This window comes from Mytilus californianus, unplaced genomic scaffold (genome assembly GCF_021869535.1).
Source record: "Mytilus californianus isolate M0D057914Y unplaced genomic scaffold, xbMytCali1.0.p SCAF_2, whole genome shotgun sequence".
Classification (NCBI taxonomy): Eukaryota; Metazoa; Mollusca; class Bivalvia; order Mytilida; family Mytilidae; genus Mytilus; species Mytilus californianus.
Window position 1 is genome coordinate 129,387,470 of NW_026262668.1, and position 244,160 is coordinate 129,631,629.

Below are 244,160 nucleotides of genomic sequence, written 5' to 3' on the forward strand. Positions count from 1 at the left end.
CCGCATGTATATTGCTGCAAGGGGAAAATGTTGCCCTTCGAAAAGGCCGACCAACTTTGCAGCTCCTACCTTTTAGAATAATTGCTTATTGCTCTCGTCCTGAGTACTTATACATGAAATACTTTCCACTGGAAATTAACTTAAGCAACACTCAGTCAATTATTCAACCATTCAACAAGATTTATAATATGTTTTGATTTGGACGTACTATGGATTTCGATATTTTGTTTTACATTGTAACACTTTTTTTCAATTGGATATACTATCAAATAGGAATAATTATTCATGTTCTTATACATATGGAATAACATTAAAAAGTTTTATATACTTACTCGAATGTGTGTATGCTTTAAAATTGCTTAATTTACCTTTATCTTGTTTTGAACATAATATTCTTGTATTTTAAGTGGTTGAGCGTAATCGTATGAAAGCCCTGTGTTTTGTTTGTTTTTGTTTTTTTTTTGCCACGGTGAAAACAAAAACCGAAATTGCAATTTGATGTAACCGTAGAAACAGTTTCTTTGGCCTTTACAACGTGTGAGAGAAAGATAAGAACAATTCTTTTGTTGTCACATTAACGAATCAATCAGTCAGTCTATTAATGAAGTTCGCGCCAAAACATCCGTGTTGACCTTTCACCTGAACAGACGCTTGAAAATCGCATTATTCAAGGATACTAAATGGTCTGTCTGGGAACAGCGACCTTAGTTTGCCTAAAATCCCAGACTGAAACGTTCACAGAGAAGACCCTTAGAAAAACAAGACTAAAAATAATTTGTGAAAGGATCAGAATTATTCCATATATCAGGGATTGAAAAAAAGATTTTTGATAAGTTTGTTCAAAGTTGTCTAAATAAGATATTTAAGTGGACTATTTAAAATTCCGAATCATAAACAATGAACTTTTTTATAGTTTTCATGAACTTTTTATATTATTCTGTTGTTTTATTTTCTGTAAATTTCGTGATTGGTCAGAATGACACGGACACTGACCATGGAACACCACACACTAGAGTACCAAACAGACTTGAAAATATGAGGAGAAGGTAAGAACTATTGTCTTTCTTCACCACCCCAGATTATTATTTGGTCATATTCAATATTTCAGTCTCTTATTTTAAACTAACAATTAATAAGTTAATATCTGTATGCCCCACAAGGGCTCCGAATTGGAAATAAAATATGTTTAATAAGATCAGGTCTTGGAAAGCAAATATATTTGTTTCATGGTTTAAGACTTCAAACATTTTTTTTTAATATTTTGCAAATCTGTCTGTGACAGTGCAAAAATGTATACCATTCTTAAAACTTATATTCATTACATGTGAAATCCGAAGCATTGTTACATTAAAGTACTTTTCGTATACTAGTAATATTTTTAAAGTAAAATTTGAAAAAGGAGATGTGGTGTAAACATCACTGAGACAGCAACCCAAACGAAAAAAATAATATTTGGTTATTTCAGCGGTTTTTATTATTAATTTAAAACTTTTTCCCTGATGGTCAAAATTGAATAACGGGTATATTGTTTAAACTTTTATGCGAACATTTTTTTTTGTAGAAACGTTTTATTTTTAGATAACGTAATCTGTTTTATTGTTTTGTTGAATTCTAAGTAATATGTTCCTCAATGCAATATTTTCTTGCCAACAAATAAAAAAGTTTGAATAAAATTCATTCACTGCAATTATATAGTTTAATATTTTTGTGAATTTTAACCCCATTTAATTTTATGTGATTTTTTCTTTAAACAGACAATAACTAACCAAAGTTATGTCTATTTTAAAATTTGTTTCTGCAGCCAACGTTGTATGAAGAAAAAAATATTCCAATTTTGTTAAGATATTGAACTAGACAAAGTTATGTTTTGAAATTTATTTATCTTTTAGAAATACTTAAAGTTCATTTTATGATATCTATATACATGTAATATTCAATTTATATTTTTTCTTCAAATTCATAGTATAGTCTTTAACCACGATTTCTTACTGAATGATAACGGAAAAATTTAAATATTTAAAATGAAACTGAAGTGTTGTGCAAAGTTTTACTACCATTTAAAATTTGTCGTTATTAACCCTTGTTATTTTGTGTAAGTGCTACATGTACATACAGTAGGATATCGGTGATTTTCAGTAGTTTTCCTCTAACAATTCAACTCCTCAATAAACCAAATGTTCCCTACGATATATAATTTGAATCATACCATCACGATCTGACCATTTTGGAAGATATGTATAATGGTTGACTGTTAATACTTTCAGTTGAACGCAGTCATTTCCATTGTCTGAATTATGACCGGATTAAATGATTTCATGTGTACTCGAAAGATTTAAAAACAATACCTGCATACGTCCAAATATTTTTATGTTTAACTTACGTGTTTTATTTTTGTGAGCAATTTGTTTGTCTCTATATTTCCATTTAATAGTTAGATTGCCTCCATACAGACATTTTTACACTTTTCTTTAAAAAAAATAATTATTCTCAATGCATGTTAATGTGCTTCTATTTTGTTTTATCACGCACAAAAACACAATCGGACTTGAATAAACATAAAATGGCATTATTCAACATTTGATAACGTAACGTGATACAAAAAATAGTAAAATAACAAAAATACCGAACCAAGGAAAATTCAAATCGGAAAGTCCCTAAAATGGCAAAATCAAAAGCTCAAACACATCAAACGAATGGAAAACAACTGTCATGTTTTCCTACAATTATTTACATTAAATAATTCGTACCATGATTTCCTTCTTTAACATCGAAATTTTAAAAAAAAACACGTTAATTAACATGCAGCCTTGATTTAGTCCAGTAAACAATATTCAAATTTATCAATTGCAGTATAAAATTTTATGGCTTCAGATACTAGATAAACAACTCTCATCATGTCATAGTGAAACCATTCTTCCACATTTGGAATATTCTGAAACCCTTCTAAAGCTTTTGGAAGACTTTGAAAACCTTCTTCTGCCTTTGAAAGATTGTGACACCCTTTTCTGCCTTTGAAAGATTGTGACACCCTTTTCTGCCTTTGAAAGATTGTGACACCCTTTTCTGCCTTTGAAAGAATGTGAAACTCTTCTTCTGCCTTTAAAATATTGTGAAACCGTCCTTCTGCTTTTGGCAGATATTGAAACCCTTCGTCTGCCTTTGGAAGATGGTGAAACCCTTCTGCCTTTATGGTGAAACCCTTCTGCCTTTGGAAGATTGTGAAACCCTTCTACCTTTGGAAGTCTTGTAACCCTTCTTCTGACTTTGGAAGATTGTGAAACCCTTCTTTTGCATTAGGGGATTGTGAAATCCTTCTTCTGCCTTTGGAAGACTTTGAACCCCTTCTGCTTTTGGAAGTTTTACTTTATTATGTAACGTCATGTTTCTACAGATGAATAATTGGACTCAATTTTGTGCTTGATAGGTACGGCAACACAAGAATAAGATAAGAATAAGAATATTTATTATTCCAATCAAGGGCCCTTGATGGGCAGCATGACATGTATGACATGTATACACACAAAACAATACATTGTGATTTGTAACAGATTTTTTTTTTTTTTTTTACATTGAAATGAAATATTAAAAGTTCATATAGATGTTATCATGATAGAGCTACATATATTTCTTCATTTTATATAAATCATGTACATTTAATTCCAGGCAGGACCAGAACCATAAATCATATGGTAACAAGTTTATTAGTTTCTTTTTTTATATCGCCATTATAGCTGATTATGACAAAAACGATTAAATAATTTTTTTGTAGTTTTTACACCATCTCAATATCTTATTCCTTATTTATATTATTTCAAATCCAATCATATCTTGATACTTTTTCAAATCTTTTGAACGGAGGTTTCTAACATACTTTATCAAGTTAAAGAAGAGATGTTTATAATTATTTTGATCTTAAAGAATAATGAGCTGACCTTAGTGCACAGAAAATATCAGCGGTCAAAGACCGAATTAATTGAGTGTGCAAAGTGCAATGTCCGGCTGTAGAATTAGGTGGCAATCTGACCTCTGAACAGTTTTGATTTATGATGGTTGTATGTTTGTTGCCTATACAGAGCAATAATTTCAATATTATAAACTGATGAAATATATCATTTTAAAATGGTATACGTAAGGATATTGCAACACTAAAACCCTATTATTATTGTTTTCCTTGTTTTATTATAGTATTTTATTATTACAGTAGAAAAGGTTGAGATTATAATCACGATTATTTTATTTAGAAATTTTATTGCATATACATGTAGTTAATTTATGAAACATACACTGCTTGATTTGTACGGTTAGCCTTTTATAGAATCCACTGTGACATCACATTAGATCTCGAAGGATTTTAGATTATACGGAAAAAAGTCCTTTATGCATTATTCTGATCATAAAATGTAAAATTTTTGATCATTGGTTCAGAGTAGAGTTTTATAGACAGTTATTGTTCAAGTTGTTCGTTAATGTAAAGGAAATCCGCCGAAAACAATCAATGAACAAGAATTTAAATAAGAAAATATTCCTGTCCTTTAGGGATTTGTACTTCACATTGAACCGGAAACAAAATGATACGTCTGTAACACTACGTGAGGTTTAACAAGTTTATATTCAAACGTGTTTAACCTCAACGTAATAAAAACCAGTATATACATGTAGTGGCTGGGAAGATCTCAAATGATGTTCATTGACACACTGATAGGCCATTTGATGTCTTAGCCCTGACTGGTTACAGGCACTTTACCAGCATTAAAACCATTGGTTTGACAGGCGACAATATAAAGCCTATAATATGACCACACAAAGAATGCATTCGTTTTTACAAAGGCATTAACTTCTGAGAAATGTGTAAAAGCTTCTCAGTGTCTCACACATCCGATATGTCTCTGTGTCTCAGTGTCTCACACATCCGATATGTCTCTGCGGTCTCAGTGTCTTACACATCCGATATGTCTCTGTTGTCTCAGTGTCTCACACGTCCGATATGTCTCTGAGGTCTCAGTATCTCACACATTCTAAAAGTCTCTGCGGTCTCAATGTCTCACACATTTGATATGTCTCTGTGGTCTCAGTGTCTCACACGTCCGATATGTCTCTGCGGTCTTATCGTACACAATCGAAAGTCTGTGTGGTCTAATTGTATTACATATCCGATATGTCTGCGGTCTCTTCACATATCCGATATGTCTGCGGTCTCTTCACACATCCGATATGTCTGCTGTCTCTTCACATATCCGATATGTCTGCGATCTCTTCACATATCCGATATGTCTGCGGTCTCTTCACATATCCGATATGTCTGTGGTCTCTTCACATATCCGATATGTCTGTGGTCTCTTCACACATCCGATATGTCTGCGGTCTCTTCACACATCCGATATGTCTGCGGTCTCTCCACATATCCGATATGTCTGCGGTCTCTTCACATATCCGATATGTCTGCGGTCTCTTCACATATCCGATATGTCTGTGGTCTCTTCATACATCCGATATGTCTGCAGTCTCTTCACACATCCGATATGTCTGCGGTCTCTCCACACATCCGATATGTCTGTGGTCTCTTCACACATCCGATATGTCTGCGGTCTCTCCACATATCCGATATGTCTGCGGTCTCTTCACATATCCGATATGTCTGTGGTCTCTTCACATATCCGATATGTCTGTGGTCTCTTCATACATCCGATATGTCTGCAGTCTCTTCACACATCCGATATGTCTGCGGTCTCTCCACACATCCGATATGTCTGCGGTCTCTTCACACATCCGATATGTCTGCGGTCTCTTCACACATCCGATATGTCTGTGGTCTCTTCACATATCCGATATGTCTGCCGTCTCTCCACATATCCGATATGTCTGCAGTCTCTTCACATAACCGATATGTCTGTGGTCTCTTCACATATCCGATATGTCTGCGGTCTCTTCACACATCCGATATGTCTGTGGTCTCTTCACACATCCGATATGTCTGTGGTCTCTTCACATATCCGATATGTCTGCGGTCTCTTCACATATCCGATATTTATCTCTTCACACATCCGATAACGTCCATTATTTTGATCATGTCCCTGACGTTGCTACTGCTACTATAATATGACTTTCGAATCAGGGTGATGTATGGACTACATGAGATGCCGTTTCGTGTTTGTATATAAAAAAAAGAAGATGTGGTATGATTGCCAATGAGACAAATGTCCACCAGAGACCAAGATGATGTAAAACTTAAACGCTATATAAGTCACCGTACAGCCTTCAACAATGAACAAAACCCATACCATATAGCAAGCTATAAAAGACCTCTAAATGACAAATGTAAAACAATTGATACGAGAAAAACTTACGGCCTGACTTCTGAACAAAACAATAAACGAAAAACAAACATGACAGACAACAAAAAACGACAACCAATGAATAACAGGCTCCTGACTGGGGATAGGAACATACAGAATGTAGCGAGGTTAAACATGTTTGCGGGCGGTCAACACCCTTCCTTAAACTGTGACTGTCTGTTTTATTAAGTTTTACGGAGTCTGATTTGTTTCTGGTAGCTTAGTGAACATCCTATCCAAATATAGCATCACATGTTCACACGATTTTACACATAATCAAAAAGCAACAGAAGTAGTAATTTTTCAACACATGTCGACCAAATGTTAACTGTTTAATGGAAACAATAAAATGTCTGGAATTTTTTCATTCATTTCTCCATTCATAAAATTTCAAATACCCAGATGTTGTTATTTTTAGACGAATGCAATGACCCAAAGGAAGATCTCCCATAAAGAAATAAAGTCAGATGTTCATTTGAGAAAAACAAAACAGTGAAGGCCAATGTCTAGACTGTATCATACTTTTGAAGAAATATTTTAATCAACCATGTGAACCACAAAAGACAACACTACAACGCAATAATCTTACATTGGCAGATAGTTGAAATGAAAGTTTATCGTAGTAGACTGACCTAAGTAATGCATCCTTAACCAGAGTTATTAGCAAACAAAATGCCAATGGATGTATGATTCGCCTAACTATTTTTAAAATCGATAAAGTATTTTTAACATGCAAATTTCACACATACAATAGCTTCGCATAAAATGCATAAAGATAACTATATATGTAAACTACTTATTTCTATGTTACGTTCGGCGTATTCTTAAACACTCTGGAATGTGCTCTTATATTTTTCTATTTCTAATGTAATCAGTTTTTTAGGTTTCATTTCGATGTGTGAGTACTAAAGAGGTCAGGTCAAATTCCCCCAAATTTGTTTCACAAGGACCAATTTATTGATATCCTCCAACCATGTACAATAAAAAGTGCTGTATGCAAGGTTAATACGTGTACTTTGCGTGAGAATCTAACAAAATTCGGACGTATTTCTGAACATGTCACCTAATTTTTTCATGGCTATTTGTAAATTTGGGCAAATTTTGAAAGGTTATCGCAAAATACATAGATAAGGACAAACTCCCCGAAGCCAAATTATGTTAGACCTGGTTACAGATCCAAATTTTACAAAACACATGTAACATGTGTGATATTGCATGTCTTCAAAAACGATGTCTATCATATGTTGGCTTTATGAATATGTTTTAAATTGTTGTGAAATCGATAAAGTCTATCCTATAGACTTTCAAAATATTCAAATCCTGGTGAAAAAAATCTAAAGGAAAATTAGTCTTTTGAACTTACAAACTATACTGTGCGGGAGAAATTATAAACGTATATGACCTTCCTAAGATAAGTGTTTTGAAAACATTTTTTATCTTATTTTGAAAACGCTGTATTTCATTTTAGTTGCTATCAGGTAAGATTGCAGGTCGAATGGGATCTTCTCATAAACTAAGGCTTTTCTATTAATTCCTACTAAAGCCATGGTTGATACGCCACTTCTTTAAGTGTTGTTATTTGAAAGAATTTTCCCGTCATATTTTATTTGGCTTTGGCATTGTTTTGATTCTAGCGTCACTGATGAGTCATATGTAGTCGAAACGCACGTCTGGCGAACCAAATTATAAGCCTGGTATCTTTGATAAATGTTTGTTCTGAAGTTTGTCTATATATAATTAAAAGTGCAAATAATCATGAATGTGATGCACTAACAACGAAAGCAATTAATAACAATATTATCAGAAGTTACTTTAAATCATGAAAATATCATTTTAATCAGACGTACTTCAAAGCACTTATATAGATAAATGGAATACACATCAATAAGACAGTTATCCAACCCCCACTACCACAAAAATATATCAAGTTGTCAATATTCGGTCTCTATCAGTTTCAGCGTATGTCTTTACCAATTCTCATGTCTTCAACACACCGAGCTGAGAAAAGAAGTAAATAAATTCAACAGAGAATACCTAACATGAAACTCTTTTCACCTTTAAATTGATATTTGTTGATGAGAAAATGAAGATACAAATAGTAACTTACTTTTTTTTAAAAGTCACTTCTGGTGTCAGAAGATGGATGACACAATTTAACCTGTCTTAGTACGAAGTTATTGCGTAAGCTTTTGTTTTTGTTTTTGTGATTGTGTATTATTTTAAGAAAATAAGGAAGTTTTTATTTTCATTTCATTAGTATTCATTAGGTTTATTTTTTATTTTTATTTTCGGGTACTATTATTTGGGTTATAATTACATTGTTACTATTGATATAACACAAAGTGGGACATTACAGTGAATAGACTCGTTAAGCAAAGACGCATACCATCCAGTCTGAGAATCCCGACAGTGCAAGGAAACCAAAAGTAAAAACCAAAACTCTTATTCATCAGACTTAGGAGGTTATCGTTAGACTGACACGCGATACCATTAATTCTGAAATATTTTTACTCTCTCTGATGAATCAAATTGTTTCAGGTTAACGTGATAACCTTGACTGTATTGTCAGCTTAAGATGCTTTAAATTAACTATAACGTTACTCAAGCACATAGTTGACGTTATTTGTTGTACAAACTTCGTAAGTGCACGTTCTAGACCCATACCTTGTAAACTTTATACTATAATAATTTAATTTTGGATGTAACACGTCTTCTGATTGGCTGAAAGGTTTTTGTCTATCATTTCATAGACATAATTTTGTCATGTGACCGTGACGTCATCAATGTTTTTTTCATGATTTATATATTCCTTAAAAATGGAATTTGGAATTAAAATTATAAGGAATGACTGTAATATTTTTTCAGCGGGTTATTCAGTGTGCACCACATGTTTGATGTTATTTCTTCATAGATAGAAAAAATATTACAGTCATTCCTTAAATAGACTAAAAATTACTAATCTATACTACTAAAATAACGAGGTCCAATTTATTAACCGGCATGATATAAAAACGACGAATCAAAGAATTCAACTTTATATATAACTAAAAATTGACAATTGTGTTGATTAAAAATTACACTATTCCTGGCCCTTTTGTTTCCACATAATTAATATTACCAATAATTAAAAAGTCCTGGTTCGAATCCGATACCGATACCAATAGTATATGTCACATATAGTTTCAGGGTTGTAGTAAGAAAATCAGGACGGGTTCAAACAGAAAGATTTTGAAACCAGAGAAAACTTTGCACCTTATTATCAGTATGACTATCAGATGACAATTATACGAATAATAAAAACCCAGTCTAAAAAGAAGGCGTGGGTACTTTAATTCAGTCACGGACCTATGGATGTCGCGGGTGTGTTCTAGTAGCATATAATTATCTAATAATTATATATCGATATATAGTTATACATACATAAGAAATAATGTGAATACAACAAATCGCGTATGTATGGCAAGCCGTTCTCGTCAAAACTATGTTTAAACCATTTTTCGAAAAAAATACACACTGAAAATTAAAAAAAAAACACACTGAGATTAAAAATTACACACTGAGATTTCATAAAAACGCACTGAGATTACAAAAAAGGAAAAACACACACTGAGAATTGAAAATTACACACTGAGAATTGAAAACTACACACTGAGAATTGAAAATTACACAATGAGATTTCAAAAAGACACACTGAGATGAAATAAACTGAAAAACACAAACTGAGAATTTGAAATTACACAATGAGAATTTAAAATTTCACACTGAGATTTGTGCGCACTTTTTATGCGCACATATCTAATTAGCATACTTAATCTGAATCTATTACAAGCTTAAAACAACTAGGGGACAGAACTCGTTAGTCCTTCAATTTGGCGCTAAATGTTTTATAAAAAACATTAAAAATACAACGTATAGAAAAACCACGTTATTAAAGACCAATAGAACAAGAAAAATACCCACTTACTCTCATTACAAAATATAACCAAATGGTGAAAAACTTTATTAAAATTATAAGAAAACATTGGAACAATCTGCAAAAATACAAACAATGCAGCGAATTTTTTCCCCAAGTGCCTATTATAGCATATATACGTAACAAAAATATAAAAGATTACCTTGCGAAATCAGGGTAACAGTTGAAAGACTTTTGAAAAGGGACCATGCTTAAACAGTTTTAAGCAAAAAATCCCGTTTTACTGTTAGTAATAATATGAATTATAGGCAACAAACTTATGAATATGAGTTAGCAAAAAAAGTTGTTTAGTCTTGAACTTTATTACGAATGTTGGTTGTAGGAACCGCATTTCATTATAATGACAAGAGTTCGGGAGACCAAGATATTAATCTGTTGAATTATTCATCTCATGAATATTCATTAGTAATTTGCATATTAATCTCAGTGTGTATTTTTGAAATCTCAGTGTGTGTTTTTCATTTTTTTAAATCTCAGTGTGTAATTTTAAAATCTCAGTGTGTAATCTCGATTTCTCAGTGTGTTATTTTAGGTTCTTAAATCTCAGTGTGATTTTTTAATTCTCATTGTGTAATTTTTTCGAAAAAATGGTTTAAACATAGTTTTGACAAGAACGGCTTGCCATACGTATGCATTGTAAATTAAGCAAATGTATAACAAAAAAGTAAAAGAATCAATTTAGACTATCAGCTCTTTTGCAACAATGTATATCCGACGCGATCCTATATTATGTACCTGGGTCAAATCTGGTCACATTCTGTGTTAGGTTGTGGCTGCCATTAAAGCTAATGATTTTAATTATACATAATTTTGAAAGGTGAGCGATTCAGTCGCCAATAGTTTAACCTTTTGTCTAGTACCATAACATTTTAATCCTTTGCTTTAATAAATACCTTTCATATTTACTAAAAGGCGAAAATGATGATGGTGTTACCATGACCGACGAAGATTGTCCAGAAACACACGAACACGACTTGCTATCCACAGGGATAAAAAAAATGTAGTCACATCTTCATTATAGAAGGGCTCAATAAAACATTTGATAAATTTTACCTTAATACTTACCGGTTTAGGACGGAAAAATGACCAATGGCAGCGGTCTATACTGTTTGAGACATCACTGATGAACATAAATATTCAATATTCATAGTGTGCGTGTCATTTCTTTTAGGTCAAGAAATCAGAGAATACACAACATCAGAAATCATGTATTGACTACCCTTGGCTTCTCATCACCTCCTCAGATAGACGAAAACATGAAAGAAGAGATTCTGAGAAATCTAAGTATATCAGGTGTTCCTTATAGAGCTGTATCACAGCAGTGCTATGCTGGATCATGTAAGTTCTGAGAAATCTAAGTATATCAGGTGTTCCTTATAGGGCTGTATCACAGCAGTGCTATGCTGGATCATATAAGTTCTGAGAAATCTTTGTATATCAGGTGTTCCTTATAGAGCTGTATCACAGCAGTGCTATGCTGGATCATGTAAGTTCTGAGAAATCTAAGTATATCAGGTGTTCCTTATAGAGCTGTATCACAGCAGCGCTATGCTGGATCATGTAAGTTCTGAGAAATCTAAGTATATCAGGTGTTCCTTATAGAGCTTAATCACAGCAGTGCTATGCTGGATCATGTAAGTTTTAAGAAATCTAAGTATATCAGGTGTTCCTTATAGAGCTGTATCACAGCAGTGCTATGCTGGATCATGTAAGTTCTGAGTAATCTAAGTATATCAGGTGTTCCTTATAGAGCTGTATCACAGCAGTGCTATGCTGGATCATGTAAGTTATGAGTAATCTAAGTATACCAGGTGTTCCTTATAGAGCTGTATCACAGCAGTGCTATGCTGGATCATGTTAGTTCTGATAAATCTAAGTATACCAGGTTTTCCTTATAGAGCTGTATCACAGCAGTGCTATGCTGGATCATGTAAGTTCTGAGTAATCTAAGTATATCAGGTGTTCCTTATAGAGCTGTATCACAGCAGTGATATGCTGGATCATGTAAGTTCTGAGAAATCTAAGTATATCAGGTGTTCCTTATAGAGCTATATCACAGCAGTGCTATGCTGGATCATGTAAGTGTATTACTGTTCTTAAGTGAGATAATACATATATAGTTGGCGACAATATAAAAGTTCAGTTTTATATCGAATCAATAAAACAAGTCGATATTTTTTAGATTATTGCTAGCAGATAAAGTAAGTTAAAAGCTCCTGGTGAGTTATAGATTCCAGGTGCTGACATTGTGTATCATAATATATATTTTACATTTTCTCGTACTATTATGTTCCTTCTGGTTGTATGACTCTTGACGTGGCTCGGTATTTGTGCATCCAGCTTTCGGGTTTTTGGTTTTGGCGTTCGTAATGCGGGTGGGTCCAGATGTGCAATTCAAATGCATGAGGTTTTTATAGTTTTATTTTCATTTTGTAAACCCTTGTATTTTTATTTTACTTAATTGTACTTTATCGGGAAAGTTTGTATGCTATTATGTTTTACTATAGTGTACTATCAACTACAAATTTATTGTTGGCGTCTTTGTGAGATTTATTTGTATGTTTAATTGGATTGTGTTGTATTTCTATAATGTACGTTTACACCATGTGGCTGCTTGGTCCCAATTATTGTCACGTTAATCAGTTATGTCTGTTTGGGTTGCTCTCGTAATTTTGTCAATATGTCAATATGACGGAACTATAAACAACTGTAGTGGAAGGTTTAACCCACCAATTTTTTTTTCACGAAATGTCTGTACCAAGTCAGGAATATGACAGTGATTAACCAATCGGCCCGTTGGTCAAATCAAATCAAATCAAATCATTTTATTGGTGTAAAATCCAAATATTGGATTGTTACCAAGACAAACATGACAATAATTACAAACATACAATATTTATTCTATAAGTATATATTTATATATTTTGGAGGAGGTGATACGTTTGCAAATTTGAAAGTAAAAGTACAATATTCCTAATGCAATTGTTATAAAATATAACATAACAAATATATAAGAAAAAAATATAAAATAATCATAAATTTGTATTACATAATTACTTTTTCTTATCAGCTAGGCTATTTCTTAATACATATAAATCATTAACTCCCTTACCAATAATTGTAGTTATGTCATACTCATTAAATGTAAACATAAATGTAAATTTTTCCTCATCAGACATGTTGTTGAAAGATGGAACTATACTATCTACTTCCTGAAAACGTTTTTGCCTACATTTTCTAAAATTTGACATTTTAAAGCAAAATGATATTCATCTTCTACTTCCTTTTTACAGAGGGGACATACTCTTTTTTCCAAAGGTAATTTACGGTGTTTACCCTATTCAATATTTAGATTACTATTACTCATTCTTATTTTAATAAAATTAGATATCATGTATCGGTCTAAATCTATTAATAGAAAATTTTCTAATTTGTAATCATTTTTTAATTTTCTGTATGTTTTTAGTTTGTTTCCATTAGGGTTATTCTGGTCGTTAAAAAGACTGTTTTTCCAGAAATCTGTATATCTTTCAGCTAATTTGTTCCCTACAGCATTAATCAAGCATTTTTTTGAGAAAGTATTTTGATTTTCCCATACATGATTGAACCATATTTTGAGAGAGTATTATTCAATTTGGCTGCAAAACCATTATTTAAATTTAAACTACATTTATAGGCATTTGAAGCATAAATTTCTTTTTTCGCATTCGTCAAATGGCACCAAAACCCCAAAGAAGCCTTTAAGCATCAATAGCAATAGGTAACATACCTATTTCTGCTAAACTGCTGTGTTAACTGCAGCTTTATTTACACCAACAAGATATTTAGCAAATTTTATTTGAAATTTTGATGGCAAAAATGATAAATATCTACATTCAAGACTTGAATTGTCTTTAACTAACATATCAAGTGCCCATATTTCACTGCTATAAAGTAGTATAGGTTTCAAACAACTTTCAAAATGTTTTAAATGTGGATAGATATTAAGTTTATCAGAGAATAAAGGCTTTCTAATGCAAAACATTGCCTTTGAAGCTTTTTTTACACAGATGATTAACAGCACAAGAGAAAATTCCCGAGGGCTTAAATAAAATTCCCAAATATTTATATTCATTGGTCAGGTCAACTGTCTGTTCATTGAATTTAAAGTTGTAATTTTTTAGAACTTTACCTGATTTATTAAAAATTATAACATTAGTTTTGTTTAGATTTACAGTTAAACTACACTTATCGCAGTAAGTGTTGAGTATTTCTAAACATCGTTGTAAGCCAGACTCAGATTCAAATATTAACACAAGGTCATCTACATATAACAAGCACGATACATTTTTAACCGGATTTTCGAAGGAAAAATCGGTTATTGATTTGGGGATGTACGGCGGGCGGGCGGCTGTCGGGCAGGCGACTGCCAAACAGTGTCCGTTCATTAATATGAAAACGGTTTGACGAATTTTTTTCAAATTAAGATATTTTGTTTCATGTGGCTAAATAAAGGTCAAGTTTAATTTTCAGGATTCTAGCTTTTCTCGTTCTTGAGTTATATCCCTTTCCAATAGTCAAAAGTGGTAATTATTATGTGATTGAGTTAATTCCCTTTGAACAGAAATGGTTAATTATATATATATCAAGTTTGATTACACTTACAGATAAGTTTTATAGATTTTTAAAAGACATTGTATTAATGATAAATGACATTTTGGATTTTTTTTCTTTTCTTTGGTAAATTGTTTGAAGAATTTTGTGGTAGGTTTGTTTGTTATTCGGTATAAACTAATTTTCTGAATGCTATATATATATTTTTTTTATGAAGTGAACTCCTTTAAAAACTAAGCTTATATTGTCTATTGATAAACATATATTTAGATTTCTGATTTTGGTTTAATTTCATCAAAATTTGAATTCTTGGGGTTCTTTGATATGCTGATTCTAACAATGTTTTAGTGGTTAAATCATATCTAATTTTATTGATTAAAATTTGAAAATATATAACATCATATCTAATTGTAGAGAAGTATTTTTTAGTGGTTAAATCATATCTAATTTCAGAGAACTATTTGTTTATCATTTATTCAGTTTGAGTTATTTCCATTTGAACATCAAATTAATGAGTATATGAATAAAATTAACCTGTATTTCATTTCAACATAAATTAAATGTATATAAAGTTCTTTCAAATGCTGAATTTTGAAACATTTTTATCAAATATATAGCAATTTATTCAGCTATGTTACTGATATATCGGTACTGAATTTCTTTATTTTTTTCGAATTTCAAAGCCTTCTTTCTATGATATATGATCGATCTCTTGCATTTCATGTGCCTTTTGTAAGTTTATCAAAATATCTCTCGACGACTTCATATTTGCTTTTAAATATTAATGTTTTAATTATTGTTTCACAAACAGGTACATTACCTAGTTGGATTGATGAAGAATTATGGAATGACCCAGACACTAAGACTTTACGACTTTTCTTTGATATTTTGCCACTAGAAGACAGTGGAACAAGTATACTAAACGCTACCTTAAGGCTTCACATCAAGGAGAGAACAGGTAAAACTAATGACTTTGTTGTAGATGGTTGCCACCAGTTATGTTTATTCTGAATGAACCTTATGTATGTCTAATGATTCAAGATGTATGCCCTTGGTACATGATAGTAAATTTAGTAAGTGTTCTCGTCAATTTAGATAATTAGCAATAAAGAAGGTTATACGAATATTAAGATATTTGTTAAAAGATAAAAGGAAAATGTCCTAGATTCAGATGGACTAATGTTTTTAATGTTTCTACACTAATTGTGTCGACATGAACTTAAAAGTTTTAAAGAAGGCACGAGATAACAGGAAACATGAGTTTATTTATTATGCATTTAAAATTATTTTCAGACTGTGAAATTAGCCATACTAAATTTAATCACTGGTAGTTAACAGAGGTTATTAAGTTTGACATTAAGTGCATCACAACATATTTTTCATTGAAATCTATAGCTTATCTTCAGGTAATGATTCAAACCCCGTAAGATATAAAGATAAAGTCAACATGAAAAATGATCTACCTTATCATCGAAACAAGGGTGGTAGATACAAAAGGTGCAATTAAAAATCATTAGTGGAAGACACGATGGTTAAAGAGATGAAAAGGACAATAAAACAAACAGCAGTCAACAAAATCAAGATTGAGCAACACGAACCCCACAAACCATGGGTAAACTCGCGTGCTCCGGAAGGGTGCAACACGAATCCCACAAACCATGAGTAAACTCGGGTGCTCCGGAAGGGTGCAACACGAATCCCACAAACCATGAGTAAACTCGGGTGACCCGGAAGGGTGCAACACGAACCCCACAAACCATGGGTAAACTCGGCTGCTCCGGAAGGGTACAACACGAACCCCACAAACCATGGGTAAACTCAGGTGCTCCGGAATGATAAGCAGTTCCTACTCACCTGAAATATTTAAATGATGTGAATCAGTTTTTGGTAATCATCTTTATCAATGATGTACCATATTCTGGGGGTTTTCTGTTTCTATCAGAACCTTCATGTAATTTTCCGAAAGGAGTCCGTATTGCTAGACCTTTAATTATGAAAAACCTGCAAAATCCTTAATTGTTCATCCTCTTACGGTTTGTCTATATTAGTACAGTAACAATGTCAATTTCTATGTGATTTATTGAGTAAACATGCAATAATATAAAAAGCAGGAGATAATGGTCATATTTGAACAAAATTGTCATTTTCATAGTTTTTGAGAAATCTTTTGTATATGGAGAACATCCGAAAGTCCAGGGAGATATTTGAAGCACATTAACATCTTTGAGATAGACTTATCCTTTCCAGAAAGGATTCTAATATCAAAGACACCGTGAGAATACTCATTTCAGTTTTTGTTGTTTACTTGTAAGTACGATCGAAAAAAAAAGATGTAAAAGAAATTAGAATATATAATTGCTGATATCCGAAAAACTTGTATGTGATAATAAGAAAAATGATAATTTTTGTGACTTAAAACAATGTGATTTAAGATAGAATACATGTAAAGGAACATAAATACATTTTGTTTTTAAGCCTGCCGTTGTTTTACGGAAGACGATGAATCAGGAGAAGATGACAGCGTTCGATTCACTGTCTTTGTTAGTCAGTTTCTCAAACCATTAAGACGCAGAAATAGGGGTAAGAGAAATAGTATTATTCAATTAAGGATTTTTTTTAAAAAGATTATTCGTATGTCCAATTTATCAGATAGATATTTTATTTCTATACCCCATAATATTTAGTAGAAGATTACATTTTTTTATAGGTCATCATACTATATGTTGTAATGTTTCTTATTTTAATTAGTATATATTTTGGTCCATCAAAAGTAAGAAATATTATTTTGTCTTTTTGTGTTGGTTATTCTGTGGTGTTCAGTTTACGTCTGTACGTTTGTACTATATTGCAGAGTACTAAACTTGGTACTGAAAATGCTCTATCTATTCAGGGGGGAGTACACTAGGTCTTCAACCGAGGTTACCATTTTCGCATAGTCAATCTTCCACACAACAACATTCTTATTATTATACTATCCCCCAATTTGATAACAAACTAGAATAAAAATATAATCTCAAAATATCAATTATTTAAACTATAGCATGAAACCGAATAATAATTTTGAAAGGTATCAAACGGCATTTCTTACGGACTGTCAATTTTGAACCAAAAATATTCCGTTTTACTCTTTATGATTTTATATTTTTAGTACCGCGAATGAGAATTCTTGATGTGAAAATGGTCGTGGTCAAAAGGGATTCGTGGATTAACTTCAATGTCGCCGAAGCTGTACAAGAATGGATGCAGCGGCGGAGACGACGCCATGGATTAGAAGTCAACGTTATTGACTCTCAAGGATTTCCGATCGATGCCAAAGCTGTATTTGGGAATACAGACTGCTTGCTGCCAGTTGGTATGTGAATTGTATCTTCTCTTAACTTTCATATCTTAGGATTACTTTTGTCAATAATGGCAGATGCATTTGAAATATTACGTTTCTGCAAGTTTGGGTAATAAAATGATTTTATGTTTGGTTAAATTTTTTATGGGTCTGAATTACCTAATCAATTTTCTTTGTTACAGCTCTTTCTGATCTATTGGTATTAATTGCGGCAAAAAAAATTCTGAGGTTTAGCTAGCTATTAAAACCAGGTTTAACCCACTATTTTATTCGGAAAATGCTTGTACCAAGCCAGGAATATGACAGTTGTTTTTGATTCGTTCTATGGGTTGATAAAGTCTAACGTTTGATTTTTACAGCGGATGACCGTGAGGGCATTCCGGTGTTATGTTGCCACAGACATTTCTACCCACGTGACTTGCGTTTTTGACTGATAACCGAACGTATTTTGTATAATTACGCGGATATTATCGAGTGCAAAATAACATTCCTTATCGCTTGTTATGTATTAGTTTCATCAATAAATATTCATGAAAATAATTTTTAAGAACATAGATAAATGATATGAAAATGTTTTGTCGTGAGCAATATATATATCAATAACAAATCAAGAATAACGAAAATTTGTGTTAACGCATGCCGAAGAATATCTCAGGAACTTTTTGCAACAAACGCGGGAAAATATGAATGCTTCTCAAATCCAATCTATTAGAAAAACGAATTATTACAGAAGAGTGTCCACCATGCACTTGCACTGTACTATCATTAGAATAGTAGAATAGAATGATATACAAATTTATGAAAATTATATATAACTGTTATACAAATAGTAATACTAGTATAATATATAACAACAAACCAGTATACTGATATACTGATAACAAATGATTATATCACTACAATAAATAGTTATTACGTCGAGGTTGAATTCCCTGTCATGTATTCATCATCCACACACGAACTTGTATCAGAAAAAAATATATCTATGTACCTTAACTAACTTTCAGGTATAGAGATGTGATTTTTTTCTGAGACAAGTGCTTGTGACCATCCACCAGAACTTGCGGTCATCCGATGTTCAGAACTTCAGTACTTTGATTGGTTTTGATGGGCTTTCCCCTTTTTGAATTTACTTTGGAGTTCGTTATTTTCGTTATACTCTTTTGTATCATCAATTGTACATCCGTGTTGGATCATTTGGTCCATTTTAAAAACAGATAGTATTATAGTCGTGTTTTTATTTGCTTGTTATATAATTGAAATCATGGAAAATAATTCCGTACTCAAATTTAAGAAATTGATATTTTAGATGTAGAATGTCAAGATACCAGTTTACCAGTAGCTGTACAAAAAAGCCTGAATTTTAGCACATCCCCAGTGTTGGAAGTTTTTACTGAAACCAGACCTAATATACCATTTAGGGAAAAACGAGATATTGCAACCTTTCTGCAGCCATTCACAGAGGACACCAGAAACGATAGAAACCTTTTCAAACAAAGTGTCTTTCTTAAACGATTAGGAAGGATGCCCAACTGTGACAGTCATGATTGTGAAAAAACGGATGAAGGTAAGAAAAGTTACCCATATTTCGGTAGTCACTTTACAAAAGAAATCATCGTATACAAATCCTTTGAAAAAACAACACCTTTTTACATATTTGTTATAGCTTTTTTTTTGTGGAGTTTCCTGATTATTTTGAAATTCAATGTCAAAACATATGTCATGGTCAATTCTACAGTACCCGTACTATGTCAAGGTCAGATTTTCAGTACCGGCACTAAATTTCATCCGATTTGATAAAAGTACTTATCATGATTGATGGCAAAGTCCCTGGGGTTCATTAATGTTGTTTTTTCTCGAGTAAATTTGAGAGCATAACATGCAATTGTAGGTTTAAAAATACTGCTGTATATTCTAGTTTCTGGTCTGTTTTTCAGCACCAGTACGCGTGGAACAGACTTAGGAGACTTCTATATTCCACTCGTCTGTCGTACAAAGAGTACCATTAATTACTGTTCGACTCATTAATCAATCTACATAAATCAATCGTATAAAATTCAAACAGAATCCTGAGAGGTTTGTGCTACATTATGTTTATGATGTTATACTAAGTATGTATATATACCACAATCAACACCGAAGACCACCACGAATCGTGATGAAGTTGAAAGACAGATATACACATCGTTGGGTCATTATATCTTATTTAACTAGTCCCATCTACATCCATTTACACAGATGATGCTACAATAACTGCTTGATTTAGAATAATGAATACAATCATGTCTGTCTTTACTGCTACCTCATTTAATATTGTTAATGTTATTTGTTATTAATGTGTATTTTATTGTATATATGCATTTTTTTTTTATTTATTGAATTTTTCGAAAGCTATTGTAACTTGTATTTTTGTAACAGATAATGCATTGTTTGTAAGAAATCATAAATAGCCGTGCCTCGTTTTCTTTTTCTATGTTAAACATCCCTACTATCTGTTCCTCTAACCATGAAAAGTCTTGTATTGTAAACAATATTGACTAAAACTTGCCAGAGTAAACATTAATTTTCAAACTATTTATCCACTTTGATTACATACAAATGCCTGCAATAAATATCAAACGATTTTTCAAACTTCTAAAGGCAAATTTTTATATTTATCTGCACAAACCATATATTCTAATGCACCACATCACGAAACGCCGCTGTTGTTTGAATGAAATCTATCATCAGTTCAATGGTTGACGGTCGGGGTCATTGCCTCATCACAGTCGAATTTCCCCGAGGTATTTGATAATGATGAATGGTTTATTTTGAACATTAAATACATATTGAATTTCAATACGAATAAAAGCCCTGTATGAAGAGTTGCCTCCCTTCTTTAAAGATCATTTCTTATGCCTATACCACATCTTTCATTTTTCAACTACAAACACGCGTTGCATGATGTCAACATTGATGACTCTTGTTTGCACCTCTGCAAGTTGCCCATTCACATATAACCCGGCTGGTCACGTTATAACTGGTGACCTTAACATTATCAACATGTGGAGAAAAGTCATATATTGACTTACATCTAGGATTTGACAATGAAGGGTCGGTTGTGAACTTCTATCACCTTCATATGGAGTACATATATATATATCAGTTGGTAAAATATACCAGTGCTTACGTTTCCTATCATAATGTCCTTGATAGAGGGTTGCTGCTTATAATGAAGCTATAGAACCAAGGGTTCCTAATGGTAAAATGAAGTCATACCTTTAAACGTTTTACGGACGCCATCCTGATTTGGTTGGCCGTAATTGAGTCTTTGTCTAACTTATTGATTTATTACTTGCCATTAACAACACGACGTGTGCCGGAGATGGAACTTTATACCCTTAAAAAACTGTGTTTCCCCAATATTTGTTAGGGGTCACGTGTTGCTGAAGACTTCCGTGTAATATTTTGTTGGCTGTTGTTTGTCTGTTCGTCGTGTTTCCTGTCGTCAAAGGGTTCTCACTTTTTCTTCGACTTCCTTTTTTTCTCATATGGTTTTTTTCATACGTCAATTAGGAATTTGACGGAGGCAACTCTCCAAATGCAGCACTGTGATTGCTTTACAAGAAAGTGTAAGCTTTTTTTTTCAAATTTTGTTGTATTTATGTTTAGTTAGGTTTTATATACGATGTAAATACTTTAATACAGCCAAACAGTAAATGTTAATTTTCATTAAATATCATTTGTTTAAAGTAAGTGGAACACAAAGCAAAAGTAAAACGGTAATACTTTACACTGCATATGATCTCGAGTTGTATAATAATGATTTTACTGTATTAAACTATACTGTATTTAACTATACTGTTTAATTGAAAATAGTTTTATCTATTTACAAATATTCTTTGACAAACGAGTTTTATGAATATTTTGAATAAGTAAATATATCTACATTACGGAGTATAAAGTAAAAAGTGTGAAAAAGATATGTGTCCCTCATTTTTATCAACAGTTGAAAAATTGGACACATTAGGACATAATACTTTATGAATATTGTGCGTCCGAATCTCTTTTGTAGATTTATCGTCACCAGGAACTGTCGAACACAAAAGTTTGAAAACCAAGCATGTATAAATACTAGGGTACAATGTACATACGGAGCTTACTACCGGAAGGAACTTAAAAAGAATAACTAATCTATCTAAGGTTATCTTTGTCTGAGGTAGAACCTCATTCTTCGACATGTTCCCTGTGAACTATTATTTCATGATGACTCGAAATTTTGGCTCACTATACATTTAGTTCAATCCCTTAGGAGCACCGGCATTACCATTGTTTTAAATGCTGTACGTGTTGCTCAATCTTGAGTTTTTGTTGCAATGTTATGTTGATTTTTGTAGATTTTTAAGTGATTTTGTATTCAGTCTTTCCTATTTCATTTTCGGTTGCTTCGATTATCTTCTTTTAAATTTTATTATTGGGGAGAATGATAACAATCTATAAAAGAAAATAACCAAGAGGGCAATCAAAACCATTAGTCGTAGAAAAACAGACAAAATCATGACAAACCTAGGAGAAATAGACAAAACTATGACAATAGAAAAACAGATTAAACCAGGACAAAATAAAAACAGATAAAACAATGACAAAAGAAAAACAGACAAAACCATGACAAAAGAAAAATAGAAAAAAATCATGACAAAAGAAAAATAGACAAAATCATGACAAAAGAAAAACAGACAAAACCATGACAAAAGAAAATTAGAAAAAAATCATGACAAAAGAAAAATAGACAAAATCATGAAATAAGAAAAACAGACAAAACCATGACAAAAGAAAAACAGATAAAACCATGACAAAAGAAAAACAGACAAAACTATGACAAAAGAAAAACGAAGCAACAGTCCACAGAACATTACACAGAAAACTAAAGGTTGAGCAACAAAACCATCACCAAACTCTAAATATTTACAATATTTTATTTATCGATCTGGAGTCAGATTCACAAAAGAACTTACGACTAAGATTGATCGTAAGTATACTGAAACCGACTCCTGATCCTTATATAAATAATCAAACGAATACTGTAAATAGTCTGGAATTTTGCTTAAAAATGACACATGTATGAGTACAGTATTGTTTATAGTATCGACAAAAAATAAAAGAAAAGAGGAATTTGCGGGCAGTCACAGGATTGGTGAATTCAATTTCATGAGTTCTCAGTTTGGCCCCTTTTCATACTATCAATCCAATAGCAATACAATTCATCTTGGAAGACAATTAAGAAAAGAAAACATATAATTTGATAAGCTAGAGTCGTTGGACAAAAAAAAAAAAACTATCATTCATGCTTTAAGATCACTGTGCATTCAATCTGCAAATATACGCGGACTTTTACACTCATGTTTTTGTAACAGTACACTAGGAATAACTATTACACCACAAACTGCAGTATACCGATGACAAATATATACGGCAACCCCCCAGCAAAGTACACCAAAACAATCCAACAAAAACCTCTTAAGCTGGAATACATTAGGAAATATTACATACGACAAACCCAAACTGTAGTTACAGCTACTATCGGCAGAACACAAGAAACGATATACAAGAACTTTACATATACCATAATGCTTGATATTATTCAGTGCCAATAAGAAATCTGGTGACTGAGTGGGTTTTTTTTTCTTCGGCAGTTGCGCTGGATGTGCCAAGTCCAAAGCATAGTTAAATTCCTACAATCAGTTATGTTTTTGCAAAGACTAATCAACAAATTATGTCATCACTTGATACCACACAAAACTACTTTGTGCACTTAAAAATTATGCTTATTTAATTTAGGTGGAGAGATTATATGATTCCGGTAGGTTTTGACCTTCGACTTATCATTTTTATTCTTAGGAGTTCATACTACGGTCAGAAATAAATGAAAACAACACTTGCGTCATAGCATAGTGATTTGTACCAAGAGTATAAAATGAATTATGTTATGAAAGGTGGTAGCTGTTTATAGCACAATGTCAACATTTTTGTATTGACATTTGACAATTTCTGCCATCGGTGGCCTAAATTTTAAAATGGCAGGTGCAATTTTTTGAATGCAGATGTTAATGAATTAATTTGAACATTTTATATAAGAAGATGAATTTTATATCGCTTTGGATTGTATTTATTCCCGTTATTCGAAACGGTATCACAGACGATGACATTCCGAATACAACAGTTTTTCCTACGTCTACATTACAAAGGTAAGACACAATATGTTTTTTTTTGTATAAATTCTAGATTTTTGTAAATAAACAAATGACAAAATTAATATAGAAATTTATCTATATTAAATCCATCGAACTAAATCAAACAATACTAGAGACCAATCTCCTATATAAGATTTTCGGATGGAAATATTGATACAAAAATTTATAAATAAACTGGATTACTTTTCCTTTTTTGTTAATTTTCCTCTCATTGATGTTGATGTTCCGTTGGTTTTTTTCTATTGAGGGTTCATTTTGCAGTTAATTCATTTCAGTTCAAATGTTCCATTTATGTGCTTTAAACTGTTTACCTTACTATATATTCCTGTGGCAGTACATGAAAAACACAAAGCCTCATTTATCTGGTTACTTGAACAAAGCCAAATTGTGGTATACAATATGTAGGACAAACAGTACGGGATTTTTTAGACGAACACAGGAACATTTATACCGCTTCCGAAAACCTAGGAAGTTCAAAAGTATAATTAACCAACATTATGGAAATCACAATATCAAATTTTATAAAATTCCAACCACTCGAAACGATCCAAAAACAAGAAGGGCAATCCCATAAACAATTTGAAGATTCCCGTAAAATTATCGTACTGTCTTGGATTAAACGACTGCAGACAGTATATCCCCTTGGTCTAAATGACAACATAATGGGACAAGGGAACTGATCTAAAACTTCTTCTATTGATATCATGAATATTGTTGATAAAAGACAATGTAATAATAGGTCTCATGGCAAACGTATCAATCGAAATCAACGAATTAAACATTGTATAAATTATACACTTGACGATATCTTATCTGTATGTAAAAATAATGGTAGGCATCAACTATTGTGTAAACTTGGTCAAATACGAATTAGTAAATTACATGATATTTTCAAGGAGTGTGACACAATCTCGTTTTTCAGCCCACTCTATGAAAGTACGCGTATAATTACAGCTTTGTGTCACAATAGGTATCGATAAACCTGAAGATCATTAACGGCATTTTCTGAAAATTAAATATGTTAACAGAGGTATTGATTCTATCGACTTATCTAGTATATTTAATTACTCTACCATTCAAAACGTTATATCTCCCTATTTTGATAACACAAAACCACCTATTATTTCGTATACATACAAAACACCCAGAAGTTTAATTTTTGATTATACGTCAGTAACATCAGACGTTAGCGTAAAAAATAATACTCCATTAACTTGAGACTGTGAATCGACGAATTTTAGATATGATCCCTATGGCCATGTTATTACGGGGGACCTAAATATCGTTCAAGACTGAGAGGTTAAAAACTTTTTTGAAAAAAGGACCAAAATATCGTCCGCCATCTAAAATAGATTGGAAACAGTGTCGTCAGGTCTTACAACACGCCCTTTTGTCGTACTGTAAAATTTGGTGTAAACGGGGAAAATCTGATAAACAATCTCTTGATTCTTATTTAAATAAATGTATGAATGTTGTGGATATTCGAATATCACATTTTGAAAATAACTTAGAAATAAATAAAAGAGTACATAATACGCTTATTTACTGTATAAGAAACATACTTCAATTACTTGCAAAGCGGTTTGTGTTTGTACCGGCCGACAAAGCAGTCAACAATGTGGTAGTGGCATGCCATATCATAACCACATCACAGCTTAAAGCCTCTTCTGATCATTTGAAGGTTCCTAAAATGTATTGGTTATCTAAACTCACAAAAAAAACCCGTAAAATATCGTTTCATCTCGGCCTCTAGTGAGTGTTCTACAACAAACTTTCAGTGCTTTTAACTACATGTAGTTCCTTAACTACTATCAAAGAAATTAACATTAAATATTGTAAGAAAGCAAACGAAAATAGTGAAATTAACTACTGTTGGAGTGTAAAAAAAATCTTTGGATGGTTTAGATAAATTACGTGCTTTTGATGGTCCTTTTGATTTTTCTGACAGTTTTGACTTTCAACTCTTTACACTACACTTCCACACAATCTTATCAAACAAAGATTTTCCTATTTAATTAAATGGTCGTTTGAAAAATCTAATTGCAAATATATTTGCTGCTACTCATTTAAAGCCTTCTTCTCTACTGAGAAAGGTAAATATGCTATATATACTTACTGGAGGTATGATGAGATGATTGAAGTCAGGGATTTCGTTACCACAAATTACTTAAAACGTTTACTAAATTCTTTCATAGATACAAAGATTTGGTTTGTAAGTTTGGCGGTGTCTGTAGAAAACTTATTTCAAACGGGATAACACATACTTATTTTTACGGAGATGTTGTTTACCGAGCCCGGAAATTTAGATACGATCCGGGTAAACTAATCGATCCTTTAAATAAACTTATTCTAAAAGGTTACCAATTCAACACTGTAATTAGATCTTTGAACATTAATTAATTGGTATAGATATTGATTTTGTTATCAGTAAATTAAAACCAAATTAATGTTGGGTTCTACAATCTGTCGACACCTTTTTGGCATTGTACAAGGTCATGTTTTTCTCTGGTTGTTAATGACGTCTTTACTCTAAATCCATTGCATGTTGGATGTGTGCTGATTGATACTTTAGTCTAAGATACATGATTTTTTTTTATTAGTTGTTATTTGGTTTGAACTAGCTGTCGGTAACTGCGAGTACTCTCAGATCTGTACTTAGTATCTTTTTTTATTAGTTGTTATTTGGTTCGAACTACCTGTCGGTAACTGCGAGCTCTCTTATAGTTCTGTACTTAGTGTCTTTTTGTTGTTAGGGATGTATAAATGTTACTTGTTTTTCTGCTTTGTATCGATCTGATGAGTTAGGCCCTTTTCAATTGATTTTATATTTGTTCATACGTTGAACTGTTACACCACTGTCCCAGGTTAGGGGGAGGGTTGGGTGCCCGCTAACATGTTTAACCCCGCCACATTCTGTATGTGCCTGTCCCAAGTCAGGAGCCTGTAATTCAGTGGTTGTCGTTTGTTGCTGTATAACATATTTGTATTTTTTTCATTGTTTTTACATGAATCAGGTTAGTTTTTTCGTTTGAATTGTTTTACATTTGTCATTTCGGGGCCTTTTATAGCTGACTATGCGGTATGGGTTTTGCTCATTGCTGAAGGCCGTACAGTGACCTATAGTTGTTAACTACTATGTCATTTGGTCTCTGGTGGAGAGTTGTCTCATTGGAAATTTTACCACATCTTTTTATCTTTATACTCATTATTAACTTTTGTAATAAAGCATATGGAGATAATGAAATGATTATTTTTGACGTGTAAAATACGCTGGATGTTTTTATGCAATTGCGTGTTTTTGATAGTCCGTCAATTCGTTTGATAACTATGACTTTTCCACCCTGTACACTACACTTCCAAAATATCTCTTCGAAAACAATTTCATTTAACAAATGGTTTTTTAATAAATATGATTGCAAGATTTATTTGCTGCAATCACATATAAAGACTTTCTATGTAAAGGAAGATGCTAATACATACTTTGTGCGATTAAAGCTATAAATTTATCCTTGACAACATCTATAATCGACCTTCAACAATGAGTCAAACCTATACCGCATAGCAAATTATAAAAGGCCCCAATATGACAAATGTTAAACAATTGAAATGAGAAAACTAACGGCCTGATTTATGTACAAAACAGTAAATGAAAAACAAATATGATATACAGCAACAAACGACAACCACTAAATTACAAACTCTAAGCTGACTTAAGACCTGTACATACAAAAATGCGGCAGGGTTAGATCATATTTGCGGACGCCTAACCCCCTATATTTGGACAGCGGTTTTACAGCTCAACATAAAAACAAACTATAAAAATAACTTGAAAATATTATGACGCATTAGTGAGACACAAAATAAACAAAAAACATCTAGCGCAAATACATAAGCCACAAAGTACCGACCTGAGAGTTTTCGCAGTTGCTTAAAGCTAGTTCATCGCCAAAAAAAAACCAATAAAAAGATCATGCATCCAAGACTAAAATATCCATCAGTACTCATCCAGTGGATTAAGTATAAAAGAGACATCATAGACAGTCAGAGAAAAATATGATCTTGTGAAATGCCAAAATATAAGTATCTACAGAATGTAGAACCGCAAATGTTTATAGCTGTATATCAATAATATTAAGTTATTCATTGATATCAAAATCAAGTTTGTACCTATTAAAACTACATTCAAAAATGTTATTACAATTAAGTTGAAAACCTTATTGAATAAGTTTATTCAAAGGATCCTTAAGCTTACAAGGATCGTATCTAAATTTACGGGCTAAAACAACATTACTGTAAAACTAGATGTCTTCTACAGGTACAGACACATTTGTTTTTCCTTTATTGTTTTGTAATAAATCAGGCCGTTAGTTGTGTCGTTTGAATTGTTTCACTTTTTTTCGTTTCATGACCTTCTATAGCTTATTATACGGTATAGGTTTTGGTCATTGTTGAAGGCAGCATGGTTTCTTACATCCATATCATTTGGACAGTACCATTATAACATATCTTGTTATTTTCATATTAATATATGTGGGGTTGCAGTGGTACTCGGATTATAATGAACGTTATGTATTCATTAAAAATCTTTTATTGAAATACATTTTGTAGTATGATAAAACTTTTGTAAATCTGTATTGAGGATTTCAGCTGCAGGAATGTAGTGATAATTGGTATTTCTCATCCAGCTTGTTAACTGGGGTAGTATTATTCAAAAAGCTATTCTTGAAATCAGGCATATTGATTTAAAAAAAATGAAAACAAATTAACAAAAAATCTACCTTAAAAACTAAATTTCTTTTCGCATTGTATCCAGGTTGAAAGGGTAAAAGAAGTAAAAAAAACGTTCGATCTTAAAATATCACACTAGAAGTGTTCATGTGACACAATTTCAGCGAACAGAAATATTGATCCATCTTCCTGAAGTCGATATCATACGTTTATACTACTACCACCCAGTCAATATCGTTACTGGTTGACTGTCAGTCCCTGGGTGTATTTTTTATTCATACTATACCATCGAGTCAATATCGTTACTGGTTGACTGTCAGTCCCTGGGTGTACTATTCATTCATACAACTACCATCGAGTTAATACTGTTACTGGTTGACTGTCAGTCCAAGGGTGTATTTTCATTCATACTACTACCATCGAGTCAATACCGTTACTGGTTGACTAGCAGTCTCTGAGTGTACCAAACATACATACTACTACCAGAGAGTCCATGCTTTTACTGGTTCACTGTCAGCCCTTTCGGGAAACAGTATACCAGTAGCACGTGCTTTGGTACTGGCTTTTTTTAAATAATTGTTTTTCATTTTCAATGACAATGTATTCAAACTAAGGTTGAAGCTGCCGCCGCGAAGTTTAACTAAGAAGAATGTGAACAATAACAGGGTACCGTGCGGCCTTTAACAAGCATACCGTTTAATAACGTTTAAAAGATCACAGACAAAATGTCTAAAAGAGAAAAACAATGACCTGATTTATACTAAATCAATAAACCAAAAACATTGCTTACTTATTGACCCTTTAAAAACACTTATTCAAAATAGGTTATTCTTCTAACAATGTACTTAGATCTTTGAATACTGTTTTGTTATCAATGAATTAAAACATAATTATACAGCTATGTAGATATAAGAAGATAACTTGAACATTTACGGTCCTACATTCAGCCTATACTTATATCTTGGTATTGCACAAGGCCTTGTTTTTCTCTTTCTTTTTATGACCTCTTTACACTAAATCCATTGAATGTGAACTGGTTGATATTTTAGTATTTGCATTAGTTGTTATTGGCTTTGAACTGCATTGTAGTATTCTCAGATCGGTACTTTGTGTCTTAAGACTTTTTGTTAGTTTCTTTCTTTTGTGTTTTGTGTTGATCTGATGAGACAAGCCTTTTTCAACTAATTGCTATAGTTTGTTCTTATGTTGTGCTATCCCAGATAAGGGAGAGGGTTCGGTCCCCCAGCTTGTTTTTAGTGAAAGCAATCTCTTTATCTTCCTTTCTACTGCTTTATCGAACTTATTGTCCTAATTATCTGGGGTAAAGTAGTTCCATCGGAAGAACAGAGGAGTAAATCTGTTTAACTTAAGAAGTAAATCGGTTTATATGTACATATGTTGACAGACTAACAGGTCGACAGGTTGACACTAGAAAGGTTGACAAGTGTAAAAGTCGACAGGTTGACAAGTGTTAAGGTCGACAGGTCGACATGTTGAAAGGTCGACAGGTTGACAGGTCGACAGGTTGACAGGTCGACAGGTTGACAAGTGTAAAGGTTAACAGGTCGACAGGTTGACAGGTTTAATTTTACAATTAAACAAGTAAATAGGTTTAAAAATATACGAAATTAATAAGTTGACAATCTGATAAAAATAAACAGCTTACTATTGCGTTGTTTTCTTTTGGAATAATATTTATTTGAAACTCGTTCTGAACATGCATAGGCTATCTAATAGCCGTTTGTTTTGTACATTAGCCATTGACCATTAACTATTTATTTGAATACAAAACTAAATTGTAATTAAGTAAAATAAAATTAACTTCAGTTTTTTAACCTTTTTATTAAGTCTTGACTTATTACTGTCAACCTGTCGACTGTCAACCTGTTAACCATTATTACAGTTTTCATTTCTCACCGTCAAATTGTCAACCTGTCGACTTGTCGACCTGTCTACCAGTCACCAATAATACTGTTTTACACTACATAATTTTTTTTCAAATTGTCAACCTGTCGACTTATCAACCATAACTTCAATTTTAACTATATTAAATTGTCAACTTGTCAACCTCTTGACCTGTCGACCAGTCAATCATAATTTTTTTATAATTTTTAACATTGTCAACCTGTCGACTTGTCAACCTGTCAACCATTCAACCATAAAAATATTTACATTTTTAACACATTGTCAACCTGTCGACATGTCAACCTGTCTACCAGTCATTTATTTTTTTTCATTGTATAATTAAATACCCTTATTGCCCATCAGTCAGGTTTCTACTTCGTCAAAATTATCTCCCCATTACGCCAGTTCATTTTTACAATCGTAAAAATGGAAGCCATTGTAGGGATGACGCGCTGACAATTTAGCTCTTGAAAACCGACAAATTTATCCACATAGCACCATTACGATCCTTATATGCCAGTTGTATTTTAAAAGACAAATGTATCTACTAGCTTATGAGCATCAGTTAATGTACTTGTCTGCATTCAGTCAACTTAAAACTATTGTCTGATCGGTTGTCAGGTGGAATTTTCGAAAAATTCATAAACATTTAAAAAAATTCTAATTCAATATTTCGTGGAAGGGCAGACTAAAAATTTTCAGTGGTTGAAGACTATAAACCCTAGATATCACCCACAAAAAATGAAGTTTTTTCGGGGATATGCATTTTTAAGATCCAACTTAAAAGTCTGTCGTCAAGTACTTTTAGTAAAAATTTGGTATTCGGACACACCTACTCTGTTTTTGTGATTCATTAGAAAGGTATTTCACTTGACCCATATATTTCATTTTTTTAGTGCTGTGAATTTTCGATGTTATAAAGTCAACCTGTAGCTTTGATATATAAAAATGATAGAATCTGAAGCGAGATGATGTATCAAATACTTTTGCTTTTTACGTTTTCAAGAAAAAATATTCAACTCAAACACGCCCTAACATAAAAAGGTGCACTCGATTTTCTCTATTCGATGCAATTGTTACCCATTTTTGGGAATTATTTCTTGATTCACATAATGGAAGGGCAGAAACGAAAATTAAGGAACAAATAGATTGATATGTTCTTCGTCCGTGGTATTATTATTTTTTAAATCGGAGGTTATGCATTTTTAAGATCCAACTGAATAGACACCCATGTCGCCGACTTGATATCTAATTGTTCTGCTTAATTATGTAATAGTTAAATTGAAAACTTATGCAAATGGTGTTTTTATGATAAAATACTTCGTAATTTAGCCGAAAACTGTCATTTTATTTGTTTCTATTAACTTTTAAAATTTTTGTTACTATAGTAAACATTACAGTAAGCATTTTCGCCTTCTCTAACAAAGAGCTTCGATTCTTTTGTTCTATTTCAACTGGGTTTCCGCCTGCCATGAATACATACGAGTATAAATTTATTTTAAAAGCCGGGGATAAAGTACCGTATATCCTACTTGGGCCATTATCTGCATTATACTTATACAATAAATGACCTTCTCAATCGTTCCTTTAATTAAAGGCTGGATTGGTTATGTATCAAAAATTTCAATATTAATTGTAATTTCTATTACAGAATTCGGAATCATAGATTATCCATGTTACGAAGTTACGTTCTAGAAAGACTGGGATTTTCCTCTCCACCTCGAATAACCCATCGACAAAACGTAATGGCCGTTTTAAACGAATATCAAAATAGAAGAATAATTGAAAGTAGATGTTATTTACCGTCATGTAAGTATAGAATATTCAAATATATATATTTTTTAGTAAAAGATGTAACTGGTGAATCGTAAGTGATTATTTGTATGTCTAAAGTTAGACTTGGCAGAGAACATCCCACACTGATAGGCTTTCATAAATGATGGATTTCATACTATCCCAAAATGATTGGAAAAGAATGTGATCGATGAAAATCTCTGTTTGGAGGGAAACAAATATTTCTTTGTAGTGAAAGGGTATCACTTACTTTTGTGTCTAATCCATTTGTCATTTTTGAACAATAAAATATGTTTAAACTAAAAAAACTTACTTTTGTTCTATTTGAAACGATATAGCGTGTTGTCGAAACATAAGTTGTAAACTTTAAAATGTCCAATTGTGGAAAATACCGACAAAAATAAATTAACTAAAATAGGAGTTTAACAATGAATAGGTAGACAGCCCTGTGTTACTGTGTCTGACTTTCCTATGTTACAGGTTCTATTTCCAACAGAATCAATATGACAATGTGGATGGATACAAATGCCAATGAAATGAACCTGTATTTTGATGTCATTACCTCTGATGTTAATAGTGATGAACAAATTATTAATGCGACTTTAAAATTGCGGGTAAAACCAAGACCAGGTGAGATATGCATAAATTTAATTCAATATTACTACAAACTTAAAAAACATATCATGCAAAATGTAATCCAGTGGTTGTCTTTGGTTGCTGTTTGGTATAATGTAATCCAGTGGTTGTCTTTGGTTGATGTTTGCTATAATGTAATCCATTGGTTGTCTTTGGTTGCTGTTTAGTATAATGTAATCCAGTGGTTGTCTTTGTTTGCTGTTGAGTATAATGTAATCAAGTGGTTGTCTTTGGTTCCTGTTTAGTATAATGTAATCCAGTGGTTGTCTTTGGTTGCTGTTGAGTATAATGTAATCCAGTGGTTGTCTTTGGTCCCTGTTTAGTTTAATGTAATCCAGTGGTTGTCTTGGTTCCTGTTTGGTATATAATCCAGTGGTTGTCTTAAGTTGCTGTTTGGAATAATCCAGTGGTTGTCTTTGGTTGCTGTATAGTATAATCCAGTGGTTGTCTTTGGTTGCTGTTGAGTATAATGTAATCCAGTGGTTGTCTTTGGTTTAGTGTTAAGTATAATGTAATCCAGTGGATGTCTTTGGTTGCAGTTGAGTAATATGTAATCCAGTGGTTGTCTTTGGTTGCTGTTTAGTATAATGTTATCCAGTGTTTGTCTTTTATTGCTGTATAGTATAATCCAGTGGTTGTCTTTGGTTGCTGTTGAGTATAATGTTATCCAGTGGATATCTTTGGTTGCTGTTTGGTATAATGTAATCCAGTGGTTGTCTTTGGTTGCTGTTTGGTATAATCCAGTGGTTGTCTTTGGTTGCTGTTTGGTATAATGTAATCCAGTGGTTGTCTTTGGTTGTTGTTTGGTATAATGTAATCCAGTGGTTGTCTTTGGTTGCTGTTGAGTATAATGTAATCCAGTGGTTGTCTTTGGTTGCTGTTTAGTATGATGTAATCCAGTGGTTGTCTTTGGTTGCTGTTGAGTATAATGTAATCCAGTGTTTGTCTTTGGTTCCTGTTTAGTATAATGTAATCCAGTGGTTGTCTTTGGTTCCTGTTTAGTATTATGTAATCCAGTGTTTGTCTTTGGTTGCTGTTTAGTATAATGTAATCCAGTGGTTGTCTTTGGTTGCTGTTTGGTATAATCCAGTGGTTGTCTTTGGTAGCTTTTTGGTATAATCCAGTGGTTGTATTTGGTTGCTGTTGAGTATAATGTAATCCAGTGGATATCTTTGGTTGCTGTTTGGTATAATGTAATCCAGTGGTTGTCTTTGGTTGCTGTTTGGTATAATCCAGTGGTTGTCTTTGGTTGCTGTTTGGTATAATGTAATCCAGTGGTTGTCTTTGGTTGCTGTTTAGTATAATGTAATCCAGTGGTTGTCTTTGGTTGCTGTTTGGTATAATGTAATCCAGTGGTTGTCTTTGGTTGCTGTTTTGGTATAATCCAGTGGTTGTCTTTGGTTGCTGTTTGGTATAATCCAGTGGTTGTCTTTGGTTGCTGTTTGGTATAATCCAGTGGTTGTCTTTGGTTGCTGTTCGGTATAATCCAGTGGTTGTCTTAGGTTGCTGTTTGGTATAATCCAGTGGTTGTCTTTGGTTGCTGTTTGGTATAATCCAGTGGTTGTCTTTGGTTGCTGTTTAGTATAATCCAGTGGTTGTCTTTGGTTGCTGTTTAGTATAATTCAGTGGTTGTCTTTGGTTGCTGTTTAGTATAATCCAGTGGTTGTCTTTGGTTGCTGTATATTTGTTTTTCGTTTATTGTTGTTGTATTAATCAGGCTGTCGGTTTTCTCTTTGGAATTGTCTCATTATTGAAGAAAGTACGGTGTCATGTAACTGTTTACATCTTTGGCTTTTATCTTTATCCGGACAGTTGTCTCATTGGTTATCATACCACTTTTCATTATTTTCATAAGATATTGTTGTAAAACATAATGTTACAAGACATTATTAAAGCATTCCTTTAAGCATTCTTATAACAAAACTGTACAACATCATCTGATAAGTACGATAGCCTATTAGGGTCACAAAAAGAAAATATTTATCGCGTAATTACGAGATAAATATCTCGTAATTACGAGAAAACTATCGCGTAATTACGAGATAATTATCGCGTAATTACGAGAAAACTATCGCGTAATTACGAGATAATTATCGCGTAGTTACGAGATAACTATCACGTAATTACGAGATAATTATCTCGTAATTACGAGATCATCATCACGTAATTACGAAATAATCATTTTTTTATCTCGTAATTACGAGATAATCATCGCGTGATTACGAGAAAACTATCGCGTAATTACGAGATAATCATTTTCTTATCGCGTAATTACGAGATAATCATTTTTATACGCCCGTTTACGGGAAGTATTATGGTATACCATTGTCCGTCTGTCCGTCTGTCCGTCCGTCGTCAACATGTCGGACATTAACTCAAAAACGCTTTAACTAATTTGCATAAAACTTTGGTGAATTGTTTATGTCTATTGATGTGAGCTCCCTTTCGTTTTTTATAAATTTTAGATTTTTACGTTTCCGAGTTATGGGGTTTTATTCATAAAAAAGGGGGATTTTCCAGTTTTCGGACAAAAAATAAAAAATGCTTTCAGCAGTTCTTATAAACTTTGGTGAATTGTTTATATCTATTGATATAAGCTCTGTTTAGAATTTTATAAATTTTTCATTTATCATTTCTGAGTTATTGGGTTTTATTCATTAAAAAAAGGGAGATTTTCCAGTTTTCGGACAATAACTCAAGAATGCTTTCACCAACTTGCAAGAAATTGTGGTGAATTGTTTATATATATTGACATGAGCTCCCTTTCGATTTTTATATATTTTAGATTTTACGTTTCCGAGTTACAGGGTTTTATTCATAAAAAATTGAGATTTTCCAGTTTTCGGACAAAAAATAAAAATGCTTTCAGCAGTTCTTATAAAACTTTGGTGAATTGTTTATATCTATTGATGTAAGCTCTGTTTAGAATTTTATAAATTTTTCATTTATCATTTCTGAGTTATTGGGTTTTATTCATTAAAAAAGGGGTGATTTTCCAGTTTTCGGACAATAACTCAAAAATGCTGTCAGCAATTCTCATGAAACTTTGGTGAATAGTTTATATCTATTGATGTAAGCTCCCTTTACATTTTCATAAATTTCTAATATGACATTGGGAATTAATTGAACTTTATTTGTTTATAGTCTGACAACATATTTACTTAGTATTGCGCAACAGCACAGTGTATTGCACAACAGCAAGAAATCTTTAATTGAATATAAATTCAATTCATATAACCAATTTCAAGTTCTTTGACTACATTTATTCAGAAACCTATAATATGTCAAATATTTAATTACAATCCAAATTCAGACCTGTATCAAGCTTGAATATTGTGTCCATTTTTGCCCCAACTGTTCAGGGTTGGACCTCTGCGGGCGTATCCAGCTGCGCTCAGGTAAGGTACCCACAAATGCGCCTAGTAGAATATACAATGAATAATGTACAATGTAATGGTATAAACGGACTAGAAGGCATTAATAATGTGTCAGCAACCTTTTATTTACTGTGTAAATTCTTATTTACCAATGTTTTACTTTTAGTTGTGTTTTGCTGTCTCATTTACAGATCTGATTGACTAGAATTCTTTTATATATTAATGTTTATTAAGTGTTCATCTTTGTACCTTTGTTATTCCACCGATTAAGTTGAAAAAGGAAAGGTTTATACACTCACCAAACTTGTTTAATCCCGACAATTGTTATTGTGCCCATCCAAAGTCAATAACATCGAGAGCTGATAATGTGCCTATCTCATGTAAAAACAATCAAAACATCGTAAGTTATTAATTTGCCTTTCTCGAGTCTGTTAATGTGTCTCCCCAAAGTCTGTTAATGTGTCTCCCCAAAGTCTGTTAATGTGCCTTAGCCAAGTCAATAACATAGTCAGTTAATAATGGGCCTATACGAAGTCAAGAAAAGAAAGTTAGTAATGGGCCTATTCAAAATCAAGAGCATAGTCAGTTGGTAGTAGACCTATTTCAAGTTAAAAACATAGTCAGCTAGTAATGGGCCTTTACCAAGTCAAGAGCATCGTCAGTTAGTAATGTGCCCATACCAAGTCAAGAACATAGTAAGTTAGTAATGGGCATATTCCAAGTCAGATTAGTCAGTAACGGGCCCATACCAAGTCAAGAACAAAGTCAGCTACTAATGTACCTATACCAAGTCAAGAGCATAGTCAGCTAGTAATTGGCCCATTCCAAGTCAAGAACATAGTCAGTTTGTAATGGGCCTACCCTATACGAAGTCAATAACATAGTCAGCTAGTAATGTACATATACCAAGTCAAGAGCATAGACAGCTAGTAATGGGTCTATTCCAAGTCAAGAACATAGTCAGTTAGTAGTGGGTCTATACCAAGTCAAGAACATAGTCTGTTAGTAGTGGGTCTATACCAAGTCAAAAACATCGTCAGTTTGTAATGGGTGAATACCAAGTCAATAACATCGTCAGTTAATAGTGGGTATATACCAAGTCAAGAGCATAGTCAGCTAGTAATGGGCTTATTCCAAGTCAAGAACATAGTCAGCTAGTAAAGGGCCTATACCAAGTCAAGAACATAGTCAGTTTGAAATGGGCCTATACCAAATCAATAACATCGTCAGTTAATAGTGGGTATATACCAAGTCAATAGCATAGTCAGCTAGTAATGGGCCTATTCCAAGTCAAGAACATAATTAGCTAGAAATGGGCCTACACCAAGTCAAGAACATAAAATTGAGAATGGAAATGGGGAATGTGTCAAAGAGACAACAACCCGACCAAAGAGCAGAAAACAGCCAAGGCCAACAATGGGTCTCCAACACAGCGAGAAAATTCCGCACCCGGAGGTGGGCTTCAGCTGGCCCCTAAACAAAAATGTGTACTAGTTCAATGAAAATGGACGTCACACTAAACTTCAAAACATATAAATGAACTAAAATTAAAAAACATACAAGACTAACAAAGGCCAGAGGCTCCTGACTTGGGACAGGAGCAAAAAGGCGGCGGGGTTAAACATGTTTTGTGAGATCTCAACCCTCCACCTATACCTCTAGCCAATTTAGAATAAACAAACACACAGCAATACGCACAGTGAAACTCAGTTTAAAAGAAGTCCGAGTCCAATGTCAGAATAGGTAACAAAAGAAATTAAGCAAAATGACAATGATACATAAATTAACAAAGGACTACTAGCAGTTACTAACATTCCAGCTCCAGACCTCAATGAAACTGATTGAAAGATTATGTCTTCATCATATGAAAACCAAGCACAATCCATCCCGTTAGGGGTTTAGTATCATAACATCATAAAATATATGAGAAGAACATAACCCGTATCATGCCAACAACTGGTTTTAGAATAAATGTGTTTATTTCCGATTGAAAGACCCTATGAGTGAATCAATATTAATATTTTTGTGCTTTGTATAGAATATTACCATAAAAGATTGGATGTGAAATACCTGAACGTATAAGATGTCTGCATGTTGATTTATATTTACGAATGATGCATTGTCAGTTTGTAATTGGCCTATACCAAGTCAATAACATCGTCAGTTAGTAGTGGGTCTATACCAAGTAAAAAACATAGTCAGCTATTAATGGGCCTTTACCAGTCAAGAGAATCGTCAGTTAGTAATGTGCCCATACCAAGTCAGGAACATAGTCAGTTAGTAATGGGCCTATTCAAAGTCAAGAGCATAGTCAGTTGGTAGTGGACCTATTTCAAGTTAAAAACATAGTCAGCTAGTAATGGGCCTTTACCAAGTCAAGAGCATCGTCAGTTAGTAATGTGCCCATACCAAGTCAAGAACATAGTAAGTTAGTAATGGGCATATTCCAAGTCAGATTAGTCAGTAACGGGCCCATACCAAGTCAAGAACAAAGTCAGCTACTAATGTACCTATACCAAGTCAAGAGCATAGTCAGCTAGTAATTGGCCCATTCCAAGTCAAGAACATAGTCAGTTTGTAATGGGCCTACCCTATACGAAGTCAATAACATAGTCAGCTAGTAATGTACATATACCAAGTCAAGAGCATAGACAGCTAGCAATGGGTCTATTCCAAGTCAAGAACATAGTCAGTTAGTAGTGGGTCTATACCAAGTCAAGAACATAGTCTGTTAGTAGTTGGTCTATACCAAGTCAAAAACATCGTCAGTTTGTAATGGGTGAATACCAAGTCAATAACATCGTCAGTTAATAGTGGGTATATACCAAGTCAAGAGCATAGTCAGCTAGTAATGGGCCTATTCCAAGTCAAGAACATAGTCCGCTAGTAAAGGGCCTATACCAAGTCAAGAACATAGTCAGTTTGAAATGGGCCTATACCAAATCAATAACATCGTCAGTTAATAGGGGGTATATACCAAGTCAATAGCATAGTCAGCTAGTAATGGGCCTATTCCAAGTCAAGAACATAATCAGCTAGAAATGGGCCTAAACCAAGTCAAGAACATAAAATTGAGAATGGAAATGGGGAATGTGTCAAAGAGACAACAACCCGACCAAAGAGCAGAAAACAGCCACGGCCAACAATGGGTCTTCAACACAGCGAGAAAATTCCGCACCCGGAGGTGGGCTTCAGCTGGCCCCTAAACAAAAATGTGTACTAGTTCAATGAAAATGGACGTCACACTAAACTTCAAAACATATAAATGAACTAAAATTAAAAAACATACAAGACTAACAAAGGCCAGAGGCTCCTGACTTGGGACAGGAGCAAAAAGGCGGCGGGGTTAAACATGTTTTGTGAGATCTCAACCCTCCACCTATACCTCTAGCCAATTTAGAATAAACAAACACACAGCAATACGCACAGTGAAACTCAGTTTAAAAGAAGTCCGAGTCCAATGTCAGAATAGGTAACAAAAGAAATTAAGCAAAATGACAATGATACATAAATTAACAAAGGATTACTAGCAGTTACTAACATTCCAGCTCCAGACCTCAATGAAACTGATTGAAAGATTATGTCTTCATCATATGAAAACCAAGCACAATCCCTCCCGTTAGGGGTTTAGTATCATAACATCATAAAATATATGAGAAGAACATAACCCGTATCATGCCAACAACTGGTTTTAGAATAAATGTGTTTATTTCCGATTGAAAGACCCTATGAGTGAATCAATATTAATATTTTTGTGCTTTGTATAGAATATTACCATAAAAGATTGGATGTGAAATACCTGAACGTATAAGATGTCTGCATGTTGATTTATATTTACGAATGATGCATTGTCAGTTTGTAATTGGCCTATACCAAGTCAATAACATCGACAGTTAGTAGTGGGTCTATACCAAGTAAAAACATAGTCAGCTATTAATGGGCCTTTACCAGTCAAGAGAATCGTCAGTTAGTAATGTGCCCATACCAAGTCAGGAACATAGTCAGTTAGTAATGGGCATATTCCAAGTCAGGAATATAGTAAGTAATGGGCATATACCAAGTCAAGAACATAGTCAGCTAATAATGTACTTATAGCATGTAAAGAGCATAGTCAGCTAGTATTGTGCATATTTCAAGTCAAGGACAAAGTCAGTTAGTATGAGCCGCAAATCAAGAGCATCGTCAGTTAGCCATGTGCCCATACAAAGTCAAGAACATAGTCAATTAGAAATGGGCCTATTCCCAGTCAGGAACATAGTCTGTTAGTAATACCAAGTCAATAACATAGTCAGTTATCAATGTGCCTATCCCAATTCAAGAACATTGTCACTTGTAAATGTATACCCATCAAATGAAAAGAACACCGTCAGTTAGTAATATGCCTATGTCAAGTCTGTTAATGTACCTATCAAAAGACTGATAATGTTATTGTCCAAAGTCTGTTAATGTGATCATCCCACGTCTGTTGATGTACCTTTTCCAAGTCTGGTAATGTAAATATCTCATCGTCAGTTGTTGATGTGCCTATCGCAAGTTAGGAACGTCATTTGTAAATATGCCACCCATCGTCAGGAACATCGCAGTTGTTAATGAACCTTTTTTCAAGTCTGTGAATGTGCCTGGTCAAAGTCTGTAAATGTTCCTATCCAAAAATTGATGATATGTCTATCCAAAGTGTGCTAATGTACCTATCCCAAGTTTGTTAATGGACCCATCCCAAGCCAAGAACATCGTCAGTCAGTAATCTGTCTATTCCTTATCAGGAATATCGTCAGTTAGTAATCTGCCTTTTCCAAATCAAGAACATCGTCAGTTAATAATGTGCCCATTCCAAGTCAAGAACATCGTCAGTTAATAATGTGCATATCGCAAGTCAAGAACCTCGTCAGTTTTTAATGTGCCCATTCCAATTCTGTCAATGCACATATCGCAAGTCTGATAATGTTCCTATCGAAAGTTTGTTAATGTGTTATCCCAAAGTCTGTTTATGCACCTTTCCTCATTCAAGTGCGTCTTCATTTATATATGTGCCTATTCCAATTCTGTTGATGCGCATATCCCAAAGTCTGTTAATGTTCCTATCAAAAGTCTGTAAATATGTCTAACCCAAGTCTGTTAATAAATCTATGTAAGGTCTGTGTACGGTACCTTTCCCAAATTCAAGAACATCGTCAGTAGTGTATATGCCTCCGAAAGTCTGTTAATGTACCTATCCCAAGTCATGAACATCGCTATTTAGTAATGAGCCTATTTCTAGCCAAGAACACATCAGTTGTTATTATGCATGTGTCAAGTCTGTTAATGTGTCTATCCAAAGTTCGTTAATGTGTTTATCCAAAGTATGTTAACGTGCCTATCCCAAGTCTATTAATGTGCTTATCCCAAGTCTATGTATGTACTTATCCAAAGTCTGTCAATATGCCCATCCCAGGTCTGTCAATGTACCTATCGCAGTTCTGTTAAATCCCAAGTCTGTTAATGTACCTATCCCAAGTTTGTTAATGTACCCATCCCAAGTCTATTAATGGACGTATCTCAAGTCAAGAACGTTGCCGATTGTGCATATGACAATCACTCACATGAATGGAAAAAGAAATGTCTTACGCTGAACATGTTTTATATGTTATACCTCAAAATTCCGACAAAATATTATCATGGCGTATGTAACGGGTTATGAAGAAGTGATGGAAATGTCATATTTTTGTCAGATATTGTTGTTTGAGAATATTTAGAACGACCTCACGAAAAGCTTTATAGTGAGCCAATAATTCAATGTGATTTAGTAGTAATTATACTATCAGTGACAATATGTGTAAGACAACTGTCTTTATTTTGATGCTGTCTTAGAATTAGTTTATTGATAAATCTTCTTTCTTGCGTGTTATACAAATGATTATATATGTTTTACCGTAGCATTCTGAACTCAGTTGGAAATGTTTGACACTCCAAAAACTATAGCATGTCAATGTGTCAGAGCACATCTCCTTTTATCCGTATCAGTATATAGTCTAATAATATGGAGTAAGTGTTTACCACACGTGTTACTGGGATAACCTTCATCAGGTACGCTTGTGATCAGTTTTGTGGAAAACCAAAATATATAACATTCGATCGCATACAAACTATAAGGATCTACATTGTCTAAGCTATCTTTACCCGAGAGACTTGCAACCTTATTTTAGCAGAATTTAATTCTTTTCTGAACTGGAAATACAGAGAAACTTCTTCATTTGAAGCATGTAAATATCGGTGCTCGACAGTTTTGAAAAGCAAGTACATCAGCCATCTGGGAGCATTAAAGGCAAAGGAACATAAATAGGACACCAAAACTGTTAAGTTAACCTTGTCCGAGCTGTACTTCTGGTCGGCTGTTGCTATAGTTATACATTGTTACATTTATCACAGTAGCAAATCACTTTCCTATAATAGCTAAAATTTCTTGGCGATTTTATTGTTAGAATTGAGAATGGGAACGGGGAATGTGACAAAGAGACAACAATCCGACCAAAGAGCAGAAAACAGCCCAAGGCCACAATGGGTCTTCAACGCAGCGAGAAAATCCCTCACCCGTATGCGGGCTTCAGCTTGCCCCTAAACAATAATGTATACTATGTTCAGCGAAATGTTCACAATTAACCGTACTTGGAGGCACGCTTTGTTTGAATTCTGTGGGTTTATCCTCGATTTTGTGTAGCTTATTTTGGTTTACCCTCGGTTTTAGTGTGAATTATGTTGTTTACACTCGGTTTTTGTGGGACTTATGTCTTTTACACTCTGTTTTTGTGTGGGTGTAACCCCAAGTTTAATGTGACTTATGTTGATTTACCCTCGGGTTTGTGGGTCTTGCGTTGGTTTTCCTTCGGTTTTGTGGTTGGTTTATCCTCAGGTTTTGTATGATTTATGTTGGTATACCCTTCTTTTTTGTGTGTAATTTAAATGTTTTTTTACCCTCGGTTTTTATAAAACTCATGTTGGTTTACACTCGGTTTTTGTGTGGGTTTCTCTCGGGTTTTGTGCGATTTATGCTGGTTTACTCTCGGTTTTTTATTACTATTAGAACATAGTCAGCTAGTAATGGGCCTTTACCAGTCAAGAGAATCGTCAGTTAGTAATGTGCCCATACCAAGTCAAGAACATAGTCAGTAATGGGCATATTCCAAGTCAGGAATATAGTCAGTAATGGGCATATACCAAGTCAAGAACATAGTCAGCTAGTAATGTACCTATACCAAGTAAAGAGCATAGTCAGCTAGTATTGGGCATATTTCAAGTCAAGAACATAGTCAGTTAGTATGAGCCTATAACAAATCAAGGGCATCGTCAGTTATAGTTATGTGCCCATACCAAGTCAAGAACATAGTCAATTAGAAATGGGCCTATTCCCAGTCAGGAACATAGTATGTCAGTAATACCAAGTCAATAACATATTCAGTTATCAATGTGCCTATCGCAAGTCAAGAACATCGTCAGTTATTAATGTGCCTATTCCACCGTGTATCATCGGTACAGCGGATATAGGTACTAACCAAGCGGTCGTGATCGATTTTTCTTCTGACACGGTATGAAAATCTTTGTTTTGTTTACATAATATCAATGTATACTTCAATCTAAACATAATTGTTGTTTTAAGAAATGATTTGGTCGTAGGTTGGTGATTAGAGAAGTCTTCATTATTTCCCAAAATAAGAACGCTTACTAAAAACATGTGCAAATACTTGTCAAAGAAGTTGGCGCTCGTTTCATCCGATATGATTCTATATTCATTGCAAATCTTTTTTTGATAGAAGGCCACTGTGTGTGCGTAATAAGTATAGCTGTTTCAATAATTGCCATTGAAATCTTTCATACATATGTTATTTTTCGATATTTTATTCCGAAAAGAAGCGTTGTGTACGGTGCATAGCTGACCACATAAATCCTTCTGTACGGTGCATAGTTAAATTAATGTACGGTATATAGCTTTACACGCTTCGAAGTACCTATAAAGCTATATCCGCTGTACCAATGATACACGGTGTATTCTAATAATGTTACTGCACCTATCCCAAGTCTGTTAGTGCACCTATCCCATGTATGATAATGTGCATTTCCCAATTCAAAAGCATTGTCAGTTGTTAAAAAGAGGAGAAAGATACTAAAAGGATATTCAAATTCATAAGTAAAAACCTACTGACAATGCCTTGGAAAAAAATGACGAAAAGACAAACAACAGCTCACAAAACACACATAGTAAACCAAAGACAGAGAAGCGCGTACCACAAGAAACTGGAAGTGATTTCATATGCTCCGGAAGGATATGTGCCTATCCCAATTCAAGAACATTGTCACTTGTTAATGTATACCCATCAAATGAAAAGAACACCGTCAGTTAGTAATATGCCTATGTCAAGTCTGTTAATGTACCTATCAAAAGACTGATAATGTTATTGTCCAAAGTCTGTTAATGTGACCATCCCACGTCTGTTGATGTACCTATTCCAAGTCTGGCAATGTAAATATCTCATCGTCAGTTGTTGATGTGCCTATCGCATGTTAGGAACGTCATTTGTAAATATGCCACCCATAGTCAGGAACATCACAGTTGTTAATGAACCTTTGTCAAGTCTGTGAATGTGCCTGGTCAAAGTCTGTAAATGTTCCTATCCAAAAATTAATGATATGTCTATCCAAAGTGTGCTAATGTACCTATCCCAAGTTTGTTAATGGACCCATCCAAAGCCAAGAAAATCGTCAGCTAGTAATCTGTCTATTCCTTATCAGGAATATCGTCAGTTAGTAATCTGCCTTTTCCAAATCAAGAACATCGTCAGTTAATAATGTGCCCATTCCAAGTCAAGAACATCGTCAGTTAATAATGTGCATATCGCAAGTCAAGAACCTCGTCAGTTTTTAATGTGCCCATTCCAATTCTGTCAATGCACATATCGCAAGTCTGATAATGTTCCTATCGAAAGTCTGTTAATGTGCTTATCCCAAGTCAGTTAATGTATCGATCCAAAGTCTGTTTATGCACCTTTCCTCATTCAAGTGCGTCTTCATTTATATATGTGCCTATTTCAATTCTGTTGATGCGCATATCCCAAAGTCTGTTAATTTTCCTATCAAAAGTCTGTAAATATGTCTAACCCAAGTCTGTTAATAAATCTATATAAGGTCTGTGTATGTACCTTTCCCAAATTCAAGAACATCGTCAGTAATGTATATGCCTCCGAAAGTTTGTTAATGTATCTATCCCAAGTCATGAACATCTTCACTTAGTAATGAGCCTATTTTTAGCAAAGAACACATCTGTTGTTATTATGCATGTGTCAAGTCTGTTAATGTGTCTATCCAAAGTTCGTTAATGTGTTTATCAAAAGTCTGTTAATGTGCATATCCCAAGTCTATTAATGTGCCTATCCCAAGTTTATGTATGTACTTATCCAAAGTCTGTCAATATGCCCATCCCAAGTCTGTTAATGTACCTATCGCAGTTCTGTTAATGCACAAATCCGAAGTCTGTTAATGTACCTATCCCAAGTTTGTTAATGTACCCATCCCAAGTCTATTAATGGACATATCCCAAGTCAAGAACGTTGCCGATTGTGCATATGACAATCACTCACATGAATGGATAAAGAAATGTCTTAGGCTGAACATGTTTTAAATGTTATACCTCAAAATTCCGACAAAATATTATCATGGCGTATGTAACGGGTTATGAAGAAGTGATGGAAATGTCATATTTTTGTCAGATATTGTTGTTTGAGAATATTTAGAACGACCTCACGAAAAGCTTTATAGTGAGCCAATAATTCAACGTGATTTAGTAGTAATTATACTATCAGTGACAATATGTGTAAGACAACTGTCTTTATTTTGATGCTGTCTTAGAATGAGATTGATAAATCTTCTTTCTTGCGTGTTATACAAATGATTATATATGTTTTACCGTAGCATTCTGAACTCAGTTGGAAATGTTTGACACTCCAAAAACTATAGCATGTCAATGTGTCAGAGCATATCTCCTTTTATCCGTATCAGTATATAGTCTAATAATATGGAGTTAGTGTTTACCACACGTGTTATTGGGATAACCTTCATCAGGTACGCTTGTGATCAGTTTTGTGGAAAACCAAAATATATAACATTCGATCGCATACAAACTATAAGGATCTACATTGTCTAAGCTATCTTTACCCGAGAGACTTGCAACCTTATTTTAGCAGAATTTAATTCTTTTCTGAACTGGAAATACAGAGAAGCATGAAAATATCGGTGCTCGACAGTTTTGAAAAGCAAGTACATCAGCCATCTGGGAGCATTAAAGGCAAAGGAACATAAATAGGACACCAAAACTGTTAAGTTAACCTTGTCCGAGCTGTACTACTGGTCGGCTGTTGCTATAGTTATATATTGTTACATTTATCACAGTAGGAAATCAATTTCCTATAATAGCTAAAATTTCTTGGCGATTTTATTGTTAGAATTTAAAATGGAGACGGGGAATGTGTCAAAGAGACAACAATACGACCAAAGAGCAGAAAACAGCCCAAGGCCACAATGGGTCTTCAACGCAGCGAGAAAATCCCGCACCCGTATGCGGGCTTCAGCTAGCCCCTAAACAATAATGTGTACTAGTTCAGCGAAATGTTCGCGATTAACCATACTTGGAGGCACTCTTTGTTTGAATTCTGTGGGTTTATCCTCGATTTTGTGTAGCTTATTTTGGTTTACCCTCGGTTTTAGTGTGAATTATGTTGTTTACACTCGGTTTTGTGGGACATGTCTTTTACTCTCTGTTTTTGTGTGGGTGTAACCCCAAGTTTAATGTGACTTATGTTGATTTACCCTCGGGTTTGTGGGTCTTGCGTTGGTTTTCCTTCGGTTTTGTGGTTGGTTTATCCTCAGGTTTTGTATGATTTATGTTGGTATACCCTTCTTTTTGTGTGTAATTTACATGTTTTTTTACCCTCGGTTTTTATAAAACTCATGTTGGTTTACACTCGGTTTTTGTGTGGGTTTCTCTCGGGTTTTGTGCGATTTATGCTGGTTTACTCTCCTTGGCAGATTTAGCCAACATTTGTGATAACAATGTTGCGCCATCTATCGGTAGATTAAAGTCACGCCCATTCCGAATACATTATTCTTGACCAATGGTAGCACTTGAAATCTTCAATTTGGAGGTAAAAACACGATAGCGTCTAGATTCTACACACTTGGTAAAGCAGGAAACGAAAATATACGTTGACATTCATGCATTTTTGCAAGAAACATACACAGGAACTTCTATTAGTTGATTAAAAACATTCAAATTGTCACTAAATATAGTCGTATGTTTAAAGGAAATCATTACCTTGTGTCTCCGAAATTCTATCTCAATCTGCCAAGGGTGGAGAGGAGGGAAGTGGATCGTAGCCCTTGGCTAGCGAAGATGTCCTTTTTTAGATTTAGACATTTCAATTTCTAAAGGGAAACTCCATACTCAAATTTACGACAAAATTTTCATTCCCTATTGCTAATTTTCCTTTTTTAGACTGCGATGTAACTTTGGCTCCAGCATACGGTGTTTACATATCCCAACTCGTTCGTTATGCCCGTGTGTGTAGTGATGTCATAGAATTTAACGAACGTAATCAATGCATCGCTGGTAAATTATTAAGTCAGGGATTTCGTTACCATAAATTACTTAAAACTTTTACTAAATTCTTTCATAGATACAAAGATTTGATTCGTAAATTTGGCTGTCCCTGTGGAAAACTTATTAAAAACGGTATTTCACATCCTAAATTTTACGGTAATGTTGTACTAAAAGCGCGGAAATCACTATGTGATCCGTGTAAACTCATCGAACCTTTAAACAAACATATTAGTAAAGGTTATCTTATTAATGTTGTAATAATATCTTTGAATGTTGTTTACATTGGCACAAATATCGATTTTGTCATCAACAAATTAAAACATAACTAAATTTATATTCTTTTCGAATGTTTTTTGGGGATGTATAAATATACAATTTTCTATATAGAGATTGCTTTATCTATATATAACATTATACATATTTATTATAAGGTTAAATTCAAACTATCCTACTGCCTGTCGATACTTTTATCTTGGAATTGCACAAGTCATGTCTTCTTTGACTGTCTAGGGCGTAAAAATACTAAATCCCTGGGATGTGTTTTGATGATTTTAGTCTCTGATGCATGATTTTTTATTATTAATTGTTTTTGGCTTTTAACTAGCTTTCAGTAACTGCGAGTACTCTCAAGTCGTACTTTGACCTGTTGACACAATTTATAATATATTTTTGTTATTCAATGTTTACTTATTTTGTGTTATATCTCGTCTCGCTATTTTTAATATGTACCACCTTTGATAGGTATTTAGTATTACGATAAATTTTCACTTCTGTTCTCGTACTATGAACAACAAATTTATTTATTTTGTAAAAAAATATTTCCGTACTCCTAGCAACAAAATTATTATATTTAAATTTACCTGTGTACGTTGTTTTATTTAACGCCATTTTGTCTAAGGTTATAGTTGTCTTTTTGACATTGTTTTACATCCCCCCTTTTTTATTTAATATTGTATTTATGTTGTGTTATAGATCAAATTTATTCGTTCAGTTTATGTTTATTTGTTTTTGTTCATATGTCTTTTTGATTGAGTGCATCTGTCCTAAGTCAGGAACCTGTTGTTCTGTGGTTGTCGTTTGTTGATGAGGTTCTTAAGTTTTTCTCGTTTCTCGTTTTTTACATAGATTAGACCGTTGGTTTTCCTGTTTGGATTGTTTTACACTAGTCATTTTGGGGCCTGTTCGGTGTGAGCCAAGGCTCCGTGTTGAAGGCCGTACTTTGACCTATAATTGTTTACTTTTTACACATTGTGACTTGGATGGAGAGTTGTCTCATTGGCACTCATACCACATCTTCTTATTTCTATATAAGTCTGAAATATATTCTGCTGAAAATGCGCAAAATATATGAAATCGATGAAACTGCATGGTCAGTTTGAATCAAATTTGGGAGAATTTTTTTTTTAATAATGAAACACTCTAGCCTTATTTTACTTTTTTCAGTTTGTACTGACTGTAGTGTTGATCAAGTAGATGAAAGATTCATTGTTACGCCCTACCAGTATGTAAAACCTCTCCGGCGAAAAAGTAAGTATAATGGATAGTTGTTAGCTTCTATGTCATTTGGTCTCTGGTGGAGAGTTGTCTCATTGGTAATCATACCACATCTTCTTAATTTTATATTTTAAATCTACACTCTACTATGAATATGATCATTCTGTGACAGTTTGATCCGTTAAACATCTTTATAGAATTGTTAATAGTTTATACCGTGTACCAACTTTTTTTAACCAACCACGATTTTTGTGAAGTTTATGTATCCAGTTTAAAGATGGGAGATTTTCTTCGTCTTTTGTTTTTATGTTAATACCGAAGGAAAAAAGGACGGAGTTGAGATTTTCCAAAATCTCATTTGTTTAGAATTATGGCTGTAGGGGTGTATGCTGGATTCCCAGTTTTGCTGCGAATTCCAAGTTCTTTAGTGAGACATTGAAAAGAATTGTTTTTGTTTTTTTTGCATATTAAAACAATATTGTATGAGGCTTTGTTTGCTGGAACAACTTCATGTTTGTCGTGAAGAGAGGATAAAGTATCCACAACTTCGGGCTTCTTGAAAGGGTCAGAAACCCGTCAGCTCATTGTAGATTTTGAATGCGCTTCGGAATACGAGACCGAACAGATTTGATCCATTCAGATAAAGTGTCCAATTTTATTTCATCTGCTCGCGAACAGCACAGATTCAACCAAAATGCTGGGTTGAGCTCGGATACTCCAGGATAAGCTAATATATTCTTCCAAGAATAAACAAAATAATTCAGAGTTCTCTTAGAAATTTTTCAATAACATCGACTTGTAATTTTAGGAAAAACTAGAATGATGGATGTGAAAATGATACGTTGGTCAGAATCGTCATCTTGGCTAGCATTTAATGTAATTGAAGCTGCAAGGGACTGGCTGTCAGAATCAAAGAAAAATAATGGAGTTTCAATCAAAATACAGTCCATGATGGGAGTTATTAATATAACAGAAGTGTTCAGTCCAAATGATTGTGCCGCACATACAGGTAATCTGTCTATACCAGAAGTTTTCAGTTCAAATGATAGTGCCGCACATACAGGTAATCTTTGTAACAGAAGTGTTCAGTCCAAATACAGGTAATCTATGTAACAGAAGTGTTCAGTCCAAATGATTGTGTCGCACATAAGGTAATCTCTATAACAGAAGTGTTCAGTCCAAATGATTGTGCCGCACATACCGGTAATCTATATGTAACACTCCCAAACGTGTCCATCCCCCCAAACGTGTCCGATTCCCCCAAACGTGTCTATTTCCCCCAAACGTGTCCTTAAAAATTGATATCGCCCAAACGTGTCCGATAATTGTTATTCGCCAAAACGTGTCCACTTTAAAACGCCTGAACGTCTCAAAACTTTAAGCGCTATTATGTTCTCAGTGACGTCTATATAACATTCTAATGCAATTTTTATGTAACCACTTTTTTCATTGGCTAAAAGTTGCCGTCAAATCCACAGTTGACCAGTCGTAACTAAGGAGGGACCCGCCATTTTGAATTGATTGAATCAACAAATGTTCGATTTCTACAATATAATCGCAAATTAAATAACACCAACCTCAAAATTGCCGTTTTAATGTGATTTCATCCAAATTTGAATCGTAGAGGTAACGTAATAACCTCCAGTTTGTAAGTTTTCATTTGTATGACGTCACGTTTAGCCATAACGTCTTTGTGCAAAAATCATTCATAAAGTTTCGCGGATTTTTTTTTTATTTTTTCAAGCTCTAACGTATTATTTCTTTTTGTAATGCATTAGAATCGGAATAACAGTACTGTAGTTGACGAGTTGCCACCGTCAATTTTGATTTGACGGTCGCAAATTGACGTTTTACTGTCTCCGCTACGCGTCGCCAGTAAAACTGCATTTGCGACCGTCAAATCGCCAATTGACAGTGGCAACTCTTCAACTACAGTACTGTTATTCCTTAATTTATAGCAATTCTATAACAGGGGACATTGAAGATGTCAGGTCTTTGTTGGATCCAAAATAAGATCAATAAGACTATTTAGAGCGAACATAAGCATTACTTTAGTACAGTTAAATTAATCGTATACTCAGTAAATTATTTTGTACTAATAAACTGAGGTGATGCCTTACTATATTAATCATGTATGAGGATATTGCACGGTCGGCTTCCTGCAGATGTGTTTTCCAAATGTTTTTATTCAACAGTTCTGAATTTGTAATAGCTCTTGTTATTCAAGTTTTATATTATAAAATTTTGGGTTTCGAACATTAAATAAAGACACACAACCAAGAGACATTACGTACAGTGGCAAATAGTTCATGCTTTATTTTTTTCGGGACTTCAGTATGACACTCCTTCATTCCCCCTTATATGATAGCTGCCGTTTGAAATTAAAGTTGAGGAAATTCTAACTACCACTAGAAAATAAGGTAATATGTATAGGGACAAAAATGTTGCCTTGCAGCATACCACCGACGGCACCCTGAAAGAGTTGTTACAAGGATTTTAATGTGCAGAGAGTAGGCATTCTCCCTACAGGAGGTATCTGATTTAATATCCACATTATAACATGACGTTGCTGCGTACTTTTAGATCCCGAACGGAGGCCCCACTTTGGCATGGGGTATACTGTTAGTTTGATAAAGACCTAAAAGACTATATTTAAATTTGCCATGAAATAGTAAAAGGAGTAGACGTCAATGATAGAGTAATAACCAAATAACGGGAGACACGTTATGGGCGTTTTTATGATATGGACACGATTGAGCTTTCAGAGAAATGAAAAATTAAGGCTTCATATGGACACGTTTGTGAGATTGGACACGTTTGGGCGTTTTATAAAAATGGACACGATTAGGCGTTTATAAAGATGACACGCTTTAGCGCACTTTCACAACTACACTTGTTTTGGAGTTCAGTGACGTTATATGGACACGTTTGGGGGAATCGGGCACCTTTGGGGGATGGACACGTTTCTGAGTGTGTTCAGTCCAAATGATTGTCCCGCACATACAGGTAATCCATGTAACAGAAGTGTTCAGTTCAAATGAGTGTGTTCCGTCCAAATAATTGTGCCGCACATACAGGTAATCTATATAACAGAAGCGTTCAGTCCAAATGATTGTGTCGCACATACAGGTAATCTCTATAACAGAATTGTTCAATCCAAATGATTGTGCCGCACATACAGGTAATCTCTATAACAGAAGTGTTAAGTCCAAATGATTGTGCCGCACATACAGGTAATCTCTATAACAGAAGTGTTCAATCCAAATGATTGTGCCGCACATACAGGTAATCTCTATAACAGAAGTGTTCAGTCCAAATGATTGTGCCGCACATACAGGTAATCTCTATAACAGAAGTGTTCAGTCCAAATGATTGTGCCGCACATACAGGTAATCTCTATAACAGACGTGTTCAGTCCAAATGATTGTGCCGCACATACAGGTAATCTCTATAACAGAAGTGTTCAGTCCAAATGATTGTGCCGCACATACAGGTAATCTAAGCTAATTACCGCAATTCCCTATCAAAGGGAAATCCTTGTGTCGGATAGTTGTCTAATTTCCAATCATACCGCATCTTCCAATTTTTTACAAGTGTCAACAAATATGATGAGTCTACTAAACATCTTTAGGCAAATATCTGAACATAAGTTTTGACTCGAGACAAAAAATTTAAAAATCAATTCTACAGGTTTTGCTGACTTTATACAGAGTGGAGTTATCTTTCTTTCAACAAGCTGGTTCTCCTCTCACAAATTGTTTAATGCATGTTGTGTCTATGAATGTGTATGCGTTTGTCTTTTTTCTCTTGTTTGTAATTGATATGTCCTTAATTAGGAAATAAACTATTTGATTTGATAAACATAGTGTTGAAAAAAAACACGTATCTCTTAACCAGAATGTAAGCGATTGACAGCAACCAACGACAACCACTGCATTAAAGGCTTATGACTTTGGACAGATACATAAAGGGTTAATTTTGTTAATTTAGCGTGTCTGAAGAATCAATGTAATGATCAAAGTACAACATGCAGAAGTAGGATGAACAGAAAAAAATGTTGACATATTGAGAATGTGCAGTGGTACAGACATACAAGAAACCGATAGTTAAGTTTAAAGTTATTTACTCGATTTAGTTTGGTGAAGGTTACTATTGATGCATGTGGTCTGCACTTTAATCGATATAACTATTTAATGTTTAAGATCTCATATGCAATGATGCTAATGATTATATTTTCCAGATATTGACTGCAGTATTGTTGATACCCCATTTCATTTCCAAGGCACGCCTAACGCTATCCTGGAAATATTCACCGAGAAAAACATATTCAGGTAGAAACTGGTTGAAATATAGAACCTTTGATGTATTGTTATTTGTTATTTAATCAAACTATTTTAATAAATTATGTTCAAAACTGCCTAACTGAATAAAGTACGTCCTGTCAAAGGATTTGATTTACAGTAATACTAACACAAATAAAAAGAAATTTACAGATATTACATCAATGATACATGTTGGTTTTCCCAGGTTTCGTGTGACTTGCTAGAATGTGGGTTTACCCTCGGATTTTGTTAGATTTATGTTGGTTAACACTCGGTTTTTTGTGACTTATTTTGGTTTACTTCGAGTTAATGTGACTTGTATTGGTTTACCCTCGGTTGTTGTGTTGGTTTACCCTAAAGTTGTGTGTGACTTATGGTTGTTTACCCTCGGGTTTGTGAGACTTGTGTTGGTTTACTCTCGGTTTTTTGTGTGGGTTTAACATCGGGTTTTTTGTGTAATCTATCTTGGTTTACACTCGTTTTTGGTTTGGGTTTACCCTCAGATTTAATGTGACATATGGTGGTTTACCACTGTTTTGTGTATTCTATGTTGGTTTAACCTCGGTTTCTGTGTGGATTTATCTTCGGGTTTGTGTTTTTTATACTGGTTTACCCTCGTGTTTTGTGTACCTCGTGTTTTGTAGTACCCTACACCCCGTAAAAAATACGTCGAATTCCCAAATTTCAATATAAGATTTTTATAAAATGAAAAACACGTTGCTTTCACGTTACACTTTGTGGTCGAATTTCTCTAAAAATTGCCAGATTTGGACAAAGACCGGGGATAAATTCGTTATCTACTTTCATATCCGTAGATATGGATATTTTAACACCCTTCAGTACCCTGTACACCCTTCGGCTTCGCCTCAGGGTGTACTTGGATACTTCAGGGTGTTAAAATATCCATATCTACGGATATGAACGTAGATAACTTATAATATCGCCCAAACGTGTCCGATAATTGTTATTCGCCAAAACGTGACCACTTTAAAACGCCTGAACGTCTCAAAACTTTAAGCGCTATTATGTTCTCAGTGACGTCTATATAACATTTACAGCAATTCCATAACAGGGGACATTGTAGTCAGTGACAAAAAAAAAAATAAAAATTGAAAATAAGTCACTGAGGCCAGGCCTTGCGGTCATAAAACTTTCGAGCATGATTTTCGTACTCAGACTCAGAAATCAACCAATCAAAATCATGGATTTGGTGTTTCGAGCACAAATTTTGTACTCCCAGTACTGAGTAAAGTTTTATGACCGAGAGCCCAGGGCTGGACTAGGGACATTGAAGATGTCGGGTCTTTGTTGGATCCAAAATAAGATCAATAAGACTATTTAGAGCGAACATAAGCATTACTTTAGTACAGTTAAATTAATCGTATACTCAGTAAATTATTTTGTACTAATAAACTGAGGCGATGCCTTACTATATTAATCATGTATGAGGATATTGCACGGCCGGCTTCCTGCAGAGGTGTTTTCCAAATGTTTTTGTTCAACAGTTCTGAATTTGTAATAGCTCTTGTTATTCAAGTTTTATATTATAAAATTTTGGGTTTCGAACATTACATAAAGACACACAACCAAGAGACATTACGTACAGTGGCAAATAGTTCATGCTTTATTTTTTCGGGACTTCAGTATGACACTCCTTCATTCCCCTTATATGATAGCTGCCGTTTGAAATTAAAGTTGAGGAAATTCTAACTACCACTAGAAAATAAGGTAATATGTATAGGGACAAAAATGTTGAAATGCAGCATACCACCGACGGCACCCTGAAAGAGTTGTTACAAGGATTTTAATGTGCAGAGAGTAGGCATTCTCCCTACAGGAGGTATCTGATTTAATATCCACATTATAACATGATGTTGCTGCGTACTTTTAGATCCCGAACGGAGGCCCCACTTTGGCACGGGGTATACTGTTAGTTTGATAAAGACCTAAAAGACTATATTTAAATTTGCCATGAAATAGTAAAAGGAGTAGACGTCAATGATATAATAATAACCAAATAACGGGAGACACGTTTTGGGCGTTTTTATGATATGGACACGATTGAGCTTTCAGAGAAATGAAAAGTTAAGGCTTCGTATGGACACGTTTGTGAGATTGGGCACGTTTGGGCGTTTTATAAAAATGAACACGATTAGGCGTTTATAAAGATGACACGCTTTAGCGCACTTTCACAACTACACTTGTTTTGGAGTTCAGTGACGTTATATGGACACGTTTGGGGGAATCGGACACGTTTGGGGAAATCGGACACGTTTGGGGGATGGACACGTTTCTGAGTGTGTTCAGTCCAAATGATTGTGCCGCACATACAGGTAATCCATGTAACAGAAGTGTCAGTTCAAATGAGTGTGTTCCGTCCAAATAATTGTGCCGCACATACCGGTAATCTATATAACAGAAGCGTTCAGTCCAAATGATTGTGTCGCACATACAGGTAATCTCTATAACAGAATTGTTCAGTCCAAATGATTGTGTCGCACATACAGGTAATCTCTATAACAGAAGCGTTCAATCCAAATGATTGTGCCGCACATACAGGTAATCTCTATAACAGAAGCGTTCAATCCAAATGATTGTGCCGCACATACAGGTAATCTCTATAACAGAAGCGTTCAATCCAAATGATTGTGTCGCACATACAGGTAATCTCTATAACAGAAGTGTTCAATCCAAATGATTGTGTCGCACATACAGGTAATCTCTATAACAGAAGCGTTCAATCCAAATGATTGTGCCGCACATACAGGTAATCTATTAAGCTAATTACCGCAATTCCTTATCAAAGGGAAATCCTTGTGTCGGATAGTTGTCTAATTTCCAATCATACCGCATCTTCCAATTTTTATACAAGTGTCAACAAATATGATGAGTTTACTTAACATCTTTAGGCAAATATCTGAACATAAGTTTTGACTCGAGACAAAAAAATTAAAAATCAATTCTACCGGTTTTGCTGACTTTATACAGAGTAGAGTTATCTTTCTTTCAACAAGCTGGTTCTCCTCTCACAAATTGATTATTTTTTTATTTATAAATTGTATATAATAATGTACAATGCATGTTGTGTCTATGAATGTGTATGCGTTTGTCTTTTTTCTCTTGTTTGTAATTGATATGTCCTTAATTAGAAAATAAACTATTTGATTTGATAAACATAGTGTTGAAAAAAAAACACGTATCTCTTAACCAGAATGTAAGCGATTGACAGCAACCAACGACAACCACTGCATTACAGGCTTATGACTTTGGACAGATACATAAAGGGTTAATTTTGTTAATTTAGCGTGTCTGAAGAATCAATGTAATGATCAGCATAGTACAACATGCAGAAGTAGGATGAACAGAAAAAAATGTTGACATATTGAGAATGTGCAGTGGTACAGACATATGAGAATGTGCAGTGGTACAGACATACAAGAAACCGATAGTTAAGTTTAAAGTTTTTTACTCGATTTAGTTTGGTGAAGGTTACTATTGATGCATGTGGTCTGCACTTTAATCGATATAACTATTTAATGTTTAAGATCTCATATGCAATGATGCTAATGATTATATTTCCAGATATTGACTGCAGTATTGTTGATACCCCATTTCATTTCCAAGGCACGCCTAACGCTATCCTGGAAATATTCACCGAGAAAAACATATTCAGGTAGAAACTGGTTGAAATATAGAACCTTTGATGTATTGTTATTTGTTATTTAATCAAACTATTTTAATAAATTATGTTCAAAACTGCCTAACTGAATAAAGTACGTCCTGTCAAAGGATTTGATTTACGGTAATACTAACACAAATAAAAAGAAATTTACAGATATTACATCAATGATACATAAAAAAGAGAGTACAAATCACCATAAAAGAGGGGCGAAAGATACCAGAGGGACATTCAAACTCATATATCGAAAATAAACTGACAACGCCATGGCTAAAAAAGAAAAAGACAAACAGACAAACAATAGTTCACAAAACACAACATAGAAAACTAAAGACTAAGCAACACGAACCCCAACAAAAACGGGGTGATCTCAGGTGCTCCGGAAGGGTAAGCAGTTCCTGCTCCACATGTGGCACCCGTCGTGTTGCTTATGTTACAAACCCGGTAAATGGTCTAACTCGGTAGGTCACATTCGTGAAAAGGCAACGGGATTGTAGTTACGACATTAGGAACATATCCGCTATCATCTGTGAAACGGATATTCCATAACGGTCAACCAACTCGTGATGGCGTCCGTAAAATTTACGAAGGGATGATTTCAACTTCACCATTTGGAACTATTGGTTTAATAGCTTCCTTGTGAGCAGCAACCCAGTCCCTCTATGAAGGAAATCATGATGGGAAATACAAGCCCTGGAATATCGTATCAATTCGGAGATATATACTCTGTACGCAGGCGCTGCGAGAATGTTGCTACATAGAAATGGAAAGTTCACAATTGGGAAGCTGAAATCATCTCTTTTGTCGTTAAGTTTTGTTTTCAACCGACCCTCATTGTCAATTTCTAGATGTGAGTCAAGATATGAGGCAGACTTAACTGTATCTGTTATATCCTTTATCTCTAGTTCGATGGGATAGATGCGTTCAACATAGTCCCCCAATTTTGAATTATTTAGTGAGAGAACATCATCTATATAGCGGAAAGTAAAGTTAAAGGATACTGCTAACTTCTTTTATTTCTTCCTAAGAAGTTCCTGTATGAAGTCAGCCTCATTAGAATAAAGGAACAAGTCGGCAAGAAGAGGGGAACAGTTGGTTCCCATGGGAATGCCGATAGTTTGTTGAAAAACACTTCCTCCAAACGTAACAAATATGTTGTCAATCAAGAAATCAAGCATCTTGATAATGTCAGTTTCAGAGAATTTTTTTTTTTAATCAGATTGATTTTTTACAAAGTAGGATTTATCCCTCCCTAAGACAATATACTTGTATCTACGTTGGCCATTCTTTTTCATGAAACAAAGCAATACCAACTCTTTCAATTTGTCTTTTAGTTTGGAATTGGGAATACTTGTGTAAAGTGTAGAAAAGTCAAATGTGTTAATACTGTTGCAAGATGAAAGAGTCTTAGATTGTATGTACTTTAAAAGACCTTTGCAATTTTTTAGTATTCACATCTGATTCATGCCACATCTAGAATAGACAGTTTCACAATAGCTTTGAAGCCCGGCTTTGATTGCTGATAAAATTGATGTTAATAATTTAGAAAGAGGTTTCGTGGAGCACTTGGAAGACCCAGCAATATACCGTTGTTTGACAGAACACTTATGTAGTTTAGGTATCCAATACAGTGATGGAAGATCCAGTTCTTCGTCTTTGGTTGAAATTCCAAAGGAACATAGAACAGACCTATGATTATCCAGGATTTCCTCTTTAGTAAGTGTTGTGGGGGTATATGTTGGGTTTCCAAGTGAATTGTCAATACCTAATTCATTTATCAAGCATGGACATTTGTGTGATTATGGATTGTAAAATCACTTTTTGTCAGATAACGCAGTTTGACAACGATACAACGCGCTCAGCATTTAATGTTTTTGTAAGACTCAGAAAGCAAAAATATCCTAAAACAAATCGATCGGCAAACAAAATATTCTATTCGAAGTTTATTCTTCGGACAATTATAACAGAAATACAGTCGAATATCATTCATAATTATTTTTTTTCTTGTTTTTTGTATAATTAAACAGAGAATACCTATTTGTTAATGAGACAGCAACCCAACAGAACATTGAAAATAGATCGCATATCTTAAAGTAAAAACGAAAAGTGTCTTCACCATAAGTCAAGCTCTAAATTAACTTGAATCTAGATAAGTTCCACTGATATTAAATTGGTGACGGCAATCGTTCAAGATGGCGGACACCGAAAACTTTTAGCCACTTTTTCTCGCAATATTTCCCGTTATTTACTATGTAAATAATTTTAAAATAAGAAGATGTGGCATGATTGTAAATGAGACAACTTTCCATTAGAGACCAAATGGCGTAGAAGTTAATGCCTATAGGTCACCGTGACCGCACGGCCGTCAACAATGAGCGAAACTAAACCTCACAGTAGGCTATAAAAGGCCCCGAAATGACAAATGTAAAACCATTCAAACGAGAAAACTACCGGCCGGATTTATATTCAAAACAATTCACCATCACAAATATGATATACGACAACAAACGACAACCACTGAATTGCAGGCTCCTGACTTTGGACAGAAACATACAGAATGTGACAGTTTTTAACATGTTGCCCTCCCCCTAACCTGGACAGTGGTGTAACAACCGAGTATAAGAAAAAACTATAAAAATCAGTTTAAAAGGGCTAAAATCATCAGATTGATACAAACACACACACACACACAAAAACAAAACATAAAAAAGTAACAATTAAGAAGAACACAATAGACACCAAGTACAGATCTGAGAGTACTCACAGTTACGAAAGTTAATTCAAGACCAATAACTACTCATGTATCTAAGACTAAAATATAAGAGGGGTGGAAAGGGGGGTACCTTTCTCCTTTCTCCCGCCCCTCGTCTCCTTTCTCCCGCCCCCTCTCTCCTTTCTCCCGCCCCTCTGCTTCCATCTCCCACCTTAACAACCGTCTTTTTTCAGATCAATCGATTTTAATACAAATTTGAATTAATATATGACCATATATAGGTGACATAGGTCTTTATTAAAGCATATACTGATTTTACGAACAAGGCCTGCCTCCGACTCGTACGCAAATTAATACACAATGTTGGAATGTTGTCAATGGTGCATTGTGCATGCCCCAATGTCAAGAAACTCATTTTTGATATGTATGGTCATGTATGAGGATCATTAAATTGGACATAGTTTTTTATTGTGTCATCTCTATTTTTCCCTGTCCTCGAGAACACCTTACTTTGTATGGTCAAGTGGATAACGTAAATATTTTAAGGTGACCTGGAAAACGCGTTAAGTACATGTAATATTGTTTAGAGGAGGGAGTGTATCTCTCTGACATTGTCAGCATCTCTTCTTTTTAAATTTGTAGAAGATCGCCAAATACTTAGAGGAAACAGATACCCACATGTGAAGGCATAAGACAAGAAAACTAATGAACCTGTGTACATATATCTGGCCTTAAATATTTGTCTAAGTTTTGCTATAAAATATAATATAATATGTACAGAATTAATAGAAATCCATCAAGTGTCTTGGTTTTTTTAACAGTTCTCCCACGTCTCGTCCTTTCACAGCTCAGTACAGTCAGTACAATTTCCTCTTCCTCAAACGTCTCGCTAACTTTTCATTGATCGTCATTGTATCAGTCTGAAGAGAGCTGGTCAGCCTATTGTAAATCTCCTCATCTAATGTATATACAACCTGACCAGGTAACAAAGGGGGTATTACACTTTCTAATATACAATTAAGTGGTATATCTCTTTGCATGTCTTTATGAAATTCAAGGCCATCATTCTCTTTATACAGAATCGCTTTGCACACTTTGTCAGTTTCAAAAACACGTTCAGTGAGACTTCCGAGAGACAACTGGTCATCCAACATGACCGCCACCAAATCATTTTCATCATAAATAGAGTCTTAACACTGGTCCGGCGGGTTCATTTGAACTTTGCAATTGATCAATTGTGCGTGGTTCTGTAAGTGAAGGGTCTTCAGCTGTTTCGTTGATTCTAATGTCGGTAACAGACAGATCTATCGATGCATATTTAGGTGGGATATTGTTTTGGTGCATGTTGAGAGGCAGCGTACCTGCATGAAATGATCGGAAATGGCAAAAATGGTTTGGGAAATATAAATGTTGCCTTTTTTCAAAGATTTGTCCATTTATTAGAACATTTAGTATCCAGTTTTTTCGTTTTTTTACCTCTTTATTTTTTTTTCAACATTAAAGTTCGTCTCCCTTTGACAGTTCTCCCTCCTTTCTCCCGCCCTTTCTCTCCTTTCTCCCACCCCCTTTCTCCTTTCTCCCGCCCCCTTTCTCCCTGTCTCCCAATACCCTTTCCACCTACTCATATAAATCAGTTCACATCAAACATCAAATGAATTTAGTGTAAAGATGTTATCTTAAGGATGTACTTGGGTCAGGATTATGAATTTTTGTCAGATGTTCGGACTCCTTGAGTTTTTCCTAAGATACAGGGTAAAGTATTGTGCCCCATATCATCCACTTTTCTTTTCATAAAAGACTTCAATAGATCATGAAAAGGTCATTACCAAAATTTAAGCAGATTCTAGATTTTTTTTGTACGATTTGAGACCCAAATAATGCCAATGTTAAATATAAGGTTAAAGTCCGATTCAGCTTTTTACCGCAATTTAAAAAAAATCAAATATCGCAAAAAGGAATTCCATAACCTATCAATATTTTTAAGCTTATTCTGTTCCTTTACTGATGCTCTTCTGACTAATAGTATCAATTTTAAATTCTAGATTTTTTTAATTTCACCTAGCTACATCCTTAATATATTCGATATAAATCCATTTGTCACAAAATTTGCGTAAGCATTACTTTGAGAAGCTGAAAAAAGGTCATGAAAAAAACCAAGAAAAGACGAAAGTAACTTTAACCGGACAAAGACGAAGATTGATTGATTGATTGATTGTTGGTTGCTTAACGTCCAGTGGCAAATATTTCATGCATATTCAGGACGAGAACAAATTAACAATAAATACAATAGGTCCAAAGACGAAGACATTATTAACTGAGATCAAGGATTATAATAACCTATGATTTATAACTTGATAGCTTGTATCAATTTCGCTTTAAAAGTACGTATTGACTGTGTTCCTGTTGCTGTATATGACATCTAAGGCTTAATCTCTAGGATCAAGTAGTTTCAGTTCTATCATCACCTGTCGAAGTATTTATCACACCAACTACTCGTGTTGCTACTAAAAAAGCGATATTTATAGATATAAAATTATAAATCTATGATGATTGGTATGATGACACTTTGACTGAGAACTTCAAATACGAAATTAAACAAGAAATATTCCTGGTGTATTTGGTTTCTTCCATCTTGAGATGATAGTAACGTACGTTGCTATGGTATTCTTCTGGCTAACAGGGAAAAATAGACCCTTCTAATTTTACATAGTATATGGTAATACTGAAAATTGTAAAACTAATGTATTCGTTGGGATTATAATGAAAAAAGACAACTGTATGGAAAATCTGCGTGTAGATATTGAGAAGATAACTAATTACTATTGCTTCAACAGAGAATATGTGCAAGCTGGAGAAATAGATGACCGACAAGTCTTGTATAATGCTAAAAGTCCACTTTTTAGCAAGACGAACACCCCAGCTCTCTTTGATTATTAGACATCCCATACAAAAACAGAATCACTGTAAACAAAGTCAAAATTGAGTTAAATGCATTTTTTAATAAATAACAGTGTTCTAAATAAGAGCTTCGATGTTATGACACTTGATTATTTCTTGTGTAAAATAAGAGATTTTGCATGAATCTGCTTACATACGATAAATTCTAAAACTTCAACGTTGATTGGAATGATTGATTGTTTTTTTTTCTAAATGTCCAATGCTAAATTTTTTGATGTCTATTAGGGACACGAACAAATGAAAAATAAATCCAATAGATAAGTCTGCAAAGTGGGTCAACTGAGATGATAAGCAAGCAATTCATATGTCCCTCAAAGAGTTGTTGTACAAGCCATTGGATAAACGTCATACTGATTGGACCTCTCGTACAACAATTTACAACAGACATTAAGTATGACAATAATTTGATGAAATGCTATGTAATTTCTGGTTCAGGGTCAAATGCATGTTGTAATAGCCATTTAATGGCTGCATTAAAAGAGTTTCTACAACACAGTATAAAATACTTTTAACCAAAAATACAAATAAATAATGAGACATGCAACATTTTACTGAAACTAGAGAAATGATTCTAATGAAATGTTGTTATATGTTATTATGGTTATAGGTATATAAATATATTCTAAAGTAAACAAAAATCTATCTAGAAAGAAACGATTTTGTTTGGTCATTTGGAGAATTCAGTTTTCAAATTATATCTTTGATAGTGGATTGTAAATTTATTTACAACTTTTATAGTCTCGGGCTGATTTAGAACGTTCTGTTATTAATTTAAATTAAAAAAAAATATACAAAGAACGACAATTCAAATTGTTTAGAGGGGGAAAAGGCTTCCACGCAGTACCGTTAAAATATAAGTGCAGGTTGACTTTGATGTTAATCAACACTAATAATGGGAATGTCAATAGAACGTTTATTGCGGCATTAAGATAAAATGAACGCAAATTAAGAACGACTCTTTGATTAACATAAATCGTAGGTGGTAGGAAGAAAGATTACAAAAATGAAAGAAAAGTATATCTGACAATATCTAACACAAAAACTTTGCCAAATAAAAAAAAACACACTATAGTTATGGAAAAACTCAGTGGGTGTAAACATAATTGAAATATCTGCTTAAAGAGGGAAATTACAAATACAACAGGAATAAAGAAACAAACAAAAACATGCATATGTACAATGATACATTATTTTACAAAATTGTACAGTACCTTGACTATGGTGACTGAATCATTATTTAGACTTGTGATATTAATGTTTCTTAAATGATCTTTTTTATTTCATTGAGCAAAATCTAAAGGACTATTTAAAAACTAGTTAACATTATGTTAAATTACTACTAAAACTTGTTTAACACTGTGTAAAATGACTACTAAAAAACTAGTTTAACACTGTGTAAAATAACCACTCAGAAACTGGATTAAAACTAGGAGAAAGGACTACTAAAATCTAGTTTAACAATGCCACTCAACACCAAGGACCAAAGCTTAAAATCGTCCAAAGAATTGTAAGTTTTCGAATAATTTAAGTGAATGTGATTATGGATGCCTTATTCAATATACGCACTGGGAGGAAATGCTTGAGACATACATTAATGCATGTGACTATTCCAAGTCTTACTAAGACGGTAGCCTCGTCAGTTATTGCCTTGTGTAATAATATCTTAATGGTATTTTGTTATTATTTTGAGACTTTGGTGTTGATGGCACTGAGCTCTTTTTAAGTTACTGTTTAGTTTATTCGCAACTTTGTTTTATATTTTATCGCTTATATTCTGCTAAAACAGTGTACTGTACAAAAAGACGGAAGATATCAAGTGGAACATTCAAACAAACTCATAAGTCGGAGAAAAACTGACAACGCCATGGAAAAAAAGGAAACAACGAAAAGACGAACAAGTGCACAACGCAATACTTAGAAAACTAAAGACTGAGCAACACGAACCCCGCCAAAAAACCGGGGTGAACCCAGGTGCTCCGAAAGGGTTAGCAGTTACTGTCCCACATGTGGCACCTTTTGTGTTACTCATGCAAGTACAAATCCGGTGATTAGTCTCATAAGGTGATGTTACAATCGAGGAAAAGAAGACAGGATTGTGGTTACGTCAATTAGAATATATCCGTGGCCATCTTTGTCTTTGACAGATTTTCCATAACGGTCGATCAACTCGTTGTGGCGTCCGAATTTTTTTCTCGAATGAATGACTCTCAACTATACCACTTCGAACCCTTGGATCAATAGTTTCCTTGTAATCAACGACCCTCTTTCAAGGAAATCATGATGGGAAACGCAAGCTCCGGAAGATCGTTTCAGCTGGGAGATGTATACTGGCGATATACAAGATAGAGTAGATTTTATATGTCGGTTAAAAGCTCATTAGAGCTTATGTTGTCTCTGTTTGTATACCTTGCCGACTCTAAATAAAGCTTTTTTATTATTTATTTATAGACAAATGAAAACATATACAAAGAACGATAATTCAAATTGAAATGTTGTAGAGAAACCTGTTTTTTAAATGTCGTTTCTTCCTTAACCTTGACAGTGGCAAATATGTCATGCATATTCAGGACGAGGACTTGTTTACGATAAATGTCATTGCTATGTCGAACAGGATGAATGCTAGAGACTGTAATTTAGCGTCTATTGGTTATGTGTAATGTTGGATTGCTGTCTCATTGACATCTATCCCACCACATATTTTATTCGTACATAACCTTGTAGTAATGAATGAAATTAACACATGAGGTAATCAATCAATATATAACAATTTTACCGGAAAAGGCATAAGGGTGCAATTTTTTGCTTCGATGGGCAGAGGGGCGGGGTAAGGGCACCAAGGGCCATCCCTCTATTTGGGACAGGCGGGAACAATAAATACAATGTTAATATGTATACACCAGCTAAGGGCGTATTTGTTGCAGTCTAACTAGTTATAGTTTACGTTTTCTGTTCTTGAATCGTTTAATGGTTTTTGAATAACTATGGTATTTAGCCATATAAACTGCTTAAAATCATATTAAATGTCTTAAGGCTATGTTCAGTATATTCTAATATGTTTGAAATTAATTTTTAAATGTGATTGAATGACTGTTTTCATGAGCTAAACGTCGAGTAGAAAATATTTCCCGCATATTCAGGACAAGCACGAATTAAAGAATAGCTCAATTAGTCAATTTTTGCATAATTTAAACTGTCAGTAGAAGAGAGGGTATGTTTGGTAAGAGCCCAAATGTTGCCTAATTGTTTACATAATGATCTCTCTAATGCTTACTGTAAGGATTTTTTTGACTTGCAGAAAGCGTTCTTTTTTCGTACTTATTACTGAAAATAAGTTTCGGAGAATATCAATGTCAATTGATCATCTGGGACGTTTTACTTTTGCATATTTAGAGCTGTTTTTGACTTAACAATAATTGCATATGTTGTATTATGTGTCATGTATCATGTATCATTTCCGATTTGGACTATAAAAAATTATCAGAAAATTTTTCTGAATTGTTAATTGTATCCAGCATCATGTCCACTATGAAATAAGCTTTCATGAGTGAAGTCATCCTCGTGACTTATGTAGATGAACAAATAACATTGTTATCCAAATGCAGGAGTCACCAAGGACGGGTGCGTAAAGGAAACACAACCAAATAAACATAGATATGAAAATTTAAGCACTTTACAATACATTTATAAACAAATGTTCTAAAATTAATTATCTAGTCCTCCTTGTGACTGATGCACATGGACAAGAATATTAAACAGCTAACCAAGCAATAGTCCCCAAGGACAGGTGTTTAAAGGACATTCAAAAATGCTATGTGAAAATTTAGTGCAAAAAAATTATTCAAGTTGGATTTGGATGCAGGCTCATGCACGACTTGTGTTGTATGAAATAATGTTCACTATTGCATATTCATTTCATAAGAGAATAAGAATATTTTATTTACAATAAAAGGGCCCTATAAAGAGCTTTTATCACATTACATACAAATACATAAGATTAGACATAAATTTAAAAAAAAACTGTTATATAAGGCCATGACAGAACCAGATAATACAAATTATCGGTTGTCCCTCTGTCTGTATCACTCTGCTCAGCTCTTATATAATAAAATTGCATATCACGGCTTTGTGACGTCAAATACGTTGACCCGGCCTTAATAACTTTGACCCGGACATATCACCGACGTCATCATATATGAACCGACGTTGATTAGTTTGACCCGAAATTATCACGTCATCTTCCGGTTTGCTGGTGAAACAAAGAAAATACTTGTTTCTATCATGCAAAATACGCAAATACAACCCGATAAATCGATTATCTGTTTGTATGCATATTCATAGTGTAATCCTCTGATATTTTACGATATCAATATGCAGACAACCTGATAATCGGTATTTTAAACATCTATAAAATATACCACTCAAAATAAGTATACGTGTGACTAATTTGCATTTATTATCTTAGAACTTCTCCTTATCTCCAGATTTTTCGATACTTACTTTCCCAAACATTTATATACATCTAAATTTTCTTGTGTAAATAGCCGTGTAAACTTCGAAAGATTGTCTAAAGATTGAAAATTATTGCAGTTAATGAAATTTCAGTAAAAAAAAACTCAGTTCTATTATCAACACACAGTGGGCATTCAGTCACAAAGTATATCTCATCCTCAACTTTATTCATAGACTTGCTACAATTCCCTTTCTTTTATTTCTTTCTTACTAATGTATATGTTTACTGTTAACTTCCAGTATACTGATTGCCTCTGCAGATGTCAGTATAATGGTAATCTCCTACTTATAGCAGTAAAATTGTTAAAGGGGCAAAATTTAAAAAAAAAATAAGGACGGGACATGTAGCAAGTCTACTTTATTCAATGTACAGTATAAACATTTTCATATATCGATATCTAAATTGTAATTATGCTGCTAAGATTTGAGCAGTTTTGTTAGGTAATATTCAATTATTGTGTTAAGTGCATCATATTATTTATAACTGACAGATTTTCCAATAGTTTTGATACAGTTGTGAAGAATGTTGAAATGTCTGTAGTTTTCATGTTCTTTATTCTGTCGGTTTTTTTTTGGTGTGAAGTTTAACCATTAGATATAAATTTACAGTGGAAAAATCTTTAAATTTTGAGTTTAGAACAATAATTGAAACGTGAATTTGTTTAATTCATTAGTAACAGCTTTTGGGAAGCGACTTTTCCAGAAAATAGATAAGTTGCTAGATTGATCCCTCTGAAAAACAGCCGATCTTTCAAGGAACCAAACTTATAAATAACTAGATATTCGGAAATGTATGTTACTAACCAAACGTTGTTGCCTGATAATCATTTACACTTTGTTAATTTTCCCTTAGATAATTAAAACCCCAACTTGTTTGCACATTAAATTTATATCCCATTTGGGGTATTTCTGTATATATATATGTGTGTGTTATTCACCTCCAATACAACATAGGAGATCAAGGATATCTTCATTAAACCCGTAATCCACATACAATTACATTCTTCTTCTTCTTCCGATGGATAATTTTGAAAAAGAAAACAAGTCTGTATCTTAATCTCTAATTTCAAGTGGGTACCAGTTTAATATAAAGGTAAGAAGGTGCCAATGAGACCACCAGAGACCAACTAAGCATGATTCCATTAAACTTCTTCAAAACAGAAACCATGTTCAGACAAATTTTACATTTCGACTTTAGCCAATAAGCTAGCTACCTCTTTATTTCCAAAACAGCACCTCAGGAACATCCAGTGGTTGCCTCCTATTAAGCATGTTGTAATCTTTCGGAAGAGAGAGGGTGGGGGAGAGAGAATAAACTGGCCACCCGCTGATTGATGCTCCGCCATAAACTGTGTAAATAAGAACGAACAACAGCAGGAGTCCAGTTTCTTCTTCTTCTTCTTCTTCTTCTTCCAAATACTGCCCACATTCAACATGATGAATATTCTGGCAAGTTGCGCATGATTAAAAACAGGTTAAAAACAGGATAAAAAAAATTGTTCTGTTGGTTTAGTTTGTGGTTTTGGTGACTTGAGACTTGAATATCTCAAGAGACTTTGCTGTGGCGGTATCTGGTGGCAGTTTGTTCCAATCCTTGACGGTGTTTATGAAGAAGGACCATTTCCTACAGTCTTTGGTGGCTGGCTGTAATAGGTAAGTATGTTGTCCTGTCCGGTTTGAGCTTCTTGTTGGTTTTTGTAGATATTTATTCTTGTCTATGGCTACAAGGTCGGTTGTTATTTTGTAACACATGATGAGTCGTGCTTCTTTTCGTCTTGTTTGTAAGCTTTTCCATCCTAATTCATTTATCATGTTGCTGACACTTAATCTATTTCTATGTCTGCTGGTTACATATCGTGCAGCTCTTCTTTGTACCTTTTCAATTTTATCTATGTGGTTTTGCTGGTACGGGTTCCATACTGTCGTGGCGTATTCCATTTGCGGTCTTACTAATATTTTATAGGCATGCTCTTTGATGGATTTTGAGCTAATGTGGAGGTTTCGATGTAGGAAACCAAGGCTTCGGCTGGCTTTTCCTGTGATGTTGTTTATATGTTCTCCCCAATCTAGATCATTTGCGATGGTGCAGCCTAGGTATTTAGTTGATGTTTCATGCACAACAGTTTAGAGAGAGAAATGATTTCTTTAACAAGACTATTATGTCCCACATTGAACAGCAGTTACATTAAGAATCCATATGCATTAAGAATCCATGTCAGTTTTCTAAATCTTAATATCAGGAACATAAATATTGATATTGTTAGATATACTGTTCCCAGGCAGATCTTATATAAAAAATATGAGGTAAAATCATGCATCTTCATATCATAATGATATAACAATTATCTGATCTTATATACCAAACAGAATACAAACAGGCATTAAGGTTCACGCTTGCATTTTTTTTTTAAAAGAAAGCAACTTGTATTTATATGTTTGGGCAATGATTTGTATAGACCGGTCTCACTATACAAATCCTTGGTTTGGGTGATTGGTTACAACCTGTTAATGTTCGCATCACTCCCTTCTCGTAATTGTCTCCTTTTCGGAATGAAGAAGTTACCATGAGAGGTCTTTTGTATGTGGCTAATATAATATAATGATTGAAATTAAAGTTCACAGTAAGAAGAACCAAATACTAGACCCTTAACTCATGAAACTTTCATTACATAAAGTGATTTTAAGCAGGACAAAAGGTATTATGATTTTTTTTATCAGTTATGCCACCAGGCTAATTTCGTTTACTATTAAAAAAGCTTTAATGCAAAAAGCTTCAAGCTGGAATGGGAATTTGAAAATATTAAAACATGAGTGGGTAGGTTAATAGATTTGAGAATGCAAAATCTATTTTAAAACAGTAGCATCTGTGTAATAAGATGACAGTAACCAGAATCGGAGACATGAAATACCATAATACCACAGATGTATAAGTCTCTGCCAGACTGATTAATTGCTTTGATATAAGACTTACAGGTGCTAGCATCATAAACAAATCCTACATGTTTATTAAAAATATTAAATTTTAGATTCTGAAAGTCTTCTTTTATAGTTCCAGGAGTCCAGGGGTAAAAATATTTGTTGTAACCACTTGTCCCTGGCCCAGTCAAATTGTAAATTTGACTTGTCCCAAAGAAAAAAGTATTTACCCTGATTTCTTAATGGATTTTTAAATGAAAAAGATGTATTTTACTGTAAACGTGTATGTTTCTAAAACAGTTTAACCAGTCTTCACGGTAAACTTTTAAATCTACAGGCCCGGAGCTTAATTTTTGGAAAATTTTAGTTAGGTTATGTTGGTCTGTAGAGATTATTTTTACAGGCCCAAAAGCAATTTTACAAGTCTGGGCTGCTGGGCTTGTGGTTAAGCGTGAAGACTGAGTTTTGAAACACAATGAAAATGGTAGAATGACAAAAAGATAAGTAGAGTATACACCGATTAGATAGACACCAACCAAAAAAACTTTAAAGAATCTAGAGGCCTATTTTGAAATGTTTTTCCATGACTTATATTTTTTCACTGTGAGCCTGTGCTAAGTTTAAAAGTTAATGAAGAAATGTAAGCTTAATAATTGATGTATTATTGAATTGTTGTCTGCACCCCCCCTTCCCCTCAAAAAAAAGTTTTGATAAGCCAATTGTATATTTGAGATTTTGTTTAGATAACTAAGTGAAATCAAAACATTATAGAACTTTAAAGTCCTCTATTCCATTTATTTTCATAAACTATTTGTCCTTTGCCACTTCTGGTTTCCGTTTCTTGTCAAAACCAAGTTCTTTTCTCTACAATTTTATTTTTTATGAGGTGCCTCTTCTCTGTTGGTCAACTTCCGAGCAATGACCTATCTAAAGAGACTTATCCAACTCGACCCTGTCATTTAGTTTTCATTCTTGAGAAATCAGAGCTCGAAATTAACAATGACCATTTCTGGTGTATCGTTTCTATAACCTGATTGACAATCCTGGATCAATTGGAAAAAAATTACAGAATATTAATGAAACCCAGGTCCGCATTCTTATTTTTTGTTGTTTGATAATCGATCTATTTCTTGATCATTGATGTTGTTTTACTTAAACATGTTGCTTTCTTCTTTGTTATTTGGGGGCCTCGTTGGCCGAGTGGTCTAAGTAGTTACTACTGTAATCACTAGCCAGTCAACACTGAGGTTGTGAGTTCGAACCCTGCTCGTGCGGGTGCACTCGACTCCAATCTTATTTGACTAGGATTGCCAGTTTTCCTATCGAAGGTCCGTGGTTTTCTCGGGGCACTCCGGCTTCCTCCACCAATAAAAACTGGCCGCCACGAAATAGCCCAAAAGCGGTGCTTAAAAGTGGCGTTAAAACACAAAAAATCAAAATCAAATCTTTGTTATTTGATATTTTTTTTACTTTGATGAATAAATTATGACAACTTTTCTTTATGATTATATAAATTAACATTGTCAAGTAACAATTTTTTTTACTTGTCCATGGGCAACAAAGACACAAAACATACTTGTCTGATCAGTCAAATGTACGATTGGGGCGAGTTGGGCATAGCATTTCCACACCCCTGATTTCATAGATATTTAATACATGTTTAGGATGAGAACAAGTTAACAATAATAGATTAATTGATAGTATTGAAAAGTAAAGATGGACACATGCAATGTAATGTTAACTGTCACAGAGAAAAGGTGCATAATCTAAGCTTTATAAAATGTTCATTTTATGACCTACCATGAGAGTAATATCCCTTATGGGATTCAGTGATCAGATTGATTTTCTGATTTAGTTGCCCTTCTTTACTCTTATACACAATCCCACCTCAAGTGTATATTATGACAACAGCACCATTCTATGTACACCTGAAGCATGTAAGAATTGAAAAGAAGAAAAATTGATTCTGTTACAAGAAATGAAAGTCATTTTCCTCATTGAGTACTGGATTTTGATGGGTCTTGCCTAAGTCCATGTTGCCCTATAAATGTACATTTCAACTCGGGCAAGGCAAAGGAAAAATTGTGGACATTCATCTTCAGAAAAGTCTTCAAATGAATAACAGGAGATTTAGGGTACAACAATGTATGTATGCATATGTCACTGAGACAGCAACCAAACTACACAAAAAAAAAGCAAGAAGGCATTTAGAGGTCACATTTGATATTCACTTATTACATTTTTGTATATTGTTGTACATGTAATAAGATTAATTTCAATCATAGGATTTTTGTGAAGATCACTAACATGATTGATACTTAATGGTAATTGTTTGATATATGTGATCTGTGCTGAGAAAAGTCTAATTTCACCATTGACTAGTTTGTTTTGATTTTTATATTAAATTCCAGCTGTTTCGATTGGAGCACCAGTGATGAGTCTTAGTACACAAAATCTGTGTCTAGCGTATCATATTATAAGCCTGGTAACTTTGATGAGTTTTTACTATGGGATTATTCGGTTCTATATAAAAATAAGAAGATGCATATATGTGGTATGATTGCCAATGAGCCAACTATTCACCAGAGTTCAAATAGAGAGGATATAAGCAATTATAGATCACTATAGTTGATCAGATTTTAAGCAAAACATGTTTTTGATAGCTACATGTACAAATGTAGCAAACATTTGATAGTAATACTTTTCAAGACAGGTAAAATCAAAGGAAAATAACATTTCATCCAGCAATTTATCTGCTTGCTTGGGTTAATATAGAGCAATGGTGATATATATAGATGCTTCTAAGGGGGTTTGATAACTCCAGATTGCTTCATTTCATAGTTCATTAAGTATGGTTTAATTTTGCATTTTAGAATATTTCTTTATTACTTTTTCACCTTGTACTAATACATCTGTAGGTAGAATCCTTTATAATGTTTATGTATAACCTGAATGATTCAGGCGCTATAATCCGCTGCTCTAAATGGCTACATTAACACCTGAAGGACTAGTCAATAAAAAATTTGTCAAGTTGTCATTTGGAATCAGCTCGTGATTTATCTATCTTGATAATATTAAGCTACAATCTAATTGGCTCCCTCATCCAGAGAGTGACTATTGAAATCCTGGATTCCTGAAATTTTAATCGGTTAAAGTGTTCAGGCCCTTGCAAGTGGGAGTCAATCACAGGGAGGGACTGAGTTATTCAGGTTAGTTTATGTAATGGAAAAAAAAGATATTATGCATAGTTCCTGGCATAAAACCCCTACACGCATTTGACAAAACCCAAAGCAAAGGAACAGTGCATATGGCAAATTGAAAATCTAAACTATATCAAATTTGCAAATAATCTAGTCTTTTTCTGTCTTGGATCTAAAACTAACGTGACCATGAAAATTTCCTTTGGTGGATATTTACAAATATGTTGTGTAGTTCTGAGGAAAAAAGCTTAAAATTTGACTCCTTAAGAAATTTGAAGGATGAAATCATCATATTTTTAAAACAATTTGGCCGAAAACTTATGAGAGCAGGTAAGATAAAAATTATTCAACCTGAAAATTCAATCTGCAAGGTGTTTCCTATATACAGACAAATCATAAGCATTTACTTCTTGTAAGGAAGCTACCATTTGATTTTTATGGGGGGGGCTAGGATGAAAAATTTTGTCCTGCATTTTTTTTTAGTTGTAATCTCTGTCCTGCCTTGTTATTTTTCACTCTATTCGGTCCTGCCTTTTTTTTTTGCCAAGTTGCTCATCCTGCCTTTTTTTTTTACTCAAAACTCCTGTCCTGCCTTTTTTTTTCAAATTTCATCCTAGCCCCCCCATAAAAATCAAATGGTAGCTCCCTAACCTTATTTCTATTTTGAATCTTGCTATTTTACGATTTTTCCTTATTAGTACCCTACCGATGAAGTCAAAGGGGACTTAAGGTTTGCACTCTGTCTGTCTGTCTGTCTGTCTGTCTGTCTGTCTGTCTGTCTGTCTGTCCATCCGTCAGTCCGGCAAATCAGTTTTCCACACTTTTTTTCTTTGTGCTTGAAGATATTGATTTGATATTTGGTTTATTGTTTTATCATGACAAGTTACAAATCAAGTTCGAATTTTGTTCCGGTCTGATGATTTTGTGCAGAGTTATGGTCCTTGGACTTCGAAAATTCACTTAAATAATAAGTTTTCCACACTATTTTGGTCATGCTTGAAGATACTGACTTGATATTTTTGTTATATAGTTTACACCATGACAAGTTATAGATCAAGTTAGAATTTTGTTCCAATACAATGAATTTTTAACTGGTAGGGGACTATGTATTTCCATGCAAAACTCTCAGAATGCTTGTTTTATATAGCAATTATACTACAGTTACACTTCCTATTTTTAAACTGAAAAGGCCGAAAGTTTTCAAAGTAGACAATGTTCATTTCTACCAGAAAAGAAGGCTAAAAACATGTACAATTCACCTATATGCAGACAAATTGTTGATTAGACTTAGGACTTGCAATATTTGCATTTTTATTTTAGGGGCATGTATTATCCTTTTGTAATGGCTGTCGACATGATAAGGCAACATGACCACTATGCAAATTAGCAAAGTACCCATAATTTTGCCATATGGCTTTATATTTTATTTTATTTTTTTATCTCGAAAGTCATAGTGAGGCCTTGAACACAGAAAAAGACAACACTTCACTTCAAGTTCAAGACAGCCTCTAACAGTTTGAGCAGAATTCTTTCACTCTTTTTCACTTTTTCTAGAACAGTTTTGATGACTGATATGATTAATTTAGCTAAGATGTTTCCATTTGGAAATGGAAAGAAATTTATATTTGGAAAAAATAAATTATCCATCTTTAATTTACTGCAGCTTAAAATGGAAGTAGTTATATATGCTTTACTAATATCAATATTCTCATAAAGAATCCCAATTTAATTTTTGTGTGCAGTTCTGAATCAACCAGGTTAGTGATGATGGATGGGTGATGTAAAATATATTTACTGACAATTTTTATACGACCGCAAAAAATTTTGAGGTCGTATATTGGTATGACGTTGGCGTCGTCGTCGTCGTCGTCCGAATACACAATGGTTTTCGCACTCTAACTTTAGTTTAAGTGAATGGATCTCTATGAAATTTTACCATAAGGTTCAATATCACAATAGGAAGGTGGGGATTGATTTTGGGGGTTATGGTACCAACAGTTAAGGAATTAGGGGCCAAAAAGGGGCCGAAAATAAGCATTTTTGTAACTTCCAGACATAACTTGTGTGTTAGCATATGGATCTCTTTGACATTGTACCACAAGATTCCATATCACAAAGGGTCAATGCTGGGATTGATTTTGGGGTTAATTGCCTCAAAATTTTAGGAATAAGGGGCCAAAAGGGGGCAAAAAACAAGCATTTTTCTAGTTTCATGACAATAACTTGTGTGTAAGTGTATGGATCTTTCTGAAATTTTATTACAAGGTTCCATTTCACAAAGGGAAAGCTGGAATTGAGTGTTGTGGTAATTGCCCAAAACGTTTAGTAATAAGGGGCCTAAAAAGGGGTTTAAAATAAGCATTTTTTAGTTTCTAGACAATAACTTGTGTTCAAGTGTATGGATCTCTCTAAAATTGTATTACAAGGTACCATACCACAAAGGCAAGGCTGTTATTGAGCTTGGTTTGGGGGGAAAGGGGGGTGGGGGTGATGAATCATAAGGGGGGCGGGGGTAAAAAAAGGGGTAATTTTTTTTTTCCTTTTTTTTTTGTTTAAAATTTACATTTTAAGTTAGTTATTTTTTATCACAAAGAGAAAGTAGGAATTGAGTTTTGGGGTTAATTGCTCAAACATTTATGAATAAGGGGCCAAATATTGGTCGAAAATAAGGATTTTTTTAGTTTGCAACAAAAACTTGTGTTCAAGTGTATGGATCTCTGTGAAATTGTATTGCAATGTACCATACCACAAATTGAAGGTTGTGATTGATGTGGGGGATGATGAATCAAAAGGGGGTTGAAAAAATGTGGGGGGGGTAGGATTTTTTTCTTTCCTTTTTTTTTCTTTAAAATTTTCCATTTAAAGATGGTTGTTTCAGATTTATATATGAAAGAAAATAATAATGATACGGTTATATATCATGAGGAATTGAAATTTAAAATTATGTATATTGGAAATTTAGGTTACATTGGAAAGTAATAATTGGCTTTGGGGGGGGGGGGGGGGGGGGGGGTTATGGCTCTAATGTTTAAGGAATAAGGGGAAAAAAGGTTAAAAAACAAGGGTTTCCATTTTAATAGACAAATAATTGAGTAAAGAACATTATTTAAAAGCAGTGTAAGGTTGGTAATTCAAACTCATTTAAATATCTCATCTACACTGCTTTTAAATTATGTAAATTGGAAATTTGCCAATAACTTTATTGTTAATAAATGCATTGGAAATTTGCCAACAATTTTAGTGTAATAAACTTCATTGGAAATTTGCCAATATAAAATTTTGCTGATGAAGGTTTTTTGTTTACCTTTAGCCTTGACTATGAAGTCATTTTCTATTTTTATAGCCTTATGATGTAGTTGAATTATTTAATACTTTTATGATGTGTTTAAATGGGGTTTTATCATGTTTATGGTTGCAAATTTATTGTTTTAGTATAATAAACTCCATTTAAAATTTGCCAATAAAAAAAATTTTTGTTTATTTTTAGCTATGATTATGATGTCATTTTCTATTTTACTTTTATGGTTGCAAAGAAATTTTTATTTTTAGATATTACTGTTAAATGATGCTGATTAAGGTTTTTGCTATGTTTAGCCATGACTATGATGTCATTTTCTATTTTAATATCTGTTATGATGTATTTAAATGGGCTTTTATGGTTACAAAGGAATTTTATTTTTAGATATTACTATAAAATGTTGCTGATGCTGATTAAGGATTTTGTTTATTTTTAGCCATGACTATGATGTCATTTTCTATTTTAATACCTTTATGATGTAATTTCCATTTTTAGATATTACTGTTAAATGATGCTGATTAAGGGTTTTTTGCTATGTTTAGCCATGACTATGATGTCATTTTCTATTTTAATATCTTTATGATGTATTTAAATGGGCTTTTATGGTTACAAAGGAATTTTATTTTTTAGATATTACTTTAAATGATGCTGATTAAGGATTTTTGTTTATTTTTAGCCATGACTATGATGTCACTTTCTATTTTAATACCTTTATGATGTATTTAAATGGGCTCCCATGTATTTAGATTTTTGATTATTTATACATGTTACCAAATTGGTCCACATTGAACAAAAACGGTCCAAATTTCAACTTTATTACATTACATCAAACATTGAATTCTACATATTCTTTGATATATTGAAATTAACAAACAATTTAGTTTATGGATATTCCACCATAATAGGTAAATTAAATTTTTTCCAGTTCTTACACCACATTCATCCTGTGTCAGAAACCTATGCTGTGTCAAATATTTAATGACAATCCAAAGTCATAGCTGTATCAAGCTTGAATTTTGTGTCCATACTTGCCCCAACTGTTCAGGGTTCGACCTCTGCGGTCGTATCAAGCTGCGCCCCAGCGAAGCATTTTATTATCAATTATGAATATTAATATGAATAAATGAGATAATTTTTCTAACTGTGCTGAGAAGCAATTAAAGAAATGAGTTTTTAAAGCTATGCCACCATTTTTTCTTTAATTAAGATATAAGTGTTTTCTTTGAGTTATTGATTACTTTTGTCCAACTATCAGAAAGAATTTTCAGATTTCATGTTCTGTATGTGTTAACATATGGCTGCCTTCAAGATAATTGACAGTTGTAGTCAAAGTTATTGACAAAGCTACAGATATACAGAATGAAGAGAAGACTCTAGAGAACTTGTTCTAGCTATATCTATATACAGTCTCAATAAAGAAACTTCAAAAAGAAATTTTAAGAAGATTATATAAATTTTACTGATTTTTTTAAAACTTCAATATCAAAAAAGATAATAGAAATAAATAAAATTTTTGAGAATATTGTCAGTGACTGAGTATTTGAGTACATTTATCTTGAGTAGATATGGCTATATCAGTGACTGTCAATAGTATCTCAGAGTACTTTAGTACATGTATCGTCAGTAGAATGGGCTATATCAGTGACTGTCAGAGTATATCAATACATTTATCATTAGTAGACACAGTTATATCAATAACTGTCAGAGTATCTCAGTACATGTATCTTCAGTAGACAGGGTTATATCAGTGACTGTCAATAGTATCTCAGAGTATCTCAGTACATGTATCTTCAGTAGACAGGGCTATATCAGTGACTGTCAATAGTATATCAGAATACTTTAGTACATGTATCCTCAGTAGACAGGGCTATATCAGTGACTGTCAGAGTATCTCAATACATTTATCATCAGTAGACACAGTTATATCAGTAACTGTCAGAGTATCTCAGTACATGTATCTTTAGTAGAAAGGGTTATATCAGTGATGACTGTCAGAGTATCTCAATACATACATGTATCCTCAGTAGACAGGGCTATATCAGTGACTGTCAGAGTATCTCAATACATTTATCATCAGTAGACACAGTTATATCAGTAACTGTCAGAGTATCTCATTACATGTATCTTCAGTAGAAAGGGTTATATCAGTGACTGTCAATAGTATCTCAGTACATGTATCTTGAGTAGAAAGGGTTATATCAGTGACTGTCAGAGTATCTCAGTACATGTATCTTCAGAAGAAAAGGCTATATCATAGACTGTCAATAATATCTCAGTTCATGTATCTTCAGTAGAAATTGCTATATCAGTGACTGTCAGAGTATATCTCAGTACATGTATCTTCAGTAGACATAGCTATAGCAGTGACTGTCAGAGTATCTCAGTACATGTATCTTCAGTAGACATGGCTATATCAGTGACTGGCAGAGTATCTTAGTATTTGTATCTTCAGTAGACATGGCTTTATCAGTGATTGTCAGAGTATCTCAGTACATGTAACTTCAGAAGAAAGGGTTATTTCAGTGACTGTCAGAGTATCTCAGTACATGTATCTTCAGTAATCAGTAGACATGGCTATATCAGTGACTGTCAGAGTATCTCATTACATGTATCTTCAGTAGACAGGGTTATATCAGTGACTGTCAGAGTATCTCAGTACATGTATCTTCAGTAATCAGTAGACATGGCTATATCAGTGACTGTCAGAGTATCTCAGTACATGTATCTTCAGTAGACAGGGTTATATCAGTGACTGTCAAAAGTATCTCAGTACATGTATGGTCACTCACAGTCAGTAGACAGGGTTATATCAGTGACTGTCAATAATATCTCAGTACATGTAACTTCAATCACTGACTGCCAAGAGTATCTCAATACATGTATCTTTAGTAGACACAGTTATATCAGTGACTGTCAGAGTATCTCAGTTCATGTATCTTCAGTAGAAAGGGTTATATCAGTGATTGTCAGAGTATCTCAGTACATGTATCTCCAGTAGAAAGGGTTATATCAGTGACTGCCAATAGGATCTCAGTACATGTATCTTGAGTAGAAAGGGTTATATCAGTGACTGTCAGAGTACTAGTATCTCAGTACATGTATCTTGAGTAGAAAGTTTATATCAGTGACTGTCAGAGTATCTCAGTACCTGTATTTTCAGAAGAAAGGGTTATATCAGTGACTGTCAGAGTATTTCAGTACATGTAACTTCAGTAGACATGGCTATATCAGTGACTGTCAGAGTATCTCAGTACATGTATCTTCAGTCTTCAGTTGACATGGCTATATCAGTGACTGTCAGAGTATCTCAGTACATGTGTCTTCAGTAGACATGGCTATATCAGTAACTGTCAGAGTATCTCAGTACATGTATCTTCAGTAGACATGGCTATATCAGTGACTGTCAGAGTTTCTCAGTACATGTATCTTCAGTAGACATGGCTATATCAGTGACTGTCAGAGTATCTCAGTACATGTATCTTCAGTAGACATGGCTTTATCAGTGATTGTCAGAGTGTCTCAGTACATGTATCTTCAGTAATCAGTAGACATGGCTATATCAGTGACTGTCAGAGTATCTCAGTACATGTATCTTCAGTAGACATGGATATACCAGTAACTGTCAGAGTATCCCAGTACATGTATCTTCATTAATCAGTAGACATGGCTATATCAGTGACTGTCAGAGTATCTCAGTATATGTATCTTCGTTAGACATGGATATACCAGTAACTATCAGAGTATCTCAGTACATGTATCTTCAGTAGACAGGGTTATATCAGTGACTGTCTAAAGTATCTCAGTACATGTATGGTCACTCAAATGTCAGTAGACAGGGTTATATCAGTGACTGTTAATAATATCTCAGTACATGTAACTTCAATCACTGACTGTCAAGAGTATCTCAATACATGTATCTTCAGTAGACACAGTTATATCAGTGACTGTCAGAGTATCTCAGTTCATGTATCTTCAGTAAAAAGGGTTATATCAGTGACTGTCAGAGTATCTCAGTACATGTATCTTCAGAAGAAAGGGCTATATCAGTGACTGCCAAGAGTATCTCAGTACATGTATCTTCAGAAGAAAGGGCTATATCAGTGACTGCAAGAGTATCTCAGTACATGTATCTTCAGTAGACATGGCTATATCAGTGACTTTCATAGTATCTCAGTACATGTATCTTGAGTAGAAAGGGTTATATCAGTGACTGTCAAGAATATCCCAGTACATGAATCTTCAGTAGACAGTGTTATATCAGTGAATGTCAGAGTATTTCAGTACATGTATCTACGAATTCAGTAGACAGGGTTATATCAGTGACTACAACAGTATCTCAGTACATGTATCGTCACTCACAGGGCTATATCAGTGACTGTCAAGAGTATCTCAGTACATGTATCTACAGTAGACAGGGTGATATTAGTGACTGTCAGAGTATCTCAATGCATGTATCTTCAGTAGAAACTTTGAAAGGTAATATATTTGACAGTCAGAATATCTCAGCACATGTATCATCAGTAGAAAGGGTTATATATCTGTGACTTCCAAAGTATCTCAGCACATGTATGGTGAGAAGACTGAGACATATCTTCATTAGACCTTTTTATTAGTGACTGCTGCATGGAAGATATTTGCACAAACATCTTCAGTACATAGGTCAGCTGATTTGACCTCATGCTGTCACATGACATGAGTTTTAGAAGGGGATATAACTTTGTATCAGTGATTCTCTATTTGCAATAAGAATTAAATGAATCAGTCATCTTTAAATCTTAAATGAAATTTTGGAAAAAAGAAAAAATGTGGACTAATAGATCTATCTAGAAGATTAGCATGTATACAATTACAATACTAAAAACATCAGACTCTTGCAGTAATTTATCATGCTCTGTACAAAAACCAATTTCGTGAGAAAATAGATTTGTGTTTACTTATTTGTGGTAACCTTGTCTAGACTAATTAACATCAGGGTAATTGAATTAATGACTCTTGGGTTCTTAATGATCATATTGTCTTCTGGAATAATGTGATCAATGAGGCATCACAAACCTTGTAGAGTGGTGTTGCTATTTATAACAGAAATGGTTCTTCTCTTTAATCTTGGTTTATATAAATCTCACATTACTACATGCTTTTACACTGCATCTTTTTCCATCTGCAAACACTTTATTTCTTTTTAATAAAGGTTGTTATTTTAACACCAAAGAATACACCATAAATCAAGAGTTTACATTAATTTATTTTTAATTGGAAACTATAAACATGATAAAAGGGCCCATCCAAAGGTCAGTTATTTTCTAAAATTTGTACATTTAAACAATACATTATATAGTATAGGTTTTGTTCATTATTGAAGGATGTACATTGCTGTATAGTTTACACCCTTGTCCTCATATCTCTTGTGGATAGTTGTCTCATTGGCAATCTTATTACATCTCATTATTTTTATACTGTGCTACATGGTATATTTATGTTGATAAACAGAAATGTGGAGGCTATATGTCAATAAGACATCAATCTATAAACAAAGGCAAATATATCTAGGGGTCAACATAATGGTCATCAATATTAACAAAGGCAAATATATCTAGGGGTCAACATATGGTCATCAATATAAACAAGTATCAATACCATACAACAGGCTTTGAATGGCACTGTACAAGGTCTGCAATTAGCACTAAAAACCAATGCATGCAGATCAACCAACCAAGTTGGAAACCTGACAACTGAAATAGTATATGAAGATTTGTAAAATAGTAGTAGACACATACATTGACCTAAGTTTTTACTTACTATTCCTGTGTTTACCAATGAACAGATAGGTTGTCATTTAATGCAGCTTGAAAACATTGAAAAAGTAATTGAAGAAAAATTTTAATAATTGAAATGCTTGCCTTAAGGAAATAATATGATTCATTTATCTTACAGACAATGGTCCCTTGTCATTCAGACTCTGTAGATTGGTTGTAATTACTGAAAGAGATACCAGGTGACAGATTCAGCCTGCTTAGAGTTTCAGGTTCATGAATTTACAAACACAAATGTGCAGGACCAAATCTGAAAGATTTCAATATTTTCAAGTAATGTATATTATTATTTAAAAAAAGCATTAGTTAAAAAAGTTTATAGTTAAAAATTCATTTAATATTTTATATTTTCATTTTCATACATTTTGTGACTTCTAGCAGTAAACCAGATTATCTTGATTTTAAAATATTTTGTAACAAAAAATCATGTTCTATAACTTTTCGCCACGCCTGCGACGAAAGTTGCGGAATTCCGTCGCAGAATTCAAGACATAGGTATTGCAGGTATGGCGGCTGCAGCGGCATAAACTGTTTGTATTAAGCTTTATATATCAGATGTAAGAAGACCTGGATGTTTCATACCCTGCATACATATAACTTATGTTACAAAGTTTCCATTTGTCATATGTCCATTGTCCTAGAACTCATTTTCATGTTTCAGTGACTCCTTTAAAAAAATTACAGATTTTTTGTCATGTGAATTACTTCCTTATTATGTGTATTAGGATAAGTATATTTGGTATATGGGTTCCTTGCAATGTCTACATGTCCGTCAGACAGGGTTCACCTGACCTTTACCTTATTTCATGGATCAGTGATCAAGGTTAAGTTTACATGGTCAAGTCCGTATCCCAGATACTATAAGCAATAGGTCATCTATATTTGGTGTGTGGAATGATTGTAAGGTGTACATGTCCAACTGGCAGGTTTCATCTTACTTGACCTTATTTTCATGGTTTATTGGACAATGTTTAGTTTTTATGGTTTGGTCTATTTCTCAGATACTTTAAGAATTAGGACCACTATATGTTGTATATGGATTTGTTGTAAGGTGTACATGTCTGTCTGGCAGGTTTCATATGACCTTGACCACATTTTCATGGTTCATTGGTCAGTGTTAAGTTTTTGTGTTTAGGACTGTTTTCCAGGTATTATTAGTGATAGGACCACTATACTGTAAATTCAGAAATTATTGCGAGGTTTATTTCATGTGAAGATCTATCATGTCTATACTCTAGAGGATGTGGTCTATACTCTACAGGATGTGGTCTATACTATAGAGGATGTGGTCTATACTCTATAAAGGATGTGGTCATGTGAAGATCTATCATGTCTATACTCTAGAGGATGTGGTCATGTGAAGATCTATCATGTCTATACTCTAGAGGATGTGGTCTTTACTCTAGAGGATGTGGGCATGTGAAGATCTATCATGTCTATACTCTAGAGGATGTGGTCATGTGAAGATCTATCATGTCTATACTCTAGAGGATGTGGTCATGTGAAGATCTTTCATGCCTATACTCTAGAGGATGTGGTCATGTGAAGAATAATTTTATTGGAACCTGGAGACTTGGTATTGTCACTGATCATAAATATACTTAGCATTGTTAATTAGATATATCTAGATTTTATGAATGCTGAAAAAATGGAGAAATATTTGGCTGACATGTATATATATATATATGTATACTTGTGTGCAGAAGTTTACTTTTTATGGTTATAAACTTACTGGAATTCTGACAATTCAAGTATTTTCTGTATAATAGAAAAAGTTCAGGTGTTTTTTCTTACAATAACAAGTGAAGGCTTTAAAAAATTCAACATATGACACCTGAAGTATTGTGTATTAAGTTTGTGTGATGTAACATGAACCATATTTGATTTGAAAGTATCATTGGATTGCAGTGAAACTGAGGTAAAAACAATTATACTATTTAAGAAAGTAAATAAAAATAGATGGTAATTTCATATTCAAGATATACAAGGGATTACTTTCTTAAAATGCCTACACAATCATTAAGAGGATGCTGCAGAACTATGATGATACACCTCTCTACATGTCTTCAAGTTTACCATAGATATCAGGTGCTACAGAATGGCGATGACACATCTCTCTACATGTCTTCACATTTCACCATGGATATCATGTGCCCCAGAATGGTGATGACACACCTCTCTACATGTCTTTACATTTCACCTTAGATATCAGGTGCCCCAGAATGGTGATAATACACTTCTCTACATGTCTTTACATTTCACCGTAGATATCAGGTGCCCTAGAATGGTGATGACACAACTCTCTACATGTCTTTACATTTCACCATATATATCATGTGCCCCAGAATGGTGATGATACACCTCTCTACATGTCTTTACATTTCACCATATATATCATGTGCCCCAGAATGGTGATGACACAACTCTCTACATGTCTTTACATTTCACCATAGACATCATGTGCCCCAGAATGGTGATGATACAACTCTCTACATGTCTTTACATTTCACCATAGATATCATGTGCCCTAGAATGGTGATGATACACTTCTCTACATGTCTTTACATTTCACCATAGATATCAGGTGCCCCAGAATGGTGATGAAACCCCTCTCTACATGTCTTTACATTTCACTATAAATATCATGTGCCCCAGAATGTTAATAGTACAACTCTCAACATGTCTTTACATTTCACCATAGACATCATGTGCCCCAGAATGGTGATGATACAACTCTCTACATGTCTTAACATTTCACCATAGATATCAGGTGCCCCAGAATGGGGATGACACACTTCCCTTCATTGTTTTGTCAATAAAAATGAAGCAAAAGTGGGACGAAGGGGGTAAAATTTCAACATTGTTTAATTCAAATAAATTATGGTCCCCCAAATTACAGTATAAATCCCCTGCTAATCTAACCTGCCAAAATTCAGTGAAATGTCACACTCCTGACATGAATACTTTTAATTAGAATAAGTAAAGAGTAATAATTTTTTTTCCCTTAAATTTCATGTTTGGTCTGATGAAATACTGGTATTTTTAGTAAAAAAATATTTTTCCTTTTTCTGTCTTCCAGAATGACCAAGGTGAGTGTGGCATTAAATGTCAGGAGTGTGACAACTCTGTTAAAATCAGAAAGTATCTTGTAGACAGCAGAGTGCTATTAAATGTCCATTTTTTTTGTTGAGCCTGCGACAAAAGTCGCAGAAAGCTCGACATAGGGATAGTGATCCCGCGGCGGTGGCGTTAGCTAACTTCTTAAAAGCTTTATATTTTTATTTTAGAAGCGAGAAGACCTGAATGCTTCATACTTTGTATATAGATGCCTTATGTTACGAAGTTTCCGTCTGTCATATGTCCATTGTCCTTGACCTCATTTTCATGGTTCAGTGACTACTTGAAAAAAAGTCATCATTTTTTGTAATGTTAATTTCTTTCTTATTATGAGTAATAGGATAACTATATTTAGTATGTGTGTACCTTGCAAGGTCTTCATGTCCGTCAGACAATTTTCATTTAACCTCGACCTCATTTCATGGATCAGTGAACAAGGTTAAGTTTTCGTGGTCAAGTCCATTTATCAGATACTATAAGCAGTAGGTCTTCTATATTTGGTATATGGAATGATTGTAAGGTGTACATGTCCAACTGGTAAGTGTCATCTGACCTTGACCTCATTTTCATGGTTCAGTGGTCAAAGTTAAGTTTTTGAGTTTTGGTCTTTTTTTCTAATACTACATGCAATAGGTCAACTATATTTGGTGTTTGGAAATATTTTATGAGGTTCATGTCAGTCTCGCAGGTTTTATTTGACCTTGACCTCATTTTCACGGTTCATTTCTCAGTGTTAAGTTTTTATGTTTTGGTCTGTTTTTCTTCAACTATAAGCAATAGATCAACTGTATTTGTTGTATGGAAGGATTGTAAGGTGTATATGTCTGTCTGGCAGGTATCATCTGACCTTGACCTCATTTTCATGGTTCATTGGTCAATGTTAAGTTTTCTTGGTTAAGACTGTTTCTTAGATACTATAAGCAATAGGTCAACTATGTTTGGTTTATCTGACCTTGACCTCATTTTCTTGGATCATGTTAAGTTTATGTGTTTCTTGTAGTAAAGCTTTATATTTAGGACTATCAACATAAAATCAATGGTTAGTAAAGAATGCGAGACATTTCAGCGTGTGCACTCTTGTTTAAGCACAAAATAGCTACACAGATAAATCTTTCATGTAAGGAGTGGGACACTTTTTAAGTACTTTGTTGAAAAATGCTATAATTCCTAATTCATGTGTAACTGCATCATAAAATTATTATGTGAATGATTGCAGATATCGAAAATATAAATTGCATTTGAATTATTATACATTTGATCTTTTTGAATTGTTAAAATTAATTTGTCTAACTGTAAACTTATATTTAATATATGTGTTAAGCAAAACAAAAGACACATATAATCATAGCCTATGCTTAAAATGATAAGACAATATTACTACGCAGATATATCAACTATTACTGCATTTTGATCTGAAACTTAAACATGCTTCTATCTTAGCATGGGTAGACATATGAAAATAATGTGATTGTCACACTCCTGACACTGATATGAAAAGGAAACTTAAAAATCCAACTTTTCTCTATTGTTAACAAATTTCACTTTTTTTTCATAAATTATTATACCACTTCATATTTGAAGATTATTTCCACACAAACTATCATATTATGACATTAGCCTGCAATGTCAATAATAAATACATAGTCATGCGATTGAAAATGATTACATTTAACTTGAGAGAAGTAAGAAAATACATACCAGGATGGTTTTCTTTAGCCTGGTATTATCATAAAGCCTATTCAGGGTCAACATGTAGTTTGACCTACAAGATAGACCATTTATCATCATTCCTATGCATTCTTTACCAATGCATGCCAGGAGTGTGACAATTGCACATGCTATTTTAATAAAAAACTGTAATTATGCAGACTTTAACAAAATAATAAAGACATGGTAAAATATTATTATGGAGCACTACCCTAACTAACAGTTAAATACTCTGATGTTGATTATCTAGCTAGACATTCAACTTTTGAGAGCAGTTTTTAAATTTATACCACTAAAATGCCCCAAAATTCTAATTAAGACAATTTATAGTTATACATTTTATATGCGAATAAAGTAAAATCCATATGCAAATATGTTTAATACAAAAGATAACTAATGAACCAATATGTACTTTAACATTATATGATGTTAAAAGGTGTCTTTAAAACACTGTCACACTCCTGACATTAATAATTTTAACTTTCTGTTAAAATTTATTTTACATCCCACTCATTTATGTATGTATAAAATTCAAATTAAAAAAATCGCACCTACTTTATCTCAAAAAGATTTGACAGTGTAGTGTACTACTTTTGGGACAAATAATATCAAAATTATAGAAAAGTCTACCAGCTCTAACTCAAAATGTGGACAATTCTATGTTAAGGGGGTCTATAATTCAGTTTGACAGCTTCTAACCAACTAATTTTTTACCTTTTTTACTTGGACCAAATCACTACTTTACATAAAAATTCATCACCCAAATTTTTTTAACATGTAATTTCATCCCCCTTCTTAATATTTTTTGCATAAAATGTAAAGAAATAAATTTTGAAAGTGTATGAGAAAATATTGCAAGTTATACACTGTCCACACTAGGGACTATATTTGTTAAACAGAAATACATCTAACAAAAACACAGAGTGGACGTGAAGGGTACTTGTACATCCCAAAAACGAAAAGACACTATAAGAACAGATCTGAGAGTACTCGCAGTTACTGACAGCTAGTTCAAAGCCAATAACAACTAATGAAAAAAATCATGTATCTAAGACTGAAATATCAATCAGTACACATCCAACATCCAATGGATTTAGTGTAAAGACGTCATTAACAGTCAGAGAAAAACATGACCTTGTGCAATGCCAAACTATAAGTATTGACAGATTGTAGTACCATGAAAGTACATATGTGTAATATTTAGTATGGTCTTTATTTCTTTTTATTGTCCCCCGCACAATGCACCCGTCCGTCAGTCTGTGCGTCTGTGCATCTGGTCTCACATGTACAATTCTTACCAGATTTTTATAAAACTTATATCATAGGTTTATATCAGTAATGTCTCTGACGAGTTCGAAAATTAGAGTCCATCAATAATTTTTTAAAGAGTTATGCCCTTGGAAACATTAATTATATGGAAAATTGCATCGTTAGCGCTCTCATGTGTACAATTCTTGCCAGATTTTTATAAAACTTATACTGTTGGTTTATATCAGTAATGTCTCAGACAAGTTCAAAAAATCAGTGCTGATCAATAATTTTTAAAAGAGTTATGGCCCTTAGAAATATTAATAATATGGAAAATTGCATTGTTAGTGCTCTCATATGTACAACTCTTGCCAGATTTTTATAAAACTTATATCATAGGTTTTTATCAGCAATGTCTCAGATGAGTTCGAAAATCAGTGTTGATCAATAATTTTTTAAAGAGTTATGCCCCTTTGAAATATTAATTATTTGGAATATTGCAATGTAAGTGCTCTCATGTTTACAATTCTTGCCAGATTTTTATAAAACTTATATCATAGGTTTATAACAGCAATGTCTCGGAAATGTTTGAAAATCAGTGCTGATCAATTATTTTGAAAAGAGTTATGCCCTTAGAAATATTAATTATATGGAAATTTGCATTGTAAGCCCTCTCACATGTACAATTTTTGCCAGATTTTTATCAAATTCATATCAAAGGTTAATGTCAGCAATGTCACAGAAAATTTCGAAATTAATTGCCAATCCAATATTTCTAATGAGTTATGCTCCTTGGAAATAATAAATATATCAGAAATTGCTCTTTTAGTCTTCAACTCTCTAAGATAATTTTAAAAAGTTTTAGAAAACCAATTTTTTTTAGTTATTGACCTTGAACAGATAAAATATGTGCAATGTGGGGGACATTGGAACTCTGTTCTTTTATTCATATGATCATAGTAATAATATCCCTCTCCTGTCTTTAAATTTCATCTAATATAACAAAGTAATGACATCTTCTAAAAGAAACAAGTTCTAATGAAAAGTTAATTTTCGTTTTATAATGTCATATGTCATTTGAAATTTGATTTTTGTGTAATATCTTTAGGAAGACATATTAGTTGCTAGTTTTACTGAGGGAAGCAATTACAAGTCTGATTGTTCAAATAATGAATGTGATTTTAAAAGTAATAAATCTGCAGAAATCTAATAAAATCATCGACTTACTAGAGAAAATAGATTTCCAAGCTAACTATAAAACTTCATAATGGAAACAAACATTGATTGTTTTGTCATTTGTTAGCAGTGTAGAATTTGTTAAATTTCAAGTCCTAATTCTGCTAAATTTGCTTTTCCTCAAGTCATGGTCCAGAAGAGTTGGTATTTTCAATAGATATTTTTTGTTGGTTTAATAAAGATTTGTCTCATTTTATTGCATTGATAGAAAAGTTAAGTATCTTTTAATATTTGTTGTTTTGTTTTCAAGTCCTAATTCTGCTAAATTTGCTTTTCCTCAGGTCATGGTCCAGAAGAGGTGGTATTTTCAATGGATATTTTTTGTTGGTTTAAAAAAGATTTGTCTCATTTTATTGCATTGAAGTATCTTTTAATATTTGTTGTTTTGAAGCTGCAATATTGGCAATCTAATTTAAATATATATCCTGTGTTCATGATTTGGTAACAAGGATCTGACAAGGCTCTGTTCTACTTTCTGTTTTAAAGACCTTTCTGGATCCTCTGGTTGTGTGGTAATGTCAACAAATTAAGGTAGGAATTTCTATGGCTGATGTAATAGTTACCAAAACAGAAAGTAGAACTGGGTGTTGTCAGATCCTTGTAAGCAAAGTGGACACATGACCTGTAATTTAATCAGATATCAATATTGGAAATGACTTTCAAACTAAAAGTAAAAAATTGCTATTTCTGGGGAAATAAATCGACAGTTTATTTGGATATAGCATGCATTGTCCTACTTACAGGGGCTTCTCAACAAAAGAAAGGGTATCAATTTTGCCCTTTGTGAACGGCCTTTGGCTGTTGTCTGCTCTTTGGTTGGGTTGTTGTCTCTTTGACATATTCCCCATTTCCGTTCTTAATTTTATTTCTATGAAGCAACATTCCAGCAGCACCTGCATATTGAGTATATATCTCAGTTGATACCATATTCGAGCTGCAGACTAGGGCTTGTGTTTCCTATCATGGTTTCTGTGCCCGTAGGTGAGCTAGAACTGCTTACCCTTTTGGAGCACCTGATTTCCCTTAAACTCTTGGTGGATTTCACTTTTCTCAATCTTGGTTTTCTGTGTAGAATTGTTTTAACTGTTATTTATCAGTTTGTGTTGGTTTTTTCAGGGTATTGTCTACTTGTGGGTTTTTATTGTTTGCTTTGATCTTCTCTCCCTTGTTCTAGCAATACACTCTTTTTTTTTTTTTAGAAATTATGGTTATATGATGTTAATACATGTATTCCTCATCATAGATAATAGATAATTGATAAAAGATGTGTGGTCAGTAAGACAGCACACCAATGACATTAACACGGAGACACATCTAGCCATCAACACATGGTTATCAACAATAATCAAGTGTCTTCACAATGACATAAACACGGAAACACATCTAGCCATCAACACATGGTTATCAACAATAATCAAGTGTCTTCACAATGACATAAACATGGAAACACATCTAGCCATCAACACATGGTTATCAACAATAATCAAGTGTCTTCACAATGACATTAACACGGAAACACATCTAGCCGTCAACACATGGTTATCAACATTAATCAAGTGTCTTCACAATATTTCAGGCCAGAGTCTTAAATGGTCTACCATTAAAAAATAATGCAAACCACATGCAAAAATGACTGCCAATCATGTAAGGCACATGGAAGCATTTTATGATATTATTTCACACTTACAAACTATGATGTTAAGTACAATTCCACACACAAAATTAGTCGACAACTTTCTTGTAAATAGTGTTAGGAATCAATATTTAAAAGCTTTTAAAAAAAATTCTACAATTTTTGGTCTCCAACAATGTGTTGAATGCCTGCCTCATGGTCTATTGCTGTGGTCTTTGTAGTTTGACATCTGTATGTTGTCTGTTATTACACAAGGGAAACAGCATGATTCAGGGGTTAGGGTTAACTGTATGATAACTGCATATTAATGGACAAAAATAATTCACAGGATAAATGTTTACTGTTAATGTATTAAAAAGCAACTTGTAAATAAAACTTTAATGGGAAGGTGAAACATCAAAACAAATTTTCTAACAAGGGAAATGATAATTTTATACATTTTTGGTATGATTGAAAATTCAATTGTAAACAATTAGTCATTCAGACATTCAGACATTGATAATTCTGTTAGATTCCCGCGGGTAAGCTTTACCATATTTATGTAATATTATTTGTAGTCTAAAAACAATTTTCGGAATTCACTGAAATAAGATGTATTTAGGCTTTACATAGAAAACAAACATTAAAAAACAAATAAACCAATGAAAAAAAAATGATTGAATAAGAAATAGACAAACAATTAGACAAATGAACACATTAGTGGAATTTTTAGGTGACATTGTAAACACAATCAATCATCCTAACTCTTACTTTCTTGTATAACTTTCAATTTCTCCTACCAATTACATTTAACTGTTTCTTTAGAAGAAAAAAATACTATGAAAGATATTGAATTAGAAGATGAGATTGAAGGCTTGTCTAGGTATTGATTTAAGCTCCGGCTCACATTGTAACATACTTTTATTGTAGTTTTGGGAATCATTTTAGACTGTTACAGTGCTGAAAATTACTTATTTTATTTCAGAGGAATCAAAGATTAAAAGGAATGGAAAAGTTTGACCAAGTAAGAAAAGGTAAGAAAGTTATTAGGTTATTGTCAATTACAAGTATACAAATTATCAGTTTTATTAAAGGACAAAGGGGATTTACTTAGACATAGATGACAATTATCAATGTTACTAAGATTTAAGGAATGATCGAAATTAGATTTCTGTTTTACAGACAAAATGGTGCTGAAAACTTAACATATAGAGGAAAATTAGGAAATTGGGAAATATAACAGCAATTATGAAGTTCTAGAAGCTGTGATTTTTGGGACAGTTGATTCGGCTCTATGCTGTTACAGCAAACGTGTCAAAACTAATCCAGGAAGGCTTGGATAAGAATGATTGTCCTTAATGCAGCATGTAAACACTTGTTTTCAGAGCTAGAAATTGTTTAACAGATATATCTTAAACAGTTTTTTATATATTCAAAATGGTACCAATAAAAGGGTAATTGTTACAGATTTATATGTTTATTTGGAAATATTTTTTGTTGTGAAGTGTTTTCATTTTCTGTTAATATAAACACAAGTATAATTTTTGACTGGAATTTCCTGTATATTTCAACAAAATTATATTGTACATTTTTTTTTGTAAACATGTTAACATCAGTAGAAAACAAAAACAACAAGGCAAAATTATGACAATAAAAAAATCAACTTTGGACAATTCTGTGTCTTTCAACAAAATCCAATCATAAATGTCTTTTTAAAAAAAAAAAAGTGTTTTATGAAATAAATAGCAAAAAAATTAATTGGAAAGCGCTGTAAGTCAATGAAAGTTGGTAGGCTGTTGTATTACAATTTACACATCTTTATTTCCCTAGCCCCTTTAGTAATGGTCCATTGACTTTTATTTTTTTTTTGTAATTATTTTGTTTTTTAGAATGAAACATGTGAAGTTACATAATACAGTAAATATACAAGACATAAATTATAAAAATTAACACTTGTAAGATTGATCAAGTTATTAGGATATAAGAAATTATATTACAGTTTATCACGTAATTAAAAGCTGACTTTCATAGTTTACATGTTAAAGTGTTGTCATTTGCATTACACCATGAAAATTACACACAGATGTGACATATATCTCTTGTCAACAGTTTTTTTACAGATTTTTCTAAGATCTATTCAGGAATTTTTTTTAAATCTTGAAAATTTGGTATGATATTTAACTGCAAAATGTTGAGAGGAATATGATTAGTTACTGTTGAAACAGTTGATTATCAGAACTTTAAAAAGAATTGAGATAAAAATAAGGAAATTAAGATAAAAAAGGAATGGCTGTATATACCTTGCATATGTGTATAGCTTTAAGCAAGACATGGGTTTGAAATCAAATGTCTAAATCAACTATCTTAAATGATCTTCAGGAACATGTAAACCTTAGGTCATTTTCCTTAATCTTAGCATCTTTCAATAGACAAAAAATATGATTAGAAGTATAAGGTAGGTCTTTAGGTCAGTCTCAATTAAACTCAGTTTTGTTAGTTTTACTTCTTATTTTTTAGTTTAAGTTTAATTTTCTGGAAACAGAATTTCTTACTGCAATACACATGTCCTTTACTTAATTACACTGGTATCTCACAGGTACCTGAAAAAATCAAGTATTTCATGGCCACAATGCTTTTTATTTTCAGTAGATTAAATTGAAAACAGATACCTCCATTTCTTGAAAAGTTATTTAAAGAAATGAACATAAAGTGATATGTAGAATTTAAAGGACAAAATGATATGGATTCAATTCACATATAATAATAACCCTTGAAGTAATGAATATCTTCATAAATTGATGGAGGAAAACAGCAGTCCTTCTCCATTGAAACCATAGCTTAAAAATGATGTTTAAAATTTTCTTTTCTGAATTTTAAAATAAAACAAAGGACAGCTAACAGTGGACATAAACAAGTTTTCAATCTTAGAGATTGTAAAATGTCAGTTATGTGGATGAAACAAATTTTATTTTAATAACAGCTTTATTTACATAATTTTTTACACATTTTACAACTGTGCCTACTGTGAATTTTAGCTTTAGGTGATATTTATAGATGTTAGATAAGATCAGCAAATATTACAAACTCTTGTCAACCTGTCTAAAGATCCAGTTTTGGTGGTTTAGGAAAAAAACGTTTGTTCATGTATATCTTGGTTTCATGCTCTACACTGAAAATCCAATGTTGACACTCAACTGTATATTGGAGTTTAATCATAGTTATGTGCACATTAAACATATAAAGCTGCCAATCCTTTGAGTTCCATCTTGACAACATTTCAGATGAGAGTTTATAATTAAATGTTGCAGAAATTATTCTGTAAATCATTTGCATTCTTTATATTAATTAAAGTATGCCTTTCAGGAAAGAAAAAAAAATGCTGAATAGATTGGATGCCCATAATAGATTCAAGCTTGAATTGCAAAAATTCAGTTAAGAATTTGACAGAAATGAGAATTTTTTGTGAAATGTAGGTGGAAGATTGTGAGAGATTTATAGCTTGGACTGGTTTGACATGTGTTTTATATGACCTGATATGTACAGAGGATAATGCCATTTGGAATTGATCTAATTTTCTATGTTCACTGTGACAAAATACAAATTCAATTTTCCAGTCCAGGAAATTTTCTATTAATTTAATCAGAATTACTTCACAACATTAGAACATTATAGAGTCTTTTTGTATATACATGTAGGGATCAGAGAAATATTAAGTTGAAAAGCATATTGACTGAATTGGCAAGGATTACCATTTGATCCATAATTTTAGTGTTGTTTATGTCTCTGTTTTAAACATCTATGTACAGCTTTTAAATTACAAATAAATAAGGTAATATGATCTGTTCCTGACAGTAAAAGCTTCTGTAATGAGCATATTCTCTGTTCTTAACAAATTTAATTTACTTAAATCCCTACATAACATAGACTGTAAGGAAATCCAGCTGATTGTCACGACAAGTAATTGAGAAGCCTTTCACAAAAAGTAATTGGTAAAACATATAATGGTAGAGATCTAAATAATAGCTTAACCTTTCAACTAGCAGGATACACAAGGACTATTAAATAAACATGGTGATCAAGGATTTTTTATTGTGTCTGGCCTCTAACAGGATATTTTTGTTTTGACTGACCCAATTTAGATTTAGAACATGTCTGTCATTTGTATAGATACGTGTTTATTTTTGAAGGCTGCATGTTGACCTATTAGATCAATTTAGGGTTATAATAATACAGCTGCTATGAAGTAGAGGGTAGGGTGGTATACTGCTTGTCTTACTCTTGTCTGTCCGTCTTTTGTGTCTGTTGGCCCATGAAATTTCCGTTGCATTTTTCACAGGAACAAGAAACGAACTTACTTAAATTTGGTATTTCTCAGACTACACGTGAACATGAAATATTGTGTGATGCATTTTTACATTTATCACTCATCAAATTCCTGTTTATAGAATACTTATATATATTCTTACAAATCATGACCATGTATAAAATTTTACACATCATGACCATGTAAAAAATTTTCATCACATTATTCTCGGGAAATACTAATTAGAGCTTCCTGAAATTTGGTATTAACATGCATGTTATCATGCCGGACCGTGTGATGCATTTTCACATCAATTGATCTTCATCTTCCTGTTTACCAAATACTTATCATTAGGGAGCAGAAGCTCACACCTTAACTTGTATATGTCTGAGTTGCTGTCTCTTTGAGGAATCCTGTTATTCAAGCAAAAGTTAAAACTAAATATTTTATCTTTCTGTATAACCTAAAGGTTAGACTAATAAATTTCATGTGTTGCTTTTGTTTCTTCAACATAGTTTTAATCTTATAAATGCTGTATTTTCCATACTAAGTTATAAATGTGCCACTCATTTTAATAACACCAAACTTTAAGTACCATAATACTGGTATATCAAATGATATTTCATCAGCTTCTGGACAAAGTATGAGATTTATAGGAAATCTATTGGATAAAGTTGTGACTTAAACAATAGAAGTGTAGTCTACAAGTCTGATCAGTACTTCAATAAATCATTTCACTTTTATTAAGGATTAAATTAATGGCAGTATAAACAAAATGTCCAAAGCAAGATAGAGTGAAATAAATTGTCTCAATTTGTTAAATAAAAATCATTGTCTATTGATTGGAATAAAAAGCATACTTGCTCTTAATGAAACATAGCTATGAATGAAAGGAGATGTAATGTAGATGTCAACGAGACAGCAACCACGCATTACCAATATACAAAATTAGACATCTAACCCTCATAACTTTTTCCAGTGTAATTTCCTAAGCTATATTCTGACAGTTTTGAATTGATTTTTATGCGCCCGCAACTAAAAGTTGGGGGCTTATTGTTTTACCCCTGTCCGTCCGTCCCATTATGGGTATATAGTTATTCCATATAACTCCTCCTACAGTTTGAATGATAGGAAGTTTTCACTTTGCTGGCTGTTTGTACATATATTGAAGGTGTGCATGTGGTCAGGGTTTTGATTTTTATTAATATTTGCTCTTTTGGGAGATAGTTGAACTTTGTCATTTTTGGAGTATAAGAGGTGCATAACCTTATAGTTATTCATCATAACTCCTCCTACAGTTTGAATGATAGGAAGTTTTCACTTTGCTGGCTGTTTGTACATATATTGAAGGTGTGCATGTGGTCAGGATTTTGATTTTTATTAATATTTGCTCTTTTGGGAGATAGATGAACTTTGTCTTTTTTGTCGAAAAGCGAGACATAGCGATCCTACATTCCGTGGTCGTTGTCGTACGGCGTCCGCGGCTGTGTCCACAACTATTCACTCTTTTTTTGAAATTTTAATAACTTTCTTAAACTATCCTGCATTTCAACCAAACTTGGACAGAAGCTTGTTTATGATCATAAGATAGTACTGTAAATTCAGAAATTATTGCGTGCATTTATTATTGCGATTTTGTCATTTTAGACTAAAATGTGATTTTAATTTTTGCGATATTGAGAAAAATTCTGCCTAATTCATATAAAAAATTTCAAATTGCGAGTTTAAATTATTGCGATTATAACCCTGTCGCATTTTTCGCAATAATAAAAACATCGCAATAATTTCTGAATTTACAGTATCCAGGAGTAAATTTTGTAAAAAAAAATCCTGTTTATCCGTATTTTACTCATAAATGGACTTAGATTTTCTGCCAGTTAACATTACATTCACTCTGTGGTTAAAGTTTTTAAAATTTTAATAACTTCTTAAACTGTCCTAGATTTGTACCAAACTTGAAAAGAAGCTTGTTTATAATCAAAAGCTAGTATCTAGAAGGAAATTTTGTAAAAATTTATTTCCTGTTTTTCCGTATATTACTTATAAATGGACTTAGTTTTATTCCAGTAAACATAACATACAGTCTGCAGTTAAAGTTTTTAAAACATTTATTAGATTCATAAACCTTCTTGGATTTTTACCAAAATTGAACAGAACTTCTTACAATCAAAAGATAGTATCTAGTGGAAAATTTTAATAATTTTTTCATCATTTTTGTTGAGTGTGCAACTAATAGCAAAAGTAAGAGAGACACTAGGTTCCGCGGAACCCTTACAAATTTTTTGGAGTAATTACTTGCATAAGAGGTGCATAGTGTTTTCAAATAACTTCTCCTACAGTTTGAATGCTGGGAAGTTTTCACTTTGCTGGCTGTTTGTACATATATTGAAGGTGTGCATGTGGACAAGGTTTTGATATTTGTTGAGCCTGCGACTTTTATCGCAAAAGAGAGACATAGCGATCCAACATTCTGTCGTCGGCGGCGTCCATAAATATTCACTCTGTGGTTAAAGTTTTTGAAATTTTAATAATTTTCTTAAACTATCCTGGATTTGTACCAAATTTGGTCAGAAGCTTGTTTATGATCATAAGATAATATCCAGAAGTAAATTTTGTAAAAAAAAAATCCTGTTTTCCAGTATTTTACTTATAAATGGACTTAGTTTTTCTGCCAGTTAACATCACATTCACTCTGTGGTTAAATTTTTAAAAATTTTAATAACTTTCTTAAAATATCCTGGATTTCTACCAAACTTGGACAGAAGCTTGTTTATGATCATAAGATAGTATCCAGAAGTAAATTTTGTAAAAATAAAAATCTTAATTATCCGTATTTTACTTATAAATGGACTTAGTTTTTCTTCCAGTTAACATTACATTCACTCTGTGGTTAAAGTTTTGAAAATTTTAATAACTTTCTTAAACTATCCTGGATTTGTACCAAACTTGGATAACAGCTTGTTTATGATCAAAAGCTAGTATCTAGAAGGAAATTTTGTAAAAATATGTTTCCTGTTTTTCTGTATATTACTTATGAATGGACTTAGTTTTTCTTCCAGTTAACATAACATTCACTCTGTGGTTAAAGTTTTAAAAATTTTAATAAATTTCTTAAACTATCCTGGATTTGTACCAAACTTGGACAGAAGCTTGTTTCTGATCAAAAGCTAGTATCTAGAAGGAAATTTTGTAAACATTTATTTCCTGTTTTTCCGTATCTAATAAATGGACTTAGTTTTTCTTCCAGTTAACATTACATACAGTCTGTAGTTAAAGTTTTAAAAACATTTATTAGATTCATAAACCATTCTGGATTTTTACCAAACTTGGACAGAAGCTTCTTACAATCAAAAGATAGTATCTATAGGAAAATTCTTAATAATTTTTTCCCCATTTTTGTTGAGCCTGTGACTAGCAGCAAAAGTAGGCAAGACACTGGGTTCCGCGGAACCCTCACGAATTTTTATTAATATTTTCTCTTTTGGGAGATAGTTGAACTTTGTCATTTTGGAGTATATACTCGCATAAGAGGTGCGTAGAGTTTCCGGATAACTTCTCCTACAGTGAACCATAGACCTATGTGCTCCCATGCTCAACTTTGTGTATTTTAAAATAACACTTTGCATCTGCGGGGGCATCATTTGTGTCTCCCAGACACAATAATATCTCAAAGAAAGTCCTACATTGACTTTGTTATAATACAGATACTTCAGAGTGGAGTGCGGGGCATCACTGTCTAGTTTTTAAACAAAGATGGTTGTCATTTGTTCATGTCTGTCATATGTTTTTTTATTCATTTTCTCATTTGAGTTGTTTCACATATTGTCATTTAGGGGCCTTTTATAGCTAACCATATGGTATGGGTTTTGTTCATTGTTGACGAGGGCTGCCAGGCCCAATAATGTGTTCTGATTGCTTAAAATTTTGAAATCTTATTGTCAGAAGCCTCAAAACCATATGAACTTCTACCTTGCTGATATGTTCTAATAAATAGTCCTTTACCAAAATTGTAATTTTTATGCCTTTTGGAAATCTAAGATAGCTACCATACTCAGTTTAACACAAGAACCATTGGGGGGAAATACAAACATCTTCTTAGAATGGTTTGTAATTGATATTGTGCCTGAATGATGAAAGTTTTCTTTTTTATTCTTGGTATTTTTGTATTCAAAATCAAATATGACTGTCACTGCTGGACATAACATAGGGCCCTAAAGGAAATACAAGCAAAGACCATTTTCTCAGGAGCTGGATGATAAATTGAAATGATATTATGTCTGAATGCTCAGATAATGGTTCTTAGTGAAAAATTCAAGATCGATGCCACATATAAAAAATAAAACTTAATACAAACTTACATTTAGGGTTGTGACAAGACTTGAAATGAAGAGTACTATTAATTTGAATCGTCATTTGTCAAATTTTCACTTTTTTTCAGTTTGAAAGTTGTCTCATATGTGTAACTTCAGTTTATCTTGAATTCTGTAAACCAGGTGAGCAATTCAAGTCTTCTGTGAGCATCTGGTTTTAAATATATTTAAGAACAGCTAACACTGTTAAATTTAGCATCCTTTTGTGTTTTAATTCAGACACAAATGACAAAAATACAATAAAGATTGCAAATAATCAGTCAGTGAGTCAACTGCATTCAAATGTAATGTATGTAATACAACTGTGAGTTCTTTTGGAATTATGTTTGAAGATATACCAATTATTAACCCTTTCCTCCATGGAAAGTTTTTTTGCATACTTGATTTGCATAGGATTTTTCAATAAAACTCTGAAAATACACTTACTTTAATGAAATATTAACTGTACCTTAAATAGACCAGTTAGACATTTGAAGTTTTTGTCAGTTATACATCTAACATGTCTAAGTCAGATCTTTAAAATTTACTAAAAAAAAATTTTTAATATTGTTGCCATGGTAACGGATTTATCTAAATATAATGAAAATGGTTAAATTTTGGGTTGAATCTTGAAATATCAATTTGTTTCTCAAAAAACAATGAAATAATTGACTGTCTATGAAAAATCTGAATGGAAACTTTTTTTCTTTATAAAATTGTCCAATTTTTTAGCTCACCGGGCCCTATGTGAGCTTATGCTATCACTTGGCGTCCTCCATCGTCGTCGTCGTCGTCAACGTAAACTATTTCAAGAATCTTCTCCTCTGAAACTACTGGGCCAAATACCTTCAAACTTTAACTGAATGTTCCTTAGGGTATCTAGTTTATAAATTGTATTCGAAGTTTTGATCCATCAACAAACATTGGCTAAAAATAGAACACAGGGGTTAGTCAAATGCAGTTTTTGGCTTATATCTCAAAAACTAAAGCTTTTAGAGCAAATCTGACAGTGGGGTAAATATGTTCAATAGGTCAAGATCTATCAGTCTAGTAATTTTCAGACGAACCGAACAACCCATTGTTGGGTTGCTGCCACTAGATTGGTAATTTTAAGGAAATTTTGCAGTTTTGGGTTATTATCTTGAATATTATTAAAGATAGAGATAAACTGTAAACAGCAAAAATGTTCAGCAAAGTAAGATCTACAAAAAAGTCTATATGACCAAATTGTCAATTGACCCCTTAAGGAGTTATTGCCCTTTAAAGACAATTTTTCACATTTTTTCATCATGTTTGCTTACTTTTAAAAATCTTCTTCTCTGAAACTACTGGGCCTAATACTTCTAAACTTTAATTGAATGTTCCTTAAGGTATCTAGTTTATAAAATGTATCTGAAGTTTTGATCCATCAACAAACATGGCTGCCATGGCTAAAAATAGAACATACGGGTCAAATGCAGTTTTTGGCTTATATCTCAAAAACTAAAGCATTTATAGCAAATCTGACATGGGGTAAAAATGTTGAATAGGTCAAGATCTATCAGCCTGGAAATTTTCAGCCGAACCAAACAACCCATTGTTAGGTTGCTGCCACTAGATTGATAATTTTAAGGAAATTTTGCAGTTTTTGTTGATTATCTTGAATATTATTGAAGATAAAGATAAACTGTTAACAGCAAAAATGTTCAGCAAAGTAAGATCTACAAAAAAGTCTTATATAACCAAAATTGTCAATTGACCTCTTAAGGAGTTATTGCCCTTTAAAGACAATTTTTCACACTTTGTTCATCTAGTTTGCTTGCCTTACTTCAAATAATCTTCTACTTTGAAACTGCTGAATTTTTTTGAGCCAAACTAGGGCTGAATGAGTTTCAGAGTATCTAGTATAAACTTTGTATTTTATTTCCTTGCAAGTCAAGAAACATAGCCACTAAGGCTATAATGGAACATAGGGGACTATGCATTTTTTTGCTTTTGAAGAAAATATGACTACAAAGAACATTTAAATGGCATTTTTTAGCCACTCATTAATAAATATTGAAAAGCAAAAATAATCATTGATGAAACCAAAGCAAATTATGAATAAAATTGAAAAAATAAGGTTTTTACAGGTTAATCAAGATGACTTATCTATTGGAATATACTATGGAAAATTATATTGTACATTATTTTTTCCCTAGCAACAGTTCCTGTTCATAGCAATCAACTGAAATCCTGTACATAAAGTAAATGAACAGTTGATGGTTAACTATTTTGGTATGATAACAAATGGAAACTTTATATTACAAAATTGCTCTTGAAAAAGACAACATATGTTTGCTCTTAGCATCCAAATAGTGCTGAAGCAACAGGCTAAAAAGTAGGTGCCTAGGCCATCAAATCAGTAAATGCATTATAAGTTTAGTTATCAGATATCTTGTTTCTAAAAGAAAATCTATGTGATATTGTTTAACAAAGACCTTTTTGAATACTAGTAGGCACAGTTTGAAAAGGCAATATGAAAATAATAGCATGTGGCATATATATATATACTGTAAATTCAGAAATTATTGCGTGCATTTATTATTGCGAATTTAGTAGAAAGGACTAAAATGCGAGATTAATTATTGCGATTTCAGAAAAATGTACATACAGTTATATGTATCAGATATAAGAATGCGAGTTCTTATTAATGCGATACTCTTTCAGTCGCATTATTCGCATTAATAAAAACCTCGCATTAATTTCTGAATTTACAGTATATAGTTTCCTTTTATCACATTTTTGTACACCATTTTGCATCTGGTTTTGGTTGTGTTCAATGGAACACTGACATTGTTAATGTTAACTTGCTGATTATGCATATTCCTGCTTCTCTATGTAAAGTCCCCTCAAAATTGTAATAATATCAATCCTGAAATCTAGAAGGGTATTTAACTTTTTTCCTATGTTGATATACTGCTGTGCCATTCATCACAATTTGAATTTTTAAAAGAAAACATTATTTCTATTTAGGAATTTTTCTATAAAGGCAAACCCCTTCCCTTCCCAAAAAAACAAGACTTTTAACTGAAAAAATTCAGCTTACCCCCCCCCCCAGGTTTAGGTATTTTCTTTACATCTTATTCCTTCTTCTAGATCCACAGAAGATTTGAAAAAAAAAGATGAGATTAATGAAGGATAGGTTCCATTTATTTGCAAAACATGAATCATACATATCTTTCAAATCTACAATAGATAGTCATAAAATGCATTGGTTGTTTGTTTCACATCCAGTGGCAAACATTTCATGCATATTCTAACCCTTTCCTCCATAATGATGCCTTTTGACGCCTCTGTGTAGTACCTCAGCTGAAACGCTTTGTCTAAAAAAAGTCTGTATCAGACTTAATAAAATTTGTATCTAATATGAAAAGGATATTCCTGGGAATATTTGACTCGAATTTCATTTTTAGATTTCAGATTGCAGTTAGTTGCATAACACTTATTTTAATCCAGCTTTGACCATCTCATTTTATTTTGTCTATAATGATTAGTGCACTAATATTGACAAAACTCCATCCACATCCCACTCGTCTACTCTGTTACAATAGATGTGATACAAACTTGATGAAATTGTGAAGACAAAACGTCTACTCTGTTACAATATATGTGATACAAACTTGATGAAATTGTGAAGACAAAAACGGTAATAGATCAAAAGGGTATTACTAGAGTCGTATCAAAGACTGACATGGTAATATGAGGCCAAGAAATAAACATCTTCTATGGTAGAAAAGAACAAACGATCTATATTAGAATTATGGGAATTTCTTATTCAAATAAAGACTTGAATCCTGTAAGAGATAGTTTTATTATATTAGTGTCATCACATCAAAGTGATAATTTCAGTAAAATATTGCTTTGTAATCATTTATAGATGATTATGGCTGTGTATTGGGATCAAAATGAACGACTATATCCAATTCCCTTGTTTATTATTGAAATACAGCCAAACACTGTAATGGAGTTAATTGTTTATGCCATGAAAAACTTAAATTGGGAATGTTAAATGAAGATTATTATGTTGGTGTGGTTTAGTGTACTGATATCATTCATGGTCAACTTAAATTAGGAGTATGTTATGTCAAAAACCATCTGGGAATGATGATAACATTATAAGAACTAGATCAGAAAAAAACAGGCAATTGAATCTAGTCCACAGTGCTCTATGGGATAATGTGATGAGTTATATGTGTATTCTTTTGTGAAAGTTAACTGACCAGGATAAATGCAGAAGTTTTTTATGTATCAAAGTTTAAACAGCTTAATAGGTCAATATATACTTTATCCCAAAATCAATTTAACAAGAACTGAATTCATATCTCATATACCTGTATGTGAGTGTATATTGAGTAGATCAGAAAAAGTTATTCTAACTAATCTTACCCATGGGTGATCACATGACTGAATACTTCAATTTATATAAATGAAAATAAAGCAATGTTTTTTTGACATGTCTTTTCTTCAGCACCACATTCTTCTAAGGAAATCATTGAAGCTATCTGTATCTGATTTTATGAGTGCATTTCCAATTGGGGATATTATTTCATTGTTAATATAAGAGATAGGGTAGGCAGGATAAAGGATGTCTTCATAAGCTTAAAGACATAGTTTATTGAAATGGATATATCAAACATAAGTGTAGAATTTATTATCATGGTATTAACTGTCTCATTTCAGATATTAGCAGTATATAGGGAAAGATATGTCACGATTTTCTTCTTAGAACTGGAAGACCAGGATTAACTGTAAGTTTGTTTGAAGTGTTACAGGATCAGTATATAGGAATAGGAATAGGATATGCATAATGCATTTTAGTACAAAGTTATTATCCTTAAGATGTATTAGGTTTTTACTCTGGGCCATGACATTACAGGAGATTTGTCACAATAGAAAATTTCAGTACTACAACTAGCAAAAAATTATTTTTTTAAAAAGTATTAACCTTTTTTAACAGCTATCGACAGTATCTTATGTGAATGAATGGAGATGTGGGATATACATACCACGTGATACAAATGACAGCTCTAGGCCAACATACATTCTTCAACAACAGACAGCTCTAGACCAACATTCAATCTTCAACTGCCAACATACATTCTTCAACAACAGACAGCTCTAGACCAACATTCAATCTTCAACAATAGACAGCTCTAGGCCAACATTCAATCTTCAACAATAGACAGCTCTAGGCCAACATACATTCTTCAACAACAGACAGCTCTAGACCAACATTCAATCTTCAACCGCCAACATACATTCTTCAACAACAGACAGCTCTAGACCAACATTCAATCTTCAACAAAAGACAGCTCTAGACCAACATTCGATCTTCAACCGCCAACATACATTCTTCAACAATAGACAGTTCTAGACCAACATTCAATCTTCAAAAATAGACAGCTCTAGACCAACATTCAATCTTCAACCGCCAACATTCATTCTTCAACAATAGACAGCTCTAGACCAACATTCAATCTTCAACCGCCAACATGCATTCTTCAACAATAGACAGCTCTAGACCAACATTCAATCTTCAACAATAGACAGCTCTAGACCAACATTCAATCTTCAACAATAGACAGCTCTAGGCCAACATACATTCTTCAACCATAGACAGCTCTAGGCCAACATTCAATCTTCAACCGCCAACATACAATCTTCAACAATAGACATCTCTAGACCAACATTCAATCTTCAACAATAGACAGCTCTAGGCCAACATTCAATCTTCAACAATAGACAGCTCAAGGCCAACATTCAATCTTCAACTGCCAACATACATTTTTCAACAATAGACAGCTCTAGACCAACATTCAATCTTCAACAATTGACAGCTCTAGGCCAACATACATTCTTCAACAATAGACAGCTCTAGGCCAACATTCAATCTTCAACTGCCAACATACATTCTTCAACAATAGACAGCTCTAGACCAAACATTCAATCTTCAACAATAGACAGCTCTAGGCCAACATACATTCTTCAACAATAGACAGCTCTAGGCCAACATTCAATCTTCAACAATAGACAGCTCTAGACCATCATTCAATCTTCAACAATAGACAGATGTCTATACAACATGTCAAGCTATACTGGTCCTCAGTAACCAAAATTTGAACAAATTTTCTTAACACAGACTATAAAAGATCTGCCTTCAACACTTATTTCTCAAAATGATAAAAGATATTGATATGAAGGAAGCAACTATTGACAATATACCTGACTTTGGACAGGCTAGATAGGAAAATGTTACAGGCTTTGGGTGTTGGTTTTCTCGTTTGAATTGGTTCAATTTTTTTTCATTTCGAGGCCTTTTACAGGCAACTATACGGTATGAGTTTTTCTCATTGTTGAAGGCTGTACGTTGCCTATAATTGATTACATCCACTTCATTTGAACTAGATAGTTGTCTCATTGGCAATCATACCATGTCTCCTTATTTTTATATTAAATTTTTTTTTTAGATGTAATCCCTCCCCTTTGATTTTTTCAGTGGACTAACAAAGAGTACATAAATGACATACAATAAAATTCATTACATGAAACTATTATCTTATAAATAAAAATATCATAAATAACAATATCATAAATAACAATATCATAAATAACAAAAATACAAGCACAAAAAAAAATTACCCAACCCCCTTATATGATAAATGCATAGACTTTTTACAAGTATCAGTCCATCAGTCCAAAACATTAGCTAACTAAGGCCCCCCTCCTGGATCTGCACCTGAATAAACAAAAAAAATATGACAGACAGTAACCCAACAACAACAACTGAATAACATTTTGGAACAGGTACATATAGAACGTGGCAGGGTTAAACATGTTTGTGAGCATTCAACCATCCCCTAATTTGGGACAGTAGTGTAACAGCACAATATAAGAGCAAACTGTGAAAAAAACCAATTGGAAACGGCTTGATTCATGGGATCAAAGACAAAAGACTTGCAGACATACAGATCTAAGAGTACTCACAGCTACTGAAAGATAGTTCAAAGCCAATAACAACTAATAAATAAATCATGTTCTCCTAGACTGAAGTATCAATCAGTACATATCCAACAGTAACTCAATTTTTCTAGTGTGAATTTTTCTGTATGACTTATAGTGGTAAATTTTATGAACAAATTATTTTTTTCCCAGTATAGACCTGAATTAATAAATGATAAAAATGTATATTATATAGTGCAAAGGTTAATAATAAATGGAAACAATTCTAATGAAAATATTAATTAGAGACCAGCTGCATTCTTTGGTGATAAAGATGTCATGTTTAGGTTTGTGAAGGGAAGTTAATCATTGTGTATTTTTCTGGGGAAGTTAAAAACAATGGTCTGTGTGTGGATCTTTCTTGTATAGCCAAGGTCAAAAGAGGACAAAATTGTTGTTCTGCTAGTGAAAAAGTGTTCCTATCGTATATATTTAATAGGGCAATTTCTCCAGATCATGCAATGAAAAGTGAAGATATAAAAATTTTACCAGCCCTTTCTTTAGTAAGACAGGATCCCAGGCTTATATAACCATGGAAATGTAGAATCATGACTCACTTTTTTCTTTATTTTCTTCCTTATATGGATTCAAAGAAAATAAAAAGCATAGAGCATTGGAGAGAACATGTACTCTAGGGAAAATTGAGCATCAGAGAGAACATGTGCTCTAGGGAAAATTGAGCATTAGAGAGAACATGTGCTCTAGGGAACAATGTAAGGGTTCATCACAATTGGATAAATAATTAGAAAATAACTTTAAAGAATTGATCTATATTTTTGTCTCTCTTTGACGAAGTCTAAAAAAGAGAAACTTAGGGTTGCTGTTACGGCAGTGGCGGCTTTATCAATGTAGTAGTTTGTGATTAGGGCAGTTTATAGGGAGCCATTAGTGGTAGGTCCATGATATTTGGTATAAGTATTGGCACATCTCATTTCTATGGAGTTTATTTGGCCTTGCCCCCTCAGTTATGGTCTATTGAATTTGAATATTTTGCATAGTTTACATGTTAAAGTTTGTGATTAGATCAGTGTAAGATAAACCACATTTGTTAAGTCAATGACAGTTGGTATGCACTTGTATAAGCATTTGCAAGTCTTGTTTCCATGGAGATTATATTGAACGCCCTATCATCATGGTCCATAATTTGACTTAAAAATTAATATTTACAAGTTAAAGTTTGTGTTTAGGTTAGTTTAAAGTCACTTCTTAAAATAAGTCAATGGTATTTGGTATGCAGTTTTATAAGCATTGGTATTTCTCATTTCCATGGAGGCTATTTGCCCCTACACTTTCAGTCATGGTTCATTGACTTTGAATGTTTTGCATTGTTTTCATGTTTAAATATTGCCATTTTAATTTCAACATTTGCATTTTACTATAAAAATTACAAAATGAAACATATCTGTGTGGTTTTTGTTTGGCCTGCAACAAAAGTTGCAGTATACGAGACATAGGTATTACAATCTGGTGGTGGACTGTGTAACCTATTTGTTTAAAGCTTTATATTTCAGAAGGTAGAAGACCTGGATGAAACTACAGTTTTTTTGTTAAGTGAAATACTCACTTATTATGTGTGAGGATAACTATATTTGGTATAAAGGTTCCTTGCAATGTGTACATGTCCATCAGGTAGGGTTCACCTGACCTCGACCTCATTCCATGAATCAGTGATCAAGGTTAAAGTCACATGGTCAAGTCTGTTTCTCAGATACTATAAGCAATAGGTCAATTATATTTGCTGTATGGAATGATTGTATCGTCCTGAATATGCATGAAATATTTGCCACTGGACGTTAAGCAACCAACAATCAATCAATCAATCAATGGAATGATTGTAAGATGTACATGTCAAACTGGCAGGTTTCATCTGACCTTGACCTCAGTTTCATGGTTCATTGGACAATGTTTAGTTTTTGTGGTTTGATCTATTATCAGATAGTATAAGCAATAAAGCCACTATATTTGGTGTATGGAATAATTGTAAGATGTACATGTCAGTCTGGCAGGTTTCATCTGACCTTGACCTCATTTTCATGGTTCATTGGACAATGTTTAGTTTTTGTGGTTTGGTTTATTTCTTAGATATTATAAGCAATAGGTCAATTATATTTAGTGTATGAAACAATTGTAAGGTGTACATGTCTGTCTGGCAGGGTTCATATGACCTTGGCCTCATTTTCATGGTTCATTGATCAATGATAAGTTTTGTAATTTTGTCAGTTTATCAGATATTATAAGCAATAGGTCAACTTTTTTGGTGTATGGAATGATTGTAAGGTGTACATGTCTGTCTTGCAGGTTTCATATGACCTTGACCTCATTTTCATGGTTCATTGGTCAATGAGAATTTTTGCGGTTTTGTCAGTTTATCAGATACTATAAGTAATACGTCAACTATATTTGGTGTATGGAAAGATTTAAGGTGTACATGTCTGCCTGGCATGGTTCATCTGACCGTGACCTCATTTTCAGGGAACATTTATAATGTTAAGTTTGTATGATACTTGTAGTAAAACCTTCATATTACAGACTTTCAGCATGAATTTAATGATAAGTAAAACAGGCGAAACATTTCAGCATGTGCACTCTTGTTTTTCCATTTTATCTGTGCCTCAGTAACTTACAATTGCATTGGAAGTTAAATATTTTGTGTATGTGATTTGTTGAAGTAAGTATATGTACATATATTTTATTGATAAGGTCTTGACCCCATTCTCACACTTCAATGGTCAGGTTTAAGTTTTGTAATTAGGTCTGTATCTCTGAAATTACATTTAAGACATGCAGATTAACAATATTTTGTATGTAAATTTTTTATAAGAAGTACACCGATAGATGCATTTTAACCTTGAACTTTTAAATAGAATATATATTGTAGCAGGTGAGTGATTTTCGTGTACACAGTCTTACATGAAGCTTGAGTGATTGTTAACTAGGGTAAAAAAATACCAGAAAGTCTAAAGTGGGGATATGCTATCTCATGTGCTGTTGACCAACACTATTATTAAAGTATATTGTACATGTTTTATCTTTTTTGGTTCTGTGCAACACCAAATTGGCTTGTAAAAGAATCAATATGATATATATATACTTCATATCCTTGTTGTATTTCCTTTCACTTCTTATCAGATATTAGGGAAAAAAATCGGTAACAATCATTATCAATTAATAAATTACAGGTAGAATTCAATCAAACCAGGTAAACAGTTTGTTATCTTACCTGGCTATAGTAATCTTAAACGCCACCTCGACATTACTGGTATGTCTATAGAAGATATGTGTGGGCCTATCTCAACAGGACTTAGTGGTGATGTGGCACACTATCAGGTTAGGAGTCATATTTGTTTAAAACTATTTGATTAAAGGAATCATTTTATATATATTGGTATGTAAAAAATATATTGTTATACACTTAATTTAATTTTCTAAAAACTTTAACATTTTTACTTTTATTAAGTTTAATATGGATTTTTCAAACATTGAAATGGTACAAATTGCATAAAAATGAAATAATTTCCAATAGATAAAAATATGTTTGAACAAAAGGAGATGTGAGGTATGCATGAATGACACATAAATCCAAGGACACAAAAAAAAAAAAAAAATTCTAATGGTAACTATATACAGACTTCTACAATAAACAAGGTATTGGCTTTTTTATTGTCCTCAAGACAGGAATGATGTAATATTCAGTATATATACATATTTATATATATTATCATTTATGTTGATAATTAAAATATCTTTTAGAAATATAAGTAAAGTCTGCCTGATTGAAAATAGGATTAGAAATAGTACAATGTTATCTAAAATCAAAGGTAAAAATCAGTGGCAAAACATAGCTGAAAGGGTTACATATCAACTTAGGGAAAACATTATAACGTTTTCAACTTGCACTTATCACATGAAAGGTTTAAACAAGGTTATAGAGGACACCAGACATACAATTTCAGTGGGTACAAAGTTCCAGTTCTGTTGTACAACATTTTTATGCCCCACCTACGATAGTAGAGGGTAATTATGTTTTTCGGTCTGTGCGTCTGTTCGTTCTTTACTCCGTCCATTCCTGTGTCTGTCCCGCTTCAGGTTCAAGTTTTTAGTCAAGGTAATTTTTTATGAAGTTGAAGTCCAATCAACTTGAAACTTAGTACACATGCTCCCAATGATATGATCTTTCTAATTTTAAAGCCAAATTAGAGTATTGACCCCAATTTCAGGGTCCACTGAACATAGAAAATGATAGTGCGAGTGGGGCATCTGTGTACTATGGACACATTCTTGTTATTTTCTTACTTCACATAACATGAAATATATTCTTGTTATGCAGTGACAGTTTTAAAAGATATTTTTAAATATAATTTACAATAGACTATTTTCATATTACTGATTCCTCATTTGACACATTTGACTCCTGAGTATATAATTTTTCGACAGTGGTAGGAAATTCAGGGCTAAACCGATGACGCGAGAACAATAGAAAAGTCACTCTACCTATGAAAAAGTCGAGAACAGTTAAACAATGCCGGTGAAGATACTTACTAAAAGCTATATCTGAACAACAATCATACATTTTAAAGAAATTATTTGTTAAACTGTGTTATTAGAAATATACATGCACATGCATTAGAAGCTTGTGAAACTGAAATTAGAAAAATGTTAATCTTTGCTGCATACTTATAAGAAAAATTGGAAAAAATAATGTACATACAAAATCTAAAGATCTTTCAGGTCACCAATTTTTTGAGTGTTCCACATAGTCTTTAGCATGTTACAATTTCCCAAAATATACCTATTATTTTTCATATCTAAGTTTTCAAGGACACCCGGTCTGCTCTTGTCACATGAACCTGCAATATATTAATACTGTATTTTCGTGAATAGAACAATTTAAAAGTTGTGTCTGTGCAGGTTCAAAATTTTAAAAGAAATATTTTTACAAAGTAGGTTATCCATTAAAGATTTTACTATTTTTGTACAATTTTAAGAAAATGTCTTGATTTCTGTACATGTATTTGCAGTCTTCTAGATCTATTCACATTCAATGTTTACATTGTGTTAAGGTCCGTTTGAACTTGCTTAGTGACTTAAAGACCAAACAGCCTATTGTTGATGCGCATCAACTAACGCAACTTGGTAGTGACATAAAAGCTCTATGACGTTGTTTCTAGCCATGAAAAAAACGTCAAATTATAACGTCCTATTTCGCGTTTTTCACGGATTCCAACATAGTGTACGCTTAAAACTACGTCTTCCAAGAAAAGTGGAATTAAGCGTCGCACTGATACCTAGTGGAAATTAAACACAAATGGACACAAAAGATACTACACTATCTGTAACCTCCGTTCTAATAAAAATAATAATAAAAATATAAATTTTGAACTCGGCTTTTTGCATTTGCGCCGATCTGCATTTCACTTTTTTTCCTTCACTTGCGCCGATTTTGTCTTTCATTTGCGCCGATTGTGTACAGGTAAATTATAGGTGAAAATTATTTTTTTATTTATCATATAAACCTCTTCCGTTAGCCAGTTGTACATATGTTATGAATTGTCAATTATAACATGTATATAACTGTTGTCCCCTGCTCACAAAGGGGAGGTGGGAGTAGAATTTCGAGCAAGATAGGTCAATTTAAAAGATATTTGTGCACTCTGTTTACATCCACTAAAATCACGGAGTAAAATTCTATTTACAGCATTTCAAAGCACCACAATAAAATCCATAAAAATGTAATACTAGTACAAATGAATTATTATCTTGCCGAGAATTTATATGCCACACATCTGATATATTCCTTTCTTGTCATTTTATCTTTTCTATACTTGTTGTACTTGCCAATAACGAAGTCCATCTTTTCTTTCTCGTTTCAAAACGAAGTTCTCGAACAATATGACTAAAATTATCTTTAACATAAGGGAACACTATTTATATCCATATATTACCATGCAATATACATTCTAGGTTTACTACATGTACATGTATTTACTCGTATAGCAAATAAAGTATCGGGGCTAGTGATAAAAACATAAAATAGGCGCTAATGAAAGAATCAAATCGGCGCAAATTAAAGATCGAAATTTTTTTTAAATCGGCGCAAATCTTTTACGCCCGTGTAACTTTACACTGGTAAATTTATATGACTTACGCTTAGAGTTTTAACTTAATATATGTGATTTTCAAAACTGAGTTTTCAGAAGGTTAGGCCGATAAACAATACTTTCTAGAAGTTTCGATATACTGGCAACGTATGCATGTTGAGATTAACTTACTTCTTTAAGATTCTCGTAAAATAATGGTGATCTTGCAATGAAGTTAAATTTTATCTATACTGCTTAATTGACAAAATCTTATAGTAAAAATAAAAATGATAAAGGTTCATTGTCTTTTGTCATTTGTTTCATTTCAAATTGTCTCAAGGGGAAATGATAAAGATTTCGCCTGATCTCACAGAAGCTTAAGGCAAAAAATATAAGAAATAAATATATACTCAGTGAATGTGAATTAAAATAAAAATTTACGGTTTTAAAAACTAAACTTGTTGTAAATTTAGCTTATGACAAAAAACAATTGCTTAAAGAATAAAATCCAACATAAAATTTCTCACTTTCAAAAAGCTACAATGACTGGAAAGATTGAAAACAAATTTCGATTTTCAATGCCGGCAATCTATACATACAACCTTGTCGTTGTTTTAATTTCCAAAATGAGCTATTTAGATTCATAATATTTCATCCTGTTTTGAGAAATACTTTATAGTTTTCAACGGAAAATTATTTCTTAGATTATAAACCAATTTTTGAATCAAAAATTTATTTGTATTTTATATTTATTGTCTCGTTTATTCAAAACACGTGAGGTAGTAATAACGGGGATCGTATTTTATGATAGGTTAAATGGATGTAAAACGTTTTAGAATCAAAAACTTTAATTCATATATTATACCTATAATTTTAATTTTCTTATATTTTAAATATTCAGAAATAATGAATCCACAAACTAGATGGAATAATTTGTATACGCTTGTCTTAGTCGGGACACATAATGGTATAAAAAAGTCTGTCCGTGCTAATATCTGTCAGTCTGTCAACAGTAGCTAAAGAGTGCGCTAGGGCGAAGTTCTGAAATTGACGTGACAAAAAAAAACCACAAATCTAGTCTAATATAGTCAAATAGTCTGTAAGTAAGCCAGTGTCATCTTTCATTTCTCTTTTTATTTCCAATGATTTTGCTAATGAGAGGGAGAGGACAAAAATAGATCTAGACTTTCCTTTCTAAAGCGTCGTAAAAGGTTATTTCGAACAATTTTTCATTCCGACGGATGATTTGTCTGAAGGTTAATTTTGTGCGGCAACAACATCATGAGATCTGATACTGATACATACATATGATCTCTTGTATTACCGGATAATAAAGTAGGTGAATATAGTTGTTATTCTTGATTCTTGAAAATTTAAATGTGGGTTTCAAACGTCCAATTTGCAATTTTTTTCAAACAGTACGCCGGCAATGAAAACTTGTACTATGACGTAAGATTCAATGTTCTGAAGAAAGACAACTCTTTTCTTCAAAACGAACGAGAAAAAAACATGAAAATTCATCATAACTTTTTTGAAAGGTCGTTGACATATACATTTTTTTGCTTTATTTTGAAGAGTACACATGGCACTTTCCTTCTTGAAATTTTTATGCAAAAATCACTGGTAGATATTTTTTAATACTTGAAACGTTTTTCATTCTTGCGTTTTATTTTTGGCGGGAATGAAATAAATCATATTTTTAAAGATCAAAACAATAAGAGTCTTAAACTCTTGAACTTGTATTTGATAGACACAAATCTACTGCTTAACGTGAAACAAGAATTATGCTTGTAGGTTTGATATAATGGGATTTTTTGATAGTTTAAATAACAAGCAAATATCATGTTAATATTCGGGAAAACACGAAACTGAGGTTGCTATAGTGACAAAACTAAGTCGGTGAACCCCAATTTTTTTTATCATATTTTGTTCCTCAAATCATGAAATACCTTCACACAAAATTTTAAGGAAAAATCACTGGTAGAACTGAATAGGCTGTTTGGTCTTTAATTTCAAAAGTGTTAATAATCTGTGGAATTTTTTCTCTGAACTTCTCTGATCAAGCTGCATACATGTACAGATATTTGGCATGTTCCAGAGAGGTGTACATCCAGTAGAAATTTAAGTTGGTATTCCAGAAATTTATTCGCATGGCAAGATTTAACCCAATTTAACACAAAGCTCCTATAGCCTACTGTACTCATCATTGCTATTTAAGGAGGAAAATGATTACATTACATGGAAATTTTGTTTTTATTTCAATCAATTTTTATTGTTACTGTTGACCAGAACAATTTGTTGTGAATTTATAATTAATAGTGTCCTTTCAAAAGCAGAACAACATTAAAAAAATGAAGTTTGCAGTGTTTACAGGGGCGGTAATAATTTGTCGCTAGATTTCCCACTGCATTCTTGTACTTGTCAAGTAAGAACAAGTAAAAGAAGTAAAATCGAGCTTACAATTGGTGCAATTTGGGAAAAAATTAACTGTTTTATGTTTTCTTTTCACAACAAAATCATCATAAAATAGTAAACTTTTTCCCCTAATTAAATCGATTGTATACTTGATTATAACCTATTCATTAAACAAAAACTTAAACAATTTTTATTATGTTGTTGAGTTGCTGTATCACCCATAGATGCTTCTTCAGTGATTGATAGAATCTGTCAGAGATATCTCTTCTTGAGCATTTTTTTTTTCTATTAAAAAGCAAATGAAAACATGATGGTGTGTGTGTGCAACAAAATAGAAGACAAAATAGGATAGGTCTATGAAAAGGATCAAATAAAACTTTAGAAATTAATGATTGTAATGTCAGCTGTCACCAAAGGATGAAAGAAATCTCGTTCGATCAGTTAATAAGGAAAACAATGATGATATAAATTCTGTTGATTTATTGAGCTCTACAGTAACAGCTGTTACCTTATTGGATATACTTAGGATTCACTATTTTTTTTTAAACTTTGTAATGAACACAGTAATGTTACATATAATACCGCTCTAGGATTAGGGCTTTATTGCAATGACCTAGTTCCTCCAACAGATATTTTTGTCACACTATTCATAGGACTTCATATTTGGTCAGCAGCTTGAAAGTGATGATTTGCAATGTTTGAGCACTTTTGGGACCTGTATGACACCTTTTCAATTCTTTGAGTTTTTATACGCCCATTTACAGGACATTTGATGGTATACCCTTGTCCTTCTGTCCATCCGTCTGTCTGTCTGTCTGTCCGTTGTCAATATGTCGGACAATAACTTAAAAACGCTTTAACCAACATTCATGAAACTTTGGTGAATTATTTATATCTATTGATGTAAGCTCCCTTTCGATTTTATAAATTTTAGATTTTACGTTTCCTAGTTATGGGATTTTATTCATAAAAAAGGGGTGATTTTCCAGTTTTCTGACAATAACAATAAAAATGCTTGGACCAGTTTTCACTTTGGTGACTGGTTTATATCTATTAAAATAAGCTCCATTTTGTTTTTTATAAATTTCTGATATAACATTGAGGAGTAATGGAACTTTATTTGTTGAAAAAGCTACAGGCGTATCATGCGTTCATGACGCAGCTCTTTATTCAATATGTTGAAAAAAACTCAATTTTTTTTCCACACATTTTTCAGTGATACTGACCAGAATGACTTCATATCTGGTCTGCATCTTCACAGAGATGAATTGTTATGTATTAGTGCTTTAATGTTCTCCAGGACATATACTTTTGGTTTTTTGATACTTTGAAATAAAAATTGTGGTATAATTAACAGGCAACGCATTCAACTGCTTGTTTAGATTGAATGGTTGCTCTACTTGAATATGAATTTGTGTTTTCTTCATGTACTTTGGTCCTTTTCATTCCTTTTTATACGACCGCAAAAAATTTTTTGGGATCGTATAATGGTATGATGTCGTCGTCTGCGTCGTTGTCCGAAGACACATTGGTTTCCGGACAATAACTTAAGTTTAAGTGAATGGATCTCTATGAAATATTTTAAGAAGGTTCAATACCATAAAAGGAAGGTTGGGATTGATTTTGGGGATGATGGTCCCAACAGTTTAGGAATTAGGGGCCCAAAAGGGGCCAAAAACAAGCATTTTTCTAGTTTCAGGATAATAACTTGTGTATAAGTATTTTGATTGCTCTGAAATTGTACCACAATGTTTAATACCACAAGTAGAAGGTTGGGATTCATTTTAGGGGTTATGGGGCCAACAGTGTGGGAATTAAGGGCCAAAAAGGGGCCAAAAACAAGCATTTTTCTAGTTTTCACACAATAATTTGTGTGTAAGTGTATGTATCTCTCTGACATTGTAACACAAGGTTCCATATAACAAAGGGAAGGCTGGGATTGAGTTTGGGGTTAATTGGCCCAAACATGTAGGAATAAGGGGCCAAAAACAAGCATTTTTCTAGTTTCCAGACAATAACTTGTGTTTAAGTGTATGGATCTCTCTGAAATTGTACTACAAGGTTCCATACTACAAAGGAAAGGCTGGGATTGAGTTTTGGGGTTATTGCTCCAAGGGGGGGTTCTAAAAAGTTGGAGGGATTTTTTTTCCAATTTTTTTAAGGGATTCATATTTTTTAAAAATTTTTCAAATTTCCAATTTATGAAAAGTTTCAAGAAGAAATCTTCAATTGCACAGTATTGCGCAATAGATTTGTAAGATCTTTGACCACATATATTTTGTGTCAGAAACCTATATTATGTCAAAAATTTGATCACAATCCAAATTAGGACAGTATCAAGCTTGAATATTGTGTCCAAATTTGCCCCAACTGTTCAGGGTTAGACCTCTGCGGTCGTATTAGGCTGCGCTCAGAAAAGCATTTTATTTAAAGAATGGATCTGTTACTATGCATGATAGGTCAACAAAAATTTGGAATATAGGTTAGTTACGAGTAGTATATAAAGGATTTACATATGTCTTCCCTTTTGCATATTTTAAACATGTTTAAACTATCATATGGCCTTGACCTTATTTTCATGCATCTTTAATTGTTATTTTTATAAGGTGAGTTTATCAGTGATCAAGTATAAAATATTGGTTAGGTCTGTATACCTCAGTTATGAACTGTTAACATTTGGATAATTTTGGTTGAGGTTTTGTATGATTTTAGTGATATATCTCTTTTGACTTCTATCTTCACCTTCCTTCAAGTTAATTTGGTAAAATCGGATCACCATGCCCTATCTGTTATGCTTCAGTGATTTTGGTTAGGTTTTGGATTAAAGTATATTTATACCTAAATGTTTGATTTTGTATCAATGATTTTTCACTGCTGCTATCATCATAAATGTTACAAAACAACCTTTTATAACAATTTATCAGAAATCCCAAAAGTTACATCAATAACCTTTCTCTGTAACAATTCTTTTATGTATGAGAAAAAATAATAACCTAACATTTGGGTCACCAAGACTTACATTTTAGGTCTGAGCAACTTATTTATATGTCAAATTTGGGTCACCAAGACTAACATTTTAGGTCTGACCAACTTGTTTATATATCACATTTGGGTCACCAAGACTTACATTTTAGGACTGAGCGACTTGTTGGTATATCACATTCTGTTACTTCTGAAACATCACTCAGACAAAACATATACAATTTAACACATAATTTAGAGCTGACTTTGTTAAACATGTAAATTGGCGTTTATGAAATTTTGTAGTTATGAAAAGCATGGCAAAATCTGTTTTTTTTCGACTAATATTTATTAAAAACAGCCAATTATATGACTTATTATAGCTTTTTGCTAAAAATAACAAAATTTGTTGACATACTTTATTAAAGAGGTGTTACCAATGTGCAATCATAAAGGGATTTATTCAATGTAATGTGTTCAGGTTTACGTTTTCAACATGCATGACCTGTAACGTTGCTATGTTCATGATGTCATAGTAAAGTACTTTTAATTTAAAATCTAAAAGACAATAATGACAGAACATTCAATATGATAATTATTAACACATAGCTGAGAGGGTGATAGTGCAGATTGTTACCCCTTGAAAAAACATTGTCAACCTTGGCTTCACCTTGGTTGACAATGTTTTCTCAGGATAACAGTCTGCTCTATCACCTTCTCTGCTATGTGTTATATATATATTGAAAATCTTTGACAACTGGCAATAAAGTAAGATTACTTAATGTTCCTCATTTAAGAATATTACAAGCAGAAAATGAAAAGTCTCGTTACATTCTTTTCTTCCAACACATTGTTTCTAATTTTTCATTATATCTTAATAACCTGTTAGAAACCAATGTCACCTGTTATTATAAATAGAAAATTAATGTAAGATAGAACCAGATAACCCCCACATTGCATCTTTCTCATTTAAATAACATATTTCTTTTGGTTTTTGTCAAGGCTGTGACTTCTGTCCCAGAAAGCTCGACATAGGGATAGTGATCTGGTGGCGGCGGCCACAGTGGTGTTAACAAACTTCTTAAAAGCTTAATATTTCAGAAAGTAGAAGACCTGTTTTATAAAATATTTTGTATATAGATGCCTTATGTTATGAAGTTTCAGTCTGTCTTATGTCCATTGTCCTTGACTTCATTTTCATGGTTCAGTGACTACTTGATAAAATAGTTAAGATATTTAGTATTCTTAATTTCTCTCTTATTATGAGTAATAGGATTCCTATATTTGGTATGTGTATACCTTGCGAGGTCCTCATGCCTGTCAGACAGTTTTTACTTGACCTCGACCTCATATCATGGATCAGTGAACAAGGCTAAGTTTTCGTGGTTAAGTCCATATCTCAGATACTATAAGCAATAGGTCTACTATATTTGGTGTATGGAATGATTGTCAGGTGTACATTTCCAACTGGCAGGTGTCATCTGACCTTGACCTCATTTTCATGGTTCAGTGGTTAAAGGTAAGTTTTTGTGTTTTGGTCTGCTTTTCTAATACTGTATGCAATAGGTCAACTGTATTTGGTGTATGAAAATATTTTACGATGTACATTTCAGTCTGGGATGTTTTATTTGACCTTGACCTCATTTTAAGGTTCATTGCTCAATGTTAAGTTTTTGTTTTTCGGTCTGTTTTTCTAATACTATAAGCAATAGGTCAACTATATTTGATGTATGGAATGATTGTAAGGTGTATATGCCTGTCTGGCAATTATCATCTGACCTTGACCTCATTTTCATGGTTCATTGGTCAATCTTAAGTTTTCCTGGTTAAGTTTGTTTCTTAGACTACTATATGCAATAAGGCGACTATATTTAAAGCATTTTATGATTTTAAGGTGTACATGTCTGTCTGGCAGGGTTCATCTGACCTTGACCTCATTTTCATGGTTCATTGATCAACGTTAAGTTTTCTTGGTTAAGTTTGTTTCTTAGGTACTATGTGCAATAGGTCAACAATATTTAAAGCATATTTGGTGTATGGAATGATTGTAAGGTGAACATGTATTTCCAGTTTGGTTTATCTGACCGTGATCTCATTTTCTTGGATCATGTAAAGTTTATGTGATAGTTGTAGTAAAGCTTTATATTTAGGACTATCAACATAAAATCAATGGTCAGTAAAGAAGGCGAGACATTTCAGGTTGTGCACTCTTGTCTACATTTAGAATTATAACTGATAACCAACTGACTTGTCTGTTTTTTGATTGAACATATAATAGGAAAGAAAGGATATGGGTATCCATCCATCACACAAAATCATTACATGCACAGCAAAAGAAAAGCAATCCTGAATTTTTTGTTTCCCTTCTCTAACTTAAGTTTGCATGAACCAAATGTTATGAAACTTATACACAATGATTATTGTCACAAATGCAGATCAAGTTCAACTTTTGATGGCGTCACTTTTACCGTTCTTGAGTTATGTTCCTTTATAATGTTATATGCAAGCGGGGGCATCATCCTAAAAACATGGTGTACTTGTATAGCATTCACCTTTTTTATAAGCTTGATTCTGTCCCATAATACTGTTGTTAATAAATGAACTTAAATCTAGACGTTTCTTTGATGTCAAATCTTATACATGGACATTCAAATTTCATAATATTGAACAGTTCTGTGAAATTGCATAGATAAAATGCAGATAATTTTACATGGAAATTCAATAATGGTATATTGTCATCTGAAATCTCTTGTCTCCCAGAATTCAGTGCAGAAAATGTACAGCTTTCTGTGACATGTAGCACAGGATGATTTGTTATCCTACTGACAATACTGTGGATAAAAAGATTGTGGAAACCTTGTCAATTTGTCTTCCATATCAGACTGGAGACAAATTCTATTTTCTTTTGGTTGAGAAATTGCTTTGACTTGGGTTAATTATCCCTTATTATTTAGCTGTCTACTATGAGTTTTCCCTAATGAAGGAAAATATATGGTTTCCAAATCAGTGATGAAGATAATACAACTGTATGGTATTCCAGGCTAATGTTGCCAAAGGACTGAATATTGATAACAAATTAACTACTACAGATATTACTTTATTTGGTATATACCTTTAGTTGCTGCAAAAAGAGAAATTATCATATCGCTTTTGATGATCACAATGAAATTCTGAAGCAGAGAGTTTTATTTCTGTTTTATGATCATTAGTTGGAGTATTTCTTGGTGGTTATGGAGCAGTTAATTTGATCATTGTAATAAATGCCAGATTTGATATTTTTTATTCATCATTTTAATTAGACAGTAAGGAAGAGTATTTAAGTGACTTGATTGTATAGACTTCACTATAATACTTTCTCACAACGCTGTGGGAAAAATTCTATTAACAATTAAAATCTTTCCAGAATGGGAGTTCATCAGTGATTTATCTAGTAGAATATCTAAAATAAGCGCTGTTCCATTCTGACATTAAGATAACTTATTATACCATAAACCTCTGTTTTAACCTTATGTAGAATATTTCATTGAACATATTGGAAACTAAGAATTAATTTTCCTGGAGTGTGACCAGGAAATGGGATTCTTTTTTCCAGCAATTATAGCACTGTCTATTTGAGTTAAAGTCATGTCAGGATCATTTGTCATAAGTATTGGTCAGTCTAGGAAAGGCAATTATTTACCATTGGTTACAGTCTACAAAGCTATAATTAGTTTATAGTCAAGGCTATGGACAAACATTTAATGACAAGAACATTTTCATTCCTTGCAAAATGAACCTGTAGTACTACTCCACATCAGATTATGTGTGTCTATATTTGACCAAGGATTTATATATTTGACAGTATAGGAATATTGGCTTTTTCTTTTCTATGATTTTTTCATCACATTCTTAAGTTGGATTTTGTGATGCACCTGAATACTTCAAAAGATAGAAACAGATTATTATAGTTTTGTAAATGAATTTTTTATTAAAACAGTGATATCCACCCAAGACTACAAAACCACCACTACATTCTAATTGGCGGACCTACCTGATTTTTGGTGGTCAGGACCAACAGTTTTTGAGAAGATTGTCCTTGCCACCTTTCTCAAATTCCAAAGACCAACAATTATGCTTTTATGGTATTTCTTTATCAGTCTGATAGAACAAAAGGTCAAATCTGTATAAAAAGATCATAAAGAAAAACAATTTACATTAAGCTTTTTTTCAAATGATAATAAAAAACTTCTTTTTTTAATATAAATAGTTAAAAACTATCCTACAACATTTAAAACTGATATAGTATATAGTATTAGCTTTTCTTCTTATTATAACTATTTGTTTTGTCAGTTCTCACATCTTGTAATATTTAAAGGTTAAGTCCTACAAGCTTCTAATGAATAGTTTATATATGTTTAAATGTTACTGTTTATCTATACTTGGTGTATTTCCTTATGCATACTTCTGCTTTATTAGGTTCTTCCATAAGATTTATATGTCTTCCTGAAGCTTATCACAGATTAAATGGAAAATATGCTTGGATTAATTGGAGGCTTATTTTGTGCCATATGGGTTATTTTGTAGGGAAGATAATTTATAATATAGAAAATGCATTCAGACATAATATATTAATATTTATGTAAAGAAATGCTATATAGAGAAAAATGAAAATATACAAATCTTATAAATATATAATCTCTGTCATTTTGTACATGGAAGCCTACTGATATGACAAGTGAACTTAAAGAGATATGTGGCCTAAGGTCTGATGTGTCAATGTTAATACCAATATTACAACTAAAGGTGTAAAATATAATAAAACGTGTACAAAGAAACAATCAACATAATAAAAATAACCATTACTTTTGTCGTTGTTGAATTATAGGACCTGATCATTTTCTTCCTGAGGTATGTGTCCACGATACTGTACATGTACAAATGTATCTACTATGCATACCATTGACACGTACAACAAATTATGCCAGTAATTAAATACATACCTGAAAAGTTAATCAAATTAAACTTAATGTCATGTGAAAATGAATTGATATTTTTGTTTTACAGTGAAAGATATGACACAGTTTTGACGTGATGTCACGGACTTAACCTGATTTTGTAGTAAATTTATAGTGTTGAATTTACAAACAGTTACAATAGAATAGGACTTAATTGTGCAGAAATCCAGATTCTTCTCTTGTCATCAGGTAGGTGTATTATTACAAAGTTTATATCCATCTAAATAAAACTTTGACAAACCATTAAAAGTTTTGTATTTGTTTTTGAGTCAGATATGCCTTGCTTAGATTTATACAGACCATTTATAGAGAGTGTAAGATCTAATGTCTGGTACAATAGAAAAATAAGACTTTACTTATGTGGTTTTGATGCAGATATTTTACATTTATAGGTTTGCAGGGCTGTGGTTACAACAAAGGGAACATATCAGTGCCAGACACAAATAATGATGCCCAAAAACCTCAGCAACATCTAGGTGCCTAAAAATCTCTTTGCCACTGCATTTAATCTCATTTTGTAGAATGTAAAGGAAACTTGTCTCTTTATAAATCAGCAAAAATGGAAATTTGAATATCTTCTTAAATAATTTTTTGTTGTCAAAATTCTTTTTCTTTAAAATGTGCAATCAATCTCTTGTATCACTCTTAGAAGTTCTATTGGTGTTTACAAAAATCACAAAAACATGCTAGTAGACTAATTAAAGGATTACAGGGGCGGATTCAGGCAGGGCGTGGGGGCCGTGCACCTCCCCCCCCTCTCCCAAATTTGCAAAGCATGGGTTGTCCTCAGCTTAATAAAGAATATTTCGATAATTTTACCTCAAAAAAATTTTTGCCTTGCTCCACTTGGCTAAAATTTAAGTATGCGCCCCCTAACCTAAAATCCTGGATCCGCCCCTGGATTATATAATTGGTTTATATCAGACAAATTCCCTTTATTTTCAATATTCACACTCTTTTTGAATATTACATGTATGGAAGGTAGGATTCTCTGTGAACTATGTCTTAGTTTATATATATATCCCTGAGAAATCAATGGTCTACAAGTTCATGTACAAACTATTCACACTATTAAAGTGCAGGTGTTATATTCACCCTTAAGAAAAAGACAGGAAACCAATTTCTTCTTTCTTGACAATCAATATTTGGACTTTTAGAATTTGAATAAATGTAAACAATTAGTATATTCTATCATCCTGAGTTCAATACTGGGAGGAAAAGGGGGGTAACAATGTTTCTATCACAAGATCTACCTTTCCTATGGTTGTATCGGTAGTTTTGTGTGTTTTTTTCTTGCCTTGACAGAGTCAAAAAGCGAGACTTAGGCATTCTGTTTCTGACAGTGTCGGCGGCGTCAACAATGTATTAGTTTGTGATTAGGTCAGCTTATGTGAAACCACTAGTGGTAGGTCAGTGATAATTGGTAAGCAGTTGTATTAGCATTAGCACATCTCATTTCCGAAATTATTCAACCCTGCCCCCTCAGTCATGGTCTATTGACTTTGAAAATTTTGCTAACATTACATGTATTAGTTCGTGATTAGGTCAGTTTAAGGGAAACCACTAGTGGTAAGTCAATGATATTTGGTATGTAGATTTCATTTCCATAGAAATTATTTTATTTAACTTTATTTCCGTAAGCAAATACATACATAACATTCCAATTATTTCTTTTATAATATTTGAACAGTGCATCAGCTTGACCAAGGTTAGACAAGGGGATATTTAATTGATAACTTTTCTTTTATAGAATTAATAAATGTTAATTACATGATGAAAGCGCTACTATTCTATTGCTTATGACTTTAAAATTATTTAATTAAACAATTTGATTGAACAATCAGTCTTACATATTATTTTAATCTTTCAATAGACTTAAAAGAAGATTAAATATATGGTTTAATTTTCTCTATTTTAGTTTTTTTTACAGTGAACTAGATTTTTAAATTTTTTGTTTTTACCTTTTATTTTCACTTAAAAAAAATAAAATTGGAGGGATGAAAAGGGGATGCGTATTATACACAATGGTGTACTATACACGGCTAAATACGGTAGATCAGTTTAAGGGGAACCGCTAATGTTAAGTCAATGATATTTGGTATGCAATGTTATTAGCATTTGCAAGTCTATTTTCCATGGGGATTATATGGCCCCACCCCCTCAGCATGGTTCAACAACTTTGAAACTTTTAATAGAAAAAAAAAGGATATGGGGTATCGATCCATGACACAAAATTAGTACATGCACAACAAAAAATACACACAAAAAGCAAAGGAACAGCGCTTTAATTGGTGTTCTTCATCTTAAAGTCACAGTGAGGCCTTCAACAAGGAGCAAAAACACTCTCACCTAATTGCAAATTTAAGATGGCCCCTAGCACAGGTTTACAAATTCAAGTTTGTGTTTAGGTTATTGTAAAGGGAACCAATTTTCATAAGTCAATTGTATTTGGTATGCAGTTTTATAATCATTGGCATTGCCCATTTCCATTGGGTTATTTGGTCCTGCACCATAAGTCATGTTGACCTTGAATGTTTTGCATAGTTTACATGTTTGAATATTGCCATTTAGATTCAATAAAATTGAGAATGGAAATGGGGAATGTGTCAAAGAGACAACAACCCGACCACAGAACAGACAACAGCAGAAGGCCACCAACAGGTCTTCAATGCAGCGAGAAATTCCCGCACCCGGAGTCGTCCTTCAGCTGGCCCCTAAACAAATATATATACTAGTTCAGTGATAATGAACGCCATACTAAACTCCAAATTGTACACAAGAAACTAAAATTAAAAATAATACAAGACTAACAAAGGCTAGAGGCATTACACTATCAAATTATAAAAAGGTGAGACATATCTCTGTGTCAACAGTTTATTTATTCTTTGTCCACTTGTATGTTTCTGAGTTCTGTGTGGCATCCATTTCCCTGAACTACCAGTAGTATACATTATTGTTCAGGGGCCAGCTGAAGCTCGGTGGCCTTAGGCTATTTTCTGCTCTTTGGTCAGGTTGTTGTCTCTTTGACACATTCCCTGTTTCTATTCTCTGTCCTATGTATAGTATTCAGTGAGACCTGTGTAAAGTGAACCTGATTGAACTAAAAATTCTGTTTAGATTAGACAGGTGATTGCTTTACACTGATTAATTTGATATATAAAATACATTATAAAACATACAGAGATATGATATGATTGCCATTGACTATGGGACAACTATCTTCCAGAGTCCAAATAACGTGGATGTAAACAACTTTAGGTTGTAGTTCAACAATGAGCAAAACCTATACCTTATAGTCAGTTATATACTGTTACAGTATGCTATACTACAAGATTTCAGTTTTTATAGAGGTATGTTTTAGCAAACATTAGTTTGCTAATTTATGGTTAAAATGAAGAAATGTGTAATATTTTACTTTCTGTATTGAAAGTCGGTTGAGATTTATTCTTGGCATTGCATACGCTTGTGTCTACCTTTACTTTTTGTCGAGCCTTCGACTTTAGTAGAAAAAGCGGGACATAGCGATCCTACATTCCGTCGGCGTCGTCGTAGTCGGCTGCGTCCACAATTATTCACTCTGTGGTTAAAGTTTTTGAAATTTTAATAACTTTCTTAAACTATCCTGGATTTCTACCAAACTTAGACAGAAGCTTGCTTATGATCAAATGCTAGTATCTAGAAGGAAATTTTGTTTTCTTCCAGTTAACTTTACATTCAGTCTGCAGTTAAAGTTTTTAAACATTTATTAGATTCATAAACTATCCTGGATTTTTACCAAACTTGGACAGAAGCTTCTTACAATCAAAAGCTAGTATCAAGAGGAATATTTTTATTGATTTACTTCCTCATTTTTGTTGAGCCTGCGATTAACAGAAAAAGTAGGCGAGACACTGGGTTCAGCGGAACCCTTACGAATTTTTATAAAGTTACTACATGAAATCTACTCCAAAGCTCTAAAGCTGCTGATTTAAGAATGAAGGGCAGCATGATTTGATATCAGCAGGTTAAGTACTTGAGTACTTGATTAATGAATATATAGGGTTGATAATAAAATTATTAATCTCTGATATCCCTGTAGAATCCCTGTATGATGTTAATTTCACAATGGTTGATATTTGAAATTGATGCTGTTATAATTGTGTCCTCTTTCAGCTTTATGTTATGGAGAACCAATAATTACACTGCTTTTGTGCTGTGATAATCTGTTATAACATGGAATTCATTTCATTGATACTTGAATGGAATTATAGTTACATCGTAACTGTATTGACTTGATTTTTTTACAATGTTTCTTTTTTAATGACTTCAAAAAATGATAACTGATGATATATGTTTGATTTATGGCATTGTCAGCACTACAATTTCCTTATTCCGGACAATTATTTATCAAATTTCATAAAACATCAATTTACAACTGTGCTGATGTTCTTGTCTTTTGTGTAAATTACTAACTGTGATTGATATCGGCAAATAGAGTTGAGGATCAAGTTCGCCAATAGTGACATGTCGCTGAATTCATCATTGCAGAAACACTTTAAGCTTCAAATTAGTTGAGATTGTGATTGAGTTATAGATGTAGTTCATCAGAAGAGAACAAGTTCCCAGTAATCTGTCTTGATTAAAACTTCTGAGAATTGTCATAAATAAATCTCCACCAATGATTTTGTCACAGAATGGGGACATTTTATATACTTGAAACTTGAAGCTGAATGCTGAATATTTGAAAAGAGTATATTTGGGATTGAAACGAATAATATTGGTAGCTCAATATACTCCTCTGTTTTAGCTCATTAGTTCATTGCTGAAATACAATTATTATCATGTATTCTCAGAAGCAGTCAAGATCACAGTCTCATAAGAGGCATTAACATCTTAAATCAGATCTGAGATTTCAATGACAGTCCTTCTTTTGAATTTTGATAGTGCTATCAAGATAAAATGTGGTATACATGTACACTGGATTATTTGTGAAGGGCAAACCACTTTCTAGTTATAAGGAAATAAGTAAACCACAAAATGCACATGGGTCTAGGGTCAAGGTTAAAGTAAATACATGATTAGCTCTGTTTCTCAGATACTATAAGCAGTAGGTCAACTGTATTTAGAGGACAGAATGATTGTAAGGTGTACATGATTTTCTGATCAGATTCATTTGACCTTGACATCATTTTCATTATTCATTGACCAACATTAAGTTTATGTAGTTCTGTTTCTGAGATATTATAAACAATAAGTCAACTATATTTAATGTATGGAATAATTGTAAGATGCACATGTCCGTCTGGCAATGTTAATCTGACCTCAGTCTCACTTTCATGGTTCATTGGTCAACATTTCAGGTTTCATGCTAGGTCTGTTTCTCAGATACTAAAAGCAACAAGTCAACTGTATTTGGTGTATGGAATGATTGTGAGGTGTACATGTCGGTCTTGCAGGGTTCATGTGACCTTGGCCTCATTTTCATGAATCCTTGATAATGCTCAGTTTATGTATTACCTGCAGTGTAACCTTTCTCATTGTTGAAGGCCATACAGTGGTTTATAATTGCTTACATCCACTTCATTAGATCTCTAGTGGATAGTTGTCTCATTGTTGAGACATTTTAGCATGTTCATGCTTATAACTAATGTTGTGACCCTTAGATGGCAAACTTCAGCTTTCATAAAGTGGGTGTGTTCCTTCAGCAAATATGCGTTTCATCATATAAGTTCTCTAATCTGTTAATCTACATCTACATTAAACCATGAAAACAAATAAACAGAATGATGAAATAGTCTGTTTTACCTGATCACAGAAATGTACAATCAATGTATTTTACATGTTAGATTTCCAGGAAAAATCAATTTTAAATGGGAAAACCTTGTCAGCTAGAATCGGGGGAAATTATATGTTTAGAATGACAAAATGTTAACTATGTAGAAATTATATGTTTAGAATGAAAAAATGCTAATGGTAATAGTAACGTTAGCTGGTGGAGGGAGCTGGTTAAGATGTTATTTACTTTTTATTGTTTTTATTTTGCTAAATAAGGAGAGTTTGTATTGTTTTTAATGGTAGAATGGCTACTTTTGAAATTCAGGTTACCTCACATCTTCCTTTATTTATACCTATATAGGATAGTGGCTTTTGTTATATATCCATATGATAGTGGCTTTTGTTATATATCCATAGGATAGTGGCTTTTGTAATATATCCATAAGGTAGTGGCTCCTGGTTTATCATGATGACTGACTAGACTTAATTAAAGATGCTCTTCATCCTATTGTAAAAATTGGTGTAAACAGGAGAAATCTGACAAAAAGTCACTTGATTCCTATTTGAATAAATGTCTGAATATTGTTGATATTGGCATATCACATTTCGAAAATAATTTAGAAATAAATAAAAGAGTAAGTAATACGCCCATTTCTAGGAATAAAAAACAAAATTCAAGTACTCACGAAGTGTTTGTGTTCGTACTGGCGGATAAAGCAGCCAACAATGACGTTAATACTACACGGAAGTCCTTAAGAATGAATTTATACATTCAACAACATTCAAGACTGTACCCTCTACAGAGAGTCAAATAGTAAATAATCATGTCACTACTAAGGCTCAGCTTATGGCCTCCTCTGAACATTTGATGGTCCCCACTATGTATTGGTTACCTAAATTCCACAAAAACCTGTAAAATATTGTTTCATCTCGGCCTCTAGTAAGTGTTCTACTACTAATCTGTCAGAGCTTTTAACAAGTTCCTTAAATACTATCAAAGAACTTATTAACTTTGTAATAAAACATATGAAAATAGTGGAATTAACTGTTTTTGGGAGTGTAAAAATGCTGTGGATGTTTTAGATAAATTACCTGGTTTTGATGGTCCTTTTGATTCGGTTGACAATTTTGACTTTTCCCCTCTTTATACTACACTTCCACACAATCTTTTCAAACAAAAGTTTTCCTATTTAACTATATGTTCGTTTGATAAATCTGATTGCAAATTTATTTTCTGCAACTCATATAAAGCCTTTTTCTCTAATGAGAAAGGTAAAAATGTTAGATATACTTACTAGAGGTGTGATGATATGATTAAAGCTGTAAATTTTCTCCTAGACAACATTTATGTACAATTCAATAATAAAGTTTATCGACAGATTGTAGATATTCCTATGTGCACCAATTGTGCCCCCTTTGATAACAGACTTGTCCCTGCACAGTTTATATCCAAACTCAGTAAAGACCCATCTAAATTGGATTTAATTGATAAATTCAACAACACTTACCGTTATCTTGATGACATTTTTTCGTTAAATAATCGAGAATTTTCTAAATATACTGCCGAAATTTACCCAAAGGAACTTACTTTCAATAAATCAAATATTAACAGCAATAATTGTCCTTTTCTAGATTTAGATATTTCAGTTTTAAACGAGAAACCCTACACTGAAATTTACAACAAAAGGGACGATTTTTCTTTCCCAATTGTTAATTTTCCTTTTTTGGACGGTGATGTTTCTTTGGCACTGTCTTACGGTGTTTATATATATCACAAGTCGTTTGCTATACCCTTGTCTGTATTGACATTTTGAATTTCAATGAGCGTAATCTATGTATTACTGGCAAATTATTAAGTCAGGGATTTCGTTACCACAAATTACTTAAAACCTTTACTAAATTCTTCTATAGATACAAAGATTTGGTTTGCAAGTTAGGTTGTACCTGTGGAAAACTTATTACAAACTGAATAGCACATCCTAATTTTTACAGGAATATTATTTACTGAGCCCGGAGATTTAGATACGATCCAGGGTTAACTTATCAATCCTTCAAATAAACTTATTCTAAAAGGTTACCAATTCAACACTGTAATTAGATCTTTGAATATTGTTTTTATTGGTGTAAATATTGATTTTGTTATCAGTAAATTTAAACCATACCAAATATTATTGTTATGCACATATGCACATTCACAGTACTACAGTCTGTGGATACCTATATTTTGGCATTGCACAAGGTCATGTTTTTCTCTGACTGTTAATGACGTCTTTTGCTAAATCCATTGGATGTTGGATGTGTAGTTATTGATATTTTAGTCTTAGATACATGATTACTAGCTGTCAGTATTAAACTGTGAGTACTCTCAGATTTTTACTAAGCGTCTTTTTAGTTGTGGGATGTATAGATATGCTGCCATGTCCGGTCTGTGTTTTCGTTAGATTGTTTCTGCTTTGTATCAATCTGATGATTTGAGCCCTTTTCAACTGATTTTTATAGTTTGCTCTTATGTTGTACTGTTACACCACTGTTCCAGGTTAGGGGGACGGTTTGGCACCAGCAAACTAGTCTAACCCCGCCACATTCTGTATGTGCCTGTCCCAAGTCAGGAGCCTGTAGTTCAGTGGTTGTCATTGGTTCATGTCTGTAATATTTGTTTTTTGCAAACTTTTTAAGCGGAGGGGGCATTAAGTTTTACTCTTGTCCGTCCCTACGTCCCAAATTGGTTTGCCTTCTCTTACTTAAGTTTGCCTAAACCAAATGTTATCAAACTTATACACAATGCTTATTACCACAAAACACAGATCAAGTTTGAATTTTGGGGGCGTCACTTTTACTGTTCTAGAGTTATGCCCCTTTACTAATGGTAAAATTGCTAAATTTTTCATTTTTTTTCCAAAAATATCAATTTCATTATTCAAGTAATTTTTAAAATTGGAGTTATCTTCCTTTGTCCATGTTTATAGTTAAATCAACTACAATCAATGCTTTATACAATGCAATGTTTAATTTTGCCTTCCACTGATAAAACACAGATCAAGTTGAATTTGGGTAGTGTCACTTTAACCATTATTGAGTTATGCCCCTTTATAAATCGAAAAATTGAAAAATTTTTAGTTTCCTTTCTGTAACTTAAGTTTGCCCCAACCAAACATTATGAAACCTATACACAATACTCATTACCACAAAACTAAGATCAAGTACAAATATTGTTTCCGTTCTCTAACTTTAGTTTGCCTCAACCAAATGTTATGAAACTTATACACCATGCTTATTACTACATAATACAGATTAAGTACGAAATTCGGTGGCGTCACTTTTACCATTCTTGAGTTATGTCCCTTTATAAACATAAAAATTGCTGAATTTTTTTGTTTCAGTTCTCTTACTTTAGTTTGTCTCAACCAAATGTTATAAAACTTATACACAACCGTTCTAGAGTTATGCGTGTTTACAAATAGAAAAATTGCTGAATTTTTTTGTTTCTGTTCTCTACTTAAGTTAGCCTCAACCAAATGTTATGAGACTTACACACAATGCTTATTACCACAAAACACAGATCAAGTTCAAATTTGGGTAGCGTCACTTTTACCGTGCTTCAGTTATGTCCCTTTATAAATATATGATATACAAGCAGGGGCATCATCTGTGTCCACATGTGGACAATGTGGACACAATCCACATTTATTTATTATAATTTAGGCCTGTAGTTTTCTCATTTCTCGGGGCCTTTTATAGGCAACTATACGGTATGGATTTTTCTCATTTTTGAAAGCCGATAATTACTTACAGCCACTTCATTTGAACTTTGGTGGATAGTTGTCTCATTGGCAATCATACCACATCTCCTTATTTTTATATTGATTGATAAAAGTTATGATAAACTGAATAAAGAAAAAACAAAAAAATTGGAAGTTAAAGTGATGTTGTTTATAGAGCTTAGAAAAGTAGATACTATCCCTAGAAACTATTCAGTCTTTTGAATAAACTGATTCTTAAAGTTCATCTTTATGTCAAAGTTCCAAGGCTCTAAGAACTGATCATGGGATGTATGCTGAAACAGGAGTCTAGTGCATTATGGGTAGACAAACTTTGTGTTCCATTATTTTATCTCTGTTACTTGATATGAATTGACAGCGTTAATCGGATGTCAACTGATTTAGTACTTTAATTACATTATATTGCTTAATGAAAATGCAATATCCACTAAGGGTTCAAAATAAATCTAGGATTTATATTATTTTGTGGAATTCCAGAATTTTTTCCCAGATGGGATATTTCTTTACAATATTTTATTTAGAGCTTATTGAAATTTGTTATGAAGGTACTAAAATTTATTGCATGCAAAGAACATTGTCTGATTCATGGCATGTTTGCATGCATAGCAGGATAAACTGACCCTATCAATGTACAGGGTATCACTCCTTTAGGAGTTCAAGGGATTCCCTCAGGTTTTGTATTTTATCTCGATTTATACATTCTTAATGAACTGACAAGATTTGAATATTGGTAAACTATTTTTGCCTTTTATTCATGTAAAATAAATTTTCCAAAACTCAGAGCACAACTGACAACATCGAACATGATCATCATGTTGTCTTCTGACAAATAATGGCTTTCATAGATTCAGTATGTCTGGAGCAAACATAAAGAATGGCCTCAAAGAATGTAAAATTAAATATCATTTGCTATGTAAAAATATTAATTAAGCTTGGATTACATGTATAAGCTAGGGGCCTCGGTGGCCGAGTGGTCTAAGTAGTTACTACTGTAATCACTAGCCAGTCAACACTGAGGTTGTGAGTTCGAACCCCGCTCGTGCTGGTGCACTCGAATCCAATCTTAATTGACTAGGATTGTCAGTTTTCCTATCGAAGGTCGTGGTTTTCTCCAGGCACTCCGGCTTCCTCCACCAATAAAAAATGGCTGCCACGAAATAGCCCAAAAGCGGTGCTTAAAAGTGGCGTTAAAAACACAAAAAAATCAAATCAAATCATGTATAAGCTTTTCACCAAAAGTTTGTTTTTCAAAATACTATTCAAGCAGAATGTTCTTTATGTTTTTATTTAATTTCCCCGTCCTCTCATTACATATGTATGTGCAGTTAATTTGAATTTGTAATGACAATTTTTTGTAGGAGAAAAACCTTTGTTTATGGTCATGTCATGTGTTTTTAAGGATTATCAATGTAAATATTGAATAATTACCACGTTATATTGTTGCCCTTTAATTTCCAATTTTTCATTAGATGATTTTCTGCGTGGGATTTGCCAATTACAAATATTACCAGGACAATTTGAAAATTTAATTGATTCATCCATAGGCTTAGTTTACAGGAGACCAAAGCTTTACCAGACATTAGTTTGAAGTTGACTGACGCAAAGGAAATGCAATTGTCTTGAGAAAGATACAGAAATACTAATTAATTTTACCCTTCATGTTAGATTATAAGTTTGAAAAACAAAATTAATATTGATTTGATAATTGAAATGATTCTACTTGTCAAGGGGGTGATTAAATTCTAGATTTGATTGATTGATGTAAGATATAATAATTGTCTACAAGTAAATTTAATAAGTTAGACAGGAGAGTTTTATAAGATGGTATGTGAGAGACAGTTGTCAGTAAACATTGTCATATTATAAAGTTTTGGATGGAAAGTTGTGAAAATATAGAACTTCAGAAGAATCGTTTATGTTATATTTAAAGAAAAGTTATTTCTCATTAATATCGAATGGCAATACAGACCAATTGTATCCTGTTTGGTTTTAAAAAATCATATTGAATAATAATATTTGAAAAGTGATCAGTTTCCCTGTCATAAAGATGGCCCATGTAAATATGACCCAGAAGGATTTTCTTCATCATAAATCATTATGTAGGAAAATGTTACTTACAATGTCTGATATGTTCAAAACTAATCATGTTTCAAAAGAATAGGATCCCAGTTACAGGATACTAGTTCAGTACCCACAAATGAAGTCCCTTTGAATATACTACAATTTAAGCATCTATTCATGATTTTCAGTTAGGTACAATATCTAATTTAAACATGGTATATTGCACCTAACTGAAAATTATGTAAAGGTGCTTACATTTGTAGTATATTCAAAGAGTTACACTCATTAAACATTCATCTTCTATTGAATTTTGTGTGATTCTGAAATGTACAGTCATTGGTGGATCCGCCTGAGTAAATGCTCTAAATAATTTATTTTATATAACCAAGAAGTGAATTGAATGATCCTATTAATTAATCTTAAATGCTGGTCCAATTATGATAAAATTGGATTGAACTAATGGTTGAAATAATTGGGTCCCTGTTCAATATGATCATTGTGTATTTTAGGAATGACTGTAATATTTTTTCTGTCTATGAAGAAATAACACAAAAAATGTGGTGCACACTGAATAACCCTTTTGAATTGACAGAAAAAATATTACATTCATTCCTTAAAATTTAATTCTAAATTCAATTTTTAAATCATGAAAATGTGATGATGTCATGGTCACATGACAAAATTATGTCTATGAGCTGATAGAAAAATTTTTCAGCCAATCAGAAGATGTGTTACATGCCAAAAAAAATTATATACCGTAGATATATATAACAGTTTATACTAACAATGTTTAAAAAACTCTGTATTTATAACGAATTTTTATCTTTAGCTTGAAAGTAGTTATTATTTTCTTTATTCCTATTTCTTGCTTTTTATGAGTTGTGTTTCTTGGAAAATATATATCTTTTACTTTTCTGTAGTTATAAGAGGATGTATAAAAACAAATATTTTTTTTATATAAATCATAATGTTTTATTGCTGTCCTAAGTATGTATTAAGGATTATATCTTTATAGCAAAAACACAAAGTAGTATGATAGATTGCTTAAGCTTCAGCTTGAACATAAAAATGTCATAACAAGTTAGAGAAATGTTTGCCTAAAAGGAGAAAACTTTGATAGAACTTGAGTGATTAATTGTACAATTGATACAACTATTAAAGACACCATATATATATATATATATATATATATATATATATAGCAAGCTAAATCTTTAGTCAATTATAATATTGAATTTGTATGCACATACCAGTGTACATTTTAAATGAGAAAATATTTAAAGTAAATATAGATTGATTATTGGTTCCTTTACATCCAATGGCATGTATTTAACATTTATATATAGACAACTTCCCAAAAATTAACGTGAAGGTTCTGAATGTTGAAACTTAGGGCATATTATTAGAATTTTAACTGCCACAGAAAGAGGATTGTAGGTAGGATATGTCAAAACATACAACAGGCCAACTTTGTGAACAATTGTAAGAACTTAAAGGGTCAAGAAGCTTACTAAGCTTAAGATAATATGATGACAGAAAGTAGAAAAGAAAACATTTATTTATATAGATATTACAGTGAGAATTTCTTCTTGTTATTACTGTAGTTAAATTTAAGTATTAGGATAATCTTATTCTAATATGACACTCTTCTTTTGCTTTGTAAACAAAGCCATGTTCTGATTCCAATAAGACATGGGGTACACATGCTTGAACCATCACAATTGATAAAGCAAAGTAATTTGTGATTTTGAAAGGAGCTAGAGAGCTAGAGATCAAAATGGACATTTCTGTAGGGGTTGTTCGCCATGTGACATGTAATAAAATCTTGAAAAGTAAGTCTAATAACATTTGTTCACTTTTAAATTGTAAAACAGTGTTTTTTCCAGAATCTTTTGCATCATCAATCCAAATTTGCTGCCTTTCAACAGTGTCTCATAGGTCCAATTTGAATGAAAACAGTTCTAAATCTTCCTGTTACAATCAAAATAAGTTTTTCATGTCAAGCTCTATGTTCATTTAAAACATGGGTAGGCATTATCTTTTTCAATATAATTTACACCTTGCTAATGCTCTGTATAAATATGTTTACAAATATAAATGCCATCCCATATTAAAATTAACATAGAGCATAACATTGCAGAATTATTTCTTAATCCATATTATTAAGGTGTAGAAGAAAGTATGAATAATTGATAGAGTGCTATATGTTGGTGTAAATGATGACGGCTTTTACAAGAGTTTTCAATACTGACAGAATTATATAAAAGATTTATATAGAAAAATAGAAAGTTTATTAAAAAAAAGCTTATGATAGTGTCTTGATTGAAACCCTATCCCAGTTCTTAGTTAGTCCATAGTCAAATTAAGGCTGTCAGGTTTGATATCAATGATTATGGATTATAAAACACTCAAGTACACTAAAGGAAGTATAGGTTTAATTTCCTGTTGTGCTTGTTTTAATAATGGGGAACAAATCACTTATATTGTTGTTAATTCTGGCTAGGATATCGTAAATCATTTTATACTTAATGCTTAGAATTTTTAGGATAGGATATTAAAAGGCTAGTATATTGTATATCATTCTTATACTTAGATGATCATAATGGATGTTTAAAAAATGTAAGTAAGTACTTTAAAATTTGTAAAATTCAAAACAGAAGTGCTGTTATGTTTACAAGGTCATTCACTTTCTGTTTTATATTATTACACATCATTAGACATATAAAAGTAAACATAACATTTATAGCCACACTTTCATAAAATACAGTAAATACCATCCCAGTTAATAATAACATTACCATTTTCAATGACAGCACATTAATTATATCATGGAAAGGACCATTACTTATTAAAAAAAATACTCAGAGCATAGATTAAGAAACAAGACAAAATGGTATTTACTACAAATTTAATATAGTTGGCATTTATTTGTCTGAACATTGTAATAGTAAACCTGTTTTACACATAACTAATATTACAAGATATAATGTTGACATTTGTTTTAATTCATGGCTGCTTTCCCTAAGCATGAAATATTAGAAATGAATAGGAAATGAAAATGATTGTAATTTGATATCTGTAACTAGGCTGACAATGCTATTTCAGTAACTATTACTGTAATGTGTCTCTTGGGATGTGTTACATTAACTGTTAATATGTTAGGTAAACACAGCATCATATTATATTTTATCTGGCACATTACCTGGGAATTCATATGCATAAATTGGTAATTTGCTAATGACACAATAGATTATCTGCATGTAATTGTAAACAAACTGGATGTAAGTTATCCATAGAATTTACCAATAAAGAAATGATTGATTAGCACCAAATATACATGTTATAGAATATATCATGCCATATAAATTTCTATTTTACTATTTTGTATTGGCCTTGTTTCTTATTCAAAACTGTTTATCTTTCAGGGGGAAATAAAAATTACATACCTGATTGAAAATAAACTCTATTCTTTTGATTTGGTGTAAGCATTTCTATGTGTCCACACTTTAGAAATAGAAGAAAAAACTTCAGCTATTGAAGCATAATTCTGTTAACTTATTTTACCCCATAAATTTGATTGAAACACAACTGTCCTGCAAGTAATGTGTATCATAAGTATGTACAAAATAGTGGTGTAGTTAGTGCAGAAAAAACTGGATTATATTGTAAAAATGTTTAAATGTTTAGATAAGTTCAGGGTATATACATCTTGTGTTTACCTGATACAGGTAGATAATACTTCATGGTTCACAAACCTAAGTATTGATTGACACAAATCAATGGAAGGCGGTGGTGGTGACAAGCATGTCATGTTTTCTTTTCTACACTACAGGTAAGCTGTAAATTATCATTTTCATCAATTGTAGCATTATTTTCTCATAAATATTGTGAAGAAATTTATACACACAAATAATTACCCATGAAAATATTTTGTCTAAAATTAGCAAACAGGATGTAATTTATCCACACAAATCTATGTTCCTTGATACATGGGTCTAATATATTTTTGTATTCATTGGTCCTGTTTAATACAAATTACTTTTATTGAATTGATGTAGTGTTTTTTTATTTTAAAATTATAACAAACTGCAGGTTTATACCTGAATTATATTTGAATGAGATTTTGTATATATTATATATAAGCCATAAAGTTTGTACACTCCCAAGACAGCTGAAGATTAACAGGTCTGAATCTTTGATATATTAACTTTTATTTACATTACAAACACCATATTAATCAAGCTTTGATTTTTATTAAATCCCAAAGCTGTCTGTTGACTTTTTTCTTTAATTTTAAAATGCGATCATTGTCTCCTAAAGGTTTAAATAATACATGTGTTTAGATTGCCACCCCAATGCATCAGTATGATAAAGAAAACACTTAAGGGAGGAAGTCTGAAACATTTGAGTGTTTCATGATTAACAACAGTGTTTTATTTGCTATATAGCCAGGAATAAAACAGAATATTTGCAAAGTAATCAGGGTATAGATGTGGTGAGAGAGGATGGATCCTTAAGATGTTTCAAAAATCATTTTCATTTTGTTGTTCCTTGGAAAAATTTTGTATTGCAAGAGATACAGCGGTGGAATCTTTTCTCTCTACCAATTTAGACAACATGTGGGCTAAATTAATTGTTCTGTTCTGACATCAGTTGAGAAGTTCTTCCTGTGACCCTGTTAAGGTCAATCACTTTATTTTCGTGCCTTTACAAAATCCAGAGATTTGGAATTCAACTTATAAAAAGCTGTTTACAACTAAACTACACATCAATTATAAAAGAAAATAAAGTTTCCATCACCTAAGAACTAGATAAATATTTAAATCATAGCATAATGAATTCATTTACTGATAAAAAAAAAGACAGAAACATCTTGTGTGTAACATTCTATTAAAACTGATAAGCTGTTAATAATTTTATCAATAAATCAGTAAAATAACCTTATGATATCTGTTGTAACTGAAAATTCAATACCTCATAAAATTTAGATGAAGTTATCTTAGCTGGTCTTTTGAAAACCTTCTTCCTTCTGGCTTTAGGGATCAATATTTGTGGGAATTAAGTTTCTAAGGAAAGTGCATAATTTATGAATTAAGATTATTTTCCCACAGATAAAATGATTGTAGAAGATTGTTATGGATTCCATCATAGTATTCTTAACACTAAGATTCTGATTGAACTGTGCAGGGCCCCTCTATTATACAGTTTTGATTAAACATGTCATATAAATTTATGTGCAACCTCTGTATTATATCTGAAGGTTTAATGTTGCAATCAACAACCATTAGTCTTAATGTGGTTTTCAGAATATGAAATACCAGTGTTCATAAGATACATGTATGTGCATTTCTATCATTTTGAGCAGGAATGATTTTTTTTTTTTGCAATATTTATTGCCATAGAAATGTGTTATTAAATATTGTTGGATGGTTCATTTTGAACAATTTTCTTCCCTTGGTAGGGTAGAATTTTAAAATTGTTGAGAGTCTTTTATACTGCTATCCTGAGTGACAGCTTTTTATTCTAGACATGTATGCAAGAATGTTTGAAAAGTCCATTACTGATTTCAATCAAACAATTAATTACACAAATTAAAACAATCTACACTTTGCTATGCAGTATGGCTTTTGCTCAATGTTGAAGGCCTTGAGGCTTAAACTTTTACATCATTTGATCTCTGTCGGAGAGATGTCTCATTGGCATTCATGCCACATCTTCTTCTTTCTATATATATTGATAATTTTTGAATTTTGAAGACTGTTACTTAACTCTTTATGTTTATTTTTCATTTTTGTTATTGGGTTGCTGTCTCATTGACTTTTACCCCAGATATCCTATTAATTGAGATCTGAAGATCTTTCATTAGTTGTTTATATTGTAATGACAGCTTGGGGGATTGCCATTTGCGTAGGGCAAAGGGTTAGGGGCATTTATAATTTTTGAAAATATTTGTTTGTCCTTATTTTTACCTAAATAATGGTATCCTGACAAAAAAGAAAAAAAACAAAGCCCTGATTCTCTTTAACAAACTTGAACAGCTACATGTATTTGTAATAGGAATGAATAAACTCTTTCTGGAGAGGAAAGAAATTTGATTGCAAAAAGGAAAAGTGAATATCACTTTTTAATGGTGAAATCATAGATATATTCAATAACAGTATGAATCCAAACATTAATATTTTAGCCCCCTCTTCCCACCCCCATATAAGTTTTTACATGTTCTGTGCTTGCCTTAGCCATTACCTCTCAGACATCATGGGATCTCAACCAGACTCAAAACTGAAATGACCACAACCTATGGATATTGGACTCTGGTGAAGAATGTGCATTAAGTGTGTAAGGTTCCATGTAATCCTGTCACGTCCCCTTGCAGAATACATGTAATCATGTGATGTCCTCTTGCAGGATACATGTAATCCTGTGATGTCCTCTTGCAGGATACATGTAATCCTGTGATGTCCCCTTGCAGAATACTGTAATTTGTTTACAATGTTTATATGTGTGTTTTTGACCTCTAAACAAAGGAGTCCCAACCAGTTCCTGAACCATCTCATTATTTCAAAGAATTTTTTGATGATGGTAAACATTTGGTCATCTCTGTTTAATGTATTTCAAACTTGCCTAGACTAGGAGTATTTCTTTTTTACATTTGTAACAGACATTTATCAATTGTTAGATTATTGTGTAGTGTTTTGTTTCTTCCACTTATGAACTTTTTTTTTCTCTGAGTGTCTTCTGCTTCTGTATGTTGCCTTTTACTTTTACAAATTGTGACTTGGATGGAGAGTTTTCTCATTGGCACTCATACCACATCTTCTTATATCTATATTTTGCACCTTTTTTTAGTATAATGTGTTTTAATTAAGAGTTGTTGCTCTAAAACTGCATACGGAGCAGGCATAATACAGTGTTTCATTATGTATGTTATCTGAAGGCTGAAAAGATTCAACTTGCAAAATAAAAATGTGAGTTTTTCCATGTTCCAATAATAGTCTTCCAATATTTGAACTGGTAGAAAGAACATTTTGCCATGAATATTTAATTGTTTGTGGTTGGTTTTATTCTGTTTAAAGTTAGAAATCTTTGCCTATGTATGTTTTTAACTGGAGATTTTGGTTTTTAGAATTTTAGAGCTCTGATGAAGCTTTATGAAATGTATGGCCAATACTTTTTGTTTAATAGAGCATTGCTTTCCTTTATGGTATCATAAGAACAACTAAAAAGGCATTTGACTGTGACCCATGCATGTCTTTCCACTTACACTGAAACTGGAGAATACTCTTCGTAATTAATGAATAAAATGATTCTATTTTATGATTTCTGGTCCCCTGTTTAAACATTTTGAAAGATGTCTTCCAGCTATAAATTCATTTTGCCAGAATGAGTTTTGAGATTTTTTTTCAATACATAATAAGCATCTCCTTTAATTTGATGCCAGACTTTGATTACTTCTATTTGAGCCAATAAATCATAGAATAAAGTGCATGTAAATGACTGTCAATTATAACTAGAGGTACATACTGGAAGATCATCAGACCAGACTGTCAACATTAGATTGAAAAAGAATCTTAAGATCTGAGTTGATTCATACATTAAATCATATATTTCCTATGTGAGATTATTTGTTAAATGGCTGATGGGATTGTTATTATGCCACTTTCTATGTATTTATTCAATTTTTTTTTTGGTCAAAAGTAATGGTATAACTTAAACAGATTTAGCTTAGTATCAAATATCAAGACATGTTGATTTGTACATAGTGTTCAGAGAAGAAATTAAAATGTTATCCATTTCCTCTGAAGGAAGTGAGCAAGTAGAAATTTATGAGCAATGTGTTCTTTAAACATGTTGCATACCACAGTGTAAAGCTTAGCCAAATAAAGATTCCTTATACAAAGTATGATGCTGTAATACGAAAAAAAAAAAAAAAAGAACTTTGACCGTGATATCTGACAAGTGCACTTAAGAGTTACCTTATGGGGTTACAAAGGTTAACAAGACGTAACGTCACAATAATTAATTTGACAACGTTAAAATGAAAGTGAAAGTAAAAGTTAATAATGAATTGTCAGTGTCTTTTCCAAAATGGACAACACCTCACAGGACATTCCGTACCATTCCAAAAGGCTTCACTCGGAAAGAGGTACTACTTCCAATTGCGTCGGGAATGTTGTAAGATGTATGGTAGTCGCACATGTAGGGCATGGTGGAAGTTGTGGTGAATTGGTTACATTTTGCGGTTGTGGTACACTCTCCATGTTGCAAGTTTATTTCAACAATAATTGTGCGGTTCTGCGGTTCACTTTTACTTTCACTTTCATTTTAACGTTGTCAAATTAATTATTGTGACGTTACGTCTTGTTAACCTTTGTAACCCCATATGCACCGCATTTTATGTACTTCAGTATTTGTTTTCTATGTTTAAATTGTCCTGAAGACGCCACCGTAAGTGGCGAAACATGTAGACCATAATAAAGATTTTCCTTGCAGTAATCTACGATGTTGTTGTCTTTGTGTAGCATTATTTTCCTGAGGTTTTAAGACAACCGCAGCATACCTCCGGGTATCCATCCTGATTACTCTCTATCAGCCTGTACCGTTAGAAGGTGTTGGTTCACTCGATGCAACAAATTACAATTGTGTCAGAATTTTGAATAAACTGTTATAGATGGAGAGCAGCACTAACAGTCCAGTCACAGTAATAAAAAAAAATGAACAAAGTGTACATCTTACAGCAAATTCTATAAATACATTAGAAAGTTACCCCGGTATTTGTTTGGGTATATATTAACCAATGACCATCTCCCTCTGATCACATATTGTCACCTTAATTTTAAACAGTGGTGAACTATACAGTACTGATTAGTATGGGTTTGTATTAATCAAGAGCCACCTCCCTCTATTAATATTGGCACCTTAATATTAAAGCTACTTTGTCACTATCAAATTTTTCTTTGACCCAAGTTTTTTTGGTCAAAACATTGTATAACCTTAAAACTGTCAATAATGAGGACTTAGTTGTCAGCTGTTGCTACTTTATTTGTATATGTAATAATAGCCATAAAAATGATCTTTAAACAGATTGATGTCTTAAAGTTATTCTAATGGGAATAAAATAATCATAAATATGTAGAAAATGTTCCAGACGATGTTATTAAATCTGTAAATCATATAGTTGTCATGGGATTTTGTTATAATAGATTTAAGATTTCTTCCTGCATTTAAAGGAATTAAAACTTGGAGTGTTTTCAGTATTTATTGGCCATCCTTTATTTTTTATATAATACAACATGTGTTTACCTAACCAGTTTATTGTTCCTTTATGATTCTATTGTTTTATTTTGATTTGAGTCGCTATCTAATTTTAAGGTTTCCAAGGAATTTCTTTTTAATTAAGAAATAATTCATGGCAGCCATATATTTGTTTTCATGTAACCGTATGTTGGGCATTTACATTCTATTATTTTATCCTGGTCTTCTATAAATATGTCAACAACAGTTTTACTTACTTACATTGTACATTATATTCTTAATAAATGATAAATTGAAGTTTTTGTATAAAAGATGATATACTATAACTGCAAAATAAACATTTTATTATAAAATTTATATGGTGAACATAAATATTTGTATTGGTATGAATCAGACCTTGCTATTAGCTTCCATCAAGGCAATATCACACAGGGTATCCCAATCTGAAATTGCTATTAGCTTCCATCAAGGCAATATCACACAGGGTATCCCAATCAGACCTTGCTATTAGCTTCCATCAAGGCAATATCACACAGGGTATCCCAATCAGACCTTGCTATTAGCTTCCATCAAGGCAATATCACACAGGGTATCCCAATCAGACCTTGTTATTAGCTTCCATCAAGGCAATATCACACAGGGTATCCCAATCTGAAATTGCGGAGTAAAATCTGGATCCATTTCCCACAGAGGAATTATACTCCCTGGAAATCAGATCCAGAATTAACCTACCCATTGTTACAAACTTTTCATTACTTGCTCCTCGGGATTGTTATTCCTCTGCAGATTTCGGATCAGGATACCAAGTGTTATTATATTCTTATTTGGTATTTTATGACTATTATGGGATATCCTTTTCACAGATGATAGCGGATATGTTCCAAATGTCGTAACTGCAATCCTGTCCCCAAATTAGACTTATTACTGGGTTTGTACTAACATGAATAACACAACGGGTGCCACATGTGGAGCAGGATCTGGTTACCCTTCTGGAGCACCTGAGATCACCCCCAGTTTTTGGTGGGTTTCATGTTGCTCAATCTTTAGTTTTCTTTGTTGTGGTTTGTGTACTATTGTTTGTCTTTTTCTTTTTTAGCCATGGTGTTGTCAGTATATTTTCAACTTATGAGTTTGAATGTCCCTTTGGTATCTTTCCCCTCTCCTTTTTAGACTTGTTTTCATTGTGTATAAAAGACCAAGTGATCCTTCCTAATATATATTTCCCTATAATATATAAAATTGAAAAAAATGTATATTGTTAGCTTTCACATGAAAATTATAAACCAACAATAGTCTTCTCCATTACTCCAAATCAGTTTGGAAAACAAACATAATTCCATTGAAATAATGTGACCCAAATAACATGTTACGATGTCAGTTTGCTTACACATGATATCACTACTGAAAAGAAATTCTGAGGAAATCCCTAATTGCTGAGTTTATATGAATACTTTAATGTTTTATGTAAGAATTCCAATGCAAAGACTTTTGGTATGATTGCCAATGTGACAACTATCCACCAAAGGGTAGACTCCTTTTTCATAATTTTTTTTAATGCCCCTGCCGTAGCGGAGGGGGCATTAAGTTTTACCCTTGTCTGTCTGACATACGTACAGACGTCTGTACGTCCCAAAATTGGTTTCCGTTCTCTAACTTGAGTTTGCCTCAACCAAATGTTATAAAACTTATACACAATGCTAATTACCACAAAACACAGATCAAATTTGAATTTTGGTGGCGTCACTTTAACCATTCTAGAGTTATGCCCTTTATAAATGGAAAAATTACAAATTTTTTAGTTTCCGTTCTCTAACTTAAGTTTGCCTCAACCAAATGTTATAAAACTTATACACAATGATTATTACCACAAAACACAGATCAAGTTTGAATTTTGGTGGCGTCACTTTAACCGTTCTAGAGTTATGCTGAATTTTTAATTTCCGTTCTCTAACTTAAGTTTGCCTCAACCAAATGTTATAAACTTATACACAATGCCTATTACCACAAAACACAGATCAAGATTGATTGAATTTTGGTAGCTTCACTCTAACTGTTCTAGAGTTATGCCCCTTTATAAATGGAAAAATTGCAAAATTTTTGGTTTCTGTTCTCTAACTTAAGTTTGCCTCAACCAAATGTTATGAAACTTATACACAATGCTTATTACCACCAAATACAGATCAAGATTGAATTTTGGTAGCAACACTCTAACCGTTCTAGAGTTATGCCCTTCATAAATGGAAAAATTGCAAAAATTTTCGTTTCCGCTTCTAACTTAAGTTTGCTTCAACCAAATTTTATGAAACATATACAAAATGCTTATTACCACAAAATAAAGATCAAATTTGAATTTTGGTGGGGTCACTTTAACCATTCTCGAGTTATGCCCCTTTATAAATGGAAAAAAATGCATAATTTTTAGTTTCTTTTCTCTAACTTAAGTTGCCTCAACCAAATGTTATGAAACTTATACACAATGCTTTTTACCACAAAACACAGATCAAGTTGAAATTTGGTAGCGTCACTTTAATCATTATCGAGTTATGCCCTTTATAAATCGAAAAATTGCAAAATTTTTAATTCTGTAACTTAAGTTTGCCCCAACCAAACATTATGAAAGCTATACACAATACTTATTACCTTAAAACTCAGATCAAGTACAAATTTGGGTAGCGTCACTTTTATCGTTCTTGAGTTATGTCCCTTTGTAATGTTGTATGCAAGCGGGGGCATCATCTGTGTCCATGGGGACACATTCTCCATTTTTATCTTTATGTAAGTTGTTATAATTTGAAAATTTCTTATTTCTACTTTCAGTTTTACCAGCATCATGACATTATAATAACCACAACGTTTTTCATTCCAAGGTGCTAAATTAAGACAATGGCGAGTTTCTTCCGTCGAAAGAAAGGACTTATATTCAAATTTGTGATAGGTGTACCAATATTATGGTTTGCTACAGTGTTGCTTATGACATATCAGGGATCTTGGTCTCAAGACAGTCGTGTTGACACAGAGAAACGGAACATTGAACCAGGCATAAATGCTCAGCATGTGCCTGTGAACCGACATGATGATTTTAGAGGTCATGATCGGAACATTCACCAAGAGGAGCATCAAAGACTTGCAAGGAAAATGGAGGAAGAAAAATTAATTAGAGAAAGAGAAGAGAGAGAAAAAAGAAATATTGAATTAATGGAAAGACAAAAAGTGGAAGAAATTAAACATAATCCAGTTTTGAAATTTCAGTCAGGAGAAAAAGTAGAGAAAATCAAAGTTGATCCAAATGCTCCAGGTTGGTAATCATATAAGGTCTCTAAATATTGTTCCAATTCTTAAGAGTGGAACCTTTTTTATACTAATTTAATCAGCTACACAAAGAGGTTTCAAAAGTCAACTTAATCTACCACCCTTTTTTATGCCCCCGCTGAAGCAGAGGGGGCATTAAGTTTTACCTTTGTCCGTCTGTTTGTACGTACGTCCGTACGTCTGTACGTCCCAAAATTAGTTTCCGTTTTCTAACTTGAGTTTGCCTCAACCAAATGTTATCAAACTTATACACAATGCTTACTACCACAATACACAGATCAAGTTTGAATTTTGGTGGCGTCACTTTTACTGTTCTAGAGTTATGACCCTTTACAAATGGAAAAATTGCTAAATTTTTGCTAAATTTTTAATTTTTTTTCTAAAAATATCAATGATGTCATTGTTCAAGTAATTTTTAAAATTGGAGTTCTTTTCCTTTGTCCATAATTATAGTTGAATCAACTACAATCAATGCTTTATACAATGCAATGTTTAATTTTGCCTTCCACCTATAAAACACAGATCAAGTTGAATTTGGGTAGTGTCGCTTTAACCATTATTGAGTTATGTCCCTTTATAAATCGAAAAATTGCAAAATTTTTAGTTTCTGTTCTGTAACTTAAGTTTGCCCCAACCAAACATGAAACCTATACACAATACTTATTACCACAAAACTAAGATCAAGTACAAATTTGGGTAGCGTCACTTTTATTGTTCTTGAGTTATGTCCCTTTATAATGTATGCAAGCGGGGGCATCATCTGTGTCCATGGGGACACATTCTCCATTTATTTTAACTTGTATTACCTTTTCAGTATCAATCAACCATTACTACCAGTTTGTGTCACGTTCCTCCCCATTTTAGAGCAAGTTTAATAGGATTCATATATTTTTTATATTTAGAATTTGTATGAAATATTTGCTGCAGGATCTTTTTATATTGCTTAATCAATCAATACAAGATGATTCCTTGATTTAAAGGTAGGTTAAGATTCTAATGCTTTGGTTAGTTTTATTGAGTCGTCCTAAGATTCTAATGCTTTGGGTAGTTTTATTGAGTCGTCCTAAGATTCTAATGCTTTGGGTAGTTTTATTGATTCATACTGATGATTTCAAATAGTTCTTAAGTTTTTTAAAGTGTACGGTTTTATATAACTTACATGGAATGATTCTTCCTAATAAGATAGCAATAGTCGTTGATATCATTTTTATAATAATATCATTCCATTTAACTTATAACTGCCCTCCCAGTGGAGCATATTGTAAACCTCAAATCTATCCATCTTAACGTTTATCTGTTTATTTGTCTGTCAATCTTCCCATCCTAAACAATTGGTTTCTTGATGATAAGTTTGTGTTGAGCAGCATACTCTTCCATTGGCATTAGTTCTGTACAAGGACCATCTATTGACATTTTACCTGTATTACTACATACATGTATGATACAGAAGTTTTATTTTTATATATAAAAAAAAATGGTTTCGGTCAATGATTTCATCTATTCTGACAGGTATACTGTCATAGTTGAATACAGTTTATTGATTTGGATATTCAAGATGAATTGTCTTTATGAAATTAATTTCATTTACCAGATATGCCATATGCTACATTTTTGTTATCATAAAATGTAACAGAAGAATAGGAAAAATACAAAAAAGAAATATCAAAGTTCAAGAAAAAGAGCAGTCTGAGGAAAGGAAAAAGGCTTTTATACTTGATATCACAATCAATAGGTAATGTGTATTGCCAGGTAGAAGGTGATCTATAAAGTGAAAAATGTAACATCAATAGGGTAGTTATCCAGGCTTTTAATCAACAGGATTTACCAATAACATCACTTCAAAGTGCATGTCTTTTATACTATCTTGTTATTATACAGATTCAATTATTTGATCATAAATGAAAGATACCCTTTTATTCTCACAAAAGAAATTAATCAATACAAGTAATTGTAGTTGTATTGGAGTTTAAATGTCATATTTTTATTAAGTTCTGATTTGTTTTTAAGATTTTATTAAGATTATAGTAATTAGAAATTGTAGTTAAAAAGTACATGAATATAGTTAAAAAAACAACTTTTGTTAAACTGACTAAAACAAAAACAAAAAAGTTGTCTAACTACTCCATGAATGGATGCCACTTCTGTTCATGGTTTAGAATTGCCTAAAAATGATAAATAAAACTAAGCTTTAATTACAAGTTCTTTTAGTTCTTATGAGACTATGGACCCTTATTTCGCTACGGATAAATGGATACATGGATGATAAGGGTTTAGTTCGGAATACAATATCAGAAACTGTAGAGATGGAATAGAATATCATGAGACTACAGATTTATGAAATTGAACCTCATGAGACTTGATATATAGAGTACAATATCATGAGATTATAGAGATATTAAAAAGAATATCATGAGATTATTAATGGATGGAATATCAAGAGACTGTAGAGATAAACGCTTAAATATCATGAGACTACAGAAATATGAAACAGAATTTGATGATACTTGATATATTGAATAGAATATCATGAGACTTTAGAGATATGGAATAGAATCTCAAGTAATTAGTGCTATGAAATAGAATATCTTTAGATTGTACAGAGATGTGGAGTAGAATATATTGAGACTGAAGATATATGGATTAGAATCTTTAAGCGATGAGTGATTTGAAAAAAAACTGTATAGAGATGTTGAGTAGAATATTATGAAACTGTAAAGATATGGAATAGAATATTATGAGATGGTATAGATATCAAGTAGAATATTATAAAACTGTAAAGATGGGCATAGAATTTCATTAGAATTTTCAGATTTGACATAGAATATCATGAGACAGTAATGATATAGAGTAGAATCTCATTTGACTTGAGATATGAAATAGATATTATAAGAGTAGTAATATGAAATAGAATGTCATGAAATGTTGAGATATTGAGTACATTATAATGAAACTTGAGATATGGAGTAGAATACCATGAGACTGTAGAGATATGGAATAAGATATCATGAGACTATAGAGATATTGAATAGAATACCAAGAGACTAGAGATATGGAATAGAATCTCATGAGACTTTTGTGATATGGAATTAAATATCATAATACTGTAGTGGTATGGAGTAAATGTCAAGAGACTGCAGAGATGTGGAGTAAATGTCATGAGACTGTAATTTGTATTGTTATAAAGTAGAATATAATGAGATGTAGAGATATGGAATAAAATATGATACTGTAGAGATATGGAATAAAATATCATGATACTGTAGAGATATGGAGTAGATTCTCATGAGATTGTAGAGATATGGAGTAGAATATCATGAGACTGTTGAGACATGAAATAGATTAAAATGAAAGTAGTGAACTGGAATAGAATGTCATGAGAATGTAGAGATATAGAGTACAATATAATGAGACTAGAGATATGGAATAATATATTATAAGACTGTCGAGATACGGAGTAAAATATCATGAGACTAAAGATATGGAGGAATATCATGAGGCTGCTGAGATATTGAATAGAATGCCTAGAGACTGGAGAGAAATGGAGTAGAATACATGAGACTGTAGAGGTATGGAGTATAATACCTTGCGACTTGATGTTATGAGTAGAATATTATGAGACTGTAATAGATATAGAATAGAATACATAGAGACTGAAGAGATATGGAATACTATATCATGAGACTGCTAAATATATGGAATAGAATACCATGAAACTGTTGAGATATGTAAAAAGATGCTCATGAGCGGAGAGATATGGAGTAGAATATTATGAGACTAAAGATATGGAGGAATATTATGAGACTATTGAGATATGAAGTAGAATATCATGAGATTGTTGAAACATGAAATAGATTATTATGAGAGTAGTGAACTGGAATGGAATGTCATGAGAATGTAGAGCTATGGAGTACAAAATCATGAGACTTTGGTTGTATGGGGTAGAATCTCATTAAACTGGATAAATGGAACACAATTTATTGTGACAGTTATGAGATTTAAGAAAAAGATACTAAGAGTTTAACCTCTTAAGATTATAAAATGATTAATATTATAAGATGGAATCTTGTGAGAGAGTGAGGAAACTGAACTGAAATTTATTAGTTCAAATATATATTTCATAATCTCTTGTTTGGAGATTTGGGGTATTATTTCATTTAGTAATGGAGATAGAATCTCTTGTATCTGTTTTTAAGGGGTAGAAACTCATAAGATAGTTGAGAAAGATAGATGGTCTTCCAATATAATGTTACTATGGGATAGATTCTCATTAGAATTAAATTATTTGTTAATTCTTAAAAGATAAGATCACATAGAACATGAAACATGAGAAACACATGAGAGGAAATAACATAAAACAAAAGACATACAAGAGAGGGAACAACATAGAACATAAAACATGAGAAAAACAAGAGTGGAAATCACACAGAACATAAAACATGTAAAACATGAGATTACAAGCAAGGGAATAACATAGAACATAGATTATAAAACTTGAGACATACAAGGGAGGGAATAAAATAGAACATAAAACTTGTGATATGCAAGAGAGAAAATAACATAGATCATGAAACATGAGCAATACAAGGGCAGAAATAACATAACACATGAGATTACAAGGGAGTGAAAAACATAAAACATAAAACTTGAAAATGCAAGAGAGAAAGAAACAAAAAACATAAAAACATGAGAAAGACAATGGGGGGAAATAACATAAACATAAAACATGGGAAAAACAGGAAAGGAAAAAACATGGAACATAAAAAATGAGATTACAAGTGAGGGAATGATATAGAATATAAAACTTGAGACATACAAGATTTTACTCATTTAATCTTTTAAAAACCTAAACCGTACAACTTTTAACCTTTTAATTCTCATGAAAAATTAGTTTTGATCCAATAAAGTCAGACTTCCGGTGATGATTTACGATGTTGACGTGTTCATTTTATCTCCTCATAATTGTCATACAAAATATATCATATTGGGCTTGCTTTTTTGTTATGCCCCCGTCGTTTCCGTTCTCTAACTTAAGTTAGCCTCAACCAAATGTTATGAAACTTATACACAATGCTTATTACCACAAAACACAGATCGAATTTGAATTTGGTGGCGTCACTTTAACCGTTCTAGAGTTATGTCCCTTTACAAATGGAAAAATTGCTGAAAGTTTCATTTCCGTTCTCTAACTTTAGTTTGCCTCAACCGAATGTTATGAAACTTTATACACAATGCTTATTACCACAAAATACAGATCCAGTTTGAATTTTGGTGGTGTCACTTTAACCATTCTAGAGTTATGCCCCTTTACAAATGGAAAAATTGCTGAATTTTTCCTTTCTGTTCTCTAACTTAAGTTTGCCTCAGCCAAATTTTATGAAACTTATACACAATACTAATTACCACAAAACTCAGATCAAGTACAAATTTTGGTAGCGTCACTTTTACCGTTCTTCATTTATGTCCCGTTATAACTTTATATGATATGCAAGCGGGGGCATCATTGTGTCCCATGGACACATTCCCCATTTATTTCATAAGAATTAATTCTACAATTCGAAATGCATTTGTAGCATTTTTTATGTTACCGTTTTTTTTAAGTGACATGTTTATGGCCCAATTAACACCCTTGATGTTTGTTAATCTGTTGATCATTTAGTCTCGGGTTAATTAGTGTCATCACTTACGATGATACGTGTGCAACAATCAAAATGTATTGCAATTTCCTTCAATCAAGAAAATTTATAAGCATAGATGACTAAACTTATTTCCGAAATTATTTAATTTAAAAATTTATGAATGTTTGGCAGTAATGAAAGACAAACAAGTAAGTGAAAATGGACACATTATTTGCAATATCCTATAAATCTTTATTAAACAAAATATATAGATATAAGAAGATGATTACTTTCCAAAATCTTTTTTTCTTCAGAAAACTAGAATCCACGAATTTAAGAACCCACGAACATGTAATTTTTGTTCAAACCACGAAAATTGATACCCTCGAATTAAAGTACTTTCACAGTAGAACATTACATGAGAAATACCAGGAAGGAAGTAACATAGAACATAAAACATGAGCAATACCAGGGAGAAAGTAACATAAAACATAAAACATGAAAAATGTAGGGAGAGGAAATAACATTGTATAGAAATTCAAAAGAGAAAATGATATAGAACATAAAACATGAGAAATACCAGGGAGGTTGTAACACAGAACATAAAACATGAAAAATACTAGGGAGAAAGTAAAAGAAAACATAAAACATGAGAAATACAAGGGAGGAAATAACATTGTATATAAAACATGAGAAATTCTAGGGAAATAATAACAGAGCATAAAGCATGAGAAAGACAAAGGTGGAAATAACAGAACATAAAACATGAGAAATATAAGGGAGTTAATACCAGTGTGCAAATAACATGAGAAATTTAAGGAAGGAAGATCAGAACATTAAACATGAGAAATACAAGAGAGTAAATCGCAGAACATAAAACATGAGCAATGCAAGGTAGAAATAACATTGTTCATAAACATGAGAAATACAAGGGAGGAAATAACAGAACATAAAACATGAGAAATAAATGGGAGAAAATAACATTGTGCCTAAATTGTTGTAGTGTCAAAAGCACTATTATGTTTCTTTGCCCATCTGTCCATCACAATTCCATGTCTATTTGTTTTTTAAATTAATAACACAGAATTTTTCAAAGGAATTTGGATATCTGCAGTTCGTCTATCCCATGTTATTTTCTCATTAAGGAAACCTCATGTTGTTTATAGCTGTTCAATATTGCATCATAAAACATGACATTGATTAAAGCCATTTAATTGTTCATAAAATATATGTTTTGTATTGATTTAGTCAGCAGTGTTGAACTGGCCAATACTTTTGTCATTAAGTAGTGATGTTCAAATTTAATCATTCATGAATTGTAAATTGTAAAAATGTTGGAAAAACATTTATTGAAAAATGTATAGGAAAAAACCAATTTTGAAAGATGCATAAAGGTCCACTTTCAGATATTTAAACATGTTAAATTTGCACATCTTTGTCTGTGGGAATATTTTTATGCCCCTGCGACAAAATGTCGGGGGGCATATTAATTTGCCCCTGTCCGTCCATCTGTCCGTCCGTTCGTCCGTCCATCAGGTTTGGATACATTGCTTGTCGAGCTATCTCCTCTTACAGTTTTGGAGGTAAAACTTTAATATTTTGTAGGATGTTCATACACATAATGAAGGTGTGCATGGCCACAGGAATTTGATTTTTTTCAAATATTCTGAAAATGACAGGTAGTTGGACTTAGTCATTTTTTTGGTACTAGCTGCATAAAGAGATCATGGTTTGTCCGGCTATCTCCTCCTACAGTTACATCATCATACATAGTGTTAAACTTATAATTTTCTATGGTCAGGCGGGGGCATCATTTGTATCTTACAGACAGCTTAACAATTTCAAGTTGTATGGCAACATCACTGTTTGACAAATCTAAAATATGTGGAACTATATTCATGCATATGGCAGAGCAGAAAAGGGGGGGGGGGGGGGGGGGGCATTGGCCATATCTAGTTTACCTTTTTAGCTCACCTGGCCCAAAGGGCCAAGTGAGCTTTTTTCTCATCACTTGGCGTCCGTCGTCCTGCGTCCATCGTCCGTAAACTTTTACAAAAATCTTCTCCTCTGAAACTACTTGGCCAAATTTGACCAAACTTGGCCACAATCATCATTGGGGTATCTCGTTTAAAAAATGTGTCCGATGACCCTGCCCGCGAACCAAGATGGCCGACATGGCTAAAAAATAGTACATAGGGTAAAATGCAGTTTTTGGCTCATATCTCTGAAACCAAAGCATTTAGAGCAAATCTGACGGGATAAAAATATTCATTAGGTCAAGATCTATCTGCCCTGAAATTTTCAGACCAATCAGGCAACACGTTGTTGGGTTGCTGCCCCTGAATTGGTAATTTTAAGAAAATTTTGCAGCTTTTGGTTATTATCTTGAATATTATTATAGATAGAGATAAACTGTAAACAGCAATAATGTAGAGCAAAGTAAGATCTACAAATAAGTCAACATGACCAAAATTGTCAATTGACCCCTTAAGGAGTTATTGCCCTTTATAGTAAATTTTTTACAATTTTCATAAATTTTGTAAATTTTTGTAAATTTTTACAAAATATTTTCCACTGTAACTACTGGGCCAAGTTCATTATAGATAGAGATAATAGTAAGGAGCAAGAATGTTCAGTAAAGTAAGATCTACAAACACATCACCATCACCAAAACCCAATTTTGTCATGAATCCATCTGTGTCTAGTTTTAATTTAAAACTTACAATGAATATAAAGATTAGATAAGCAAAGAAAGGTTTTAAGCCATAAGTTTCTCTTTAAGGTAGAGTTTTTATACATTAACAAACTGTTATACTTATAATTTCGATACAATGCACTAGGAATATGCCAAGATAAAATATTCCATGAACTATTTCACCTTTGTTGGAATTCTCACTTGTGATGTGATGAAATGGGTTTAAACATGTATAAATGTTTTGGTTGCCATGACACTCACCAATGGAATAAGACTTAATATAAAACATTGGTTGTTCTATTGCTATGAACTCTATTTCTTTGCCTACTAAATAAGGACACTACAAAACATGATTTCTTAGACATCTATTAAGGTAATTCAGTTTTTACACTCCTCACCACTTGAGCCTCTTTCTTAGAGCATTTAGACCCTTAGTGAAAAGACAAATCATAAATAACAATACAATCAGAATAACTTTTTACAAGCAAGGAACATTAACCCAAAAATACAAAAGACAAATAGAGTGTTTCAAAAGGTAATGGACAGCATTCAAATATATTGAGGAAAATTCAAAGAAATATTCAGTTCACAGATTTTTAAAATGTTTTATTTACAGTAAGTTAATGTTGAAAATTTGTTTTCTTTGAATAGGAGAACAAGGGAGAGCAGTAGATATAAATAAAGATAGCCTGAGTCCAGAGGAAAGGAAGAAGTATGACGATGGATGGCAGAGAAATGCCTTTAATGAATATGCCAGTAATATGATCTCATTACACAGAAGTCTGCCAGATGTCCGCGATGAAGAGTAGGTGTTATTTCAATTCAAGTCTACTTGAAGTTTGTGATAAATGAAAGGGTTACTCATTTTCATGGTATTTTGCCCAATGTATAGTAAATTCAGAAATGTTTGCAATGTTTTTATTGTTGCAAAAATTGCTACAGGATGTTTCACAAAAATAAAAACTCACCTTAATTAAAATTTATTGGTGGTATTGGGTTGTCTATTTAGAATCGTTCATGACTTGTCTAAGACTGTGTGTAATGTGTGTAATGTGTAACTAGTTATAAGCAAGGCTCCGTGTTGAAGACCGTACTGTGACCTATAATGGTTTACTTTTATAAATTTTGACTTGGATGGAGAGTTGTCTCATTGGCACTCATACCACATCTTCTTATATCTATAAGACTGTGTGTAATGTGTGTAATGTGTAACTAGTTATAAGGTATTGGCATGTCTAAGACTGTGCGTAATGTGTGTAATGTGTAACTAGTTATAAGGTATTGGCATGTCCATCTTTAAACATCATACTGCTATCTCTAATTCATTAAACAATACAGACTTAAGTACTCAAGACATGGTCCGTGAACTGTTTAGACCTATGGACTAATGAGACTTGTCTTTAAACTGTACATGCTTAAGAGCTCAATAAATAATCCTTACATTGTTTTGACCTAAGGACTGATGAGAAAGGTCTTTCAACTATATTGGTCCCTATATTATCCAGAATTGGTGACTGATGACATGGTTCTTAAACATTACATTACAAGGACTTAAAACAAAGATTTGATTTAATTATAATATTGGGTTGTACATTCTGATTTTATCCAACATGCTTTTTATTTTTTAATATTTCAGATGTAAAACCCAGAAATACCGAGATAATTTACCAGACACCAGTGTTGTTGTATGCTTCCATAATGAAGCCTGGAGTGTTCTTTTGAGAACTGTTCACAGTATTATAGACAGGTCTCCGCCACATTTGTTAAAGGAGGTCATCTTGGTGGATGATTTCTCAGATATGGGTAATTAATGTTAAATTCAGATTCTTATTTTAATGTCCAGCCTATGAAGGTAAAGGGGCACTATGTTTTTTGGTTTGTATGTCTGTCTGTCCTGTATCAGGTTAAAGTTTTGGTTTTTGGTAGATTTTGGTCACATCTATTTGAAACTTAGTGCACATGTTCATTATTGTGTGAACTGTGCAATATATATACCAAATTAGGGTTTTGCCCCAGATTTCATGGTTCACTGAACATGGAAATGTGATGGATTAAAGTTTCAGTTTATGTTAGGTTAAACATTTGGTTTAAGATAATTTGTGGTCAAATCAACTGGAAACTTAGTTCACATGTTTGTATATGCCAAATAAGGATTTTGGCCAAGATGTCATGGATCATTGAACATGGAAATGTGAAAGTGTCAGCAGGGCATGGTGTATGGTTCATTGAACATGGAAATGTAAAAGTGTCAGCAGGACATTGTGTCCTATGGACACATTCTATTTCATAGATCTATATTACAGCTGGATACTAGTCTCATGTTCTTACTGGAAGAAAAATTGTCAAATAACTTCATTGATAAATTTTTATCTTGTTGTTGATCAGGGACTTTCTATACTAGTATAGAAAGTCCCTGTGTTGATCAATTGTATTTTAGCTATTTCGAATTGTACAATACAGATCCAAAAAGGAAAATATGACTTGAAGAATTTCATTTTTTCAATATGCTGTATTCTGCAAGGTTGAAGTTATGCCATGCAGATTGAGATTTTGCACAGAATGTTAGCCAACTCAGTCCTACAATGTGATCAAATTTTCATTCAATTCCTGTTTGCCATTGCTTGCAGATCATTTTCATTACATAATTTTCAGCATGCATGCATCACATTGTCCACGTTTAGTACAAATAATTTTTTCTTGCAGATCATTTAAAGAAGCCTTTAGAAGATTATGCAGCAAAACTTAAGAAAGTGAAGGTAGTACGCACTAAACAACGTGAAGGATTGATACGAGCTCGTTTATTAGGATATTCAGCTTCTACAGGAACAGTGCTCACATATCTAGATTCACATTGTGAATGTGCTGAAGGTATGATTTACAATAATATGTATAGGAAATACTGACCCATCATCTGTTTCATGCATATTATAATAGGAATTTATCAAAGTTATTAAATATTTGTGTTAGTAAGTGATAGAGGTCAGATGAATTTGGTTTATTTTTTTATGGGGGAAGGTAGTTTAATTTGTCTTTCCTGGTAATGAACATGACATTGTTGGTGTAATGATTGTTTCCCAGTCTCCTTCCGTTGTTACCCAACAATCGCAATTTACAAGATGTTTTTTACAATGCTTTTTTTCCTGCTGTTTTTATTGGCAAAGTCTTTAAAAATATGACAGAAATTATAGAATAACTTCTTGTTTATAGTTGTGCTAATTTATTTTGTTCATGAAACAACAGCTCTAACATGTTCTTCTTCAACTAACATTATTATAAAAGTATGTAACAAAAAATGGAAAACCTTATAATCCTCCATATTTAATCAAAAGAAGTAAAATGTAATTTATTATTATATTTGTTTGGGGGACAGACTTCCAATTCTTTGTTGCTTATACTCTTTGACTTATTTCTAGAATTAAATTACCTGCATTTTTTTATTAGAAATATTAAGTGGTAAATGATTTAATATTTAATGATTGAATTATTTTAAATTTTCATCTAAAGAAATTCATCAAAAAGTTTTCAGATTTTTGTGCATGCTCTCTGATTTCATTGAAAAATCTAAATTTCTGCTTTGTGCTTTCCTGGGAAAACTAAAAGTGGACAATTTACATTTATTTTAGACATCCTTATATTATATTATGGTGGTCCTTTTTAGGCTGGCTTGAACCTTTATTAGACAGGATAGCAGAAAATAAATCTATAGTAGTTTGTCCTGTCATTGATGTAATTGAAGATTCTTCCTTCAAATTTCAATATGGCAGTGCTAAAAGTACAAGTGTTGGAGGTTTTGATTGGAATTTACAATTCAACTGGCACTCCATCCCAGAACACGAACGTGAAAGGCGTCATTATAAGGATTATGCCCCTGTCAGGTACATGGTTACATGTCATGTTGTATGTCAATAACAGATGCAGTATATGATATTTCTGTCCAACTTTTAGTTTATATAACTATTTAACCATAATTTAATAGCATGCAATTTTAAGCTTATAGTTAAAATCAGCATAATGTATTTTATTTTCTACTTTAGTTTTTGAATTCTCCATTTGTGGTCATGTACTGTTGAAGTTATTTTGCTTGAATAGTTAATTATACAGATGGCATGTAATTTCTCTGCACACTAATCAGACCTCTTGCTTTTTGTCTTCGGAAGATATCAACACTCAATTCAGTTTAGGTCACTACAAACGTTAACATTAGTGATCTTCAGATTGTTTGTTTACCCATCTCTTTCTTGGGTAAGACTTTTATAACATGCACACATGCTGTTAACAGAGAGTAAGTATAAAATTAATTTAAGTTGACAAAATTTGTGTTTACAGAATTACACAATTTATAATCTTCATGTGTGGAAAAAATGAGTTTAACACTACTTACTTATCCTTGTAATATCTAAGAACTAAGTATTACTAATACACTGCACACAGACAGGACTGGAGCTTCAATGATAGTCATTATAAGTAGTAGTAGTAGTCAGAGATTTTATTCTAGAGGAATAACTTATTACTTAGATAAATATTAACATTAAATGTATGGTCTTACTGAGCTAATTTTTTTGGTAAGTAAGTTTCATTCAAGAATAATATACAATGGTAATACTACAATACTGACATAATTAGCTATAGTTTATGGAGAAAAGCATGTTTGTATATAGGCTGGTTGGAACCACTGCTGGATAGAATCAGTGAAGGAAAAGATCATGTAGTTACTCCTGTCATAGACAACATTGGGGATGACAACCTCCAATATGTCTGGTTCAACGCTGAACAAATGCATGTTGGAAGATTTACTTGGGATCTTACTTTTGATTGGATGCCAATTCCTGAAAATAGTGATCAGAAACGAATCTCAAAAATTTCTCCAGTATGGTTAGTTAGTAGGCTATCCTTTCTCTCTCTCTATCGCTCACAGAGTACAGTAAAACCCAGCTAGCGGCAGCACTGCAATTGTTTATACCAGCTGACTTGTTTTAGGATGCCAGAATAAAAGTAGAAGTTTACTATCCCATTTCCTTTTTTTTAAATTTTGGAAAGGCTGTTTTTTTATTTTTCTTCGTATGTAGAAGTCTTGTGTTAAGATTTGTTTTACTCCATTTGGGATATTAATAATTTATTAGAGTTTTCCAATTGAAGTTATTTTTCTTGTACAGTAATTAATTCTCTTTTTTTGGGGGGATTTCGTTTTTTAGTAACCAAAGTATTACTGATTTTATAGGATGGTTAGAGCCAATGCTTTCACGTATAGCTGAAGACAAACATCATGTTGTAACTCCTGTTATAGAAAATATTCATGAAGATAATTTCAAGATTCAAATGTCTAAACATAAAGATATTCAAGTAGGCCACTTTAAATGGGACATGTCATTTAGTTGGATGGTAGTTCCAACATCTATTAGAAAGAATCTGACTTCAAAAGCAATGCCAATAAGGTTTGTTTTGGGCTGAGGTTGAATCTGAGAAATGTATGCATACTTTTATACAGCATGTGACTTTTTATTGGAATACCATAAGCTTATTAGTTTTATTAAGTAAATTTCAATGCGACTAAATTGGCTGCAATTTTGGTATAAGGGGATTTACTTTTTACTAAATACCTTAAATTATGTGCGGTTTATGAACTGGGTCTGTGATTGTCTTTTACAATTTACTTCATACCATAGTTTTTTTTTAAAACATAAGAATATTGATGGTAAAATTGGTATATTTTTGAAGTATGATAATTAATCTTACAGGTTGTTAAAGTAATATTTGAATTTTATGCACCAGAGATCACTTGAGCTCTGGAACGCAAAAAAAAAAGAATTTTGTTAAAAAGTGAAAGGAAGTTAATCTTAAGAAAACAAACCACTTTTTTGAAAATTATATTAAGATCTGTTAAAGCATAGTTCAGTTAGCAACAAGACCTGTTCAAACTGACAGACAAACAACAGTGAACCATATGTCTGTTGTTTGTCTGTCAGTACAACATGAAAATTTTATTCAATAATAATATTAATGAAAACTAGCTCCCTTTTAGTTTCGAAGATTTTTAAATGTCAAGATAGTCAAGAGACATTTGTACGTCTTGTACAAAGTTCAGCTACTTCAGAATATTTGATAACTATCTTATTACCAATTAAAGCAAACTCCCTCTAGATTTTTTACAATGTTTAGATTTTTTGTTTTGAGTTATTGGACTTTTTTGTGATTACAAAGGGGGAGGTCTGTCATGCATTCATTGCACAGTTGTTTTAATAGATAATTGTACGTTCCAATATTTTATGTTTGTAATTTACCTCTGTTGGATACTAATTATTACCAGAATGGCTCCAAGCTTGCTTTTCTGTCTGTATATTAATTTGAGGAAATAATTGCTGATAAATTTGATACATAGTCCTATATAGAATTTTGTTTATAGAAGATGATTATTTCACATTTTAAACAAAATCAAGCAATTATGAATTGTTATGTGTTTGAAATATGTCAAGTGAGTCATTACCAAAGACAGGATATGTAAGCTTGTCATTAGTATTAAAGTTATCTTGTAGTACTGTTCTGTGGCATCAATTTACAGATTTGAATATAAAAAAAAAACTCAAACAGTTAGCCTTCACCAGAGGTTAGCTCCCTGCACAGTTGCTTAGCTTGGGATGTCAATTAGGATACAGGTATAGTGTTTTAATACATTAAACTTTTGACAGGTTGGCTTGAACCCTTACTCTCCCGTATCCACGAAGATAAACGGCACGTGGTCACTCCAGTCATTGAGTCTATACTTGATGATAGTTTACGTTTTGACTTTACCAAGCATAAAGACATACAAGTAGGCCGATTCGATTGGAATTTGGTTTTTAATTGGATGCCTGTTGCGGAAACTGTTAAAAAGAAATTAATAAACAAGGCAACTCCGATCAGGTTTGTTTTGGCTGTAGAATAATCAACCTTTTAGTCATGTAGTCTTTGTAACACGAGTTATATATCTTTTCTAAATTTCTGCCTATTAATGCAGTTTTTGCACACATATAACAAACATCAACAAAGTCCATGTAATATTATCTTGGTTGATTCTAGGATGGCTTGAACCCCTGTTATCTCGGATTGCTGAAGACTTTCATCATGTTGTGTATCCCCAGATTCCTCAAATATCTGATGAAACATTGCAATTTAAAGCCTTTGCTGCTAAAGATATTCAAGTTGGCAAATTTGATTGGAACTTAATATTCAGGTGGATGGTTCCCCCAGAGTCTGTACAAAAAAATCGGATTAAACAAATTGATCCAGTTCGGTTAGTGATGCTTGCTTTTAGTCAAATTTCACTTTAGAGCTATTGTTTACACTCTTAAGTTTAGGCTAGGTTTTGTGAAGTTTCAATTGCAAGACTTTTTAAACTTAAATAGTTTTACTGCCTTTTGAAAAAATGTCCTGATTAGCTCATCAAGTATAAAGACTCGGTAAAGGCTATAGTTTTTACTTTGAATTCATTGTCTTGATTAAAAAATTTTCAAATCATCACTTTTGGAATGTGGGTGTCAAATCTGATGCAATAACTATTTGAGGGGACCTTATTGGACAAAACATCTATCTTACCAAACATACCTTTTCTCTCAGTGGCAGTACAAATTTCCTGTCTTTCATCATAGACACCCACTTCACATATTTTATTTACCTTATTTATTATAAGATTTGTTTTATTTAAGTCTGAATATGCATGAAATATTTGCCACTGGACATTAAGCAAAGCTTGGATTCTATTTGGCCAACAAGTTTTAACCAACTGATTACCAAACTTCTATAACTTTGGAAATGTCTTGATCAGTTTAAATAAAACTTCTGTGTTTCTTTCAAAATGAACTCTCCTGACCACACCCATTTATTTAAATAGGTTGAACAATGTCTATGTTTGTTTTGTTAAGCCAATTAGAATTAGCTTTAGGGCATTATTCTTGGATATTTTTTTAAATATGTCTAGACAGATGCATTCATTTTCCAAGATGGCATCAATTTTAATGATTTGATCTTTTAAACGGTTTCAGGTCTTAAGTTTTTGTCTGTAGACTACATATGTCATCAAAGAGGTTTACATGACAATCGACTGACATATTTGTTTGGTATAAATCCTATTATTTTGTCTAGGTACAAACTCTTTGGAGCCTCTTATTCTGGAACTTTTCTTGCTAAATTTAAAGCTCATCATCTGTGGTCAAAATGGTGGTGCAGTTCATGTTTAGGAGTTTATACTGAAGATAACATGCAGTTCATGTTTAGGAGTTTATACTGAAGATAACCATGCAGTTCATATTTAGGAGTTTTGAAACATGTAAATTGTCACGAAATTAATTTTTTGAAAACAATTTTTTATGTAGGTTGGTTAGAACCACTGTTGAGTAGAATAGCTGAAGACAAGCGCCATGTTGTTTACCCTCAGATTCCACAAATTTCTGACGAGACTTTAAAATTTATTGCACATAAGTCTAAAGATATACAGATAGGGAAATTTGACTGGAACCTTATATTCAAATGGATGTACCCTCCAGAATACATACAGAAATTACGTAAATCACCCACTGATCCTGTCCGGTTAGTCAGCACACCATGTTGTAAACTAACTAACATACTAATGTAGTACTCTAACAACTTATCCATAAAATCTTTGTTTTTATACGACCGCAAAAAAATTTTTGTGGTCGTATATTGGTATGACGTTGGCGTCGTCGTCGTCCGGCGTCGTCGTCGTCGTCGTCGTCGTCCGGCGTCGTCCGGCGTCGTCCGAAGACACATTGGTTTTCGCACTCTAACTTTAGTTTAAGTGAATGGATCTTTATGAAAATTTACCACAAGGTTCAATACCACAAAAGGAAGGTTGGGATTGATTTTGGGGGTTATGGTAATAACAGTAAAGGAATTAGGGGCCAAAAAGGGGCCAAAAATAAGCATTTTTGTAACTTCCAGACATAACTTGTGTCTTAGTGTATGGATCTCTCTGACATTGTACCACAAGGTTCCATATCACTAAAGGAATGCTGGGATTGATTTTGGGGGTAATTGCCTCCAAATTTTTGGAATTAGGGGCCAAAAAAGGGGCAAAAAACAAGCATTTTTCTAGTTTCATGACAATAATTTGTGTGTAAGTGTATGGATCTTTCTGAAATTGTACTACAAGGTTCCATATCACAAAGGGAAAGCTGGGTTTGAGTTTGGGGGTAATTGCCCTAAACGTTTAGGAATTTGGGGCCAAAAAGGGGCCAAAAAACACATTTTTTTCTAGTTTCCAGACAATAACTTGTGTTCAAGTGTATGGATCTCTCTGAAATTGTACTGCAAGGTACCATACCACAAAGGGAAGGCTGGGATTGAGTTTGGGGGTGATGAACCATAATGGGGGTTCAAAAAATTTTGGGGGGGGATTTATTTTTTTTTCCTTTTTTTTCTTTTTTTCCTTTTTTGTTTCTTTTAAAATTTTCCATTTTAAATTGGTTATTTCTGATTTATATTTAAAATCAAATAATAATGATATGGTAGGAGATACACACCAAACAGGATGTGTAAATTATTATATAATAAGTATTGTGCAATAGCAAGAAATTTTCAATTGCACAGTATTGCACAATAGCAAGAAATCTTCAATTGCACAGTATTGCGCAATAGCAAGAAATCTTCAATTGCACAGTATTGCGCAATAGCAAGAAATATCCAATAGCACAATATTGCGCAATAGCAAGAAATTGTCAATTGTACAGTATTGCGCAATAGCAAGAAATATTTAATAGCACAGGATTGTGCAAAAGAAGATACTTCCTATAAATTGCTTATTTCTTGACCAATTTCAATGGGGTTTTATTCTTGATTTCATGGGGTTCTTTAATATGCTGAATCTAACCGTGTATTTAGTTTTTGGATTTTGGGCCCCGTTTTTAAATTGGTCCACATTGAGGTCCAAAGGGTCCAAAATTAAACTTTGTTTGATTTCATCAAAAATTGAATTATTGGGGTTCTTTGATATGCCGAATCTAACTGTGTATTTAGATTCTTAAATTTTGGTTCCGTTTTCAAATTGGTCTACATTAAGGTCCAAAGGGTCCAAAATTAAACTTAGTTTGATTTTAACAAAAATTGAATTCTTAGGGTTCTTTGATATGCTGAATCTAAACATGTATTTAGATTTTTGATTATGGGCCCAGTTTTCAAGTTGGTCCAAATCAGGGTCCAAAATTAAACTTTGTTTGAATTCAACAAAAAATGAATATATGGGGTTCTTTGATATGCTGAATCTAACCATGTATTTAGATTTTTGATTTTTGGGCCCCGTTATCAACTTTGTCCACATTGAGGTCAAAAGGGTCCAAAATTAAACTTTGTTTGATTTCATCAAAAATTGAATTATTGGGGTTCTTTGATATGCCGAATCTAACCGTGTATTTAGATTCTTAATTTTTGGTTCCGTTTTCAAATTGGTCTACATTAAGGTCCAAAGGGTCCAAAATTAAACTTAGTTTGATTTTAACAAAAATTGAATTCTTAGGGTTCTTTGATATGCTGAATCTAAACATGTATTTAGATTTTTGATTATGGGCCCAGTTTTCAAGTTGGTCCAAATCGGGGTCCAAAATTAAACTTTGTTTGATTTCAACAAAAATTGAATATATGGGGTTCTTTGATATGCTGAATCTAACCATGTATTTAGATTTTTGATTTTTGGGCCCCGTTATCAACTTTGTCCACATTGAGGTCAAAAGGGTCCAAAATTAAACTTTGTTTGATTTCATCAAAAATTGAATTCTTGGGGTTCTTTGATATGCTGAATCTAACCATGTATTTAGATTTTGGATATTGGACCATAATAGGTGAATGTCCAATTTAAAATTTTTAAGTTCTTAGACCACATTCAATCTGTGTTAGAAACCTATGCTGTGTCAAATATTTAATCACAATCCAAATCCAAAGCTGTATCAAGCTTGAATGTTGTGTCCATACTTCCCCCAACTGTTCAGGGTTCGACCTCTGCGGTCGTATCAAGCTGCGCCCTGCGGAGCATTTTATTGGTTGTTATGCTGACTTCTCTTTATATTGTTTTATCTGACTTGTCAACTTGATGTTCCTAACCCTATGTTTTAAACCCTCTTTCAAATGTTTCAATGATGGAATGACACCTAGTAGCTATATATATATATAGTTAATACAACTGTGAATAGAGGGCATCCATTGGACCTTAGGTTAATACTCCTCTTCTCAAAAACCACTCTGCATACTTTGACCAAACTTGACCAACCAATCCTCATAGAATAGAACTTTGCATTTTAACTTTTTTAGTATGTTTTTTTTATTCTTTCTGAAATCACAAAGGCTGTCCAACAGCCAGCATAATTAGGTGTAATAAGAGTTAAATTAAAATATTAGTTCCTTTGTACTAGATTTCTGGAGACTGTAAATAACCTATAATATCCTTTTAAGCAATGAGATGACGGTCAATAAACAAATATTAAATAGTATTTTGGTGCTCATAAAATCAGTACTTCTAGGTAAATGGTACAGACCCTCAGAGCTTCTGGTTAACTTTTACACAGAAAATTATTTTTGGATTTGAACAATAGACTTTAATGAGTTCTCTTGTACATTTGTAAGTGAAAATGTAAGTGCAACTTTTAAAACATGTTATGTTAGATACTGATAATTTCTGAATTTTTCATGAAAATTTTAAATTTAATTCATGTAATCTTAATTATTGTAATAAGAAAAAATGGACATAAGGGACCAAATTTGGCAAATAAAAAAAAAAATATTCACTTACAGACATAGAAAGATGCTAAACCTCATTTCAGAAAAAAATTACAAAAAATTCAATGTGATGGTATAAGGTAAAATTCTGCACACCATGTCTGGTTAATTAAGGACGTTAACAGAACTATAACAGATGCATGACAGCAGCTTTATTGGCACTAACTTTTTCTGAAAAAAAATCTTTTTTTAACCCATTTTTAATGATTTCATAAAAAGCTTTAAATATCCCAGGTCATTCTCAAGATTAATCACTAAAACTTTACAAATAAATAAACCTTACCTGACAAAGAGTTTAAAACCTTAAGGAGACTTCATAACTTGTATCAACATTCAATTTGGCAGATATGTTGGAAATTTTGTTTTGAATAAATATATTGACTGTATGTCCTTATTTCATAAAGTAATTGTCGATGAAACAAGAAGTATTATGCAAAACAGGAATGAAAAAATTATGTACTGAGTTGAAATTATTTTTAAAAGTGTACTCCCATTTTTAAACTTTAGCATTGATTGTTCTGTGGTGCATTATCTACATGTGAAAACAAGTGGATAAATGTTTAAAGGTACATTCTAGTTTGTGTCCTGTCTGTTTTTGCTGGAATATTCCTGAAAACCAACAATCTAGAGGTCATTCAAACTAAAGTTCACAGGACAGTAATATAACCACATTAGGTGAAACAACCTGGACATATCCCTTTGCCCAGTTATTTGCAAAATAAGAAATCTGAAAGATTCTGCTCTATTTTAAATTTCAACAGTTTTTTTTTCTGTGACTGTCCTTGTCAGAAAGAATCCAGGCAGCCCTTTCTTCTTACAATGAATTTTCTTGTATAGATGTTCTATACTTTCAAAAAAGTCTGCCAGGCTTTACCTCTTATTGTAATATTTCTTGTATAAATGTTTGCCAGTCTTTACTTCTTACTGTGAAACTTCTTGACTGTATAGATGTAGTATTATTTCACTTCAAGCACTGTATGATATGCTTATAATTTATAGTACTGCTCTTATTATTATTTATCACACAGCTTTTCTACACATACATATTGTACGTATCTTAAGCTTTAGTTAATCACATTTTAGTCTTATTTTTTACTTGCTTTAAAAATTTTGATCTTTCATTTGCCATCTGTATTCTTAGCTATTTTGTGGTTGCATTGGTTTATGTTTCTTGGTTTACTAATAACGTTCGTTGAAAATATATGTAATAATTATTTACAGTTCATATAACTATTTATTCTATAAACATGTATTCATAAAATCTTAAATTGTTGATTTAATCATTATGAATAAGATGAATAGAGTTAATATTTCCACAAAGTATTTCTTGTTATAATTTATCAATTCTACATAATTCAAAAGTTTATTATGTAATTTCTAAAATAAAAAGCATTCATTTTACCAGTTAATTAATACAATTATTTTATTTAACAAATTATTTTTATAATTTGTGTATTTACATATTACATTATGAAATGTTGTGTAACACATTTGTTTGTATATTTTAGGTCCCCCACAATGGCAGGAGGATTGTTTTCTATAAGTAGAGAATACTTTACACATTTAGGAACATATGATCCAGGCATGGATATATGGGGAGGAGAAAACTTAGAACTGTCTTTTAGGGTAACATTCAGTTTTATGATTCTTATGTCCACAAGGAAACAATACCACAATTTATAATCCATCTGATTTTAAAATTGTTCAGCATTTATAAGAACTAAACACCCTTTCATGATAATTTAAAAGCATTATTCTGCAAGTTAGATGCTTTATATGTGCCCCCTGCCACATCATTCTGAAATTAAACAGATACCCAGGCTTTTTTCTAGTAAACTAGCAGATATTAATTTGATTTTTTAGTACATAGTTTGTATAACTAGTAGATATTTATTTGATTTTTAGTACATAGTTTGCACATCATTCCTGTTAACTGACTTATGGCAGAAGTATAGCCTTTGATTGATAGCTTCTTCAAAATCATACTTGTCCTGACCTTTTTTTAGACTGCAAAAAGGAGGGGGGTCATTTATGTTGTACTGATTCATCTAGTAATAGTAATTTTGTTTGCCTTTACACTCTTGTGTAGTGATTTATAAATGTATTAATATTGTTTGCAAGACAGCTGGTCTGCGATCCTTTCATCTTTTTGGCAATTAGGGTAGCTAAAATACCTGCATGTTGCAAGGGAAGATAACCAGCCTATTGTAGAGGCTACATTACCTTTATTATGAGGAACAATTTCATCCTTACCATAATGATTGCTATTTTATTCTTCAATTGATTCAAAAAATAGAGTCAAAGTATGTTGTTTATTCGTGTTGTTTTTATTTGATATTAAAATAATTTTAATTACATTGAACAATCCATAGTCGGTGTATTTAAATGGATTGATATATGTAAATGCATCAGTCTGCCATTGACTGATACACCTATATTTGAAATATAGCCAGAATAGTTTACTATTAATAAAATGCAAAATACTGGTACATTGTAATTGTGTAAATCTTTGATAAGAAATACATTTTTTATAATCAAATTGCTGGAAGGGAGACAAAACAGATAATGTGTTACTGAGGTTAAAGTATTCATTCACTTTCATTTGAAGTGCAGTGATACACTATACAGTAGTTATATGTTTTTTACCACATTATATTGCCTCGGGAAATTACAACAAAATGACGATTATTTTTTGAAATTATTTGTAACTAGAAACTTCCATTCAATCTTGACCTATTGTTGTTACCAAGCACAATAAAATGAAGTAGTAGAGATTACACATAACACATGCAAAAGAGTTTTGTAAACACAGGGAACAGCTACAGTCATTTAAACAACATTAACAGAAATTTAAAGACTGGAAGTCACAAAATCATAGATTCCAATTTATAGATAGAAACTAATTTTCCACCACTTTCATGTTTTGGTTTTTTTTAGGGAGAGGATGTTGAAGTTATTGGTGATTTATTGTATCTATACATAGCACTATTTATATTTGAACAGATATGGATGTGCGGTGGTACATTAGAGATAGTTCCATGTTCTCATGTTGGTCACATTTTCCGTAAAAGATCCCCGTACAAATGGAGGACAGGTGTCAATGTTGTGAAGAAAAATTCTATACGATTAGCTGAAGTTTGGATGGATGAATACAAAAATTATTATTATGAACGATTTAATTATGATTTAGTGAGTATTTTATAAAGAATTTATTCATTCTCTTTAAGAGATTTTACATATGTTCAACGGAGGATAAATAATGCAATTTAGATGTAAAGTAGCACAGATAAATGGTATTTCTATTAGTATCTATTCAAAATGTGTATGGCAACTTATTGGATATGCATATTAAAAAGTCTTAATCCAAATTCTGTTTGCGAAACCTCATTTAGTCTGAACTTTTTCTGCCAAGGCTGATATATGTGGATATACAGAAAAATAGTGATGGTGATGATGTTCTATAATTTATTATTCCCTTGCTTTAAAAAAGTGGGGGTATACTGTTTTACCTCTGTCTGTCCATCCATCCGATGAATATTTTTCGTCACATCTTTCTCTGAACTATATTACAAGGATTTCTGAAATTTGGTTTCAGGGTTTATATGAGTCAGCTATACCGTGTGATGCGTTTTCAGATTCATCACTCAACAACTTACTGTTTACCTTATACTTATAGCGGGCGGGGTATCATTAGTGAGCAGTAGCTCACAGATTCACTTGTTTCATTATGTCATTTATATACATCCATAGAGGTTAATTGAAAAGGAAAATAAAAATAATATATTCATTTTAGGGAGAATATGGTGATGTGACTGAAAGAAAAGCATTAAGGAAGAGTTTAAATTGTAAAAGTTTTGATTGGTTTGTCAAGAATATATATCCAGATTTGTTTGTACCAGGGGACTCTATAGCATCAGGGGAGGTAAGTCAGACTGGTTTGTACGGGACTCTTAGCATCAGGGGAGGTAAGTCAGATTGGTTTGTACCAGGGGACTCTATAGCATCAGGGGAGGTAAGTCAGATTGGTTTGTACCAGGGCCCGTATGCATAAAGCTACTTAAGTTAAGATTTTCCTTAGTAAACACTTAAGTTAAGGAAACTCTGCCCTATTTACCTAAGTGGTATGCATAAAAAATCTTAATCTAATTATTTCCTTAGTAAAATCTTAGTTGTTGTAAGTCACGCCCACAAAACTTAAGTGGTATGCATAAAACCCCTTATACTAAGAAAATGCCTGAGATATTACTTAAGTCTAAGGTACCTATAGAGCTACCTTAAGCTTTTAAAAATAGTTAAAAATCAGTCGAAAGTATGCGTTTTTTGCAGAACATTAATACATTAGCTATCATTTAATTGATTAATAATTATATCAGTAATATTTCGTTTGTTTATTGCTAAATATTAATGATCATTGTAATTTTCTTAAAATCATGTTTATTCAACAAATCAAGAAATAACAGAGGGGAGTTATGTAACTTCATTCTACCCTTATTTCTCAATCTCGTTGTGCATACCGAAAAGTACTCAGTTTTTGGGTAAAGAGTGCATGATATGCAATCAAAACCTTATGGTACTGACTTGATATCTAAATCTTCCAAGGTTTATCACTACTTTTGAGATACACACAATATAGTGCATTGATCATTACATTCTAAACATCCTATCCATGAACATTTCCAGAAATTTATCAATGAAATATATGCTCAGATATCCAAGTTACAAAATGATGTTATACGTGTAAGAAAATTACATAACTTGTGCAAGGTGCAGGAATCTAATATCTGTTCTAAAAATATATATGATGTCATTGTTAAAGTAATCTTTAAAAATGGAGTTATCTTCCTTTGTCCATAATTGTAATTGAATCAGCTACAACCAATATGTTTACAATGCAATGTTTAATTTTACTTCTCACTGATAGATTAAAGCAATCATTACCCTTCAGTGCTTACAAGCACTTTGATTACACACATGGAATTCATGCTATTATTTTTCTTTTGTTTACTCTGTATGTGCCTGTTTATACAAATAACTTTGAACATTATAGTGTTAAAATACACCGTGTGGTGTCAATTGTAACCAACCGTTAGTAAAAAACAGTGTGAAGGAAGGAAGAGATGAATATCTTCAGGTGTGCAAAAGTCCTGTTTTCTGTGTGTGTAAAGGAGGGTGCATCACTTAAACTTTCAATTATTTAGTTTTATTCTAAAGAGGTACTTACAGGGACAAAATCGGAAAGTTTTAAGACCTACCCATGGAATTCAAAGTTTATGTAACATTAAATTATTTTTCATATTTCCTTATATATTCAGTGATATATTGCTGTAAACGAAAATATTGCAAAGGAGAAGGTCCGATAAGGGCTTATTTCGGCCTAAAATTCAAAGTACATCTAACAGGCTATTATTTGAACTTGGAATTATTTTAATTATGGAAAATGCATAATTTCTTGTGCTTAGAATTTTTAATAAATTCCATGTTTATTTGGTATTATAATGTTTTAAGCGGTTCATAACACTTTCCACAAAATGTATTTTGTATAGATAGTGTTGTGCGCTGCACAGTACATTCTATTGAAAATGTACTATCTTCTGTGTAATAGAAAGTGTTGTGTGCAGCACAGAACATTAAAGTACAGAATAAACATGGAATTTATTAAAAATTTCAAGCACAAGAAATTATGCAAATTCCATAATTAAAAATAGTTCCAAGTTGAAATAATAGCCTGTTATCTGATAAAAGATTTTTGACATTTTTAAAACACTTAAGTGTCTACTTTAATCGATTCAATCAGTTTATATTAAAGATTTGAACTGATTTGGTCATCAAAGGGGCTCAAATTCAAGCTTAAGTATGAAAAATCTATCAAATATGCCATAAAACGTCACTTTTCAGATGGTTTTTGTCTAAAATGGAAGTGGCTGCATTCGTGTTCATTCTCAACATTTATATATGTTATGTATTATTATTAAATACAACATGTATTTAAATATTAAAACTGAACACAAATGCTAAAATTGTGAAGATTTCAGTATTTTTGCATGAAAAAATGATGCTAGTACCTCATGCATGTCCATTGTTTTGTCAAAAACACCCCATATTCATGTAACAAAAGTATTCTACTTTCCAATAAAAAGATAAATGTGACATTTTTAACTACTTTGTAAAAACACTATATTTTGGGGCCAAAAAGGGGTCTTACTCCTTTGAAATTTTGCATAGAGAGAAGACTTTAACCTAATTAAATTTAGTAATCACTTCCAATAGAATTGTCCTTCTCGCCATTTTTTGGATAATTGCTCAAATTTGTCTCAAATCATCTTTAGGCATTGATAACTTTCCAGTGAAATCATGGAAATATTCAGAAGTACGCTAAGATGTTGATAATACCTTACCCTAAACATACAAATTTAATAATGTGTGTTTTAGTAAAGATTGTTGGACTTATGGGAAATGCTCTTGTTTTTATATGAATGCGTAGAAAATTGATTCTTCCCCTTTTTTATTGTTGTAAAAGGGTTGTGATAAAAAAGTTTATTTCAAATCAAAACAGATTTTTTAAAACCCCAAAAGAAATTTTAAGCAAGGGGCCCACCGGAAGATGAACGATTATAGTGAAATTTTTATTAAAAAAAAAGTTTTATAAAGTTACTTTTAAGCACATGCTTGCAATGCTACACTGGTGCTGCGCCATTGAAACCTTTATCATGTATTGTTAGAGTTATAATATTTACATTGTTGTCTCCAGAAAATACACAGGCCCCTCCATCCAGCAACACCCATGAAAGATGAATTAAAGATTAAGTGGGGAGAAGTTTTGGATTACAAATATCTTTTTCTACCCATGCTCGTCCTTAAAAACGTCAACCTTTTCCCTTATGCGCCAAATTTTATCATCTGTTTCAACATTTTACTTTGATATATATTATTGAATTGTTTTAGATACCAACATCAATTTAACCCCAGCTCTTAATAAAAATATGTTCTGATCGATCAATGTAAATAATCATAACAAACTTTTACATGGATGTGTACATGCGATGAGCTAATATATGTCACACAGTAATTAGAGAAAGGTTCCGATTTAAGTATTCCTTAGTTAAGTGAAGACTAAGTCATTTTATGCATACATCTTAAGAATTTTACTTAACTAAGGGAATTCTTAGTGAAATCTTAAGTTTAAGGAAGATGTTTTATGCATACGGCCCCAGGGGACTCTATAGCATCAGGGGAGGTAAGTCAGACTGGTTTGTACCAGGGGACTCTATAGCATCAGGGGAGGTAAGTCAGACTGGTTTGTTCCAGGGGACTATAGCATCAGGGGAGGTAAGTCAGATTGGTTTGTACCAGGGGACTATAGCATCAGGGGAGGTAAGTCAGACTGGTTTGTTCCAGGGGACTCTATAGCATCAGGGGAGGTAAGTCAGATTGGTTTGTACCAGGGGACTCTTATAGCATCAAGGGAGGTAATTCAGATTGGTTTGCTACAAGTAAATCTTTCATACAAAGCCATAAGAAGTCAAACAATTTGAACAAAAGAACATGTTGGATATATATCAACACAAAATAATAAAACAAAAAACAAACACTTAAAGAAGTAAACAATTTTTCGTTTTGTACCTATATAGAAAAATTTGGCCACAAGTGATATCATTTGTAAAAAGGTAAAATGTTTCAGTATGATTATAAATCAGAAAAGGTTCAGAGAAGTTAAGGAACACTTTTATCTATTTTTTAAGAGATAAGATACATTCCCAGTATGAAGTACATTATAGTTATATATTAGAGGATTTGATGTGTAATATAGTGTCCATTGACTGAACACAGTGGTCATGGACACTGGTAACCTGGATTCTAAATAGCCTATCAAAAAGGACCAAGTGAACAAACTTCATTTGTATTGGGAAATTCTGTTAAGAAAATGTTTCAGTTAATACAAAATATTTTTACAAATAATGTGTTTAGGATGATTGTATTTAATCAGGATTTATTTTTTATAATTACAGATAAGAAGTAAAGCTAAACCAATGTGTGTTGACAGTTCAGTTGATTCACATAATATGCATAAACCAGTCAACATGTGGCCTTGTCATAACCAGGGTGGCAATCAGGTTAGTTTTTGTCTCGCCTTGACTGAGTCAAAAAGGGAGACATAGGTATACTGTTTCCAGCGGCGGCATCAACAATGTATTAGTTTGTGATTAGGTCAGTTTTGTGGGGAACCACTAGTGGTAGGTCAATGATATTTGGTATACAGTTGTATTAGCATTGGTTCATCTCATTTCCATGGAGATTATTTGGCCCTGCCCCCTCAGTCGTGGTCTATTGACTTTGAAACTTTTGCTTAAGTTAACATGTATTAGTTTGTGATTAGGTCAGTTTATAGGGAACCACTAGTGGTAGGTCAATGATATTTTGTATTCAGTTGTATTAGTATTGGCACATCTCATTTCCATTGAGATTGTTTGGCCCCACCCCCTCAGTATTGGTCTATTGACTTTTAAACTTTTGCTTAGTTTACATGTACATGTATAAGTTTGTGATTAGGTCAGTTTATGGGGAACCACTAGTGGTAGGTCAATGATATTTTGTATTCAGTTGTATTAGTATTAGAACATCTCATTTCCATTTCATTGTTTGGTCCTGTATCTTCAGTCATGGTTCATTGACTTTGAATATTTCGCATAACTTGCATTTTTAAGTATAGCTATTTAATTTCAACATTTGCATATTACTATCAAAATAACAAAAAGGCAAGACATAACTCTGTGTTACAGTTTATTTAATGTGGTTATACACAAGTCAACATGTGGCCTTGTCATAACCAGGGTGGCAATCAGGTTAGTTCTTAGATGTGGTAATTAACTAAACATGTGGTCATGTCATAACCAGGGTGGTAGTCATGTTAATTCTTATTGTTGTTATAAACCTGCACATTGTGGCCTTGTCATAACCAGGGTTGAAATTAGGTTAGTTTTTAGATATGGTAATTAACTTGTCAACATGTGGCCATGTCATAACCAGGGTGGCAGTCATGTTATTTCTTAATGTGGTTATAAACTAGTCAACTTGTGGCCTTATCATAACCAAGGTGGCAGTCAGGGTAGTTCTTAGATGTGGTAATTAATTAGCCAACATGTGGCCATGTCATAACCAGGGTGGTAATCAGGTTAGTTCTTAATGTGGCAATAAATCAGTTAACTTGTTCCTTGTCATAACCAGGGTGGCAATCAGGTTCATTTCCAGCATATGCCTTTTAAATAACTTGTCAAAACCAGGGTGGCAGTCAGGTTAGTTCGTATCATGCTGATATAATCCAGTTAATATGTGGCTATATCATAACATTGATGGACATCAGGTCAGTTCCTAACAAAGCTTTGTCGTAACCAAGGTGGCTGTCAAGAGGAACCTGTACTTTTATTTCAGGTTAGATGATAAAAAAATCTTATGTATCTGTTGTTTTTCCTGGTTTTTAGCTCACCTGGTCAATAGTATCTAGTGAACTATTGTCATGTATCATTTGTTTTTCTTGGGTTTTTAGCTCACCTGACTAATAGTTTCTCTAATTTTCATGTTTTTTTCACATTTCTCAACCGGTGTGAGAAAAATATTTCTCATCTCTAGAGAAAACTTTGTTCTCGGCCAACGATTAGTCTGAATTTCCAATTGTGATGTCATGAAAAAAGGTGACCATGCCTGATGACGTCACATAAAGAACACAACTTAAATCTTTGAAAAGGAAGAATAATAATCATAAGCGAAACAGATTCCACCACTATAACTCATGAATTACGATATTTCTCCACTCTCAACTGTTAGATTTTAATTATTTAAAAAGCTTGGCAAGCCTCACGTTTTAAATATTAAAATTTAACAGTCTCGAGTGGAGAAATGTTGTAACACACTTGATGCAGTGGTGGAATCTATACATCTAGTGAACTATTGTCATGGTTTTGCTGTCGTATGTTGTCTGGCCATCATTAGGTAACTTGGCAGGTATAATACATTGAATGCGTTTTATATAAATTAGCAAGAAGTATCTTTCCAATTAGAATATTTATATTAGATATAACAATTGAGTTAATGTACATTTATTTTGATTAATTGAGAACACCACTAGATATTTATTCCTGGCTAGTGTTGATCTCATTCTAAAACGGTCTAACATACCAAGAAGTTTATAAGAGCAACAGTAAAAATCTTAAAAATGTATAAAGTATGGATACTTTAAAAAATGTACACAAATGCCTTCAGAGATGTGACCAGACTTGAGTTTTTTTCATGTATGAGGAGAGCTATATTTTTTCACTTCACATAGTTGTTTGAAAAGGACAAAATGCTTTGTATTTTGTTTTATTGCTAACTTGTGAAAAAAAATTTTTGTGGTGGGGGTAGGGGGGATGGGGGTATTAGAATACTTAAATAAATATATTGATAAAGTTGGAAAAAATGTCTTTATTTAATTGATTAAAAGAAACTACAGTTTGAAACTATTTACATATTCTTTTGCAATAAAATCAAATCTTTTAGCATTTCAATCCATTCATTGAAATTACCATTAGAAAGCAAGCTTATAATATAAAAAATGTTTTTACCTTTTATAGTAAAACATGTTTATATAGAGCTTTCCGGCTGTTGAATTTGCCATTTAAATGGAAATTGTATAGTAACGTTCTTGTTTTCAGTATTGGATGTTAAGTAAGACTGGAGAGATAAGGAGAGATGACGGTTGTCTTGACTTCTCGGGTGGCGAAAGCGTGATTATCTACCCTTGTCATAGTCAGAAGGGTAACCAACAGTGGGAATTCAGAGAGGTAATTTTATACTGATTGTCTTGAATGTGCATGTAATCTTTGTTGCTTGGCATTGAGAAGCCATTTAGGGGCCAGAGACCAACATATTTTAAAGTGACTATCAACAGATATCCTGTATTTTACTTCCTGATATAAAGTGGACAGGTTGATATCTATAAATTTAAATTCTATAGTTGTTAGAGGAAAAAGTTTGTTAAACAGAAAAAACAAAGGTGAAAAGCAAAATCAATTTGAAGAAGGACATAAAAGCTTATGAGCAAAAGAAAAAAGTACAAAATGACAAGAGTTCCCAAAACACTCCATAGAAAAAGAAAGAGAATCGTGACCCTCCACAAAAAAGCAGGGCTGAGGTGCTTCATAACTCTTCAACTATTAGAATCTGTAATGTTTTCATTAATAAGTTAAAATTCCAGTGATACAAGTGATCAGGTTAAAGTTATATGAATTACTCAAGTCTGCTTCTCCGTTAATTTGGAATGTGAATCCATTAAAATGGATAGCATGACCATTTGATAGTTGTTATTCTACTGCAATCTTCCTTGACCCATGTGTCAACTGAACTGACATTTTATATGGGAGACAACTCATATTTTGTACTTCATCAATCAAAAAGAATTATTTGCTGTGGCAGATATAATGTCAACAAGAAAAAGTTCCAGTTATTATTGTTTCCTTCTTTTATTTGAAAAGTCATTAAATTTACAAACATTTCTTGTCCTCTTGTGCTATTTCAAGGAATGCAATTTATTATCTTTTTAATTTTTCTTTCAGGACAATACGATTTTTCATTCTAATACACAGAAATGTATGGAAGTTTCATTAGATGGACAAAAATTATTAATGAAATCTTGTACTGGGATAGATAGACAGTTATGGCAATGGAAAAGAAAAAAACAATAACACATGCTGTGACTAGAATTTTAATGAATTAATCACCATGAAAATCCAGTCATTCTCATGGATCATTAACTGCCAAGGTTTACCGGTCTACATTTATTCATTTATTTGGGTTGGCTATATCATTGAGTTTGTAAATATCATTTTGTAGTAAATTAGTCCCCATTTCATGAGGCCATCATTAAAGTAAGAGCCTTATGATAAAGTGTGTTTTACAGTGGTGACTGCTAAAATCACAGAGATACTGCTCTTAGTATACAGTAACAAAGAAACATTATAAGAGGAATTGTCTCTCTTGAGGGGAGCCATATAATTTGGGGGAATTCTGTATATAAATCATTTACTTTAGTGGTTAAGAAATTATGGGTTTGAAATCTCAGTTGATTATAGTTGAAACTTAGATTTATATTTAAATATTTTATCATATTTAACTAATCATACATGAAACTAAAAAAATCGTCTTAAAAAAGTAGTTCACAATATCTACCTTTTTTTTTAACATTTGACCTAGCTGTAAAAACTAAGATAAATACTGGACTTTAGAATGCAGGTTCAGCAATTAATACTTCATTCACATAATTAGTATTAAGATCTCATTTGAAAATATAAATGACTTAGTCTTTGTAAGTGAATACAGGCACTTTAGAGTCTACAATTCCTTCCTTTCATGTGATGTAAATTTCATAATGCATTTGGATATTTTTAGTTCAGATATTTCTGATAATCAAATGAATGTGTGTAAAGTCAACTATTTGCAAAAGAATTCCAGTTTAGTCCAACGAAAGTGATCACATGGTGTCAAGTGTTTGGTCCTAATCTGCTGTGCAGAGAAGAAATGCATGAGTAGAATTACTTTTTTTTCTTTCTACTTAATATATGGTGCATATACTTAAATACTTCAGTTTATTGTTATTGTACATTTATATGGAAATTTATTTTAGATTGTTGTATTATTTCTACTGTTCTGCATATTACACACAGAATGTGATTATTATATACGCTAGTATCAGGCTGATTGGTATAAAAACACATTCTTTTGTAAATGTAAATTTCTACATCTAAAATTTGTCAATTTTTGAATGAAAAGGGCTTATCCTGAATGTCATGTACATCTTTAAAAGGGAGACATCATTTTAAAAAAACTTGTTGCAAGTGAAAATGGATGTTGAACTGATTATTAAATCCTCAGAGAAGACTTACAGAAATTCTTCATAGTAATTAAACTGGTCATTCTATCAGACAAAATCCTTTTATTACAAAACCATATCACACCTCAGACTACATTTTTAGTCTACATATAGGTATTTTACATTGTACTGTGAATGACATTCATTCAAAAAGTATAGAGTTGATAAATACAAGTATTTTGTCTTATTATTATTAACCCTTGCTTCACCTTGTCCCTGCTTTCTACATATATAATGTTCCTCTTTTGTTATTTGTTTATTATTTCATATATGTTAAACTTGTTAATAATCAAAACAAGGTTTCATCTGAATGTTCTTTAGTATGTCCTTGAGCTTGTTATTAAGTAGTCCTGTAAATGAATGGTCCTTAGTATTAAAGAAGTTTGCCTTTAGACAGTAATTCAAACCATGGGTACACACAGGCACTGCTAAAATACAAGTCGAATTAATCCAAGGTTTTCCAACGGAGAGGGTCAAAATAGAACAATAGAAATGTTTGAATTTTCTTGAACAGGTTCCCTTTTAGATCCCTCTCAAGATATTCCACTTCTTATAGGACAAGATTTGGTTGTTTAAAGCAGCCTTAATCTTTGTAAAGATTTCAAACTGTACTAAAGGCCATCCCTATCATCTGGTCACATGTCATCTGCTGTCATGAAAGTTGAGCTTCTGTTCACATAGTGGACAATAATCTTTTCTAAAGAGACTGTTTTAAGGCTCACCTCTTTGTTAACAATCTGACATTAATCTTTTCTGAAGAGACTGTATTAGGGCTCAAATTTTTGTTAACAATCTATTCTTTGTTCATTTGGCGTTAGGACATTCCATGATTGGTGTAATTTGTTTGGCTGTTGTTTATAAAAGAAGCTGTGATGGTTTTTAATTACATTCCAAATTTTATTTTTGTTGACTGATTTATATATATATATATGCTTACTCAGTCTGAATGTTATGAGCGTGATTGTGAATGGGACACATTAAACTTACAATAATGTCTTGCCATATAAGTTTATATATTATATAAATTAGAAATTATATATATATCTGTGAAATTTTAAAGGAAATAGTTCACTTTTTAAAACATTCCTTACAAGAGACAGGTATACTCTTTCATCAGTAACCATTGTCGCTATTTCACAGGTTTTTAATGTCCCAAGAGGTTGTTAGAAAGACAATTCAACATTTGTTATCCCTTTTAAATAAAACATATATAACATAAGGTTGATGCATGTTCTTAATATAAATAAATGTACTTAAATATATAAGAGACATAAAATCACAACGCTGATGTTTAATGTGTTTTAAATTCACTGAACCTTTTTTGTATTTAGACTTGGCTAGATGTGTGCTAAGTATTTGATATGAATTCAAACGTTACACTACAGCAGTGGGGTTGTTTATGGGTCATTTTAGATAGTTAGCTTCCTTAGATTACCTAGTCATTGTAAATGTGGGAAATTTTTACATGGTATACAAATTCTACAGCAAATAGTTGTCAAAACTAATTTGTGTTCAGACATTAATGGGAAGATGTTTGATACATTTACTTTCAATGTTATATTTGTGAAAATGTTTGAAATGAAGTCCAACATGATGTAAGGTTACACTGTTATATTATTGATGTAAACATTTTGTCACTTTTACAATGTATGATTTTTTTTCAACATTGGAAATCATGATTAAAGAAAAGTAACTCAATTAATTGAATATTTAAAATTCAACTTTTAAAAAAAAAGATTGATTCTTTGCTGTTGAAAGTATAAGACTGGATTGTCCATACAGGAAACCCATGTCAAAAATGTATATATTTTTTTAATTTTATGTGGGCATTTGTATGTAGAATACTATTTCAGTAAGACATGTATGGCAATTTTCTTGTTTAAAGAAATGAGCATTTAAAATCATCTTCCACATGTGAAAGAAAGCTGCTCTTTCAAATTGACAGTAAATCTTTGTATTAGACTTCCTTGTACATACCATATATGTTTTAATGAAACTTTATTGGAAAGAACTATCCACTCATTCAAGTATTGTATACATTTAAGAAATCCATATATATTTATCCTTTATTATTTATTTGAAATAAAGAGAAATTATAGTCAGTTGTCCTTGCAAGCAGTATTCACCATGTAATATTGAATGTATAGTGTTTTGTTAAAGAGTATACTGAAATATTGAATTTATTGTGTTTTTTTTAAGAGTACATGCAAACTAGACACTGAAATATTGAATTTATGGTAACACTTTGTGTCAGTTGTGTTCTATGATTAAGTGATATATTTTATCCTGCAGCAGTTATTTCATCAGTCTAATTTATTAAAAGATTTTTTTGTCTTATACATTGACCACCTCTGACAATATACAAAATCATTTCATGCCTGGAGCATGTAGTTTCATTAACTTTTACGAAAGAAAGTAGGTTTTCACAATGTTGAAATTGTTCTGATAAATTAAAAATTGGTAATTCCTTCTCAAAACTTGCAGGAAAAATGGAAGATATATATTGACTTGAATGTAGGGTTTACTCATACAGGAAATGGAACCGTAATAGTCTTCTGCATCTTGTAGCGAGTAAAATGTATATTCACAATCAACTGTTTATATATTGTGATTTAAACAATTGTGATATTTAGTTAGTATATAAGTGGTTATACAAAAGATTACTGTTAAAGCGTACAAGTTATATTTTGAATGATTTTATACTTCATGCATTCCGTTGATGAAATATTTAAAAACAATGGTGAAAAAGATAATCTTTTATTTACTGACAAAATATTGTCTGTGATGTTCACAGAAAAGAATTTTTTTTAAACCTGTAATACCTGTAAATCTATTGACAATCTAATGTTAATGTCTGCATAATTTGTTCAAAGATTTAAAATGTATTGAAATAAGGCAAGAGATGTACATTTATCAGAGATCTTATTCATTACTGTTAGGTTTAGATTTAAAGTTGTATTTTAAGATAAGTTTTCCTTGAGACAGGAAAAACATATCCTCTGCAAACTTAGTTACAATCAGTAGATTCTGAATTAATGCATTCAATGCCAACTAGCTAATGTGACCAATAAACCAAAATTAGGAAATGTTGAGATCTAAGTATTTCAGTAACAGGCTGCAATTCCTACTCTCAAAAACAAGCATTTGGTATTCTATTTCAACTTTTTGTCCTGCAGTCATCTAATTTTCTATTTGAAATAAATTAATGGAATATTGTTTTTGATATTGTACTTATTGTAAGAGTGAATTTATCAAACAGTATACTTACAATGTTAAAAAATGTAAAATTTATTGTATGGCCTAAAAAATAGGAATAAACTTGGCAAGCCTTGCTTTTCCTCCTGTTTATAAAGCACATACAAATAAATGTTTTATTTTTGAAAAAATATATATCTTGTATATACTTAATCGACACATGGACACAGTATGAATACGTTACACAAGTTTGTCATAATTGTAAGATTAATTTTTTGTTGAATTGATAAAAAGTGTGGATATGTCTGAATGTGATAAAAGTGTATACTGATAAAACTGATCTGTGCCTTCAAAATAAAAATATACACAATTCAATTTATTTAGTTTATTGAAACAATAGATAATGCCACAAAAATTAGTTAATTATGATAGACAAAGAAATTGTAGCATCCTATGGCAATCTCATATATTTCAAATGTATGATTTCTAGTTTTACATGTTAGGATACGTTTTGTCCAAATGAACTTATTTACTCAGCAGGGGATCTTTACACAAAAATCTTACGACAAATATTGTCATAAATTATACTGAAATGTTCATGACATAAAAGAGTATTTTTTTTCTCTCAAAATGTTTTGTGAATTTGGTGCCCATGATACAAAGTTAATCAAACTTTAACCAAAACAATGTCTGTCATGTTGTTTGAACCTGTATGTATGACCTGAGCAAGACATTTAACCTCTTATCTTCAAAATCTAGACAAATTTCACAAAGGGACATTTCTCAGTCGGACTTCAAAATTTTACTTGAACAGACCCAATGATTTCTAAGGACAATATTTTCTTCTATAATTTTAGTTACGGGAACTACTGTAAAAGCAGAAATTTGATTTTATTTTGTAGATAGACAATGTCCATGAAAGAAAAAACCTCAACAAAATCTTAACCTATAAAGAATATAAATTTCACCTACTGGAAACCAAGAAAATTATTCCCAATGAAATCACATTATATACCCCATCTGAGACCTGATTAACATATGATATTACGGATTACAAATGTGTTGAGTTTTACGATTGGATAACTACATAGAGATGTCAGTATATACTTTGGAAACAGCAGGGATATATGTAACATTTTTTTACTCGATTGGAACCTCAATAACATCATCCTAACGAACAGTAAAAGAAAGTCAGAGGCTTATAAATATAATAAAAATATGAGTATCCTGCAAATATACATTTTTTATTTAAAATCACACTATTTTCTAATTAAATAATAAAATAATTGCTAAAAGTATTGCATACAAGAGAAAATTATTTTCACTGTATATTACAAAATCTATCATTTATGGGGCACAATATCAGCTTGGATTTATCAATATTTCTGTTGGTCAAAAAGCATAATAAGTCACCTACATACAAACAGTGAATACGAAAGCTAAAAACTTGATTGCAAAAATTTTTCTAACGTTAAAAAATATCTATTTGTCCAGATGCAAAAAGTGCATTTTAAGTGAAGGAAACAAAATATACAGAAACTTATTCTGAATATCTATACTGCATGGTGAACAAATACCTGGTCATGGAAAATACATTAAGGGAGGGTTAAAATATAAAAAGTTCAACACACATGCAATATTTTGTCATTTGCAGTGAAAATCATTTTCTCATGTGTGCAATTCTTTATTAAAAGACTTTCATCCATTAATATTGGACAAAACCGCAAATTATACTAGTATCCAGAGAGAAGGGATGATGAGTCTAGTCCAATAAAGAGAAATAATAAGAAAATAAATAATACTATGTAGTCCTTCATTAACGTTGAAGTACCTTATGGGGTGCCCTAAATGGACTTGAGAACTGCCACCAAAAGTAATGATGTACAACATTCTGTAGAATGTATAAAACCAACAATGTTGAGGAAAGTTATGAGGTTCCCTAAATGGACTTGAGAACTGCCACCAATAGTAATGATGTACAACATTCTGTAGGATGTATAAAACCAACAATGTTGAGGAACGTTATGAGGTTCCCTAAATGGACTTGAGAACCCCCACCATTAGTAATGATCTACAACATTGTGTAGGATAAATAACACCAACAATGTTGAGGAACGTTATGAGGTTCCCTTAATGGACTTGAGAACCCCCACCATTAGTAATGATCTACAACATTGTGTAGGATAAATAACACCAACAATGTTGAGGAACTTTATGAGGTCCCCTAAATGGTCAGGTGAACTCTGTCTGACGGACATGTACACGTTGCAAGGAACCCATATACCAAATATAATTATCCTATTACTCAATTTTTTTTCCAAGCAGTCGCTGAACCATGACAATGAGGTCAAGGACATAGGACATATGATTGACGGAAACTTCTTAACATAAGGTATCTGCATACAAGATATGAAGCATCCAGGTCTTCTACCTTCTGAAATATAAAGCTTTAAACAAATAGTTTACGCCATCGCCACCACCGGATAGTAATACCTATGTCTCGCATACTGCAACTTTCGTCACAGGCGAGACAAATACCATGAATAGAAAAATATTCAAGGTTCTGCATAATTAACAAAAAAAATGTCAACATGTTTATTATCACCAATTATTCCATGTTGGCATAACTCAGTTTAGGAACTTCTAAGTAATTACAAAAGATTTTTGCAATACCCTGATGTAGACGATATTTAAAAGTCTAATTTGAATAGCATCTGTCTGGAATTTACAGTTCTCTACAAGTTGTTATCAAGTTTTTTCTTTGTAATAATTTCAAGTTTTTCCACTTCTGATTCTTTTAGTTCTGCTTCCACCATCTTTAGTTTTGATTAATGGCATACCAAGTTTGAGTCTTAGTGAGTTAGGTATATAAGGATTAGAATTACAGTGGCTGTGTCTGTTTGGTATATCTGATGCTCTGTACACATGTAATGTCACTTGGGATCTCAGGCTAATTTCTATATCAGTCCAAGCCTAAAAAATATTTAAAAAGTTTCATTTTATAAGATTATAAGAAACTCGTGGTTGACTAAAAACTTTAAAATATAAATGAAGGAAGATGAAGGGGAAAACATCCATGAGAAAGCAACCCAATGAAAAAAAATAACCAAAAGACTTAAATCTAAAAATATAACCAAAATCTATTATTCTATAAAGGCAGCTGCTTTACAAATACTTTGAGCTAATGAACAGCAATAAAAGCCATGTTCCTTTGCTTTGGCTTTTGTCAACTGTGTAGGAATTGTGTGTCATGAATTAATACCCCATATGCCTTTATTCCATTACTGTGTAGTTTCTGTCCTCTAACCCAAACCAACAATCATTACATTAATTCAATGTCAGAGCATTCTTAATTGCAACAATACTGTAAGATTTATTAAAGAGATTATTTACTTGTTCAGTATATAGACCATAAGAATTTACCTTATCAGTATATAGATCAATCACGAAATTTACCTTAACAGTGTACAGAAATTTAACTGATCAGTATATAGAATTTACCTTATCAGTATGTAGAATCGACCTGATCAGTATGTCAAAGTGTGCCTGATCAGCATGTAGAATTTACCTGATCAGTATGTAGAACTCACCTGGTCAGCATTAAGAAGTGAGCCTGATTGTCATGTAGTATTTACCTGATCAGTATGAAGAAGTGTATCAGATTGTCATGTAGAGTTTACCTGGTCAGCATTTAGAAGTGTGCCTGATTGTCATGTAGTATTTATTTGATCAGTATGTAGAATTTACCTGGTCAGCATTTAGAAGTTAGCCTGATTGTCATGTAGTATTAACCTGGTCAGTATGTAGAATTTACCTTGTCAGCATTTAGAAGTGTGCCTGATTGTCATGTAGTATTTACCTGGTCAGTATGTAGAATTCACCTGGTCAGCATTTAGAAGTGAGCCTGATTGTCATGTAGTATTTACCTGGTCAGTATGTAGAATTTAACTGGTCAGCATTTAGAAGTGTGTCAGATTGTCATGTAGTATCTACCTGGTCAGTATGTAGAATTCACCTGGTCTGCATTTAGAAGTGAGCCAATTGTCATGTAGTATTTACCTGGTCAGTATGTAGAATTTACCTGGTCAGCATTTAGAAGTGTGTCAGATTGTCAAGTAGTATTTACCTGGTCAGTATGTTGAATTCACATAGTCAGCATTTAGAAGTGTGCCAGATTGTCATGTAGTATTTACCTGGTCAGTATGTAGAATTCACCTGGTCAGCATTAATGTGTGCCTGATTGTCATGTAGTATTTACCTGATCAGTATGTAGAATTCACTTGGTCAGCATTTAGAAGTAAGCCTGATTGTCATGTAGTATTTACCTGATCAGTATGTAGAAGTGTACCATATTGTCATGTAGAGTTTACCTGATCAGTATGAAGAAGTGTGCCTGATCAGCATACAGAATTTACCTGATCAGTATGTAGAATTTACCTGGTCAGCATTAAGAACTTTGCCTGATTGTCATGTAGTATTTACCTGACCAGTATGTAGAAATTTGCAAGGTCAGCATGTAGAATTTACCATATTCATTTGTAGAAATGTACCAGATTTGTCATGTAGAATTTACCATATCAGTATGCAGAAATGTGCCTGATTGTAATGTAGAATTTACCTAATCTAGAACAGTATGTGAAGAACCAGATAACATTTACCTACTGATGGTGTGATCTTATTCTAATGTGTGATCCCTGATATAACAGATATTTTTGATAACCCTTTATTTTATACTGAAGTTTTCAATTAAGGTTTACAGTATGTCCCCTTTTTTAGCTCACCTGACCTGAAAGGTCAAGTGAGCTTTTCTCATCACTTTGCGTCCGTCGTCCGTCGTCCGTAAACTTTTACAAAAATCTTATCCTCTGTAACTACTGGGCCAAATTTGACCAAACTTGGCCACAATCATCATTGGGGTATCTAGTTTAAAAAATGTGTCCGATGACCCCGCCACCAACCAAGATGGCCGCCATGGCTAAAAATAGAACATAGGGGTAAAATGTAGATTTTGGCTTATATCTCTGAAACCAAAGCATTTAGAGCAAATCTGACATGGGGTAAAATTGTTTATCAGGTCAAGAACTATCTGCCCTGAAATTTTCAGATGAATCGGACAACCCGTTGTTGGGTTGCTGCCCCTGAATTGGTAATTTTAAGGAAATTTTGCCGTTTTTGGTTATTATCTTGAATATTATTATAGATGGAGATAAACTGTAAACAGCAATAATGTTCAGCAAAGTATGATCTACAAATAAGTCAACTTGACCAAAATGGTCAGTTGACCCCTTAAGGAGTTATTGCCCTTTATAGTCAATTTTTAACCATTTTTCGTAAATTTTTGTAATCTTTTACAAAAATCTTCTCCTCTGAAACTACTAAGACAAATTTAACCAAAATTGTCCACAATCATCATTAGGGTATCTAGTTTAAAAAATGTGTCCGATGACCCTGCTCGCAAACCAAGATGGCCGACATGGCAAAAAAATAATACATAGGGTAAAATGCAGTTTTTGGCTCATATCTCTGAAACCAAAGCATTTAGAGCAAATCTGATGGTATAAAATTGTTCATTAGGTCAAGATCTATCTGCCCTGAAATTTTCAGACCAATCAGGCAACATGTTGTTGGGTTGCTGCCCCTGAATTGGTACTTTTAAGAAAATTTTGCAGCTTTTGGTTATTATCTTGAATATTATTATAGATAGAGATAAACTGTAAACAGCAATAATGTACAGCAAAGTTAGATCTACAAATAAGTCAACATGACCAAAATTGTCAATTGACCCCTTAAGGAGTTATTGCCCTTTATAGTCAATTTTTTACAATTTTCATAAATTTTTGTAAATTTTTGTAAATTTTTACAAAATATTTTCCACTGTAACTACTGGGCCAAGTTCATTATAGATAGAGATAACAGTAAGGAGCAAGAATGTTCAGTAAAGTAAGATCTACAAACACATCACCATCACCAAAACACAATTTTGTCATGAATCCATCTGTGTCCATTGTTTAATATGCACATAGACCAAGGTGAGCGACACAGGCTCTTTAGAGCCTCTAGTTAATGTTTTCTATTGTAGATAAAGCAGAAAAAATAATATTCACCTCTTCTCCAAGAACTTTTGAAAATTTCTTTGCAGTCTTTCCTTCAGGTATGTAAACATTGCCTTTAGCTAGGACATCATGATCCTGGTATTTGCCGAGGAAGATTATTTTGACTTTTTCAGCCAGAAGTGGTATGGACTCAGCTGATTCATCTGTCATGGCTGCTAACATCCAACTGACACCTTCATTTCTATCTTCATATGTGTTCATTAAATAACCTTCAAACAAAGCAGAAATATACACGTGATTATATGATGATGTGTGTGTGTGTTATGTGTAAAAAAAATTTGAAACTGACATCAACAAGATTTTGTTTGATTTTTAATTGACCACCTTTTCATGTTTGATGAACATACATTTAACCCTTCTTTCTGACTTTTTCAGAGATTTATACTAAAACCAATATGGCTTTTTATTTCTAAAAATCTTAGTTTCAGGAAATATTATAGTTTGAGAGAAATTTTGAAGAAATCTATCAAATTTTCAAATTTTTAACCTCATTTTGCTTCTATTTAAAAAAAACTAGCACATTAACACATGTTATATTTGACACCTTTTCAAAGATTTCATGTCTCTCATTACAACATTTTTTTCTAAATCACAAAAATGAAAATGCAACATAAAACTCACTTTAAGTGTTTTACATATAATTACACAGTATATACCATTACCTAGAAAAGCCCAGATTGAATCAGTCATCAACATACAATGATTTGCCCTCTTCCATATCATTTCTGCCATAAAATCCTTAATGGCATTCATTTTCATACTTTGTAGATGATTTCTCAGTTTAAGGACTTCTTCATTAAGAACCTTACCATCTGTAATACACATAATGATTACAATGTACATTTGTCATTCATATCTGTCATAAAAAAATTGAAAACCATTTCTGATTTCTATGAATGTAAGAACCTTTTCAATTATATTGAGTTTGTTTAAAGTTGAAACTTGTGAATAAGAAATGATTCTATCCCTGCTGGTAAGAGGAACAAAGAAATATGCCACTCAGAATGTCTGCATCAATCTGTTCTTGAAAGTGCTCTTATACAATTCATCACAGATTCTTATGAAATTCATATTACAGGTTTATATCACCAATGTTTCTGAGGAATAAAAAAAAAATAAGGAGATTTAAGCTTACAGATAATTGTCAAGTATGTGCAAATTTTAATTTGCAAGATCCTTTACCTATTATGAATATTCACAGTCTATAGTTAACAAATTACAAATGTTCTACAAAAATATGTCAAACTTTAAAATCATATTTTCACACATATTTGTATGTGGGAAATATTGAGCACATGCAAGTGCCACAAAATGATTAACATGAAAGGTATTGTTCATATAGACAAACACTGTGCTATATTATTTAGTTGGTACTTGCATGAGCTCTACATTTTCTGGTCCAAAGACTAATTGAAAAAGCACCAAAATATATGCATTTTCCACTAAAAAGCATAAATTACCTTCAATGTGATGTCACAACTGCATTTATAATGACTCATGAATTAAAAACTACTCTCTTTATTAATTTTGCATTTACTAAACTTTAAAACAGATATAAATAAAATCTAAAATCAAATTTCAAATTAAATAAAAAATTACACAAAATAAGACCATTCTCACATCCTGGGGCCTGTTTATCAAAGCGCTCTTAGGACTAAGACATGTCCTAAGATCATATCTTAGTCCTAGTCAAACATGTCGTAACTTAGGCAAAGTCGTAGGAACCGTCCTAACTTAAGGACACCTCAATAGGTGTCTTAAGATGGTCTTAGGATGGTCCTTACTTTAGGATATATTTTATAATGGTTAATTTGTAAATGAATACAATTGCCTCCTATATATGGATCCCTCTTTTTTCTAAATATTTTTCTGATTTCACTTATTTAATGTGTTCTTGCTCTTATCCAACAGATATAACATAAAACAGAAGTATATGTATGACTACACTCCACGTGGAAAATAAGAATAGAGGGGCATCGTGTATGTATGAAACACATAAAATAAATGTACATAGGCTAAAATATTAAGAATATTTGCTTTGATGCACGAGATTTGCCTTTGAACTCTGTAAAGTATAAAACCGTGATACTTCGAATTAAACTCACTCAAAAATATATAATGATTGTTTCCGATTGTCATTTATTAGTTTTCACTGTAATTGGTGTTCACAAACATTTTTTTCAATTATTATATAAAACGTTGTCACATTTTTTGTGTTTTTAATTTTGTTTCATAAAGTTTGAATGTACCATTATTTAGATAAATATTTCTTTTTTCTTTATGATAATACTAATAATGTTTTCAATTTTTAATCTTGTAATTTTTTACTAATGATGAATTCAATGCATTCTTAAAATTTCTAAATTCCTATTTTTCTTTATGCTAACACTTAAGACAGCGGTTATCCTAGCTGATAGTCCTAAGATAGCTTCGGTGTGCATGCTGAGACATGTCGTAAGTGGGTCTTAACTTTATCCTAATTTCTTCCTAAGAGAAGTCTTAGGACAAATCCTAGGATAGCTTCGATAGACAAGCCCCTGTCCTTTAACTTAAACTTTTACATCAGTGGGGGAATTGGAAAAGCAAAATTAAATCCCTTTGAAATGTAACTTACATTGATGATTGTACTCAAACACCTACACATCTCATTGGATTTTTATAAAAGGAGGAGGTATGATATGAGATAATTATTGGTCCCTTAAATTGCAATAAACAGCTGCGACATGAGCGCATGATACACCCGTCGTCTTGTGAGTGAATTTTTATGCAATAAGCATAAATAGTTTCTGACATACGGCGTGACATGCGAAAACCCCCTTTTTTTTTTACAAAAAACTCAATATCTCTAAAATAAAATTTTGAATCAAAACCAAAAAGTATACAGATCTTTAGATTAATATAACTAAGAAGTGTGTAAAATTTTAAGCAATAATCATAAATCGTTTTTGAGATACGGCACGACATGTGAAAACCCCCCCTTTTAAAAAAAAAAAAAATCAATATCTCAAAAATAAAATTTTGAATCAAAACCAAAAAGTATACAATCTTTAGATTAATATAACTAAGAAGTGTGTAAAATTTTAAGCAATAATCATAAATAGTTTTTGAGATACGGCGCGACATGTGAAAAACCCCTCCCCCTTTTTTTACAAAATACTCAATAACTCAAAAATAAAATTTTGAATCATCACCAAAAAGTATACAGATCTTAAGGTTAATATAACTAAGAAGTGTGTAAAGTTTTAAGCAATAATCATAAACTGTTTTTGAGATACGGCGCGACATGTGAAAAACCCCTCACCCTTTTTTAACAAAATACTCAATATCTCTAAAATAAAATTTTGAATCATCACCAAAAAGTATAAAGATCTTAAGATTAATATAACTAAGAAGTGTGTAAAGTTTTAAGCAATAATCATAAATTGTTTTTGAGATACGGGTGACATGTGAAAAAAAACACACACCTGTTTTAGTTACTAAGTCCTGTAACTCAAAAAGTTTTAATCTTATTTTCACCAAAAAGTATACAGATCGTTTGACCATCATAAGAAACAACTATGTTAAGTTTCATGAAATTTGGATAAGTCATTCTCAAGTTACGGTGCGACATGTTTATGCCGGACAGACAGACAGACAGACAGACGGACAGACAGACAGACAGATGGACGGACAGACAGACGGACGGACGCCGGACATTTGTATACCATAATATGTCCCGTCAAAAATTTGACGGGCGTATAAAATAGTAAATTGGATAAGTCATTCTCAAGTTACGGTGCGACATGTTTACGCCGGACAGACAGACGAGAACTTGTCATTTATTTTTTAGAGCAACAGCTTTATCCAAAGAGTATTTGAAACACATTTACATCTTGTTAAAATGATTGAGTAGCAATACATCTTTTGGAGTAAAGCTGTTGCTCTAAAAAATAAATGACAAGTTCTCAAAATGAAAAATGAATCTATTTTTGCATTTTTTAGCTATTTTAGGTGATTTAAGAAGTTTAAAGTAATAATGCAAATATGCAAGGCAAAATTCAAAAAGATGAATACAGATGTCTGACAGACGTATGTCTTATGAACATCTGAAGGATGTTATTTGATAGATTTTATAATAATTTTAGATTTTCGAATTCTAGCGGCCAAAAAAGTGGCCTTACATACTTTCTCCTTTATATCAAAGGTTTACATCAGCAAGGTCTTGGAAGAGTTCAATAATTAGATCCCATCAACTATTTTTACTAGATATGCCCCATGAAAATAGGAATTATAAAGAAAATTGCATTGTAATGGGTCTCACGCCTACATTTCTCGTAGGGAATTACAGAAAAAAAAATTTAAAAGAACCCTAAACAAACTTATTGAGTTATTGCCTTTAGACAGATAAAATATGTGCATTGATAGGAAACATTGGAATGCTGTTCATTGACAGGGAACATTAGAATGCTGTTCATTGATGTTTACATCAGAAAATTTATAACAAATCACAAGTATATCTAATGTCAAGCTTGCCATCTTTTAAAAAAGACAACAGAGTACCTAAAATGAGCATTTAATACCTGTGACACTTAGATCCACAAAGTCACCATTTTGTATGGCTGTTCTTGCTTTACTGTTGCTATGATACTGTAGGATCTGACAGACTAAGATTCTTGACATTTCAATAATGTCTACATCCCTATCCAGGAGTTTAAGGACTGATGTTATATTTATATTCCTGTTTTTCTTTTTGGCTATTTCAGATGAACTGACATAGTCTACATCATTATCATCATAATCAGGTACACCATACTCAAAATCGTCATCATCATCATCATCACTATCATTAGAGTTATCTTTTCCTGTCAGTACACTGTCTACAGCATTTCTCTGTACATTTTCAACAATGTCTGTACCAGCAGCTGCTGTAAGGACTGTATCTTGAGAAATTTCATCAACCACGAAAACATCTTCAAGGTTGTCCTCTGACATGAAACAAAATACATGTAGCATATATTCCACTAGAAATTCTACTTAACAAAGAAGTGTTGGCAAACATCAAAATGTGTATAAATCACAGATAACAAAATGAAAGAGTATTTCTTACATGAGATAAAGTGTTTATTTTATCCTAACAGATGCCTATTTTTCTAGACATAAGTTGTTCCGTTTTTGTTTCATTTATGTTTTTTTTTCACATCTCATTTTTCATATCATTTCATCTTAAACACTACATTGTTTTTTTAAACGCAATACTCTGACACAGTGTATTTTATGTTTCTACATCTTTTCACTTTTATAGACAGGAGTGAACCAATACCTTGTCAACATTTTCAGTGCCTAGGACGTGTATTATCACTTCCCTATTTGTTCCTAAATGTGATTTTCAGTATTGTATATATGAATCCTGATAATAATGCCCTAGTCACTGTAACATATGGATCTTATTATATTACTTCAGCAATCTCTAAAGCATTGTTGTTATAAGATTCTGTAAAGCATTGTTGTTATAAGATTCTGTAAAGCATTGTTGTTATAAGATTCTGTAAAGCATTGTTGTTATAAGATTAGAACTCTAAAGCATTGTTGTTATAAGATTCTCTAAAGCATTGCTGTTATAAGATTCTCTAAAGCTTTGCTGTTATAAGATTCTCTAAAGCAATGCTGTTATAAGATTCTATAAAGCATTGTTGTTATAAGATTCTGTAAAGCATTGTTGTTATAAGATTCTGTAAAGCATTGTTGTTATAAGATTCTCTAAAGCATTGTTGTTATAAGATTCTCTAAAGCATTGTTGTTATAAGATTCTGTAAAGCATTGCTGTTATAAGATTCTGTAAAGCATTGTTGTTATAAGATTCTCTAAAGCATTGTTGTTATAAGATTCTCTAAAGCATTGTTGTTATAAGATTCTCTAAAGCATTGTTGTTATAAGATTCTCTAAAGCATTGCTGTTATAAGATTCTCTAAAGCATTGTTGTTATAAGATTCTCTAAAGCATTGTTGTTATAAGATTCTCTAAAGCATTGCTGTTATAAGATTCTCTAAAGCTTTGCTGTTATAAGATTCTCTAAAGCAATGCTGTTATAAGATTCTATAAAGCATTGCTGTTATAAGATTCTATAAAGCATTGTTGTTATAAGATTCTCTAAAGCTTTGCTGTTATAAGATTCTCTAAAGCAATGCTGTTATAAGATTCTCTTAAGCAATGCTGTTATAAGATTCTCTAAAGCATTGCTGTTATAAGATTCTCTATAGCATTGTTGCTATAAGATTCTCTATTTCTTTTTACCTTGTGATGTCTGATAGGACACATAATTTTTAACTTTTACAAGGAAGTTTTCATCTTGTTTTCAGTGTGTTATATTTGATAGACAACAAAACTTACCTGTGTATTAAATATAAGTATATAAATGTGTATGTTATGTGCATACCTTCAATACATTGGTACATTTCTGATACAGATTGCTTAGCACCTTCTAACCAAGCTACTGGAGGTAGTCCGCCATTCTGGTCTATTTCAATGATGTCCCGGTCTCCAAGCCAGTAACTTACAAAGCCCATACATCCTGGAATGCAAGATAATCTGGGGTATGCTGCATTGCCTAACTTTCCATATACCTAAAAAAAAATTATATTTATAATAGATGGTTCATTAGGTTTTTCATGTTAAATGCTGTTAACCAAATAATTTTTTGCGAGCAATTTATTTTCACAACAAGTATAAAAATAACATGAATATAAATAGACATGAATATGTTAAACTTGGATCTTCTCTTATATAAATACATCAGTAAAATTAGAAGATTGCAAAGTAGAATAAAATGCTCCGCAGGGCGCAGCTTGATACGACCGCAGAGGTCGAACCCTGAACAGTTGGGGCAAGTATGGACACAACATTCAAGCTTGATACAGCTCTGAATTTGGATTGTGATTAAATATTTGACACAGCATAGGTTTCTGACACAGAATGAATGTGGTCTAAGAACTTAAAAATTTTAAATTGGACATTCACCTATTATGGTCCAATATCCAAAATCTAAATACATGGTTAGATTCAGCATATCAAAGAACCCCAAGAATTCAATTTTTGATGAAATCAAACAAAGTTTAATTTTGGACCCTTTTGACCTCAATGTGGACAAAGTTGATAACGGGGCCCAAAAATCAAAAATCTAAAAACATGGTTAGATTCAGCATATCAAAGAACCCCATATATTCAATTTTTGTTGAAATCAAACAAAGTTTAATTTTGGACCCTGATTTGGACCAACTTGAAAACTGGGCCCATAATCAAAAATCTAAATACATGTTTAGATTCAGCATATCAAAGAACCCTAAAAATTCAATTTTTGTTAAAATAAAACTAAGTTTAATTTTGGACCCTTTGGACCTTAATGTAGACCAATTTGAAAACGGAACCAAAAATTAAGAATCTAAATACACGGTTAGATTCGGCATATCAAAGAACCCCAATAATTCAATTTTTGATGAAATCAAACAAAGTTAAATTTTGGACCCTTTGGACCTCAATGTGGACCAATTTAAAAATGGGGCCCAAAATCCAAAAACTTAATACACGGTTAGATTCAGCATATTAAAGAACCCCAAGAATTCAAGAATAAAACCCCATTGAAATTGATCAAGAAATAAGCAATTTATACGAAGTATCTTCTTTTGCACAATACTGTGCAATTGAATATTTCTTGCTATTGCGCAATACTGTACAATTGACAATTTCTTGCTATTGCGCAATATTGTGCTATTGGATATTTCTTGCTATTGCGCAATACTGTGCAATTGAAGATTTCTTGCTATTGCGCAATACTGTGCAATTGAAGATTTCTTGCTATTGTGCAATACTGTGCAACTGAAAATTTCTTGCTATTGCACAATACTTATTATATAATAATTTACACATCCTGTTTGGTGTGTATCTCCTACCATATCATTATTATTTGCTTTTAAATATTAATCAGAAATAACCAACTTAAAATGGAAAATTTTAAAAGAAAAAAAAAAGGAAAAAAAAAAACAAAAACAAAAACAAAAAATCCCCCCTCCCAAATTTTTTGAACCCCCTTATGATTCATTACCCCCAAACTCAATACCAGCCTTCCCTTTGTGGTATGGTACCTTGCAGTACAATTTCAGAGAGATCCATACACTTGAACACAAGTTATTGTCTGGAAACTAGAAAAATGCTTATTTTTGGCCCGTTTTTGGCCCCCCAATTCCTAAACGTTTCGGGCAATTACCCCCAAACTCAATTCCAGCTTTCCCTTTGTGATATGGAACCTTGTAGTACAATTTCAGAAATATCCAAACACTTACACACAAGTTATTGTCTGGAAACTAGAAAAATGCTTGTTTTTTGCCCCTTTTTTGGCCCCCAATTCCTAAAATTTTGAGGCAATTACCCCCAAAATCAATTACAGCCTTCCCTTTGTGATATGGAACCTTGTGGTACAATGTCAGAGAGATCCATACACTTACACACAAGTTATTGTCTGGAAGTTACAAAAATGCTTATTTTTGGCCCCTTTTTGGCCCCTAATTCCTTAACTGTTGGTACCATAACCCCCAAAATCAATCCCAACCTTCCTTTCGTGGTATTGAACCTTATGGTAAAATTCATGGAGATCCATTCACTTAAACTAAAGTTAGAGTGCGAAAACCAATGTGTCTTCGGACGACGCCAGACGACGACGATGACGACGCCAACGTCATACCAATATACGACCAAAAAATTTTTAATTTTTGCGGTCGTATAATAAAAAGGGGTAAATGCCAAACAAAGTATCCATGAAAATTATTTGGTTTACAGTATGAACATTCAAATAGTTTCATTTCTAAATTTATACACTCCTGTCAGAACAGAGAAATTATTTATGAAATAGGTGTCTTTTTCATTCATTCAAAAGATAAAAGAAGGAGACTTCAAACAGGTAAAAAATAATATTTATCATTCTATCAAGATATAAAAAATACTTGAATTAATAACTTTTAATAAGTTTTAAACTTACATAAGAATAAGAAGTAATAAAAATCACTGAATTGAACAGTAAATCAAGATATTGTAAAATTATCTGCACCAGCACATTACCTGAACAAGCAGTCTCAGAATGGAAACTGTAATATTATCTGACTCAGCTTTATCTTCTTCTAATCTAATAGAGTCAGTTTGTTCTGCCGTTAGTTTTTGCCCTTCTTTTATCCATTCATTTACTAGTTTAGTTGCTTGGCTCACTTTTTCTGCCTGGTTCTTATTCTGAATATAAATAATGAAACCAGTAACTATACCTTTGTCTAGTAAGTTTTCAGTTTCATATAAATATTTTGTCATTTTCAAAGTCAAGCTTTATTCAAAATTCTAAACAGAACTAATTCACTCAGTAAGAAATTATTGACTGTACCATCATACTAAACAAAGAGAACTATATTTGGCCAATCAATAAAATAAATACCGGTAATGTTGAGTAAAACTTTGTATTTTGAAAACTGTAAATTACTTCCAGTCCCAATCAACTGTCAAGTTTGATTTTCAAAAGCAAAATTTCCATATTTTGATTGGAAATATAACTCAGTTCAAATACAATCTTTTTTAATAGGCAAAATTGCTGCACTGCAATAAATTTTAAAATGCCAAAGCTGATGTAAAAGCAGAAAACTAAAATTATATTTTCCTTTAGAATAAAGACTTAAAAAAAAAAGCAAACAGTAGTTTCTGCAAGTGGATGGTTGGGCGACTTCAATATGCTTAACCCCACTGCATTCTGTATGTGCCTGTCCCAAGTCAGGAACCTGTAATTCAGTGGTTGTCGTTTATTGCTGTATATCATATTTCTTTTTCTTTTATTGTTTTGAACATAACTGAGCCTGTTAGTTTCTAGTGGCCTTCAATAGCTTGCTTGGGTATGGATTTTGCTCATTGTTGAAGGCCCTATGGTGACCCATAGTTGCTTACTTCTACATCAATTGGTTTCTGGTTAAGAGTTGTTTCATTGGCAATGATACCACATCTTCTTATTTTTATACAAAGGCTATCAACAAGATTCACTGACCTGTGGTTATCAGTAATGAATATACAAGATTAATGGAATACATCATACCCGAATTAAACCACATTTAGACTGGGCCCATATATCCATCGCCTTGTCATATTTTACTGAATGTATTGGAGCAGGTGGTTGTAAAGGGAGGCCACTCTTTATGTCAAATTCTGTAGGAACTATTTCTTCCTTCTGGTCGAATTTTTTTTTAAAAATTTGTTTGAAAGAAGATTCTGGTTCATCACAGCATGTTTTGTCATCAGAAAATCCTAGAAATACATAAGTTATTTCATCAGAAAAATATAGACATTTCAAATACACAAGTTAATTAATCAGAAAAACCTAGTACCGTAATCGGCCTTGTAAAGTCTCCACTGGTATATTGTCCGCATCCCTCTTTTCATCACCGGGAATTAAGAAAAAAAACTTTTTTCACTTGTTGAAAACGTCTATGGGAACTCCATCATCAAATATAGTTGAAAATGCTTGTAAATGATTCTAGAACTTACAGTATTCTATAATCCGCAAGTTATCACAGATCTTTTGTGTGAATGAGCTTATCTGTTTTAGGTGACGACTTCAATAATGTCTCTTTAATACTCTTCTTTCTTACAAATTATAGTCTATCAAATCTATGCAAATCTTGTATATCATAATAAATCATTTTCCTCCTATTTTTCACAATGGTTATCAATCCTTTCTTAAAGTTAACTTTCTCTGACAAAATAGGGCTAGTATTCCAAATTTTGCTTTTAATGTTGAACTGGTCTGTATATAATGGTCGTAAAGGAGTCAAATCACAAGTGAAATTTGTTTGCATTGTTGATAATTCTTGTTTTCTGTCTTCAATTGATGTACTGAGGATTAATTATCTTTTGTGGGATATCAATTTCTGTGCATTTAGTTAATATATATGAACCACAAACTTAATAAATATTAACAATTACCAATTTAACTACAACAGATAAATGTTCAACGAAGTACTACTTTTGTAAGGCTTTGTATGCAAAACCAAAAAATCGAATGTCCCTGAAAATACAATTTGTTCTCAATCCACGAAAATAAATGAATCTATACTATTTAAGCTTTTTTGTGGTATTTCCAGTATAACTTTGACCTATTCATTAAGGTTTCTAATATCAATTTACCATTAACCAATGAATCAATATAACTGTAAACAACATTAGTTTTTGAGTCTTTGAACACGTTGCCTCCAGCTCTTCTTAACAATTCTGTTGTAAATGCTAGCCAAAATCTGTCCATATTATACTGCACAGGCTTTCCTAAAAACAAAAATTGATATTGAAGGATGTTTCTTTGCCTACTTCAAGTCTACAAGCAATCATTCAATGTTTGGGGTGGGGGTAGAAGGGGTGTCATCCTGAATTCCAGGAGAAAATAAACTGTAAATCATGAATTCCCAAAAATAAATGCAATCTTTCCCAGATCCTGAAGATTAATTACTAATTCAGTAGTCCAAATAAGTGTAAATCCCAAATTCCTGCAAAAATAAAGGCTCTAATGAAGAAGCCTGGAAAAAGGTCCTTCCACCCCTCTTTAATCATCATGTTTTACAGGCTTTGCACTGACTGACTGACTGAAAATTTAATTACTTTTCAAGGTTGATAATAAGAGTTTTGAAAGGTAATGTTTGCAGCAACTGACACCTAGTTTGGTCATTCAGGCAAAGGTAGATACAATACCATAATTACTTGTTCACATCCCTCCTACCTTCTCTGATTTTCCACCATCGCATTTCTATAGTCAGTGAACTGTGAAATTGTGATAATACCATTATTTGGCATATAATTTTAAAAGTTAACATCATAGTGATCATTTGTTCTAAGTTTCAAATTGATGTGACCACAACTTCATGGTTAACTACCTTAAAAAATAACTTTACCTAAAAATGAACTAATTTCTCATTGTCACATTTCCATGGTAGGTTAACCGTGGAATCAGGGTCAAAAGTCTAATTTTGCATGTAATTCAAAAATGTATATCATAATGAAAATGTGTACATAGTTTTAATTTTATGTGACAATAACTTCATTATTGACTAACTTAAACCAAAAACTTTAACCTAATACGAGACAGAAGAATAGACACATAGGCCCTTCATAGCTTGCTGTTCGGTGTGAGTTAAGGCTCTGTGTTGAAGGCCGTACTTTAACCTGTAACTGTTTACTTTTTACACATTGTGACTTGGAAGAATAGTTGTCTCATTTGCACTCATACCACATCTTCTTATTTATACATAGACCAGAAAATAGAATGCCTTCCTACTAATGGAGGCGGAGCATAATTAAAATTACCAAAATAATGTAAAAACAAATTTGAAGTTATAATAACCTACCATCCATCTGGAGGATGAACTTGAGTCTATCTTTTGGTAGAGATAATAGATAACCAATCAATGTCAGTAGATTTGGTATTACATCTTTAGTTCTCCCTGCAGGTGATGCTATAAAGTTAGTCATTACAGTGGTCACTTGTTCAACCAAATCAAAGTCCACCAGGCACGCTGAAATTCACAATAGCAATTAAATAAATCAGTGCAAAAACTTTTTCACATAGCACTTCTATCTTGTCAATTCCGAAAAATAAAATAAGATATTCCTAACTTTAGTCATAATCTGTGGTTACTGTTGATACTTGAAGACATAATATAACAATCTATCTTGTTGAATATTCACTTTTTCTCAGTCTCATTTGTAAAGCATTAGACCCTGCCACATGGTTATCTATACATACCTCGGCAGGTTCTTTGGTAGATAAAGATCATCTTAAGCTGATGTTCTTGTAGATCTGACAGTTGACTTACCTAGTATTAGACCCAGTTACATGGTCTTCTGAACATTACCATGGCAGGTTCTTTGGTGGACAGAGATCGTCTTAAGCTGATGTTCTTGTAGATCTGACAGTTGACTGACCAAACATTAGACCTAGTCACATTGTCATCTATACATACCTCGGCAGGTTCTTTGGTGGACAGAGATCGTCTTAAGCTGATGTTCTTGTAGATCTGACAGTTGACTGACCAAACATTAGACCTAGTCACATTGTCATCTATACATACCTCGGCAGGTTCTTTGGTGGACAGAGATCTTCTTAAGCTGATGTTCTTGTAGATCTGACAGTTGACTGACCAAACATTAGACCTAGTCACATTGTCATCTATACATACCTCGGCAGGTTCTTTGGTGGACAGAGATCGTCTTAAGCTGATGTTTTTGTAGATCTGACAGTTGACTGACCAAACATTAGACCTAGTCACATTGTCATCTATACATACCTCGGCAGGTTCTTTGGTGGACAGAGATCGTCTTAAGCTGATGTTCTTGTAGATCTGACAGTTGACTGACCAAACATTAGACCTAGTCACATTGTCATCTATACATACCTCGGCAGGTTCTTTGGTGGACAGAGATCGTCTTAAGCTGATGTTCTTGTACATCTGACAGTTGACTGACCAAACATTAGACCTAGTCACATTGTCATCTATACATACCTCGGCAGGTTCTTTGGTGGACAGAGATCGTCTTAAGCTGATGTTCTTGTACATCTGACAGTTGACTGACCAAACATTAGACCTAGTCACATTGTCATCTATACATACCTCGGCAGGTTCTTTGGTGGACAGAGATCGTCTTAAGCTGATGTTCTTGTAGATCTGACAGTTGACTGACCAAACATTAGACCTAGTCACATTGTCATCTATACATACCTCGGCAGGTTCTTTGGTGGACAGAGATCGTCTTAAGCTGATGTTCTTGTAGATCTGACAGTTGACTGACCAAACATTAGACCTAGTCACATTGTCATCTATACATACCTCGGCAGGTTCTTTGGTGGACAGAGATCGTCTTAAGCTGATGTTCTTGTAGATCTGACAGTTGACTGACCAAACATTAGACCTAGTCACATTGTCATCTATACATACCTCGGCAGGTTCTTTGGTAGATAAAGATCATCTTAAGCTGATGTTCTTGTACATCTGACAGTTGACATACCAAACATTAGATCTGACAGTTGACTTACCTAGCATTAGACCAGGTCACATGGTCATCTATACATACCTCGGCAGGTTCTTTGGTAGACAGAGATCATCTTAAGCTGATGTTCTTGTACATCTGACAGTTGACATACCAAACATTAGATCTGGCAGTTGACTTACCTAGAATTAGACCAGGTCACATGGTCATCTATACATACCTCGGCAGGTTCTTTGGTAGACAGAGATCATCTTAAGCTGATGTTCTTGTAGATCTGACAGTTGACTTACCAAACATTAGACCAGGTCACATGGTCATCTATACATACCTCGGCAGGTTCTTTGGTAGACAGAGATCATCTTAAGCTGATGTTCTTGTACATCTGACAGTTGACATACCAAACATTAGATCTGACAGTTGACTTACCTAGCATTAGACCAGGTCACATGGTCATCTATACATACCTCGGCAGGTTCTTTGGTAGACAGAGATCATCTTAAGCTGATGTTCTTGTAGATCTGACAGTTGACTTACCAAACATTAGACCAGGTCACATGGTCATCTATACATACCTTGACAGGTTCTTTGGTAGATAAAGATCATCTTAAGCTGATGTTCTTGTACATCTGACAGTTGACTGACCATGCTACCAAGTGTCATGAACATCACATCTATCTGTTTGTAATCATATCCTAAAGGATCTAATGTACATAAAAATCCAAGTACTGGTTTTAGCAGTATCTGAAATGTAATAGTATTGATTTCTTATAAAAAAAAAACAAGTGTCACATTTATTACTATGACTAAACTGTCAGCATTTTCTTCTAATGGCAGTCTTTTGTATCAAACTTTTCAAATTTTAATTGAACAAAGTGGTTTGATGAAACAAGATTCAATTAAGTAATTTTATTTCAATAGAGAGAGCAAAATACTTTTAGTCAAGTAATATAAATGATAACTGATACATTCTTTTTCTTCAGAAGTATATAACTTCAACTGATTGTCTTACGTTTTCCAGAAGCTTAACTCCTTAAATAATAATACAACTAATTTCTCTGACAATAGTGAAGCTTTACGGCAGAAACTTGACCTTAATTCTATAAGATTCCAGTAAATGAGATTAAATTAAATGAAATAATTTTAGTACCAATACACAATCCAAAGTTTGAAGAGTTATAATGCTTAATAAGCTTACAGACTGAACATTTGAATGAGCCAATGAAAAATGAATGTCCTGGCATACTTAACTACTGGAAACACATGTGTGCAGAATTTCTTTATTGTTATTTGAAATTTTGGATTCTTGGGAAGGTAAATAAATCCCTACACTAATTCATTGATTTCATAGCGGTTTTGAACAAAGTTGATGTGAAACTACGGGCAGATATAATGACAGATTTATAATAAGCATAATACCTTTACTTTCTGCCAATGTGTCTGATTTACATACAAAGGTAACCAAGCATTGATTGACTCTCTACCAAGTCCTACTGTTGTAACTCCTAGGTCAAAGTTGAAACCTCCATGGGCTTGTAACTGCCCATCTACTTTTAACTTAAATTCCAGGGCATCCATCATAGCAGTCTTACTAACAACGGTACCACTGATATTGTGTATCCAAATCTGCACCAACAAATACAGGGTGTCATACAAGGAAAGTAATGTCCCTTATAAAATACTATCCTTAAACATCATTTCTTAAGAAAATTTGTCTGAAGAACAATTCAAGTCAATAAAAGTCTATCAAAAAAATCATTATTTTGAATGAATAATTTGAAATTTATACATAATTTTTTTTTGGCCTAACACAATGGATGACAATTAAATAAATAAACTGTTGACACAGAGATATGTCTCGCCTTTTCGTAATTTTATAGCATAATGCAAATATTGAATCCAAATGGCAATATTTAAACATGTTAACTATGCAAAACATTCAGAGTCAATGAACCATGACTTATGGTGCAGAACCAAATAACCAAATGGAAATGAAAAATGCCAATGCTTTTAAAACTGCATACCAAAAACCATTCCTTTTAAGTGGTTCCCTTTACAATAATATAAACACATGCTGAGGGGGTGGAGCCATATAGTCACCTTGGAAAAGAGACTTTGCAAATGCTAATGCAATTGCATAACAAATATCATTGACCTAAAATTATTGAGTCTCCTCATGAAGTTTTTGATTATGTGATTACTTTGCCGTTTTTATAGTGATTATTTGATTACCAGACCAAATATTTCATGATTATTTGATTATTTGATAATCTAGGACTGTATTTTTGATTATTTGATTATCTTGTTTGAAAAAATTGTTAATGATTATGTGATTATATTGGCAAAAAATTTGTGATTATGTGATTATGTGATTACTTGGACACCCCCATGAGGGGCCTCATTATTGGTTCCTCTTAAACTGATCTTATCACAATCTTAACTTGCAAACTATGCAAAACATTCAAAGTCAAGAGACCCTGACTGAGGGGGCAGAGCCAAATAATTTCCATGGAAATGAGATGTGCCATTATGCATCTACATACAATATATCATTGACCTACCACTAATGGTTCCCCTTAAAGTGACCTAATCACAAACTAATACATGTAAAGTAAGCAAAAGTTTCAGTCAATAGACCATGACTGAGTGGGCGGGGATGAATAATCTCTATGGAAATGATGTGTGCCAATGGTAATGCATCTACATACCAAATATCATTGACCTACCACTAGTAGTTCCTCTTAAACTGACCTAATCACAAACTAATACAGGTGAAGTATGCAAAAGTTTCAAAGTCAATAGACCATGACTGAGGGAGCAGGGCCAAATAATCTCTTTGGAAATAAGATGTGCTAATGGTAATACAACTGCATCCACATATATTTGACCTACCACTAATGGCTTCCCATAAACTGACGTAATCACAAACTAATACATTGTTGACGCTGCTGTTGCCGCCTTTGCCACCCCTGTCGGAATAAGCATACCTAAGTCTTGCTTTTAACTTTGTCAATATAAATAAATTTACCTGTCAGAAGTAAAAACCACCACAAAGTTTTTGAAGTGCTTTCACCAAGTCAAATGCTATTTATTCCCAAATGAAAGATGGCGGATATGACATTTGCTTAACAGTTTAATTCTTATTCTGAAAACCCTGCACGCACTTGTAAAATCTCCATTCAAATGAAACAGACAAAAATATATGCAAAAAAAAACAACTAGCGGTCACCTGTCTAACACGGTCAGCAGTCACCTAATTTTCAACTTTTTACAACGGTCATTTTAATGTTTTGAACTACCAATATAATCATGACAAAAAATATATCTGTTCAGAATGGAAGTTTAAATGAGCATCAGAACCCATTTGCAACTGAGATCCTGCAATATAATGTGAATTTGTGAATTCCTTGTGTTCTACTGCTTTCAGTTTCCATTGAAAACTTATTTCTCAAAAAATATTAACAAATTTCAAGATTTTTTTCCAATAACCATTGCCAGAATCTGCCATTTTTTATTTCACTGCTCCAAGAACACTAACTCTACAGATTGAAAATACTAAAACCATTTGCTGCAATCCAGGCCACGGCCAGAATTTTTTTGGAACCTCTTTAAAATCGTCACCTCTCTTGAGTGATCACTTTTAATACACCTTATCGCTATTCCCGGCTGACCCGAGAATCTGTCCCGCTTGAACTATTGACGTCATACAACAATCACTTTTCCATTGTGGCGTCAGATATTTTGTATTATGACGTCAAAATTTTACGGAACCTGTGTGATGTCCAGTAATGGCGGACAAATAGCGATAAGGTGTATACTTATCATGAGTGACAATTTAATACAGGTTTGACTGTATATATATACTCACTAGTGAAGGTTCATCTAAGATGACTTCAGTTCTTTTGACAGTCAAACCAAAGCCTATCAAATCATCTGGATCACTGTCTATTAATACATCCTTTATAGAGTTCTGAGACAGTACACAAAAGAAAAAGTCACATGTTTCCTGGTGGATGCTTTTTAAATCCTCTACATCTATCTGTAGTGCTGTTAGCTCTTCTTGTGCTGTTTTGGCAGATGACAAATTCTTTGTGGCTCTACGATCCATTAACCTATGTCTTCTTGACTTGGAAAACTGATCAAAATAATATTGTTATCCAGCTTAAACATGTCTGATTAACAATCTGAATTAATTTTGGGACAACAAAAGAAAAGATATTTTCCAAATAATGATTTTTCTGAATGCAAGGGACCATGTCAAAATGAAAAAAAAAAACACTTACAAAGTATTTATTTTATAGAGACTTCCAAATGTTAGTCTAACTCCTGAAGGCTTTATGTAATTTGTTGAAAATTTATAAAAAATACTTTGAAACCAGTGGAAAGACAATAGACATGATTTTTAATAAAATTATATGTTTTCCCCAATAATAGCAAAGCTTCTACAACTTTATAAATTTAAGAAGATGTGGTATGATTGTCAGGAGACAACTCTCCACAAGAGACCAAATGAAACAGAAATTAACAACTATGTTCATTAATATTAAAACACTTGCTGTTTCTTTCCATTTAAAGATTTGAAATGTTTTGTATTAGAATCTGACTTAAACGCATGCTGTGACTTACACCATATCATTATTCTAGTGCTATTTGGTATCTAAACATTACCCATCAGCAGAAAACATAAGGATCAATATCGATAGATTATGGAGAACTAAACTATAGAGGTATCATATCTACACACAACTTATTTTTAGTATTTTCCTGCCTTTTATTCCATATTTTTTAAGAAAAAGTTTATCTGTAAAAAATACCTTGTAGAAATTTAAATTTCCTTAATCTTAAAGAGATGGATCAAAGGACTATTGTCATAATAAAAATTTGTACAAAATATCAAAAGGATCAATCATAGTTAAATGAAGGCAATATCTTAGAATCAGAATCTATGAAAACATGGTCTACATACTTGAGCTTGGTACCTCATATCATGTGCTCTTGCCAACATCCCAACTGATTGGGTTTCCTTTCTAGCAAACTCTGCTATCAATGTAAACATTTTGTTTATCTGAAAAAGGTATAATAAACAATTATTGAATTGCAGTAATGACAACTTGAACTTATTTTTATTTACAATATGTAAGTATAGTTTACATAAAAGTCAAAACTATGTATGTTTGAGATAATATGAGTCGATATAAATCAGTAAATATTACAATATTCTGTCATTGTAAAGCAAATTTCAATTTTTTATTTTTTACATGAAATGCAGGATTTATTCTCACAATATAATATTGTACAAGTATGCCTGAATTTCTACAAGCATGTTTCATGTTGTTTAATGTCAAATATTCTATAAATGCGTACAGGTTCAGTAGCATTTAAATAATTCTCCAAATTGTAGATATTTGTATTTTAACAATTTTATGTACTTTTCCCTGAATATCTGACATCATTTTATATATCTCTTCTCTTAGACTTTTGTTGATATCTTTCCCGTACAGTGGTATTCGTGATAACCTTTCTTGTAACTTTGTTAGTCTTTTTTCTATCACAGAAGCATCTGAAATACAAAACATGACAGTTCATCTAAAGATCAAGTCCATGTGTATTCATAAAAAATATAATTTCTCCCTTCCCACTGTCCATTAATCTTAATTTCACTTGTTTGTTTTTTTTTCAAACGAATTTGTGCTTGTTCATATATATAATGTCTTGTTTAGAGTTCAGACCTTCATTCTAGAATGTCTGGTTTTTCTTAACTACTACCAAATTGAGAGGACTATCATTTAATTCAGTAATCTATTGACAAAGATGAAAACATAAGGTACATTTGTATTGTAATCCTATTCACCATCACTAATTAATACAACCAAGTCCCTTACTACAATACTTATCTCCCCTCATACATTTGTATCGTAATCCTATTCACCATCACTAATTAATACAACCAAGTCCCTTACTAAAAGACTTATCTCCCCTCATATATTTGTGTAAAATCTCATATTGTATTCATCCCTTCAAGCTGTGTTATATTTCAATTCAATACAGTGTAATACACAAAACTGTTTCTGAAGAGTTGTTCTTGCAATACCCTTATACCGGTACTTCATTTGAACTGGTAAGACCAATATTACTTCCCTTTAAGCAAAATTTGATACACATGTAACTTACTAAAAGAAAACAACAACAAAACTCAAAATTTTATGAGCAAAATTCATACCCCATAAATGTAAATATATGTGTATGGTACGGTATACAATTGCACTATTCAAAATAAATGCTGTGATAGTTTCATTGAAATCTAGGAGGAGGTTGCTGATACAAAATGTCAATCCCTTTATGTGGATATGGAAAAATCTATGTTTTGCTATAGATACTTTCCAAACAACATAATAACCTTTCAATTATGGGATAAGGAAACATAATATAAGTCATTGTCAACTCAGAAATAATGCTAGCAACCTAAAATCGCATTTGTTTAATCAATTTTTATCAGAGAACACTATTTGTGGAAACTGTAATCACCCCTTTTGAGGATAACCAGCATTTCTTTTTTATTTGCCCTAAGTCTAAGTACAATGATGTTCGACAGATTTAATTGATTCTATTTACTCAATTTTTGATAATGTTGACATAAATATTGACTTATTACTTTTTGGAAACAGATTATTTGCATATGATATGAATATTGCTATTTTTAAATCTGTTCAGAAATATATCAGTAACACTCACCGTTTTGTTTGAAATTTTCTTAATTTTTGTTTTATTAGTGTTTATTTATTTATTAATTCATTTTTTTTTTCATTTCTTTCCTCTTTTTACCCTTCAACACTAATTCATATATTCCAATAAGTAAGATAAGTGTCTCTTCCAAACCTTATATATATTTCTAATGACTTATAAAAGATTTTTACATGTCTCAAGGTACTTGAATAAAGATGACTAATTGCCTACATACTTAAATATACTTTACATTTAGTAATTTACACTGTAAATATATATTGCTTGTGTGTGCTCATAAGTAGCATGCATTTTCCACTATATTGTATTATTTTAAATACAGTTATTATTTGATTTATACCTTGTAGATGTAATATGGAGAGAGCTTTTATAGGCTGTGCCTGTTGCTCAATCCTTTTTATATCTTTATGAATAAAATATGTTTAAAATCAAACATAATTTGAGTTTGAGTTATTTCCCTTGGCCATGTTGCTGTACAAACAAGCCAAAATAGAAATCCTTACACAATTGTAGTGATGAATCAAGGAATGCTACAAGAAATCAAAATGTTAAAAAAACTACTTTTTTTAAAGTCTAGTGGTCAGTATAACAAGTTGAATTTGGCTGATTTATGAAGGAATTTGTCCACATAGTCCTCCAACAAAAAGGGAAATAACTCTTGCCTAAATTGTGTCAGTCGAAATCTGTCTTAAGGGAAACCTCAAAACTCATTTGGAAAGCATTCCACAATGCCTTTACTTATTTAAGATTCATTTATTTATTAAGCTCTTAGTCAACAGACAAAATTTACCTCCTTCGCTGGTTATAATTTCTGACAGTTTTGTTGCCATTGTATCTGTACTTCTAGACAAAATCCTAATACTCCACATACATTTATCTTTCACAGAAGTCAAAACGTCCAGAGAACTGTTACATACTTCACAAGCAAATGTCAGTTCATCCAGAGTAGAATTCTGTAGAAATTAGAAAGGTATAAACTAATGTTATGGATAGTGCATAGTTAACCATCACTAAACTGATAAAACTTTCCTATTTCAAGTTTCCTAGCCCAAAAATGAACACTTGGTAAAGGTTAAAAGGTGCAATACAATTTTTATTCTATTTTTGTTAAAATATAAATTATGAAATATAACTTTTGAGAGATTGATGGACACACACTTATCTTAGTTTTTGAGGTAAATTTAGAATTCCATGTATCAGTACTTACCACTTTTAGTTTATGACTGATGTGAACTTTGATAGTTGGACAAACAGATGGTGTCTGATTTAGTATCCATGTTGTTGCTGTTACCACAGGTTCATCTGAAAGGGAAATATACTTTTTTACCTTGAATATGATAACTTTAATAATAAATTGATCTATTCACTTTCTGAAGTTTTTCAAGGGCACACTGTATTTCCATTTAAATTCCATGAATACTACTGTTAATTCTGATTTTTTTGCAATATTTTTGTTATTTCAAAATTGATACTGGATTAGTTTCTCAAAAATAAAATCTTGCATTTTGAATTTTAATAATATTATTTGTACACAGTATTTCCTGAAATCTTAATACTTAATTTATGTCCATTCAACAATTACAATAATAAATGCTTGTAAAAGTTTATGAGTTTACAGTATAAGAGATTCTGCATTCAGAAACGCTTGAGGTCATTTGGAGTGTACAGGTCTCTTGAAATGTGATTGGACAATACAAAGTTTTATATAACTGTAACTTAAAAACATTGTCAAACCAGGCATTATAATAGATGGTTCATTGAGAGGTTTCAGTACATAATCCTAGGTGTAGTGGAATATTGTTTTTTGTTGACAAAAATGGTACAGATGCATTTCCAAAAAGTTAAAAGATGGAATATTTTTTTCCAATTGTGTTATGTCTATTGTCCTCATTCCATAATATTCCACTTATTGGAGGACTCAGTCTCTTATAATTCTATATCTTCTAATCTTCCATATTCAGAGATACAGTCAAGACAGTTTATAATTCTATATCTTCTAATATTCCATATTCAGAGATACAGTCAAGACAGTATATAATTCTATATCTTCTAATCTTCCATATTCAGAGATACAGTCAAGACAGTTTATATAAATAAGAAGATGTGGTATGAGTGCCAATGAGACAACTCTCTAACCAAGTCACAATGTATAAAAAGTAAACAATTATAGGTCAAAGTACGGCCTTCAACACAGAGCCTTGGCTCACACCGAACAGCAAGCTATAAAGGGCCCCAAAATGACTAGTGTAAAACAATTCAAACAGAAAAACCAACTGTCTAATCTATATACAAAACAAGAAACACTTATGAACCACACCAACAAACAACAACCACTGAACAACAGGTTCCTGACTTAGGACAGGTGCATAAAAATGCAGCGGGTTTAAACGTTTTAACAGGTGCCAACCTTCACCCTAACCTGAGACAGTAGTGTAAAATTACAACATAAAAAGACACACTATAAAATATTCCATGAGTTGTCACGTGTTGGTAACTTGAGACTTCAATGTTAAAGGTGTTAGAAAGGTTTCAATATAGATGTTATCTTAATGAGATCTTTAAGTATTTAGTATTAGGAGGATTTTACATATAAAAGATATGTTTTAACATAATTTGGAAATGTAATTTATAAAATAATAAAGAATACCAACCTGAATCTAAATCCTTAGTAACAGGTGCCTTGACAACACAAGATTGTACTTTTCTGCCATTATCATCTATTTTGTTATCTTCATTTATTGAAAGATGAACATCTACATGCTGACCAGACCTGAAAGATAGAACTATAAAGAAAAATACTTAATTGTACAATTTATGTACACAATTGAGGTAATTAAGACTTATCAAATAGGAAACTGTGTCAACAGGACACCATGCCTTGCTCGCACTATCCCATTTCAATGTGCTGTGAATCATAGTCTGTATCAAAACCCTTATTTGTCATAGACTTTGAAATTTCTAATAAATAATAGACTATTTTCATATTACCGACTTTTGACTTTTTTAACAAGTTATCTACTCTGTAGTAGGACATTCTGGTGCTCAGTCAAGTAAGAGCAGCTAAAGGAAGTAAAATAAAGATCACAATCGTACAATTTTAGGAAAAATTAACTGTTTTCAGATGATTTTGTCGTATATAGAAAACATAACAGTAAATGATTCCCCAAGATTGCACTGATTGTATAAGCTTGATTTTATTTCTTTTAGTTGCTCTTACTTGACCGAGTGGCATGGTAGAATCTATATTTACACATGCCATTGCAATTATATTCAGAATATTTTCGATTTCAAAATGTATGCATTGAAAACTTTATAATAAAATTGTTTATATATTTTTTTTTACATTTCTAGAATTTTTTATCATAATTTAGGCTTCTATGACTTCACTTTTTTCATGAAATTTACTTAAGCCAAGCTGAAAATTAAGCATGAACCGGCCAATGATTTCATGGTACTGATTATCATTATCCAAAGACCTTCCATAAAAACTATATAGAAACAAGTCATGATAGAAAGTTAAAGCGATTAAAAAAAAAAAAATACATTGAGCATAAATATCTTTTTTTTATTAAATCACAAATGCAAATAAGTGTTGAAAATACTGCTTAGAATGATTAAGAGTTTGACAGTATGTGTGGACACCTTGTTGAATGTTACCCTCTGGATGTCTTTTGGTCATTTTTGTCTTTGAGTAGTGTCTCATTGACATATATTCCACATCATCTTTTAATCTTAAGGACTGTTATCATAACTTAGACAGTATTTATAACAAGGCATAATAATTACAGTTTCTAAATGGCATTACAACTGCTTTATCATAACATCATAAATTTCATGCAATTCCTAAATGACATTACCCTTGCACAATAAAATCAAAGAGTTCCTGTAATTTCTTTGTCAATGTGTCTGGACCCTCACTCTGCTCACAGTACCTAAACATCCCTGTTCCCTCACCAGCCTCTGTCAAATCTTTCAAAAACTTAAAGTTGTGATCTGTGAATGAACTCAATTAATATAATTAATTATATAAGGGTGTCTTTGACTAAAAATAACATTTCATTTTCACATAAATAAAATACTAGTAATATTATATTGGAGTGAAACAGTTATTCCTGCAATTTGATTTCTTACCTTGGCAGAGTATATGAGCCCATATACCCTGTGAACAAAAACAAAAATCAGAATGGTATTTAATATTGAAATCAGGACACTCCAGTATAATATAATTGTTATTCAGGCTTCACAGGGGATATGGATTTATATTCCCTGTCAATGCCCTATATCCTCTTCCCCTGACGGCCCAGGAGATATAGAACACTGACAGGGAATATGAGCCCATATCTCCTGTAAAGATCCTCAATAACATATAATATGCCTACTGCAAACTTGAAAATGTTTATGAGTTTATGTATTCATGGTAACTAAATAAATAAAAGCCTTACATATTTTTATCTAAATTTACCAAACATGATTTTTCTATTTATCATGAGCAACATGACATGTGAAACTAGTAGAGCTGGAATTGCTAACCATTCCAGAGTACAATAGTTCATCTCAGGTCTGGTCTTTGATTTAGTTTAATTTTAAGGTTTATGTGTTATATTTTATGAACTATTGCTTGTCTTTTTTGTATTTTATCAGTCCTTAAACTCATCATTTGCCCATTGGTATTTCATAAATCCTATAATTTGTAATAAATTGATGTAACAAACCTTTCGAGAAGCCTACAGTATGAACAGTGACAGGTAGGCTAAATAAATTTATTCTTTTTTTCCAGCTGACACTTCTTTTATTGACCATTTCATTAGTGTTAGCTGTATCCTGGCCATCAGTCATAAAAACCACTACTGCTCTGTCATAGGAATGCTCTATAAAATAAAACCATGTGACATAAGTATGCTCCATAAAATTAAACTGTGAGAATGCTTCACAAGATAAGACTGTGTGACATAAGCATGTACAACAAAACAAGACTGTGTGACATAAGCATGTACAACAAAACAAGACTGTGTGACATAAGCATGTACAACAAAACAAGACTGTGTGACATAAGTATGTACAACAAAACAAGACTGTGTGACATAAGCATGTTCAACAAAACAAGACTGTGTGACATAAGCATATACAACAAAACAAGAATGTGTGACATAAGCATGTACAACAAAACAAGACTGTGTGACATAAGCATGTTCAACAAAACAAGACTGTGTGACATAAGTATGTACAACAAAACAAGATTGATTGATTGGTGTTTAACGCCACTTTCAGCACTATTGTGGTACTTAGTGGCAGTCATTTTTTATTGATAGATGAAGCCTGAGTGCCTGGAGAGAACCACCAACCTGCAGTAGGAAAACTGACAATACTAGTCAATTAAGGTTGGAGTCGAGCGTGCCTGTCACATGCTGGATTTCAAACTCACAACCTCAGTGTTGACAGGCTAGTGAAACAGTAGTTCGACTACTAAGACTACTCAGCCACCAAGGCCCCAACAAAACAAGACAATGTGACATAAGTTTGCCAAACAAAATAAGATTGTGTGACATAAGTATGTTCCACAAAATAGCAATATGTGACATGAGTATATTCACTCTTTCAAGACCTTGCTGATATATGTCTTTGATATAAACCTCCAAAAAAAATTTGACAAGAAATGTGGGTGAGGGAGTTCTCACAATGCAATGTTCAATATAATTTACATTTCAAAGAGACAAAACTCATAAAAAATAATTGATCAGTGCTGATATTCTAACTCACTCAAGACATTTCTTGTATAAAACCTTAATAATAATCTTACATGAAATGCAGGAGTGAAACTACTTACAATGCAATTTTCTATATAGTTAATATTTCCAAGGGACATGACTCTTTTAAAAAGAGCTATTCTGCACTGATATTGGAACTTGTCTGAGACATTGCTGATATAAACCTTTGATATAAATTTCGCAAATATTTGGAAAGAATTGTACACTTGAGAGTGCTTACAATGCAATTTTCTATGAAATTTAAATTTCCAACAGGCAAAACTTTTAAAAATTAGCTAATTAGCACTGATTTTCAAACTTGTCAGAGACATTGCTGATAAACCTTACCATTAAATGCATAAAAATCTGGCAAGTCCCAATGGACAAACAGACGGACTTTCAGTATTTCTTTGTCTCCACAATGTGCAGTTAAGAGGGCGGGGGGATAAAAGGAAAGCTATCAAAGCATGAAAAATTTGAGAAGAAACATACAATACAAGCAAATCAGTCCTTTTTTTTTACTCTTTCAAATCAATTCAATCTGAAGAATCTGAGTTGTTCCTTAATATAAAGCACAAAGTGGTTGACCTGAGAGTCTTGGAAAGTAGATATAAATGTCTTTTCATTGGTAAAGGGCATAAGATGCCTTGATTGCCATCTTTTCAAAAAAAATTTTTTTTATAAAAAACGAAAGGGAGCTCACATCAATAAATATAACCAATTCACCAAAGTTTTAAGCAAATTGGTTAAAGTATTTTTGAGTTAATGTCCGACATGTTGACGACGGACAGATGGACAGACAGACAGACAACGGTATACCATAATACGTCCCGTAAATGGGCGTATAAAAAATGATTTTAGTGAACTGTAAAATTTAATTGCTATCCAGTCATATTGCAAAATAACCACCCTAAGGGAAATGTCACCCACATTTGTACAGATAAAAAGGCTTATTTTAATATTGTAATATAAACAAATCTGTGACAGTGGGAAAATGACAGTGCAAGTATTTGTATATAAAAGTACTTTTACAGGAGCTTTCTATGACTTTAGAAAAATGTTTTGGTCTTTTTATTGCTCTATTCAGTTATGGGTTATAATTTTGATCAAGAGCAGGACAAGGACTCAAATTAAGCTGATAGTTGGTGCACAGGGATAGAATAGCTGTGTTTGGCCAGGGTCCCTTGAAGTTTAGAAGTGTGGACTTTCAAAGTGTTTAAACTTCATGTATGCATAAAATTTCTGGAAATATTTAAATTAATAATTACAAACCATATTTTGTTAGCAGTATATCAAGCTTGTCAAATACGATGATAAAATTTGTCATTGATGATGCCTTGAGTCCATCAATTTTCTCCTGGTAATTTTCTGTATTGAGTTCCAACAAAGAAACTTCACTGTTGTAGGAAATAACATCTGTCTTAATGTCACTGCAGGGTATAGTCTGAGACAGGAGCCCACGAAGGGCAGTTTTCACCTGTCAAAATCAAAATGTTGTTGACATAATTGAATGTACATGCGTAAGTTCCCAACAAATTCATTCAGGACACTGACCTCAGCATTTTCCTTTAAAGCATTAGAGAAACGGATTCTACCACTTCACCCAGTTGAACAGAATAGTTATCCATTATAGGTATGCATTTAAAAGTTTTAAATATAAGTTTTGATCGAATAAATATCCCAATTATCTGGGAAGTGTGATCAGCCACACCAATCTATATGTCTCTTTGAACTGATTTACATCTTGTCATCGTGAAGGAAGATGTAGAGCTTGCAACCTGTTGTGGAACAATATCTAGTCTTTGCAATTAAACACAAGTCATATGACCCAGTCCACTAAAATGTTGTTGGACCAGTAATTATTCCTATAAAGAAGCTTAATCACAAGCCATAAACATTTACAGTAATTTTATGAAAGACTAATTTTCAGGCTTGTAAGTCCATTTTTTTGTCGATAAATATGAATATTCACTGTTGAAGACAATATACATGTATACACTTCTACTATAGTTACTTTGCAAAGCTAGCTTGCTCTTTTATTGATATTTACCTCCAATCCTTTTTAACCTAGATTTTACCTAAAGGCTTATTTCTCATTATAAAAATGAGATGTCATTTGATTGAGACAACTAACCACCAGAGTAGACATCTCTTACTAACTCACTCATAGCATTGCTTTTGCAAGAATATTAACAATCAATCAATGCATACACTATCTTCTAATAATCATTGGCTTTATAACAATTCTTCTGTCTATCTTTTGCAATAGAAATGTAGAAGATCTGATCATTCAAAACTTTCTTCTACCAAGGCATCATATCCAGGACCTTAAATGTACCAATTATGTTAAACAACCACCAACTGAAAATCAAATATGTCTGCTCTACTTTCTTCCATAGATCATGGAAATCCGCTATCAATAAACTGGCTCTATATAGCTACGACCAAAAGATCCATATAAACATGATAAAAGTACCTGTTTTATTGGATTACCCCCATAGATCCACTCTAAACATAAATGTTATATTGGATAATCACCCAAAGATCCACTCTCAACATACCTGTTATATTGGATCATCACCCAAAGATCCACTCTCAACATACCTGTTATATTGGATAATCACCCAAAGATCAACTCTCAACATATCTGTTATATAGGATAATCACCCAAAGATCAACTCTCAACATACCTGTTATATTGGATTACCACCCATAGATCCACTCTCAACATACCTGTTTTATTGGATTACCCCCCATATATCCACTCTCAACATACCTGTTATATAGGATAATCACCCAAAGATCCACTCTCAACATATCTGTTATATTGGATTACCGCCCATAGGTCCACTCTCAACATACCTGTTTTGTAGGATAATCACCCCAAGATTCACTCTCAACATACCTGTTTTATTGGATTACCACCCATAGATCAACTCTCAACATACCTGTTTTATTGGATTACCACCCATAGATCAACTCTCAACATACCTGTTTTATAGGATAATCACCCCAAGATCCACTCTCAACATACCTGTTTTATTGGATTACCCCCCATAGATCCACTCTCAACATATCTGTTATATTGGATCATCACCCAAAGATCCACTCTAAACATACCTGTTTTATTGAATTACTGCCCATAGATCAACTCTCAACATACCTGTTTTATTGAATTACTGCCCAGAGATCAACTCTCAACATACCTGTTTTATTGGATTACCCCCAAAGATCCACTCTCAACATACCTGTTATATTGGTTTATCACCCATAGATCCCCTCTCAACATACCTGTTTTATTGGATTACCCCCAATAGATCCACTCTCAACATACCTGTTTTATTAGATTACCCCCCCCCCCCCCCCCAAGATCCACTCTCAACATACCACTTTTATTGGATTACCCCTCATAGATCCACTCTCAACATACCTGTTTTATTAGATTACTGCTCAAGATCCAATCTCAACATGCCTGTTTTATTGGATTATCACCCAAAGATCCACTCTCAACATACCTGTTATAATGGATCATCACCCAAAGATCCACTCTAAACATACCTGTTTTATTGAATTACCACCCATATATCCACTCTCAACATACCTGTTTTATTGGATTACCGCCCATAGATCTACTCTCAACATACCTGTTATATTGGATTTCCGCCCATAGATCCACTCTCAACATACCTGTTTAATTGGATTATCACCCATAGATCCACTCTCAACATACCTGTTTTATGGGATTACCACCCATAGATCCACTCTCAACATACCTGTTTTATTGGATTACTGCCCATAGATCCACTCTAAACATACCTGTTTTATTGAATTACCACCCATATATCCACTCTCAACATACCTGTTTTATTGGATTACCGCCCATAGATCTACTCTCAACATACCTGTTATATTGGATTTCCGCCCATAGATCCACTCTAAACATACCTGTTTTATTGGATTATCACCCATAGATCCACTCTCAACATACCTGTTTTATGGGATTACCACCCATAGATCCACTCTCAACATACCTGTTTTATTGGATTACTGCCCATAGATCCACTCTCGGCATACCTGTTTTATTGGATTACCCCCATACTTGTAGATCCACTCTCAACATACCTGTTTTATTGTATTACCCCAATAGATCCACTCTCAACATACCTGTTTTATTGGATTACCGCCCATAGATCCACTCTCAACATACCTGTTTTATTTGATAGCCCCCCAAAGATCCACTCTCAACATACCTGTTTTATTGGATTACCGCCCATAGGTCCACTCTCAACATACCTGTTTTATTGGATTACCCCTCAAAGATCCACTCTCAACATACCTGTTATATTGGATTTTCGCCCATAGATCCACTCTCAACATACCACTTTTATTGGATTATCACCCATAGATCCACTCTCAACATACCTGTTTTATGGGATTATTACCCATAGATCCACTCTCAACATACCTGTTTTATTGGATTACTGCCCATAGATCCACTCTCAACATACCTGTTTTATTGGATTACCCCCATACTTGTAGATCCACTCTCAACATACCTGTTTTATTGTATTACCCCAATAGATCCACTCTCAACATACCTGTTTTATTGGATTACCGCCCATAGATCCACTCTCAACATACCTGTTTTATTTGATAACCCCCCATAGATCCACTCTCAACATACCTGTTTTATTGGATTACCGCCCATAGGTCCACTCTCAACATACCTGTTTTATTGGATTACCCCTCAAAGATCCACTCTCAACATACCTGTTTTATTAGATTACTGCCCATAGATCCACTCTCAACATACCACTTTTATTGGATTACCGCCCTTAGATCCACTCTCAACATATATATAAGAAGATGTGGTATGAGTGCCAATGAGACAACTCTCCATCCAAGTCAAAATTTATAAAAGTAAACCATTATAGGTCAAAGTACGGTCTTCAACACGGAGCCTTGGCTCACAACGAACAGCAAGCTATAGAGGGCCCCAAAATTTACTAGTGTAAAACCATTCAAACAGGAAAACCAACGGTCTAATCTATATAAAAAACGTGAAACGATAAAACACTTATATTAATTATGAACCACATCAACAAATGACAACTACTGAACATCAGATTCCTGACTTAGGACAGGTGCAAACAATTGCAGCGGGTTTAAACGTTTTAATGGTACCAAACCTTCACCCTTTTTCTGAAACAATAGTGTAACATCACAACATAGAAAAACACACTATAAAATATTAACTGAAATAGCTTAACTCAATCAAAGGACATATTAACACCATTGAACATACACTGAACAAATAAATGTAACCTATGATACAATGTAAATACAAAATAAATAAACTAAGGGAAGAATAATAAAAGTAACATGTTATACCGCTATGAAATGTTAAACAATTTAAGAAAAACAATATGCTCGAACAAAAATATCAGCCATTTGCAATTACTTTAAACACAGGTAAATGAAAATAATTTTGTTGTTAGGTATACGTGTACAGTTCAAATAGAGAAAGGAAATATTTTTACAAAATAAATAATTTTGATGTTCATCGTACGAAGTGAAGATTTATAGTAATACCAAACACTTATCAAAGCTGGTATATAGACCAGATATAACCCTGAATAACATTAAATAACAAAAAAACATACCTGTTTTATGGGATTACCGCCCATAGATCCACTTGTATCAACAGCAACGATTAAATATGTTCTATAGTTTTTGAAACTATTGTTCCAGTCCTTTGGTAAATGTATCTGCAGATTGAGAATCTGTTCCTTACTAACTGAAAAATCAGCATAAAAATAAAATTCAGCGATTATAAGTTGAACGGCAATGATTATAATACAGAATGTAATAAGTTAGTTTATTAATCTCTTTTGAGATTCTGTGTCTTGAGCAGTTTTTTTTTTAATTTAGCCACCAACAGAGTTCCTTTTAAATCAAAGCAAAAAAATATGCTTAATATTGTTTTTTATTGGGATAAATATTGATTTTGTTATCAGTAAATTAAATCATACTAAATAGTATTGTTATACACATATGCACTTTAAAGGTACTTCAATCTGTCTATACCTTTATTTTGGCATAGCACAAGGTCATGTTTTTCTCTGACTGTAAATGACGTCTTTATACTAAATCCATTGGATGTTGGATATGTACAGATTGATATTTTAGTCTTAGATATTTAATTTTTTTATTAGTTGTTATTGGCTTTGAACTAGCTGTCAGTAACTGCAAGTTCTCTCAGATCTGTACTTTTTTGTTGTTAGAGATGAGGGATGGATATATACCCTGCCAGGTCCTGTTTGTGTTTTTCTTTGATGTTTTTCTTCTTTGTATCGATCTTATATGAGTTAAGCCTTTTTCAACAGTCTTGGACTGATTATTATAGTTTGTTCTTATGTTGTGCTGTTACACGCTGTCCCAGGTTAGGGGAGGGTTGAGTGCTCACAAACATGTTTAACCCTAATTACGGATTTTGTGACCAGGCAAATTATGAAACCACTCACTCAGGACTCTGAGAAACCAAAAACAGGATGGTGGCTTCATCTGAAGACAATCATAAAGGATAATTATAATATCTATAAAGGTTAACAGAAGGTTTTCTAAATTTTATTCCCCATAAGTAGACTAAATATTTCATAAGCGTTTAGAAGTTTTGAGACATCTTATTAATACAATGTAAAACCAACTATTCCCTATGCAAAGAATCATGTATATTAAAGAAAAAAAATACTAAACAAACAAGTCTGTAAATGCTGTACGCAGACAGTCCAAAATTGATAATTTTTCAAATTGTGAAACTGTACCAGTAAAAATCATACCTTCTTTTTGTTCTTCATTTTGTATCGACTGAAACTGAATAAAAGACTGAAATGGAGTAAATGCTTTCAGTTTCTCGTAAAATCCACTCATGTTATTGTCGCCGGAGTTTTATTTTAACTTCTTTCTCCTCTTAAACCGAATCTGATATGTGAAATACTTAATATTGCTGAATATTGCACATGATATTAGGGAGATTAGGAACATTGCTTTGGCTTGCATCATCTATGTTTGGTTACGATCTACGATCAGGTAATCAAAGGGCATTGTTGGGTAAGCGGAGAGAAACGTACAGTACAACATAATAATTCTGTTCTGTACTAGTATGATCCTCCGTTATAAATTGGAGCACTTCCACTTGGGATATAGGTTTAACACTTAACCAATATTTACAAGGATATTTACATAGTGTGATGGGGTGCTAAAAATTAATAGTTTTATATGCAGATGAGAACTGTGGATATAAATCAAATATTTAGTTATGTGCTATTTACATTATTTCATGATAGTTCTACCTATACAGGCCAAGTTAAGATTGTAGGATGTAAATAATATATAGTTGCTTTTAACAGAGACATATAATACAATATATGTCTCTGCTTTTAATGAAATAAAAGGAAGTTTTATACCATATGTTAAAACGTAAAAATCAATAAAATCTTTTTAAAAATTGAAAGAATTAAAAATCAACTAGATGTGTCGGAACGACACGAAAGGCCCCGTCTCAAAAAAATTGGAAAATCTGCATTTTCAACAACACGTGGGGACACAAACATGCATGGATAGTATCCAGCTCTCAAGACCAATACTAGTTTGATGAAAAATTTCCTTGATCGAATGAGTAGCCGGTTAAATTTCAGCAAACAGGAAGTGGATGTACTGAAGATGTGTTGAAACGACATGAAAATCAGCATATCGGAACGAAACATAAACTTGATCTGTAACTCATCATGGTAGACTCACATATCAAAAATCAGCACACAATCTGAAGGCGTATAGAAAAAAAGTCCGTATAACTGTGATTTTCAACAATTTTCAAAGTCCAAAACCAATTGTCAATTACGACAAAAATCAGCAGAGCAGATCGAAACTTAAACTTGATCTGTAACAAATCATGGTTAACTCACATACCAAAAATCAACCCAATATCTGAAGGTGTTTAGAAAAAAAAATTCGTATAACTGTGATTTTCAACAATTTATCAAAGTCCAAAGCCCGTAATTTCGGCACAAATTAGCAGAGCGGAACAAACTTAAACTTGATCTATAACTCATCATGGTTAACTCACATACCAAAAACAGCCCAATATCTGGAGGCGTTTAGAAAAAAAAGTCCGTATAATGGTTTGTTGCGGAATGACGGGGGTGACGGACACGGGTAAAACTATATGGCCCGACAACTTTGTTGCAAGGCCATGAAAATTGAATCAAAACTGAGACTACTATGTGTTATAGTAGTCTCAGATAAAAAATAACAAAGAAAAAGGGAATGAATTAAGTCATTAAGGTACAAGATAACCAAAAATAAAATAAATCAGTACTTTAAATTTATTATATGACTTAAAATTTGAAAATAAGGTGGCCCCTGCCAAGGTCTCAGCATGTAATTAGATGCAAGCAGCAGATCTAGACATAAATGGGAGCAGTTAGCTTGGCATTCCATACAGACTGCCTGGTCCATCTTTCTTATTTTGTATATGCATTGTATTAATATGTATATAAGCATCTACGTATTAGCTGTATAGGATACAGTAATATTGATGCTATTCTAATGCATATTCATATTGTTGAAAGTCTTGAAGAAAAGCACTTGGATGTTTCAATTTAGCCTCTGGTTAATATATCATTGTGATAGTAGTTCGGTGCGTTTCTTATGCAGTTGATGACAAAATTTTGAGAATGTTTTTGTTATTTCTGTAATGTAATCTGTTGTTAAATAAGATAATGTAGTTGTTGCTAGCTATGAGCAGTCCATTATAATTTGAAGCACGTCCTCCGGTTTATAATTATCTTTGCCACCTTTCCCATTCAGCACGCTTAGATAGAGAAGTTTGTTCATGTGTTTTTGTCCAACACATTCCAGAGATTCACATTCCAGCAGAACATGTCTAATATCCTCTTTAGCTTTGGTGCAGAGTTCACATATTCCAGATGTTTGGTTTTTGATAAATTTTGCATCAGAAGATTGAAGCATGTAGGTTCCAGTTATTGGCCTTCTTTTGACCTCTGCTTTTCGAATTTCATTCTGATTGCTTCTGATAGATTTCCAGGTATTGTGTGGGTTTTCGATAGGATTTTCTTGGATTGACAAGTTAATTGTTGTTTGTAAAGCATTCCTCTTTTCATATATTTGACCAGTATCTATGATGGTTCTTTTCAGCATTTTTTTCCATTTGTATGTTGATGGCAGGTTTTCGAGCAAATCTTTTGGATGTTGGCAAACTATATTTATTTAAGATTTTTTTTATTCTGTTTATAAAAGATTCTGTGAAATCTTTTCCAATTTCCATACTACAGTAAAATTTATTTATAAACTCTATTTCTAACATACAAACATAAGCTTTTTTATATATCAGGTCAGGAATAACCATTAATTGGTGTATTATACCTCAATTCAAGTATTTCCATCATTTGACAGATATAGTGAGATATACCAAAGTATAATCAGTTTTTATCAAAGAGACCTATTTTACAAGTTATGATATAAGACATACAAAATTACCATAGGCACTGGTCTCTGAAAAGAAATTCCCTGTATATGTTAGTATATTTTGTTATATTAAAGTATAAAGATATTTTTCAGAGACAAGTGCCTGTGCTCCGACGTAAGATCATGTATATATAGGAGCAATAAATCTTTACACCAATATAAAACAAATATTTTAAAATTGGAAATGTCTATTCTTACAAAAACCTTTAGCTCAACAAACTAAATCTGAAACTTATTGTGGCATTATAAAATATTAGAATTCAAAAAGTTTTTAAAAGGCTGAAAATATAAACCTGTAAATTATAGATCGGCCATATCATTAACATTATGCTGTAAGATCATAGAACACATCATCACAAGTAACATAATGTCACATTGAGAAAAAAAATAACATTTTATATAAATAAACACGACTCATCCAATAACTTAGCATCTATATAGTATGAATAATCGTAACATACAAACTGACCTTATCATTACGGACTTTGCTAACGCGTATAATAAAGTTCTACATTAACGGCTACTTTACCTGTTTACGCAGTTACTGCGGCTGAACTTTAATTTGAAATAAACATCTAAACAAATTAAACTACAATGCTATCAGAAAAAAAACACTAAACTGGATGCAAGCTTTCTTATTCGATAGAACACACACAGTTGTAATGAATGGTATTTCCTCTACATCAGTGCCAGTCACATCTGGAGTACCTGTCTAATCTCTATGATATGATATCTAATTTATACCAATAATGTTTTAATAATATCTAACATTTAGCAAATTAAGACTCTTTGCTGATGACTGCATCATATATGTGAATATATATTTTTTTTGATTATTACAATTTTATTTGTTTTTTCGTACTCAATAGCAATAGCTCACATCATCGGAAGGTAGATATTTTAAAATGAAAGTCGAAGTCAAATTTTCTTATTTATGCGGTGGAAGGTGGCAGATAGAAATCAAATTATTTTCGTCATAAAATGTAAATCTTCCTGTTGGACGGTGATAAAATCCAATATAACCCCGCAAAAGAAACAACTTATCTGTGAATTATCCCTTCGGAACTGAAAGAAAAAGAGCTTTTATAATAATGCTTGAATGAACATTCCAAGAAAAACACTCTATTCTCTCTTTTAAAACTGGAGTACATGGTTCGAATAGAATACATCCTGCAATTTTCAACAGGATCCATCAATGCTATTTTGTACCAAAATTGATTTAAATGGTTGATTGTCGTTGAGAAACCCCCAGTTGGATACATAAATAAATCCCCCTCCCCCCGAAAAAAAAAAACACTAAAAAAACCCTTAATTTTCTTTTTTATCTTGTACTGGCCAGAACACAGCAAACTGTGCATTGATATTTGTTTATAAGATCACTGCCGTGTGAGACGAGAATACACACAGGGTAACTTTTATTCGTATATGGTGAACTGACCTGCGAAAATAGTAATATAGGGAAACTCTCTGGTCGTTAAATCCTTATGAATATGTAATATCAAATACGTTTCTTTTACAGGATTTAATCTTTCACAATATAAATCACAGGAGATAACTACGACATACATAAAGACTATACCTACCAAGCTATCATGGGAATCTTCTGAAAAAAGCAGCTATTAAAGAACTTTGGCTTAGCAAATTACAATCTGATATGGCTCAGAAAACTACATAAAAATATCTATTTTAAAGTAGTGTGCTGAACCATATCAGATCATATACGATTGTAGTTAATCATAAATCATAAAGAAGCAAATATTCCAGAGGAAAAGAAGTCCCAACTTGTAACTGTTGATGGTTGAATGATGAGTATGCGGTTCATTTCTTATTGGAAATCCCAGCTTTATTCAAATGTAGCTGACTAAAGTTGTCGTCAAATTATTTCCCAGGGAAACCATATAAGAAATATTTTCCTGGGAAACTAATATTTTTGGTGGAAAATATCGGAAACACTTACGCGCGTAAAATAGTACCATCTTATACTTCTATTTCCCTGGGAAACATTTCATGAATACCAGTTCAATATGTCTAGTTTCCCATGGAAATGAATCCTATATAAGACATTCCTTTTTGTGTCACTGATTGTTCGTGTAATCCTCTGAAATCAAACTTGTAAAATTAAGATGATTTCAGTAAGTAATATAACCGAATCATGTTCAGAAATTTATGCATTTTTTTACATTAATTGTATATGGAGAAAATTTGAATTTCTATTGTTTCCCACACAATACACGTTCTCTTTGGAAATTATTCATTTTCTCAAAAGTGTCTATTAATGCCTATTTCCAGTCCGTTATAATATTCATTTTTAGCTCACCTGGCCCAAAAGGGCCAAGTGGGCTTTTCTCATCACTTGGCGTTTCATCGTCGTCCGTCGTCGTCGTAGTTAACTTTTACAAACATCTTCTCCTCTGAAACTACTGGGCCAAATAAAATCAAACTTGGCCTAAATCATCCTTAGGGTATCTAGTTTACAAAATGTATCCGATGACCCCGCCCATCAACCAAAATGGCCGCCATGGCTAAAAATAGAACATGGGGGGGGGGGGGGGGGGGTAAAATGCAGTTTTTGGCTTATATCTCTGAAATTAAAGCATTTAGAGCAAATCTGACTGGATAAAAATGTTCATCAAGTCAAGATCTATCTGCCCTGAAATTTTCAGACGCATCAGAAAACCCGTTGTTGGGTTGCTTCCCCTGAATTGGTAATTTTAAGGAAATTTTGCATTTTTTGGTTATTATCTTGAATATTATAATAGAAAGAGATAAACTGAAAACAGCAAAATTGTTCAACAAAGTAAGATCTACAAATAAGTCAACTTGACCAAAATTGTCAATTAACCCCATAAGGAGTTATTGCCCTTTAAAGTCAATTTTTCACAATTTTTCGTAAATTTTTGTAATGTTTTACAAAAACCTTCTCCACTTAATCTACTGGGCCAGATAGAATTCAAATAAGCCACAATTTTTCAATAGGGTATCTTGATTGAAAAATGTATCCGTTGACCCTGTCATCCAACCAACATGGCGGCCATTGACTTAAAATAGAACATAGGGGTTTACTATAGAAGTCTATCGGAAAATTGTAAAAAAAAAAATTTCAAATGGTCACAACTTGAAAACTAATTTATATAATGATAAGGGGTCTTCAGTAACTATTGTAAGACTACAATGGGATGACCAGCTTTAAATTTAACTACTCGGCCGAATTATACCAAACTTGGCCTCAATCATTATTAGGGTATCGTCTCAGATTTGTTTTCCTGTATACCTTTATATAAAGGTATATAGGAAATTTTTTTCTGAGACGAGTGCCTGTGTATCTAATACTATTTATTATTAGTTTAACCTTATTTCACATGATTTCCAAAACCACAGTAGATACAGGTGAGCGACACAGGCTCTTGAGAACCTCTAGCTTTGTATCTCTATGATGTGATGAACTATTCCGACAGAGTCAGCTGAATGTTAGTAGCAGTGCTAGATCATAATTTGAACTCTTTGTAGTTTTATACATTTTATTTGAATAACAAGTATGGACACATATCAGTGTGGATAGTATGTTTAAATGTTTGACAGTGTTTCCTGACAACAAAGTTTTCGTGTTTTTCCCCATAGTGTTCTATGTTAAACTGTGTTGCACAGTGGTAGCCATCCTGAATATCAGACCAGTACCAAACATTAAAAGTTTGCTGTGTCGGTTATTCAATATTTGGTTTTTATGTTCAGGATTGTCATGGAGGAGATGCTATTTGTACATGTTACATGGATTACCAAATGATTCTGTTAAAATATGTCCAACTACTTTGAGTTTGGATTAAAGTAAAAACTCAGTAGAGGAACACGTTAGCTGTATTTCTGCATTATGCGATTTTTATATGCAAGATGGTTTATAAGAACCTGTATGTATGTTCTTTCTTATGGTTCTATTTATGTTCGTTGTGGTGGTCATTTCTTACATGGAACTGTAAATTAGTTAAGGATCATCTCAGTAGCATAAGTGAAAGAATTCGTTCGAAATTGTTTCTCAGACGTTGTCTAATAGTTCAAAGTGATGATAATACCTGGCTTGCACATGGGACTAGATGAGCAAGAAAGTACACTCCTGTTGTATTACACATGTATATATTTTAATTCAATTCTTTCTTTGAAAATATCTTTTTCTTATATTCTCCAAGGCCTGGTAGAAGTTATACAAAAGAAAAATTTCCAGTATGAAATAATTCTAATAACATGGTATATCCAATTTATTTGTTTCTGATTCTTAATTTCTGGAAATAAATTATGACAAATAGTGCAAACTAAAAGAAATATGAACTATGATTTTGTAGTATTGAAATGAAAAGGTATTGCAGAATTAATCTTGTTTCAAGGTTTTTGTTATGTGGATAAAAGTATAAATGAAACCTGCGGGATGCAGTTTAAATTTGTTGTGGTATAAAAATAAACAGTGCTGTAATCTGGTAACATTAAAATAAATTAAGAAATTAATGAATGAATGATAAAAGTTGAACAATGAAAGATAATTTTAGTAACTGACCAGGCATTGTAAGTTTCGTCCATATGTATGAATGAATGACCAGTTGCACTCAGGACTCGTGACTGCTTAAAAATGCTATATAGTTTTTTTGTCGTGTGAATTTCTCACTTATTATGAGTAAAATCTGTATTTGGCAAGTTGCATCCTTGATAGGTTGGTTCCCTCTGTAAAATATTCAGTATGCCTTCGGGATATACAAGTATTGTCAAACTTGTCAAATAACGGCCGAGTACCCGTCTTCATCCTTGCAAGGTCTACATGTCCGTCAGATAGGGTTTCCTGACCTCGACATCATTTCATGGGATAGTGATCAAGGTTAAGTTTTCGTTTGAAAGTACGTAGCTGAGATACTATTAACAGTACGTCAACTAAATTTGATGTATGTAATGATCGTTAAGTGTACATCCCTGTCTGGCAATCATAATACATTGACGAGACAACCATGAAAATGAGGTCAAATGTCATTTAACCTTGACCTCATTTTCATGGTTGTCTCGTCAATGTAAATGTTTTGCGATTTAGTCCGTTTCGCAAATACTATAAGCAATAGGTCAAATTTATTGGGTGTATGGAATGATTGTTAGGTTTAAAAGTCTGTCTGGCAGGGTTCATTTTACTTTGACCTCATTTTCAAGGTTCATTGGTCAGTGTTATGTTTTAATGGATAAGAAGGTTTCTCATATACTATAAGCAATACGTGAACTATATTTGGTGTATTTTAATGATTGCAAGATGTTCATGTCTTTCTGGTAGAGTTGATCTGACCTTTACCTCATTTTCATTGTTCACTGGGCAATCTGAAGATTTTTTATTATGAATTAAAACCATGAATTCAACTCTATTTTGGCGTATGAAATGATTATATGGTGTACATTTCTATCTGACAGGTTCGTCTCAACTTAACCTCATTTTCTTAGGTCAAAGGTCGGCGTTATGTTTTCATGGTCGAGTTCGTTTCTCAGATACTATAACTGAAAGGTTAACTATATGTGTTGTATGGAATGATTGAAAGGTGAACATGTCTGTTTGGCAGAGTTTATCAGACCTTGAACTCATTTTCATGGTTCATTGATCAAAGTTAAGTTTTCTTAGTTAGGTCTTTTCTCAGATACTTAAAGCAATAGGTTAACTATATTTTGTGTATGGAATGATTGTAGGGCGTACATGTCCGTCTGGCAGGGTTTATCTGACCTTCACCTCAGTTACATGGATCATTGATACTGTTAATTTTATGTAATACATTTTGTTTTACCTTTTTCTTTAAGGCTTTCAACATCAATTCAATCATGATCAGTAAAGCAGACGAGATATTACAGTGTGTGCATTTCAAAGGGATATGATCATAACTATGGATGATCATCTAAACTTGATCCATAATCTACCTATTTGATGTTTCATCTCATGATCTATGGTCCAAGCACATGGACAGACACACATTTTGATTCTTAAATACTATAATAGAATTGAGCATGGAAACGGGGAATGTGTTTAAGAGACAACAAATACGACAAAAGAGCAGAAAACAGCCCAAGGCTATCATTGAGTCTTCAACGCAGCGAAAAAAATCCCGCACCCGGCGGCAGGCTTCAGCTGTCTCCTAAACAATAAGAATGTATGAAAATCTTTGATTCAAAGAAAAATTAGATTTGTCAATACGACATGAATTGTCCCGCTCGCAAAAAAGCTTGAAGCCATTTTTAGGAGTGGAAATTTGATATGTGAAGGCGTTTAGAAAAAAAGTCTGTTCGTTGTGGAATGACGGGATGACAGAAGTACGGAATGATGGAATGACGAATAAGGGTAAAACTATAAGGCCCCGACCACTTTGTGGCGGGGCCATAACAATTAAAATGCATACCTTTAAAAGAACACTATGAATTGGTAAATTGAAATAAATACATTGTTTACATTGCAACTGGGACCAATGTATTAAACATATATAAGTCAAAAACTGCAAAGCACCATGGTTATAAATAGTAATCACAGTATAACCATTTAGATTTTGTTTCCCTTATATATATTTTCCTTGTGATGTATAAATACTTTTATACTATTTTTGTCATTTGAATAACAAATGTCTGATATAAAGATGATGCAAACAACGCAGCTATTCAAAGCAATTTCATTTCAAAACAGTTACTTTTTCAGCGTCATTCTCCAGTTCTTGTTTGTCACCCATTTTTTCTATCAGGTTAAAAGTTACTTCTGATTTAACATTTCCAGTACAATCTTTGTCTATGCCTCCATCTGATTTATAACCCGCTGTATTAAGAGTGGAAGTCTCCTTCCTAAAAATAGAATATAAATTAATAGAATTAATAGAATTGTTCTTGATGAATAAAAATCAACAGTATAACGATTAGCAAAGTGACTCCTTAAATAGTTGTTAATGTCGAAACAATAGGCAACAAAGTGACTCCTTAAATAGTTGTTAATGTCAAAACAAAAATATAGGTATAGGTAAACAACTAATATATTTAAAGGAATGCTCGCAGTTATTGAAAGCAAGCTCAACGAAAAAGGAATGCCCACAGTTATTGAAAGCAAGCTCAAGTAAAGGAATGCTCGCAGTTATTGAAAGCAAGCTCAAGTAAAGGAATGCCCACAGTTATTGAAAGCAAGCTCAAGTAAAGGAATGCTCGCAGTTATTGAAAGCAAGCTCAAGTAAAGGAATGCTCACAGTTATTGAAAGCAAGCTCAAGTAAAGGAATGCTCACAGTTATTGAAAGCAAGCTCAAGTAAAGGAATGCTCGCAGTTATTGAAAGCAAGCTCAAGTAAAGGAATGCTCACAGTTATTGAAAGCAAGCTCAAGTAAAGGAATGCTCGCAGTTATTGAAAGCAAGCTCAAATAAATAAATGCTCACAGTTATTGAAAGCAAGCTCGAGTAAAGGAATGCTTCCAGTTATTGAAAGCAAGCTCAAGTAAAGGAATGCTCGCAGTTAATGAAAGCAAGCTCAAGTAAAGGAATGCTCGCAGTTATTGAAAGCAAACTCAAGTAAAGGAATGCTCACAATTGTTGAAAGCAAGCTCAAAAACCTGTTTGCTAACATTAAATCATGCCACCTTAAATTCTAATATTGGCGGTTGAACATCAGATTAGATTTCATACGTCGTTAACATTTTAGTTTTGTATCAAACTATAGATAGGCGATAATTACTTCAAAATACCAAATTAAAAGATTGAACACAAACAATTTTATGAGTTTATTTATTGAAAAAGGCAACAGGGACCACTTCTAAACTTGTTTGCATTATAGATGATATTACCATCAAAAGCTTGGGGTCAAGAAATTCAATCCTGTTTATGAAGCAAGTTCGAATTATACTTCCACAATAAACCCTCGTATGTGATATATGTATGTTAGAATTTAGTAAAGTTTTGACCGTTATTATAATATCATTAATCTATGAACATTATGAAAGTTGTCTTTGTAAACAATTGTGTTCGTTGAAATTGTTGTTAAAATGTGATCATCTATCAATATCATCTTCTCTGCAGAAGGAGATTTGGGATATTAACGTACTAACATTTGTAATATCAGTTTTATTTATCTCTTCATAGAACACTTAGCGAAAGAAATAGAACATTGTTGACGGCGTTTTAGCTGGTATAACAATGCAGTGACCGAAACCAATGCCGTATAGTAAGCTATAAAACCCAGGTTCAGTCACAAATTGTTAACTTTACCTGTAATAACTTGTCAAGAAGGGTTATGATAAAACCTCGAATTTTGACATGTTTAAGAAATTTGAGTTCTGTTTTTTCATATTAACATTGAGAGTAATTACCTACAAGATTTTTGAAGATTTTATAAAATGTGCATTATGTTGAAAACACGGGTTGGTGATGTGTTTATGAAAACCAATCTTACCTCCTGTTTTTAATCTTTTTACAGTATATAACTACCAGCACGACAATAAGTATTAAGATGATGTATGCTGTAACACCTGATATGAGTCCAATTCTTACTTCTTTTTCTTCTGAAAAAAAAAAATAAAACAACAATAATGCAATTAAATAACTGACATGGATTTTATTTTCATCTAGTGTACCATGAAATTTTATTTTTATTGCCTTTAACAAACTAATGATTTCATAATTAGTTACAAACCAATCCTGAAAATTATTTAAACCAGCTTCCATAAAATATAAGACTGACTATAGTCCCGTGGTTGACTTTGACAGACAAGGAACCTTGTCATTATGGGCAGATAGCAATGTGGTAAAAAGAACCAGACTAGACACGTGGTTGACTTTGACAGACAAGGAATCTTGTCATTATGGGCAGATAGCAATGTGGTTAAAGAACCAGACTACATAAAATATATTGCCATGTTTTCATTCTTCTTCCATCAAGTTTTTGTAAATGTTTCCACTAAATGTTAGAAACTACTGACTGTTAAATACTTGGCTTACTTTCAGATGGACCAAATATCATTTCTGGATCTATCATCTCACACCGATTACCAACATATTTAGTATAACATCTGAAAAAAGAAAATAGGCTTATCATGCATCCAAATAAGTAAACAACATTTTATATTAGCTTTAAATACTTCCACACACACACACACACAACAGAAACTGGTTTAAGATTAACTGCTAAGTTTTACACTCTTGTATTCAACAATTACTGGTATTACCAAGAAAGTTGATGACAATGTATACATGGATATTGAAAACTTCCCCTTCCAATCTATGGATTTCGTTGCTTTTACAACAGAATAAGAGTGCTCGTTACATATAGTTATTATCATTCCTCTTTTTTATCCAAGTACAGCTAAGATACTCACGCACATTGCACTATTCTGCCTCCTACTTCAACAGCAAAGCATGATCCTCCATTCAAACAGGCCAATGTTTGTGTTTCGTTAAATGTACAACCTAGTCTATGATTTTCTGGAATTGTTTGGTTATTTACCTTGTACTTCATTTTGCTTTCAGTTGAATTGTTAGAACTTCTCATACAACCTTCTGTGGAAAATATAAAAACCGTAAGACAACATTTGACAAGTACAGATATTTAATATTTTCAATATATTCACCTTAATAGTTAGTTTTAAGTACTGCATCGTCCTAGTAGTTAATATCAAGACGGGTGACTTGGGATATTGGTAGGCTTTTATACAGAACTATACTAGATTTTGTAATGCATTATTGCATATTTAGCTAATCGTTAGTCTAAAACAGGGATGTTTTACAGCTTTATTAGAATTAATATTTAGTAAATTAAAATCGAAGCCCAAAAAATGGTCAAGTTTATGAACTTATAGTTTTATGGAACAGTTTTGAGCAACATTATGCCCATTATTACTTAAATTGCCTCTGGGTACGAAAATAAACTTCAGTCGGTAATGGGACCGGCGCCGCGAGTGTAATGTTGTAACCGGTTAAATGCAAACAGAGAAAAATGGAGAGAAAAACTTAATTCGGACCATATAGTTTTTCGGAGATGTCGGCCCTGTTCATACACTGCCATTTGGTCCTCAGTATTATAAATTATTTGACATATTAATATTGAATGGGCCTTTTTTTTTTTGACTGTCTAGAAAGCGAAAGAGATTGAGAATCTAAATCCATCTATCGAGTTACCTGTGAAAACAACCATCAAACTGTAGACTGGAAACAATAGGCCCAGTAATGGCATGTTTGGTTCCCTGAAAATGTTAGAAAAAGTTCATACTGATAAGGTGATATGATACAGTGTGGTGCCCTGCTGTCTGGGAAAATAAAACACTAGGGTTTTGTAACAAAAGCTTATTTAATTCGATTAATTTACATATTTATCTTTTAAAATGGCTGGTTAACACCATAATATATATGTAAAAGGAGTGATTCTGGGATGCACTGTATAAGGTGTGTTCTAATGCACTCGAATGATACTCAAGACCATGCATACAAAAGAAATACAATTTGATGGCAATCATGGTAAACAAGCTCTTTATATAGTTATGAAACCAACAAATTTACTTCAAGGCATAATCTATATCTAAATATACATATTAATCGCATCCAGCCAACAAGATGTCAGATTAGCCATAATGTCGTCACGAGGCTTGCTCGCAATAATTCATTGTAGTAAGACGGGAAACGCGTCTTCAGCTACTTTAAAATGGTTAGCAGCATTCAGTTTCATTACAATTAGCAAAAGTCCACTAATCGACTTCTGCAATTACTTAATAAAATATAGTAAATTTAAATGAGATATCATCAATTTATATGAACATCATTAGCCTGAAATAAATAAAGGATAAAAAGGGATAAAGTATACCTATAACATCTAAACATCTATTAATTTGCTAACTTAGTTCCTTATATTCCGTAAGGAATTATTTGTCTACTGAATGAGTAAATCTAGACAAGTCTAATTACAATGGATTCATGCTTATAGACTAACTATTGTTCAAGGTTACCATGTACTTTTTTTATTTATTTATATCTGTATTTCCTCCAATAATGAAGAGCATTAATGTATGCAATCAAGAAATAATTATATGTACGAACTTGATAACTATATTTTTTTTCAATGATCACCCAGTGAAAGCCATCTACTATGCAACTTTTCTACATGTTTAACTCGCGATTCTAATTTTAACATCCTTTTTGTTCGCCTCAACATTATATATCTTCGATAAAGTACATAGATAGGTATGTCTTATTTTATCCAGAGATATATAATACAATATTATTATAGTATATGTCTCTGTTTTATTAAAAAAAAATACCACTCTTGGATTAAAATGTGTAATACCAGTCAGTAGCCAAACCTAATTTTACGCGAGATATAAGATTAATTTCTCTATAAAAATAATGTGCTGAATGTGTTTTATTGTTCAGTTCTTCCTAAAAGCATTTTTTTTGTATTTCCAAATGTTGGATCTCCAATACTTATCATGAAAATCATCCAAAGCTTCCATTAATACAAGTGAATATAGTATTCATATAAACCACGACAATCATCCAAAGCTTCCTTTATTAATACAAGTAAATATAGTAATCCTATAAACCATGAAAATCATCCAAATCTTCCTCTAATACAAGTAAATATAGTAATTTTTGAAAAGAGCAAAACTTGGCTGCAACGACGCTTTGCCTGTATCATTCATTTGGCATTCACTGTATTTGTGTAAAGTGTTAAACATTTACGTTTGATAAATTTCTACTACCAAAAACTTACCAGTTGAAAAAAAATCAGCTAATAACCATCCCCATTACTATAATATTCGCATCTACCTGAATATCAGTTGATAACGATAATGTAACTGTATATAAACATTTGTGGTATGAATTCCGAGCAATATTTTTTTTGATAATTCCACTCTTTTCGCCCACACCGCCGCGTTTAATTAGCATGCCCATCCTTTTAGTCAACGCCTCCGCGAATAAGTATCATGTCAGGTACATTGATAGAAAAAAAAAACATATTAAATTTTAACATGAACAAAATATTTAGGCCGATTTTCAATTTTAACTTTTGGGGGGTATCCGGTATCGATTTAAAATAACGCAAATATGTTCTTTTACCTGTACACGTAAGTTATTTCAAATATTCACATGCCGATTAACGAATAGAACTGGAATTTAACGCCCTCTCTTTTCGTATTTTTAACATGTTACTGCATAAAACAAACTTATTCTTTCCATTTTGGTAGAATCAATTCTAGCAAATATCGAGTTTTTATAGATGAAATAAACTAGTAAGACATATCCAACAAAACCTATATTTACATAGGAAGTAGAGCTACGTATTCCCTTCCAAGTAGATACTTTTTTTTCTTTTTTTGTTCTAGATGTCCCAGGTGTAAAGGAATTGATCAACATTTATCAAAATTTTCTTCATGAGTAATGCATAGTCCTCACTCAAATTGCATTCTTTGAATATTGAACAGACATATCATGTTAACTGGGACTAATACTAATATTTAGTTGTCCCAGCTTTTAACCAAAAGCATCGTTAGTGCTGTGATTCGGCAAATTATTTTGTTGGACATTTTTTCTGTTCTCTTTTCATTATATTCGTCTTTCTATCAACTTCAATAAGACATTACAATAAGTGATTTTGGCCCAAAATGTAAATATGTGTCCAGACACAATTTCTAGTAAAAACAAAGATTTGTATTTCTAACTATACAAATCCTTGGTAAAAACAAGAGTGCACACTAAAATGCCTGCTTTCCTGACCATTATTGATTTTATGTTGAAAGTCTTAAAAGATAAAGATTATCGTCGCAGAAATTAGAGAGACAAATCTAAAATCATAAATATAATAAAAACAGTCAACACAAGAATTGAAGCGTAGAACATCGTTCATTATTCGTTCATTATCATTTCACTAAAATATAACCAGTTATTTTCCCTTTTAAAACCACTCCTTTCAGATCATGAAATTCTGAGAAAAATGTGTACTTCTGAGGAACTTCTGACAATCAATGATCGAAATTACTGATGGAAAGACTAGAAGGGTTGAGTACAACATTATAAACAAGTTGCTTTCTTTAAAAAAATAAATGCAATCGTGAACCTAAATGCCTGTTTGGAATGAAAGATCAGATAATTGTTTTATAAAGATGCATGATTTTACCTCATTTCTTTTTTTTTATATAAGATGTAGATACACTGACATGGATTCTTAATGAAACTGATGTTCTATGTTGGGCATAATTTTCTTGTTAAAGATAAATTTCTTTCCATCCCATCCCGCAGTAGCTTCCGATAGATAGAATTACAACATGACAAATAAGAAGCAACCACTGTATGTTAATTCCTTTCCGAGGTGCAATTTTTGGAATTGGAGGTAGCTTCCTGGCTGAAGTCGAAATGTAACTGTGAAAACAGTCTTTGTTGTAAAGAAGTTTAATGAAATGAATCATGATTAGTTTTTGTAGCCAGTTTGAAAATAGTTCAAAACCCTAAGCTATATTCTTATTTGTTAATCCCGAACTAAAACCATTTTGGAAAACCAATACACTGGTTTATATGGTTTGGTCATTGACTATCATATTCAAAATATGCTTGATCTCAATTTATTTATACCCCAGTCAACAAACTCAAATCAGGTACTAGTATTTAGAGTAGAAACAGTTTGAAACCTAAACTTTATACTTAAATCAGTTTGTTCAAACAAATCTCACTTTTTCATTTCATAACTTGTCCTTTTGTAAATTAGTCAAAATATAATGAAATTGTTGTTTTTATACGAGTGTGTGACAGACAGAGAGAAGCAGGAACAACAGTACCAATTCAGTATAGCTCATGTCGAGTACGTAATTTAAATATCGCATGTCCGTCGAATACGGATATTGATTTTAAGAAAACATAATTTATTACTACGTTGTGCTATTTTTTGTTATGAATACAAACGTTTTTGTATTGTCTATTTTGTTATGATATCGTCCTATTTTGTCGCCAAAAGAGCTAAGTCTTTGTCAAGTAGACCCTCTAGATTCGCTTATGAATACAGATTGCCTCGACTCCTTGAAAACAAATTGACGGAATTCCCAGAAACTTGCACTGATTCTTCTTTAGAGTGGACATGAAGTTGTGCACAAGCTACTTCAACTTTAAATCTGATTTATTTTATTGATTTTGGTGTTGTTTTTTTTTTTGGGGGGGGGGGGGGGTTCACATACCAAAAGCAAAAGAATTGCCTATGCCATTTATAACTATATTTTTTGGAGAGAGTAGTCGACACACGTGCTTTTGGAAAACTCACACGTTCACCTATAAAAAATTAACATACGCATCTCTAATTTTATAAAATAATCGGGAATAGATAATATTCATTTTCCTGTTATCAGAATTCTCTGGACAATTGCTAATATATTTTCGCAATCACATACAGTTAGTAACTTAAGTATAATAGTTTTCAATTCAAACACCGAGGAATTGATCAGACCTCTTTTTTTTTACTTCATAGACCCATAAATTTAAATAAATAGAGAGTCATCACCTCAACTCAAAAGATTATCACTCAGTGTCTGTAAATCGTTTCATATCTATAGAATTATATTAATGACTCAAATGCATATATTCATTTATGAACTGTTTCGGTATGACATATAATTTCTGCATTTAACACACCTAAAAGGTGCCTATAAATTTCGTCATAATTTCCATGGTTGACTAGTATTTTAAAATAAGATTAAGTATGGTCTCTTTATATAAAAAAAGGAAGATGTGGTATGATTGCCAATGAGACAAATCTTCACCAGAGACCAAGTGACGTAGAAGTTATCAACTATTGTAACCGTACGGCCTTTAACACTGAATGAACAAAACCCATACCGCATAGTAAGCTACAAAATGCCCCGAAATGACAAATGTAAAACAATTCATACGAGAAAACTAACTGCCTGATTTCATTGCGTTGTCTTTTATTCTAATTATTGCTTTTTTTTCCTTATTTATATTTTGATACAAATATAGAGCCTTAATTAATATAAACAGAAATTCATCATCTTATCTCTGACTGTATCTATCATCACTCAGTCTCTATAAAAGACTAATATCGTTATTTTATCTCTGACCCTGTATTAGTATTTCACTCCTGCTATTGCATAATTTATGCATAATCAACTTTTTTATTTTTACTTTAATTATTCATTCAGAATCATCATCATACCGCTAAAAATGTTAATTAAAAAATGAAATGTTTCGTTGTAGCATCTCATATCTGCATTTACACATTTCAAAGATTCTTTAATGTTCAGTTTGTTTTTCTCTAATATATTTTCTTTTGATTTCAATTTGTATTTTGATAACGATTTTGTTCCAATATTTACCAATTAAATAATATGATTATAATAATTCCATTTCTGCTATTTAAATAAATAGGAACAATTTTTAAAAACTCCTTTCTTACTGCATAAACGGACTTAGCTCTTTTTTTTTATTTCGCTAAAATGGCTCAGTTTTAAAAACTTAAAAACGCCTAACCATTGACCGTAATTTTTTCGCTTAAAATCTTATGTCCAATGTTTACACAGCTTGTATTTCAAAAAAAAAAACTTAACATATGAGACTATAATTTAGTTAACTACTGATGTAAAATATCAATCAGTCTCGATTAACACTTATCTCTATAGCAACTGTAAGACGCTTATACATATTCATTAGGTCAATTAATTACCTATTACGCAGGTGGCCACAGAAAAGAACAGATGTATTCCGAAAAGACAATAGGCATTTCCGGTATTCCGAAAGACTACAACATCAATTAATGTATATGCGTGAACCCTCACGCAATCATATTCCAGGTATCGTGGTGAACAGAAAAAAACTTGATAGTTCATTATTGCATTGAGTTTAGAACGAAATTCTTTTTGTTTTTCAGTAGATGTCACAAATTTGTCTCCATAAATTTACTTGTAAATTATTGCTTTTTCTCTAAGTAATTTAGGATCGTTTATTTAAGATAAAAAAATATTAGACTCTGAAAATTAATGGTTTATATATGGTTATTTTCATTTCCATAATCTTACTATGCTGTTTTTGTGCTAATGTTCAAAGATGCAGAATTTCTTAATATTGATGCAAATTCTTTTTATACCTCAATTTTAGAAGGTGCACTGTTATTTACATCTTCTTTTTTATAAAGATTTTTTTCTATTCAATGTTTTTGATATGGATGTAAAACTAGAGGCTCTAAAGATCCTGTGTTGCTCACCTAGATCTATATGCATATAATTAACAATGGACTCTCTCCAACATTATAGACAAGAATAGAAATCATGACAAAAATTTCTCTTTTGTTGATCTTGTTTTGCTGATCATTTTGTCTGTTTGGTTTCTCTCTATCTTCTTTAGTTTTTGCTCAAAATACAAAAGAGGGTTAAAAAATCCTCATTTAAGGGCAATCAATCCTATGAAGAATGACAGTCTACTAACTTTATTGGCAAAATTTAACTTGTTTGTGGATCTTGCCTTGCTGATCATTTTTGCTATTCAAAGTTTCTATTTATCTATTATAATTTTTATCATATAAGGCAAAACGCAAAAAACATTAGTAAATATCGTCATTAAAGGGCAATAACTCCAATAAGGAGTTGTCTTAAAATTTCCTCCATATTATCTTAAATGTAGAATTAGTCTTGCTGTTCATTTTTGCTTATTTAAGTTTCTATCAATTTATTATAATTTTCAAGATATAAGGCAAAAACGCAAAAATTGATAAAAATCGTTATCCAAGGGCAATAACTCTAATTAGGAGTCGACTGATGATTTCGACCTTGCATACTTATTCGTAAATCGTGTCTTGCTGATCCTTTTTGCAAGTTTCTCTCTATTTATTATAGTTTTCAAGATAAAAGGCAAACATGAAAAAAGGTTGTCATTTAAGGGCAATAACTTATATAAGAAGTCGCCTGACAGTTTTGACTCTAATGAACAATAGGTAGAGCTCAACATTCTGAACATTTTTGCCCTAGTCAGATTTTCTCTATTTATAACGGTTTTCAAAATAATAGAAATACTTGCATTTTACCCCATGTTCTATTATTAGCAATGTCTGCCATCTTTTTGATGCCAAGTGATAAGAAAAATTCACCTAAGGGCCAGGTGACCTAAAAAAGAGAAATTTCAAAGAAAAGAATTTTTTTTGTTTATTGAAGTTTTGCTAACAATAATTTCCTGAAAGAGGCATAGCCGAAAAAGCATTTTTCAAAAACAAAATATT

The 244,160-nt window shown here is 32.6% G+C and overlaps 5 protein-coding genes and 1 long non-coding RNA gene across 24 annotated transcripts; 3 read left to right on the plus strand and 3 right to left on the minus strand.

Moving 5' to 3' along the window:
- Positions 1-839: 839 nt before the first annotated feature.
- LOC127731011 (uncharacterized) lies at positions 840-22,198 on the plus strand. Its single transcript, XM_052239726.1, has 7 exons — positions 840-1,046; positions 11,477-11,643; positions 15,710-15,856; positions 17,374-17,478; positions 18,047-18,250; positions 19,548-19,805; positions 20,176-22,198. Exons 1-7 carry the CDS (start codon positions 898-900, stop codon positions 20,199-20,201), a joined length of 1,056 nt encoding a protein of 351 aa, XP_052095686.1. The 5' UTR covers positions 840-897; the 3' UTR covers positions 20,202-22,198.
- Positions 22,199-23,984: 1,786 nt separating this feature from the next.
- Positions 23,985-58,103, plus strand: LOC127731012 (uncharacterized). Of its 2 annotated transcripts, XM_052239727.1 has the most exons (7): positions 23,986-24,462; positions 32,753-32,910; positions 33,376-33,525; positions 49,972-50,055; positions 50,831-51,031; positions 54,263-54,353; positions 57,927-58,103. In XM_052239727.1, the coding sequence occupies exons 1-7, from the start codon at positions 24,356-24,358 to the stop codon at positions 57,931-57,933; spliced, it is 798 nt and encodes a 265-aa protein (XP_052095687.1). In that variant the 5' UTR covers positions 23,986-24,355; the 3' UTR covers positions 57,934-58,103. The 2 variants fall into 2 exon arrangements, with proteins under 2 accessions (XP_052095688.1, XP_052095687.1); XM_052239728.1 differs by lacking the exon at positions 54,263-54,353 and having other exon boundaries at positions 23,985-24,462.
- A 12,647-nt stretch (positions 58,104-70,750) lies between these two features.
- LOC127731015 (polypeptide N-acetylgalactosaminyltransferase 5-like) lies at positions 70,751-185,153 on the plus strand. 8 transcript variants are annotated; one of them, XM_052239742.1, is made up of 17 exons: positions 70,751-70,899; positions 83,549-83,700; positions 93,333-93,381; positions 105,701-105,768; positions 111,199-111,346; positions 124,516-124,655; positions 148,130-148,607; positions 157,583-157,736; positions 158,568-158,734; positions 159,635-159,799; positions 160,590-160,806; positions 170,194-170,311; positions 171,689-171,874; positions 172,479-172,607; positions 176,692-176,796; positions 179,371-179,499; positions 180,271-185,153. In XM_052239742.1, exons 7-17 carry the CDS (start codon positions 148,196-148,198, stop codon positions 180,397-180,399), a joined length of 1,911 nt encoding a protein of 636 aa, XP_052095702.1. In that variant the 5' UTR covers positions 70,751-70,899; positions 83,549-83,700; positions 93,333-93,381; positions 105,701-105,768; positions 111,199-111,346; positions 124,516-124,655; positions 148,130-148,195; the 3' UTR covers positions 180,400-185,153. The 8 variants fall into 8 exon arrangements, with proteins under 8 accessions (XP_052095702.1, XP_052095703.1, XP_052095704.1 ...); XM_052239743.1 differs by lacking the exons at positions 70,751-70,899; positions 83,549-83,700; positions 93,333-93,381; positions 105,701-105,768; positions 111,199-111,346 and adding an exon at positions 111,388-111,404; XM_052239741.1 differs by lacking the exons at positions 70,751-70,899; positions 83,549-83,700; positions 93,333-93,381; ... (1 more) ...; positions 111,199-111,346; positions 124,516-124,655 and adding exons at positions 138,665-138,683; positions 139,789-139,892.
- Positions 111,453-124,500, minus strand: LOC127731018 (uncharacterized). The gene is made up of 3 exons (XR_007995415.1): positions 124,315-124,500; positions 123,503-123,631; positions 111,453-112,866 (listed from the first exon to the last, which is right to left on the minus strand). It is a non-coding gene; the product is annotated as an uncharacterized LOC127731018 (long non-coding RNA).
- Positions 185,154-186,001: 848 nt separating the features above from the next.
- LOC127731013 (uncharacterized) lies at positions 186,002-224,501 on the minus strand. 11 transcript variants are annotated; one of them, XM_052239735.1, is made up of 23 exons: positions 223,062-223,095; positions 221,473-221,605; positions 221,129-221,386; positions 218,671-218,875; positions 216,367-216,522; positions 215,512-215,647; positions 214,306-214,424; positions 212,862-212,956; positions 212,445-212,607; positions 210,343-210,473; positions 209,880-209,978; positions 208,782-209,048; positions 206,333-206,539; positions 205,489-205,657; positions 203,278-203,445; positions 202,070-202,204; positions 200,982-201,190; positions 199,976-200,140; positions 197,304-197,490; positions 195,451-195,855; positions 191,554-191,703; positions 190,883-191,100; positions 186,002-187,751 (listed from the first exon to the last, which is right to left on the minus strand). In XM_052239735.1, exons 3-23 carry the CDS (start codon positions 221,150-221,152, stop codon positions 187,551-187,553), a joined length of 3,609 nt encoding a protein of 1,202 aa, XP_052095695.1. In that variant the 5' UTR covers positions 221,153-221,386; positions 221,473-221,605; positions 223,062-223,095; the 3' UTR covers positions 186,002-187,550. The 11 variants fall into 11 exon arrangements, with proteins under 11 accessions (XP_052095695.1, XP_052095690.1, XP_052095692.1 ...); XM_052239730.1 differs by having other exon boundaries at positions 221,129-221,429; XM_052239732.1 differs by having other exon boundaries at positions 221,129-221,171; positions 221,344-221,605.
- A 7,450-nt stretch (positions 224,502-231,951) lies between these two features.
- Positions 231,952-238,865, minus strand: LOC127731019 (uncharacterized). Its single transcript, XM_052239749.1, has 6 exons — positions 238,665-238,865; positions 237,080-237,144; positions 236,281-236,461; positions 235,904-235,974; positions 235,359-235,467; positions 231,952-233,772 (listed from the first exon to the last, which is right to left on the minus strand). The coding sequence occupies exons 2-6, from the start codon at positions 237,132-237,134 to the stop codon at positions 233,607-233,609; spliced, it is 582 nt and encodes a 193-aa protein (XP_052095709.1). The 5' UTR covers positions 237,135-237,144; positions 238,665-238,865; the 3' UTR covers positions 231,952-233,606.
- Between the last annotated feature and the right edge of the window lie 5,295 nt (positions 238,866-244,160).

Coding starts and splice junctions, on each gene's coding strand:
- LOC127731013 (XM_052239729.1), bottom strand. CDS start 224,328: ATGAGTGGATTTTACGAGAAACTGAAAGCATTTACTCCATTTCAGTCT. Junction 206,540..208,781: donor TCTTAGATGAACCTTCACTA/GTGAGTATATAT, acceptor TTGTTGGTGCAG/ATTTGGATACACAATATCAG. Junction 203,446..205,488: donor CTACCAAAGAACCTGTCAAG/GTATGTATAGAT, acceptor TGTGAATTTCAG/CGTGCCTGGTGGACTTTGAT.
- LOC127731012 (XM_052239727.1), top strand. CDS start 24,356: ATGAATTTTATATCGCTTTGGATTGTATTTATTCCCGTTATTCGAAAC. Junction 24,463..32,752: donor CCTACGTCTACATTACAAAG/GTAAGACACAAT, acceptor TTTCTATTACAG/AATTCGGAATCATAGATTAT. Junction 33,526..49,971: donor GCGGGTAAAACCAAGACCAG/GTGAGATATGCA, acceptor TACTTTTTTCAG/TTTGTACTGACTGTAGTGTT.
- LOC127731019 (XM_052239749.1), bottom strand. CDS start 237,134: ATGCCATTACTGGGCCTATTGTTTCCAGTCTACAGTTTGATGGTTGTT. Junction 236,462..237,079: donor TTTGATGGTTGTTTTCACAG/GTAACTCGATAG, acceptor TATTTTCCACAG/AAGGTTGTATGAGAAGTTCT. Junction 235,468..235,903: donor GATATTTGGTCCATCTGAAA/GTAAGCCAAGTA, acceptor TTTTTTTTTCAG/AAGAAAAAGAAGTAAGAATT.
- LOC127731015 (XM_052239742.1), top strand. CDS start 148,196: ATGGCGAGTTTCTTCCGTCGAAAGAAAGGACTTATATTCAAATTTGTG. Junction 158,735..159,634: donor GGATGATTTCTCAGATATGG/GTAATTAATGTT, acceptor TTTTTCTTGCAG/ATCATTTAAAGAAGCCTTTA. Junction 171,875..172,478: donor AACGATTTAATTATGATTTA/GTGAGTATTTTA, acceptor TATTCATTTTAG/GGAGAATATGGTGATGTGAC.
- LOC127731011 (XM_052239726.1), top strand. CDS start 898: ATGAACTTTTTTATAGTTTTCATGAACTTTTTATATTATTCTGTTGTT. Junction 1,047..11,476: donor CTTGAAAATATGAGGAGAAG/GTAAGAACTATT, acceptor CATTTCTTTTAG/GTCAAGAAATCAGAGAATAC. Junction 18,251..19,547: donor AGACTGCTTGCTGCCAGTTG/GTATGTGAATTG, acceptor TTGATATTTTAG/ATGTAGAATGTCAAGATACC.